At 42.8% G+C, this 270018-nt stretch overlaps 7 protein-coding genes and 2 long non-coding RNA genes across 11 annotated transcripts; 3 read left to right on the top strand and 6 right to left on the bottom strand.

Moving 5' to 3' along the window:
• Positions 1-46512: 46512 nt before the first annotated feature.
• On the bottom strand, positions 46513-59136 carry LOC119659909. The gene is made up of 2 exons (XR_005250384.1): positions 48447-59136; positions 46513-48150 (listed from the first exon to the last, which is right to left on the bottom strand). It is a non-coding gene; the product is annotated as an uncharacterized LOC119659909 (long non-coding RNA).
• A 5063-nt stretch (positions 59137-64199) lies between these two features.
• LOC119659166 (U-scoloptoxin(05)-Sm1a) lies at positions 64200-176735 on the bottom strand. Its single transcript, XM_038067117.1, has 3 exons — positions 175806-176735; positions 65742-65799; positions 64200-65609 (listed from the first exon to the last, which is right to left on the bottom strand). The coding sequence occupies exons 1-3, from the start codon at positions 176001-176003 to the stop codon at positions 65479-65481; spliced, it is 387 nt and encodes a 128-aa protein (XP_037923045.1). The 5' UTR covers positions 176004-176735; the 3' UTR covers positions 64200-65478.
• On the bottom strand, positions 93314-95680 carry LOC119659163 (glycine-rich cell wall structural protein-like). The gene is made up of 2 exons (XM_038067113.1): positions 95521-95680; positions 93314-95461 (listed from the first exon to the last, which is right to left on the bottom strand). The coding sequence occupies exons 1-2, from the start codon at positions 95524-95526 to the stop codon at positions 93596-93598; spliced, it is 1872 nt and encodes a 623-aa protein (XP_037923041.1). The 5' UTR covers positions 95527-95680; the 3' UTR covers positions 93314-93595.
• Positions 176736-184294: 7559 nt separating the features above from the next.
• Positions 184295-201142, bottom strand: LOC119659164 (bifunctional purine biosynthesis protein ATIC). Of its 3 annotated transcripts, none has more exons than XM_038067115.1 (9): positions 201027-201142; positions 193150-193182; positions 192874-193090; positions 192513-192782; positions 192263-192456; positions 185487-185878; positions 184863-185296; positions 184643-184769; positions 184295-184581 (listed from the first exon to the last, which is right to left on the bottom strand). In XM_038067115.1, exons 2-9 carry the CDS (start codon positions 193166-193168, stop codon positions 184462-184464), a joined length of 1773 nt encoding a protein of 590 aa, XP_037923043.1. In that variant the 5' UTR covers positions 193169-193182; positions 201027-201142; the 3' UTR covers positions 184295-184461. The 3 variants fall into 3 exon arrangements, with proteins under 3 accessions (XP_037923043.1, XP_037923044.1, XP_037923042.1); XM_038067116.1 differs by having other exon boundaries at positions 193150-193179; positions 201027-201126; XM_038067114.1 differs by lacking the exon at positions 201027-201142 and having other exon boundaries at positions 193150-193299.
• Positions 201143-201403: 261 nt separating this feature from the next.
• LOC119659162 (endoplasmin) lies at positions 201404-209574 on the top strand. Its single transcript, XM_038067112.1, has 5 exons — positions 201404-201598; positions 201713-201805; positions 201898-201980; positions 206908-208163; positions 208233-209574. The coding sequence occupies exons 1-5, from the start codon at positions 201553-201555 to the stop codon at positions 209134-209136; spliced, it is 2382 nt and encodes a 793-aa protein (XP_037923040.1). The 5' UTR covers positions 201404-201552; the 3' UTR covers positions 209137-209574.
• A 4321-nt stretch (positions 209575-213895) lies between these two features.
• Positions 213896-220616, bottom strand: LOC119660161 (twinfilin). Its single transcript, XM_038068565.1, has 5 exons — positions 220388-220616; positions 220249-220326; positions 219665-220185; positions 214569-214823; positions 213896-214505 (listed from the first exon to the last, which is right to left on the bottom strand). The coding sequence occupies exons 1-5, from the start codon at positions 220410-220412 to the stop codon at positions 214353-214355; spliced, it is 1032 nt and encodes a 343-aa protein (XP_037924493.1). The 5' UTR covers positions 220413-220616; the 3' UTR covers positions 213896-214352.
• Positions 220617-220818: 202 nt separating this feature from the next.
• LOC119659137 (cyclin-G-associated kinase) lies at positions 220819-243874 on the top strand. Its single transcript, XM_038067068.1, has 11 exons — positions 220819-221015; positions 221312-221679; positions 231806-231931; positions 231992-232330; positions 232390-233387; positions 233447-233829; positions 233884-234186; positions 234248-234513; positions 234583-235050; positions 235116-235277; positions 242679-243874. The coding sequence occupies exons 1-11, from the start codon at positions 220883-220885 to the stop codon at positions 242787-242789; spliced, it is 3657 nt and encodes a 1218-aa protein (XP_037922996.1). The 5' UTR covers positions 220819-220882; the 3' UTR covers positions 242790-243874.
• A 3621-nt stretch (positions 243875-247495) lies between these two features.
• Positions 247496-248740, top strand: LOC119659695. Its single transcript, XR_005250365.1, has 3 exons — positions 247496-247750; positions 247896-248430; positions 248496-248740. It is a non-coding gene; the product is annotated as an uncharacterized LOC119659695 (long non-coding RNA).
• A 699-nt stretch (positions 248741-249439) lies between these two features.
• On the bottom strand, positions 249440-264641 carry LOC119660362 (RPII140-upstream gene protein). Its single transcript, XM_038068870.1, has 7 exons — positions 264399-264641; positions 264167-264332; positions 264015-264103; positions 263879-263955; positions 258043-258239; positions 257898-257977; positions 249440-249936 (listed from the first exon to the last, which is right to left on the bottom strand). Exons 1-7 carry the CDS (start codon positions 264566-264568, stop codon positions 249825-249827), a joined length of 891 nt encoding a protein of 296 aa, XP_037924798.1. The 5' UTR covers positions 264569-264641; the 3' UTR covers positions 249440-249824.
• Positions 264642-270018: the final 5377 nt, after the last annotated feature.

The raw sequence follows: 270018 nt of genomic DNA, 5'->3' as shown, positions 1-270018 counted from the left end.
GGTTGTTTTATTTTCAGGATCTATTTAGCATGGAATACTTCCCAAAAATAGGTAACTTACTTACTGGCTAAGTGATTGGCGCATGTATCGACATGCAATTCCGGCACATTATGGGACCGTAAAAGTTTAGAGCCAAAAACTGATTTCGTTTATGAAAAATTCAACCCGGAAAATGAGGAAATTTCACTGTTATTCTTTCACTGTTCACATGAATTTATTAATTAAATATTCACTTTTATTATTTTATTATATTAAATGTAAAATTTACTGATAAAAATCTGGAATAATTTTCTAAAGCTGCGCACTAGACCACGCGACCGAAATCTAATGACTAAAACGAGTTTAATGAGCACTTGTTGAGGTATCCGGGGCAACATGAGAGCATGTTGAGCCAGAACGGTCTTTCAAACATTTGCAAATGCGTGCAAACTCGGACACCATAAATTGCTCCAAAAAATTACCAAAGCATTGCTGGTAGCATAGAGAAACCGGTTAAACACGGTTAGTTCTCAATAACAAGTTCCTGAGACCGTTCCAAAATGCGATCTAGCCACAGTTTCGTCTCACGAAAATGTGTGGCGAACTTTAACTGGAAATCTACGAAGGATCCTGTCGTGGCTACCAAAAGTCCTTTCTTAAGAGGGATACAACAACCACAATGCCCCACGGTCAATATCAGGTTTCAACGAATGAGAAAAGAAGGCCCCTTTCGCTAATAAAGCTGAAATTACCCCACAGTTGGTGTACTCACCAAAAAAAGACGCCTTCGAGCCAACCACTATCAAATAAATCTCCTTTTCGTAATAGTAGCTTGCAGTTCCTCACCAAAATTGATCAAACCGAAAGATAAAATCTATGGACTTTAATTCCCCAAGGAGTAAGAAGTTACGGCATCCCCTGACATTGCGGCTCTTGCTGGAGGGTGGAGAGTATCAAACGATATCACTCTCTCAGATCACAGGCAAACTGATTTCGTAATGGGCATGAATCCACCTTCACCCACTCCATTTCCTAATCACGTAAGATAGCTCTAAAGTCTGATGCCGCTTGCTGAATTCAGTAAAAAGAGGCTCAAAAAGCCCTAAAGAAGAGCATAACGTCGGCGAAACGATCATCGTAGAGACGCTCTTGCGAAGCGGCCAACTTCCTTGACGCAACCTCAAAACTAAAGTTGGTCCTTGTCAAAGAACGTAGCCAGCAATTGGATTATCTACGTTTTCAGAGCGGGAGGTGTACAGAAAGCGATAAGGAAACAGCAAACGATTTGCTTGAAGTCCACTTCCCAGACTGCATCCAAAATATGACCTCGGGGCCGACAGACACATACAGCCCTCAACCGGAAGACTGGACTCTTCCACGGGAAGGATCATACATACATACAATATAATTTTGTGGGCCCGGATGACAATTTCCTGTTCTAGTAATAGAGGGAATCTCCCCCTCGGACACCACCTTGTCGTGGTGTAGTAGTATACTACTACACTAAGGGTGTCCAAAAATATGAATATGGAAACGATGGATTTAACTCTCCAAGTGGTAAGAAGTCACAGACTTCGAATCCACCCGCGACCATGAGCAACCATGTCGCGGCCGAGGCGCGGATTTTGGAGGCCTCACCACATTCATACTCGCCTACAGATCAATCTGTAGAAGGCATGCTTTCCGACTCAGTGGAAAGTTTGCACTTGGTGCCTACGGCGAAGTTAGCCAGAAAGGAAAGTACGGAAACTTTCAAATTGGGAGAAACTGGAAATCCGACTACAGCTGAATTCTGCCTGTCAGAACCTTCTCCTTCATCCTTACCAGGAAGAGTGGAAGAACGGGAAGCTGGTGTCGTGGACGCTACTGGTTTAATGCCGGTGTGTGGAAATGGATCCAAGCGATCCGGACACCGTGAACCTGGAAAGGCCCTAAGCCGACGGCAGAAGAGAGCACTGCGAAGGAAGATGAAGCACCTTGGGAATGAGGACATGGACGTGGCTGTACCACTAGGCGCGTTAACGCCCAGATAAATCGGACGCAAGGAAGCAGAATCTCCGGCGGAAGATGGGGATAAACTGGAAACCCCGGTAAGATCCACACTGGACGCACCAGACTCTTCTGTCAGCGGTAATGCGCGCAAGAAGCGTAAGACCAGCACATCTGCTGCGGCCAACGCTTTATTGTGCTCCGCACCAGGGCTTACATCCACGCGTCTCGCGGGGATTAGGACCGGTGTGCCGGGAGGTGATCAAATCAGCGAGAGAGATCTCAATGAAGCTGGTCCCTCCCACAGGAATACGAACACGAAGGCGGGAAAGAAGAGGACGTATGCGCAAGCTGCGGCCTCTGTTCTGACTGCTGCCGTGGGAGTTTCCTCCAAGAATGACAAAATGTCAGAGAGACAATTTACCATCCTCCGGGAATGCCTGTGGAAAAAAATGATGGAGCCTGGAACGAAGCCACGATTTAACGATCAAGGTTTTCGTGATGGGCTTCTCCATTTGGAATGCGCTGACGAGGCTGCCTTAAAGTGGCTCCATCAGGTAATCCCAACTTTGAGTTACGGCGGTCGGCCCAAGTTCACTATTGTGAACACTGAACTACGCAGTACAGAACATGTCGGATGTTGGTTACCGGGCCCCCGAAGGAAGGCAGATGACATCATCCCCTTGCTGGGTGAACAGAACCCGGGCATGGACTTTGGACACTGGAGGGTGAAGTTCATGAATGCCAAGAAGGGCCAATCTACAAACGTGGAAGGCTTCAACTTGGTATTCGAACTGGACCAACAGAGTCTGAATGTGCTCAGGGGAAGTCACCATATGGTGCTCCACTTTTTCCTAGATAGACTGAAATTCAGTCATATCAGGAAACTGTAGGGCATCATCTCCAGTTTGAGAGCGAAGAACAATGATGGTCTTCGACTCACACAACATAGAGCAAATTGCAGCATCTTCGGTGCGCTCTCCCACAATGGAGACGTGCGCGGAGGATAGTGCATACAGGGGCGGAACCCCCGTATGGGGGCTCGCACTGGGGAAGGGACTACAGAGTGAATCCTACCTGCTAGTAACTTCTCCTACACCTTCCAAGGAACAGGCGGAAGGAAGGGAAGCCAGAGACGTGAACGAAACTGACTTGATGCCAGTTCGAGTGATCGAATCTATGCAACCCGGACACCGCAAACCAATTAAGGTGCTAAGTGGAAAACAGACGAATGCTCTGCAGGATAAGATGAGATCTTTCGTGGATGAGAACATGGGAATTTCCAAGTACGGCTTTTCTCAGAGAAATCAATCACGAGGGGATCGAGTCTCTGGCGGTACGGTGTGGGGGGAAACCCCGTCATACGCGGACTGCCGAATACGCTTCCAACTGTTTTCCATAAGACAATAGACTAAGTTTATGTCGAAAAACATAAAGATTGGTCAAATCAACCTGCAGCATGCCAAAGCTCCCTCCTACCTGTTGGCAGCGAGAATGACTAAGCTGCAGGATTTCCCCTATATCTTTTTGGTGCAAGAACCGTGGATTCGATTTAACAGAATCTGTGGCATTGGATCAGTAAAGGGGGCTAGGATCTTCTACGACGAAAGATCCATAAGACCGAGAGCTTGCGTCCTGATGTCAAGACGGTTAGAGGCAACTATGCTGAGACAATATTGTTCCCAGGACTTAGCTACGGTCATCATACAATACCAAATAAATGACGAAAGGAAAAACATCATAGTTGCCTCCGCTTATTTACCCTATGATTCTTTGTATCCTCCACCGACGCAAGAACTTAGGGATCTGGTGGCGTATGCAGAATCAAGTGGTCTCGAACTCTTAATAGGTTGCGATGCGAATGCTCAACATATTTGTTGGGGCAGTAGCAAATGCAATCCAAGAGGAGAGAAGCTATTTGATTTCATCATTTCAGCTGGTCTTATGACTGCAAACGTAGGGTCCGCCCCTACGTTCGTGGGACCGAGAAGAAGCGAAGTAATTGACCTAACAATCTGTACCTCAAAATTGTTAGAGTTAATTACACACTGGCGAGTGCTAGACGAGATCTCACTGTCAGATCACCAATATCTAGAATTCAATCTGACTATTGCGGGCGAACAGTCTACAGTACAAAGACGGAACCCTAGGAAAACGGATTGGGCAAAGTTCAATGAACTTCTTGGCAATAAAGTACAGTTCCCTAGGCGACTAAGGACTCCTTTGGTGCTGGAAGATGAATTGAAAACTCTGAACTGCACACTTTTAGAGTGCTATGAAGAGGCTTGTCCTATTTCCCGAGGCCAAAGCGGTAAAACGGTTCCTTGGTGGAACCGAGAACTGCAAAAACTCAGGAAATCAACCAGGCGACTTCTAAATCGTGCTTGCAAAAGTAACAAGGACGAAGACTGGTTAAATTTCAGGAACTCACAACGTGAATATAAGAGGCTCGTGAGGTGCTCGAAACGAGACTCCTTTAGAGCGTACTGTGAGGAACTGGAAGACGAAAGGGAGGCTTCAAGGCTGTGCAGAGTCCTCAAAAGGGATGAGTCGGCCAAGTTGGATTCTCTTCGAAAACCCGACGGTACTTTCACGAGCTCCAGACTGGACTCAGTGCAGACCCTCCTGGAAGTACACCACCCGGGAGAACGGGTGAGAGAAGTGGTGGGGGGAGAGTTGACGGTTCTTGCAACCCCTTCAACACGCAAGTGTTGCAAGGGGAACTGGAACACTGCGAAAGCGGTTGTTACCCATGAAAAGGTGAGAGCTGCCATACTGTCCTTTGAACATTTCAAAGCACCTGGCATGGATGACATCTATCCGGCAATGCTAAAGGAGGGTGTGGAGAATTTAGGGCGACCTTTAAGAAATATTTTTCGAGGATGTCTTGCTCTGGGCTACGTGCCTTCTTGTTGGCGACAGGTGAAGGTAGTTTTCACACCGAAACCTGGGAAAGATGACTATTCTAATCCAAAGAACTTCAGACAGATCAGCTTGACTTCATTCTTGCTGAAAGGTTTGGAGAGACTGGTGGAGCGTCATATTCACGGAAACGCACTTAGTCACACCCACTTAGTGAAAACTAACATGCTTACCAACGTGGAAAGTCCTGGGAGTCTGCTCTTCATTCTTTGGTCACAAAGATAGAGGATGCAACTTTGAATGGTGAGTATGCGATGGGGGTGTTCGTGGACATTGAAGGGGCTTTTGACTGTCCGCCTTTTCAAAAACTTTGTGATGCCGCCAGAGCGCATGGTGTTGATGATGCTTTAATTAAGTGGATCATGCTATGCTAACGCAAAGATTGTTGTGCGCTGAGGTAGGGGTCGATCGCTGCCTGACTACTTCTACGCCGCTTCTGTGGAGTATGCTGATCGACTCACTGCTATGCGAACTGCAAAATTTGCCAATACACGCTCAAGCTTATGCTGATGACGTGGCAGTACTTGCTGTTGATCGGGATCTTGGAACGGTGTGTAGGAATATACAGCGTGCCGTTGATTTGATAGACAGCTGGTGCCTTAGACATGGTTTGTCAGTTAATCCAAATAAAACCACAATGGTTTTATTCACAAAAAGGAGAAAACTGGATGGACTTTGTCTGCCTGAGATGAGGGGTACTACCCTTCAACTCTCCGAAGAAGTGAAATATCTGGGGGTCACTCTAGATAAAAAACTTCTTTGGAACAAACATCTAGAGGTAAAGATGAAACGAGCTCTCACAGCTTATGGGCTGTGCAGACGGACCTTTGCCTCGACATGTGGACTCAGGCCTCATGTGGTAATGTGGATATACGTTGGCATCATTAGGCCGATGTTCGTATATGCATCCGTAGTGTGGTGGGTTAAGGTGAGACAAAAAGGTTTTCACCGTAAACTAGACGCACTGCAAAGAACTGTTTGTCTGGGTATCACTGGTGCCATGAGCACGACATCCGGCGCAGCTCTGAATGCACTACTCAATTTGCAGCCCCTGGATATATTTATTCAAAGCACTGCAACGAGAGCAGTTCATAGGCTAATTCGATTAGATCTATGGGAAAACAACGGATGTGGGGGTCACAGAGCATTGGAAGAGTTATTGGGAGGACTGAATTCATTTCTTACAATGCCTTCCGATTCTTGTGACCCCATACATCTGTTTGGTAGAAGATATGTAGTTACCCTGAAGCGTAGAGAGGACTGGGAAGACCCAGAGCAATGCGTGGCGGGATATACGGAAGTCTTCTACACCGATGGCTCAAAAACAGAAAAGGGTTCTGGAGCCGGAGTCTACCTCTCTAATAAAAACGAGAAGTGGGCTTTTCTTTTGGGACAATATGCAACGGTTTTTCAAGCCGAAGTTTATGCGATCCTAAGGGTGGCAAACTGGGTGATTGACGAGTGTTTGAAGGGCAGGCGCATCGCAATCTGCAGTGACAGTCAAGCTGCACTGAGGGCATTGAGCAGTCCTTTGATCACCTCGCAAATCGTTCAGGAATGCAGAAACCGTTTGAACTCTATGTTTAGATTCAATACGGTGGAACTACTTTGGGTACCTGGTCACTGTGGCATAGAGGGAAATGAAATCTCGGACGCTTTAGCGAAAGAGGGGTCAATCTCCCCTATGCCGGGACCGGAGCCTGCAATTGGGGTATCAGTGACATTGGCTAAATCCGTTTTCAAAAACTGGGAACAACTTTCCCATAATGACAGGTGGCAGAGCCTAAATGCTGCTCGACACACCAAACTTTTCCTGCCAGAACATACGTACCGCAAAGTTTATCCTGTCGAAAAGCAGGAGGACTTGCAGGAGTATTATGGGCATTCTGATAGGCCATAATTCACTAGCTGGGCATATGTTTAGCATAGGAATTACCGAAGATGATACGTGTCCCTCCTGTAATGAGGAAGCGGAATCCTATGTGAATGCCCCGCCTATGGACGCATCAGGCATCAGATCTTTGGTGCCGATATTCTCCAATTGCGACGGGTAGCATCATATCCACTAACGGAAATCCTGCGATACGTTAACGAATCCGGAATATTCCGTTAGACGGGGGAGGCGAGTGCAATGGGCCAACACGCCCTGAGTTCTCAAAAGCTGTAGCTTCTCCCCCACCATACACACACACACAGGAGGCAATGTGGTGAGCATTGCGTTCGCCTGTGATTATTACCCCGACTGCAGCAACTACCGAGCTGAGTCATTCTTTACAACCCCTTCACCCAACTCGGCATTCCATTTAGCGCTCGAACAGGATATTCTAGTAGCATTCCTGTACCTGAACTTCTGGACCTGATCGAGGACAGTGCTCTCCTGTTTTCCGAGCTGGTAATTTGATGATCTTCGAGTTGATATAGATGCATGGAGGCCGGGAATGCCTATAGTCTATGCAAGGGATTCATTTCCAAAAATTCAACACAAGCTCTTTGGAATTCCATCTGAATTTTGCTAAAACGACGAAAACTGAAAATATTCCCCGCAGTGCAGACTGGTTTTGTTGATGCCTTCACCTCTGCCTCCGAAAATACGCAACCTGATTCTGCGATTCCCTTAAGTAGAAAATGCACGCTGATGACACTCGAGATTGTGACGCTGTTAATGATAAAGCAGTACTAGTCTAAAAGCCGCACGTATTGCGGGAATCGCTCCACGAATCTTTGATACTATTAGGATCAATACGATGTTTTACCTGCCTCCGCTGGCATAGTTTCATATTAGGAGCGGATAATAAACAGGTTCATTTCCTCAGTCAGAGCAGACGGAGTCATGTTCTTGGTCACCGTGGCCCCCAAACGTTGAACAGCCTCACGATTAGCAGTTTCGAAGCCGCCGTATCCACTACGAGAGCCTGATATAGACATTCAGAGTCAGAAGACCTCTGCCTTTTATCCGTACCGGACGCTAAGCTTGTCCTTTCCCTCATTTGTTAGCGCATTTAGTCCCTAACTGTCAGGGTTTATTAGTAACTTTCTCAGTGACTAATCTGTAATGTTACCCGATTCTTGTACTTTTTTCCCCTACCCCCTAAGACACTGCGATTGCCAACAACCGACAACATTTAAGTTATCCATCCCTTCTCCTTTTAAAACCGAGCTTGGACCGTCTACGGCGAAGTATTATTATTCCCGAGTTGTCGTAATATCAAGAGATGACGGATGTTATCTATTATTATTAACCTTCCTATTGTAGCCAACACCTTTTTTTTTTTGTATCTTAAATATTACCCCCACTTTCTGCCGCCCGTAAAAGTCAAAAAGTTTAATAATATTCAAGAGCTTAAGGAAAACACTTTTACCATGAGTGGCGCGAAGAACCAAGGCTCGCTCAGTTTTGGAGATTCCTCAATGTTAGGAGCAATCCTACCTCAAGCCTCCCCGAATATTTTCATATAGCCTGGCAAAGAGTTTCTGCTATAATGTTCCTACGGAGGCGACCTAACCTGTCCAGTATGGAATCACAGAGATAACCCCTTTCGATTACAATTATCCCGAATTTCAATCAAAGGTCCCACGACACTGCTTCGTCTGCAAAGTGCTCATGTTCATCCTGCGTAGCTCCCAAAATATTTTCTTCCAACAAACGATATCAAGCAACGTTATCATTTTACCCTCAGATAAAATGCCATAAATTTGAGATGTGTTACGAATATAAAACACTTTGTTACTTCACAACTCCTGAAACTCCTGAAAACATGAACATGTCAACTTTCTAATCGAATTTAACGCCAATCTTTGTACCCGTACCCCCCGAAGCCATAGGAAGCCCAAACCGAAGGAAAGGATAAAACTTTGTCATGTTCTTCAAATCAACGGAAGAAAGGTATCAGACTGGCACTCGTCTAGAATCCTTTGGGATAGGCTCCATTTGTACGCATTCCAACTGCTCGATAACTCTTTTGTAGGCGTCTGTAGCTGTACGGAATATGAGACTACGTTCAGGATAAATACAACATTCTGTTTCGTCTTTATCCTGGTGATCCTTAAATATTGCTCGAGGAAATTCGGTGAAAGCCTAAACACTGCCGTGAATAGGCGACGCACATTCATACATAGATGTGCTGATGTTACTGTTGTGTAACACTCTGTCGAGGTTGATAAAAATTGATTTGCTATCCTTTTGAATATTGTAGGACCTCAAGGGACCACTTGTCAAACACACAACGTAACATTCGAAAGAGGAAATGTTTCACTGCAAACTTTTCATTTTCTTTTCTGCTTGAATACTAAAGGATATGCTCATCTGTTTGCCTTTATTTTGGTTGTACTACGTAATTTGACATGGCACATTTGCATATGATCTATTTTTTGACTGTGGAGACACGCTTTTATGTCCTTTTTATGTCCTCCTCTGCACACATCTATTGATTGAAATTGGGTTAATATTTTATGACGGGTTCTGAGAGATGATTTTTTTATGGTTACAGTACTCGGGAAATATGAACTTATAGTTGAGTGCACATCTCGATGTCCTCTATCCTTTAGGGTTACACAAAAAGGGCTTTACCACATATACTGCCCGAAGTATAATAAGGATGAAGCGAATATTGTCATACTTCGCCAAATTTCGCGCTACACCAATTCCAAACAAAGGGGCTGAGACTGAGGACGAGAGTTAAATGAGGAACTACTAGGTTAAACCAAGAAAAAGCAATTGAAACTAGGGGTCGGCTAACATGGTTCTTGACCAAGGACTACTCCAATGCCCCTGCTTGTTTCCGAATAGTTCGAATGGAAATTCTGATGTATTCCTCCTCGCACAATTGACGAACGATGTTGTTTCATTTTTCCACCAGTACTAATTGGTGATGCAGTTCGGAAAGGGGTAGCTCGATAATTACGCTCCAGATTTCTTTTTATATAACCTCAGCCCCCCTAGCTGCTTACCACCATTTGTTTTGGTGCCCTCTACTTCCTCGTTGTCTCTATATAAGGAGGATAAATCGACTGGGATATAAACAGCTTCTCCCCAGATTCATATATCTCCAGACCCAGATGGCATGATGTCAGTCATGCTACAGCAGCAGCAAGAAAGGATTGTACCGTAACCTGTCGAAATTTACTGGAGCTAATTCCCATTTAGATACCTAACATACGCTTGGAAAAGCGCGCGTCGTTTATGTTACGGAAAACGGGCAGATGAAGCCTTGCGACAGTGAAGAACTTCCGACCTCACCTCTCTCGTAAGAAGACCCTAGGATGTGTCCTGGACATCCACTTAGAGACGATTATTGAGAGAACGGTTTTTTCTATGCACCAGCACGCCTAACTCAAAAGCTAACCCACAAAAACCACTCTCCACGAGGTAATTGCATTATTGAACGGTCACGCAGTAAGCAGCAGTATCCTCAAGCTGCCTCCCTGGATATAGAAAGAACATTCAACAACGTTAGTACGAATCAAGGAAGGAGCTTTAGGATTGGTGGGGTATCTTACGCATTGTATAGTATCCGTGCTAAAAACGAAGGGAAAAATGTGTCTGTGGGCTGCAAGTTGCGGATTTGGCATCATAAATTTAAGCAAAGTGGAGCTGATACTATTCACCACCAAACCAAGAGTACCCGAATTCCACCTCCCGTAGTTCAATGACCAAAGATTGGTTCATTCCCTCAAAGCAAGGTATCTGGGTACAATCCTGGATCCTAAGTTAAACTGGAGATTGCACATAAAACTGGGGGTTGAGAAGACATATGTAGCCTCCTACGGCTGCAAGGGGATATTTACAAGAAAATGGGTTCTTTGACCGAGGATGATTCTCTGGATGTACACAGCCCTGCTCCGCCCCATCCTAACGTACGGTTCTATTGTGTGATCGCAGACGCTGAGTAAGGTTACAAGGAGTCAAAGGTCGGATAGTATGAATTGAACCGGTGCTATTAGACTGCATTGCCCCGAAGGTACGCCGACCCTTCAGGGAGTTCCACAATCAACTAAGTGTAAGTCATGCCTCAGAGAACTGGGATAGGAGCTTTGTTCCCGAAGATACACCCATTCCTGACTATTGCGGCCACTCCCTTCCACACGATGCGCTAACGAAATTTCCATGGAGAACACACATAATAAAATTAAAAACATAGACAGTGAAGAAGGAAGAGCTAAATGCATCTGGGCGCAGCGCGAAAATGCGTCAAGGAAGCCTTACAAAGTGATGCGACTGACGATACGGGGACGACAAATCCAATACCCCGTAGTGTCCCTGTTCAGGAAAAAACAGTCAAAACCGGTAGTCCTGAGCAGGTTGATTCGGAGATGAATCGAGTGGAAGTGCAGTCGATCGTCCTAGCCAAAGCGGAAGAAAGGTTATGAGCCGTTATGAAACGTCAACAAAGACGTCAAAAACGGGCTGATTGAACTAAAGGAACCACTGGCCCGCATCTGCTTCTACAGGCGAAGGTGAAGAGCAGCGGAAGACTCGCAGAAAGCAGAAACGCCTGCACTTCTCGCTGACAACACTGCTGACGCTAGATAGCCCACTTCAAAACGAACTGAGCGGAAAGAGGAAGACGCGCCTGAAGAAAAGTAGTTTCCAAGGCTCAAAAAAAGAAGGCAAAGAAGGGCAGAAGGTAAGAACATGCTACGCCGCCAAAGACTTGTCTGTCCAAAGACAAGGAAGCTACAAACTGAAAACCAGTAACAGAAAAGACGAGGAAACGAAGAAGGACTGGACCGGCTTTGCTCATTAAACTGACAAAAGGCAAGACATTTGCAGAACTCATCAGTGTAGCGGTAGCGGAATCCTCGTCGAAATAGGCCGAGACAAAGAGCAAAATTGTGTTCTGCGAGGCGGTCAAGAGGCTACTGGGAGAGAAGGCTCCCGTTTATAATCCTGAGCCTATGAGCTCCCTAGAAATCCGGAATCTTGACTGACATTGAAAGTAACCAAAGCGCAGATAGGTTCTGTTAATTCGCGAGACCAAAAACTCGTCATGGCGAAAGTGGCCGAGCAATAACCAAAGAAACTTGTTAACAGCGGGAAAATCAAAATTATATTGGTACTATGCAGGTTATGAATGCGAATAATCCTCACCAGGTGTTACCGGTACCGGTGCTATTGATGCACGTCTGCAACTTGTCAATGATCCAGCAGGAGGACAACATACCGTAGATGCGGTCAGGTAGGTCACCAAGCGAAAACTTGAAACGAAAAAGTGAAGAAGTGGAAGAATCGTGGCGCGTCTGGTGAAAGCATCCGTCTTCTAGGCCACAATGGAAAGAACTAGGGTGCGGCTAGCATAATCCATATTCTACACATTAATACGAACCAGAGTGCAACCACTCACGACTTCTGCTGCAGAGTTAAAAATCGACCTAAAATTAATCAGTAAACAATAGCAGAACAAGGACGGGTTCATGGTATCTCGACTTATTCGATACCGCTGCCATCTGGGTTCGGTATGGCACACGACTTCGGGTTCTTGCCCAAAGCGGAAGAAATGGCTTTGTCTGGAATAAGACCAATGCGAAACAGAATGAGACGATTCGACGCAGGTTCGATGCCCTGCATGATGCTATTTAGGCACGGTGGGGCGAATACTGGTAGGAAGGGACTTTAATGCTAAGGCCCTTCAAGGGCGCAGACTCCAGAAGAAAGGGTATCCTGAAAATTTTATGAGAACCGAGCTCGTATTTTTAAACACCGGACCTACAACAACGTTCCGGCGCCCATCGCGTTCGAAGTGGTTGACGTTATATGCCCGAGCCTCCCGCTGCGGATAATGTGGAGTCACGCTGAAGGACACTTCGGCAACCGATGGCGCTGCAGCCCCATTCAGTGATGACCCTGCTAACGACGGCCTGCGAAGCTTCCATACTCCGGAGGGGTCCCAACCGTGACAAACCTTCTATATACTGGCGGAAGGCCGAAAAGAGCAACCTGTGGAAAGAGTGTCACAAGCCCTACGAACGTAAGTACAACGTTAACATGACCGCGGGAAGACATGCATCACAAAGGCAGAGGCTTGAAGGAAGCTACGCAATGCGACAAACAGAACAAAAGCTGGTGGAATAGCATCAGTTCCGTTTATGCCGAGTTCGTATCTTGCGGCTCACTGGCAGATCTTTTGCAATGCTTCTTCCATGATATCACTTATAGTGGATGAAAACATCCCTGACACTAATATAACCAAGTCGTCGGCATACACCACTATCGTCACCCTGCTACTGACCAATATTCGTAAAATTTACGGATATTGCGTATGAAACCCTTGCAACCCAAGGCTTCCTTGATAGCGTTGGTACTACCATTGTTCAACGCTCCCTCTATAACCAGGAAGGCAGCTAGGATATACCGCTTGTCCTGCAGTGACCGCTCAACCGTGCCAAATACCTCGTGGAGAGCGGTTTCTAGTGATTTGCCTTTTAGGGTACGCATGCTGGGACTTAGAAAAACGCGTTTTCCTCATGGAGGAGTAGATGTCCAGGACGCGTTCTGGGGAGAAGAGGTGAGGCTGATTGGTCGAAAGTCCTTCACGGGCTCACGGCCGCGCCTCCAGGACTGTGGTACGTATCCTATAGAGATACAGCTCCGGTAAGTCTCAACAAGCACCCGGCACAACCCTTTCCTGCTGCTTCCATAACATGACTGGCATTATGGCATCTGGACCCGAACATTTAAATGCGGAAAAACCGTTTATAGCCCAGACTATCTTATCCTCGGTAATTTCCGATTTGAAAGTCACGCACGGCTCGCTTTCGATGTTCTGACAATATTTCAACGAAGACCACCTCTTGATGACCAATCTGTACTTCTTCACGCAGTCCTTGTATGGTTACCAATATTTATGCCTTTAACAGATGTTGAAGATTTCCCTGGTTAACTTCCCGAAGCAGGAGAGATCTTCATTCACCACGATGGCAGTGTCTTCTTGCTTTATTTAGCTGGGCACGAAACTTTAAAGGGTGTTCTGAATGCCTTTTCCAGAGCCCCGACCTTTGACCGCAGTTCGTCTACTGTACCAATCATCCTGATTTGCGGCTCGGAGAGTTTCTTCTTAATTACTTGACCGAACTTTCTCCAGTCGATCCTCCTGGAGTCTTTGAAGGGTTTGGAGATCTCTGCGTCGAGATCTACACTGAAAAGTATCCAACTATAATCTGAGAACGATCTCCGGTCAGGCACTCGCTAATTCTCCACCCAAAGAATCCCGTTGACGGTTAGTAGAGTGATATCAAGGACCTCCTCCCAACCACCATAGTTCTCCGAGCTGGGAAAAGGTTGAGTGCCGCCCCTGTTACACACCAATAGGTTTGTCGTAATAATAAAATCAAAGAATGACTCACCTCTCTCGTTGATTTTCGAGCTACCCCAGTGTATGCCTTGCATTGGCGTTGCAGCCTATCAACAGATTGGACTTCGTTGTTGCTATGGTGTTCGTCGAAGGTTGTAGTTCTTCTGACGGAGCTGATGCGTCGTGAGCCACACAAGCTGAGGAAATATATACACGTTCTCTTCCCCCGCCTACTCCAGTTTGACCATGACCAGGTCGCCGGAACTCAGGCCGCGATATAGAAAAGCGTGTAGATTCTTCCTCGTCCTTAACAGCGTCTCCTGTGCTGTAATAGATTAAAATATTTGTTTTGGAGCTCTTTGTTGGTTCGGTGGCCTCCGACCCAAGGCTCCTGTAGTAGTGCGATGTCGGTGTCTTCCTCTAGGAGGATAACAAGCAAATTAGCCGAGGCGAACTTCGAGTATTACCATCGAATCCACATCTCCTCCAACAGCTCGACGGCGACATCGTCCGGTTTTACAGAGCGGAAGACTTTTACCTCTACGTTTCTGATTCCGAACCGTAACTTATAGTCGACCTTTTCCAGTGCCTCCAGGCACTCTCTATTTAAACGGAGCAGAAAAGGTTGGCTGTTTGTCTGGGTTTTCCTCCTCATTGATAACTACCCGGTCGTCCAATGGAATCCTGAGACTTTGTAAGCGCAGGGATTGGACGAGCTTATCCTTATCCATGCGGATCTTCGACAACTAGATGCGAGCGACCGGTCTCCTGGGAACCTTGTTGCAGAGGATAACTTTGAGCTTTACGCCGAAACGTCGCTGATCTAGGCGATGCACGAACCAAGAAAGTCCCAGGAGAATTAATCTTTGCATACTATATTGTTAAATGAGAGGAGAGAGAGGAGTGAGAGGAATTAGAGCAAGGGATCGATTACGTGTGTTCGCCCTTGGCGTCGAGGAGATGCTCAACCGCCATCTCCGACAACCTGGCCTCAACAGTGATCCATACCTCCGGCGCTACTTTGCCGATAGCTACTGGCTCCTGGCTACGCTGCTGAAGGGTTTCGCTATTCGCTGCTACTGCTTACTTTTCTCCAGAGGTAGTTTAGCGTCCGAGCTCTTGCTTACTCTGCTCCGCTTGTGGTTTTGTTCGACCTCGTCTTGGGATCGATTGCATTTCAGAGCGATGAACTTCGCCTTCTGTTCGTCTGCCAGACGTTTGTTGTTATATTCCTCAACAATCGCTTAGTATTTGACGAGGTCCCTTTTATCCCGCTCGTCGATAGTACCGGCCTCCTTATTCTTAGCAATCTTGCCAAGAATATGCATTGCTTTCTAGTAGTGGCTCTTGAACAGGACACCAGAGGACCTTTACTTAACTTTTCACAGATACCCCGACATCGAGGGTTTCAGCTTAGGTGTACTATGTCGCTACACCCAGTTTAATGACAGTCGATTCCAGGCTGGAAACCACTAGCCCATCTGCCGCCTCTCTTTGGGAGGTCCCTTCGTCTGGTATTGGCTTTCGACGGATACTGTCTCTAGAAGCTCGTCCTCCGATGATACGCCTGACATCACCACCTTTTCTTCTATCGTCGATTTCTTAATAATTGAGTCTTGTGTGTAGTCCGGGAAGCACCACCCCACCACCGAAGTAAGGGTCTTATTAGAAACTGAAGGTGCTCAACGTATTCAGAGTTCACATACCAAAAACCAAGCACCCCATTGGTGACGCAGCTCTCGGGGTATGCTGTTCCGCCTTGGCTTGGGGTCCTATTAGCACCTTCTGCAGCGCAGAGAGGATAATCCCCAGGCTGTTGCTTCTACTCATCTCCACGCCAGATCTACTTGCTCACACACATGACCAGCAGACAAACAGATCCTCATCAGTTGGATGATCCAGCCCGCAGCCCGGCCCTACACACTCTTGACCTGTCCGAAGACGGTTACCAGAGACCACCGCGAGGAGGCCGTATGACGGGACGGGAAATAACTTTCAGATCTCCCTTAGTTTTCCAGGACATCTGCTTTATTAAGTCCCATACTAACCTCAGCAAATTAGGTAATAGTCATATCCTATGTTCCGAGTCAGGGTCTCTATTAATGGGAACTTAAAAGTCCTTCAATAAATAAATCACCAGAGCTTCTAGCTAGAGGAATATATTTGTAAAAAAGTTACTTTAGGTATTGTAACCGACAGCATTCAAATCCGTCACATCCTTAGCTCATTGTAGGATCCAAACCTCACCCTGACTTCCATTTAGCTCCACATTCAATTTAATAGACACGTTTTATAAAAGTACCGCAAACCCATATAAATTTATAATCATTTTTGTGAGAGGTCAAATTGTACACCTCTATAATAAGGGTCGAAATATAGGGAAGGGAACAAGCTTTAGATTGGACGCCTTAATACGGAATGCTAACACAATTGCAAAAATTATATTCATTTGGTCGCCAATTGCTCACTTTTTCACCCCCTGTTCGTTGTGTACGTCTTCAACAATAAAATCTGAATTTTCTCCCTAGAAATCCACATACCTTCAGATGTCCTTCTTATACAATTACCAATACGAAAGCAACTTCATTTCCTATTTAACCACGTGAGTAAGTTAAATTACGTTTCCAACTTTCAACATTCAATAACTTCCCGGATGCCATTTAAATCTTCTAGACAAATTCATCAAAAGTACGTTGAGATTCGTTCAAATCGAGCTCCTTAGGTCCTTCATCCTCTAAGGACATAATCGCACCGTCGCATATGACTATACCTTGATGGAGGTATATTCAACGTTGACGGTGCAGTGCTTCTTGCTCAGAGTCTGAGTAAAAAACCAAAAAAGGAAAGTTTTTGCTTTTGTGATCTCTCAAACGTATAATAAATCAAATCTACTAAGTCCCTGCTATTTGCATAGCTTAGGTGGTGGTATATCCACGTCCTTCTAGCCAAGGAGGGAAAATTCGCTGAACTTCGGAAATAACGTCACCTACCGTCATTGGCTACCAACATATTAAAGGCAGGAGCAAACGAATGGGTGTTGAAAGGAGGTAGGAGTTTGGGACAGAAATTCTGCTGGACAGGGAATTCAGGAAGGTCCAAATAACGAGGGAACCGATAATAATTAAAAGCAAAATATTACAAGGACCTTACTTCCCACGCTTCTCCTTGAAAACAATAAAAACGCCAGGGGCTAATTTCAACATTATTGCAAACATAAGAGCGAGTACAAACATAATGAACTACCTCAGGCACGTTGACTACCATCCCCATCTGGTCTGACCTTAAAGCATCCTGCACAGTCAGTCGAACAAAAAAACACAAACCAGAAAAGCAAAAAAGATAATGACGAAGACGAAAGCTTCCGGTTCAAGAGAGGAATTTCCTATTGGCCCGATATTATCCACTTCTCAACACAAAATCCTTACCACCTCTACATTACCAAGTCTTTTATAGGTCAGCGAAACCCTCAATTTCGTGTTCATTTTCCTTTAAAGTATCGACGGAGGAACCTTCGCCTTCATTGTCCTACCACAACAGACACAGACGAGCTCACTATCGATCCCTTTGACTGGAACTTATAAATTGGAACTTTGCCGACGAATTGTCTATAAGGGATGAAAATCTGCTGTGCTCGGCACTGAGGCTCGTCTTTATGAAAGGAAGGATATCTGGTGAGTAAAAAGTTCTCTCTTTCATCGATAAATGCCAGTTTTTTGTTTCGCTGTTGAACACATTGGAGGCGATGAGGCGAGGAATAAGACAGTCCATCGTTGTCTGAAGAACAATTCCGGATAGAGCACATGGTCGTCGGCTTACAGCAAAAGCAGAAACAAAGGACCTGGCCAACAAAAAAACTTACAAACAGGATAACGTAGCACAGTCGTTGGAAGTGCCGAAAATAGAATCGAAACGAATGACAAAATCGGATTATCTGTCCTAAAGTAAATCTTCAACCTGCTTTCTGTGGGGATGATGGGGAGAGCCTGACGAGGGGCTAAGAAATGAAATATTCCGGGATGGTTTGTTTTGTTTTCGAGATTACAATAAAAACGGATTTGGTGCTTGTTTAATTTGGCAGACGCTAAAACGATCCTAGAAAATATGTGCACCCCTCCCAAAACTTCGGGGAAAAGAAAAAGTAAAGCTGAAAGCTGAAGCTCGGAATTCAGGGCTCTCTCCTTTTCATAGGCTGCCTTTGCCTACTCCAGATTCGACTTTCAAAAAATCCTAGCTGTAAGCATCAAAGGAATTTTTTCAATCAACGCTTCTGAATACCACACAATTCTCTTTTGTAGATGACCCTTAAATTCCATCGGTCTATCCTGAAAGTATCCAAAAAGGATTTTTTTCCAGAATGGTTCAACTGAAAGATTTTCCCATTCCAAAAATTACCAAGCTGAAGACTTACACGCACTACTTTCCTCGACAAAAAGATAAAGTATTCCACCTAAAATAATTTAGTCCTTTTCTGTGGAAGGACTTATACGTATCTGCTAAACGGCATTTATGTACCTAATTTTTCAGGGAAGACAAAGAAAGCATGACGTCATCTTGAGTAAGACTTCAGGGAATGAAAAATGAGCGAGGAACTTGGCGACTGATGATTAGGCATGAATGACAATATATTGCCTAAGGGATTGGTACTGAGACAGGCGAGAACGGATGTGCAAGGAATAGGAAACTGGTTAAGGAGATGGGATGAAGCAATGACACTTGAATTGGTATTTTAGGCACCAGAAAATACATAAATATTCGTAAATTGTGCCTTCAGTGACTAACTCCACTTGATTATGTAGCGTAAAATTAGATAACGAAAGGAAATTGGGTAATTTTTTTTCAATACAGGTTGGGGGAAAATCGACATTGAAGTATGTTAGCTACTTCAATAGATACCTGAATTGGAGTGGATTGATAGCAAGTAAATTAGGAATTCTGATTAGAGACTCATAGATAAAATCTGATTTTTGGTACCTAGTTTTTTTGAGGGACGGGGGGAGGGGAAGGGAGTGTGTTGGTTTGGTGAATTTATTCACACAGAGAGTGTTGGCCTTCCGCAATGGTAACTCGTCAGACTGCCAACTAAACACCTCCCTATCGACAGATAGCCAGCCTGGAACCGTTTGTCACATTACTTCGGGCTAGCCCCTGAACTCTCCCACATCGCGGAGCCTTCAAATCAAAGAACTCCTTTCATAAACGGGAGGGGAGAGCAGGAAGGTAACTGTCAGTTCAAGGAACCCCTTGCCATTCGGCCCCTCCATCGCTCGAGCACTATCTTCTTTGCAGCGAGATTCGCATCCCACCTTCCGCACGAAAAAAAGGTGCGACGAACGTCGTCCACAACCGCATTGCAAAACATACAATCTGGAGATCGTGGCTTCCAATTTTGTAAAGGTAAGACTAAAAACCTCCGTGTTCACTTAAGAACTGGGTAAGGAAATAGTCAGCCTCACCATGCATCTGAATTCGCCACGCACCTAGGTTGCTAATTAGCCGCGCAGTCCTTCTACGCAGTTGCCACTCATCCAGGGTGCGATGCCGTTCTTCACGGGTAACCACCTCCCTTGGCTTTATCCCTTGCGCTTGTGTATGACTTCACAATTATGGCCAGTTCAGAGACAGTTCGGTACGCAGATGCCACGCGCAAAGCTAGCTGTCTCTGTACTTGCACAAGACGCTTACGATATACCTCCTTGTCAAGTCTGCCCTGCGTTCGACAGTGCGTCCAGCAACAAGCACCGCGATATCATCTACATAACCGACACCACCCGTCGAGCTCGGCAACTATGCGCCTCTGTTCGACGAACAGCACCCACAACTTGCATGACAGTATCAACTGTGAATCTCCCTGCTCAAATACCGTACTACCGTGGGGACAAGTCTCCGGCAGCGTATCGCTTCAGCGAGTCTACTTCTGATGGGCTTTTCGAGCACTTTCCCAACGTGGGCGGTATGAAGACGGCAGCTCAGGGTCGCTTTTCCCTTTACTGATCAGGGCAAACTTCGCCACCTTCCAACGGGAAAGGAAAACGTCCCCTTTCAAGCAAGCGTTGAATGCGCCAAGCAGTAGGTCTGGCCGATGTTGGAGCACCAGTTTGTATACCTCTGCTGGGATATCATCGGGTCCTTTCGCCTTCTTGTTTTTCATAGAGGGGACTGCCTGTCCCAACTCTTTCATAGAGAACAGTGGGCAGTCCTTGACGTCATCATCTTGTACGGGGTACGCAGGGATAGTGCCTGTACAATGCGGTCCATATGCTCAGCCTCAAGTGAACACGGTTTCCACAGAGCCCCAACTTGTAACCGAGTCAACACGGATTCCCATTCATCTCGCCGAGCAGATCCTGCCAGCAGCAAGCTTTGCTCCTATTTATGATGCTACAGAGTCTCCTTTTGGTTTATCTGTTCTCTGTCATTATGGTATATGCCTCACGATAAGGCTTAATTATGGCCCCCAAACTAATCCGTGGAGGAAAGGGCCGGGGAATTATTCTTATGCCAGATAATTATTTTAAACGCCAAAGACCTTCATGGACTTTCAGGCTACCCATCACACGATGCGCTGATCAAATTTCCATGGACTATCTTTTCACCTGTGAACACTGCTAGCACCAAACGGATCACAGATAGCCCAATACAAAGCCAATTAGGAAAAAACTTTATCGAAGTAATTTCCAGAACCCAAAAAAGTAGGCAAAGAAAGATAAAAAGAAACACTTGACTGCGCCGCCAGAGATACCTCTGTCCAAAGACGGGGAGGCTACAAACCAAAAGATAGTAGCAGAAAAGGCAAAGAAACGAAGGAGGACTATACCGTCGACTCTGCTCAGAATTGGAAGTGTCTTCCGTACGAAGAGTGGCGGAGTCCTCATCGAACTGGGCCCCAAGACGATTAATAAGATTACATTCCGCGAAGCGGTCAAGGGATTATTGGAGAAAAGTGCTTTTGTTTCTAGTCTAGAGCCTATGTCCTCTCAGGAAATCCGGGATCTTCACCGCCTCACAGAAACCTTCGAAATGAATGAGGCCATAAAGCACGAATGTCCAATAATAACCAATGTCCGGATAGGTATCACCTCTGCAAATGCTCTTGTCCAAAAACTCGCCGAAGTAAAAGTTCCCAAGCAATATTCGAACTTCTTAGCAGCGAGAAAATCAAAATTGGATAGGCAGTGTGCGGGGTACGAACGCGAATAACCCCCATCCAGTGCTATAGACGTCTGGACGATGGACACACGTCAGCAACTTGCAAAGCATTAGACAGGAAGATAGCATGCTGGAGATGCGGTCAGGTAGGCCACCAAGCGAAGACCTGCAATGAAAGCAAAAATTGCGTTCTCTGCAGGAATTGTGGCGCGTCTGGTGATTTTAATGATTTTAATACTGGGGCTCTTAAATGGAGCATGCCTCAACCAGACTCCAGGGGGCAGCGGATCCTCAAACTGCCGGTGAGAACCAGTATTTTTAACACCGGATACACGCCAACATTCCGGTGCCCAGGCTGCGAAGGAAGCATCCCTCACATCACTTTTCCGTCTGAATCATTGGCACCATCTGTGGACGAGTGACGAATCCTGTAAGACTTCTCGGCAAGAGATCACCAGTACATCGTGTTCAAGGATCTTGACGCTACTTGCCGGCATGCACCCACCTGCCCCCCCTCGCGTGTGGAATGCCTGAGGGTGAACATCGGGAAGTTCGTCGAAGCTCTTGGAACAGGCAACATCACGCTGTAGGGCGCTTCTCGGGGTGGTAGCGTTGCAGGTGACTCTGTCATAAACTCAGTGATAAACCTGATAACGACAGCATGTGAGGCTGACAAGCTTTCTATTCACTCGTGGGCGGCAGAATTTGCCGACCTTTGAAGGGAGTGTCATAAGCTCCGCCTTTTGGCGTGTAAACCTTGTATACGCAAATGGGGAAACATGCGCCATAAGATCAGCAAAAAGGAGACTACTCTATGCGATAAATAAAAGCAAAGCTCGCGGCTGGCAGAACCTCATCAACGAGGTGAATGATTTGGGGACTTAGCTATAAGCTTGTCACCCGGAAAATCGAGGCTCTGCGGAAGCCCTGCATACTAAGTACCGGACCAAATAGACCGCATTACTCCCAGACATCCTGAACGGGTTGATGTCACAATGAGAGAGCTCGAAGAAGCGGTTCTCATCATTAAAAACAAAAAGGCGCCAGGTCCTGATCGTATTCCGGCGAAAGTTCCCAAACTGGCGTACCGCCAACGGCAAGACTTGCTGCTCGGAATATTCAACGCTTTCCTGAAGGAGAGCATTTTTCTTGTTGCTGGCAGGTAGCTCTAAAAGGAGACGTCCTCTTAAGGGAGCAACGGAGTCCATTCTCACACACGTAAATGCCTTGCTCAAATATAGAGACGGGGAGCTTTATGACGGAAGCCTGCTTATTACATTGTCTCAGAACCGGCCGTGATAATGGTCGCGGCTCATCAACAATTTAGATCCATAGCTGAACCATATGAAGGGTGAAATTGATTACTTCCTTACCCAACTTGTAAGTGGGCATGGAGGTTTCCAGTCTTACCTGCATAGGATTGGGAAGGCGCCACCTCCAAATTGTGTGTTCTGCAATTAAGTGGCGGACGACGCTGAACACACCTTTTTCTCTTGTGGAGGGTGGGACGGCTTTCGTCAGAGGCTTCATGCAGACAACATTGACAGAGACATACTGGGGAGTTCAAAAGTAGGGGGGAGTATCAAAATCGCGTTGCGCATTATGTTCGGGCTCTTCTTTTTGCGAAGAAAATTAAGCCCGACCGGCGGAAGGACCGTATGGCAAGATGTTCCCTGAACCAGCAACTCCCTTCCACCCGTTGGTGAAAGAAATTCCCTGACTTGAAGGCTGCGAAGTAATGTGCCAAATCGTTCCAGGCTAGTTCTCTGATGACAGGATAGTGTTTAACTGGTAGTCCCTACTCCCAAAACAAAAAGAAAAGACATATTAATTACTACAAGTTTCTTCAGAATTGTTGCTGCTATCGGAATTCCAATCTAAATTACAAACTAGCTAACATGCAAGCCTTCCTTAGTAAATTTTCCTTTCAGTAACTCATCCTTACGTAAGATACATATATCTTGCAAAGGACCAGTCTTTGATTAGAAGCAATTGAAGTTACATCAAATATTCCCAATCACTTCTTCAATTGAAGTATCTTTTATTGCAGTACCTCCTTGCTGGTGTCAGGTACACCAACCGTGATTAAGCAAAATTTAATGACAACCCGAAATGCAATTAAAAGTAGATTTCGATCACTTTCATGATAAAGTTACAAAGCAATAATTCGGATATAATTGAAGTGGTACTTTCATGGAGTTCCCAATTTTACAGAACCGATCGAATGTATGTATCAAAGGCAAGGTGAAAGGTATCAGACGGACGTTCTTTATGGAAAGGGAAAGCCAAAAGCCAAAGGTTCAATTAAGTGTTTAATTATGGCTTCTTTGACAGAATCAAACCCCGATCAATACATAAGGGGTTGAGCTAATTGGGTTCGTTTGGGGTTCTTTCTTTTAGAAAAATTTCTGAGGTTTCTTGGGTGAAAAATTGATTGTAATCGGTTGAAGCAAAATTCGTTCATTTGCTCCAAACAACCAACTAGAGGTTCTCATTCTAAGGACATAATATTGTCCCCTTTCTATAGAGTAAATGAAGGACTAATAACATTCCCCATTGAAGGGCGTCAGGCATACGCTTTGTTACCCTAGAAAATTCAATGCCAAGCGAATGTATTAAAAATCCACTCCAGTGAACATCATTACCACTCCTCCTTTGCCGCTCGCTGTGCCAGGATCCGTTCTTGGCGACCAATCTTCCATTCATGTCTCTTTGGTAACATCACCAGATACTCTAATAACATCCCTAATGACTCCGAACGGAGTTCATTTTCATATGTTCATTGAGTCGCTTCCGACATTGCATGCACTTCCACTAAGCCAAATGGATTTCCGAGCGTCCCGAATTCCGTGTAGCGAAGCATGTTGCCGAATCCTGGGGCCAGATGAGGTGCGTGTTGTATTTGCTGCGAAGGTGGCGCAGAAATTAACATCATTCCAGCAGTTTCGCTATGCTCGGGAGTAACATTTCGTGTTACTTTCATCCAGAGCTCCATGAAAGCGGGCATTTAATGAAAATGAGACCAGACACGGAATCGGCTCCTGAGCCAGGGAATTGCAAGATGCAAGGCAGGAGCACTCTCGAAACTTGAAATGCTTTCAAACTGTGTATCTTGCACTAGACATACATAAATGCTCTTCAGTAGGTTTTCACATGCGAGCTTACAAGTGCACACACATTCTCGCAAAGCTGTAATGATCCTGGCCGCGTGAAGGGATTCCGATAGTGCATTTTGCTGCTTGCACAAGATATGATATTGCGCCAAGTCGAGTCAGTGTCAAGATACAATATTTTCTTCAATATTAATTAAAACCGCGCGAGAGGCAAGCCGACTCTCGTGATTTAATGAAAGTGGTGTGTGTTTGCTGAGGCAAACTGTGCAAACATGTGGTGTTTGCAACTCCATGCATACGTTTCGGGAAAGTGGAAAACATCCTTTTTCATACAAATTATATTTACATCCCTTTGGAGATAGACTTTCATTTGAATGCTTAAATGCTGCAATGCAAATTGAGATTTATGGAGCTCAGGCCGGTAGTTGTTGAGGTGGCCAAGTATGAATTGCTCGATATTTTTCACTCTCTTACTAGGAACGTTTTCCCAAAAGGACTTACGCTCATTTATTCTAAAAGATATTCCAGGAAAGATACAACATAAACCTTAGGAAATATTGGTTCTTAGAAAGTGTGAAAGCTGAGGTTAACACATTGGATCAGGATAGTTGAAAAACTATCGAAACGATTGATAAAATGGATCCTTGTGTGTGCCTAATCCAACCTAAGAAACTCCAACTAGGATGTTACAAAAGTGGATCAAGAGAATTACATATACAAGCGTTGTTAGGCTTCAATTTAACCATTTTCAATTAAAAAGGGAGCTGAAAAATTGTTTCACATTTTGGCGCCCAGTGTGGGCGAATTATCAAAAAAAATTATCATACTGAGCTTCCTTCTTTACAAAGCTATTAACAATGTACAGATACAGAAGAGCAAGCCTGAAAATTGTGGCATACGGTGCTTCCATGGCCCCCAAAGCACTCAGCCATAACATGCCGGAATAGAGATGAACATCTTGAAAAGAAGCTGCTGCACCAGGATGCAGGATTATGCGGAATTCTCACCAAGTAAAACCCCCCCACTACTCCGTTATGGCTTTTCGGGAATCTACAGTCACATAGGGCGGATTCGCCTTCCTTCTCTGGGAGAGACAGTATTCCTCATTCGCTAGAAAACTGCTGCAAACCCCCACCGCGATTGACCAGTATTCTGAACTCACCCTTTTTAAATTCACTGCGATGTCCAGAGATCAACTAGCCTTTGTTATTTTTTCTCACTTATAGTCCAAGCTCCCAATGAAACTTAATTTAAAATCAGCTATTATCCCCCTCCTCCCGGTATATTGTGATTACCAACCCTGATTTCGGGAGCATTGTTTCCTGCAATTGGTTACGGAGCACGTCCGTGTTTTCGTCCACCAAGTCCAATTTTGATGGCGTGGATTCACTTCCATATATTCGACGTCCTCTGGGTGTTTCTTAACAACCAATAGCCAGGTCGTCTGCAAAGTTAAACAACTTTGCCTTCTAAGATACGCAAAGACAAAGCACGTCATCATACATTATACTGAACGGAAAGACCTCAGTAGGCGGAATTAGGGAATGCCTGCTATAACAACATATTTTCTCGTCCGGGTAACTCTCAATTATCCGAGCTAAGTAGTCAGGGACGCCCAGTCTAGCCAACCACAGTAGGTCCTATTAAAGGCACACCTGATATCCAATATCAACATTACGCAACACTTACCATGGGCCGGCCCCTCCTGAGTTATATATACGAATATATGGTTACCATTCACCCCTTGGTGGGATATAGCCTGTCAGCCATACCCACGAACGATGGCAGCCACTCGCGTTCCTCCTCTACTCTTACGCGCCAAGTGCTCTTGGAGCGACCCACACGACAGACATCTTGGGAATGTCGATTACACTGCATGGCGTAGTCCGCAATGCAATTATCGCCCCTCAATGTGTGATCTATCCGCTGCCCCTTCCGTCCTCCAATCACAGCTCGTACGAGTACTAAGTCGGTATGCCGACCAAGTTCTTTGTTTGGCATAGCGTTAGGCCAGCGTACTCCGAAGATACGAAGCGGACAGGTATTGACGAAAGCTGGGAGCTTTTGGGTAACAGTAGAGGTCATTTTCCAGGTGTAACTCCGATATAACAACACAGAACTATTAGCTTCTCTGGAATGCCCCTCCTTCAAATACAGTCCCTGTTCGCACTATCAAAAGCTTTCTCAAAATAGATAAAGAGCAAGTGCAGCTCCACGAACTGTTTCAAAACGATCCAGAGGGTGTTGATGTGATAAATGCACGCAAATCCGACACGGAAACAAGCCTGCTCTCTGCCAATCAGGCTCTCGAGATGTTTTCTGATGCGTTCAAGGATTATTTGAGCTATTATTAGCTTTGCGACAGCAGGGAGCGCACAGATACCCCTTCTACATGTAGTGCCAATCAAATCAGATCCCCTTTTTTGGAATTTAGAAAATCATCCCCTTCTTCCATTCTCCGGGAGCGATCTCGGATTCGCAAAATTTCCATACGAGTGAGTACGTACCTGGGTGGTGCAGGTACAGCGATAAATAACTCTGCGGGGAAATCATCAAGCGTAGCGGCTTTACTCTGTTCAAGTGCATAGATAGCCGATATGATTTCTCTTCGATTTGGAGGAACATTCCGTATCCGCACATTACGGTGACCAGCCATTTCATCCACAAGAGGAAGAACTACAACGGATGTGATACGGTGAAGAACCGTGGTGAAGTGTTCTTTCCACCTCTTCAGTTGCTAGTCATCGTAAATGAGAAGTCGACCGTTGAGGTCCTCCACAAGCCAACGAAAGATTTGTGGCCACATGCGCTCTACGGTATCTTCCACTTCCCTGACCAGCGCAATATCAAATTCCCTCTTGTCACGGTGTACACTATACTGATTTTTTCTTAATTTCGCTTGGTATCGGAATATGAGCGCGTCGCCCCGCATCAACCTTCAGTTAATCGATCCGTTTCTACCATTCAGTCAGTGCAGTCAGCGACGATCTGTGTAGCACCCGAGAAAAGAGGATTTTCGATGGCAACCCAATGCTAAAGCGAGTTACTCAACACATCTGCCGTTCGGCCAGCACGATAGCTCTGCCACTGTCGAATTACAGTTGGACCGGTTGAACTTAGGGAATCGCAGCTAGTCAACCCTGCAGAAAGTAGCGGACGCAACACTCCAGCGAGCATTAGCAACCATCAGATGACGATTCCTTTCGAGGCCTCTCTTGTTACGCATATCCAGGAGGCAACTCTTGGATACTGTTGATCGCAAAGTGGTCGATCTGATTGCTCCTACGGTGTCTGATTGCTCGTGTGGTAACTGCTCTTATCCTCAGGCTCTATTCTTGAGCAATATGCCACCAATAACAAGGCGGTGGACACTGCAATTCACAAATCTCCCACCATTATTCCTACAATCGCCAAGACCGTGCTTCCCCATCACATGTCCAAGCAAGGTATTTCTAGAGTCCACTTTAGCATTCAGATCACCCATCACGATCATAATGTCCCCTTTAGGAAGCCTCTCCTAAACTTCGTTTAATTGCTCGCAGAAAGCATCCTTCTCCACTATATCGAAAGTCTACTTGGTGCATAGCATTATACAATTGTGATGCTCCTTAACCTGGAACAGAACTTGCAATTACAAGTCTGTCAGAAACCGACTTCCAGCTCAAGAGAGCGCTCCTTATGGTAGCTGTCAGATACAACACGGCACCAGGTTCGCGTCTGCTACCACTTAGTTTTCCAAAGTGCAAAAGCATATTGCCATAAGTGTGACAAGAGGGAAAGGAGTACTCTCCACAGTCCCACCATCGGGCCGAGAACACACATATCTCAGGAATTCCGCTGAAACATATGCTCTCAGACCTAGTCCGTCTGCATGGTACCAGGTCATAGGCAGGGGCCACTTCAAGGTCGTCTGATCGCTTCACTAGACCTCAGAGCATTTGCCTACTGCTCCATGATTAGCATGTCAATCTGAATATCCAGTGCCACCACCGTTGGCTGAAAAGCATTTTTAGTCATGGAACGATTTTTGGTCTAAAGCCCAATTCTTACCCGGAGATAAAAGTTTGGTTTCGGTCGACTGTAGCGTCATATCTTTTTTTTTATGGGTGGAGGTGGAAATCTTAAAAATACGCTGCTGCAACAGATTGCAGCAGTGTATGGGATTCTCAGTCACTAAAACCACCCCCATTTCTCCGCCCATATCCTCGAGCGACCACTGTGAGCTATCGCGAGGAGGGCTCTGGTTTACACCAGCGTAACCAAGTCAGTGGAACATAACATGCTCCGGGTCTTCGGGTGTCGTGGCACATTCGGGGCAGTCTGAACACTCATCCAATCCGAAGCGATGCGTATACTTCCTGTATCCAGCGTGTCCCGCAAGGAACTGCTTTAGGTGGTAATTTAATTCTCCATGCTTGCGCTCGACCCATCTTTCAATACACGGGGTCAGTATATGGGCTCAGCAGCCCCTTTCGAAATTATCCCACCGTTGCTGCTATCTCCTGTACAGCTCCTTCTTAGTGGATTTTAGGAAGCCTGCTGTCACTTCGGTCGGATTCACCCCCCTTCTCCGGTAGAGACAGTGTGCCTCGTTTGCCAGAAGATCCAAGGGAATCATTCCCGCAATGAAACACACAGCCTCACCTAATACCGTTCTATATGCACTGCACACCCTCAGCGCGATTGGCCAGTGTGCCGAACTTACTCTTCTCTGGATCGCTGTGTGATGCAGTGCGCACGCCCAGACAAGAGCCGCGTATAGCAAGATGCATTTCACCACCCCCGCGATAAGCAACTGGCGACTAGAATTTGGCCCTCCACGATTTGATATCATCCTTGCTAGAGTTGAACTAGCCTTTGCTGCCTTTTCGCGAGTATAGTCCAGATGCACCCTAAATGGTAGCCCATTTGTTATGGATACTCCTCGAAATGAAAAGCGATTTCCCAATCCTAGTAAGTCCGTTTTTTTTTGCGAAGCACTATTTATTTTTGGAAGAGATTGAACTTTTAACGCCATCCCCAGAGCAAGTGAGGAGTATATAGATGGTGACGAAGTTTTAAACCCCATTCCCGCAGGCAGAAAGGAGGTTATGAAGGTAGAGCGAGAGGTCATCGTCCTCAAAATCCGTTGAAAAATCAGGGCCCGTTATGTAACACCCCTTGCACATCTTGGCGATGATTACTCTGTTAAGCTTATTGACAGATTAAATGATAACAAAATAGCCCGTTTTCATTCTGCGCAAATTTTTTAAGAGGAAGTGACCACTATTGGTTTTTACCGTGGCAGTGCAGGACCTTTGCTTCCTATATAGCCTTCTTACCCTCTCCTGCTCTAGGGGAGGAGTCAGCAGACACAATTTTACCATGGTGATATCAATATACCCATCATTTTAAATGTCTTAACCTTTTTTCCACCGAGTTTTGTGAAAAAGCTGACCCCCCACCCCCATTCCGCTTCATATCCATCTTTACACCTGCGGTATATGGTTCAAAATTAAACATGAAAATATGGCATAGAAATAGCCCCATTTCGAGGTGCCACGGCATTTTCAGGAAGGTTGCCCGCCGCAGCTCTTCAATGGGATAAAAACGGGAAGGACCTTCTTCTACATATATTATCCTCTTCAACCACTTTCCCACACGGCATAGAGTAGAAAATTCCAATTTATTAATGATGATATAAATAACAACCTTTGAAGGTCCATCAGTTTTTAAAAAGGGCGACCACTGCGATTCGGATTTTGGGATTTAAAATAAGAGCACCTCCCCCTTCTCCCCCTTTTCAACACCTCCAGGGATTTGGTTGAAAATTCAACGTTTACGTCATTTTCCCCTATAATGTCAGGGTTAATTCGACGGATATTAATATACCACCTGACCTCTACTCTCCCTTAAATATCTTATATTCCACTCAGATCAAGAACTCAATCATGCACTCATGCCACCTCTACAAGAAACTCTGCAATATATCAATTTCGGGAATTCCCGGTAGGTTTTCAGCTCCTCTCCATCCATTTCAATTTTCAATATTCAACGCTAATGCGTTTGTCGGCGCTGTAAATCGATTGACACCGGAGTAAATAATTCATGAATAATAAGTTGCACACAAGCCCAACCATCTCATAAATAAATCCTGACTGCTATAAAGCCGAGCCCGCATTAAAGAAACATTGACAGGATTGAAAGGCTCCCAGAGGATCCGGTGAAATTTGAATAAACAATCACCATGCGGAGAGGATATCCTGAATAGATATTGGAAAACTGAGACCAGTCAGTTGCAATGGGTCCGCAGGATGATTGAAATTTCCTGAAGGATTCAGAATCACAGATTTAGATTTTTTAGCTGTGCAGGAAGGAGGTGGCATTATCCTGAAATTCATTACGGGGATTAAATCGGCTGGAAAAAGGAACGCTCGGATTTCGATTTTGCGTGGAATCCGAGATTTAGGACTTATTTACGAGGCAAACACACATCAAGCCTGATACGTCGCAACCAACAAAGCATCCGCAAACACCCAATAATTAACGAAGATTATCATACAATCGAATTGAAATTGCTCGCGAATGCGAGAGCCCACAATCTCCCACATATTCTCGCTCGAATGGAAAACCTCATTAAATCGCGCTGCGTCCGGTGTTCAAATTCTCACGGCAATAGCAAAGCCCGCCTATGTGCTGTTCGCCGAACCCACCCTCTAACCACTTTGCAAATTAAATTTGTATTGTTGACGGTTAATGGCGTGATAACACCATCAGGTTGGTGTCAGGGTCTTAAATAATTATCGGGGTCGTGCAATTGCTCTGCACACTGAACGCGGAAAATGGTGAAAAACCGATTTAATGGTCAAACAGATACACTCAGGCATGGTGTAAGCCAGCGATTAGCAGATAATTTGAGGACGAAATGTCGACCGTTCGTTAGATTTTTTCAATGGGAATTTATCGATTCAATTACGATTGTTCCAGAGATTGCAGAGGAGAGTTTTATGTTTGCACTGACCTAGTTTTCACGAGATTTTCGTGGAAATTTAGTGGACCACGATATTCTGTAAAATATTGGGATCAACAATGGAAATTTAGATGTCCAAGGGCATGTTTCAAACCTGCCTAGTCGTGCACATCTAAAAGATTATCCGCAGGAATAAAACAGACCCGAGAAAATGTATCCCATCCTTTTTGAATTTTATTTTAGAGTAGTCCTTCCTGGGGGAAGTATTCCTTCTGATAAGACTTTATAATAGTTTTGCCTCCAGAAACTTCGTGATTTGAATTCACTAGAAACGGATTAGGCCTGAGAATATCCCAACCCATATTGTTATGCTCTGAGCGTTGTTTTCTAGGATTCTACCTACATGGTCCTTCTTAAAAGGGAGCTAATTCCAAATACACGGCCAAATAAAAGAAAAATAATCGAGTGTTACCTTAGAAAACAAACGGTGTCTGGAAAGCATCACCCCCTCCTCTCATTGACGGAGAACAGCCAAAAAGAACTAGGACATGAATGTAAAAGTTTAATGGAAAACTTCAGCGGGAAATTTTTAGAAATTTTTCAGACAATAGAACAAGTGGGAACCTTGTTGTGTGCTCCTGAAAGCATACCAAAAAAATCGTGTAATAGAAAACCATAAAAACGCTGAACTGTAGACAAAATAGCATTACAAGATGGACGACAGCTTATCAAAAATGCGAGACGACAGCCGTCATTTTGATAAGTCTGCGAAGCCACCATAAATAAGGGGATAAAGTAACTAACTCGATAGAAAGTTGAGAACTTATAAAAAGTCCTTGAATTACAAACAATCAATAAAAACTTTTCCGTAGTTTAAAATTTCGTCCTGAAAGCTGTTTCTACATGGCGTCGTGAGGGTGAAAGGAGAATATGGAGGGGGTACCCAATACCTTGGAAAAATTGTATTGTTATTATGAATTTTCCATTTGGACTTTCCCAGGATTTTATTTTCAAAACAACAGTAAAACTAGAAAACTGTATTAGTAAGTCAAGGGCTTTTTGTTCTGAAAGTCGGGATCGGGAGACATGAATTCTCGACTGGTCAAGGGTTCTTTAAAATAAGTCGAAAAACAATGTCAATTTGAACAGCTTGAATCAAGGACTAGACAAAAAGCAGTAGAAAATTTATCCTTGCAAGGAAAACTAAACTTACTAAAGCTGCACATCGACGCCCTCAAACTCAACCAAATGAAACCCAAAGGTGTACGCCTTGATCAATTGAAAACTCCCTAAAGACAAGAACCCTTGTTGGTAATCGGGAAAGGCTATGACACTCAGTAAGGAGCTGAAATGGTTAGGAGGACTAAATTGAGGGAACTTACCAAGAATTGCACTAATCCAAGATGCTTATGAGCACATCTGAACTAAAGCACTAGCAGGTTTTCTTGTATCTAGTCAGAACCTTGAGATCATAATGGAAGGGTAAGTAGGTAGGTATAAGTTATCGATTCGAGCAGCTACTTTTAAGGACGTGCTACCACCGGAAGGACAAGGTAGCGGAATCTAGCAGGCCCAGATTTTCGAAGCCAGCTCGTACTGTGATAAAACAGTTTATCTTTCTTTTTATTTTATTTTATTAATTATTTAAATTATTTAATAAAATTAAGAGGAGTCCTTCTTCTTCTTGTTTCTCTGTTCGAACACCAACTGGCATCTCTGTCAAAAATTGTTTTTCGATGTCACGGCCACCACGATTCACAGCTCGTTCTTCCACAACACTCCACCAGCCAAGAGGGGGTTTCGGCGGGGAGCCAAACCGACGGCCCCCTCAATCCGCAAGTCAAAACAAACGCGTCGCTCGCCTCTAGTCCTACTCACGGATAAAGGACTGTAGTTGCTAAGGAGACCCGTTTGACCGTGCTCTCGACGTTGAGGCTGTAATAATGTTGGCCTCGTTCGAAGACTTCGAAAGAGCCCATAGGTAGCTGCAGCGGCTTCCGAGGAGCGTCCGCCCCAATTCGTACATGCTTACAAGATTCGAGATGCTTGTGCACCTCAGTCACGGTTTTCATGTGGCGGACCGGCGGTGGCGACTTCAGCACCTGAGCAGACACAATAAACCGGTAGTATTCAGTTTCGTCCGGATATCCAGTACAGGGTCGCTAGAGAGTCTCAGGTTTTCCACGTATACCAGCTTCGCGGGATTTGCAGCCAATTCTTCGCAAATGGCTGTTCGAAGGCCAAGAAGAACAAGTAGTAGAACCTGTGGCCAAGAAGAGTCGTCTTGGGCCGTTGCACCACCTTTCAAGCATCCCATTGAACTGCAGGTCGTATGCGGTTGTCCGGTGGCGTTTAAACCTGAGGATTTCGCCCAATTCTGAGAAAAGGGAGGGCTCAAACTGCATTCCCTGGTCGGTGATTATGATTGCCGGGACACCAAAGCGTGAAATTCATTCTCAACAGAGGGCCTCTGCAAAATATTGTGCAGTAATGTCTTTCAGGGGTACCACAACAGGCCACCGTATGAACTTATCATTGATTGTGAGGCAATACATAAAAATTTGCGAGTCTCGCAAAGGGCCAATGATGTCGAGGTAGATTGTCTGAAAATGTTAGTGGGCCGAGGCTACCATTTGTAGAGAACGAATTTAAGCTAAATTTGTAATTTAAGTTTCTTTTCCCGAAAAATGTTGTAAAAAAATCGTTTTTTTTACAACGGGGCAGCCGACGAGTGGTTGGCTAGACCGGCCCACCCCTACAAGGCCGGATCGGCCGTGGGGTCCGTAACGAGGAGGATCCAGATCTAAAAAAAGCCAAAGTAAGAATATCCAACCTTGAAAGAAGAAATGACGAGCTGGCGAAGACACTCGAAGGTCTGGAAAATCAAATGTCAATATTAATAGAGAAAAAAAACGAAAAGCTTACGGAGCAACTATTGGCTGGGAAGGCGGTCTCCAAAGGTAGCCAAGAGAAAAAAAAATGAAGAAAAAATGAGAACTAATGAAAAGAATAACATAAGTGGGACAAAAATTTAAAAAATGAGAAGTAACACCCGAAATAAAGAAAAGGGGGAAAGGGCGTAATGTATACGAATTAGGTGGTAGAGATTTAGTCACTCTACTTAACAGGAGCGCGGGGCTCTCGAATTTTGTTATCGAAAAGTCGGGGGCCGAGAGAGTCTAAATCAAATGTAAAAAAAAAATAGTGGATTACATGAAAGCGTGCACTTTCTCTGCGATTGCCCAGCTCTGGCTAGAGTCAGGCTGCGGACACTGGATAAACCATTTTTTGGGGACCTCCGAGACATTTCTAGCTGCAGAGTCGGAGAGCTGCTTTCCTTCGTGAATGTTACGTGCTGGCTCTGAAGATCCGAGCCAGCTGTACTCTGCCTCCCTGCCCCCATAACAACAGTCACGGTCTTAGGAGTTTGTGGCATCAAAACGGCGCACCAAAGCGCTAATTGGTCTCCTCGGAGCGGCCACTGATACCTACCTACCCCTACATGAAAGCAAGAGAGCTCCTCGAGCGAGTGAAGTCTTCTCACTTCATCTACATACAAACCTTCTTTCTGAAAGGCTTGGATGCGGAAGAAGAGCCTGATGAGATGCTCCGAGGAGATCCGTTTTCGAAAACGAATTCTACCGCACTTCCTCGTGCAGATAAACCCGGAGAGCCGGGGAAGAGATCTGATCGGCATCAGGTTGCTTAATTACCTGGCAATTCGTTTCAAACGCCTGCTGGGGGGGGGGGCGAAGTAGCGCATTGCCCAAGATACTAACACTATGGTCACTCGGCAGTAAACTGTCAAATGATCGTACACGTACACAATACAAAAATAAACAGAATATTTTCAAAAAAAGCATGCCCACCGCCAGGGCTGCAGTCACAGCAGTACCGCTGGATGGTCTCCGGATCATCACGATTAATGTGAATTCCATCGTTGGAATCCACCAGGGAACGGCCTGAAACCCACCTCAATCCGAGGCATCCGATAACATTCAAGGATTTTCAATTCATGAGAAACGATAGAAGAAATTGTGATGGGGGAGGTAGTACCAGAATACTTGTGGATCGCCATTATTGTTTCAGGCATATCAACAGGCCTGAATTTGAAACCTTTGAATGTATGGAAGTCTCTTGTATTATGTTTTCACCGCCTGGAGCGGGGAATTTATACATTCTGTCCCCAAAAAATTGTTTACATAGTGGCCGGAACCTGTCTCTAGCTGAAGTTGGCCAATCGCAATCGGACTCCTCTCCGCAAATTCGCTATTAGAACGGCGCGAAGCCAAAGCAGGGCGACTTGGAGAGCATCAGCCAGACTGTTGAGCTCGTTTCAGTATTACACCAGCAACCTAGAGATGCCGCTTTTGAGTAAAAGGCTTAATTGTCGCATGGCTGTCGATCGGAATGAGAAAGTTACGCTTCGGGTTCGTCCATTATCGTTAGTTCCCCCACTTGGAATACACTATCATATCCTGGAAAACCACCCGACTCTGCTACACTGTGCGTATATGCAAACCACCCGTGATCTGTTGGTAATAAAGATCGTATCACCGATCTTTCACTCTACCCGGGTTGCAAGGCCCAATGCGAAATTTATCCTGAAGCACAATTTGCGTGTAGTCGTTCATTGAGAATGCTCAGAGCACTCATGGTAGTTCATCTGAGATGCTAAAAAAGGCGGAGGCAATCCTGTCAAGTGTCCTATCTCCTAAAGTCTAACACCACAGCGCGGGACAACTTATTAAATATGAAAATCCTAAGGGAAGAAGTGTAAGAATTTTGCTGTTCTTTGAATCAGACAAGTATCAAGTTTGCTCGTATAATATTATATTTCATGCTCAACGCAGTCTACCATTCATTACGAACGTTCTCTAGGATAGAATGGATTATGGCTGTGTACATCCAAAGAACCATACCTGTCAAGCGACCCCATTTCATTAGGAAGGCTCCTCGGTGATTACCTATTCGATATTCTCAAACGACTGGGCCTGCCAAAAGCTTCAAATTGAGTTCTGACTTACACTCCTCCTTGTTAAGAGGGAAGTGCTTCTTGACTAATAGGGTCGCTCGAAGATTGCCAACAGGTACCTTATGATTTTTCCAGAAATGATGGTTTCCTATGTTCCCTTGCCAGAATCTTACTTAGACTCTTCTCTTCAGGCAGTCCTTGTGTGATTACACTGCTCATCCAGGATAAGAAACAAGAAATATAAATAGGCCGACTTTAAAGCCCTAACATAAAGAATAAAATTTAGAAGAAGTAGTAGAATTAGCAAAAATAATGTCGGGGATTTTTATTTTAACTAACAGTCACACAAGTGTCGAGTACAATGGACCACTAAGGTCTGAGTGCTCAGAGGCTTTGCCTCTCCCCCACCTCACACACAACAGGTGTTCAAAACCTGGATGTATAGTTTCCTAACATAGAACACAATAGCAATGCCTTCCTGCTGTATTTTGCCGGGCCCGAAATTTTAAACGCGATGTTAAATACCTTCTCTGAAGGTAAGGACCTTTCGCCCTAGCTGGTATGTCGTGCGGATCGTGCAGTTATCATTTAAGCACTTATAATTGTACTTTTGATAAATTGAACAAGCTTTCTCTAATCGATATTTCTGGGGTTTCTGAGAGGCCACTAAGCCTCTACTCCGAGATATGGACTGAAAAATGTCCAGTGATAATCCGAGGAAGAACTCAGATAAGAGTCCAATTCCCCGATCTGAAGAAGTGGAAGGTTCGTGGAATGCCTTTGTTTGTATTAATAATAAAATGGAAGATAAACTCCCGTTTTTGGTTGTTTTCATCATTGCTCCAAAGCATGTATCTCGCACTAGCACTGTCAAAAAGGTAGCTTCCCCTTCGATAGTAGAGATCACATACTGTACTTCTCCTTATGAAGATGATCTGCCGCGGGCCATGCTAGCCAAAGACGTATACACGTTCTCCGCTCCGGCTTGCTACAATTTGACTATCGTTCGATCGCTAGAATTCAGGTCTGAACATAGAACAACCACTCCCGACTGCATTGTAATATTTTTTTGAAGCCGTTTGATAATTCAACGTCCACCGATCCAAAACTCCGGTATCAGTGCGATAGCAAGATTCTCCTCCCATAGGAAGACCTCCAGGTTAACAGGCACACTAAGAGTGCTGCAGATTAGTAAACGGAACCGACAGTAGGGGCAGTAGATATGGAGACCGTCGGTTCCAATCATACCATCGTTCGCCATCTCCTCTAATGGCTTATTTGGAACATCGACTGAGTCGAAGTCGTCGTCCGGCTTTGCGAAGCGGATCACTTTGAAATTTGCGTTCTTAATTCCCAACCGCACTCTGTAGTGTGTCTTTTCGAATGCCTCCAAAGATACTTTATCCATGCGAAGTAGAAAAGATTTGCTGTTCTCTTGGTCCTACTCATCCACAGTACCTGTCCCCTTATTCCTTGCAATCCTCTAAAAAACATGGATAGCCCTCTGATACTGACCTTTCAGCAAAACTACAGCGGACCTCCACTTTTTCATTTGCTTCTGATAGCTAGCATTATTTCTAGTCCTCGTTTAGCTACAAACCCCCAAGATTTGCGGGTTACAGGCAGGAGTATTACTCGCTACCTCCAGACTCAAAACCTTCACTTCATCCTCGAAGGTCTCTTCTATTGTTTCTAGCGCAGGGATGTTGTGATCACCACCTGCTGTACTGCCTTCGACAGCCACTATCTTCTGATTGGATGTCAGAACCTCACCTTTCGCTGTTGCCCTTGGCATCAGTATCTATTCTTCATCTTCCATCGTCCATTTCATGAAATTCCAATCTGCTTCTAAGTCCTGCGAGTAATCCGGGATGCTCTACATTAGACTTGACTCCAGTCAACTTTTCTATCTGAGCTGTTCCTTCTCGTTGCTGCTTCTTTCTTATGTACTGGACGCAAAATAACCCCAGAAAGTATACTAAAAAACAATCTTATAATCTACGCACACTATCCCCTACAACCTTCTCACATTTCAATCGTGAGGCTATTGAACTGTTCCAATGCTCCTGATATAACTTCTAAAGAAACAGATTTGTCTGCCAGGATAAGGTCGGCCTAAAATACCGTGCCACCTTAGATCCCCACCAGCCCTTTTCCTTCAGTCTAGTGGCAATGCTGCAAACCATCCAATTTAAACCTACGCGAGTATTCTCCATGCTCCGTGAGGAATTGGGAAATTATGTGTTCAGAAATTTTGTCAGTTAGTATGATATATACGTCCAACGACCTTTATCAACTCATCTCTATTGCAGTTTCTACATATTTAGCAATTCCTCCCTTCCCATATCTGCGACGTACAGTTAAAACACATTGGGTTATTCCATCAGGCATCATTCCAATGCCGCATTATCTGAAGCGGCCCTGAAAAAACAACACATTTAAGAAGCCCTTCCGTAATGTATACATACATATATAAGGTTGTCATTTACCCCTTTGTGGGGCATAGCGTGTCAACCACACCTACGCGCTCAAAATGTGTTTCAGTCCCCCCCCCCCACGATTCTTCCTATACTGTTCTGCGCCGAGTATCCTTTGGGCGACCCACTCGTCGACCATCTTGCGAGCCCGCAATTCCCGCCCCTTCGTAATGTATGACCTATCCACTGCCATTTCCGCCTTTCGACCACAGTACGTACGAGTCCCAGATCTGTGAGCCAACCAAGTTCTTCCTTTGTGACAGCACCAGGCGATCAACGAATTGTATAAGTCCAGAACCGAAGCGTGGATTAATACCCACAATGAATCATAAAACTTGGGAACCCCTGCTAAACCCAACAGCAACAGCTCTACTACCAAACCCTTGCAAACCACTTCCACGTGGTGATCGTTGGGAGATCTTTTCTAACGAAAAACAGCAGATGGAGAAGATGGAAACAAATTTGGTCCTCCAGGTTGGAGGTTGGGTAGGGCTGGGTAGCCGCGAAAAGAACCTTGGACTTGATGAACTTTAGAATGTCGAACCTGCCGGTCATTGCCGGTTCACTCTTTACCGACAAGCTTTCTCAAGGCTACTACCTAGGACGCAGGTATACTGCAATCTAAGAGGTCAGAATTACTTACTCGGGCATAGAGGGAGATGGATAGGAGAGATGCCAGCTGGGCCTTCCTGAATCCACAGGGTTTTGCTCCTACACGAAATAGACCTGGCCTGAGGTAATGTGTCAAACGGTTCCGGGTCACAGACTTGAACTCTCGAGGGGGATGTTTTAGCCGATACTCTGCCTGAGACAGAAGTCCGGCACTTTGTACGTAAATGCATTTCACCTCCCTACCCAAGGTTTCCTACTAGACCAAAAAACTGACTATCTTCATTATTCGAGGGGTTGCTGAGACAACAGGTGTTTGCTTTATTGAGGAAAAGTTGGTAAATCCAACTTCCAACCCTTTGTAAAAGGTAACAAAAGCTAATAGACCTTTGTTGAATTTTCCTTTTCCGATTATTTCCAAATCAATTATGCTGATAATATGTATATCCAAGATTCGCCATTATCTTTTTCAAGGAGTTGTTTATTCAGAATTCAAGATGTTTACCATGCCAGTGACTAAAATCTATGAATCTTTAATGAGAACAAGACAAAAGGCATATTTTTCTCCCTGCTACTTACCATGGAAATGCTTATCACGACTGGGGATTTCAATTTCAAATACCCCGAATCCAAGCCAGATTGTTTTTCCATTACATGAAAAAATGGTCCTTCAAATGTTTTCTCAGAAAAATTTCAGCTCCCCAAAAGATCCGATGAGACAAGTGCCTTTGGTTCGTCAAATTCTTAGAAAATTAAATGAAGACATGATGGGGCTGTGTCATAACACACTAAGGAGGATAAGATTTGAGTGCTCCAGGAGACATTGTCAGATTTCTTCCTGAAAGTTCGTTAGATAACACAAACAATTTGTGTGGAAACACCATTCGCTTCCGTCCACATGTTGTCCTGAATTTCCGATGGGTTTCTTGCGGATCTGAGATTTGAGGGCAGATTGTTCGTAGTCCTTCCACAGGCGAACTTCTTACGTTGTTTTCAAAGCAATTGTCGAGTAACAATCATAATTGAAATCCAATAAAACTTTATTATCGCACCCGAACTCGCATAACTTTGCTCTCCTTTTTTCCTGGCTCTCATTCAATCACAAGAAACTTTCTGTAACAAGGATGGAAAAGTTTTCACCACCGAGCATACACCTCCCTGTAATTTATCCTTTTTAAAAGTCACTGACACAATACCCGGCAGAGCGACAAGCAAGCACTTTACGACTATGCACGAGCGATAGGAATCCAATAGTTGGATTATAGCCAAGGAATTATGGGGATGATATATGGCCGTGGGGACTAACCCGAACAATATTCTTGCATCACAAATGCACATTAACTTTTAAGAGTTTGTACTCGTGTGGTAAGGTCGTTCCCAACTTATACTCCTTTCACGTGCTGTCCTCGTAAAAAAGGGTGACATTTTCGGTTGCAGTGGCAATTTTTCACCTGATATTTATGACATCCCAAAAACAAAGCGAGGATTTCCGCGGGGAGACCGTATTCAAATTGAGTTCCTTTGTTGATCGTGGGGAGAAGAGTCGTTTGCAATGTATGAAATTATGCAAAATGTTATAAAAATTTAATGCATTTTTTGGAGCTTTGCTATTGAGAGTCTTTTTCCAATTTAGAGGCTCTGGAAAATGCTTGTTATATAACAACCCAATTGCCTCCTTTAGGTTTCCCCCGAGCATCAAAATTTCAGCATAAATGTTCTAGCTTCCGTGCAGATCTTAGTAGGAAAAACAAAATGCACTTTTCCCCAAGAAAAACACTTTCTTCTGCACACTTCAGCAACTTTCGAAAGATTTACGATTCTGATCCCAGCCCCAGTTTATAACTCCAAATTTATTAACTCCGCTTTATCCTGAGTGTAGCTTGCATAAAGGACTAAGGCAGCTCAACAAATTTCCTTTCTGCTCGAGAGTAGCAGTACGAGCAACTTACTTAGTTTTTAATAATTGATGTCTTTGCTTTTAACATTAAAACTTCCGGACAATTATCTCGGCCCGCTCCAGAGCTTTCCAGAAACTTCAGTTTGTCATGCACCACTGAAATACACATAAACGTACAAATGGAAATCCACCATCTGCCTCTGTACACTTCGCATTCCATCATGTCCTCTGCAACTCGGCAAATCAACGAATTCAATCTGGAAAACATCAAGAAAAACTTTTTCGGTTTTCCAGAAATTCTCAAGGAAAGTTTATCTTGTCAGGAACAAAAGAGCTTCATGGGATACCATGGGATCTCGGAATTCAATGGGATTCTTTGTAATGATCCATTGTTCTGCAGTGATATGAAATCTTAAGATTACGTCTGAGAATGCACAAGGCTGTAGGTGTGTGGATGTGAACGATGGGAGTTAGTCCAAGGGGTTTAGAATTCCCTCAAGCGTGATTTCCCAATTTTAGAGGATTCTTCACGTTGCCTATTCATGTTGGCGAACAGGTGCAAGGAGCGCTTAGGTTTATTAAATGGAATTTGTTGGGGAATTAACTCAATTAACACGCAGATAGTTGGCGTGCTGTGAGGTGCTGGTTCATCAGGACTATGTTCCGGGATGGGATTCAAAAGGTCCCGGAAGGGTTGTTGGATTTGTTGATTTAAAATCAGATTAGAATTGTGCAGGCGACGTTTTGGATACCACTCTGGTATCTTGTGGTGATAATGTTTTTGTCAGTTTGGAAAATTACTCATGTCTGAGACGAGGAAACGTAGCTCTGTGTTCCCTAATGGAAAGAAAGTTGAAGTAGAATGACGACAGTCAAGGCAAATGGTTAGTATATCAGCGGTTCAAAAATGAAGGATATCCTTTAATCACGGTAACAGATTCAGCTTCCTTAACCACACCATCTTCAATACCAATGGTTCTGACTATATTCGTAATTTGAATGTCCGTCATCACCAAACGAGTGATAGTGTCGTTGTATAGCAGCAATATTGGGTGTTTCGTCCCTTATAATGGATGTTCACCTCTTGTAAGAACCCTCCAACCCTGATGACACCTTTCTTATCGAAGAATGGAGCAAGTGAGCTTAAATTGCTTTGCCTATCTACTATGGCAGTTGTTTCAAGCGAGTCTAACGCTCGCGAAAAATTCCGGTGCTGGGCTTCCTTTATAAGCGATGAGCCTTTGAACTCTTTACTGGTTGCAGTGTTGTTCACGAATCGAAGAACATAAGCGAGGATCCGTCGTAAGTGTTGAAATGAATTCCGATGCCACAAGCTTTCTCTATCATGTAGAAACCTCGGTTCGAAAAAATTAGGTGAGATTCCCTGTGAAACTACACAAGCTTTCTCTATCATGTAGAAACCTCGGTTCGAAAAAATTAGGTGAGATTCCCTGTGAAACTAAGTCTGCTGGATTCTCCTTGGAAGGTACTTGTCGCCATTTGCTGCTACTCGGTTCGCAACAAAGGTGACATACGACGTTGATAGGCTTCTCAGCCAGCCAAGAACTATTTCCGAATCTGAACAAAACGTGCATGGTACATCATTCCACCGTAGTTCCCGCTTCACTCGAGTGGCGAGTTTGGTAATAAGTGCAGCGGCTTGAAGTTCCAACCGTGGTATCGATGTAGATTTTAGCCGCGCTACCTTGAATTCAGCGCATAGAAGTCTGACAACCACGGGACCGTCTTTGTATAACGTATAAGGCCGCTCCATAAGCCTTCTCTGATGCATCACTGAAGACATGTATCCGATGTTCTGTGCTGTGTTTCCAGAAAATCCATCTCTGGGAAATTTGATGTTTTCTAAACATTGCACCTCCTCAAAAAACCTGATCCAAAAGGAGTGCATCTCCATTGGCATTGCTGCATCTCAATCTATTTTTATATTGCGGAGTGCCCGAAGGAATGTCTTTACTTCGAATAGCACTGGGATCATTATTCCTAAAGGTTCGAAAAGGTGCACTATATCAGAGGACACTGTTCTCCGTGTTACTTTACTGTCGCTTGGCTGGAGTTTTCACGCAGAAGTTTCCATCTTGAGTGAGCCACGTCACGCCTAAAGTCTTCAGATGATAACAATCTTTGTTTAGATCGAAGTGGACCGCTTGCTCTTCTTTGGCAATACCCTGAAGCAACTGATTGTGGTTTACGCACGACTTCCTCAATTTGAATTCTTCTGATCGAAACAATTCTGTTAGTTGCCTTCGTACTGCCAGAGCTGTTGACCTGCCATTACGTCATCGACGTAAACATTGTTTTTCATTACCCGCGATCCCAATGGTTCTGACGTTTCACCTTGCGTTGCTATCTGTCTTAGGCATTTTATAGCTAAGTAAGGGCGTACCTCACAGTTGGAAGCTGATAACGCTGAAGGGGTTGATTGACATTATGTCTCCACAAGATCAACTGGAATTTTCTATCCTCCTCCTTTATTTGGCGCTACATTTTCTCGATGTTCACCCTTAACACAAATTTATGAAGCGGAAGAGAGATTCGTGGACATCTTAGCCTATATGCCAAAGACCACTCGTAACTTGGTTGTGGTGCTGTCTGGTCTCAAGACGCAGTAATGCGGCAGGATGTAATGGACCGTAGCTAACTGCTGGAGATCGACTTCTTCCATATGATACTCTCTCATGAAATTACTGTATTGCTGTTTTATTGATTCTTCCCGGGACAATTTACGTCCTACAGCGAGAAAACGTTTGTATGGTATCTCTTTGGAGTCGCCCAACAACTTATGATCTTTCACGAATGGCAATTTTACCACAAATCATCCATCCTGTTCTCTTATAGTATTAGAAAGGAACTGCTCTGCTGGAGCCTGTCTCTTCTCCGTAACGAATCTAGGATCCGCAAGCGAAACATTCTGTGAAATAGGCCAAGATATAATGTCGATGAACTCTGACGGTTAGTATGTGGTAATCTGAGGTAGAACCAAAGCTTCGATCCTGGTTGAGAACCCAGTTGTCCTGGAATGGATTTAAAAATTTACTCTGGATTGAGTTCTTTGAGTCCCTTGGCCGAATTCCAATAAAATAATGCATCGGGAATTTCCTTCAAGCCGAGTCGTTTGAAGAGGTGTTCGATAATGAAGTTCAATTGAAACCCGGAATCAGGGATAGCTCAACACTCAAGTTCATGACCATCTATCATTAATTCCTTGATGGGCATTGTGCTAAGTAAGATGTTGTCCCTTTTCTTGTTGCTGGCTTTGGCTGCCAGGCTACTACACGTGTTGTAGCCTTCCAAATATCGGCTTACCGATAAAGGCCTTTCTTTACAACCTAGTTCAGTACTAGGATATGAAGCGTTTAGAGATCGCTTAATGAGTGGGTTCAGTACCCAAATTGCGGATTTGCAATTCGGTTCCTACCAGATACTCCAGTAGTCTCGGTCCTTTCGCGTTGATGTTGGAACTTCCCCAGCATGTATAGTGAGCGTTAACATCATATCCTGCTATTAATCCAATGCATATTGGTTAGCTCTGATGAATGTTCGCTGGGAACTTCGCCTACGTCATAAGGGAAATAAGCAAAGCACCATAGAATCCTAATCTCCTTGTTTGCTTTTTATGGCCAATTTGATCGTTGTGGTGTCACCATCACATAGGTCATTAACCGAGATAGCTTGGAGGTCTCTTGAAACCACCATGCAGGAACCTTGTTCTATCACTTCCATTGGCATGTCAGCATGTTGGACTTCCCCCCCCCCCCTCTAAAAGCCGCGGTTCTTATGTGAGGTATATACATGTCTTGCAGCTATTGATCTGACGACTACTAAGTGCAGTCGCCGCTTTACAATGCTGCGAATTTATTTGGGAGATACGGCACCTCATCCATGGTGCAGATGAAGATGATATGGACTGCACGTCCTCTTCGATGGTTTTAGGAGCCAACGCTTGCAATGTCACGGACTCAAGCCCGTAATAGAGCCGGTAGCCCGTTTGTTCCCGTAGTTTCTTAATATCAGGAATACCGATAGTGAGAAAAGTCCCCCCCCCCTATCGGCTCTTCCTCCTGCTTTGCTATTTAATAGCATCCAGGTAGAGGTGTTGAGGTTATTCTGGACTCCAAATTATTCCAGGACCTCAGCACCATTACAATTCTCTTCTGAAAGCCAGAGAAAGCACTTTTTAAACTTCCACACATCATCTGAGAAACTCATTCGTGCTTCCGTCGGCAAGGTTTATCCGTAATATTCGAAGAAGATCGAGAATGCAGTGCTTACAGCGAAGCTCCTAAGTTACTCATACTGCTTTTTATCGTAACCAGAAGGATTAGTGTCGTCATAAAAGACCCATCCATCACCAGCGCAGCCTTGGCAGCCATTTGATCCCAAGGGTTGGGATCGTCGCAAGACCGCTGACGCTTTGGTTTGCTCTTAACCGCGGATGCACCAGAGGATCATTTGCCTTCAGAATTGACGCAACCCGAGGATTGTATTTTACCCGAAAGCGGTTGCCTGGAGGCGGTTTGCCGCGAGGCATTATTTTGCCCGAAGGCTTTTTCCTGTCCAAAGGCCGATGGTTACCCGTAGGAAAGACTTTAGCCTAAGCAGGTAACGAAGATTGGAGCCCGGGGTCAGGAATGTTGACAAAAGGGGACTGCTTCGACTCGTCCGTTAAGGACTGGGTTCCAATAGGGTTGGCTCGCACTTGAATAAGTGGAAAATCTGAGTCTAGACTCAGGTTCTCCATCAAAGATCCCCTTCGCTCAGAGTTGGATCATCATGATCGAAATGCTGTTGACGTCTTTTGGTCTTTTAGGTTTTTAGGCTTTTCATACTTGGCTGCCATGGGCTTTGTTTTACCGAAATAAAAAAAAATAAGTCGATCTTTGCAGAGCCCCTTGCTGCTGAGACGAGGCTAGATGAAACTGGGGGTCCCCTGGTACCCATAATTGATTGTTCGTGGCCACATCTCAACCACTATGACCATGCAGCCCTCGGCAGGGTAGTAACACCTTGGTTTGGAGTTTGGATGACCGCTTAGCTTTAAGTGTCACCTCTGGTTTCCAGGAGGATACTCCTTACTGAGTTGCCTCACCACGAAAATGTAGATAATAGTCAAGGGAGCTTAAAAAAAATAAATAAAAAACACATTTTTGTTACTCTATGACTTTTGCTAAAAGTTTATTTTTAAAATTCTATCCTCGATTTTTTTTTGTTTTGTTTTTGTTACATGTGTTATCACATTTAAAATTATTCTTGGGAAAATTATATTCGCATACACAATAAATTCGAAATTTCATTTTCATAAAGCCTTACATAAAATTCAGATTTGCAATGAGAAGAAAACAAAGCAACCTTAAATTGAAATTAAGGCTTTTAATTTATATTATTTCATACCTATCAAATCCATGTTTATTCGCATTTATATTCTTCCAAAAATTGTCATTTGCATACAAATATAATTTTGTTATTGTGTCAATATTTTTCCCATGATCTCGAGAATTTTAATTGAAATCGTGCAACAAAGTTTGAATATTAATTTAATTTTAACGATGGGAACAACTTGTATAAAGGGTTTTTGTGGATTAACAGGCAATTTGAGGCAAAAAAAAATAATGTAATCCCTCTTAATTTGGATTCAATTGTTGTTGCAGCATTGTTTTTTTATTAGTCTACATGTCGAAAGTAAGGAATCTTCATTGTATCTTTTTATGTATGTCTGATCTTTTCCTCATTCATTGTTTTGTGTTATATGTTTTGTTTCTTAAATTGTTTTTATAAAATTCTCTTTTCTTTTATTTATTTTTTTTCTTTCTTTTTCTCTATTGATTTTAATTCAGTAAATTTTTAATAATATTGATAAAGCGTTTAGATATTTTTATATTACACAATTTTTACTTTCACTTTTTTCTTTTAATATATATACTTACTTACGTCAATTTGAAATGTAAAATATGTCGAATTATTTGTTCAGGCTAGTAATGAAATTTGTTACAATATTTCCTTTATCTTGACATTTTTTTTTTATCTTAATTTATTTCAACTTAGCAAACTATCGATGACCAGATATTTAGCCTATCGATTTATGATCGATCCTATGGAGTTTAGGAGCTGAACAAGTAACACTTTAATTATTTTTTATTTACTTTGTTATTTGGCTATTTAGAATTGAATGTGTGTATATGATCTATGTTACGTTTCCATCGAAAGATTTCACTCTCCGAATTTTTTATTGTTGCTCTAGAAATAAAAACAACTATTCTCTGATATAATTTATTTTGTTGCTTTCCATTGATTTCGGTTTGGAGTAAGGTAATCATGAGTTGTCTTTGTTTTTGTCATTTATGGATTTCTTGATGGTTTACCAAAGAAAAATTCATTTTATTTAAAAACTTTTTTGCTCTCCTCTTTTTAGGGTATTGATTGCTATTGTTTTCATTTTTACTCTTAGATTTAGTAGTAAGTGCGATTCGCTTGCATGTATATAATCATACCTTACTTACTTTGTTGTTACTTTTTGGTTTCCTTTAAATGGTAACACTCATATTATGATTTCATTTTGTTTTAGATTATTTAGAATATCTTGTACAGTTCATACACTGGTTGTTTTATTCTTTTTATTCAAATTTCTCTATATAATTTCATATTTTTCAGTAATAGTCATAGTAATAATAATAATAATAATTATCGTTTCATATAATATAATTAGATTTGATTTAGAATTGTGTATTTAGGTAAGAAGTAATACTAGAATAATAACATCTCGATTTTTCCAGTTAATTGTTGACTCTGTCTCTTCAAAATAAAAATAAATCAATTTTTAAAAAAATATATTTCATTTCTTAATAAAATTAAAAATAATAATAAAAGAAAATGTTCTGTTATTAAATCAACAAAAATAAAATAAATATTGTATCATCTTAAATTATAAAACTATGTGCACTCTCATCATCCAAATATTTATGCAAATTTAAAATAAAATATTAGCTTTAGTAGGAAGCAAACTTCTAAGGAAAAGCGATTCAAAACCATTTTACAATTCCCAATACCAATATTAATTATTTAACACCATAATTATGTCAATTACTCACCAGTATGTATGGCTCCAATCATTTCATTCCCCGGAGGTATGTTATTAATATTAATAAAATCCAATGGTGTCATATTGTATCTATTCACGTCTTCCATTACCTATCTCCAACAATGGAAATTGGCTCGTCTCCAATTATTCATACAACATGAAAACGATTTTTATAGTCATAAACCATTTCCGACAAAAATAAATTTTATTCTTTCAATTCGTAAAATGACAGCATTTTCCAATAAAAGCCAATGAAAATTGTGTGAAGCATTTTAAATTACCTCCATTCACTTCTATCTTTGATCTCATGCCCTTATGTCTCCGCTAGCGACAATTAGAGGTTTACATACCTTATCGGACACACCTTTCAGACGAAGGACAGAGACAGGCGGGGGAGAAAGAAAAAGCAGATCAATTTACACTCCACACATAAAATGCTATAAATATTGAAATAAATGCATAATTTAGTATCGATAACATGTCAGAGGAATGTCAATTGCAAAAGCATCATCACCATAAATAATGCGCATCGAATATCAGGAATGTGATAGGAATGATGAGTGGTTGTACGTGTGCTGTAAGTGCCTGCTTAAAATAGCTTTTGAATATTATATTTTAGATTGAGTGATACACATTTTCTAATAATAAGATTGGTATTTCCCTTGACTCTACACGAATAGATAATATCATTCCAGCATCACATATTGGCCAAATTCTAGCTAAAGCGGCGAATTTTCGTCCCCTCAGATAGCAAGAGTTTTATCGCTTGCATATGCATCAAACTTAGGTCATACTTTGGTTTATCACCAACTTATTATTTGATTCGCCGGCTTCGCAGCTGTCAACCTGCCATCAAGGGGTAGACAAGACACTCAGGCGGGTGAGCTTTCAGCCGTGGTAAGTCTTGCTAACCTGGTGTGGAGCTTGGACGAATCTCTGCTAAGCGGCTCTACACAACCCCAACCCCAACTGATACTGGGTTTCAGCGATAAAACCCGGCTTTTTGCCCACCATCTCACGTCTCTCTCTCATCTCACGTGCTGCGCACCTTTCTTCTCCGAGACCTCAGCCTCGGTAACAAACGGCTTCAGCCTGAAGACGGAAACATTCTTTGGCCTGCCGTCGACGTCAAGCCAGAAAAAGTGTTCCCCCTGTTCAACATTTCTTATGGTGGTTGCAAGGACCTCCGGGAAACATCTACACAAAGCAATACGTGTGTGGAGACATTCACCTCCTTGGAGGTGTTAGCCTTCATGGCAGAATGGCGCAGAATGTCTGAGGCATCGACGAAAATGTTTAGGGATGCATCTGATTGAGGAAATGGCAGGAGTGTAGCATCCGCCAGCTGTCTTTGGCTAGCTCAAATGCCTCTGCAGATCATCAGCCTGATGTTGAGCCCAAAAACCTTAACAGATTCTTGACCATTTTAAATTGAGGAAAGTCTATGATGGCCTGAACCTTGTCTGGATCCGGTTGAACTCTCTCAAGAGAAATCATGTAACCTAAAAACTTCACATGCTGTTTGCACTTTTCAACGTTAAGCACAAGACCGGCCTCAAGGAGACATTGAAAAATGGATTCAAGATGTTCCAAATGCTCTGACTCTGAAGAAGAGGCTACCAAAACATCATCCATCATCCACCGCATTGCACAGACCAAAAGGCATCCGTGTGAGCTCTAAGAGTCCGGAGGGTGTGGGTAAAGCCGTTTTCGGTATATCTTCTGGAGCTACAGGGATTTATTTTATGGTACGACTTAGCTAAGTCCAAGATCGTGAAAACGCGGCAGTAGTTGACTGCACAAAGTGGTGGATGATTGCTATAGGATAGCAGTTTGAGCATTCAGACGTCTTTAATCGCCACATGGTATCCATGCGCCGTTGAACTTTTTGACCATGTGTAGTGGAGAAGACCAGCAGCTAATCGATGGCCTGCAAATACCCTGCCTTAAAAGTGTGTCGAATTCTTTCTTAGCAACAGCAACAGGTGGTAATGGACCCACCTTCCAGAAGATATGGGAACCAGTAGCGCAGATGCGGTGTTGTACGTCATGCTTAACTGGCTGTGGGAGAGATTACTTCCAGTAGTTATATTGAAGAAGCGCTCGAATACGAGGGTCGGCTACTTCTTCAAAAATGATTGAAAAAGTGACAGTAGAGCAGGTGGCAAGTTTTCCTGGAGACCTAAGCAAAGTTACGGGATCTATAAGACAGCTATTCTGAAGATCCACTAGCACAAACAACTATCGTCAGAGCAGCGACCACAATGCCAAAGCAATGCTGTTGGCATTCCCTGAAAGAACTAAATAATCTGCCGTAAAGGCTGTCTAGAGTAGAGCAGTTTTTTCAAGCTTTCTACAGATTACAGATTCTTAAAGTTACTTCTAGTAGGCCTATTATAACCTTCCCCTTCAACCTTACCGGAAGCACAAACACTGGAAGAAATGGAAGTTAGTGACGTCGACGCTACTGGTTTCACGCCGATATGCGAAAATGATCCATCCACTTTTCCCGCAAGCATTCTGCAGCTGCCAATAAAATGGTATATATCTCCGCCTGAAATATGGTCCTCATTTTTCCGAGAAGTCGGGTCAGCTCCATAATCGGAACTTTCCCGAGAAGACCCTTGCGACCGATCCGTTTTCCTTCACTGATCCGTCAGTGAAGTTTATTAAGTCTATAATTCCAAAAGACTCGTGGTCATCTATCGACCATTCTTCTCTTTTGGTGATTACGACGGAATATGTGTTTTCAAAGACGAATCTGGAAACCATATGATCGACGGTCATCAGAGCCACTTAATGTTTGCCAAGAAATTTCCAGATGAACACATGAGCGTATGATTGGCCACCTTTCCAGGGGCCAATACTATCACCTCCAAATGTATTGGGGCTAAATTTACAATTGCTTCGGGGGCCATGGTCGGCGTAGTACTCATTGCTCCAGTAATACTTAAGCTACCGAGCCTCTAAATCTGCGTCAGCAGCTTCCTGCTATTAGCAGAGATAAGTCTCGACCACCAGACGATGCATGCATATATCAAAATGGGGTTTATTATGGATGCATACATCCAGTGAATCCGTTTTGGTGAAAGTCCCCAGATCTTACCTATGGCAGTCCTACATTAGAGCGATGTGCAAGATGTCTGGTATTGTTTCTGGAAATGGTACTTCCACGTTAACTTGGAGTCGAGATGTACTCCTAAATATTTGACTGTTCGAACCAGCTGGATTTCCGCCCCTGCTAAAGTGGGTAGTGTGTAACTGCCCCACTTGACGTTCTTACTGAACACAACTAGTCCAGTCTCTCTAACCTATTATGGAGGCACAAACTGTCCATGTGCATTCAGGCGGTCACATGCTGTGCCCGAAAACTTGCCGATAATTATTGCGGCTAGTTCGTCCGCAAATGGTTGTGCGAAGACCCTTAGCAAGGTGTACTTAACTAGAAGCCATAACAGCGGAGAGAGAACCCCTCCCTGTGGGTAAGCCCTAAGGCATCCTGACTCAATAAACTTCTGTCCGACCAATATAAGGATCTTCTTCCACTCTAGCATGTGAAGGATCCAACTGATTAACAGCGGATCCATTCCATGCTGTCTTGCCGCGAATGAGGGCTAATTGAAGGTGCCTCCGATGTCCATGAATACGCCTAAGGCGTTTTCTTTATCGAACATTGTGTTCGCAATTTTTTCAGTTAGTTCATGGAGTTTTGTCTACGTGGATTTGCCCTTCTGGAAGGCTTGTTCCCTACAGTGAAATGACCACCTAGGGATATATGTATCCCTTCTGAGCCGATCTACTAGTGTTTCCAGTCCTTTTAGCAGAAAAGAAGCTAGACTGATGAGTCGGAAGCTTTTTGCGTTTATGTAGGTGGTTTTCCCTAGTTTGGGAATAAATATCGCCTTCATATCACGCCAGCTCGTTTGAGTATGAGTGGGTGCGAGGCAAGCACGGTATACACTCCGAACGTGTGGACCCAGGGCATCCATTTTTCTGTTACTAGACGAGAAAGAATGCCATCCGGATCTGCACACTTGTACCTATGGAACGAGTTAAATGCCCATTTTACTCGCTCCAGTGAAACTACTTTGCATGCCAAAGCCCAATCTTCTGGTTGAGGGCTGTATGTATTTGTCAACCACGAGATAAGATTTCGGATGCTGCCTAGAAAGTGTACTACAGGCAAATGCATTGCCGCTTCTTCATCGCTTTCTGTGTACCTCCCGCTCTGTAAACGTAGACAACCCAACTGCTAGCTGCTTGCGGTCTGTTCTTTGACAAGTGTCCGCTTCTGCCAAATTTCGCCAAACTATCGCAAATTTAAACCTGTCGACAGAATGTTTGGCTTAGTTTTTCGCAGATTTACAAGCGCTTACAACCGATCCGGTCGAGTGTCGATTTCTCGGACAAATGAAAGACCATTTCCTAGCAAATGGAGCCGGCATAAAAATAACGAAGCAATTCGTTTGGCAATATTTTAAAAGGTATAATGAGATCTCTTCTGTTAAAAATGGACGCAGATGCGGCCACCCACGTGAGAGCACAGCAATTGCCAAAACAATTCGCAGAAATCCAATTCGAAAACAAAAAAACATGGTTCGCGGGATGAAAATTACACCCAGAACCATGCCACGCATCTTAGAAGATGAGCTTAAGCTTGGGGGTTACCAAACAAGTACTAGACACAAACCTTGCGTCAAATAAGAGGCACGAGAGCGGAGCAATTATTCTATTGACAGATGCACGGCCGTAACCAACCAATTCTCTTCACAGATGAAACAATTTTCAATGGAGAACTTTAACTGTCAAAATGATAAGATATATGCACGCAGTTTTCGGAAAACTAGAGAAAAGATTCACAAAGTAGAACCAGGACGTCATCCGGCCCCCATAATGGTTTGGTGGGGAGTGTCGTATGAAATGGTCACTCAGTTGGATTTTTGCGAATAAGTGTTCAAAACTCGAACTTCTAAATACCATTGAATAGCTCCCTATTCGAAGGAACGCACTAGATATACCAGTAGAACTTAATCCCAGCACATAAAGCGAAGTCGATTCAACGTTAGTTTGGTGCTAATTTACCCAACTTTGTCGTTTCTGAAGATTGGCCTTCAGGTAGTCTTGATCTCAATACTTTAAACTACCAGTTGTGGAACACATTAGAAGAGAGGACCTGCTCTAAATGTCACCGGAATATTTAAGGATTAAAAGCCGATTTGCTGCGATAGCAGCCACAATACCACTAAAAGTAGTACACGCGGAGATAGACGAATGGCCCAAACGTTTAAAGAAGTGTGTAAGCGCAAACGGAGGGGATTTTGAATGACTCTATTTATTATTGCCTATTAAATTCGATGGAACCAATTCCTCAATCCTGAGTGAAAAGATAACCCCAATTTAAAAGGCCTCCTATCCTATTTGTTGGTTATTGCATTTGACTTCATACGTTTCCAATTAGCGCCTTTGAAGGCTTCTTCAGATTTCGACGGTATCTAATGTTAATTTTGAATATTTGTATTTACTAGCAAAAATAAGAGGAGAACCTTCACTATATGTTTACACAAACTATTTCCCAAGAAATACCATCGAACCCTACCACTTTCATCCAAAGAACTTTCTTTAGATGGAACCTGCTGAAATTGGCTAGAATTCATTGAGGGGTTGCTAGCAACAATTCATCATTAAAACTGAAGTCAGGATCTTAGAATAAGAAGAATTATGGTCTACTCTCAAGAAATAAAGAGCTTCGGTAGTCTCATGATGAAACAAATGAGATGTTACCCCAAATACCCTCTTATTTAAACTTAAAAATAAGTCTCATTTCAAAAGTGAAGAATTTCCTTCTATTTAGAAAGCACTTCTCCTACGATTTAATTACCTTTGCTGCGTGATCCCACGTAACAATAACCGCCCTGAAATTAACAATTCATCCCTCATCAGACCTCCAATTAAATAAGGAATTATTCAGTAATAAAATGCTCAGATATTTCAAAATCTCTCAATAATGAATAACCTCATTAGAGCCTCCCTATCAGAATCTATTTTTGGAATTTTATTCGATTTAATAAGATTTCCCCACTTCCAACGGATGCTACTTGACGACGAATATTTGCCTCCGATTATAAACTTGAATATTTAAGGGATGCTATTATCTGCTTAGTTTGTCTGTTGAATGCCTTCGAAAATTATCCTTTTGTTGTCGAAATATAACGTGCCTTCAGAATGTAATTTGCCAAAAGTTTGAAATTTACCCAAACCCTAATTAACACGCAAATATTTACTTTTGTTGAATAGATAAATATCTATTTCTGGAATATCACATTTTATTTTATGTAAAAAATAGATGAAAATAACATCCCCCTTCATACTTCCTAGAACGAGTGCCTTTAATATTTTGTTTTGATGAAATTTTAAAAATAATTCATAATTCTAACTTTTTTATCCTTTTCAGCCCATCAGCATTTCAAACCACTTTTATCCACGAAAACTTTTGAAACAGTAATCGTGCTTTCAATCTGAATAAATATATATCATTGAATTTGCAATTCATTGAGAGATAAATATGAACAGAAAACTGAAATGTATAGGAATGAAAAAGGATACTTCATAGAATATTTGAGGGAATTTTAATTTGACTTAAACTCTCAAAATAGGACAAAAGAATTGAAGAAAGGCTTAACATTGCTATTTTATTTTAGATACTGGAAACTGAAACGTTTCAATTCAACATGATAAGAAAATATTATCTGAAAAGAAGAAAGCTTCCTTTATAAAAACAAATACAGTATTTCGGGAATAAGTTTTCCCTTCGTTAGATGCCATGTTTAGGCAATCAGTTTTCCCTTCCTCAAATGCCGTGTTTCGGGAATTAGTTTTTCCCTTCCCCAGTTTTGAACAAGGAAAAACTGATTCCCGAAATACCCAGTTTTGAGCAAGGAAAAACTGATTCCCGAAATACCGTACTTGTTTTGATAAAAAAAAATATACCCAACAAAAGAAACGAAATGGGTAATTTGAAGAAAAGATTGTGAAATAGAAGCAATATAAGAATCGAAGGATGACATATATACGTTCAGCTGAACAAATCCCCCCCGTCTTCGAAAAGCCACCACCAACTCCGATACCCGGGGTATCGGTATGTTGAGCTATCATCTTTCAAATATCCTTACAGAAGGCCCCATATCCGATTAACTAATGATAATTCAGAGGATCAGTTATCGACAAAAAAATTTTAATACCCAGGATTAATGTTGCTCATATTATCGGCTTCGCCCCCAACATTAAAATCTTGCTGGTCCAAAATCCATTTCACCGAGCACTTCTTGCTCAAGATCTTCAATATATTGCAATTTCTAATCCAGTTTCTGTAGACGCTGAAAAGGCAAGGGTTGGATATTCAATCTATCCATTGAGCAGTATCCCCTGGCGGATTTCTAGTTCAAATCCAGATATTTCGCTCTAATTTTCGGTTAGAGTACACGTTTGTAATAACTAAAAGTTATTCGGTAGTCGGAGGACCATCCTGGGTGATTTGAGAAGAGTTATCCCAAGAAACCTAAAAAAATTGACAGTGAAAGTCCACTCACCAATACTGAGCCTCAACAGTGTTCCATTGATACACGATTACAAGCTTCAGTGTTAGTCAAGCTCGGAAATGTGACAGATCCTTTTGAAAACTTTAAGAGAGTGCTCAGGTGTCATTGTATAAAACTTCCTTTCTCCTTAAACTGATGTGTGGGTCCATCCCGGTCCCGGAACCGAATAATCAAAACAAGCAAAGGAATATCGCGCGAACCTTGCGGAACATAAAATAAAAAAACCGCTCTACCTCGTGAAGCCCTAAAACTTGTGAACTGAGTGACTTTATCGAGACGGAAGATCCGTGACGGATCACATCCTCAACCGATGCTTCTTCGCCTGCCTCAGATGTCCGCAGCCTCTAAGGTTCACACCCAGCCTTGGTATTCTCAGGTCATGATGTTGGCAGATTCACCTTATGACCAGTGTATGTTGAAAGAAAGAGAAGAAGGAGTCCTCAAATCAAAGGCTGACCCCTTCATATTACCTATTTCAGGAAATCTTTCTTTGAATTGAAGGGATGAAATGAAGCATATTCATAGACAGGTTTATTTTCTTTCTGCGTGTATTCTCGCTAATGGAGAAATGTAACCTGATGCCACTTGCAGAGAGAAAATGCTCGTATGGTGGTAAAGGACGCATATGTTGTTATCTCAATTATTCAATTTTCATCATCCCAAATATATAAACTACGGAGTAGGTTTCAGAATTTACGTATACGTTAGTCAAGTAATCAACATTCAATATAATAAAACGAAGATCAAAATTCAAACACAGAAAGTACGGTTTATAGAACAGTGAATAAGCCTAACATCATTTTTCCTTAATGCTTCCAATCCAGTTCATAACAATTCTAACAGGGATAATCTTACGGGTGATCTGGATATTCGAACATAACCTGACTTCTAATCGAATAGTTTTAAACTGTAACATCGTTAAATTTCATAGCTCACTCAATTATATTTCCCCGGATTTCACATGGATAATATTCCCTTACATTTCTGGTATTTCTTTCTGGAACAAACGAATCCCTAAACTCCTGGAGACCAAACATCATTTACTCATTACTCATTACTCATTACTCATTACTCATTACTCATTACTCATTACTCATTACTCATTACTCATTACTCATTACTCATTACTCATTACTCATTACTCATTACTCATTCAATATTGGAAACTCCTCGTTACCACTTCGCATTGCATCCAAAACTCCCTGCAACCAAAAACCAACCCACCAGACTCCTCAGGCTCTCCTTCCTCGAACCAAAAGAATGACTCTCCACTTGAACGGAACAGAAAGCCAAAAGTCTATCCGAGAAAACAAATCAGAACAAAGAAACACTTTTAACATTACAAGTGCACTCTCTACACCAAGCGAAAGAACTCCTACCAAAAATGATACAAAACAGCCCTCGAAACATCATTAATCAGCTACCCAGCATTTCGCTAACTTTGACTCGGGCAATGAAGCCGCTCAGACAGAAATTTTCCCATGTTTTGTGTCAAGCTATCCTTCATCGAACCAGCCTCTATTTAACAACAAAAATCCCCGCAATATCTTAACATTCACCTTTGCATGCATAACATTTCGCCTTAGCCAAAAACAAGTGTTAGAAATCAATTTAATAATACATAGCATAATCACGTCTATGATGAAAATAATAATAAAAAAAGGTTAATGGTCATTTTTTAAATGTTCCAAAGGTTCTTTTTTGTAATTGAAAATATTTAAATAAATTTAATAACTTCTGAAAGTTTAAAAGATCAGAGGGTTTTGTGGATAAAATTATCAAAATAAAAATAGAAATGGTCATTTGTAAATCAATAATCAATGAAAAACTTTGGTGGGACTCACTAAGGCAGGACATTGCTAGATTGCTAGATTAGCACTGGCAATGCCATCAGACGGGTGAGAAATAAACTGCAGAAACTATGCCATCCCCATTGAGACACCCGTAGTTGAAATTCTGAACACGCAGCAGAAACTTTCTATCATATGCAGTCAGTTACGACGGTACGGCGAAAGTCACTTCAGACGTGTTCAGAATGCAACATACGCGAGGAACCAGAAGAGCTTTTTCAGATTTCTCAACGAATCCCAACAGAGCTTCCAAATATCACAGTTTTCAGTAACGGAAACGAAAGAATACTGGGGTGGACTTTGAGGGTTACCCGCCCAGCATGCTGAGTGGATCACCGCCGAAGACACCCACCATGCCACTACGCCCGGCATGAATTTTGCGGATGTTACCGAAGAGAAAGTTCGACGAGTCATAAACAGCTCGAAGAACTGGAGGGGTCCTGTTCTGGATCGGGTGCAGAATTTCTGGTATAACAAATTTACCAGTATACACAGTCGGTTGGTACATATCATAAATCTGGTCATTAGTCAGCCGGAGGAATTTCGACCCTTCCTCCCTGCGTGAATTACCTACCTTATTCCTAAGAAGGACACGGTGCAGGACCCCGCAGACACAAGACCGATTACTTGCTTACCAACCCTCTACAAATTCATAACGTCCATTATTAGTGGAGGGGCAATGTGCACCTTGAGACCAACAACATTCTGTCCGAGGAGCAGGAGGGCTGGAGAGTTGGGTCAAAGGGTTGCAAAAAGCAACTCATTATCCACGCAATAGTTGTAGGACAAGACAACTAGAGGCCAAAGAAACCTCTTTAGTTGCTATATCGATTATGCCAAAACTTTCGACAGCGGTCCGCATACCTAGCTAACCGATGTCTTACATCTGCATCGCATTGATCCGAAACTGATAAAGTTTTTGGCGACAGTCATGGAAGGGTGGCATAACCCCTTATCAATGCGTATATATGAGGATACCAATACCTCAGAGCCTAGCCGTCTATAGAGGGGCATCTCCCAGGGGGATTAGTTGAGTCCCGTTTGGTTTTGTATGGGACTGAACTCGCTTTCATGGCCACTGAATGATGCTAGATGGTATGGTTTTGCAATAAATTATGGCCTACGTGCTAAGTTCAGACTGATAGACTTGATGAACTTAGATGACATCAAGCTGTATGCTGGTACTGACAACCACACTAAAAGTCTGTTGCGATTAGTAGACATGTTCAGTCGTGATATTTGGAAGCAATTGGGATTAAACAAGTGTCGAATCCAAGCTATCTGCAAAGGTCATCACGAAGCTATGACCGAGACAGACTTCAACAAGTACCTAGGAATTCTGCAAAGAACCTATGCTCGAGTTGGTGATCTGAAGGATGCTCTGCTGTCCGAATTCCTGCAACATTTAAAACTGATACTGAAATTGCATCTCTCGGGAAGAATAAAAGAAGCGCATTGAATATATTCGCTATCTCTTCTCTGGCTTATGCATTCAGAATATTGCCGTGGACAAAGACCAATCTGGTAAACATCCAGCGATGGATATGGACTACTATGTCCAAATTTCGAATGCATCATCCAAACTCTGCCGTGGAGCGGATGAACCTGCCTCGTGATATCGGGTGAGATTGGCGTGGCGATACAACATCATCGCCAATTCGACTTACTGCGCGCTTATTTTTACAGCTAAGAGCAGGCGAGTCCCTTGCATGCCGTTGTTTGTAAGCCAGAATATAGACTGACCCCACTTAACTTGAAGAATCGATCTTTCAATCCTCTGAGTCGGACCAAGAGCGGATCAATGAATGGAAGTGGAAGGCAATGCACGGTAAACACAAGAATTATCTTTAGCAGCCATTTGTCGATTTGCATTTGTCGGACAGATGGTTGTGTACTTGGGAGCACTTTGCTGAGACGGGGGGGTTCATGTGCCCCATTCAGAATGGCGTGGTCGCCACCCGAGGTTATAAAAAGCTCATCATGAAAGAACGGTTGGAGAACAACCAGTAGAATGTGTGGTTCGTTGTTAGAGACGTTGAACCATCCCATTTCTGGCAGCACTCTTATGGCACCCCTGTAATACATCACCAGGCATAATGCTGTATGTAAGGTGATCCATCAAAACCTTGCATGGACTGATCACGGAAACATGTCTGGTATACTGATATGAGCCGCAAACAGTACTTAATAGATCTGCTTACTGAATGCGGAAATACCTGGAGAAGAAGGTGAACTATGAGCCACTGGATCGGGCAGTCAAAGAAATTTGGCGTCTCAAGCGAGTGGTTGTAGTTCTCTTAATATTGTCAACTACAAGTGTTGTATCTAAATCCCTCACGGCTTCCCTTGATGTCCTGGGACTCTCGCACAGTCTGGTTCAAACCACGCAGAAATATACCATTCTGCATACCTGCTCGATGTTGCCGGAAGTTCTCGACGGATACTCCCATTGACCTACCACGGGCCACTATTAGCGCCCCTTTAGTCTTTAAGTAGGTAGAATCGTCCGAGCCTAAATGCTTGGCACTTAGTGCTAGTATTAGGTAAAATCCGGCATCTGCAGAGATTGTGACAATTCGGAAATAAAATAAGGAAATGTCGGGATGAAAAATGGGAAATTGAATAAAGGGTAATGGAGGTGTTAAAATAAACTTAGTAGGCAAAAAGGAAAAATGTTGCATACTAGCAAATGAATCTTCTCGTCAGCTCGTCATAGGACAAAGCAGACGATGTGACATGCATCCCGTGGACACAACACTTTGTTTTTAAGGCCCACATTATAGTCTTTCAGAAAAATGATCAGCAAATTTTTTCTATTTAAAGTGAATAATACTGGCACAAACTAAAATAAGATTGATTTGAAAGATCTCCCAAATTATTGTATAATCAAAGTTAATCTAATATTTTTCCAAAGACCTGTTCGCTTCAAAACACTCAAAATCTCTAGCCCCTTAATTCCGTAAGAATCTTGATATGAAAAGGTGATCTATATTGAAAGTCATGAAATTTTTTTAGTTTTGTTAACTGTTTGACGTTTACACCTAAATATCTAAACAAACACTTTTCATGTTATACTTCACATTTTTCGTACGTTATTCTAAAACCATTTTAGCAGATTTCCGACGGTATCTATTTGTAACAAAAATTTAGGATTAATCAAGAAAACCATAATTTGCTGGAGTTCTCCGCCAAAATAAGGTAGACTAAAGGATTTATTTTCCAGCTTAAATAATAAGAAATTGCCATTTCGTTCCCCCATCTAAATTATAAGATACATGACCTGAAATCTCATCTTAAAGATACTAATAACAACGGCTTCAATAATTTAATTCTTCTTTACTTTTCTGGCACTTCGTCATTTTTTATTTCTACTAATCCAATACCAATCAACACTAAAAGTTGCATTTCCACATGTCCCCTAATTCCTTCGATATTGCAGCCCAGCTTTTCCCATATGACATCGACCTCTTTGTCATAACCCAAAGTATCGCTAGATAACCGCTCTCTCTCATCGCACTCCACAGACCGCTAAAATAATGGACTTTTAAGACCCATAGCAAAGTTTTTAAAGCAGAAATTAATGTACTAAACCTATCCACCAAATTTGGTCTTCAGGCTTTCATATCTTCCCCGTCTTAAGGGTGATAAAAAAGCAACTCTTGTGACCTCTGATTCCTTTACACACAGATTTTGTCCGCCCTGGATGAAGGACGCGTTCAAAGTGGTAATGGCGAGAAATCTGGCAAAAATAACGGTAATTCGGCACCTGAGGAAGTCGAATCGGAACGCAAGGATGCCTCATCGACGGAATCGGTCACAGCTAAAGATATGGATTCTACGGCAGGCCATGACAAACCTGTAAATGAGGAGGCTCTTCTTAGAAGGCTTAGAAAGCTTAATCCGTAACCTGCAGGCGACGATTGCCTCATCAAAGGCAATCATATAGTCGACATACGACGGACTCAGCTCTAAGCCGACCAACTGCCCGACAACAACGTCACAGAAACAAATGCCCAGTGGGACTGCTCCAACCAAATCCGCCAACAAACTGTAAGCTCCTGCGTCATTCAAACCGGAACAACAACCACCGCAGGGTCCCCGGATGATACTGAGTACTAAAATTCCTCCAATTATTGTCATTGAACCGTCAGAGGATTTTAGGGCTACGCAAAACTGCATTAAAAGACTTCTTGGTTACGAAATCAGGGAGTTCAAATCATAAAATTCTCCTCAAGAACAAAGAGGATAATGCAGAGACCAAAAACCTTCTCGTCAAGAACCAAGCGAAGTTCTTCATCTATGCTCTCCTCGCGAAGAAAACCACATCCCGTGTTATTCGTGGCATATCCAGCATGCTCACGCGCAGATAGAGAGCCGTAGAATGAGCCTATGGCTAATCAAGTGGCTAGCTGGAAGTGTGCTCAAATCACTAGATTCATAAAGAAAACTGAAAATCCTCTCCTTCAAAGTTCAGGCACAATTCTCTTCATACTATACCAGTCCGTCTGGAATCCGACAAGCTTCCGTTCTTTCCGCAACCCTCTTCTCGCTCTTCACACCTTACATTCCCAAGCCCGCTCCTTATCACATTCATATCAAGATCCTACAATATGCCGTTGACCTCACAATTTACACATAACGAAGGGCATAGTCTACGGGCAAGCTCGTCTGAATTCATATTTGGATGAGCTTTACCGATACTTTAACAAGTGGAAACTAGCCCTCAATGCTCAAAAGTGTCAAACGATCCGCGGGAATATAATGATGATGACTCCAAGAATGTATTTTGCTGTCAAGAACCTGTCTCTCAATATCAATTCAATCCCCATTCCTGCTGTTAAATAAGTTATCTATCTAAGCGTCACCATCACCTCCAACTTATCCAATATTCCTTCACGTTAACAAGGTACTAAACCATGCAGATGGCGCCTTCAAATCACTATACTCCATCCTTCGATTTAATAGGTCAACATTTTCTGCTATAAACAATTAATTAGACCTTTGATCACTTTTGGATTTATCTTCTGGACTAATACCTCTCCTAGACATATGGAGAAGATACGCCTCAAGAAAACACAAATTCTTCTACGGCTGTACCGGCATATTTAAAAAGGACGATGGTATGAAGTACATATCAAACCAAATCCTCTATGATTCCTCCCATACGCCTCGCGTGAATGCTGTTATGGCCAGATACGTGGTGAAATTCCTAGAAAGGTGTCAATCACACACAATCACATCCCAATCCCCTAGTTTCCGAGTGGCTGCGGATCGAGATCGGTGAGGAATATTTCTTCCATAAAAATCAGTTGACACAATTCCTTATTTCCTATAACAGTAATAACCGACTGTTCGACAGAGAAGGTAAAGTAGTCCTCTACACCGATCGCTATTTCATATGTACATCCACCCAAACAAAACGGCTCCAGCTGTTCCTGATCCCATTCTTCCCTTCCCATTCCCAAACCCCTCCCATGGCCCCCCTCAATGACCCATTCTCGGAAACTACCTAACCCAACTATCTGAAGAAAACATAGTGTTCCAGGCCTCAAAATACTCTCCATACCGATACCTATTCAAATAAAGTTACTATGTTTGTTATAAGTATATTTTTTTGAAATTGCCTGGGAACCCACCTTAGGCTTATTCTAGAATTACCAAGCAGTAATATAGGCTATACTATGGAGCATAATACTGCCAAGTTTGGTGGAAGTCACACTATTACTAACAGAGTTATAATATGTCAAATTTGCCACTTTTGATGAAATTTCTTGCATTCTACGACAAATGGGCCAAATAACCATTAAAATATGCTCATATACGCAATACACAAAACCTTTCATAACTGAGGGGTTTAGCTTTTCCGACTTGTTCTTGAATATTTTGGCAAATCTTTATAAGTGTCGTTTACTTTTAATTCAAATTTATTTCACTACTAACGGCAGGGGTGGCGATGGATCGTATGTCGGTGTACAGGTTCCAAAAAAAGTGGGAAGGTGTTATCAATCTTAAAGGATCTGTATATCCTTTCTAAAATAGCATTTGCGTTTTTCACAACAAAACGGTTGAAAGCAGTTGATTAGGCTATTCAATCGAGTGAAACTGGAGATAATGTGTGGAAGTGCAAGAGGGGGAAGGTTATCTCGAAGTCGGAACTGGTATATACAGAATCATTTAGAACCTTTTCTCTGAAGTCCTGAAAGTAACAGATGCCAAAGTAAACCTTGCGAGGCACCTAAAATGCGCCTGCTATGCAATAATTTTACCTAAACCGATTGAAAATAAACCATCGATATTAACCAAATCAGAAACAATGAATCATGGCGAACTAAGTTTATTGAATTAAATAAGCTTTAATATATATATATAAATCCTTCGTTATGACTATTGCTTACGGGTAAATGCTGGAAACGCTGTGAATATTAATATATAATAATTGCCCATATGAGTACTAACAGAAATGAATAGTTCAAACGTATGGCGTAATATAGTTTTTTTGCTTACCATCACGATCAGCGTCACTGAGTTGATAATTAAAATATTATTACGAGTGCAGATAATTTTACAATTTACAATTCTCTAAAGAAAATAATTAAGTAACATAGTATCAATATAGCAATCAAAACAGAAATTAATAAAATAAAAAACTTTCAATAGTTTCTAAAAAAAAACCTACGAAAACACTATCATGATACAACAAATCATCTTAATATTTACCATATTATTCAAAGAAGATTAATCCATTAAATAATCAATCTCGTAATCAACCAAATCATATAATCTAAATCACTTAAGCAAAAGCCACACGCTTCTATGTCCTTTCATTGAATTATATTGTAGTGATATTTAAAATATCGGGAAGACTGGTAAAACTACGATAACGCTTTCTTCGAAATGGCGCATGTTTTCTCGAATGTTTTATGTTGGAGACAAATCAATAAGAAAAACCAAAAAGCATGTGTGTCCCAGAAATCTTAAGCTTAAAAATAGGATATCAATTTTATATCGTTACCTTAAGAACCTATGTGTTAACACAACAGATACACATCAGCTCTGAGCAATATAATAACACAATGTCAATACAATTAACGTGTCTTTACGATAAACATATAAATTATCATTAATCGTTAATAGATTTTATAATTTCTCCTGTCATAACATTAATACTTGAAAAATTCACTTGTTACTTGTGTAAACTTACGCTACAACCAATTAGTTTCCTCGTTTTTCATATAATACGTGATAGGTCCCATTTCTGCCAATTACAAATTAATAGAATTAACAACGCAATAGTAACAATTTTTCACTCTAATTCACTGTTTTGAATTTACTCACTACATGATTTTCAATTAATCAATAAAATATTACATCTCATCAAATCGTCGCCCGCATGCATGCATGTAACATGCAATATCTGCGATTTCCTCGTATCACATAAAAAGTTAAATAAATTCCAGATTGAATTAAATATAAGAGAAGATTTTTGGAGAGTTTTGTTTTGTATTTATCTTTTTTTTTTTTTAATTTTTTGTATATATGATTTAAATTAGAAATATGCGAAAAGAGAATTTTTCAAAATAAAACGATAGAGCATGTTTTAGTGTCTAATAACATTTAATATTGCAAAAATCAGGAATAGAAAGAGCATGATTGAATTTGGTGTTGAAATGTTATTGGCACCGTTGCAGCCATCTTCCGTACAACAATAAGTTTGCGTTTCCCAGACCTCTGCAATAAACAATGGTAACAGGTGCACATCTTTAATTTTATGTTGACTTAATAAAAATTTATATTCAGTTGAAAATAAAAGATTCCATCGATTTCTGAATGTAAATCGTATAATATAAAAGATAATATTACCTTTCTCAGTACATTCTGTAGCACAGTCACGAACAGTTGATAGCTCACTAACGTATTTCTGAAACAGAAAAATCACTCGTTAATAGTATCTGATATGGGCGATTACGTACTTTTACTGAATTTAGAATGAATAGATTGTTTGAATGCAGCTGGCTCATCGAGATCTGACTAGATTTGAAGCTATTGGAATAAATTACTAGAAGCACTGAAGATGAGACTATTCTAGTCTGTAGAAAGCAGTAAACAAACCTTTGATATGTACCTACAAAATTGATTCTACCTCGAATCCTAAACTCTAGCAATTTAGGTAAAATTAATTAGAGCATTCTGACCTGCATCTTTAAGTATTATATAAATTGCAGCAGTATTTGACACTTTTGGAGTATAAATTAAACATTAAACAAGTCAGAAACTGGAAAGTCGACGCTTTAGGTATGAAAGGTTTTGTGGGTTTCTTGCATAAGAATATTTGGTTATACAACGTTTGTACAAACATTATTATTATTATTCTGTTAAAGGAAAGTCGCACCGCGTCCTTGAAGAACTATTGTGCCCCTTTTACTGGTTATACTGTACCTATTGATCATACTATCTCAAGCAGGCCTATAACCGTTAGGAACTTTAGTATGTTCCCTACTTCCAGATGTTTCAGCTTTGCATCAGATAGTAAGTGTCCTCCCAGATGCCTCGACCTACTTTGCACAAGTGCCGGTCACTGTCCCAGGACGCGTATAGAGGTTTCATCCTCCTCCACCCAAAACCTGCAGGCAGTGTCCGTAGATATCCCTAGCTTCCCTAGGTGATAGTTCAGCCGACAATGACCAGTGAGAATTCCCACAATGATTCGGAGGTTCTTTTTGGTGAGGTTCAAGCAATTCTTTGTGCGCATGGGTTCGTATCCCCCAATAAGCACCCTAGACTGCTCCATCCCTAGTAGGCCCGCCCAGTATAGTTTCCTCAACCGTTCCTCTTCACTTCTTAGATTCATAGCCATGAAAACGTTTCCGATTCCACAGAAGAGTTCTGGCCCCTGTAAAGGCATCCCTGCTCCTTTCTTGGCTAGTTCGTCCGCTGCCTCGTTGCCTTCCAATCCAGCATGGTCTGGAATCCAAAGTATTCAGACCTTGTTGGATGAGCCGAGAGCATTCAGTCTCTCAAGGCATTCCCATACCAGTTTAGAGTTCACCTGGTTGTACCTAAGTGCCTTGATCGCTGCTTGGCTATCGGGGAAAATAGCTATGTTCTGCCCCTTATAGTTCCTTTGCAGAATAAAGGAGGCACATTTGTCTATGACGTATATTTCCGCCTGGAATATGCTAGTGTACCTGCTGCGCTCCCTCTACTGTGAGGGATCCGTCAGTGTACCAAGTAATCAGTTGCTGGTTTAAGCCGTATGTCGCAGCCACGCTCTCCCAGTTTGCCTTGTTACTCCAAAGTGTTCCAAATTTCTTATCGAAGTGAAACCTCGTTGTCATGTTATCCCCTGGTATAAGTAATTCGGGATACCGCCCAGAAAGAATATCGATCTTCCTTCGATTTAGGCAGCTCCCCGCCTCACTCATACTACCGGCCTCCTGAATATTGACCTCCTTGCCTGCATCTGTATGCATGTTGTACATACATAGTTCATAGAGTATATGCATTAAGTTTGTTGGATTATTCAGTTGATGTTTAAGGAGCAGTAAATCTAGCGAAAAGATAGCGGATAGCTTTCACAGTCAGGTGGAGAAGGTACTAGGTGAGCAAGCTGACGTGAAAGCTCGGAAGCAACAAATAGTGATCGAGTACAAAGCCCTAGACAAGGTCACATCACCAGAGGATATCTGTGCTACGCTAAGGGAGTAATTCAACCTTACCGGCCTAGAAGACTCTGCCATCAAAAGGATGAAGAAGGCATATGGAGGTACACAGATCGCTATTATTGGCTTGCCGGTGGAATCAGGGATTAAACTGATTACCGCGGGCAAGGTAAGAATAGGTTGTGTGTCGACTTAGGGAGCAGATATCTCAGATGATTTCGGTCACTTTCCAGCAGCATGTACTAGCGAGTACGATAGGTCGAGAAGTGCAGGAAGTGTGGAGAAGAGGGCCACCTTATCAAAGTCTGCACCGGAGATCCACGATGCATGTTCTGCAAAGGGAGAATGGGAATAGATGACCGGCACGTTGCAGGTGGTGGCAGATACCCGGCATATAGAAGGGAGCTGAATCGTAAGGCTAAATGAGGTTGATACAAATCAACCTCAACCATTGAGAGACAACGGTGACGGTGATATGTGAACCGTACCGAAATTATGTTAGTCCTACGTGGGTGCAAAACTCATCGGGAAACGCGGCGATATGAGCATGTGGACGGCAAGCCATTCAAGAAACAATGACATTCCCGGAAGCCGGCTTTCTACAGGCGAAAGTTAACGGCATCAGTATCTACAGCTGCTATGCTCCTCCTAGTGCAACATGAGCGCAATATGAGGAGATACTACACCGCTTAGGGTTGTACGCTAGAGACCACAGCCCCAAAATTATTGCCAGCGATTTCAACGGGTGGGCTTTAAACTGGGGAAGTCGAGTGACGAACACCAGGGACCAAATCTTGCTTGAAATCTTCGCGGAGCTGGACATCGTACTAGCCAACGTTGGATGCGTGCCCACCTTCCGAGGCAGAAGACTAGGCTCAAACGTCGATCTAACCTACCCCAGTACCTCGTTTCCGATAGAGATGGTCTGGCGAGTGACTGAGCGCTATATCCACAGTGACCATCAACTTTCTTTCTCGACAACAGCAACGGGCGTGGCGACAGTCGAGTGAGCATCAAAAGCTGAAAAACCAGGATAGCTGGGGGTACGTCCAAGGCACTGAAAAATCGTTTGAGGGACTATTTAAAAGACCGTTCTCTACTCTACGAGACCCGGGAATGGCAGCGACGAATTAAGGTGACATTGGGGGCGACTCAGGGATCTATCCTGGTCCGGACCTTTGGAACGCCTTATACGATAGTCTCCTACAACTCGAGGTGCCTGATGCATCGTGTCGAATCGAGTACACGGAAGATGTTGCGGCACTGTTGAACAAGCTCAGCCTATGCTGATCACCGTCGTCCTTTCCTTCAGTAAGGAAAACCAGGGCTCCGTAAACCCAAATCAACTATCAAATTGTTTCCCGGCTTGGCGAAAATTCAATTCACGGAAAGGCTAATACTAGAAAGTATTCCGTGGTAGCGCCCCTGGATGTAAAGAACGAATTCAATTTGACCAATTGATGCCTTCCCACCTATCTCGCTGCTATTTTCGATAAGTACTTGCAAGAACGGAGGCTACCGATCATTGACCCGCGGGGTACGTGGTCTCCAAAAGAATTCCTGTAGGATGCGCTCCCAGCCCGGTTAGTTGCGGGTGATCCCTTTGTAGAACTTTTATGGTAGTGGCGGAAAATAATCCACCGCGAATATAGCCTCCTTTGGAATAAACATGTATACGTAAGGATGAAACGAGCTCTCACAGCTTATGGGTTGTGTAGGCCGACTTAGGCCTGAATTCAATCCAGTTTTTGCAATGCTTTCTAATTCTCGAATCCCCATACATCTGTTTGGTAGCAAATATAAAGTTATCTTGAAACGAAGAAAAAAGTAGGACGATCCAGAAGAATGCTTGTCAGGATATACAGGTCTTCGCAAAAACAAAACAGAGTTCTGAAGCAGGAGTCTATCTCTCGAATAAAAACGAGAAGTGGGGTTTTCCCATATGCAACAATCTTCCAGGTTGATTTCAACCGACGACCCTAAGGGCGGCAACCTAGGTGATTGCGAACCATTGAAGGGCAGGTGCATCACAATCTGTAGTGATTGTCAATCTGCATTGAAGACATTGAGCAGTCCTTTGCTCAGTCCAAAAATTGTTCAGGAATGTAGAAACCAGTTGGCTTCTGTTTCTAGATTTAATACGGTGGAATTGCTTTGGGTATCCGGTCATTGTAGAAGATTGTACTGGTGTCAATAGCATTGACTAATTCTAACGGAAATCCTGCAAACGAATCCGGGATATTCCGTTAGACTAGGGTGTGAATGCTCAGAGGCTTTGCCTCCCCCCACCTCAAACACTCACACAACAGGCACACATATCTCCATAATGGTTTCTTAACGAGACCACGTCCAAGAGATTAAGAACAGTTAACGGAGGAGCTAAACGGTTGTCCGCTACCGATCTGTTCAAACCCAACCAACCTTATGGCAAACTATGTATATGCGCAAGAAATCAATCACCAATGACGGCGGTAAAACTGCAAAAGTTCACAATCTTTCACCGTTATATACCTTGATGCTGTTTCCATCTCACATATCCAAACATAAATTATCAGAGACCACCTTACATTCAGTTTACCCATCACAATCGCCATGTCCCTTTTAAAAGCGTTTACCATAGCAAATTGCACCCCTCCCCTCTCGTTGGTGAAAGGAATTCCCTGACTTGAAGTCTCCGAAAGCCGGGAGAGCGGGAGGGCCAGCCCGAAGTAATGTGTCAAACGGTTCCAGGCTAGTTCTCTGATGACAGGGAAGTGTTTAGTTGGTAGTCCGCCTGTGTGCTGTTGCGGGAGTCCAACACTCTGTCCGTAAACGCATTCACCTACCCTACTCCCAAAAAAAAAACCATAGCAAATTGCATTACCCTATATCTCAAAAAACTCTGTTGATAGGTAGTGAAAAGTTCCTGATTGTCTCAATACCCTGTCTAAAACTGGCTCCCAAGCAACACAGGGTTTTTAGAGTAAAATAGTACAGTGCCCTAGTAGAAGAGGAGTGCTTTCCAGAAGTCGAGCATCTAACCTCACTTAACCCTCCGAATTTCAAATCTCAAGTTGAAAACGTGTATTCTGGGAACTCTCGATACCGAGAGCTGAAGGTAGTAACCGATATATTCGTTCTTATCTGAGGCGTGAATAATATTCCGGTGGCAGAGAGTGAACTAGAACTTTGCTGGTGGCTAGCGCATACATATTTACCCTTCTTACGTTGAAATTTTCAAAGGGGAGTCACTATCTCAATGGGACATTAGATACAAGGAGTTGAAAGTCGCTACTCTTAATAAGGCATCGGCTTCTTGAGACCTTTAGGTGTTATGCGGTATTCAACCTATAAAAGCTCTTCGTTCCTTTTTTTTTAAAAAAATAGGGATTGGAGCGGAGTTCTTATAATATTTTCATTTTATAAAGTTGGCAATCCCCCCTGGAAGATCCTTATGTTTTCAATCTTTTTAGATCATTTTACAGTGTGTTTTGTCTGGAATACTATGAAGGAAGAAGGTTTGGGCTTTCGCTTCTAGTTCCCTTTTTTCTCCCCCAAATCATGATGGGGTGTCTCAATGGTTACCATACAACTTTTTGCCTTAGTCCATAAAATGCTTATGCGCTGTAGACTCGAGCAGTTCAGCTGTATTGTTTCCAACCAGAGTTATAAGTGATATCATCAGCTAAGAATTCCGACCCTCAGTAGTAACCTTAACCAAGGTGTCCTTCTTATTGATCCTTCGCTTCTCAAAGCATTCAGAGAGCCGATACTCGATCTATGCTTGGTTTGCATAGAACTAGCGACTGTTCCTAATGTACCCCACGGAATAATGTGGGGTTCCAGTCGTTCCAACCAGGGTCGTTCAGCTCATTCACTTCGTGCATCTTATCCTTTCTTCCCACAAATGTTTTTGCCAGCAACATTATAAGTTTAGAGTGCATTCTCCCGTTCAAGGTATGTAGGAGCTGAATGTAATTTATGAATGACACTGTTGCGAACTTTTGAACCTTTCGTCTTTGTTTCGTCTTCCCCGCGCCCTCCAAAGAGTTTTTGGCATCCTATAAGAGGATGTACTATTTTGTAGTCCACATAACGAATGAATCCGTCAGCAATATCGCAGCCGCCTGATTATAGACTCGACTCAATATGGTCTGGTGGACAGGTCCCGCCATTCGTATAAGTGAAAAGGGTCTAGCCCAAGAAGGTTATAAAATTAATATCTATAGTAGAAGAAGAAGACGTGGCAGACTCCATCTCAGATGACATCAGAGCGTAGCGTGGTCAAGAATACTATGCAACTCCTTGTGATATGACGAGGTGGAGTCTTATCGCGTACCATACCCTGTCTAAATTGGAATGGTCTCCTATCTCATGAAGGGTATTACCCTGATCGAACTCTAAAGACGGTTCACTATTAGAATCAACAATTTGTACAATCTTAGACAACTATCTGACTTGGAGCAAGGACATGAATGTTAATACTGTCGAATAACCCATTTCCTTTTTTATTGATTTCGAGCCACCAAAAATCTGACCTAGATACAAACCCGGAATGCAATTTCAAACGGAATTCCCAACAATCAAAAATCCTCCCTCATAGAATAAACATTTTCCTGGCTGACTGCTACTGAAAGGACATCTGAAACGTGTAAGTGGAGATGCTTCACATTTCATGTTGCAAAGTCTATCCTGGAGGGAATTTTCGCACTAAAATTTCACTAACCGACAAAACTTTTGCGTGATAGTGACAGCATATTAAAGAACCTCGGAAATTTGCAAGAATATTTGCGAAATTGTGCTGCTTTCATGTGCTCGACTGGGTTGAGTACGAGAATGGCCACTTACACATATGGCGGCATAGTCCTTCCTCTACGAGGTTGTTGGAATTTCCTAGCGAGCATACGTTCTAATAACTTACTGGGAGTGCCCGAGTTACTAGCGGCCAAAGGGAATTCGTGAGCCAACTCGTGTGTTACGTGCAAATGGGTATGTATGAACTGATGTTCATATGAAAAGGGGTTGTTATTTTACTTTCGTTTCTAGCACACATAATGACGATAGCGGAGAGCAAGGACGTTTCGTGTATTCGCTCTGGATTGCTCGAAATCAAGTCCTTTGAAATGTTACAAGATTACAGAGCTGAGATTACTATAAAGAGCGGTTCTCAACTTGTGCAATGTACGAGGAAGGATATTCGACTGGGAGCCTTGTGACTCTACCGAAAGTCTTTCAAAACTATGAATGGAAGTGGGTAATAAGCTCCAAATCAAATAATACAAGCTGCAAAGGAAGAGCTCTGCTGGAGTCTCAGAGTTCAGATCTAATTGTTATGTCTTACGAGGATATAAAACGACTCCTGCTTCCTTCTGACCCTGCTATTCCCTACAACCGAAATAATGAGAAAAGTCTTTATCCATGCTGAGTACAACCCTCTCTAAATATTTGGGTCATACTTGGCAAATCTTCTAATGATCTGCTAACAACCACAGAAAGGACGTGCGGGTTTTATGACTATGTGAACATGTCGGACAAAAGTAATGTAATATAATCTCGGTGGCAAATTGAATGATAATTGCCTCGAGTTGGCCCTAACTCCTTTTTGGATTCTCGTAATTAACTCTAACACCACGAACTATACCAGAAGATCGATTAGAGTTAGATTAGGATATTGCCTTTCTTTGGGGATCTGAAACGTGCAATGGAAAATGTCCTCAGGACGAGAGGAAATGGAAGCAAAGAATGTTCCATGGCACATCTTAATTAAGGTTCAATTAGACATGATTACCGGAAAAGACGCAATTAGGATGCTGACACTGGAAACTTTCTTCTATGTTTTATGAGTTTCAGAGTGTATTGTGTCGTTCTATTAATCACAGTTCCTTTCTTTGAAGGATAATTGGCCATACATTTGCTAATTTCAGGATGCAGGACGCGTGCTGTTGGTTGGAAAGGGAAATGGTTTTAGGAAAATGAAATTCAGAGCCAGTGAAATCTACACCTAATTAATATCTGATGAGGGGATTCCGAGGTTGGTTACTGTTTGGGGGTTGAATGAGAAAATACCGGAGAGAAGAAATATATATTGAGGTCTGGAATTATCAATAATTAAGTAGCTTCAGGTGATTATGAAGTCCCTTTTGTCAAATTGCCGTAAAGAAATAGCTTAGCTGAGACGGACCAAGGCTTCCACGTCCGTATTTTCCGCTCGTTGCGAGGTCTAATCAGAGAAGGGGAGGAGCTGACTGCATTTGGGCGAAGTACGAAAATGCATCGTTCACCGCAGCACCGAGCGAAAGAGGCAGCGAGGGCTGAAACACCTGACGAGACACCAGAACACCCACATAAAGAGAAAGTCTGGCCCAGACAAAATCGTTATACTTCAACAAGTGGATTCGGACAAGAGCCGAGTAGAAGCGCAGTCGACTGTCCTAGCTGGAGCAAAAGAGGAAAGGCTCATCAGAAAATGTCCGACAGTGGTGAAGCGTATGCAATCGGCAACCAGAAAAACGTCTGCAATGGCATCAAAAACGAGTTGATGGAATTGGAGGAACTACTGGATCGCATTTCCTTTTACACGCGAACATAGACAGCAGCGGGAGACGTGATAAGCAAAAACAGACGCACCTCCCGATGAGGACATAGTAGAAGCTAAACGGATCACAGACAGCCCACTGGATAAAGAACTGAGAAAAGAGCGAAAAGAGGAAGATTCGTCTGAAGGAAACTTTATCCGAGTAATCTGCAGTGCCTAAAAAAAAAGACAGGAGAAAGCAATACGCTCATCAGAGATTCAAGAAAAGGAGCCTACAAATAAAAAGTCACTAACAGCAAAAACGATAAGAAGGCTCTCCCTGAACGAAGAAGACTCTACTCATTAAGCCCATGGAAGGCAAGACATTTGCAGAAGTCCTCATTGAAATCAGCTACAAGATGAAACTCGAAGACAATGCACCTGAGAGTCTCTAAATCTCCTCATTTTCACCACGGTCGGTATGCCGAACCCAGCCACCTCCGGTTCAAACGTTATCCGCTTCTAGCCCCAGATAGAAGCAGCGAGAGAAAAGTGTAATAGATAAGTAATCTGCGTATTTGCTTAAGTTGAGCTAACTTTTGCTACATTTTTCTCACAGGCTAAGTGCCCCTTGAAGCACTTAGCTTGGAGTCTATCATCATCTCCAGTTATAGGTGAAGTGCTTAAAATGACCTCCTAATCACGGTAGTAAGGACCATCTCCGTCTTTTCATCCGGCGAATTCCTTTTAACGTGAATGGTTTCACTTCTATATATGTACTTCCAAGTTCTCGGATTGCTACATAACTGCAACCATGACCAGATCGTCTCCTAAATTAGTCAACGTTCCCTTCTCCAGCTTACGAGGACCAAGTCTTGCATCATACATGGTGTTCCCCATCGGGAAAACGGAAACCAATTTGTCGATCTAAGAAGTCTCTTAAAATCTCAACAACAAGGAACCACTTGCTATAGCTTAATCGCTCCAACATTTTCCTCTAGCGTCTAAAAGGCATATGGGTACGACGATGGTCTACCAAGCAGCTGACAAACTTTACCCAATATGACTAACTACTTGCATTCCCATGATAGTGGAGGGATCGCCTCCAGAAGGCATGTCTCGAACAACCCCACAATCATACCCGGCTTCGACTGCTTTATTGGAACTACCATCAATGCCCGTTGTTTAATTACCTCAAATCCTGCTGCAAACCCCAAGCAATCTTTTGCCCTCTTGAAACAATAAAAACTGGACAATCTCCATTTTAACTAAGTAGCCCTCCCTATGATGGCACCTCTGGACAGATATCTCTATATCTATCCCTTTTGGGGAGTGACTAACTTAAAGTTGCTCCGAGTTTCCTTGTAGGTGGACTTCTTAACCACCTGTCAATCAATCTCACCTACTTGTGCCTGGACTGGTCGTGTGGAACAATAACACGCCGACCAAATGTCAGAAAATTAATTTGTGAAGCGCTCTCTTCGTCCAGACAAGCCTGATGCCTCCTCAATTTTGCGTTGTACAGGCCATTGACTACTTAGGTTGCTTCGTAGATCAAAGAAGCTTAACTAATGATCGCTATGGCATTGAGGTGCCAAGACATACCATATTGGGACCAACTAACGCACTAACAAGATTATAGGCTCAATCAAACAGCCACCCCCCCCCCCCTCCAGGCTCTTTAGTAGATAATAACTTTACCTTTGTTAGCCACTACGATGTTCAGCTGCGTGAAAGCTTTTTAAAAGCAATGCCACCTTGCCTCCCTCGATGAATGAGTGAATTCTCCATTCTGTCCATTCTTTCATTTCATTGAGGTCAATGGTAATGGATTTTACTCTCCATCCTTTCACGAAATCTGCAGGCGCGCTGCTAGCAGGAGCTAACCAGTGACATCAACGGGGGGCGTCTGAAGGAAATAGACTAGGCGGCCCCGTCCATAAAAGCCAAACAACTCCAGGATGGGATGGTCGGATGGTGTTCTGAAACCTATAAGCAGGACTTGCCACTCAGCACATTCAAAGGCATGTTTGACAGCAAGTGTATTTCTCCCCCGCTGGAAGGCGCCAGACTTGTGTTAATAATCAAGAGGAAAGGCGTCATCGTACCGTCCTTTCGGTATCCTGGACACAGGAGGGAAATTGCTTGACAAGCTCATCAGGCAATACGTGCTGCTACTCACCAAAACAACATGGTTTGAAAGCGGAGCGATCCTCAATTGATATCGTTGAGGAAACCATCCAAACGGTGAAACTGGCTGACGCGTATTGTCGACGAGTGGTGGTCCCTGTAACACTATACGTAACAAACGCGGCGGTGGTGCCACATGCTAGAGGCGCTGGAAAATCTTATCCACATTCCAGGATACCTTTTGCCAGGATATTGAGAGACTATTTAAATGACGGCACCCTGCTCTACGAGATCCGGAAATGATAGCCCAAAATAAATGTTACATCGGGGGCGACTCAGGGATCTATGCTTGGTCCAGACCTTTGGAAAGTCTTATGCTGCTGCTACAGCTCGAGATACCTGATGAATCGCATCTCGTCGGATACGCGGGCATTGTTGTGGCACTGGTTACCGCACGCACGGTTGAACAAGCTCACTAGGAATGGTGATGCGGCGAGTTAGCAGATGAGTGCTGTTCATGAAGTTTCCCTAGCTCTGAAGAAAACCGAAGTCGTTGTCCTGACCAAGAAGGGGTTCCCTTAATCCTCGCCATTCAGGTTATTGAAACAATGGTTTCGTCGAAGCCAACAGTGAAATAACTCGGCATCATGATAAAGAAAGACAATGTTGCAACTCGAATGTTTGCGATGCTGGAGGTCCCTTATCCAGTAATTATCGTTTGATTATAAGTACGGTTCAGTCCAACCTTCTGTAAGGTGCTAAAGTATGCGCTGACTCTCTCAATAAGGAGGTGTACCGTAAGCGCTTACCGCAAGTACGGCGAGGAACTTTGCGAGTTGTGTCCGCCTATCGTACTGTTTCGGAGTCAACAGTAATGGCGATAGCAGAAGTTATTCCTATCACTCTCCATGCTCCCAAACGGAAGTTTATATACCTCAGAAAAGGCGAGAGAAATAAGAAAGCCCACGCTTGTCAAGACAGAGCCCGCACACCCTGTGCATGGTAGCAGAATTTCGAAATTTTATTGCTACCGAAACTTCAACAACGCCTCGAATAGGGACTAACCTCATGGCAACGAAATTTGGCAATCGAGAACGAACTATAACTAGTTTTTGGAATGTGCGCACGCTCCTTGACAACGGTAGCAAGGATCCTTAGAATGCTCGCTTTCTCCAATTTGAGCAGGAGTTCTGATTATATAAAATGGACATTCTGAGCCTAAGTCAAGTAAGATGTACTCCTCTCCCTCTTGCGGCAATGTGCTTTTGTGCTCTAGAAAGCCAAGTGCTAACAGACGCGAATTCGCGCTCTCTTGACCTGGGAACCAGTTCCTTAAAGACTTCTGACTACAATATTTGGGTCCAGGTTAAGGAGCATTACATTGTACAATACTACACACCAACGGAAAAAATAAGCGCAATTCAGAAGAGGTTTCCTAAAATTGACATTATGATCTTGATGGGTGATCTGAATGCGAAGGTGGGATCTGACAACACCTCGCTAGGACATGTGATGAGGAAACACTGTCCTGGCGACCATAACGATAATTGTGGAAAGTTCGTGGGTCTCTGCAACTTCCATTGCCTCGTCATGTGGGGTACATTGTTCAAGCACAGTCCATGTCATAAGATGAATTGGGTTTCACTGAACCGACACTGTACGAGCAATCAGTAGATTTGGGAGTTGTCTCCTGGATGTGTGTAACAAGAGATGCGCTGACATTGGCCTCGAAAGGGATCACTATCTGATGGGCACTTACGTTCGCGTGTGTTATGCAACCACCATTTCTCACACGATTGAGGAGCTACGATCCCCAAGTTCAACGTGGACCGCCTGCATAATCCAGCTGTCGCTCGGCAATAAGAGAGCTATCCTGCTGATCGGACGGCAGATATACTGAATAACCCGCCTGAGAATATCGATGAGCATTGGGCTGTTATCAAAAATGCTCTTTTCTTGGGTGCTTTCTGATGAACGGAAGGCAATGAAAGCTCTATAGATCATTGCGAGTGAAGGCGGGCGTGACGAGCAACTGAAGAGGAGGGAAACCACTTCACCACTGTTCTCAACCATATCTTATCCGACAAAGTTCCTCCTCTTGTGGATGCAATGGCTAGTCACCGTAACATGCGAATAGGAACTATTCCTCCAATCAAAAGAGAAATCGTTTTAGCCCTTAACGCACCCAAACACTGAGTTTGTTGGTTTCCCCGCAGAGTTGTTTATCGCTGCTACTGAAGTTACTGCAGATTTGCCGCTTCCACTCATACAGAAAGCTTAGGAATCCGAGACCTTTCCCAGGGAGCGGAAGAAGCTTGCCAAGAAGGGGACCCGTTTTCAGGGTGACAATTGAATGGGTATCTACGTGTTTCCTGCCATTCCAAAGATAATAGCTAAAATAATCCTGGAACGCATCGCGCCTGATCGACAGAGACCAGGCTGGTTTCCGCTCCGGGCCGCTCTGGGCCGCTCCGGACCCTCCTGCATCAACCACAACCACGGATCATTGGCAGAGTTTAGATCTTCGTTGCAACTGTTCTTCATCAATTTCGAGAAAGCTGCACGTGCTGCATCGTGGTAAAATCTGATTTTGAAGTCTAGAGCGGAGTACGTCTGGACTGTATACAGTCACCGATATTCTTCACGCAACTTTATCCGAAGGAAATAGATAAACTCAATGAACGATCTTTCGTCAAATACCTCAGGGACACTGATGACATCCGCTCGCTCCCTCACCGGGTCATAGGCCTTGGAAAAATGGCTCTAGATTTGGAAGAAGAGGCAAGTAGAGTTGGACTGAAATTTAAACTTCAACAACACCAAGGTTCTTAATACGACGAATCACCGCGTGTGTTGATCAATTTATATATCTAGGAAACGTGATTTCTGCGGACGATGACACCGAACTGAATGTTGCCCGACGCATTAACAGTGCTAAATCCGCTTTCGCAGCTCTGTCTAAAATCTGGAAATGCAGTTATCTCAACACCAAGATCAAATTCGGAATGTTCTGGTCTTTCTGTTTTGCTATATAGGAGTAGCACGTGGAAAGTGAACTCTACTGTTATTCAAAAGCTCCATGCATTCATGAACACCTGTCTGCGTCGTATCATTGGACTACGCTGGCCTGATACTAACTTGAAAGAAGACCTTAGCCGGCACACAGGCCAGGCACTCGTACGCACTGTGATCGAAAGGCGGCAGTGGCCGTGGATAGGTCACACATTAAGGAGGTTAGGGGGGGAACCTACTCTCCCAAGATGACCGACGAGTGGGTCGGCCCAAGGACACTTGGTGCAGAAAAGTAGAGCGGGAGTGCAGCCATCTTAAGAGGGCAAACTATGGCGCGTAGATGTGGTTGAGGCGCTATACCCCATTGTGATAAATGGTAATCCATATATGTATATATAATAACCACAAAAATTTGAGCATTCACGGTTATGTCACAAGCCCTATTGCATTTTTTCCACACATTTCCAATTCACCACCGTATGCAAGCGACTTGAGCCAGCTTAGTCCTCCCATCAACTTGATATAATTACTGGGGTCCTTCTATAAACTTTCACCTGCAAATTTACACAAACTTCTTCAATTTACTTTTGATTTGAAAGTAACCTAAGCAAAAGATTAAATAACAGTCAGTCAACCTTTCAAACTGCACCCTTCAAGCAATAAGTGGTTCGCTTTAGAACCCTTAACAAACCATAAGTGGAAGTAACTAACATTTCAGGACGTACGTTGAATCTCGACCCTTTTCTACTTCTCCACTACAAATTGTATTATTCATCAACCATTAATGTTTGAAAAAGCGAACTTTCAGAACTATTCTATGAAAGCATATAAAATGCAATTACACGAAATGGTTGAAAACTTAGTTGTAAACTTCCCTTTTGCAGAACCCTTGCAGACGATCTCCAAATGTCCAAAAGCATGGTCCTCACTTAAAATTTCATGATAGTACTTGCATTTGAGTGCATTTAGAAACTCAATACAAATATCTTAACTTTCCCGCAAAGTTAAATTAGAATGTCGGATCAAAAAGTAACTTGTCCAGAAAGCTAAGCCCCAACAACGTTCAGCATTTTTCGCGCCCTTGTTGATTCCCAACTCCTAAGTATTTTCGTTATCAGAAGTTTGCAGTTGTGAGGAGCTGGTCCTTGATACATATCATACATATCCATACAAACAACTGCAGATATTTACCACCCCCAAATGCCGGAACGAAAAGGAGCTTTTTCACTCGATGCACTCACAATTCAGTTCGTACTTAGTACGAACTAGATTCATTTTTCGTCCCTCCCATACACCAACAACCCCCATCGTTTGCAAACAATCCTCGGCGCTATCGTTTATGTACTTGACAGCCCTTTGTTCTGAGATTCTATGGCCTCGATTTTTGAACAAAGTTTCCCATCGCGCCCCGGCATTCAGCAATCCATTTATTCAGCCACCCCTTTTTGTTCAGTCCCTGTGATTCGAGCCAAGTCAGTCAGTCATTCATTTTCGAATGTCGTTTCGCTATCGCAAAATGCTATTTGTCATTACAACAAATACTGAATCCGTTTCACACACAATTTTCCTCCTTTCTTTGTATTTCAACGTTTATTTTAAATTCCATCTGATAACGATTTCAGGACAATGCGATTCGACATAGTATAATTATTTATGGGACAATGCATCATTCAACAGAGATCCTGACGGTAAGTGTGGTGATATGATGACTGCACGAGCTTTTCTTGGTATTCCTCCTTGAAAAGAGCCTTTACAGCTTCCGTCAGGATTACAGTATGGCCCAACAAGTTACCAAGTCATGCGTTGGGAGGGCTAAGTAAGCTCCACAATCACAAGGACAAAATACCCCATCCTTGTTGACGAACAATGCATACTCATATGTTTGTATTTATCGGAAAGTTCTCAGAAGTCTAGTGCACAATATTTACAAAGCATGTTGAACAAACAGCTCCGTCTCTTTGCTTTGATGCAAGGTTGCTTTAGGATAATGGCTGAACAATGCACAAGGACGATTAGCAGCAGAAAAAGGGCAAAAGCTACTAGCGATCCCTTTTGCATTTCTAATTTGTTAGTGAAAGTAAATGTTATGGCTGCATATCGGAAATCAATCGATTCATTTGTGAGTGAACACCTGAGTCATTTGTAATACGGTATTTGATGTCCTTCGTCAATGTGAGCCTCTGCAGAGGTTTAAGATATGCCGTTTTTGAGGATTCAATGCCTAACATGTCATATACAATATTCACGAGCCTAAATTGCCTGATGTGTTAGTTAGTGATAGTCCTTGCGGAATATTTTGTTCATGATCTTGCGGTATGGCTCCTCAACTGGTTCTCAGTTCACGATCAGTAACCTTTGTAAATCGCCATTGTAAGGATTTGCTATGGCCCAGGATACCCCTTGTCGCACCGCAAATGGTGACATAATACGGGTCAACAAGGACAATAGAGTGGTCAAGATGAATCAGATAGTGGTCTAAATATCGGACACATTACCCAGTTCCTCACGAGACACGGTGGTTGCTACAGGCAGTATCTGCACCGCTTTGGGTTGGATGATTTTCCGAACTGTCCCAGATGCGATGGCATACCGGAGGATCCAGAGCATATGATGTTTCACTGCCCACGATTGGCGATGGAGAGAAGGAGCTTAAACCGGGTGCTGGGCAGGAGCGGGACCCCGGAGAGCTTGGTTACTGAGATGCTGGAGTCCGAGGAGAAGTGGCTTGCGGTTGGTTCCGCAATCATCCAAATGCAGGAGGAGTTGCTGAAGGAACAAAGAAGGAGGAAACCTGCAAATAGGAGAAGGATGAGTGCCTAAGAGCAAACCTACCCCGCGAAGTAATACCTCAATGGTGGTCCCGCGGGGCTGGGGCTGGAGAGACCGGGGGTGGTTTTTAGTGGGTGTGAATCCCACACGCGCCCGCTGTAGTTCCGCCGTTCGGGCGTCGGAGCTGCGGCGGACGTGTCTTTCTATTATAAGATTTTCCACCTCCGTGTATGCACAAAAAAAAAAAAAAAAATATGTCGGACGTATTCATGAATGAGATGACCCTAAGAAGTAAAGTTAATTTAGAACATTATTGTGTTGCATTGTACAGAACACTCTTTTTTTGTGTCAGAATGTCGACTAGGATCATGCATGCCACTACCATGTGCCTCATCTAACGCTGCAAACCCTCAAAGCATCAGCTGGTAAACCAAATTCACCTGCTCCCTTCTCTGATAGTTTGCAAGTGCCTCTGCCCAGAAAGTTAACGCGTAAAGTATAATAGAATAGATTGCACCGGGTAGATTCCAGATTCCAGGTAGAAACAACCTCCGACAATGTTTCATCACCCCCAGGTACATATTTGATAGTCCTCTTTGAAACGGCCATATGTCCACCGACGTTCACTTTCACGGTACTAGCCAAGATCATACCACTCTCACCGTTTCCACAGCACAGACCTCCACATTCTCCGCCGTTGTGTTGAGGTGCTTTTTGGAACCCTCTTCCGACCCGTACCAGAAAGTCCTCTCTGAGAGGTAATGTCTGCCCAAACTCGCCAAATATCCGGAAACACCGATCCCAGCCAATGCGCCTTTGGTTCGGTTTCATTTAATGGAGTTGAATCCGTTTTTAGCATCCAATGCCAACATAGCACAGCAGCCGCCAGAAACCAGAGCGTTTTTCCAGGTTGCTTATTGCATCCACCGTCTATTGAGCATGCGAAAACCCTCCGGCAAACCATTGTTGCTTTTGACGATAGGTAAGAGTCAATTTATATGACTCTCTCCATCATCTTCGCCAGTGATCGCGCGATATGATACCTGATATCCACCTTAACGCAACACCAACTTTTATTTTTCCTACTGAGCAGGGAATGTTCTTTCTGTTAAGCACACCAACTTCAAAGCTCTGTTAGGTATGCCATTGTTGTTGTTGCCGTGTTATTGCTAACCCTATCACATATATACCGCAGCTCTTTCGCAGTTACTGGAGGTATTATTTACTCATTGACCTGGACCACCGTCTGTTTTCCACAATTTGTGTGAGGATGAGGAAACGTAGTGGCAAAAAGCTTTTTCAGGAGCTACGGGCAAGTTTCCTGAGACGACCTTCCCAGCTTTTTCACGACCACTCTGCAGATCTCACATCAAAGGTTTATATCGGCATGGTCGTACAACTGTTTGAAACAATTCCTCTTATTCTTCCGAATGGCCTCTTCTAAGCGGCCAAGCAGTTATCGATCGATCTCCTCTCAACCGTCGCTAGCGGGCTTTCCCCAAAGCTCTCGTGAAACCTTCTTGCCCGCAAACAAGTGGCTCGCGAACTTGCGGTTTCTCTGTTCCACCAATAGTTGGGTTGCCTACTGTCATCTTCTGGGCATAGTAGCGTCACATTCTTCTTTTGTATTGGCTGACCTTTTCTCTGGTCATACCATTCAGGGATACGTTGGACTAGTGTGCCTCGGAAAACATGTCCTCCTCAAAAACTTTCACCGTCCTCCCGCCATTCAACGAGAGCTCTTTTTCAAACTCGATTCACCTTTGGTTTCCATATAGATTGCTTAGTAGTCACTGTGAGGATAGTCCCCACTGACCAAATGGCTCTAAGAGATAAAGCGGCGCTCAGGTATGTCTACTCCACTGTCGGCCCCAGACCCCTTCCTCTAAAGAAATATGTCCCACATCTACGAGTGTCAGGTCTAGCTTTGTTTATCAATCTAATCTGCGATTTGCGTTGTGGGCTCCCCTGTGTTCCGAGCACTGCGCCGATGGTACACACGCTTCCTCAGTATTCTTACTCTACCTCCTGCTAACAGTTTGAGTAGTACCTCTACTAGTAAGCAGGCAATCCGATTATCGAATTATCTTATGCCTCAGAAACGGCTACTATGCCTCCAAATGCTTGCTTGCTTCAACTTCATGATCATCAGTGATACAGACTGGGCATTTTGGGATTAATCCAAGTAAGATAGTGGGGCCGTGCGAAGCGCCCCTCTCTATCTCTCTTGCGGCACTGTGATATTGTACAATGGAAAGCCGGCCAAAGATAAGTGTAAACCTGGCGTTATATTATGGCTTCCTGCATACACTAGGTGCGCCCTGATGTGCTGAGGAGCGGTATCTGTAAAATTATTGACTGCGAGACTCAAGTCCACAATGAGGGACATCTTAACACTGTAGTGTCATGCAGCAGCGCAGACTTCCGATACAGAGTCGAAAGAGGGTGAAACTTCCTAAAGGTTACATTGCAATTGTGATAGGTAATCTGAATGCCAAGCTAACCTCTGATGACACCTTGCTCGAACACGTTATGGGAAAACCTAGACTTGGGGACGTATTGGCAATGGTAAGAGGTTCGCAGCTCTCCGAAACTGCTTCCGTCTGATCTTAACAGTAGGTTTAGAAATTGGTTTAAGATACAATCTCCTAACATAGGCCTCGCAGAAGACCGTGACTTGATGGTCGCGTGACTTCGGATGCGTTTTACGTAGAGGAGGAACGCCTTCAATCACGAAGCTCAACATGTCCCGCTTTCGGGAGTGGGCAATTGTTCAGCAGTGGGAAAGCTATCTTGCTAACCGGTCGGATGAAATCCTGAAGAACTCGCCAGTGTTATTGTTTCTGGCACAATTAAAATTGTTGGCCACGTCCCGAAGGTGCGCCATAAAATCTAATAAGATCTGACTGACTCTTCAAACTTGGAAGCGGATCCAGCGGCTTAGAGAACTCAACGCAAATGGGGGCGGTCATTATGCACTTGAGATACGGTACCGTGCCAAATATCGGGAAGTAAAACTTCTGCCAAGTTCCTATGGCAAAAAGGATACGCGAAAACTGGACTCACAAGGGATTTTGTTGTTGTTTGAATTGGCCTCTATGGCGGTATCCATGCAATTTCTCGCAATCTTGATTACAGATTGGTATTTGTTGTTTAATTGGAACGTGTTTCCGAAGAACAAGCTCAAAACAACGAATTGAAAAACCTGAAAAAATAGACGTCAGCGCTCCAGCTGTAACTTCTCAACATCAAAGAGCACAATAGATACTGCGAGAATTTGAAGAATCGTCTGCTAGTCGGCCCTCCGACCGGTTGCATGCTATTTTGCTGACTGTGGAGAGGAAATGAATATGAAGTTCATTTCAGAAAATCCTGAATTTGAAAACCAAGATTATGACTCTGATTTGATTTGCTAGAATTTTCAACAAATTGAACATATTTCTTCGAGGATCTTCGAGTCTTCCACTATGGTTGCGGGCTTCCAGATATGACTAAGCTCTATGTCCAAAGTATCGAGTTCCAGAGCCTAGCCTCCGTTATCAAGGCGTACTTGTATTGGATTCAGTTGACTGCGTGGACCTAACGACGACGTCTTCCATCGAAAAGTTACCGTGTTGATGCAGCCCTACTCATCAACATTGACTAATACGGATTTGATCTCACCACCGATATTTTTTGGAAACCGACACTATCTATTTTGAGACCGTTGCATGTAAGACTGCAATAATACCAAGCGGTCAGAGACCGAATCATCTGAGTAGCAGAGTCCGATTCAGTTAGTTATCATCATCAACGAAGCAACAATAAGTTTCTGATTTAGGCCTGCCTTAGTAAGGAAGTCTAGAATCCCAATTTTGCCCTGAGCCACGCCAATTCCATATCCCTAACAGCTGTCTGGCGTTATGGTCTACCACATTGCTCCATCTAAGACAGGCTCAGCCAGATTTTCTTTTCTACGATAGCAATTGCACCCTGACCTCTTTCTGCCTGTGATCCATCTTTTATTACAGAAGTCTCTCCGAGAAATGATTTTTCACTAGCCGAGCCAAGTTATCAGGGACACCAAATTTATCCAAACTGCCCCCATTTCACTGGATAAAAACATTTTGGCCATTTTTGGAATTCCCTATCACCACAGCAAAATGCTGTAAAACATCCCGACCAAATCCATCCTATGGGGGTAGCCAATATCCATTCTACTTCTCTTATCTCCTGTCATCTGGATAATGAAAATACACAAGTAATAGTCCTTCAACTCAAGGTTCTATTAGGACGATTAATATGCCACCTATGAAAGCATAAACTATCTAACATTTTGAGCTCTTTCAAGTACCAAGAAAGATTCCCTTTTACGTAGTTACCTTAAATGGTCCAAAACAAATCAATCCTCACATGTTTAAATACATCATGTCCCATGATTATTGCTTTTCAATTTGATATCAAATCAATTGTTCCCAGTGAGGTCATTTTCCCCGAAAATTAAGTCTGGACCCCCAGACAAATCAGTTCTCAGTCAACACATGACCACTCCAGAACTGTTTTCATTACTTGATTCCCACAACTCCCCCTTCACAGCCAAATTGAATTGATCCAGTTTATTGACAAACCTTAATTGTTAAATAATGGCCAGAAGCCGTTCTCGTCCTTCTTGCTTCCAAAGAGAACGTCCTGACCTACATAGATGGGAAATTAATTTCGCAACTATACGTCCCTGCCAGACCAGAGAACACCAGGCACGTAATGGCCAACATATTATCCTTCTTCTCTCATCCATTTGTAACTGTTTACACTCGGCCCCACAACTTTATAGTATATCGTTCTCAATGACACCTCCTTTTCTCTTCACGAAAGGATTACGGCGTTACGGTCGGATTGGATTCAGGCCGAACGTAAGCCTAGGTCTGGGAGTCACGTTCCTCCAAACATTGTTAATTTCGGAGATTAGCTGGGAGAGGCTTTACCATTAATTCGTCTGCTCCTGATGTCTGAGGGTGTAATGGACGACTAATTGCCTTAATTTGAACTGCGATTATGGTTATTATGGGAAGCTTTTTAAATACTCGCAGTTCAAGGAGAAATCGCTAGTGCTGATTAGGGTGAGACCAACTAAACTCTGCTCCGCCGGAGATGAGATAATGCTTTATGCTAATTGATTGAATTACGTTTATTCAGTGACTACATGTGTTTAGCTAAATATGAACAATACTTTGCTAGGCGATTGTGTAATTACAGTAATAATTATTAGATTTACATAATACAAAAATAGAAGGTATAAAATTAATGCCAATGTCGTGGTTGCGCAATAGTTACATTTGAAGACCAAAACTCATTATCATAAAATTCATTGAACAGAAATTAATTCCAAGGTGTAATACCACGTTCTGTTTTGTTTACATTTAATATTACACAATTGACCTGCAACCTTAGCGTATACTGGACGATCTCCTTGACGTTTTCTCTCTCCTCAGAGACTTCAGCCCACTGCCTACACCAAGTCAAGGAAGATTTGGCCCTTCTATAACAGGACTCGATCGTAAGAGCTTTTGGACCAGACGTATGGAAATGCATACAAGAATATGGCGGTTTGGACGGTGTACTGGCCTGTAGCAGACTGTGCCGGCCAACTCAGCATACCGTGCAATTCGCATTGTCGAAGCCATAAGTAGGAAAGAGGAATACCCAAGCCTATTATGATTGCCAGTCTCTAGTCAGGTCCAAGCTGCAGACACTAGGTTAACATTTCTTTGCGAACCTAAAAGTGATCCCTAACTGCAGCGTGAGGGAGTTTTTACCCTTCGTGAATGCTATTATCTGGCTCTAAAGATGTGAGCCGGCTAGATTCTGCTCCCCCCTCTTTCCACAGTTAAGTCTTAGGAGTTGTGCGCATCACAGCGCCAATTAGGCTCCTCGGATCGATCACACTACCTATCTGCTCAAAAACGATTGTAGAAAAATATAAAGTTGACTCCAGCACGGCGGCCTCCTCGCGGTACCCCCTGGAAGTCATCTTCGACAAGCCAAGAGATTGTAGGACCGGGCTGAAAGTATGTCGAAACTGACGAGAATCTGTTTACCTACTGGTCATATTTTAGGGGCAAGTGGAACTGACGGGGGGATGAGCCGAAGCAACAGCCCGGGCATCCAGCCAGGGGAAAGTAGTCGTCGAGAGCATTACAATCGGTGAAAGCCGTAGCATCGCTGCACCAACCACAGCAACCTCCCGCAGCGAGGCGGCAGTGATTTCCTGCTTGGAATCCACTGCCATCAACCGATAAGAATATCGGTCACGGGAACCCAACTAAGAAGCCAAGGTGCACTAGAATCGCTAAATATCAGGTGATTGTTTAAAAATATAACAGCAAAAGCATAGCAGACGAACAGAAGGTGAAGCCCACCGCTCTCAAACGCATTTGACCTCATGGGGCGCTCGAACAAAAACAAAATCGGAACAGAGTATGCTCGGATGCTAAGCAACCTCTGCAGAAATATAAACAGCAAAAGCCAATTGACGAGTCACGAATACGAAACCCTTGAGCGACGTGGCCAGGAGCCACTTACATGTGGCGGATGGCAATTCCGTTAGCGCCAGAGATGTGGACCAGCGTTGAGGCCAGGCTATCAGAGATGGTCATCAAAGATCTCTGGTATCCCAAAGGCAATCCATCCCCTGCTTTGATTCCTCTCAGAGGTTGCTGGATTTCACGTTATAGTTCGCGAGAACCAATTCTCCAGAGATTTTCTCGGTTTGTGCGTCATCTGGGAGGGCCTCAAACTCAAAGTTATCGCCTCGGACGAGATTCCCAGGAGACCGGTCGCTCGTATTTGGCTGCCTTAGATCTGTGTGGATAAGAACCAGATTGTCCAATTCCTGCGCCTTCAAAACCCCAGAATTCTCATGGACGACTGGCAAACAGCCAACCTTTTCTGCTCCGTATAAGCGGATATTGCCTGGAGGCACTGGAAAAGGTCGACTATAAGGTGCGGTTCGGAGTCAGGAATGGAAAAATAAGAGTGTTTCGCTCTGCAAAACCGGACAACGACCTGGATGCCATTCACGCCGCCAACGCGATGTTCGAGGATTAGAGGATCGACAGTCGGACGAGGACTGACGAACACACCATACAAGCAGATCGTGCTCAGGATAACGCAGATAAATCTGCAGCACACGAAGTGCGCCTCGGCTAATCTGCTCGTCTTCCTTCTAGAGATCTACATCGTACTTGTACAGGAGCCCTGGATCGAAGGTGATCGAACCATCAAAGGGCTCCAAAGCAAATATTCTTCCACAGAACAGAAGATGCTGATCAAGACAGATCTAGAGCATGTATCCTCGCGAAGAAAAGTCTACACGTTTTTCTGTGTCCTGGCTTGAGTTCCAGCGATCTAGTCATAGTCAAAATAGAGCAGGTGAAGGCAGAGAACGTGTATATTTCCTCGGTTTACATGGCTCACGACCGATCAGCTCCGCCAGAAGAACTGCAACATTTGACGACCACTATAGCAACAAAAAAAGCCAGCCTGTTGATAGGTTGCGACGCCAATGCAAGGTATACGTTTCGGAGCAGCTCGTAAATCAACGAAAAAGGTGAGTCATTCTTTGATTTTATTATTACTACAAATCTATCGATATCTAACAGAGGCAATACCCCAATGTTTCATTTCCCCAGCTCGGAGAACTGTGACGGTTAGAAGGAGGTCCTTGATACCACCCTACTAACCAACAATAAGATTCTAATCGTGAAGAACTATGTCTGACCAGAAATCCTTCTCAGATCATACGAGTAGTTAGATATTTTCCAGTCTAGATCTCGCCGTAGAGGTCTCCAAACCTTTCAGAGCCCTCAGGAAGATCGGATGGAGAATGCTTGGTGAAATTACCAGGAGCAAACTCTCCGGTGCGCAAATTGGCAAGATTGGCACGATAGACGAACTGGAGTCAAAGGTTGGAGCTCTGGAAAAGGCATTCAATACCGCCTTTAAAGTCTTATGCCCTGCTCAAATCAGCAAAAAGACATTGCCACCGATCTATACAAGATCTATACAGTCTCAGCAAGCTGACCAGGGTGATCTTCAACACCTGCTACAGGCATAAATATTGTCGAATCAGTAATTACCAAGGATAAGATAGGCTGGACTATTAACAGCTTCTTCTGATATAAATTTCCGAGTTGTTTGTCTAGATTTACCGGACCAGTATATCTTTGGGATGCGTAACGCCTAACAGTTATGGAAACGCGTACGAGTAAAAAAGCTACAAGATATATGAGTCGATAAGAGTATGGTTCGCATGGAGGCTTGCTAGTCTTAGGCAACAGCCCCAACCTGTGCTGCTGCTATGCAAACATTCAATCAAAGGGCCTATCCAGCAATCGATCGTGAACTTCATCTCCTTGCTTCGAGAACAAAATTGTCAACCATGTTTTCAAATCGGTACTGTGTCAGACTTGGTGAAGCATAGCAACCAGGAGAATCTTCGCCCACAAAAAGCAATGAACGATGGTTCGTTGAGGCCAAGATATTACTGTTCATGTAATTCTCATCGAAGTCTGTGGGAAATGACCGAAAGGCTTATGAGCCCCTCAACTCCACCCGGACGAAGCTTATGGTCGAGAATAATCCGATGGGTGTCGAAACCGCCTTCGTCGACCAGCAACCTCCTTTCAGCTGCTGCTTTTTTGCTTTTGTTATTAGTATTTTACTAGTGTCGTGATGTCGTGACACCTAACTTTCAAATCTAAATCACGTGAACTAGATATCCGCCAGCCAGACACTGCAGTCGAAGGATATTGCAGTTTTCGCCTACCCTTGGCCTAAATTTTGTATTTATTTTTATTTTGGATATCCTTCCCGTAGCCATCTTGATCCACGCGCCCGAGATATGGAAACACGTAGCACATCCATTCTGTCACTTGATTTAGGGGAGTTACCTTGATGACCACCAAGAATACAAGAAACGTTTTTAAAGAAATCCGTTCTTTCAGTACACCACAGAAAGGAAACACTTCAGTAGAACTTCTAACTGATAAAGCCGAGGAGCACGGTCCCTCAACTCAACAAAGCCATACAGAAAACAGACTGATTAGAGACGACACTCGAACTTGTGGAGGTAGGAAGAGTGGAAACAGGCAATACGAAACAAATACCCTGGTTTTAACCATGCTACGATCGATTGTAAATGCACAAACGATAAATCCAAGCTTTGAAGGATATATGGGATATATAGGACTATACTAACACAAAATTGGCCCAAATTATATGCTGCTCAAAGAGAAGGAGAGTGTCATCTATCAGCTCATTGCAAGCTGAAGCATACACCCGGATTTCTGACGTTCAAGGTAACTAGGGCTTACTTTGGCAAACCATTGATAAGAAAACAACACCGATGTGGCCATAATGAACGAACCATAACATAATTATAGAGACATCATCTAAGCGAAAACCGAAAAAGGTCACGCAGAATTGTGACATGTGGTGACAAAGATCATGAAATACTCTAGCGCAGAATTCATAAAAGCGAAGGCGACAAGAACCCAAACCTATCGCTGGTAGGCTGATCCTAGCTGAAAATTTATCGGATAAAAGTATATCCTAAGCACTCTGAGGATAAGATGAGGGCATACACCAAAAAATCGTTCCTGATTTTCCCAAAATCTGCGAAGTCACATGTTGGATTATCAGTCTCAATAAGGAAGGTCAACGCAGTCCCAACAAAGCTTAGGAACCCGCTGTGAAGACTAGGTCCAGGACATCTGGAAATACCTCCGAGACGCGTTTAAAAAAGTTACATTTCCTGCACAGCCGTCGGGGAATGCCGTCCTCACGTATCCAAGAAGGCGATTGTTTGTGGTCTATCCGAAGAGGACGTGGGATTACGGCAGGTACCCACTTTAAAGCCCGTGGATGTTCATTTAAAAATAAACTGCTAGTAGTTGCCCAAACCAAACAGGCTATTAATGGACATGCTGTCTGCCTACTCTACATAATGGAAAAGCTTATAGGTACACAACCGGGCCTCTACCCAATATCAAAAACGAAAATGGCCTGTGGAAGTGATAGTATGGGCATCCCCGTGTCCACTCACTCACTGGAAGTAACGCTAAGCAAGGGGCGTATACAATTGTCGAAAATAATTTGCCATTTCGTCGATGAACATTGACGTCCATTTTCGCAAACTAGAGATAAAGACACGTGAGCTGAACCTCCTAGATATTTGGTAAGGACAGTCAAGAATTACGTGTCGGAGAGAATGACTAACTGGTTGATTTTCGCACTTAAAATCCACTATTGTAGATCCTCAACTTTAAGAGCGATGACAACTTCTTGATTTCCCAGTCGTAGTTTTCAGACGTTTCTCTTCCTCGCATCGTTTCATTCAATTTCGCTCCCGAAAAACCTTATCGGATAAACGATGTACCTCCTCCTGCATCCTCCTGCATCCTCAGAACGTACCACCAAAGCTCACCCACTCTTTCCGAAGATATTGGCAACACCAAGCTGCCGCATCACCTCTCTAAAATTAGCACGGAGTGAGATAAAGGAACATATAAAACTTGGCAATCGAAAACTATACCTCGGGCCCAGAGTCCTTCAAATTTCAGATGGTGGTGACAAGTCAGAGGCTGAATGAGAGATGGGCTTAGATCAAACCCAGGAGCGGACGGCAGTCACCGTGGAGGAAAAAATAGCTCGCCTGGGATGACGTGAAAGGTCTTTCCCAAATTGTTTTTCATTATCTCATGTCTCATATTTCTACCCAAGACGTACACAGTAACACAGTTACCGAAGAAGTGAGTATAATGCCACCTTCAAGGCAATACCCTGGCTCCTCTTTGGAGCCTCCTGAGTAAACTATCTTCTATCTCGCTTCAGCTGCTCTTATATGGCTCGATTCGTTGTCCATATATGGCTCACAAGTTGGCTCCATTATGGTGCCCACAGGGAACGTATGAATTATACAATTAAATTGTCGAAAGTGTTTCAAGTGTCGACCACTTCGATCCCGAAATGTATTTGAGCGATCCAAAAAAATCTGCATTTACTGCCATTAAAGTTTAAGAAAAATAGGACCACTTGATAAGCAATTAACTTCCTTTCATGTGCTCCACGGACCCCTCTTTTTTGGGTTAAACATCCAAGTTTTCCAAAAAAGTTGACTAACACTTTGAATAACGCTGCTCCCAGAGGTGTGGCAGGATGTGATGAGTTGCCTTAGTCCTGCACGAAACCGTCAGTTAAATTTTCTTTGAAAAAATTAGCATTCACACAAAAGCAGGACAGAGCACCTCCAAGAATCTCGAAAAGAAAATCCTTACGACTTTAGACAGTAAGACATCATAAAGGCGGGCGGAAATATTACAAATTCCGAAAAATTATTGTTAAAATGAGAATTTTATTATCAGACTATTTTCGTATTTCTGATATTCTTAACGTACAAATTAAGGGTCGCGCATCGAGTTAGATTTTAATTTACATTGGAAACAATACACGCGGCAATCCGTGGCACTATTACATTTAAGTATAAATCCTATATTTGACTATATTCGTAAAAACGTAGCAAGGACGGTATTACAGAGTAGTCTTATTTTTTACAATCCATATTAGTTTCAGTACATTTCAATAATTATTTACAAAAAATTATCATTTTTGTTACTTCACCAAGTTCCGCTACTAGCACTACTACTTGCAGAAGCATACGCAGATGCCCCGGCACTACTATGTGCTCCAGTTCCACCATGTCCTCCGCCGCCATATCCTCCTTTTGAAGGACTTCCGCAACCACCACCGCAGCCACCTGAACCTCCACCGCCAGGCAGGAAAGGATTTTTGCCACCTGAACCCGGACCACCGCCGCCACCACCACCTGAATTTGATGACCAGCTACCACTGGAGGCCTGGCTACTTGCTGAACTGAAGCTACTCGAGAAGCTACCGGATCCACCATATCCGCCAGAACCCGGTTTGCCTCCGCAGTTACCGCCAATGCAGCTATTATCGGCTGGAAAAACTATAGGTCCATCGGAAGCACCACCTGGCTGACAATTTCCGCTGCTACAGCCCGACCCAATAGGTTTATATCCTGGGCGACCGCCACCTACGCCTCCACCAATACCGCCTCCGGAACCACCGCCACCTCCAATACCACCACCTGGTTGACCTGATCCATATCCTGGGCGACCACCACCAATGCCACCACCGATGCCGCCACCAATACCGCCTCCTGAACCACCTCCAATTCCTCCTCCAATACCACCTGCATGTCCTGGCCCATGACCTGGACGACCACCTCCAACACCGCCGCCACTACCAATACCGCCTCCAGAGCCACCGCCAAGTCCACCAGACGAGGGACCTCCATTACATCCAGATGGGCCACATCCTCCACCGGGTTGAGGTCCGTTGCCACCGCATCCCGAAGGACCACAGCCTCCTGCACCACCACCGAAACCTCCGCCATTTCCTCCACCGACTCCGCCTCCGGTTCCGAATCCTCCACTGCCATGACCACCGCCACCTATTCCACTGCCGCCTCCTCCGAATCCGCCACCACCGTGACCGCCGCCGATTCCACCTCCATGTCCACCCCCAGGACCTTTTCCGCCAGATCCTCCAATTCCACCACTACCGCCAAATCCTCCTCCGTTTCCAAAACCACCACCACCTCCTAATCCTGAACCACCGCCAATTCCACCTCCGTGTCCGCCCCCAGGACCTTTACCACCAGATCCTCCAATTCCTCCACTTCCACCAAATCCACCTCCGTTTCCAAATCCACCGCCGCCTCCTAATCCGGAGCCACCTCCAATTCCGCCTCCGTGTCCGCCACCAGGACCTTTACCGCCGGATCCTCCAATTCCTCCACTGCCACCAAATCCACCACCATTGCCAAGTCCGCTTCCACCTCCTAATCCGGCACCACCTCCAAGTCCACTTCCACCTCCTAATCCGGCACCACCTCCAGCTCCTCCACCATGTCCTAATCCACCACCGGATCCACCACCAAGACCTCCACTACCGCCGTAACCACCACCATAACCACCAGCACCTCCTCCGCCAGCGCCTCCTCCACTTCCAATGACTTTAATAACTTTCACTACGCCACCTCCACCTGGTCCTCCTCCAGTACCTCCACCACATCCTCCGCTACAGCCATTGCCACCCCCAGCAGGAAAACCTCCTGGTCCTTTTCCATAACCATCTGATCCGCCACCTAATCCACCACCACCACCGCCGCCGCCACCTCCACCGAATCCGCCTCCACCGCCAAATCCTCCACCAAAACCGCCACCTCCTCCGTAACCTCCGCCAAATCCACCACCAAATCCGCCTCCTCCACCGCCTCCCCCGCCTCCTCCACCTAAAAGTGTTGGTAGCAAGTTGCCATTGCTACCGCTTCCGCCAAGAACCGATGGTAGCAAGTTGCCATCAACTTTGATGTCGATCCCTAGACCACCCTTGAGAAGTTTGTTCACTGTTGCCGAACTCAAGGCAACGCAGGCCAGGAGTATCACCGCTTGTCCCTGTAAGGAGAACTTCTGTTCAGAAAGGAATCGAACTCAACCGCTAGTACCGTACTCACTTTCATTGTGCCTTAAACTAATTAGCCGGCAGAAAAGATTCAACTGATGCTAACCCCTTGGGAATCATCACTTTTATAGCGATTCACTATTTTCCATGTTGTCTCTATTGTTTACACTGCGTCCCCGACAGCTGGGCTGAGATACCAGCGGTTCAAAGTCTCGATCAAGTACTTCGCGAATGTGCTTCAAGTCTCGGATTTTCCAAGTTTACTTCCTCTGGATTTACCGCAGCCGCAGACAATGATTAGCGGGCGGACAGCAGATTCTAATCGTGGATGGCATTAACACAGAGGTTGAGAGAATAGAAAGGTAGCAATTGGGTAATTCCTACGAATGTGTGTCGTCACAAGTGATAACGTCACGGATTCACTCCGTTCTCAACAAAAGAAAGTTTTCTGAAAAACAGTATGTGCTGGAAATTTTATTTACCTGCGGAAATTCCCTAATCCAAAGCATCAATCAAAATAAGATTTTCAGATATTTTCGGGGAATTACTTAGTTCCTGGACTTTTGGGACTGTTCTACTGTTTTTCGTTAAAGAGTTCAAGTTGAATCTTGTGGATTGTTTGGTAAAAAAGGAAAATCTCACTTAAATATTACACATTATCTGATTTTTTCAAAATTTCTCAAATTATCTTTAAACAAAATTTGTTGCAATACCATCTTTTCCAGCAGTTTGGCTCTTTTCCATACTTCCATCCCAACATCCTCAAACAACTTCTCACACTCCAGATTTCTCAAGCATAACTTCACAACGTCTTGTGGAATTTCACAAGAAAATTTCACGACTTAATGATAATCTTATTATTATCATCATCTATGCTATGAGGAATTCAAGCATCCTTGAAGATATGCTGGAATCTTTTCATTGAGGGAAAAAAAATCGTGTCTATGGCCCAGGAAAATTAGCTCTCGGTTAGAAGCTAGAAAAGGACTACATCTTGAAGAATGCGCTCATTCGGGAGCAACGATTTTCTCGCTAAATAAAAATTCCTAAAAATATGTTCGCATATATAGATACGAGTATCTTTTGAATTGAATGATGAGAAGGAGATTCGTTTTAAAAAAGTTATTCTGTATATGTTCCAGAAATAGAATAACTTAAGAGGGATGATGTGTAGTATATTTTACGCAATCAAATTTATTGCACATTCTTAGGATGTGTGCCAGATATCTATTAAAGTATCTATTAAAGTATCTTTCCGATATTATTAAAATTAATTTGAAAGCTAAAGTGACCTTCAAAAAGTTCTTGAAGTTTGCGGTTTGCAATGAAACCAATACTCGATCAAGCTAAGCTCTGATTAAGGTTAATTCAGCAGGCAAGGCTACACAAGATATCCCCATTTTTTCCGCAGAAAACTGTGTTTCAAAAAGCCCAAACCCAAAAATCTTACGAGGGAACGTTTTGCCACGCATCGCAGGAGACCTCTGTTAGTGAGACGGAAGACCGCAATGCGATGGCCAAAATGATTGGGGCTTCAGTTTTAAGATCTCGAATCTCGGCTATAGCCATGGATGTTTGTGATTGTCTACAAGGGATAGTACAAGGGCCTACAAAAGGCCTAAATGCTGGAACTACGCTTCCCTCTTTTAAAAAAAGTAGACGAAAGACAGATTATCAGGTTGAATTGTAGAAAACAACTGCCGTCAAAATAAGTTACATTGCGAACACCAGTCATAGCACACCTACTCCGAAACTGTCAACGTCGGGAGCTACCGGTGGAACGAGCACAGAAACGGATGCCACTTGTTGCGTCCGGAAATGCCGGAAGAAACAGAAGTCTAGTGGGGTCCTTCTCCAGAACTTGTACTAGAAAGTTATATATATATCCCCATGTAGTGCCATTAGTGCCGACCACCAAGAAGGAATAGTGTACCTCCACTGTCCTGTGCCATGTTGGACGACCCATTTGCCAATCATCCTGGAATCGCATGGCATAACAATAATATTAGCTCCTCCGGTTGTCGCACTCAAGACGAGATCTTGATAACCTTCCCCTCATTTGCAGATACAGCAGAGGCTGCGCGCATAGACGCAGGTAGACTATCAAGCCCGCTCACCTTACCCCACTTGAGAGCATTGGTGGCAAAAATAATTTCACTTTTGCTTGGAAGAACAGTCCACAACTCCACGTAACCAGGGCTTCCATTTCATTCCACGTAACCAGGGCTTCCATTTCATTCCCCCCATTTACGGAGCAAAAAACTACAACCCTTGTTGTTGCGATCACGAAAAGCATGCCTTCCCACTAAATGGGGAAACACATCTTCTCATCTGTCATTCGAATTAGATTACAAAGTCCCCTTCATTTATTCCAAAAGAGACTCTCCTAAAATGTCCATAGTTGTTCCTAAGAAGAATATTTCTAGCATTTCAACTACACAGAACCAATACTTGTAAAGAGTACGGACAAATGGAAAATCTTGGCATTGGCCAGATGATGGAAGGTCCCAAAACTAATGCTGCCGGACATAAAAGAACAAGTTGAGCAGTTGCTAGAAACAATTAAGACAAATAACTATGCCCTCAAGTACAGATAAAGCTACGTCTTTGTTGAAGCATCAGCAAAAATACTACCCAGGTCCCAGAAGGAATTGTCAATAAAAACTAGAAAAGCAAAAGGTGTCTACTTCACCTTCTGCCTAGTAAGGCAGAAAATATAGATAATCTTCATTTAAACATCCTAAGGCCCAAGGCGGGCAACGAATGGTAAATAGTGGAAACACCAAGAACAGGCTCCGTTCTAGAATGAAAAGAGGTCAGCCCTAGACCTACTTAAATAAATCTCCACCCCAGGAAGGCTGTGTCTGCAATAATTGCGAAGGAGTAATATTGGCTCAAAAACTTTGAGTATATCGAAGGCGAATCAATGATTTGCCAGGAAGAATGATGCAAGTAATTTAGGAAAATCAAGAGCTGGCATAATCCCAAAACCTAATAACTCCAGGTATTTGATATACGACTTTAAGACGACCGTATGTCCACCGTCTTTCACTTTCGCAGTATTCTTCTTTCTACGGTTCGTTATTAAGACCACTTCCGTTTCTCATTCGCCAAGGTCAACCCCGTTTTTCTCTAGCGAGGACTTTACCCCATAGACGTCTAAACTCTCCGGGTGCTTTACTATAACAACCACAGCCAGGTCATCCGCAAAGCCGATAATCGTAGGCTCTTCTGAGACAGGAAGAGCAAGCGCGTCGTTATACATAACATTTAACAGCAAGGGACTTAGTTCCACGCCTTGAGGTATCCCTGGTCTGACGACGTACTCTTCACCCCTCTTCACATACTTCTGCTTTTTCCAGCTAGCAGGGAATATTCCTTTTCTTAGACACACCTCGGAGGTGTTAGCAAAAAGGGTGCGCCTAGTATTCACTTCCAGCTTTAAAACTCTAATGCCAGCCAAAACTAAGACGTTGTTGTCGCAACTCCTATCCAGTTACTGGGATGCATTACGCACTCGTTAAGCTGGACAACCGCTGTTTTCGTGGAAATAAAGTGGCATCAATCTCTTCCAGGAGGTACGGACAAGTCACGTGAGGTGATCTTCGCAGCCTTTTCATTACTACCCAGTAGGCCCCAGCCCAAGGGTTTATACTTGCATGGTCGCAAAGCTGTTTGAAGCAGTTCTTTTTACTCCTCCGGATGGCCTCTTTTAAGGGGCTCCGCAGCTGTCTGTGTATCTCCTTTTTATCGTCGCTACCGAATAAACCGACATGGTAGACTTTTTTGCCCGGGCACATACGACCCGCAGTCGCATTCTGTGGCATATGGATTGACGATGATTTGGGTGACTTTTTCTCTGGTCGCACCAGTCAGAGATGTATTGGGCTTGAACACAGTTTCTCCAAAAGCTTTTGATCCGTATAAACCACCCGGCATTCTGCAAGCACTCTTTTTCTAGCTCGATTCACCCTTGATTTCCATGCAGATTTCCTGGTGGTCACTGGGAGTATAGTGCTCACTGACTTGCCAAGTAACTCTACTGGCTAAAGAGGCACTCCCGCATGTGAGGTCCACTATAGACACCAGACCCCTTCCTTACAAAGTGTGTGAGGTCAAAACATTAGTGAGTACCATGTCTAGCTCCACGAATGATTGGAACAGAACAGAACACGTCCTCTCACATTCGATGTCTGACTGCCCACTCAAGAGCTAACTCGTTAAAATCCCCTGCTGTGACTTCCGGCATCTCGTGTGCAGAACCAGAACGCTCAAGATTTGCTCATATTCGGCAAGTGTAGCGCAGGATGGAGCATAGCAGCGATACATATACGTCGATTCCTTTCACTTTTGCTTCGATGAATCCATCCTGCTGATACTTCCTTATTTTCTAGAAGAGTTGTTCTCCGCAAGCCCATAATGCTGCTTGGCCTGTTTCATCGTATCTCCACCGCAATTTTGACGCAGACGGTATGCCAAAATAAGTGGTGCGCCACTTGGGTTGAGGACTCCACTGTATTCTGCTTCTTTTTGCACAGCAGGCAATTGGAATCGATTCCACAGTCCTCGCTGATGTGGCCTTCCGCTCCGCATCTCCCGCATTTTGGGAGCTGTCATTCAAAGTGGTACATGCCTTCGCAATGTGACCGAAGCCGAGGCATGGAAAGTATCACTTCAATGCCAACCGCTACCTAAACCAACGCATAATCCAGCCTATTCTTACTCTACTCTCTTACGCGGTCACCAATTTGAGGTATGGTCGTTTGTCCTCCACCGTAAAGTCTGAACTGGACCCTGCCTTAACTCTGCCGAAAATCTCAACGTACGACCGTTTGGAGATGATAATAACCTCTGGTCTTTTTTTCCTCCGTTGTCTCCTTTTCCGATGTGTCACCTTGCTCCAGGCTTCCATATCCTCCTGGTGAAATCCATTCTCTTTCTTCGAAATTGCGACTACGTAAGTTTCGCCAGCAACTTCAACCATCCTCTCCACCTGCTCCACTTTTTTGGAAGTGGAGCCTTTTTCTTTTCGAGGTTTACTGCCCTGATTAACAGGGCAAGGTGTCAATGTTTAACCGTTCGCGTAGTTTTTCCCCTTTGCTTTGGTTTAAACGGGCGTCGCTGGTCACTTGTTTGACCTGGTTCACTTTTTTGCTCAACGCCTTCACTCCTATTTCATTCTGGGTCTTGCCATATGCCAACCTGAACGCCTATATTATTATGATCTTTATAAGTTGTGAATACTCCGAAGTTCCTTGATGAATGGGTTTGGGTTGGGTTTGGGTCTTGGTGGGTCAACTATTTCCAAGACCTGAGCTTTCGGTGCTTCCTACTGGTGACGCTGAGGAGGAGGGAAGAGGAAAGAAATTTCTCCTCTGCAGTGTTGTGAGAGTGAAGAGAACATGGCTAGGTTCACTAACTGTCGAGACGTAAATGGCCGTTTGGTGGTCCATCCTATCTCACATCCAGTCTCTGTATGAGTGTTGTCTAAGGGAAGGCTATTTCCATGCTTTCTGGAATACTGCGAGAGTTGTTATGCTACTGAAGTCGCCAAAGAAGAATAGGAATAAGCCTCAGTCGTACAGGGCCATCTCTCTGCCTCTCCGAGTTACGATTATGGTCCAGCGACTGGGGGTGATAACTTCCCAACTGTAAAAAAAATTTTGAGTGATCGGTTTCGATCACCGACCAGAGGCGATCTCATCAGACGTTACCTCGCACTGCTACTATGCGGAGTAGCTTCTCCAAAAGCGGCTAAAGATTGTATTTGCTCAATTTATATTTAATTCAAAACCCGACAAGGGTATGAATTATATTATTCGAAACGACTGGTATCAGCTAAGATACCTACTTTTGCTTTGAAATGAACATGAACAAAACAAATACAATCTGTAGCCCCTTTTGGTCACGCTGCTTCGCAAGGTAGCAAAGCGAGGTAGCGTCTAATGAGATCCCCTCTGCCCTGCGTTCGAAACCGATCAGCCACAAATTTTTGAAAAGTATTGGGCACTTGCCCAAGAAAAAAGTGGTCCGTGCCCTACACCGAAGGAGTAAGCCGGTTCTGAAATAAGTGCGGCCCGCCATTACGTAGATGGACTCAGGACCACTCATCCCAAAACTAAAATAGGTATCGCGTCCACCGGGGTCTATTGCAGGTCGGTGATCGGAGCAAATTGAAAATACCGACAAAAAGTGACATCCTTGGGAATCACAATCGAGGAAGCCATGTGCTTCTGCTTCCACACCCGATCGAGCTCAGGACGTATTTAAGCCAAATGGGTATGTATGTTGAAGTATCTGATGAGGTGTAAATGAAGTCTCAGCAGGAGAGCTGTTATACCTATATATGTAAGTTGCTTTCTTGCATATTCTACCTAAATTTTGATGATTTTGCGATGATGAGGCAGGTCAGAAAACTGTTCTACGCTTGTCAGAGGGTGGCATTATATTATTTGGTATTCCTCCTTTTAATCTAGATTAAGTCCAGCGTGCCGCGCCTACAGAATTAATAGGGACGTACCTTTGCTGAAAACTGATTTAGTTAAAGGTGATCAGATGGAGGCGGTAGGAACGCTGCAGTCAAAAGCTTGTTAGATGAAATTATAACAATTAAATGACAGCTTAAATTAATCGAATTCTGTCTTGGACTTCAGGCTCGAGATGGGCTTTCTCTTGATAGGCTGAAGCTACCAGCTTGAAAGATTTTTTTCCCTTCTCGTGGAACCTTGCCCCAGTCAGGGCTTCAAGTTTGTGTTCTATGTGGGGCGGATCCAGAGGACTGGTTTCATGCTCTATGTTTTTGTCCTGTATACTGTGGCATCGACACCATAGTAGTGTTTTATATTAGTCTTGTCTTGCGATGCCTGATAATACACACAGGGTGGTAGTTGCCGGATGAACAGATTTCATGGCGGTTCCCCACACCGGACTGGTAGCAGTCAACCCATTGGGAAGTGCCGTCCCCGTGCACTCGACTAGGGCGATCGGAAGCAAATATGCAACGGACTCATCTAAAGTAGCTCTTGGAATGAAGTCTTACCAAAGGTTATGTAGTCCCATGGGAACCGAGATGGCACGTTGAAAACATATGTTCCGAGAGAATTCATGGAAGATACGCTTTCCGCGGTTATTTACGGTTGGCCCCCTTGTGAGAGTTTCAAGGTGGTTGTGCTTATATCGTGGGCAGAGCTCGTTGTGCGGTCAAGCCTGCAGTTGCATTGTATAACGCGGGCCGTATCCCTTAGTTGCGGCAGTTGCATAGTATGAATGCTGAACGTGCACTCAGTACAAACAAGTACCGCAATGCTAGCCACTTCGGGGCTCTGATTGTGGTCTCCAAATGAATCCATATCCGAAAAGGACTACAGCATTATGCCTACATGGCAGATATTCACATTAAACCTCCAGGACCTTTATCAACCTTCGGGAGGCTATTGAAATCCCAAAGGCAGATTTTGTGCGTATGTCAGGTAAGGGGGAAAATCGCGGAATTAAGGATAGAAATGGTAATGGAAGATTTCTCTCTAGAAAGATAAATTACAGTGCAGGACTTCGGAAGCTGGGTACTGACGATTTTTAAGGACTTCAGTAATGGCAAGCTGTGGGATGCTCATCACCATTCAGAGCAACGGTTCTCGATAATCGAGGTTCGACCAAAACTCAGATGAAGAAACTGGCAGTCCCTGAATTAGCATTGAGCAATGAATGGCATTAAATTAAAACGAAACTAAGAATTTGATTCATGAAGAAGGAAATAAACCCCAATGACGGGGGATGAACTCCTCCCTTCAAAGTTAGGATTCAACACAAAATTTCCAATCAGATGAAAACTACACAAAATGAAAAGCGAGTAAATACCCACTTTCCTCTGTCTGTCAGCATGTCTGTGACTCCCGCATTTCTAAGTCAGTAAGGGTATAATTACAATCTAAACACCAGACCTCATCGCAAGTATCGCGTGCTCCGACCTCAAAAGATAGTTTTGTCACAACCTGTAATTATTTCTACCGCTGAATTTAGTCATACTTAGTATTTCTTGTTCCGGTTGACGGCATGGCGTTAAGAATTCAATTCTGTCACGACCCATGCGGTCACTTACATGCCAGTATGCCCACAACACTTCAATGAACGTCTATAGGCAATGGCATGGTATCATATGTGCAGCCAAACGTGATTAGAATGTTTATTGTGGTGATTCTTCGAAGACAACAAGTGGTTATTCCAGCAATAGTAATTACTTCAATGTCCCATGCTAATATTGTTTCAGCAGCGTTTATGGCATTTTTTTCGCCATTATTTATTGATTTGCTATTGATAGTGATGCATCTTCTTTTTTGCTGGGCACGGTCGTCTTGATCGTAATGAACTTCGTAATTGAGCGCTCGCTGCATGTTGAATTACAACAAATGAAATTTAATCTGAGTTATGCAATCCCACACTAGAGATTTTATTATGCATTCGACGCTTATGGAATATATTACCCGAGGGGTCTTTGAATAACGCGGGGCCAGGGAGGACTTACTCAATGATGTAAGTATCACAACAACACAGAACGAGCTTATCGCTTCCAGATTTTACAAATATAAACGAAAATCCCAATTCACGCAAATTCATTCGCGTAGAAGAGTTATCGACAAAACCACAAATTTTCACAGCAATTTTCATTAGAAATCCCAGTGTAATGTCGGCTCGAACCAGCTTATACCGAGCTTCATCCATCATTCATCTTATCCTGGCATAACACTCTCCCTCCAAGGCTTTGCTGCAGCATTAACTCCACTCCACCATCGGCGCTAGCATAGATACTTTCCCATCTGCATAGAAAAGTATGATTTTCACTATTAATTTACAATTTTTCCGGTCGTTGTAGTACGTTCTCTGCTTTATTAATGATCTGCACAATTGTCGGGGCTGGTCCAACTGATGAATAACGAACATTTTCGTCCATGTTCCAGAGCATCCATTTCTTCTCCGATATATTGCCTGAAATTTATTATCCTGCATGATGCAATGTTGTCGGTTTCAAGTTGATATACACAAGTTCAACATGGAAAACATGTGTGAAGGCTGGCGTTGAGTAATGGCCACACTAGGACGGCCACAATGCGGAACCAGCAAGTCATACCCGAGGTAGTGGAAACCTGTATTATTGCAAACTTGGTTAACATTTCATTTGAGTTTTCTCTACAAGGAAGCCTGACGGGAAACTAAGGAGAACTGAAGCTAACCAAGCTGCACTTCCATTGCAAAGCGCAAACTTTTGTCAGCTAGATTTTACGACCCTCTTTTATTATCCTTGGCATTCATCTTCTGCGAACTAGGGCCACATCAACTTTATATTGCTGGCCATCCTCCGCTACTTCCACAGCTCCACATGTCCTAAATTACATTCCATTCCCGTATCTACTCCATTTTTCATCAGCTCGTCCGGACAACAGGACACAATAACCAACACCATGAGCTGAGTTTCGGTAATATTTGCATCAAAGTAAATCCACTTAGGTTTCCATTTATTGCGTTAACGACGAAGCTATGCCAACAGCATCAGATCCGACCTGCGTGTACCAGCATTATGTCATTAACAATTGCTCGAGGAGTAAATTTAAATTTTATCAAGTCATGTCTTGTTGCAAAATACATATCCTTGTCGCAGGATGTATGGCGTGCCCGATATTCCTTTTGACAGAATGATGAAGACGAAACGATAGTGCATAATTTTTCTTCATAAACGAGCTCATGACATTTTTACGGTGACAAAAATTAAGAGAGACAGGTCCTGCATTCATCAATTTACGGGACTCTTAACTGCAATGTGGTGCGGGCACACAATTTTGAATTCCCATAATCGACATGAGTTAGTTAAAAAAAAATATATTTCCCAGGATCCTATCACATGCATTACATAATGTCAACGGGAGTCAGGTCTTTTGACAAAATTATCCCCAAATATCTGAGAATACCTTCATTAATTTTATTTGAGATATGTACCGGGGTCGATTATTTAGTAAGACTTTGATGTTATAAGATATATAGCCATTATCAGACCTTCTCCAGATTTAGGGGTTGCTAGATCGGAACCCGTCACGGTTCTTGGCCCCTCGTGCCTGTAGTTTTCAACCAATATCAGATGAAACCGGCGTTAGACCGTGAACGTAGGGCAGGCCTAAAGGAACTGGGGTAGGGGCTATGTCCCCGAAGGTTCACGGGTTCATGACTATTGCTAACTAAAAAAATACGACGAAATGTCAAGAATAGAGGAAGAGCTGACTGTGTATATGCGCAGCACAAAAATCCGTCCCTCGCCACAGCGACAAGCGAAAAAGGCTGCAAAAGCTGACACTGGGATGCCCAAATAAAGCACAAATCTTACAAAGTGACACGACTAACGATGAGTGGACGGCAGTTCCAATACACTGCAATGTCCCTGCTGTTCCAGAAAAAAAAGCCCAGTCAAAATCGCTAGTCCTGAACGGGTAGATTCGAAAATGAACCGAATGGAAGTACAGTCGACCGGCCTAGGTGGAGCCGAATAGAAAAAGCTCATCAGGAAATGCGCGGAAGTGGTGAAGCGTATGCGGTCGGCAACGTTCATTCAGAAAAACATCAGCACACGGGTTCCACCACTGGGGGAACTACTGGACCGCATGTCCTTCTACAGGCAAACGTGTACATCTGCCACAAAAACAGACGCACTTTCCGCTGAGAACACCATAAACGCCAAACGGATCACAGATAGCCCGTTGCAAAACGAACTGTGGAAAAACCAGAAAGAAGAAGACGTGCCCGAAGGGAACTTTATTTAAGTAGTTTTCAGGGCCCAAAAAGAAGAAAAAAAGGAAGTAACCCGCCACGCCGTCAGATACCCGTTTGTCCAAAGACAAGAACGCTACAAATCGAAAAACAGTAACAGAAAAGACGAACAAACGAAGAAGCACTAGACCGTCGGTTCAGCTCATTAAACCGACGAAAAGCAAGATATTTGCAGAAGTCCTCAGTGTAATCTGCTACAAGATAAAACCCGAAGACAATGAAAGAGAAGTGTCTTCCATACGGAAAACGAAGACTGGCGGAGTCCCCGTCGAACTAGGCCCGAAGACAGCAAGGATAGGCCACTGAGGGAGAAGGTTCTCGCTTCAAGTCTAGGGCCCATGTGTTCGAAATCTGAACTGCCTCACTGAAAAGCTCGAAGTGAATGTCCAGAGGTAACCAATGCCCGGATAAATGTCACTTCTATGAATGCTCGAGGCGAGAATGCTCGGCGGAAAACTCGCCGTGAAAGTCCCCGAGCAATATGTGAGGAAACTCCATAACAGTGTGTAGGTAATATACATAATGCGAATGCGGACAACCCCTACTAAGTGCTTCTGGTGTCTGGACTGTGAGCACAAGTCAACAACTTGTAAGAAACCCGGCAAGAGGAGGCATGCAGGTAGATCACCAAGCGCAGACCTAGAATAAAATCGAAAATTGCATTCTCTTCAAGGATCGTGGTTCGGCGCGGTGTCCAATCATTGGGGCGGAACTAGAAAGGGCTCGGTACAAATTAACATGCACCAGTGTGCAACCGCTCACTCAATCAGCGAGCAATAGTGGAGCAAGGACCCGTCTTCATGGCATCTCGCCAATCGCCATATGAGTTTAAGACAGAATTCGATTCTGAGTTCTTTCCCAAGGGCGCGGGAATGGGGATTTGCCAGACACCGAATGAGACAATGCCGGACTTTCGGCACCGACTTGATGCTCTCGAGGAGGCTTTTTCGGTAGGAAGTGACTTTAATGCTACAGCCCTTCAATGAGGCATCCCCCGGCCAGACCCCAAAGAAAAATAAATCCTGGAAATGGCCTGGACCAGGCTCATAGTTTTCAACACCGGACCCACGCCAACGTTCCGGTACCCAGGCTACGAAGCAAGCATCCCTGACTTAAATTTTGCGTCGGAATCTGTGGCACCGTCGGTGGACGGGAGGCAAGTCCTAGAAGACTTCACGGCAAGTGAACTTCAGTACATCGTGTTTAAAATGATTGACGCTACTTGCCGACTCGATCAGTGAGTTGACTATAGAGTAAAAACCAGCGATTAAATACCTTGGGTTAATACTCGATTCGAGCAAATCAAAGCAACAGAGAGCAGAATTGCAGCTGGAATTTCGGCCTTGAGTCGGCTAATGGCGAATGTTGGGGGCCCTATATCAACCAAGTGACGTTTTCTTGTGGGAGCAACACAGTCGGTACTGCTTTTCGGCACATATGGGCTGATGTCCTTAACAATGTGGTGCATTATAAGCACCTTTCCCAGACGCAAAGATGATGATGGCGGGAATGGTCCCCGTTACCCTCCATGCTAAGGAACGTAAAACTGGCTACAGCCGCAAGGGCGAAAAATTAAGAGAGATGGTTGCCCGCAGTGAACGTCAACGAATACTTACCGAGTTTCAACCTGCCTTGTTTGAAAAGTTTACAGCAAGGTTTATCGTGAAGTTCGGCTTGCGTGTGACGTAGTCCATGAGAAATGTGCGAATTTCCAGAGGTACTTCATCTAGGACGTTACTATGGCCGTAGGCTTAGATGTTTAGCACCCAGACTCACGTAGTCTGCGAATACTTCACAGTATAGCATATTTAGTAAGGAAGCCCAATGAAAGGAAGCGCTGAAGTCAATTGGTCTGCAGGACTGCAGAGCCCCCTTAGCGCCTGCACACACTGTCCTTCCACCACTCAACAGAACCATAAGTAAGGATGAGACGAACCACGGATGTGTACATCCTCGGTTGAAGGGCCTATTTCCTTAGAATGCTTCACTTACGAACGTAAAAGGCTACACAGGTCTTCCTAACCATCAGTTCTATGTTCAGTTAGAAGCCAGAATCACAATCAGATACTTTACGTTGGAGGACAGAACCGATCTTTGTTGATTTGGATGCGGCAGGTGGAATTCATATACTCTTGTCTGCGTACCTTTCCGAACTCTCTGTCCATCATTTATTTCATAACCTAGGGAAAAATCCCTGATACCAAGTCCTCTGCATACCTCACCATCTTTTACCAACCAAAGCACCAGAAAGATGGTGCCACCTTGGAGCGTACCTCTGCTCACAGCTTTGATCAAGTGGCTGCGCTCAAGATCAGACTGGATTATGCTATATGGTTGTGATTCACCCCTTGATGGGGTACAGCACGTCCACCACAACTACGCGCTATCCGTTCATGGTTCGTCGAAATGCGCTTCAACTCTCCCCATTACTTCACGAGAGGCCGCACTCCTCCTCTTCTGTTCTATGCCAAGTGCTCTTTGTGCGGCCCACTCGTCGACCATCTTTGGAGAGTGGATTCCATTGTATAGCATATCCAGCACTTCCGCCTTCCAGTCATATCGCCCACGGTTGACAAACCAGTGCGCCAACCAAGTTTTTGCCCGGCTTCAGAGTTTGAGCTTGTCACACTCGCCATCATTTGCAGCGCCCGATAGAGCCTACAGTCCCTTTCGTTCATCAACCCGCTCCCACGGTTCCGTAATCAGCCAAACCTTATGACTTCCCTTCAAGACATAGGTCCTCGGCCATGCGTAACAACCGTGAAAAGAGCATTTTTGATGGTATGCTCACCGATATTCTCACGCGGGTTAGTCAGGGTATCTGCCGTCCAATCAGCAAGATAGCTATCCCACTGGATCGTACAAGCAGTCAATGTTGAACTTCAAAGATTGCAGCTCTCCAACCCTGCGAGAAGTGGCGGACGCAACACGCAAGTGAATTTGAACGACCATATGGCTCTGTGCTCAAACAATTTGCCACCATTGACAAGACAATGGAAGTGCTAGAAATCCACAAAACGTCCCAAGATTATCATTACGGTCGCCAAGACCGCGCTCTCCTCCTGAACTCTATGCATTTACTCGCAGAAAGCATCCTTCCCCACTATATCGGAAGTCTAGATTGGTGTATGGCAATAATAAGATACTCCTTAACTTGGACCGGAATATTGTAGTCCATTCCAGTGTCAGAAACCAGTAGCCGGTAGCCGTCAGAAACAGCCCTTCACTTGGTTTTCCAGAGTACAAAACCACAAGAGGAAGAAGGGTACTCTACAGAGTTCCACTATCTTACTTCGCTTTCACCTACATACGAATGAATCACTGATGAATGTAGACATCCTAGGTCTTCCCCTTCCTTAAAAAGCATCCACAATCACAAATTCGAATAAATGCTTATTTTTTGAAGTCATACGAATTCCACTTACTCCACTTCATAAGCAGTTTCCATACAAATTAATTAAATTAGTCACAAATAAATCCTGATTTACAGTTGACTTTGTAATTGGTGTTAATTGCCTAAATTAACTTAATAAGATACATCTACCGCGGTTTTCCCTTGAAAATGCAGCGCAGTCAATAGCAATGCAATTTAATTAATTCCCTCAACGAAAATGAATCTCTTCTCTTGCTAATCAATGGAAATATGATTTTCCCATACCTTTCCAGAACAGATGGCAATTTATCACTAATGAAAAACAGAATAAAACCGAACCACCATAAGAGCAGTGGAAAATTGAGTTATTTTCTTTGTTATTTTCCAACAGTTTCATGGCTGACGAGTAAACTTTGCACGTCCTCATTGGACCTCTCCAAAGTAAATGACGATAATTATTATTTCTGCAAAATAAACTTTTCTGCAACATTCGTAGTTTTAATGTTCAACGCATTTGTTTTCGGCAGAACAAATAACATATTTTAAGCGAATGCTTCAGGGACGACAAACTTATTAGTTCAACTTGCGACTGTGATTCGCCCCTTGTGCTTATAATTATTGCAGAATTGCATTAAAGAAGAGAATATTTATTCGCTCAAAGCTTGTTGCAAAAAAGTTGCAAACATACATATTTCATCAGAGACTGGTTGGAACAATGGTAATGAATTTTCATCAGGAAATTTGCGAGAAATGAATGACTCAGTTGTTTATCGCATTTATCAGTAAGTCCACTTTAGAGCTTAAAGGTTTAACGAAATGACGTTACTTGGAAAGACCGATCTCTTCAGTGAAAGCATTGTATAGAATAAACACATTTTGAATCTAAAACAGGTCGAAAATCGGAAGGGAGAAGTTGAGAAGTCAAGCAGTGGGCCCAAGGTCAACATTGGCCTACTGCAAAGACCACAACCAGCAAAGGTCGCCACTCAAAAAACAGGAATGCGTGAGGGTACGTCTGAGGTTAGCAGACTTCAGGAGAGAGACAAGACTCAGCGCCGCAGGTGCTAAATGGTATCCGCGCTATTAGAAAGAAAACCTGAAACAACAAGAAACCCCTAAGAAGACGCAGGACAGACCTAAGGCTGGACCAGAGTCAAGAAAGCGAGGACCAGCGGGGATCAGCCCGCAAGAGGAGAATGCTCCCAAGAAACACAAACCCGAGCCCAAAAGAAGGGAAATCCCGGGGTGGTCAGGGGTGAAGGTAGGCGGCAAGAGACCCGCCGTTAGCTTTGCTACTGCGACCATACTGTCGATAGTACTTCTAGAGCAAACACTCACTCGGAAATATTTAAGGTCCACATCATCATGGAAATGTATTAGGAATGGAATGAGTATACGCTTCCACTTGGTAAACAACGTTACGAAGGGCACGGCAGATCGACTTGGGGTTATAGTCACTAAACTTCCAGGATGGAAGGGAAGTAGGAGCACACATGGTGACGGTGTATTTTCCCAAAATCGCGGCGATTGTGACGGAGAAGCTTCTACGCCTACTCGGCGCACAGTACCTAGTGTAATTGTATGACCATGCATCCATATGGAAATCCGTTAGTATCTCGCGAATTTATAAACATAATAAGCATCACTGACGGATTAGCCATAGAATTGAGATCGAACTCAAGAGTGGTTTCGAAAAGCTCAAGCATAACATTGGTCCAGCCCCTCCAAATAATGGCGAGCTATTCTATTAAATCCAAAAAAAATCTGTTCCGAAAAGATCAGGTCGCAACATTCGAATCTCTTCAAATTAAAAACACTGATCTGAGGTACGTGTGTCAACCAGTTCTGAGCAAGTCACTGCCACTGATGCCAATGCGAAACTTAGCCACAGACTAAGCAATTCATTTCAATTTTGAAGTATTGGGTCTCCCGAGAGGCACAGAACGTATATAAGATCTATCAGCAAAATACGCAGATAAACGAAACGCTTGCCAAATTCCAACAAGCCTTCGTGAATTCGAACGTGTGGATAGAATGTTTGGCACAGTCTGTGTAGGGTTCCAAGCGCTTAGAGCCAATTTGATCGATTGTCTGTCTTTAAGCATAATTCAAAGAAAATTTGCCACAAGGGCTTAGACCCATACCTTTAACCATAAGATAGAAAGAAAGTAACCGGTACATGGAGTCCCCTCATAGCACGAACATGGCAAGGATAATAGCATCGCCCGCAACCATAACTATAACCGACCTCGATCGGCGGATAGCACTGACGATAATTGAATGAAACGTCATAATTATCATTTTCTTTATGATCTAATCGGACCGACCGAAGTCAGTCGGACGTATCCCATTTTTTTTATTTTCCTCCACAAGTGAAAAACGTCTCCAGGATGTCGAACTGGATCACCTTGAAAAGAAGCGCTCAACCACACCACCAGAAACCCCAGGGGCACCTACTCCGCGATTGAAGATGAATAATACACCACCAAGAATCTCGAATCCAAGATGCAATTCTTGCTTGTTCACATACCTTACACAGGCAAAACGTTACGATCATCGAATTAAGACAGAACATCGAGCCCCTGGAAAAAGAGCAACCAGATTCGTCAATTGTCCACCCAGCCATTGAAGCGTCTTGCACGTCGAAAACCACTTCAAATGCCACCACGACTAGTAGTGCATCAAAGTTTTCGTTCGCCAGGAAGGTGAGAATACCACCAGCAATCATATACGAAGATGAAGCACAACTACTCGCTATTATTTAGGAGCATCTTGAAACGCTCCCCACCTGAAGAAGAGTGGCAAAATCATATCGATTTGAAGAAAGATCTTCAAAGACTTCAATGCTTCCAAAATAAGCCCTGGTGCCTTATAATAATAATCGTTGGCGCAACAATCCATGTTGGATCAGGGCCTTGACACGACGGAAAAACTCGGAAAGAATTCAGCGCGATGCGCTTGCATGAAATCTAGGCCTCAAAATAAGTCCCATTCTGATATTTTCTGAAAGAAACTTAATAATGGCATATTACTAACTTTTTTAAATTGACCGAAACCCCCCCCCCCCCCTCTTAAGTTCATTCTAGGAACACAAAATTTGCAGCAGCAATACGACTATTAGTATCAAAGTTAAAGCAGTGCAAACATCCATTTCGTGTGTACTGCCATGCAAAAATCATGCTGACGTCATAATTAACGAGACACAAAACCTTATTTGTAAGTTGACTATTACCAATAGAGTTAAAGCTACTGCTCCCGAGTGGTGCAGCGCCTGAGCCAACAAAGAGCTCTGCCACCAATGAAACTCCCACAAGGAGGCAAACCAAAAATAAGTGGACCAAAAGTATAATCTTCAGGAATTCTCCTAGAACATACGCCCCCAAAGGACCATCCCAGCTCCGACGGTATTAAATAAACTCCGGTGAGGCTCTATGATAAGTCCTATTGCAGCCTTAAGTTTGACCGGCCTCCTCGAGTGCTTGGGGACAATACTCACCAACGGCTAGCCAACAAATGACAAAAAATTGTCTAAGTAGAAGGCGTACTGGGCTAACCTACCAGGAATGGAATAGTCCAGGATACTTAGGGGTGATTCGAACCCAAGCGCTCGGAAGATTGTTTAAACCTCACCAAAACGAGCCTCCGAAATATAGTAAGAATGCTGCCTGATTACTGCAAGCAACATTATCACACGGGGAGCTACAAATATCTACGGACAAGAAAAGAGCGACAAAACCTCATGTCGTGCCTCCCAGGACTTGGTCAAAGTAGGATGAGGCACCTGAGAGAATACTCAATACCAGGCCATGTTAAAACACTTGGAAGCAGGGAACGTAATAAAGTACCTGTCGGTTATAGGCTTGAACCACATACTATCGTTAATGGTTACACTGACTTTCTCTTAACAGAACAGTAATACACCTGAAAAGTCCGTAATTAACCACTGGCCGTAACGTGGATAGTATGCAGCTTGTCTGTTAGTTTTTGCTGTTCAGGCGGTCGATAATTGAACGTAAAATTATTCAGCCAATCGGGTAGACATGTTTGTTTAGACTGTGAGCGAGAATTGAATGGGCACGTTTACCGGTAATGAACACTTTTGATAAATGCTCATACAAAAAACTATCTCAAATTCTCGTCTCAATGCCTTCCACTTTTAGAGTTGAAATATGATATTCTGACTTGCCGATATGGAGATGGTATTTTCAGCTCAACTGTATTGCGGGCTCTTTCGGCGTAATTGACAACCTGAGCTAAACATGGATGGGGGGGAGGGGGGCTTTAGGCTTACCTAATACCCTTCCTACATTCGCCATTCACACCTTCGAGGCCTCATCTCTCATAGGTTCGCGCTTGAATTTTTGTAAAGTATTATCTTCTTTCGAGCAGATCTCCGCTGTCGTGCATGGATCGATTTTGGAATTTCTTTCGGTTCCAAACCCCTCTTCAGATAGCGCAAATAGCAAGCTCAGACGTACTCTTTATGGTCCTTACTTTCTGATCACTGATCGCTGCTGATTGTCGGCTTCGCGGCAGGCCAATGTTGAGCTTAGCTTCGCAATCCCGACGGTTCACTTTCTCCCTTCTTGGGTATTGTCACCTTTTACCAGTTTCCGTGCGCTTGATTATTACTTTCATTTAATTTTTTATTATTATTAGATATATTCATTTGATTCCCACCAGTATGGAAATGAGAAAATTTGCCGTGCCATCATCCCTAGTAAAGTGAAATTGGGGCCGTCAGATATCAGTGAGGCTCCGCTCCAATACATTCAATTAGTTTCGAATGCAAATACCGTCTACGTAACCCGCTGGAAATATTTTTCGACTCCGTCTTGCTAGAGGTAGGATCACCTAACCCTGAATGTAGCTCATCACCTCATACTATCTGATAGAAGAGAGGGTTGAATGCCGACAAACTACATTTAGCATCGGATTGCACTGCAGTCCACTGCTTGACCTCTTGCTGTGCGGCTTCAAAATGATGAAGGTTTATTTACCTTATTATTATTATTATCTATTGCCTACCCTCTGAGAGATGTCAAGGTGGCGTTTAAAGTTCCTGGCTTACTTCATCCCTTCCCATTTAAGACCCCTGACTCTCTTTGCTTTTACGAACTATTTTTGAGTTTCCAGCTTGGTCACCATTTCTCGCCAATCCACATCCAAATTATTTATGCCCTATAACTAGTTGAAATCTGCGCACGGTTGTTGTCAGCCAACAGAGCCTATTTCAGCTTACAAAAACTGTTTCGCTCAAAACGTCTCACCATAAGGTTAAAGCTCTTACTGTACAAGACTATGATCTTGCCAGTGCTCATGTATTCCTCGGAAACTTGGGTTCTTAGCAAGAAAAATTGCGAACTCTTGGCCTCGTTCGAGAAAAGAATCCTCCGAAGAATTTTTGGCCCCCTACATGAGGATGGACGATTCCGTAGCCTACACAATGACGAAATCTATGAGCGACACCATGACCGTCTGGTTATGGATAAAATCCGGCTCAACAGACTGCGGTGGACGGGTCACTTAATCCGTATGGATGAGGATGATCCAGCCCGGAAAGTCTATAAGGGCAATATTTATGATAGAAAACGAAGACGAGGCAGACCCTGCCAGAGATGGAACGACGGCGTAGGGCAAGGCGTCAGACAGCTTTTGGGGATATCAAATTGGTGGACCTCGGCACAAAACCGGGGTGTCTGGAGGTCCTTGTTAAGGCAGGCCTAGAGCGGATACCGGGTGTGCGCCGTTGATGATGATGATGATAAGCAGTTGTTGCGTGTTTTCCCGCGCTTCGTTAACCCCCCTCCCCCCGTCCAGTTTCCGGGATATCTTTTCCGAAAACTTCCAGTTTGGCCCATGCCTAATAGGTTTCCTGACTCCAATCGCTACATTTTCGATGTGCTTGGAGCTCGATTGCATCAGTACGGGTCACATCATAATTCCAGTTGAAGTTTGATGACCGCTTCGAGCTTCCCTCTGCTTCTACGCAAAGTATTTCATTTTTAAAGTCGGTTAAAGTCGGGGGGAGGAAGTACACTCTTTCCTTATTTGCCCCTCGCTTCAATGTATAAACCAAGAACAAACTGCCAACTCTCCAGATAAGGAGCCGATGGCTTTGCTTTGGAACAGTTACATTCGATAACATTTTCAAAAACAATATGGCAGCTCTCTAACCATTGGTTGCTGAACTCTCAATATGTGGCTTAAAGTTTAGTTTTTAATCAATGCTGACTCCAAAGGTTCTTAAACGCTGGCTGCGAAATGTATGGTCTCTTCGCGAATCCTATTATTCACCGATGTTTGCTTCCTTCGTTTGGTGATCAGAACGACCTCGGTTTCATAGTCTGCGAGCTCCAGACCTGTGTCTTATAGCCAAATATAATTTTCCTAATTGCCTCATGTGGCACAGTCATATTCCATGCCCGGAAAAGCCAAAGTAGGCTAGTTCTAGATTCATCTTAGTGCGAAGGAGAACCAAAGTACCCAAAAGAGCAGCCCCAAATGTACGAACCTGGCGAGCCCAGAAGCATGCAAGCGGGTGTTTACGTAACACGTGGAGCTACACGTTCAACTTCCACCACTTTTCCGTCTTTGGGATAGCTCTACTATTATGATTGAATATAATCTATCCAGCCGATCACTTTGGCCATCCCCCACATGTTTCAATTCAAATTGAATAGCAACAACTGCCAATAAAAGCAACCATAATCAACGACATAGCCTTATGTAAATACTCGAGGGTGAAAAACTTCCCAAGTAACTTAATGGAATAACACAGCTTCCCAGGCTCATAAAGTTCGTCATGTGGAGAAGTACCAATATCCATGTAGTTCGCATGACAAATTAGCCAATCTAAGCGACAGTCAGCCTTCCGCTTCAGTGGTATAACGCAAAGTCTAATTTCAAATTCATTAGATGAAACTCTCCCCATCTGGCAAAGTTTTCCCACAATTTCCATTCCGTTGCAATTGTTCCGCCAATGAGATCCGTTTACCACCCACTTAAAGCCAATTTTCCAGAGTAAATTGATTAATTAGTAAACAAGTCCTCATAATTAGTTAAAAGCTGGAAAACTTCCGAATAGTCTCAATGATGATTTTATTCTCACCCACATGACACAATTCGTTTTCTCCCTCAATTAAATTATTTTAATATCATTTCGAGATTTTATGGAACTTCCAATAATTTTCAAATGTGTAATTATGAAGTTAATTAAGCGGAATCACTTGATTCTGCCTAGGTGCACAGTCGTCCATAGTGGCATGCACATACGCGCACGACATCTATCAATATTATATGCATCCTCCGCCGCATGATCCGTCTCATATGCACCTACTCGTATGAATGCATATGTGCATGGCGGTTTATAATTAAAATATAATTTCAAGTGCTACATTGGCGTTTACCAGGCAAGTACGGGTATGACCGAGTGCAGTACCTTCGCTCTCATATGACTGGAATGAGCACTTTAATCATCATCATCCACCCCGAGTTTGAGGTGGAATCGTTGAAGTCAAGAGAGAAATGAGGTCATCCGTTTGATGCACTTCTTATTTGAATGCTATTTGCCTAGCCTACACGGTGTTCGCACATAAATATGAGCACATGCGAGTATGATTGCACATATGCCCGTAAGTATATCAATGTGCGAATAGGCATCCCCAACCTGTGCAGATTATGGCTGGAGAGCAGCATGCCAGCAAGCTGGATCATCGCATATGCCACGGTGAAGATAACCTTTCAGTTGTTCAATAATCAAGTGGGAAGGCAATCGCCAGAGGGTGCTTAACACGTCGCAGTCGAGCAGGCCATTATTCCAATTGTATGTATCAAGGATAGCAGCTCGTTGATGACTGCAACGAGCCTCCCATTCATTATGACAAATAGAATTGGTTCAATTCCATTACATCATGATTTATTTGCTGTTGTAATTGATTACTTTGCTCTGTCAGAAATGCTGAATCGTCTATTGCATCCCTGAGGTCTGCCTGTTATTAGATTCTCATTGTTGGAATTATAGTACCTGGTTAAAGATAGGTATTAGGAGTAGGGGTATCGCGAGCACTTTAATTCATACTCCACGCCCATCAACACAATTAAATTGTACGATGCCACTATTAAAAGGATAGAGGAGGATAGAAGCAATGAGATAATATCAGTTAGTCCGTTTCAGCTCGTGAAATTGAAAAAAATCCCTATGGTTTCGCCCAACGCAGGAGCGATAAGTCAAATACTGCTTCACTTATAAGGAGAGCATGACCACGTCTTTCGCAGAATCAGAAGTTCCCATTCCAAATGATAATGAAGAGATTCTGTCATCAAATGACACAGTCCGACATTGACGCAGATTTAAACCTCTCCTCTGAAGGCAAATAAACTAATTCTCTTTAAGGATCGTCCAGGGATATTTTCTTGCACAAGGGAGAACTTCAAGTATAGGTAAAATTGCCTCCTGGAAGCGAAAACCCTAGAAAAGAGGTAGGACCAGATCCCATGCATCTTTAAATAGCTGCTGTTCACCCCTTGCTGATCGTTAGCAATCCTAAAACCCGAGCAAATAGTTCTGACCACCTAGCAGGCAGTATACTAGTGTCCTAGGTAGTAGCCTCGCGAAAGTTTTTCGGCGAAGACCGAAATCCTAATGACACTGAGAGTCCCCGAAGCCGTCGACAACTCTCTGCCAACATCGATAGGTGGATGGGCTGGGTTCTGCAAAGATGGTAGTTGTGACATGCATCAAGAGCCAACCGCTTCGGAACCCACGTCGGGAAGTGTCCACTGAACGGATATTAGTAGACCACATTGCCCCGAGTGAAAGCTGATCCTTCCGTTCCGGGATCAGCCAAGCCTATACTAGGCTTCAGGGAACTAGGGTGGGTGCTTTGTATCCGAGGATACAGTACCAACCGTTGAAACTAGATAGATAGAAGATTAGAAGCACCGTCGACTGTCCTTCCGAAAGCCAAAGAGAAAAGGCTTATCAGCAAATGCGTAGCAGTTGTGAAGCGCATGCGGTCTGAAACGTTCCTTCAGCAAAATGACAGCAAACGGGCTAATATAGCTAAAAAACTTCTAGATCGTATTCCCTTCTACAGGCGGACATGGAGAGCAACAGAAGTTGCAGAGCAACTGGGCAAAAGGCGAAAGGAGGAAGACGCATCTAAATGGGACTTCACCCAGATAGTCTCCAAGGTTCAAAGGAAGAAGGCAAAGAGGGACAAGAGGCAACAATACACCGTACCGCCCTCTGCCTAAAACTAAGACAGGCACGAATGGTGGAGCAACAAACAAAAAAGGGAGAAGCCGAAAGAGACCTAGGCCGCCAACTCTGCGTATTTGGTCGACAGAAGGCAAGACTTTTGTGAAAGTCGTCTGCGAAATTCCTTACAGAATCAAACCCAAAGGTAGCGAAAGAGAAATGTCTCCCACTCGAAAAACGAAGAGTGATGAAGTCCTCGTCATCCGAACTCAACAAGCAAAGGTGCGTTCTGTGAAACCATCATGGGCTAGTGAGAGAGAGAAAGCTTTGGTTCCTAGCCTAGAACCCCGTGTTCTCTGGAAATCAGACTACCTCACAAAAAGGACCGAAGAAGAACTAAGCGCGAATGTCTGGAGGTAACTAATGCCAGGATTGGTATCACCTCTGTGAATTCACGAGGCTAAAAACTCACCGTGGTTCAGATTGTCGAACAATAGTCGTGTCTACTGCACTCGTCTTGAGAATACCCAAGCCTATCGACCAAACTTCACCTCCAAAAAGACGGCGTTTTTCTGGCAAGCCAGATGGAAGATTTCTCGAAGAGTGCGCCCTTACGAGACCCTTATCGGGGGTGCAACTCTAACAGGTTGCATTGTTTAACACCACAACCACATCGAGTCCAACTCCACCGGTAAGCGCATACGAAGCATGCCGGGGCCAGTGCACAACCCCGAGGCTTGCGTTCACTAAGGATTCCTCCTAAGCCCATGCAATCGTCCGTTTAATTTCTTTAGAGGATCTGCTGGGTTCGAACCGCATTCCAAGCTCAACAGCTTATCCCGTCCCCCAGTAAACGGTGGGACGGTCCTCCAATGAATTAGTCGTTGTGGTACTACGGTACCCAAAACTTGTCCAAACCCACCTTTCACCCCCGAACCCTTCTAAATCTCTCAGTTTAATCACGCTATTGGCTATTCTTAACAGCGGGAAAATCAGAACTGGTTAGATAGTATTTTGGATACAAATACGGGCCGCTCCCACCAAATGTTAAGGATCTTTAAACTACGTACAACCGTTTGCAATGTGCCGAGATGTTGGCATGTCGCAAATGCGGCCATGTCGGTCGTAAAGCGAATACCTGCAACGAAAAGACGAGTTACGTTGTGTGCAGGGATCTTGACGCGTCTGATGAGAGCGCTGCAAATACTACGGGCTTGAAGCGGTGTCAATTTAGGGTAGAGCTGGGAAGAGTTCGGACGCGATTAACATAATCCTCCTCCTACAGATCAATATGCACCGGAGTGTTACCGCTCATTAGTTGCTAACTCAGTTCCCTGCGAACATAAAAACTGATCTAGCGCTCATTAGTGAACAGTACCAAAACAAGAATCTAGTTTGGTGGCATTCCGCCGTATCAAGTACCGCTGCTATCTGGGTTCGCGACTCAACTCGAGCTTTTGCTCAAGGCCTAGGGGATGGCTTTGTCTGGATTCTGTATTTAAAGGTAACGTTTTTCAACGTCAACAAACATTTGGAGTGGTTGACGAAACCTCTCACCCCGGCACTATCTCTGTTCCTCAAACGTCGCGAAGGTAAACACCGGGAGATTTGTCAAAGCTCTTGGGGCAGGTGGGGCACACTGACTGGTGCTCCGGAGGGTGGTGACACTGCAGCTAATATAATAATAATAATAATCGTTGGCGCAACAATCCATGTTGGATCAGGGCCTTGAAGTGTGTTAGAGCACTTCATTCAAGACCGTAACGGTACACTAGGAGGCAATGTGGTCAGCATTGCGCTCGCCCGAGATTAGTACCCTGATTTGACTCAGGTACTCATTCACAGCAGTATCCGACGTCAAATCACGATACAAATTCTACTGCCACCAGTGAAATTTGAACCGCGACCTTCCGTACGACAGCCTTGCGCTCTAACCACTCAGCTATCCGGACACTACACTGCAGCTAATACTGTCGTAAATATTATCATGAAATTAATAACGACAACCTGCAGAATTTCCATGCCTAGGAGAGCATCGAGACGTGACAAAACTTCTATGAATTGATGGGTAGCATAAATTACCAAGCCACAGAAGGATTGTCACAAACTCCGCCGCTTGACACCACGCCATATTGCAACGAGTCAACTCTCTGTCGATCAAGCTTTCTAGATGTTCTTTAATCCGTTCCAAGATTGCCTTTGCAACGGCAGGAAGCAGGTAGATAACCCTCCAAAAACAGATTCCTTTCTGGGAATCTTAACGAGGCTTCAGGGAACCATGAGTCCGTTCCACTGGCTATCCAAAACTAATTTCCAGGAATCTGAACCGACGATTCCGTTTCGTTACGAGACTACTGTTTGCGTTTGATCGTCAATATCTCATCAAATCAGGGGGACTTTTATAGCAAGAAGCTATTGATAACCCACTTTATTCTTTCTACCATAAAAACAGATGGAATATCGAGGTTCGTACCACAAAAGGATTTATCCTGTCTATAACAAGACCTGGTCGCAAAAGCTTCTGAGCGTAATATATCATTATAATGGCCTGCACTAGTTCCTGGCCCATAGGGGACCATCCCACCACACTCGGCATACCCTACAATTGACACTGCTAAAGCTGCAGAGACACGTTACGAAGAAGAATATCAGCAGAGGCGAAGCAGTCCATTAGGCCGGTAGAGAGTTTGAAGAGGGTGCAAAGTGCGAAGAAGATTCGACATTGTTGGAGATAAGGAGGCGAAAGGTACGGAGGCGGGCGGGATGATCAACACGGGGGAGCTTCATCTTGAAGAAGAGAGAGCGGGTGAATTTGCGCTGTATCTTCACTAGGGCAAGACGATCACAATTACGGAAGGGGGACAAAATCACAGAACAATATTCAAGGACACTTCTCACGAGGGAGTTAAAAAGCATTATGGAAGGTTGAACGGAGGTGAAATCAATGCAGGAATGCAGTATTAAATCTGATATTTCACTTCATTCCTTGTGGCTGATATCGAAGTAGTGACTGTCAAAGCGGAGTTTATCGTCGAATGTTATGCCCAGATCAAGGAAAGAGTTCAGATAGGACAGAGAGCAACCACCAAGAAACTTGGAAAAGGGGTGGGAGAGGTTTTAAGCGAGTAACACATCGAGTGACTTTTGCTGAAATTAAGACCCAACTTATCAACTGTGCAGCAATGGAACAAAGTATCCAGAATTGCCTGCAGGGAAGCGCAATCCATTGGAGATGAAACAGGGGAAAACAGCTTGAGGTCATCGGCGTATAACAAGCAAGGACAAGTGAAGATAGAGGGGAGGCCGTTAATAAAGAATAAAAATAAAAGAGGTCCTAGAATGGATCCTTGTGGCACACCAGAGGAGGGGGGAAAAGGACTAGAAGTGCAACCATCAAAAGAAACGTTACAGAATCGGAAGGAGAAATAGGAGGCAAGTTACGTACTGAGTGATATTGAGAGAGGTGAGTTTGAGCAATATTGTCTCGTGGTTAATGGAATCGAAGGCCTTAAAAAAGTCAGTGTAAATGATGTGGACTTCCTGCCGAGAGTTGAGGCATTTGGCCGCAAAGTTGGTAAAGTCCAGAAGACCGACTTTTTATGAAGCCGTGCTGCTCCTTAGCTATAAAGTGGCGAAATGGTGGGTCAACCGGTCATTGGAGTACCTCTCGAGGTTCTTGGAGCCGGATGAGAGCAACAAAATTGGGAGTTATGGTCACCGCCTTTCCACAGACTGGGAAAATGACACCCTTCAAGGCTCTTATTGAAGATAATGTAGAGAAGAAGGGAAATGAATTTAGAGGTTTTAATCAGGAAGAGGTTGGAGAGACCATCGGGACCTGGTCAAACATTGGCATCAAGGTTGTCAATGAGGTGCTCCACCAAAGAGGGAGTAAGAAGGAAAACGGCAGGAGATTCGTAGGAAGCTGTACACAGGAGGAAAAAGGAAGAAGAGAGGGAGGAGTTATGCATCGAGGAGAAGTAACTGCATAGTAAATCACAGGATAGCTGCGGAGAGCTAACAGTGGAGCCAAAAAATTTGATGAAAGTGGGAGGGGATTGGAAGGCATTTGCGGACGGTAGGGATGAGAGACCAGAAAGGCTTCAAGTTACCACGCGCCAGTTCGACTTCAACACTGTTCAGATAATCCTTCCTAGTCCTAACTATCAGTGACTTCACCGAAGAGCACAGAGAGCTGAAATGTTCAAAGTCACGGCTACCGATGGATAAAAACTTTTTCCTCGCAGCGGACTTCAGACAAAGTTTTTTATGGATTTCAGTGGTGAACCATAATGAGTAGGAGCTCAGGGATTTGGGGAACGTAACTAGGAAGGAGGTCAGACAGAAGGGAATAAAAGGAGGGGAAGGCTTGGTCGCAGGTTAATGGTGTGAGGATGGGAGCCCAGTTGATTGACCCCAGAGCTAAGTTCAAACAAACAAAGTTGCCCTTACGATAGTTGAGCTTAGAGGGTTTCTGTATAGTATGGAAATTGAGACCTGGCAGTTGTACCTCGAATTCAAAAGCAAGCTCATGGGCATCAGGAGCAACATAGGTAAGAGCAAGAGAAAATTGAGAAAGGAGCCATTCTGGCATTTTGGAGAGGATTAGATCGAGAATGCAATTTAGATGATTTGTAGTGCGGTTGAACTGAAAGGCAGCACAGGTGTTCATGAAAGTGAATAAAGTGAGAGACGGATGAAAGGAACAAATTGGAAGCTGTGGCGGGGCGGGAATGTTAGGCCAGGAGAACAAAGGGAGGTTAAAGTCACCACAGACAATGAAGGAAGGAGAAGGGAAAGATACAGTAAGGATTTCTGAAAGGCTGCCGAAGAACTCATCGTACAGATAGGAGGGGACTGAGGCAAGGACCGGCGTTGGGAGGGAAACACGTAAGGTGATATAATCATGGGGGTCGAAGATGGATGGATGGATGGATTCGGCTCGTGTGGGGGACTTAACCGCGAGCAAGGCACCTCCACCAGCTGACTTACCTGAAGCTGCGCGATTTCTGTCGCACCAAAAGAGAAAGAACCCTTCGAGGAGCTCAGAGCTTACAATTCTATCATCCAACCACGTTTTAGTGATACAGATAAGATGGTGTTGGTAAGCCAAGGCAGAAAGGCTGAAACACGACAGGTACGTAGACCTCTCACATTTTGATAATAAAGACTTAAGCTACTTGACAAGTTGTTTATGCTCGTTGGCGAGGCAGGCGGCCGACACGGAAAGTTCTTCGTAATTTAGTGCGTTGTTCGGATTCGGATTTTACTGATCAGGGAATCCCTTGGTCACTCAGCCACTAAGTAGACTTGACCCCTTTTCACATTTCCCCTAAAAAGGGCAGCCCCCAAGTGGTTTCACCAGCCAATTCTTACCAGTTCCTAAAATATGAGTATGAGGATAAGTTCATATAGAAAAAATTGGGGCTACCTCCCATTGCTACAATCGGCGGGACCCTACACATTGCCTAGATTATTCAGATCTGATCTACCTCCATAAAGATTATAACAATATTCACAAAGAAATAAATATGACATCACACGATATTTCACGTACTTCATTTCTGGAATTTCAGAAAAGCATGAAAATCCCTCTAGAACTACCCCCAAATACTCCTTCAACTACTTCCCAAAAGTTGAAATATTTCAATTAAAGGGTATCAACAAAAACCCCTTTAGCGTAGTAGAAAAAATATAATCCCCTTGTGGTTCCATGCTCTTTGCTATATGATATCCCTGCAGGAGCTCGAATTCTTTTTATTGAAAACACGACCAGCTGCGGTATTATTTACTAGCCGTTAGCAATGGAGGTTTTGCTATCGTCCCCTGAGTTTCAGTTAACATTATCCTCCTGGGCGAATTGCATCGCTTGTAAGTTGGAGCCAGATGCACGTAATTATCCTTGTACATATGTTGTGCCCCAAAACGATCCCACCGTTCAGTCATAAAGTGGTTGTTTTCAATACTCAATCAAGTTGCCACAATTACCACAGTTCAGGCTATGATCCCCACTCATTCACTTCATCCCCTGTGGCTTTTGTTGTATGAATAATAAACAAAAATGTATTCCCTTCCGGTTCGAATGTGTCATTGTATGACTCAGCCATGTAGGCTTCATGACATTAGACCTAATCCAATTATTTTTAATTAATTTATTGATTTAGCTGGCACTCCAGCATCCGCGACGTACTTTTATGTCCCATGTTGTAATACCATATGTAACGTCGAAGCCAATATATTACCGGCACACAGGCCATTGCGATATTGCAATTTATGTTTCCTTTCGTAAATTTGTTTTCCCGTGTAGGCACTTTTCGCTTCCATCCCATAACTCGTGGGTGCCCGGGATTGTCTGGCTCCTATATGAGGAGGCATTAAGGATACGTTGAATCGACGCTCGATGTGAAAGCAAAAATAATGCACGGGGTCAATCAATATGGAGTGCGCTCCTGGATGTTGGCTGCTGCTCCTTTCCCAGCATTTCATCTCAATAATGTTGAATTGAATGGAAAGTAATATTATGTGATGCATGCTCTTCGCCCTCTCCCTGCAGGTCCCCTACAGGTCCCCTTCTTTCTTCTCGCGCGGAGCTTTTAGTGTCTCCGTAAAATCACTTAGCAGGCAACGCTAATGGGCCTATTAGTATTGACCTTATTGCTGATAGTTTTTCAAGTGAAATGATTGCTGTTTTACTCCGCCGTTTATTTGATTACTTCTCTCCTTTATTGACTTTAGGGAACAATGGGAAAGTCCTGTCGTGGTGCAGCTGACGCTTTTTGCAGATATTGGATTCGACTTGAGGGTTATCTAGAAATAAAAAGGCGAGTGCCATGGTTTCCAGTTGCACTTATTGTTCGATTCCTGTCTTTATAAGTGGACTGTCTCCGTTTGATTTCACTTCATTTACAGAATCTATCAGATACTCTTGTATCTGTGGACTGAATTTTCAGCAAGAATTATTCAGTGACCTCAGCATGCATAGCCGTCTCGATGATACCCAAACCAACAAACCAAACATCCTTTCTAATATAAATCCACCCCCAAATTCCTCTTGCAACAAAATACCCTTTAAACTCATTTACTTCTCCTTGAGGATACTCAATCTCGAATTCTTAGGAAACATCATTCACAGATGCTTTTAAATAATTCTTTGTGGCTCCAAGTACCATTTAATCCAAAATAATGGTTATTCGTACAACTGGAGAACGATAAAGGATATGCTGCACAAAAGCCAACCAGGTCCCTAAAATTCTCGAGGCCCCACAAAATACCCGCTGGTTTTTGAAGTATCTGAAAGGATTGTTGGATAGACTGAAATTTGGTTTGCATTCATTAATAAGGAATTCGTTGGGAGAGGAAAATTTCCAAAGGAAGCCAGCTACCGTTTGTAATAAAAAATGAAATTAAATCCTGGCTAGGCGGAGGATTTCCACTAAGTTCCATTGTTTAAATATGCTTAGATGAATTATCTTTTACGATGAGTTATATTGCGATGGTGAAGGAAGGGAGACTCATTCTCAGATATGCGAAAGAAGACAAAGATGTCGATTGTTTAGAAAGAATGATCGAAAGATATTTTAGTTGAAATTTCAGTTCCCTGAAGTCTGTAAAGATACCGCTTCACCATGCCACTTTTTAGACACGTATGACGCGAAATCCCACTAGTTTTACTAACGATTTGAACGATTTTCAGTAGGAAATCAGGACATGTAATTTGTGGAGCTGTCTGACCTCTAAATCTCCTCATCACAACTCTGTAGGTACTTCCGCATGGGTATATATCCGCCTCTGCACAGAGTTGCTTGAAGCAGTCCCTCTTGCTTCACTGTAAAGCCCAGCTTCAGGTTTCTTCCTGCTTCCTTGTAAGCTCGCTGTTTCGCCACCTGGTCAATCTTACCCACTGCTCTCTAAGCCGTTCGTCTGGTTCGATGGCATACCGACCGAAGATCTGACAATTCTCTATTCCACCAGCAGTTGGGCCTTCTACTGGGGAAAGTATAATGTCTCGGCATCGATGAGTGGCAAGCCTTCACTATACACTTCGTGATATGAAAGGCTCCTTCTAATGGTGTACCTTATATAGTGTCCTGGTCCAACCGCACACTATGAAAGTTTGCTCGCCAATTGCATTCGCAAACCAATCTGACGTTCTCCTCATTTTTGGACGAGCAGATTTCCAACCACCTGACTTGCTTTTCTAGTCGAAGGCTATTGCCTGGTGATCACTATGGGTGTACTGTTCACTGACGTTCCAGGACATATCGCGAGCTAGTGAAGGACTTACAAAAGTCACATCCATAACCGAACCGGACCCCCCTTTCCGGTAAGCATTAACCTGACCATCGTTAGCCAATATGAAATCTAACTGCGCGAAAGCCTCCAACAGACAACACCCTTTTGTATTTGTCAGTGAACTTCCCCATTCTGTGGCCCATGCATTGAAATCACCGGCAATGACTTTTGGTTTCCGTCCTTTTGCATCCAGAACCAATCTGTCCAGCATGTCCTCAAATTCGGCCAACGTCAGACTGAGAGGAGCATAGCAACTGAAGACGTATATGCCGTCTATTTTTGTCCATACGAACCCACTTGTGGATTGCCTCATACACAAAGCCGCCCCCACTGTCGGGTCGGCTACCCATACATTATTGTTAGTGTTTCTATAGGGTTCGCTTATTATAGCCTCTTGCACCTCTGATTCATGGATGGTCTGCGAGAGCAGATCTTGCGCGACCCTACAGTGAATAAGGTTGATTTGGACCAACCTCATTTTTCGCTGCACTTAGCGCCTTTTTGAACTCGGGACAGTTGCCGCTTCCAGCAATATGCTCGCTGTCCACCAGCACACAACATGCATTCGGGATCCCTATTACAATCCCGAGCAATATAACCTGTTTCATCACAACGTCTGCATCAGCTAGACCGATCAACCTCACCCGTGCACACTCTCGCTACATGTCCGTACGAGAGACACTTGAAGCATCTCTTCAATGAGATTTGCTCTCTAAGGCAACAGACTGCCCATCCAATAAGGACCTTCCGGACATCCAGCAGCTTGCGCGGTTTGTGTACCTCCATACGCCTTTATAATGCTTATAATGGATGCCTCTTGCAAGTAGTGCAGCTTGAACTGCTCCGTTATGGCAGTGCAGATTTCCGACTTAGAAGCGACCTCATCTAGGTCATTTGTCTGTCCGTCTGTCTATCACACCCATTTTTCTCGGAAACCGCTAAAGCCATTAACACTAAATTTGGTGGGAACTGTGAATGTTCACCCATCATTCTAGGTTGAACGTAAGGGGGTCTCCATATATGCAAAAGGGGAATGCAATTTTTTTTTAAATATAATCATTTGGGGTAACAAATGAAAGTGGTACTTATGGTGTTAGTTATGACATTTGTTGGAAAAGTGGGGAGTGCGGGGGGTCGAAAGTGATCATTTCCTTCCCAGACCCATTCTCAGAAACTGCGTAACCCAAAAATCTGAAAAAAAATCAGGAAGAGCGATACGCGCTGTATATAGATGTCCCCTGTTAGCACCTTTGTAAAATAGAGTTCTATTATCATCCCAGTTTTGCTCCGTCAGTGATAATGTTGAGTAGCAGGAGAACACAGAGTAAAAACTAACATCCATGTCGAGCCCGGTTCGAACCTGGAGCGGCCATCATTTTGTCCTGTACTCTGTGAGTCGGAGCTTAAAAATCATCATCTTCATATAAATCAAAGTCTTCCCTACTTTTCGTAAAAGCCGACTAAACGGGATAACACTTTGTGGACGCACCAGCCTGCAAATTTCGAAACTGCAACTGGGACGTCAAGAACTCTTCAGATTGGAACTCACCTCACCGATGGACGACGAGTGGATCACCCTAAGGGCACCTGGCGCAGAATAGTAGTGGAGGAGTGCGAGTGTCTAGGAAGAGCTGAAGTGCATTTCAGGTAACCGCAAGCAATGGGCATAGGTGTCGTTGACGTGCCTTACCCCACCATGGAATCAATGGCAACCATATATATCACGACTAAGAAGCGAATCACGATTGGTTTCTAGAATGTGCGTACGCTCCTCGACAACGGTATAGCGAAGATTCTCGGAATGTTCGCTTCCTCCAATTTGAGTGAGAATTCCGACAATATAAGCCAAACATTCTGGACTTACGCGAAGTAATATTGTGGGACTCTGGAGAGAACACTTCCCCCTCTTGCGGTAATGTGCTTTTGTACTCTGGAGAGCCAAGTGGTAGCAAACGTGAACCTGGTGTCGGATTAATACTGACGGCTAGTACAAAGCGGGAGCAGGCTTCTGACAGGATTCTGACTGCACTGGTTTAAGTTAAGAGGCATCACAATTGTACAGTGCTATGCGTCAAGGGAGACTTCCGATATAATGGAGAAAAATGTTTTCTATGAGCAATTACACACAGTTCAAGAGAGCCGCCCCATTGTAACCATAATGAGTGATCTGAATGCCAAAGTAACAACAAATTACTCGGACATATGATGGGGAAACACGATCTTGGCGACCATAACGATAATAGTGGAAGGTTCGTGGATTTCTGCAGTTTCCACCATCTCGTCATTAGTGGCACATTGTTCGAGCAAAAAACTTGCCATAAGGTCAGTTGGGTTTCAACTGACCGACACCGTACGAGCATCTAATCGACTACTTTGCGATTAACAGTAGAGTTAGCAGTTGTCTCCTGGATGCGGGTAACAAGAGAGGTGCTGACATCGGCTTCAAAAGGGATCACCCTCTAATGATGGCTTACGTTTACTTGCGTGTTGCGTTCACCATATCTCGCAAGAGAGCTGCCAGTCCCCAAATTCAACATCGGCCGCTTGTATGATCCAACTGCCGCATGAGTAATGAGTAATGCACTTAAGCATATCGATGAGCATTGTGCAGCCATCAACTCTTTTCTCGGGTCGGAGGAGGGGAAGCCTTCGGCCCTTCCTCGTCGATTGCCCAGCTCTAGCTTGAATTAGGCAATGGACACCGGGTAAACCAGTCTTTGGGAACTTCAATGAGATTTCTAACTGCTGGGTGGGAGAGCTGCTTTTCTTCGTGAATGCTACCGCGGCAAATAACGGGAAGTTCAATGTAGTCTACGCCGTGATTTCACAAGTGTAAACCACATCACGTAAGAACTGGTACGCGATCGCAAACCTTTCGATGATCCTAGGAGAGACATTAAGGATCTACTCCTCATCCACGATGACGAGTAACAGAAGAGGTGTAGAGAGCACTTCATCGTTGTTCTTTGCCGTTTCCTATCCTGTGAAATTCCTTGTGAATAAAATGGCTAGTCACCGTAAAATGCGGATACAGATTGCTCCTTCAAACAGAAGAGACATCATTTCAGCTATCAATGTATTTAAACAGAATAAAACCACTGGGCACGACGATCTCCCCGTAGTGTTATTTATGCCTGCATCTGGCTACTGCAGATCTGCTACTTTCACTCATGCGGAAATTCTGAGAATTTAAAACCTTTATTAGAGCATGGAAGAAGGGGATGATCGTTAAGATTTCAAAGAAGGGCACCCGACTTGAGCGCGACAATTGGAGGGGTATCTGCATGCTTCTTGCCGTCACAATGATAATAGCCAAAATAACCCTATAGTTCATAGAAGAACATCTCGAAAGCGATACCAAGCTGATTTTCGTTCCAGAGCCTCTTGCATTGACCATATCAGTTTAGTTTAGTTTAGTTTCCTGGGGGAGCCGCAGTTGCGAGCACTCGGGTCATTGTTAGGTCCATTGTACTATCCTCGTAAATCGCCTACCGCCTACGGCATTCACAGGTTTTAGCGAATCTGAGAACATTCTCCACAGGCAGAGTGTATACAAATTCTTCATTGAAGAAAACCTCTGTGTCTTCGTCTGAGATCTGAAGAGGCCGGGCAGCTGCATAAAAGTGCAAGTCCGTCTCCCCCACCTGCTCACATTGGCTACACATAGCCGAAACCACCACCCCAATCTTTTCCATATGGTAGTTTCCGGGGCGGTATCCCCGTTAAAAGCCCTACTAGGGTTTTTATGTTCAACTTCTTAAGGAGCAACGAAAATGCCGCTCTGACGACCCCGGGTTCTTTCTCAAGGATTTTCGCTTGCCGGTAAGAGTTCAAATTTCTCTAATCGGCTGCATGAATCCTTGCAATTTCCCCCTTATGAGTAAACTTAACAGTGGATGGCCGGATTCTAAAAGCTGGTTCGAACCCCACCATTGTGGATCCAGACCCTCGGCCTGTCATTGCCAGCGATGTTTGAGTGCCCTTGCACCCACATCAAGAATTTTTCGTTTCAGCAGCACCTTATGACAACTCCACACCAACTGGCTTGATATTTCGTTACTGTTTTGTGCTGATAATGTAGTCAGGCAGATTCGAATGGTGTGACCTATCCATTTTTGTCGCAGACATTCTTCTGCAACCAATAAAATACCATATATCTCCGCCTGGAATATGGGCGTCATTTTTCCGAGAGGTTGGGCCAATTCCATAATCGGATTCCCAGAGAACACACCTGCGCTCAATCCGCCCTTCATGACTAACCCGTCGGTGAAGATTATTAAGTCTGTAATCTGAAAACACTCATGGTCATTTATAGACCATTCTTCCCTTTTAGTGATTACGATGTATTTTCAAAGACGAATCTATCTTTTCAAAGATGAATCTGGGAACCATATGATCGGCCGGCATCCGAGCTACCAGATGTTTGACAAGGGATTTCCAGATAGACGACTAACCGTATGATTGGTCGCCTTTCCCCGCTCCAATGGTATCGAGTCTGCATGCGTCGTTGGCTGCTTTCCGTTTCACTTCCAAGTGAATGGGGTATAGATTTAGCATAGCTTCAAGTGCCGCAGTTGACGTAGTACCCTACGGATCATTTTGGAACAGTGCGTTGAGTTTAGATCTTCGCTTCACGTGCTCTTCGTCGATTTCAAGGAGGTTTTTGACGTGCTAGACCCGTTTAAAATCTGAAAATCCAGTATCCAAATACCAAGATCAAGTTGAGACTGTTCTATGGTAATCTTCTTTCAGGGTTGGTATATGTGAGTAGCAAATGGAAAGTGACCCCCACTATTGCAAAAGATACCTGGCCCTTCGTGAGCACTTGTCTGCAACATATCATTTGAGCACACCAACCTGATACTATTTAGAACAAAGAACGGAAGTAGCAGTGGATAAATCACACATTCAGAAGAGACGACAGTCCCATCGCTTCCTATGCCATGCAGCGGAACCCACTATCCGAAGATGGCCGACTAGTCAGTCACCCCAAAGGCACTTGGCACTGAACAATAGGGCAAAAGTGTTAACATCTCGGGAAATTCTGTAAGGAGTTGGAGTTGGAACGGGAACGATGATACGTTGGTGTGGTTGACGCACTATACCCACCAAGGAGCATTCCCTATGTCGAGAGTTACTATCATACAGGTCTTGCTTGCCTCAAAAGCGTCTTTGGCAATTTGGGGTACGCTATTTGAAACGTTGACAGTTGAGCCCGTCTTTCGACTTTCGAACTGCTTGTCCAAGGGATTTTCCTTTCTTGCTACCATAAGCGTAAGCGTTTTGTAGATTACCCGTTCGAGTAGTTTGTCAATGCTACTTAAAAGTCATATATGCCTAAAGGACGAAGGATGATTCAAACGCTTATTAAACTTCGTATTTAGCACTATCTTTTGTACCTTCCACTATGAACTTGAACTATCGATCCAGACCTTCCTTCGTGATCTCTGACGGTAATTTACCCTGGATGTCGTCCGAAGGGAATTCAAATAGAATTACCCCTCACTTTCCTCACAAATTTCACAGGAATCATGTCACCCTTCTCAAAGTTTTTTTATTACAAATACTGCAGGCAGGACTTTATATTTGGCACACGTAAGTCACTCTTTACCAATTCCATTAGCAGATCCAAATAATTTTCAGTTAGTTAATTGAGTTTCCATAGGGACCATATATCCTTTTCATCAAAATGCACGCCTCACAGAATATGTTTCAAAACCAAATTAGTCAGCATACATCCTCGCAGCGCCATCATTCGAAAACTCTACATAAAATCTTCTCAAAAATAGAATGTAATCCGATTAAGATGTCCATCATATTCATAATTAGCTTACACACTTCTGTATTCTATTGACGAGCATCCTTTTTCCAGGTACAATGACGATGAAACTCGTCGCTCCTACTGACTTTCATGTTTTCAGAAAGTTTCTTCTTGAGAGTTTTCAAAATAAACGTGAGCAAATTCTTTATCAAAATATTGCAAAGTTCCAGTGAAAGGATAACAGATGCGAACAATAACAGCAGCTTTATGTGATTCTTTCCTTCAAGAATTATTAATAAGTTCCATCTTCGTTTGATATGCAAACAGAGGAGCAAATTCAAATTAGCCGAAATGCTGTCTTCATTGTACTCTTTTGCGCGATTTAATATGATTTATGTTGAACGGAAAAGTGGCCGAACAGCATGGGAAATATGAAAATAAATGAAAATGCTGCTAATGAAGGCCAATAAAGATAAAATAAATGAAAGTAACAATTGTAATTGTAAGAACCAGAGAAAATGGCTGATGAAAAAGGGAAAGGCTATTGTTGTTCTTGGAGATTAATACGTTTTATAGAAGACAATTTACCGGCAAAACATGCTTACATTTTCCATTCATAGGAGATGAAAAAAGCTTTCGGTGTAATAAGTAGAACGGAAACGCCAGAGACGTCTTCTTGGAAAAATTTATTGAAATTCCATCTTAAACCCAAACAAAATGATTCATTAAAGACCCCAAAAGTTCCCGACAAATCTCAGACGAGCGGTTAATAAATTTATATCAAATGGCCTAGAAAATGTCCCAAAAAAAACTTCGGAAATCTTGCCCGGCTTAATGTCCCCCTAATGGTGTTTACCTAATTTATTTCCCTCAAAAAGTTCAGAGCATTTTATCTAACTTATCTGCTGGTATCTTATGCATATACCTTTCTATATCAATATAACAGAAAAAGGCTACATCTTCAACTTTCACCAACACGAATTTATTATTCCACTCCTTTCACAGCAAGAAAATTGTATCTAATATCCGATAAGTCAAGGAAAAAGTATCTTCTAACTAATTTTCTATGTGACATCATCCGCCCAAAAGGAGAGCAACAACAGCAAAATAATAGCTTGTAAATCGATATTGTGCAACCCCGAAAAAGTACCCTTAAAAAATCAGGAAAAACGGAAGGAAAACTTTTCAATTTTTCCGTCATTTAGAAGGAATCCACTAGCGGCAGGATCGCTCGTGGAAAACTTTACGTAAGCTAAGACAGTGAGAAAATAAGAAATGATATATCTTGTAATACAATAAGTTGATGTTATCATGAAGTTTCGGCACTTTCTTCTCTCGGTTTAAGTGACATCGGATATCGTATTGAAACTTTGGTTACTTTTCATGCGAAACGAATGGAATTTTGTGATTGAAAAAGGAATTGGACCATTGTTAGCAACTATTTCAAGAATTTCAGGATAACGAGAAGTTGTAAATGAGTTTTTGGTTTTATGGAGTTTCAGTGTAAGAAGTTGCTTTGATTAGAATTGTTTGTTTGTAATTTGAACGGATCGGAAGAAAGTTAAGGCGTCAAAAAGCTCCCATCGATGCAATGCAGCTTGTCTGGAAATTTCGTCAACATTTTAAAGTGTGGAAGCAGCTTTCCGTAGTTTATGGAAAACTATTTCCCATCCGCTGATTTGGCATAGTTTCAGCGCTCTTTTGCTAGCCAACATTGGTCCATAACCCCCCAGTGCCCCAGTGCCAAGGTGGTAGTTGTGGCGAGTATCAGGAGCCAGCCCCTGATCGGATAGTGTGAGCTGAACCGGTAATAGTAGACCACGATGAACCGAGCGACCGCTGATCTGTCCGTGAGTACCAGGACCAGATAATCGTAGGTCAGGTCTTAAGGAACTGGAGTAGAGGCTTTGTCCCCGAGAGTATAACCGTTCCTCACTATTACGGCTCGTTTCCTTGCACATGATGCCCTGGTCAAAGCTTAAATTGCAAAGAGGAACAAAAGACACGCCGCGTCATCAGAAAAAAATCTGCTTAAAATTAAGGCGAACACGAAACATGGAGCACCTAAAGAAAACGTGAGGAGACGAAGGAGAGTTAGACCGCCAGCTCTGCTTACTAATCCGACGAAAGGCAAGACCTTTCCTCAGTAAAATCCGTTCAAAATCAAGCCCGAAGATAGCAGAGCAGAAATGCTTTCCATTCGAAAAACGAAGGGTGGTGGAGTCCTAATCGAATTAAGCTAGAGGGCAACAAATAAAGATACAATCTGTGCAGCATTCAACGGGCTTCTGGCAGAGAAAGATTTCTTTTCACGTGCCACGTGCCCTCTGGAAATCCGAAACCTTGACTGCCTCACAGCAAAGAAAGAGGCCATCAATCGCGAATGTCTGAAGGTAACCAATCTCCGGATTGATATCACTTCTGCGAACTCCCTAGGCCAAAAACTCGTTGGGGTGGAAGTTGCAGAGTAATACGGAAGCTGCTAAACAGCGGGAAAATCAGAATTGGTTGGATAGTGTGTAGGATACCAATCCGGACTGCCCCAACCAAATGTTACGGATGTTTGGATTATTGGCACACAATGCAACCTGTCGGGGACCTGATAGAAGGGCATAATGCCCCAAATACGAATACCTGCAACGAAAAGAAGAGTTGCGTCCTATGCAGGGACCGTGGCGCGACTAATGAGAATGCTGCGCAAGCTGCGGACTCGGGGCCGTGCCCAGTCTTCAGAGCAGAATTGGAAAGAGCTAGAACGCGGTCAACATGATTCGCATCCTACAAATCAATATGTACCGGAGTCCAACTGCTCACGAGTTGCTAGCGCAGTTCACTACGGAGACCAAAGCTGATTTAGTGCCTATCAGTGTGCAGTACCGAAACAAGAACTCAGCTTCATGGCACCCTGACATATCAGGTATCGCCGCCATCTGGGTTCGGGACGGCAACCACCCTAGGGTTCTTGCCCAAGGCCAACACGGACTTGATGCTCTGGAGGACGCTATCTTGGGGCCGATTATGGTCGGAGTAACTTCAATACCAGGACACTTGAATGGGGCATACCTCACAGAGATTCCAGAGGGGAGCGAATTCTCGAAATGACGGCGAGAACAGGACTTGTAGTTTTAAACACCGAATCCACATCAACGTTCCGGTGCCCAAGTTGCGAGGGAAGAATTCCAGACGTAACCTTCGACCGGAATCGCTGATGTCGCTGGTGGCTGACGGGTGGCGAGTTTTGGAAGATTTCTTGTCAAGCGACCATCAATACATTGCCTTCGAACCGGTTGACACAAACTCGCGATTCCGATGCTCTTTCTGTGCATAGAACGTTTGTCGAAACTCTGGGAGCAGGTGGACCGCGCTGAAGGGTACTCCCGTCGGTAGTGGCGCTGCAGCTTGCAATGTCAAAAATTCAGTTATGAACCTGATAACGACAACCTGTGGAGCTTCCATGCCCAGGAGAGAGAAACGAGGCGAACTTTTCATGTATTTGTAGAGAGCAGAAATAGCAAAGCTCCGGAAGGAATGTCACAGGCCTCGTCGCTTGAACGTCTCAACGGCCGGGAGGAGGCATGTATCATAATGACAGAGTACAGATCAGCCAAAAAGAGGTTCTGCAGCGCAATAACCAAGATCAAAGCTCGCTGCTGGCAGGATCTGGTCAGTGGAGACTCGGTGACAAATTGGTAACTCGAAAAATCAGAGCTCAGCGGAAACCCTGTTCACTTAAGGCCCAGCAGATGTACCGCATTGTACGGGCGGTATTCCCTGTCGTCGGCACGGACTGCCCACTTTTCTCTATAAAAGAGTTGGAACAAAGAGCCCTCTCTATGAAAAACAAGAAGGCCCCAGGACCCCATGGTATCAAGCAGAGGTATAAAAAATAGTGTTCCAATATCAGCCAGACCAACTGCTCGGTGCATTCACCGCTTGCTCGAAAGAGAGCATGTTCCCCTTGCGTTGGAAGCTAGCTAGGCTTACAGTGATCAACAAAAGTAAGGGCAACCCTGAGTTGAGTTACTATCTCTTACTTGTGAACGACGCTCATCACAATGAGGTACTCGATTTGGAAAGGGGTAAAGAGAGAGAATGGCAAAAAATATGAGGCAGGCAGCATACAATGATGGAAGGGAACAGGTAGGAGGAATGAGATCATAGATAAAGAAAGAAGCGGCAAAGCAAATCACAGGATAGCCGGGGGGTCGTAGTCTCGCTTCGTTAACACATTTTCCGTTCATAACTTTTTGAGGCATGCCATCGTCGCTCGTTCGTTGGACATGCCCTGCCCAATGAAGGCTTTATAGTTTAACGAATTTCGAGACTTCTAACTCATCGTACAGCTCATACCACTCATGATTGCATCGGATTTGCCATTAATCACGATCAGGAACTACTCAGAAAATCCCCCAGTCAAATGTGTTAGCAAATTTTCGGGGGCTTAGGTTAGAGTCCAGGTTTCACACCAATAGCAAAGCACTGGTTGTATAATGATCTTGTATACGCAGAGCTTCATGTTTCTGTGTTCATACTTCGACTTCATTACGGGAAGGACCAAGAAGAAACTTTTATTCGCTAGCTGTATCTGTCGCTTGATGTCGCCATTGGCGTCCTCTGACAGGCTATAAAGGTATATAAAGCTGTCTACAAATTCGATGTTGATTTCAACTACATTGATGCTCGAATGAGCTCCCGTCCTAGTTCTTGATTGTATTATTATTTTCGTTTTGTCCTCATTGATGAGCAGTCCAACTTCTTTCACAGCAATGTCAAGGGTATGCAGAAGTTCCTCTGCGTCGGTCAGTTTTCGAGACATGATATTTATATCAACTGCGTACGCTAACAATTGTGTCGACTTAATGTGTAGCGACCCGCTGGTGTTCGTATCCATTGCTCGGATGGCGTATTCGAGTGCTAGGTTGAAAAACGTCGGCGCCAGGTCGTCGCCCTGCTTCAAACCAGTACGCGTTTCAAAAGGATTAGTCAACCTGTTCTGGATCCTGACCTTTGAGATAGAGTTGGTCATAGTCATCTTCATGAGTCGTACTAATTTAGCTGGTATACCAAATTGCAGCATTATGTTGTACAGTATTCTACGATCTACACCATCATGTCCCTGCTAGAAGTCGACAAAGATTTGGTACACGTCAACGTTATATTCCCACCACTTCTGCAGGATTAGTTTAACGGTAAAAAGCTGGCCGTGTAGAGAGACCCGTCCTGAAACCGAATTGGTTCTCGCCAATGTGTCGTTCGACATATTGGCTGATTCAATTCTCCAGAAATTTCGTCAGTATTTTATAGGATGAACAGACTAGGGAAATGACTCTGCAGTTTTCACAACGCAATCTATCTCCCTTTTTGTGGACAGGACAGATGATGCTCCTACACCAGTCGTCTGGGATCTCCTCGTCCTCCCAAATTCGGAGCAGATGCTGCTGTATCGCACTTAGTAGACCCGTTCCACCGAATTTCAACAGCTCGGCTGGAATCTTGTCCGCGCCCGGTACTTTGTTTGATTACAGTTACCGCACGATGAGATCAACTTCTTCTGCTGTCGAAGGATGTGTAGTGGGGCCAGGATAACCATCGATTAAAGCTACTTGTATGGGGCGGTAGGTGTCGGATTCAGAAGCTCTTTAAAATAGGACACCCAGCGTTTGTTCATGCTGTCGGCATGGCTGATTATGTTTCCATATTTTTCCTTGCAAAAGCTAGTCCTGGGTTGATAACCGTTCTTAATTATATTCACTAGTCTATATGCTTGTCTAGTGTTTTTATTAGCTAGGTTTTGATTAATCTTCAGATATGTAGATATATTATACTTCAGACCTTCGAAATTCAAGAGAAAAGGAGGCTTGGGGATTGGGAAAAGCAACATACAGGAAGGCTGGAAAGGACAAGATCGAAAGTGTCATTTAAGTGGGAGATTGAATTGGAAGGCGACACAGGTGATCAGTGTGAAAGTAGATAAAGGAAAGGAAGGGTAGGAGGGGTAAATAAGAGGGGATGAAAGGCCGAGAGAATTAGTCCAAGAGAGCATAGAGAGATTGAAGTCACCACACAGGATGAAAGGAAGAGAGGGGAACAACATTGCTAGGACTTCAGAGAACCTGTCGAAGAAATTTTCGCACAGGAGAGGGGAGCTGAGGCAGGGGAGGCAAAAACAGGATATGATAAAGGGACATGCAATTGGCGGAATGGATCGTGCTGTGATAGAATAATAGGAGGAAGAAGGGGAAGAAAATATTTGTACAGCATGGCAAGGTGACTAAACAACCATCAGGGGTTTTCCGTCGGCCGATCAACAGCGCGATCTCTGTCAAAACGAAAGACAAGGTGGACCTCCATGAGCTCGGGTTCTAAAATCCTATCATTTAACCAGGCTTTAGGATTGCAAATAACGGAGTGTTGGAAAGCCAAAGCTGTTGGAATTGGATTATGACAACCTTCCTGAAACAACTTGACTGCGCTGATGACATTTGTTTGCTTTCTCACCGGGTTGTGGACCTTTGTATGGGTCTGGATTTAGAAAGAGAGGCAAGTAGATTTGGACTGACGATAAACACCAACAAAATCAAAGTTCTCAATTTAATGGGTCATCGCACTTTCGCTATCTCCAATAGTGGGTAGAGCATCCAAGGCGTTGATCAATTTGTATATCCAGGAAGCGTAGTTTCCACCGACGATGGTACCGAACTGAACGTTTTTCAAGGCATTGATAGCGCTAGATCCGCATTCCCCACACTATTACTTGAAAGCTCGTATTATGGGAGTACGCTGGCTTGACACTAGCTTACACGAAGAACTTGGTCGGCACACAGGCCTGTCAGAAAACGTCAGTGGCATTGGATAAGTCACACATTAAATGGGGGGGGGGGGCAGTTTCACTGCAGGCTACGTCGTGCAGTATAACCAATTCTACCAAGCTAACGGGCGCCTAGGTGCGATTAACACGCTATACCCCACAAGGGGTAAATGATAACCATTTATATATAAATCGATGAAGATTGGGCACACGCCTTACAAAACCCGAATACGGGGCCTTATAAACCAGACACCCCTGAATGCATAGAGGAGCATAGCGGTCTGCACGGAGCATTGACCAACAAATCATCCAACTGCTGAACGCGGCATACTCTATAATACGCACTATCGGAATTGCAAAGATGAAAACAAGATTCTCATGCATTTTCTTTTCTACAGTCCCCCAGCTACAACCATGCAGTAAGCTCTCTTTCAACCGAGAGGCGATACCTGAAGAGGGCAAAGGTTTTATATAGATTTCTCATCCACTGGCATTTCCAACCCCTTCCTTATTGTTTATTTGTTCAATTCCTTGAATTAGTATTCACCAAAATTCTCCTTTCTGTTTATCCTTTCCTACCTCATCCTAATCGTCCTTTAGACTATCTTTATCCGATTGTGGTAGAATATCATATTCTATCCAACTTTGAACACAAAACTCTTATCAGGAAAACCTTAAAATCCTGTTTCCTTCTAGCCACCAACATCGGTCAGTAAACTTCTTATTTTTCCTCCCTTAAAACACCATACATAAGTGAATCATAAATTACATCTCCCGTAAGTCCCGATTACCGTATTTAGATTATGCCCAAAGACCTTTATACATATTCAATATTAAATTTACCCGACCGAGCCTCATTTTACTAATGGTGTGCCCAACAACATTATCATCTTTTCCCATTCAGATAATTCCTTCAATCGTTATGTAAACGATTCCTTAATGGAAGCCTTTTCACGATGGATCCAATATTTAATCGAATAATATCGGATAATATGCTCTCGAATCGCCTGGAAGAAAATATAATTCTCTTCAATAACATCATTTCCATTTCAAAGGATACCGAATCGAAAAATTATGCGGGTACCTACGCAATTCGGGCTACATCCTTATATATTCTCTTTTTTTGTCTATTTATTGTATTAGGTCTGTTTGTCCTTAGTGCGGTCGGCCTCGAATGGGACAAAGGCTCAAATAATTTTTTATTTTTCTTCGGTCTCCTTGCTCCTGATTATACCTATTTTGATAGGATAATAACATTTTTATGCCTCTCTCTCATCAAGATAATTAATTTTTGAAATTATTTTCACTTAAACCTGAAAAATTGTCCATCTGTTACCCAATTTGAATGGCTTACTCCCCAAAAAAAAATGTAAACTCCAGATCTTTAAATCCTTCCTCTAAACGCCTGATTAATGTGATTCCCTTGTCATTTATTGTAAGGTTTGCTCATCTTTTAAACGTTTTCATTCCGGAGAATTTGAAAGGAGCGTGATCTGTAGAGGAAATTTGGGTCCACTTGGGATTTTTCAATTTTGTAAATTAAGGAAAAAAGGTACATAGGATTGCGTCCTAGCATCAGTTGAAGTAAATGGATTAAATCATCCGAAACCAAAAAGGAAATCATTTGTAATCCATTTGTCTGATTCCCTGAGACTTATCATTATTTCGAAATTTTATTGGAAAATTTATTGAAAATTGGATTATTTTATCCGCAACAAGGATACGTCCTTTAAAAGTTCTGCTCCATCAAAGATTACCCAAAGCTCACCTATACCAATTTATTTATTGTTAAATATTTTTCACTTCAACGACAACCTACTGAAAAGATTGAAGAAAAAGAAGCAAAAAAATCCTCAGTAACCTTTCAAATCCTTAATCCAACCAATAAGTTTTCAGGCGCTTCTGGGCAGAAAGAAAAATTAATTTACTTAAAAGTTCCACCATTTAGCAGATATCCCGTACCAGTTCTGATGTTTCGTTTTGCAGACACTTGGTATCTGGTCCTTTTTTTCCTCGGGCTTAAATTACATTCCCTTAAACTGGAAATTGATTGCATGGCCCGTCCTGTTTGGGGCGTACGTGCAGGAAGCTTAAAACTCTTAATAAGTTTGTTTCCAAATTATATCATGTCGATGCAATGCTGAATTTTGTGTGGATTTTTCTCTCGTTTCCCGATAAATTATAAAAACAGGACGTGATGGGAAAACTTGACCAACAGCTTTCGGGTAAATTTTTAGATTTACTTTTTCAAACCGGGAACATGTTGAAAATTGATGGCGAGGAAAGTGGAAAATAATACCAACAAGAAAATTACCAGTTTACAGAGAAAAATGGAAATCCACTTTACGTGTTTTCGGGAAAATTGTTTTCCATTCCAAAAGTTAACTTAATATTAATGAAGTCTTTTAATATTCGGAATTAAAAGCCCGCAGAGCTCGAAGCCTAAAGATGGAAACTTGGCTTGTAAAAACACCAAAATATAATTACATCCAAATTTCATCAATCCATAGATCATCTTCTCGGGAATAGGAAGTATGAGAACCTCCTGAAAACCGTTGAATATTCAATAAGTTCTCTTCAAGGCTTTCTCCTGCTGGTCTTGAGTATTCAGCCAACTCCTAATGAGGAACGAAATTAATTAATCATTTTCGACTACACCGCCAAGATCAAATTTCACCACAAATTAAGCACGAGTTCAGATGGCTTCCTTGAAATAATGGCTCTAATGAAGTCCTTGCCCCTCTAACCATAATCCTTGTTCCCAGGGTTGTTAGCCGAGAATATTCACAACCCCCTGAACACTTCAAAGTATAAACACATCATGCATAAGAGCAATAAAAGCTTGTAATTAAGTTATATCATGAGATATCAAATTGGGTATTAATGTTTGCTTTTAGTCCTTTTCACCAGCAGACTCCATTGCCTGGAAACAATGTGGGGTAGCAAGAAATAAAACAATAAAATGATAAATTGTTGGGAATGGTATCTTCATACTTGGCTTCATTAATATGTTTTCGGACCCATGCCGGATATGAGGTGAAATGATGGTGGCTTGCCTCCAAATGCTCAGTTGCCGGGCAATTCATTCATCTTCATGGTTAAGGACATCTTTCATTTGTTGTTATAACTTAAGATAGTTATTTATTTGGTCGAAGATAACTTTATATTGTTCTATGGCATGGAAAGCCATAATGCTAGCAAAATCGGTCCATACAATGGAGCTAATGCCAAAGTCGTTGGACGCAACTGAGCAGAGTTTTACCCGGACCATATGTAACAAGTTCGTCTCATGGATCCTAAGGATCCTATTATTTCATTGATATTAGGTGTGATAAAGCTGGCAATAAAATAGTTAGCAGGGCACCAGTATAGCTGTCGTATTATCACTTGAGATTTCACCCTTCGATTGGTTCCATAATTGTCCTGAGCTAGCTTGGATTCGAAGTGAAACCACGACATAAAGTCTGCAGAATAATTCAAAACCACCCCTAGTATTCCGCTCATTCTCCGTGGGGCCACTGCGAAATATAATCTCGCAGGAAAGGATCTAGCCTACACAAGCTTATTCACTTTATACGTTTCTTTTACAACATTATGCGCTCTAATATCTCCGTTGAGGGAATCTTCCAACCTTCTTCTCTTTTCTATGAACTTCGAGCAATGCAATATAATGTACTCCAAGCCTTCAGAAGTAGCATCCAATCCGAAACTATGTTAATACTTTCGATAATTACCTTGTTCGATAACGAACAGTGTCAAATGGTGATTCAATTATCCGTATTTTCACTCCACCCATCTGAATTCATGAATGAATTCAGCAATCCTTTTCGGAATGATTTCACCGTTCATACTATTTCCTACACAGTTCCTTCTTAGTAGCTCTACGGAACCCCGCAGTTACCAGACGGACTCGCTTTCCTTGAACTGTGGATGGTATACAGTAGTCCTATGCCTTTTGAAGCCCAGGAGCTTTCCTATCTCCGCGAAAAGAGTAGATCCGAATTGCATTCCCTGGCCCGGGAAGATAACGGCTGAAACACCAAAGCGCGGAATCCACTCTCGACAGAGAGCCTCGGCACATGATTGTTCCGTAATGTCAGAGACAAGTATTACTTTAGGCCACCGCGTAAACCTGTCGATGATTGTGAAGCAAGACTTGAATCCGTGCGAGTCTCGCAAAGGGACAGGGGACCGAGGGAATTCACCTACTTTCTTTTGAATGTGCTTGTTGACCTTGCACTTCTGGTAAGCGATGCACTGTCTGGCCCAAGAGTTTACGTCCTTGTTCATAGACGGCAGAAGTATTTGTCAGTGACTAACCGGTTCGTCGTCCTGATGCCTGCATGCGCAAGATCATATATTGCTTTAAATACTTCCCTGTGAAAATCGGCCGGAATGAATGATCTGGGTCCCTTATCTGAGGTCTTGCTGAGCAAATAATAGTTTGACCCGAAAATAGGAAACTTTGTATTTAGAGTTTGCCTTCAGGCTCTGAATCTCTGCGTCATCTCTTTATGTCTCGGCGATTGCCGTATAATCGACCGCGGCGGGGACTGTGTCCTCCGAGATTCGAGACAAAGGGGCGGCAACAACATTGTCTTTTCCAGACACGTGTTCGATATCAAAAGTAAACTGGCTGATATAACTCAAGTGCTGAAATTGGCGAGGGGACGCTTTGTCGGGTTTTTGTCTAAGCGTGAAAGTAAGGAGCTTGTGGTGCGTGAACACGGTGAACAGCCTATCTTCAAGGGAGAAACGGAAGTATTTTAAGGCGAGGTACGCGGGAAGTAGCTCACGATCAGCGCTGTAGTTGCATTGAGCTGAGTTGAGCTGTTTTGAAAAGAACCTCAACGGTTGTCAGATTTGATTCACCCGTTGGTAAAGAAGAATAACCTACCGCTATTGCTAAGGCATCCACGAACATAGCATCTGGCTGAGGAAATGCCAGCAGTGTTGCATCAACAACCGGTTGTTTGACCGACTCAACCACATAAACGACTACGCAACCTCGCGAGAGTCTTTAGGTTTAGGCCAAAGCAAGTAAGCGTTGAAGATCGCTTGGCAATGAACGACCTTGGGCAAGAAACCACGATAGAAGTTTAACATGTCGAAGAACCTTCGCAGATCCTTTACCTTGGTTGGTAGGGGAATACTCTATATCAACCTTGTCTTGGTCAGGTTGGATACCGTCAGGGTTTATCAAATGGCCGAGAAATTTTACCTATCCCTGGGGGAATTTGCATTTCTCAACGTTTAGTACAAGACCGGCCTCAAGTAGACGACGAGACAAGGAAATGCACTCCAGATGTTCGAAGTGCTCAAATTCTGAAGGAAGCGACCAAAACATCATCCATGTAGACGAAACAAAAGTTCAAGTTCCGTAAGACAAGGTGGATTAACCTCTGGAAAGTTTGCGCAGCGTTGCACAAGCCGAAAATCATCCTAGTGAACTCAAAGAATCCGAAATATATGCAGATAGCCGTTTTCGAAATGTCTTCGGGAGCAACAGGGATTTGATCGTACGCCTTGACTAAATCCAAGGTCATAAAAACACGGTACATAAAATCATGGATCAATGGAAGGGAATATCGGTTCGGAACTGTCTAAGCATTCAGATGCCATTTGGCTTAGGGACCCAATGAAGTGGAGAGGACCAACAGCTATTGGATGATCTGCAGATACCCTATTTCATCAAGTTTTCAAACTCTTTCTTTCTAACAGCAACCGTCTGGGTTGAAAGTGGACGCACTTTTGAGAAGATTGGATGTTGCCAAACTTTCTGAGGAGTGTACGAATGCGGTAGTGGGCAATATCCTCGAAAATTATCGAAAGAGTGTCATTTTGGTAGGTGGCAAATTTCCCTGACGGCTATAATGAGGTTAAAGGGTCTATCAAAGCCTTATTCTGCAAGTCCACCATAGTGAAACAGAAAGTCTGCGCGTAACATGGAGATGCTAATGTCCGTCAGAACGAAACACCACGAAAATGTTCGGCGTAGTCCGAGGCTCACGTCCACTTCTCTATAGCCATATTTGCGACCGCTAGTCGTAGGTTTTGCGGAACTAGGACGAACAACGAAACAACGTCTGCTTAGGGGATCGAAAATTATAAGGCGACGTAGTACTTACGATGATACCAACAAATCGTCGAGCCCAAAGAGGGTCCCGACGTGCGGTGACCCAAACCTCCACCGCGATTGCGATCGAGATCCACCTCACGAACGCAAAGTACCAACTGTTGCGACCTTTGTGACCGCTTCGGGCAGTGTTGTCACCATCGACTTAAGCTCATCCACTTCCCGAGTTGTATCTAGGGAAACTTCCGCGACCACGTGGAGCGCGTACACCTCCTGCACTTTGCCGGCCGTGGCGAGCAACACCTCCACCGATCTCGAGTCCGCGCAGGCCAAAATGACGCTTGTGCTCTCCGGGAGTCGTTCGAGCCAGAGAGCCAGCCAGCTGCTTCATTTCTCGTAGCAATTGGCTGGGGGTATGGTAGCCTAGCATCAGCTCATTCAACAAGTCATTAGGTTTTGCTTCCTCACTCACTAAAAACCTTCGAATCAGCTGCTATTTCAAGTGGACTTACGAACACTCCTCCAACACGTCCGTGCCGAGTCCAATGGTCTCTTCGTTGAAACCGACGAGTGCGTGGTTGAACCGGGTGGCGTCTACGATGACGCCCGCCAGCGTAAATTGCGCCCCCAATTGACGGAACCATGCAGCTGGATTGCGTCGCCAAAAGAGAGGCACTCTAGCGGACACCGGCACATTGCAACCACCTCTGAATGTGACAACAATTCCGCCAGTCACCAGAAACGAGCTGCTGGAGATCTGCGGTAGAATAGGAGACAATAAAGCGGAAGAGAAATTACGGAAAGCATATCATCACTTCCAAGCCGATCAAATACTTGGGGGTGGTGATAGACAGGAAGCTCAGTAATATGCAACACGTGCAGTATGTTTGCGATAAATCATCCACTGCAAGTATGGCCCTAGGAAGGATGATGCCGAACGTGGGAGGGCCACGGTATACCTCAAGGTTGCTTATAGCCAGAGTTGTAACCTCAATCTTGCGCTATGCGACTACAATGTGGAGGAAGACGTTACGGATGTCAGTTAACGCTAACAAGCTGACTGCAGTCTACAGGAGGACAGCCCTGAGGGTACGCTCAGCTTTCAGTACTGTCTGAGATGATGCAGCATTCGTCATCTCTGGAATGATGCCGATTGACATCTTGGCAGATGAGATGGCGAACATATACAATGCGAACACAATCTTTCCCTTATCGCAGACGAAGAACGCTGAGAAGGTGAGATCTATAAATTGATGGCAAGAGCGGTGGGAACGCTCGGGAAAGGGTCGGAGAACTCACAAGCTTATTCCTGCTATCAAGCAGTGGTTTGAGAGACGAAACGGTGGGATTAATTATAATCTCACCCAGTTTCTTACAGGACACGAAGGATATCGCCAATACCTGCACAGGTTTAAATTGGAGACCTCACCTGACTGTCCATATTACGATGGAGTCCCAGAGGACCCAGGGCATATATTCTTCTACTGTCTAAGATTTGTGGAAGAAAGGAGGAATCTATAGGAAACACTTGGAGAGATGCTGGAACCAGAAAATGTGATGCCGAAAATAGTAGCACATCAAGAGGATTGGGATGCGGTGAACTCCATGATCGCATCTATCCAAAACAAACTGCGAAATTCAGAGGAAAGGAGAAAAGTTCGCGGTCACATACGCGGCGTATAAAAGAAAGGTGAAGAGGTTAGAGTGAGCTGACCTCGCCCAGTAATATAACACCTTATGGTCGATAATTGGCCATGAATCTTTTCAGATTACAGACTTCATAATCTTCACCGACGTATCAGTTATGAAAGGCGGATTAGGCACGGGGTGTTTTCAGAGAATCCAATTATAGAACTGACTCGACCCCTGGGAAAAATGACAACCATATTCCAGGCGAAGATATATGCCATTTCATTGGCAGCAGAAGAATGTCTGCGACAAAAATGGAGGGTTCGCACCATTCGAATCTGTTCCGACAGTCAGGCGGCATTATCAACATTAAACAGCAACGACATATCAAGCCAGTTAGTGTGGAGTTGTCATCAGATGCTGCGGAAACTTGGCCGACTGAACGAAAAATTCCTGATGCGGGTGCCTGATCCATAATCGCAGGGCCAGAACCAGCTTTGGGAATCCGGCTATCCACTGTCAACTCTACTCTGAAGGGTGAAATTGCAAAGATTCAAGCAGCCGAGTGGAGAAATTTGAACTCTTGCCCGCAGGTGAAAATCCTTGTGAAAGAACCTGGGGTCGCCAGAACGGCATTTTTGTAGTCCCTTAAGAAGTGGGACATGGGACAAATTCTAGGGGGGACATGAAAACCCTTAAACTACCATATGGAAAAGATTAGGGTGGTAGTTTCGGCTATGTGCAGCATTGGAAGAGGAGGAAACGGCCCTGCACTTCTTATGCAGCTACCCGGCCTCCTTAGATCTCAAACGAAGACACCTTGGTAACGTATGGACAATGTTCTCGGATTCGCTAAAGCCTGCGAACGCTATAGTCGGGAAGCCATTGAATAGGCGATTTACAGGGATAGTACGATGGGCCTAACAATGGCCTGAGTGCTCGGAGCTGCGGCTCTCCCTAGTAAACCAAACTAACTAATTAATATCTTATGGTGGTTCCGCGGAGCAGGGAGGGAGTCAGGGGTGGTTTTATTGTATAAAAATCCCAAAGTGTGTTTTGAAGATTTTCCCCTTGTCAAAAAAAAGGAAGACAGACAGGCAGACGGACAGACAGGAAGACAGACAATAAAGCGACTTTAGTAAGGTTTTGCTTTACACAAAACCTTAATTAAAAACCTGATAATCTGAAGGGTAGTTAGAGCCCAGCTCTTAATAATGGCAGGTATTAGCCAATTTTTCATCTGATTGTCAGTCAAATTTCTTCAAATATTATGTAAATGCACTAGAACATAAACATACCCACTAAGAAAAATTCACCTTAAAAAGGCAGTCATCAACGCAAACACAATTCACCCTCCTCCTTTGACTTCCCACTCTTGAATTAAATTGGCAAGAAAAATACCAGGAAAATATCTCTCCAGCTTCAGAAATTATCTAACCTTCTACCTTTCCTTCGTCACAAAATCACCTGCTTGGATATTACTCACAGACACAAATATAATATCAATTAACTGAAATTATATTGTTGCTTCAAGAGCCACCCTCTACCCTGTACGAGAACCCCCAATTCACAGAGCCAAAAACAACATCAAATTAGAAAATGTAAATTAGATGGACGATTCCATAAAGGCATCATAATAGTCTCTGTTAAGGGTCACTTTCACAAAAAGGGACATCCATAATGTCCACAAGAAGAAACAAAAGGACCCAAGAAAATTATCTTACAAATTGGCTGTCCAAGGAAGTTTGTGTTAAGATTTTTTCTCCGAGCCTATTAACGTTATCGCAATTTCTCTTGTAATTGTTGGAGAAACAAAAACCGTTTAAAACACTTAAACATTTTCAAATTATGATTATTATGATATTCCAATTTAGGGTGTATTTCCGAAATGTTCCACCATAATCCCAACACGAAAAAAGGTAGACGTGGCCCAGGAAACAATATCTATAAATAGGGATACCATTCAGGGTAAGAAACTACTTAGATTAAATGTACTGTGCCATTGCCTTTAGTCTAAGGAAACATCCTGCAGGGGAAAGTACGAAAAGTAAATATACCTTTTCTAGGAAAATGTTTTTAGAGGAGTTGTGGCGGATTCCTTATGCATCAAGGATTTCAATACAATCTAATGGGCATTCCTAGTTCGTTATAGTTGGAATCCTTTTATATCACAATATTATCCTTATTGTGATGTTAGAGATACGTTAGTGTCGTAGCAATTTAGGATTGCATTAAAATGGTTTTAGTTGGGAAAATTTTGCCGACACGGATTTGAAGCGTTATTTAATCGGAAAAACAATATCCTTCAAAACGTAGAAGAGGTTATAAACGTGTCCTGAAATCGCCAATCAAATATCAGCGGAATGCCATGAAAACCAACGTTGAGATATTTCCACAAAAACATCAGAATAAGTAGTATTAAAACTATCTTACTAGTGACACTCATATCCTCTGCATCAGAAAATCCTTTCGTCTGTAAACAAGCCTAAGCCCAAACATTCAACGAATCCCTTTCTCTCTGAATAGGACTAATCTCCCATACCAAATAATGCTATATTAAATCATATTCTGGTGCTAATCCCTTAATACCGGAGTGAAAAATCCGACCATGAGCATAGTTAAAAGACAACATTGGGCTTAACTTTTCTCATTTTCCACCAGAGATTCCTTGAATAGATTTAAATAAACCAGTAGCCGACTGCAATGCCCATCCACCCCATACACCAGCAACTGCTCCTCGTATGTATATATTCAGGTCCAGATGGAATATCAAAAATTCCGGTCTTTTATTCGGAGGAGTTTAGTTTATGTAAGTATGCAGAGTGTCTGTATGCCAGGAATGGGGATTCACATGGTTTATGCATGTGTACAGTATCCTGGAATCGAGTCATTGAAAGGAGGTGGTTGTGGAGGACCGCATATAGATCTGCTCCATAAAAAGTCCATCTATCTATGTTCCTAGAAGATACTGCTTGAGTTTTTACAAGGACGTGTAAGGAGGGATGGGATGTACTCTAATGGAGGTTCATGTATGATCCCTCAATTCAGTTTTTACTAATGAATACTCTCGAAAGTTTAATTTACAGTAAATTGGAGTAGAGAGTTAGTTGTGGAGGAAGCAATTATGAGGAAGTGAGTGGCGTAAAATTGGATAAACACAAAGGAATCTTTGAATGCAGTATATTATCGTCTATCGGTTTCATGGTAAATTATTTTGAAGGGTGTTTTCTGGATCTATTGAGGAGGGTATTCAAAGAAATTTTAAGGACAAATTAGTGGCCGGAGACTCAGTACCTGGCCAACGTGAAGCCCCATTTGTAATGACAAAAGAAATTGCGATGATCTAACGACCATTCTGAATGGCCGCCGACGACCAGCAGAGAAGAGCTATCCCAAAAGCCTAAAAAAATGACCAAATTGACCATGAAGGTAGGCCCACAAATTTTGAAGCGAAGTGTTCGGTCGACACCTGTCTGCTCTGTGCTAGCCAGGCTCGGGAATGTTGCGGGTAGTTCTTTGATCACGTCGATCTCTCACGTGCCATATCACATTGAGGTAGGAACAGAGACTCCACAGAAGCTCGGACAGCAATACCTTTCAGCATATAGCCACAAAGGCCCGTAGATCTAGAGGTTTCTGAAGGTCAATCACCTAACAGACCCTATGTCTCAAAGGTAAACACAACAGACGACCAGCTCTTATGGAGTACTTCCAAGGATAGGACAGGAAACTCTACTCTACAAGGTGGGAAAATTGAAGCTTAGGAACACTTGCTTCTGGGGAAAAATACGAGAAACGTAAAACCAGAAGGATGAAGTCAAGTACCCGTAGAGCCTAGCCGGGAACATTGTTAACTCAAGGAATCTGAAATTAGGAAATGGTAGGCCTGAACCTAGAAAATGTTGAGCCCGACGTTGAGCGCCATTTGTAATGACAAAATTGAGATGATCTAACGACCATCCCTAGCGGGTGGAGACCTAACGTTCAGAGACATGGCCACTAAGAATGATCGTTACATAAAGGAGTAAATTCCATTGTTTATAATTCAGGAAGACAGTTTGGAAGTCCTCCAAATGTTTATTGTGTTTGTTTTGAAGAAAGCGGTTCTTATCTCTAAAAAGAGTGTCTGACAATTGACATGTTAAATTACATAAAAGCATTAGATATCCACAATCAGATTCCGACTCCAATGGATGGAAAAGTTCAAAACCGAATGAACGATTCCAGTCCGAGGGGAAATCTACACCGCCCAAGATAGAACAAAAAGACAGGACATAGAAACAAGTCAGAAGTCGAGTATCTGTGTATATCTCTCAGCCCGACTCTACATCCATGCAAAATCAACGTCGTTGAAGTTTCAATTTTAAATAGTCAAGTCAATTTCACTTTATCAAAAATTTCGCAAAAACCTCAAAATCCCATTACATAAATTAAAAATTAAAACGAAGATTGAGCTTATATTTTTCTCCTCACTGCATGCCATCGGATGCATTTCTTGCCCAACGACTCGATACGGGCAATAGAGGACTTTTCGCAAATGCCATTGGAGAATCAACTAACAATCAAAAATGTGCGACCTAACCTTCACGTTAATTGTCCTTTTTTACGTTTCGAGATGGTTCAAAAGCCGTGTCTCGTTGCGATCTGAGACAAGAGAAATATGAATTGAGGATGCGATCCAACGTGGATCTTAAATTCTCGATCGCGACATACAAATCTCAGTCGTAAACACAAATGTGTGGATAGTGTATTTGGCTTAGTATTTGTAGGTTTGCTAGCGCTTGTAGAAGATCTGGCAAGTCCAAACATTTGAGGAGTTTGCGGAAAGCGACAAACGTGTGGAACCAGCTTTACAGTTACACGCACGGTCGACCCTATTTTCTATTTTCCATTTTTTTAGCCTCGCCTATTTCGCCTTACAAAAGCTGTTCCACTCTTATTGTACAATGCCTTGCTCTTGTATTCCTCGGAGACTTGGGTTCTTAGCATGAAAAAATGCAATCTCTTTTCCGCATTCGAGAGAAGAATCCTCTGAAGAATTTTTGGCCCTCTACATGAAGATGGACAATTCCGTAGTCTACATAATAATTAAATAGAATAGTTTTGTACTCAAATATACTTCACAAGAAATACTCAAAACCTTTCATACCTGAAGCGTCGAGTTTCCGGTCCGTCGGTGAAAATCATCAAATGATCATGATGAATGATCTGAATGCCAAGGTGAGCTCTGACAACATGGGTCTTGGCGGCCGTAACGATAATAGTGGCAGGTTTGTGGATTTCGGCAACTTCCACCACCTCGTTATTTATGGCAGGCCCTGGCCATAAGATGAGTTGGGTGAGGGTTTCAACTGACCGACACCCTATGAGCAATTAGATTGCTAACAGTAGATTTAGATGTTGTCTCCTGGATATGAATAACAAGAAAAGGGCTCACATCGGCCTCGAAAGAGATCACCATCTGATAGACCATTACGTTCGCTCGCATGTTGCGTCCGCAAATTCTCGTAAAGTTGGAAAGCTACGACCGCCTAAGTTCAACACCGACCACTTTATGATCCAGCTGTCGCTCTACAATAGGAAAGCTAATCGGACGACAGATGTACTGAGTAACGCGAGAATATCGATGAGCATTGGGATCTTATCTATTTTCTCGGGTGCTAAGCAGACTCGATCGATCGCGCGGTCGATACCAACCAAAATCCCGAGCGGTTCAGTTCAGAATTTGCTATTCCGCTGGCCTGAGATACGGAAGATACTTCAGAATACAATGATTTCAGAAGTGTATACCGCATCATGAAAGAGCTTGCAAGTGGTCGCCAATCTTTCGATGGGTCTATGAAAGGCGTTAACGGTCAACCCCTCATCCCCGAGCAACGAGCAATTGTAGAGGTGGAAAGAAAACTTCACTACGGTTCTTAACCCTATCACATCCTATGAAGTTGATCTTCTTGTGGATGTAATAACTAGTCACCCTAACAAGCGGATGCGGATTGTTATCAGCGCACACAAATGGAGTGAAGCCGCTTGACTTAACGGTCTCCCTGCAAGAATTATTTACCGCTGCACCTGCAATTACTGTAGATTTGTTACTTCGACTCCCAGAGAGAAGAAGAGGACGATCGTAAAGATTTCAAAGAATGGGACGTGTTTTGGGTGTGACAATTGGAGTTCTATCTATGGCCTCCTCCCGTTGCAAAAATATTAGCTAAAATTATCCTGGAACACGCCAAAGTACATCTCGGTAGCTTGATCGACAAGATCAGGCTGATTTCCGCTTCGGATATTCCTACATTGACCACATCAACACCCTATATGTGCAGACTTTAGATTTCACGCAGTACAACAAGGATGTAAACTCTTGGGCCAGACAGTGTATCGCGTGCCAGAAATGTAAGATCAACAACCACGTAAGAAAGGAAGTAGGCATATTCCTTCGGTCAACCAAGCGCTTCCACACCATGCATACAAGCATTGCTTCACAAACATCAACAGGTTTACGTGGCACCCTGAAGCAATACCTCTGACTGACATTACGGCACAATCATGTACCGAGGCCTTCTGTTAATAATGGATCCCGCGCCTTGGTATACCAACCATAATTATCACGGACTAGGGAATGCATTTTGAGTCTAATCTTTTCTGGAAATCCAGCAAACTCCTTGGTTTGAAACGTCATAGGACTACTGCAAACCATTTGCAGTCCAATGGGATGCTGGAACGTTATCGACTTAATAGCTCGCGACGATCGGTTGTGGTTGCGGTCCTTGCCTTCCTTCCTCCTCGGCCTTCGCGCAGCTCACCGGTGTGCGGAGATAATCTGCGACTTCCCGCCGATTTCGTGTTGGATATCAGAGCAAGGTGAAGCGTATGCTCAGAGACACGGTTTCGAAACTGCGACCGACTCCACCTTCCCGACACACGGCGCCGAATGTCGACACCCCCAGGGTCCTCGAGACATGTTCACAGGTCCTCATTAGGGTAGAAGCTCCTCGGAGGCCGCTGCAACCACAGTACGAGGGATCTTTTAAAGTCCTGGAGCAACGAGAGCACTCCTTCAAGCTCGACGTTCGTGGCGGGCCCAAATGGATCAGGGATCACGTCGCAGGTTCCTCAGCTGAACACGCATGGTTTCAGTTGGGGCAGATTGATGGGGCGGCACGACAGCATTACGGGTGGTGAAGTCGCCCCTACCGTCTGTGCCGCGGACATGGCTGGCGGCCTGACACGAGGCCGGCGCGCGAACTTCCGTCTTTCTTGTTCGAACCGCTGGGGCAAACCTGACCTTAAGAAAAGTTGGGAAATTGTGTATTTGGTATGTAAGAAGTAACTCACTTTCTTGTGTGATTTTCATGGAAGGGAATTATGGCTTCTAAACAGTTTTGCGGGCGTTTTTCCCTGCTCCAGATATGATAGTAAAGTTACCTAAATTATTACGACCACGAGCTCTTGCTGGATATTCAAGCTATACGGTTTCAACCCACTTTCTTAGATCAAGGAACAAATAGAGGATGTCAACCGCAGGAAAAGCGCTACAACCTGAGTATGTATTCGCCCTCTACGAGAACAGATCAAAGAACCAACTACCCAACTGTTCCCATGAGTCCCTCATTGGGTTGGAGGGATTTGGATTTTAAACGTAAGCCTTCGAAATAGGGGAATGGAGACAAGGAAATGAACAAATGAAAAGATCCCTATCGTCAGTTGAGACGAAAGGATGAAAGATGAGCTAGAAGATTCCCAGGATTCTTTCTCTTACTATGCGCTAAGATGAAAGGATCTGATGCGAAACGCACGAAAGGCAGAATAGCATACTCTCCCTGAACTATCTAAAACGAGTTCCTAAAGAAAAAGGCCTAACTCAATACGATATATCATAACGTTTCAAATCCGTATCCTAGTTTGTTTGGGTGTGCACATTAGCAGCATGTTATTGATGAGATCATACTGGATCTTGTTGCAGCTTAATGATGTGCAAATGAAAAGCCTTTTGTAAACGCAATCTTATGAAAGTCAAATCATAGTCGCAATCAATTTTGCAAATGAAATTCATGCCTTGCATCCAGCCATGTCTAGAATGCTAATTTTTAGCCTTAGAGAACATTTACCAACGAAATGAAATATAAATATCAACAAACAAATTTTCCAGTTTACAGTATTCAAGCAATATAAAGGACTCATGCCACCTCCTGTTTTCCACATTTTAGTTCATTCAATACAAGCAAGCTCATCCACTTGAGAATATATTGTGAATTCACTAGCACCTGCCATCCTGGAACCACTTTCCCAGAGTTAGAGCAAACCCATAAGGACGAAGAAACAGGACGAAATCCCCATTGGAAGAACGAAATGTGAAACTTAATCTATGATACATGCAGTTGATGCTACCAGGATTGCAATCAGTAATGGATTTGGATCATCCCAGGCAAATAAAAATCATGGAATTCCCTTTAATAGGATTCAGCAGGGATTTACATAGAAACACATGAAAAAGACACATATCCACATGTACCCAAGACACAACCGGTGTAAGCAAGCTGTTAAGAGAGGCAGCAAGGAGTACATTCTGGGAGCACCGAAGGACATTAAAATCACAGGTAAACTGCTAATGAAATTTTATGGAGTTACGTGACCTGTTAGTGAATAAACCGACTCGGAGACATCATGTCTTCATTACTCCCAATTTGGATTCCTTGCGAAAGGGGGGTCGAACCGGCATGGTTGGGAAGGTCGGCAATTAAAAAAATCGTTCAGGACCATTTAGCTCAGAGTCAATGGGAAGTGAAAGGATTGCAGACATGTTCAAGCTGTAACTTCTTAGTCTTACAGCTGTAGGGACTTTTTTTTAAAGGCATTGTGTCCCTACTACAGTCAACTGTTTAAAATAAAACCACAACGGACACCACAGCAACCAGCCTTATTTCACTTTAAATTGAAGCAAGGAAAACAATGCACTTTATAACTATTCAAGCCATTTCCATTTACAGCAATTAAACTCATATTGCATAATTGGACGAAATAATCATCAGAACAATTTTTTTCCAAGCTGAGTATAATGTAATGATCCAATTCACTGAAAATGATTCGTGAAATTTCAATGGAATCCTGGTGGACGGGAGGATAGTAAATGAAACTCAGAACGAGGGAAATTATTGTAATCGGCCTGCACTCAACTTCCATGTGTGTAGACTATATGTATATGTATGTACTGTACTGGGTTGTGGTAAAACCGCTGTTGTTCTGGAAACAGAAGTATGTAAAACAATTCCATTAATTTGAGAGAAGTCCTTTTTTGCGTTCTGTAATTTTGCAAATTGAATTAAACCGCACTGATGTCAGTCACTTCCTAAATGTACTCCCGGATGGGGAGGAAGATTATAAATTGAAATCAAATCGTTGTGGTGTAATCTCCTTGGATAACTCTACGAAGTTTTGCTTATAATGATGAATAATTTTATTGAAGGAAAACGGAGACAAGTTCGTTTAATTCTGCATACACTACCATTCTTCCTATTCTCGTCCGACGATTACCTAACTTACTTTGCCACGATTGATTGACTAGGCAGGGAAGGCTCTCCTAGCAAACATGGGGAAACCTAAAGCTAAGTAGCAAAAGGAGCCGCTACTGACACAACTTCCTTTCCCCTTCAAGTGAATCAATCCAATTCATGGTTTTGGAAACCAGTCTTTGAGGAACGAGCATAGCTGATGGGAGAATGTTACTTAGCGACAAAGTCTTACCAACGGATAATCCTTTGGTTTCTAGCAAAAACAACTTCTGCACAAATTCGAACTAATCGCTTTCCGACAAACCACAAACTTTCGGTTATACCAACACCGGCGTAGAATTAGCCTCTAGAAAACCTGTGACCTAGCGTAAACTGAAACGGCAACAGTCTTCTGATGAACCCGCTTGGTTAAGCCAAATAGCACCAAAGAAAACTCAGCAATGACCAAGACCATTCAAGTTCCAGGGCGACACTATCCCATCAAATTTCACAGCAAATGGTGGAAACAGCTTAAGAGAAAACTGCTACGAATCGCTAGGTGTATACCGTAAAATTCTACAGCCATTTTTTTTTCAAAAAAGGATACTGAGCTTCTATGAAAATGGAAAGTAGACTGGTGTCCAGAAAAATCACAACACGGCTCAATGGATACTTCTAAATGGACAACCAAGAAATTGAGCTAATTGTCAGGAAAATTTGCTGACTATCGACGTTTCTGAAACTAATTGGAAGAGAATTCAAAAACAATCAGCCTGCTAGCTCTTCTTCGGGTTTGGTACTGTCATGTTAAAGATGTCGGCTCGATAGGCTGCAAACACAATCTAATGCACCTATTCTAAGGTATAAATGAGAAGAATTTTGCTGCATCCTAAAACGGTCCCCATATCAGTCGTCAGATCAATTGCGTCATGATAAGAACAAAAGATTATTGGTTGGATAATCAGGAGCCTAAATTTCCTACAGGTGTGCCCCGAAGAGCATGGACAATGAACAGACGAACACTCTCTGATCACCGTTACTTAGAATTTCGCCTGACTACGCACAGATTTTGAAGGCCTCAGCAACAGTGAAATGTCTCACGCTTTTCACTTCAACAGAAAGCCTGTACGCAGTATCTACAGCGCGATTAGTCAAAAAGGATATTAAGAAGAAGTGGTGACCTGACTACAGCCGCTCTGTCTGTGGCACTGTTGCCTAATTCTTCTTGCCTAACGCTTGTCAGGAAGAAACTTCATCCGCAAACGAGAGGGAACTACAGGTTAAATCTTACCTGTCAGGAAAATATCCCGAGAAATCGGACAGAAGGAAGTGGAACTTTCGGTGGACAATCAGGACAAGACAAAAAAAAACCCACACTAGAAACCCCAGACTCTTCAGTTAACGGCTATTTTGACATGGAGTATACATATGTTTACAAATATAAAGGTTAGTTAAATTTATTTACCAAAGCAGCCAGCACCCAGGGCTACCCCTATATATTTCCGGGACAAGAGCCATGGGATCGGTTTAAAAATTTGTAGTATTGTATCAGTAAAGGGAGGAAGGATCTTTTCCTCAAAACCGAGAGCCTGTGGTTTCATGTCAAAATTGTTAGAGGCAACTATGCTAAGACAATTCTGTTCTCAGAACCTAGTTGCGATCATCTCATAATACCAGAGAACGAAAAAGGTTATATTTACTTCTACTTACTTACCCTAAAATTCTTTGTGTTTTAAGGGATCTGATAGTATCTACCCATCAGCATATTGTGAGGAACTGGAAGACAAAAAAGAAACCTCAAGGCTGTGCAGAGTTCCTAAACGGGATGGGTCGGCCAAGTTAGACTCTCTTGTAACACTGGATGGTTACCAATGAAAAAACGAGAGCTACTACACTGTCCTTTGAACACTTCAAAAGCAACCGGCATGGATAACATCTACCCAGCGATACTAAAGAAAGGCGTGACTCATCTAGAACCACTTCTAAGAAAAACTTTTCTAGCATACTTTGCTTTGGGCTACATCTACCTCTTCATACCTAAACCTATTCAAATCTGAAGAACTTCAGATAAATCTGCTTAACATCATCCTCCCTGAAATATCTGGAGAGACTGGGTGAGCGTCAAATTCATGAGAGAAAAAATGAAAACCAACATGTTTAGCAGCGTGGTAGGTCCTTTGCGTCTGCTCTTCATTCTGCAGTTTCAAAGATAGAAGACGCTACTCTAAAAGACGCAATGCGAGAGTTAATGCGCATTGAAAGACTTGACTATGCGATTGTTGTGTGCTGAAGTGAGTGCTGGTCGCTACCTCCCAACAGAAGCGACGGAAGCCTGCCGCAAGGATGTCGATCCACTCACTACTATGCGAACTACAATACATACTCAAGCTTCTACGGATAACGTGGCTATGCTAGCTGTTGATCGAGATCTAGACATGATGTGTGATGTGATTGGTGCCGTGGGCATGCGCTTTCAGTAAATCCCAATATACAACGGTATTATTTACAAAAAGAAGGAAACTGAATGACCGTTGTTTCCAAAATTGAAGGATAAAACCCTTCAACTCTCAGAAGAAGTGGAATATCTAAGACTTTAAGAAAAGAAGTTTCCTTGGAAAAAACATGTGGAGGTAGGATTTCAATATAAATAAATTCAAATGAATTCAGCACACTATTCCTGTTCTACAATTTCACGCTTATATCATCCTTAATTATATAACATTATCCACAATTAATTATAAAACCATCGATTCAATTCAAAGCGTATTTATAACCGATTCCTTCATTTCTAACTCAAGAAATAGACTGATTTTTGCCACACTTCCCACCACCTACACTTGTACATCCCGAACAAGAATCGCCGCTATCTATCAGGTGTCCTCAATCATGCTCGTCTCCCCAGGTGCTCCAATTTCATTTTTATCCACTTCGTCTAATTTAGTGACCGCCATCGCCGCAGCCTCTGGAACAATACCAATTATTCCTTGAAGGATCCAAAAGAACCGGTTCTCACATCTATTTTTGTTTGTCTCCTATTACTTGAAGGGTGCAATTTCTCCTTAATGCTCACTGATGACGGTTTTTCTTCAACCATAAAATTCCAATCTCACATATCAGCATGTCCCCCAGCCTTCGTCTCTTTGGCCCTTTTGCAAAGTCACATTGTTCACATAATCTTACGTAATCTGATCCTAAACATCTGCCCCAATAGAACTGTCGCTCACCTTTGTTATTGTTTCTGTGACATCCAAATTCTGACTACTTACTCCTTCATGATGTCCCAAAACGATGCCTCGTGTCCCTGCTCGTTACACAACAATCAAGGTTTGTAAGACTCCACCACCTTCATTTTCCGCAACTTGAACACGTATCTATTCACTTCCTGAAGATTCTGCCGTCGTGCTGCATAAACCTTAGCTAACAATCCAACTTTTAACCATTGGGGTTCGCTTTTGATTCTGCCCCTGCACGTCAATTTTCTTCTTTGCTTTTACGTCGTTAGCAAAGTCTTGCCAAATTTGGTGCAAAGTCATCTCTTTCTTCGCTGTTGGAGTCAACCGATAACACTACTGGCTCCCGCTATAATGTTCACTCGTGTATCCTTTTCACTTTTCAATCCTGCCGTTATTTTTCTATCCATGACTTCTTTTTTTCCGTAGTAACTATTCCAAAAGTGTCCATCTCCATTTACCAGTCCTTTCAGATATCATCCGCTTCTTGTTACTTTTTCTTGCACTTGTCTACTCCAATTGTAACATCCGTTTCTAGAAATGCGCACCAATGTTATGTTCATCACTTTTATCATTTAGTAAACCATTGCTTTCGGACCGCAAAGAAAGTTATACGCTGTTGCTAAATTCTCCGCCCTCTGCTACCTCTATTCTGAAAGATCTTAGGTTCTTCTTACCAATCTTACCACTTTCCGTCTGCTAGCTTATCATCTCTCGAATAGTCCTCCTCTGGTTTGCGCTGCTCTGCCAGATATGCTTAACAAACTGAAAAATTTCTTCCTGCTCTTTCGTAACCACTCGAGTAGCCTCCCGATGCTATTTTACAACCTTCACTTGTAGTCTCCCCTCTTGGTCTACTGCTTCCTTCCTGCTCTTTAGTCATCCCCTGTCTGACCAATTTATTTAGTTGTCCCATATCCTGACTGGTACGCTTATGCAACTTTACAGCTTTCTCCCACCATTTACAATTTCTTGCTTCATTTTTTCCATCGGATTTGGAATCTCACCGGCATTTCTCTATCGTCTATCGTCTCTATCGTCGCAGCTTTTTATAATCTCCGGCAGCCGTTCTTCAGCTGTCCGGAATGCCGTTTTGTTATTTGCTCCATAAATTTTGCATGTGCGCTTATCATTTCTTCTTGCCGTTTTTGAATACTGAACATAGCTTGAAGCAGAATTACCAGATTCTTCCAGTTGCTTCCTGGCAATTTTCGATAGACGATGTAGGCTTACACTAGAAATCAGGTTTCCCAAATTTAACGCCTTGCGATCCAGAGGGGATTTTATGTGGACCAGTTCGAGCATAGAAGTTCTCGTGGCATTTACATTTCGCGATCCTTGAAACCCTGAACAACAAAAACGTCAGCAACAACAGAAGCAGCAGGAGCAACAACCAGAACAACAATAACTCCAGTGTGAAAGTGAGATATCCTTGGAAGTGTTAATCCAAGAACAGGAAGGCGACGAGTTAAACTTCGTGCAGCGCAAAGAGAGAAGTACTCAAAAACCTAAGGTTGGTGTTAGCCAAGTAAGTGACCCTCCGGCAAAGTCACAGCCACACTCCTCCCGCCCCCCCCCCCCCAAAAAACAGAGAAAATTCACACGATCACTGGGTACAAACTTAGTGTATACCAGTTGCTACGGTTATTGAAAGAAAAAGGGCTGAAACCAACCCTGAAGAAAACGCGGGCCAACAGGACCCTCATCTACTCTGGGCAACCATTGAAGATCGTGCGGTGAACTTCAATCTCACAAAAGAAAAGGGGGCTACATGCCACAACAAGCACCCCACCAACCTTAAGGACTCAGTCCTTAGTAATCCGCGGTCTCCACAGAGAAACAGACCCGGTTGATATAATGCGAGAGCTCAACGAAAAGCACCCGCACTTGAAGCTCAAAAGCTTATCGAACGCTTGTCACGCGAGCAGACAAGCTTCTTCATAGCCAGAACCCAATATGCTCAAGCAGCTAGGAATACTATACCTAGAGCTGCAGCCCCTCAAGCTCCGCAATGCAAAAAATTAGGCTCAAAAACTTAAATGAAACTCTTGCTTCGGCCATGGAACATCGACAATCCGCTGCTATTCAACTTATCATGAACCTATGGAGTTACATATTATCACATTTAACTCCGCGTCCTTAGTCTCCTACGCCCAACGTGCCAGCACATAAGAGTTGGTAGATTCTCTGAAAGCGAACTTCTACTGTGTTCCAGAGACACGATTAAAAGGCAGGCACAATGTACATTTTACCAGACATAATGTTATCCGGAACAACACTAACTACGGTACCGCCCTGTTAGTCATAAATGGCTACAAATTCAGGGAAGTTGCCATCGGAAACCTGCAAGCCTCTTCCGCGGCAGCCGCTTTAGTTAAAACCACAAATAGATGAATCTTAGTACCTGCAGTCTACATCAAATGCAACTCACCACTTGAGCAACTGAGCCAAGACTTAAAAATCTTGAGCGATCTCCAGAGGCGACTTCAACTCGAGGCACGTTTCCGGTGATTTGACAAAAAATGAAATGGGGTAACTCTCGTAAAATGGATCCACAACGTAAAATGGATCTTTCACCCACAACTACTCGGATAATTTCAGGTCAGAATTAGCACCACAGCTGCACCTCAAAAAACTCAGAGTCTCGCAAAATCTAACGGACAAAGAAATCGATGAGGCCACCACCTTGGCTACCGATCCCATCAACTCTGCTACTCGCAGAAACACAAAGCTCCTCAAAGTCGATGAGATTCAGCTTAATAAAATGCCGCACGAAATTATGAAACATCTGAAAGTCATGCAGGTTTGGCGCAGAAATCTCAAGCGCAACTTCCCTAAAAATGGCAACAGAATTAACACCGAATATAAGGTATTAATTTTTCGGATTAACTACCTAAGCACACTAATCTGTCAAATGGTTGGGTAATTGCGTAGCAAGGAACTCACTCGCAAGCTGATAGATTTGAAGCCCGGAAAAAAAATATGTTTGGACACATAAGTAGGTTGACAGGCAGAAACAGAGCAAGAAACTTCATTCTCACCAAGAACAATGAAAACATCAGCAGCGACGCTAGAATAGCTGTGCTTGGGGAGTCTTTTCCTAAACTTACCCCCACCTAGAAACAACCCGGCTGGCACTTCGATTGTAGATTCGAAAATCAAAGACTTCCTTCATGAACACTCAACTAAATTGACCACCTTCTCTGCCTACAACCCATCTTAGAAATCAACGGACCCAAAAACCTTTTTGAGCATAACACAACTCCCAGCCATCACTAAAAACCTTAACGGTAAAAATTCAACCGGGCCAGATACCAAATATTGTCATCAAAAACCTCCCTAGGGCAACAATGAAATTCCTTCTTGTAGTCTTCAACAACTGTATTAACGATGATTATTTTCCCAGCACTTGGAAAGTAGCGAAGATTTGGTGACAGATCCCGCGACAGGACGATCAAAAAAATTAAAAAAAAACAAGCCGGGAAAACAGAAGCTTGACGCTTCAGGTATAAAAGGTTTTGTGTTTCCCTATGTGAGCTGCATTACGCAGTTCTCCATTGGCTGATAGCATTGACCCCAGATAATTAAATCGCCCAGAACTGAGCGATTTAAATATCTCGGGTCAATACAATCAGCCAATGGAGAACTGCGTAATGAAATTGCTTCACGCATTATCGCAACCTGGATGAAGTGGCTTTCCACCACTGGAGTTCTTTGTGATCGACGTATCAACGAACGTCTCAAATCTAAAATTTGCCGCAATGTCGCCCGTCTTGTCGTTCTCTATGGTCCTGAGAATTGGCCGACTACAAAAGACAATGAACGGCGTCTTGCGGTAAAGTAGACGAAGATGTGTTGGACTAGTGGCGTGACACGTTTTGATCACATCCAAAATGAGGATATCCGCGATCGGTATAGGGTTGCACCGATTGTGGAAAAACTGCGAGAGAGGCGTCTTCGATGGTATAATCACGTAATTCGCGCTAACGAGATTTCACTCGCCAAAATTGGTCTGAACATCGAAGTCGATGGTAGGCGACCAAAAGGTGGCTTGATACGCTAGATGGGAATTTAAAAGCCTCGCGATTGTATCCAAATCAGCATTTGATAGAACCAAATGGCGAAACCGATCACGACAAGTCACCCCCGCTTGTAAAGGGGACAAAAGCTAAAGAAAAAGAAGAAGGTTATGAACTATACTAGACTTTTATCATTAATTGGGCTGTAAATAGTATTTATTTGTATCTTGTATGGTATGCTCGAAAATGCAATCCATCATTCGTTAGCCCAGAATCATTGCAATACATTCTACCGCATTCGACATATATTCAATTACGTTTCCGAATAGATATTCCTAATAAACTACGACCAAAATATCTCCCAATGCTGAAGCTTAACAACCTAACTTCTGACTTGTTTCAAGTTGGAATGTGAAAATCATCATTAGAAAAGTGTTTCCTTGTGAAAGTTGAACCAGGGAGTCATGGTGACAACGCTTTTCTATTTTCCTTACCACATTATTTGTGCTTTGTTTCAATTATGTTGAGATAGTTTCAGTCGTTTCTGCACAAAGTTGCTCTATCATTTCCTAAATAGCCAACAGAAATGGTATCCACAGAATCACAACAATCAATTAGGAATTCTGCGAATGCTCGGAAAATGTAAAGATCCACATAAAGGATATATGTTGCAGGACCAAAGCCAAGCGTTTGTTGTTTACAAATTGTCAGGAGCTACCAACATCAGTGAAAGTCACGTTCGTGGCACAATAAGTGAATATATTTAGCTTTTGATGTCTTCATGTCCACAAATATCTAAACCAGAAGTAAACATATTTACCGAAGGGCAATAATGATATGAAAAAGGATCTAATAAAGAGAAAAAATTGGTATTGTTTCTTTATTGTTATTGTTACTTGGCCAATATGAAATGGAGTGTTATTATGCTGGGATATTACTCATAGGAAAAAGGCTCTTTATTTGAGCGGAAGCAAGGAAGGTTTCAACAAAATCTGGACAAGAAGAAATGGTTGTATTCAAGATATCGCATTGGCTATAGATTACAAGAAATTGAACCACTTTTGCGAACTAGGGTGGCTTAAAAAATTCCAAATAGAAAGACAACAGACCACCGACATATCCTGATGGAAATAGAGTTCAAAATTTGCGAAGAACACAGCCAAATTTTTTGGGCTACGGTAGAGATCAAAAGGCTGAAGATGGGTAAGATAGTCCACCCGAGGGAAGTTCTACTTTAAGAAGATTCGAGTTGCAGGAAGAGATCAAATGACGGAGCGATACTTGAGGATTTTTTTAACCTGGGAGTGGTAAGAGGGGTCGGTCAAAGTAAAGTCAGAAGAAGAATGCAATCTGAAACTAGACACCCTGGAAGCATGATCAATGACATCAAACCGTCGAGCATATGAAAAAGGAAGTCCACCACGGTAATAGGAAAACAGAATAGAATAGATTTAAGATAGTAGCACTACCAGAGATATTTTGTCGGGTATAGAAACAGACCATCTCTTGGGGAGCTACAGAGAAAAGCAGGTTAAGGTCACCGACTTAAAGGAAGGGTAAGAGCTGTGAGTAGACTGACCCTTCTACCGAATGACTGCTCTACTTAACCCTCTAGCAAGTACCTCATTTTTAGGGATTTTTAGATCACTTCGGTAGAAAAAAAGGTAATTAAAAGTTACAATTCCAGACAGGTGTCTGAAAGTAATTGGTACAGCCACAGCACCTCCTGCCAGTGATTGAATGCAAGAAAATTACGATAGTCCTCCTGGCCGTGTCGGGACGCCAGTTGTGAATCTGTGGTCTTGTTATTGTTAAATTATTGAAGGCCCGCTGGTAACAATCAGGAAATCTAACCCGTCTACCAGATTTCGTTGAGTTTGCCACTGAAGGTTGTTGAACGGGAACTTGAACGATTTTTCGAATGTCTTTCTCAGGAGTGGGCATTCTGACGAAGGCTTCCTGTTGCTGGTCCGAGATCGGGATCTATTCAATATCATTGGCTATCACATAAGCAGGCTTAAGTCGATCAATGAATACTATACTGATACGTCCGGCCACTCCAACTTTACACAACTGATCCGTGGTCGGATGTTGGAATATTTTCTTTGAACCATCATTACAGATGAAGACATGGTTTGTTGTTGTTAGGTTTTTGAATATGAAGATTCTTTTCCTGTCATATTGACTCCCATTGAATGCATGTAACATTTGGAAACGCTGTCTCAACCCGTTAGCGAAATTAGACGTGTATACCTGCTCCTTGTTGGACTATAAGTCGAAAAATTTGCCTAGGAGGCGTATTGGCTGTCCATGCACCATTTCTGCTGCAGTTTCGCCGAGGTCTTCCTTCTAAGCTGTGCGAAGGCCTAGTAGCACGACAGGCAGCGGCCATTGTGAGATCTTATTGCTGCGTTGAGCTGACGATGAAAACGCTCGACCATGTCATTAGCTGCCGGATAGTATGCTGTAGTTCTGATGTGGTTTGCACCGATCAGGTTGCTGAGTTCTTGAAACAACTTCAATGAAAACTGTCTTCCTTGATCTGTGGTGATCCGAAGTGGCATGCCGAAGCTGGAGATCCTTGTGTCAAGGAATGCTCTGGCAACTGTGATGGCTTCTTAATCGGGGATTGGTGCTACTTCCGGCCAACATGAAAAACGGTCTACCAGTGTTAGACAGTAGCGTTGTCCCTCACAATAAGGATCCAGATGAACGTGCTCGAATCTAGATAATGGTCTAGCAAAGGTCCCGACTGGCGCAGTCACATGACGAGTCACTTTTGATCACTGACAATTATTGCAACCACGCATCCAATTCCTGCAATCGTTTTTAAGAGATGACCAAACATACCTTTGGCGTTTGTTTCTGGACAGTATAAGTAGTGCAAGCTGTTTTCGGAATGGTTGAATGATATAAGGCCGGACGGTACCAGTGGATACATCACACCACAGCTTGTTGCTGACCCCGTAACCTGGAATTGCTTTAGTCGAAGCCCGGTGTTTCCTTGTTGTAGCATTCTGAGCTCTTCATCCACGGACTGAGACGCTGCAAACTTTATATAATGTGACCGCAACAACGTTGTCGCAACCAGATACGTGCTGGATATCGGTGGTAAACTGACCAATATCCAATGGCCAATCGCTCCTTTTGTGGATGGCGAAGGTTAATGGCTTGTGATCCGTATGCCGAAAGTGATAGTAGGTACATAGCCAGTACTTCCCGGTCGCATGTTCATTATTTACGTTCCGTTAGTCCGAGTTTTCTTAAAAAGAAAGCCAATGGTTGCTAGCAACAATTAATCCGCTCTTGGAGGACTCCTCCAATCGCGAACTCTGATGCATCGTAGAAAATGGCCAAGAAGCTTCAGATTTTGGATGTGAAAGCAGCGTCGCCTGTTCCAATGTGGTTTTGGAAGCTTCAGAAGTTGCGGTGAATTTCCTTTAATTTTGCAGTTAAGAATATCGTTGAGTGGTGCCTGTACTGCTGCTGCTCTCTGAACCTTCTGTAAAAATTGAACATATCCAAGAATGCTCTGAAGCTGCTTCACGTTAGTTGGTTGCAGTTATGATTGGATCGCTTCGATTCTGATTGGTAAAGGGACGTGCCCCCTCCTTTGAGACAAGGTATCCTAAAAAACTGACCTCGTGGTGACCAAAAATGCATTTGCTTGGATTCACGACTACTCCATATTGTTTCAGCCTCGGGAACAGAGTTCGTAAGTGACTGGCATGCTCTTCACGTGAAGATGAAGCGACTAATATGTCATCGATGTAGGCATAGCAGAAATCCAAATTTCTCAAAGAATCGTCGATGAGTCATTGAAACGTTTGCGCCACATTCCGTAGGCCGAATGTCATAAGAGGGAAACTCGTAAATGCCGAACGGTATTGTGATGACAGTTTTTGGCATATCTTCTTCAGCTCCCGGGATCCGGTTAAATGCTCTTACCAGGTCTATTGTTGAAAAGACAGTTTTACCATAGAGTGTTTGGGCGAAAACTTGGGTGTTCCGAACTGGGTAATTGTTGAGCGCGCGATAATCTCCGCACGGTCTCCACTCGTTATTCCTTTTAAGCACCATATTCAAGGCTATTTGATGGAGGCGCCAATCCTAGCTAGATCGGAAGGAGGACGTAGAAGCGATCATGACACCTTCGCGAGTTACCCCACCTAAAGCGAAACAGTCGAAATGTGCTGGTTTTGCTTCTGATGTCAACATCATCGGTAGAGGTATAATAAGGCAACCTAGATGCGGTAAGTTGCTTGGAGTAAGTGGAAGTAGAAAACAACCCCGGAATGATAGCAAATGTAACTTGCAGTGATGCGATGGCGAGCATCGGTAGGACTTTGCAGAGGAAGTTGTTTGAAACCGATTCACCATCAACCGTGCTATTGTCGAGTGAAGGTTGCACGCCTTTAATGAAGGGTAGGTGCTGAACAAAGCCCATTAGATTGTCATCGATACCGGAACTGTGTAGCGCAAGCAAGGAAGGAAGATTAGGAACCCAGGGAGACATAAGTATAGCGCCAATGTTAGCATGAACATATACTTCAAATGGAAAGGGACTGGAATATTACTTGAAATCTCTTGAAAGGCAGATGAAAGAGAAGCGAAGTGAGGACACGCCTCCAGAAGACTAAGTTTGTGATTTGAACAATACCGATGAGAAACGCGGTATATATACAAAAATTGAGAAGAAAAGTCTGTCTCCCAAGCTCAAGCCCACTCACTAGATGCTAAAATAAAAGCGACTGGTGGCATCCAGTTGGATAAAGGCGATAAAGGGATGGAATGTCATAAACAACTATATTAAAATTAACTTTCTAATGCGTTATCCCCAACATCCATGCCAACAGGCCTACCGGGCAGGACAGCCAATCAAAGCTGCACTGTATCAGCTGATGGATGTACCACGGGATGCCATAGAAACTGAAGAAATAGCACTGTCTGAGTTTTTGGGCGTTGAAGATGGGTTCGACAACACATCGCACACAGAGATACAAGATGTTCTATTCCGCAAGGTAGTGGGACACAACCTGGTCTTCTGGTTGGGAAGGATGTTAAAGAGTAGGCAAATAAAAGTGCCGACAAGAACAAATTCTATTGTCATGAACACTACTCAAAGTTGTCCGCAGGCCGGGGTACTACGGGGTACGACAATTAACAAACTCCTAAAAGAGCTAACAAACACTGGAATAAAGGTCAAGTGTGACGCTGATGACATAATTTAATTTGTAGGGGCAAATATGAAGAAACTCATGTAACAGAATAAAAACTACGAATCACTAGTACCTGATACAGGAAAGCGAAGCTACACATCACTCCAGCCAAGGTTAATACAAATCATTCACTAAAAGACGCAAGCTTGATCACTGGAGAGCCAAGATTACATGGCATAGAGGTGAAACGAGTAACATAGGTCAAATATTTGGGAATCACACTAGATCAAAAATTATTATGGAAGACAGATATTTAAAGCATATGTCGGAAAGCTGCAAGGAATTTGCTGACTTGCAGGTCCATAACTGGGAAAAAATAGGGATGCACCACGAAAACGCTGCACTGAATGTACACTGCTATAGTCAGGCCACAATAGCCAGGGAATGAGGACATACCCAACGGCATTTTTATAAGTCCTTCTGAGATTGACTGATTTCCATCTGCAGGCAAGGAAGACGATCTTCAGAATGTTCAGGAATATCAGGAAGAGAACTGCTCAAATCGAGGGAAGATTAATATTCTTTCTAGGCATACCGCCGAACTGCTAATATCAGGGGATAGCGGGACAACGAGGTTTCACTTCGATAAGAAGTTTGAAACACATTGGACCAACAGGGTGAACATATACACTAATGGATTTCTCACAGTAAAGGGAGCTGACGCGACGACGGGGTCATTGGATCAAAAAAGGTACCTTGAAAAAATGAGTAAGAAAAATGGAATGTCTCCTTCAACCTCGAAAGGAACTATAAGAAGCAGAACATCCAACCGACTATGCAGGCACTTAGGTCCAACCGGATGAATTATAAACTGGTGTGGGAATGCCTTGCCAGACTGAACCTGGTCGGCTCGCTAAATAAGAGCTGAATACACTGGGTTGCATGTCGAATTGAGTTAGAAGGCACTGAAGCAGCCGACGAACTACATGTAACGGAGTCCTTCTGTATTCTTAGCCACGACGCTGAGGTAATTGTTCTAGGCATACCTACTAGGAATAGAACAATTCAGGATGCTAATAGGGGGATACGAGATCAAGTGCTCGAGAGGTTGTTCAAACCTTACTAACAATAGCCTCCGGATCATAGTAGGAATACCCAATGGCTAAATTATCATCTGGAGAAGCAAGAGTTATCTACGGACACTATCTGCAAATTCTGTGAGGAGGTATTAAAACCTTCATACATGACAGTTGTGCAAAGTAGCCTGAGACACCTGGGAAAATACTTAATACCAGATGCCAAGTGAAACACTTGGAAGAAGGGAACATAATAAACCTCCTTTCGTTTATAGGCTTGAACCACCGACTACAGTTAATCTTCTTCTTTTTCTTTAGCCTTTGTCCCGTTCACAAGCGGGGTCGGCTTGTCGTGGTCGGTTTCGCAATTTGGCTCTATCGAATGCCTGATCCGGATGCAATCTCGAGGCTTTTAAATACCCATCCAGTAAAGGGGCACAATAGTTTTTGCAGGACGCAATGCGACTTCCCTTAATTACTATTATTACTTGATGAAGCTGTTCAAGAATAGCCTATCCTAGGTATTTCTCTGATGTACGATTGGCCGAAAAAGTGTATCATTTCAGCTAGAATACCAGAAGAACAGTACTAGATTCTCTACTGCAACACTCCACATAGAACAGACTTCGCCATGGTTCACCACAAAACTGGAACACAAGAGGGTTTACACAACGGTGACAATAAGACGTTGCTATTGACGAAGTTCTGTCTGGAAACAACCGATTTGACATCGATATAAACGCTATCAAAAGTCGAAATAAGTAGGAATGCAGTTATCTCGAAGACAATTAACTAATGCATATCTGCGAGTAGATGATCCACACCAAATTAACCTTCAAGAAACATACAAAAATATGCCCGATAAAAGGCAGCCATTACGGTTGCTTTTTGGGTCAAGTATGGTCAAAGGGTAGTATAGGTCCCAGGGCGAAACGTGGATTGGTGCCCACAATGGAGCATAAAACCTGGAAAATTCCTGCTGAGCCAACACCAACAGTTCTATTGCCAAACCCTATTTTCACCTCCACGTGGTAACCGCTGGAGTTCTTTCTTAACGAAAAGCTGCAGATGGAGGATGAAGGCGAGTCTCCCCCGCCTAAAAACGGGACAATTTGTACCAACTGGTCCTCCTGGTTAGGAGTTGGCTAGAGCGGAAAACTACTTGTTACAAAGCCACAAAAAGAATCTCGGACTAGACTGATAACACAATGACGAACACGGAAACCTAAACGGAATAACGATTTGCACATTTTCTCATGGAACGTGCGCTCCCTGTACAGAGAAGGAGCTGCCAAGCAGCTTGCTGTCCCAATATAGAGGTGATGTAAGAGCGTTGCAAGAGAATTGGACAGGGACCGGTTTCCTGGAGAAAAGCCACTACACCATATATTATAGTGGTCATCCGGGAAACCATGTACTCGGAGTAGGTTTCTTAGTCAGCCAAAAAATGAAACCTGCTGTTATCGGCTTTAAAAACATAAGCGAAAGGCTATGCACTCTGCGCTTGCGAGACAAATTTAGAAATATAAGCCTTATTAACGTTCACGCCCGTATAGAGGAGACTGCAGAGCCGGAAAAGGATACCTTCTACGAGGCAGAAGAAAGAATCCTCGAAGGCTGTCCAGGCACGATATCAAAATCATACTTGGGGATTTTAGCAGCCAAGTAGGCTCCCATAAATTACATAAAAATGCAAATAATAACGAACTGCGGATTATCCAATCAGCAGTGTCACACGAAATGGTTGTTGGAAGTACCTGGTTTCCGTGGAAAGTGTTCCACAAACAAACGTGAGCCTCTCCAGGCGGGACCACTTTCAACCAAATTGACCACATGCTGATCGAACGCCGCCACCTCTCAGCCTTGATGAATGCCAGAGGTCAATATAGACTCGAATCACTACCGTGTTGGCATGATGCACCGAGCTCGAGTTACAACACCACCTAGAATCCACTCTAACAATCAGGTGAGAGTTAACACTAAAGCCATCCACAGCACAGCCCTCCGTAACACTTATAAGGGGTGAGTGGGTGCTGCAATAACCGCAGTCAACAGAGATCCTGGAGATAAAGCGTCAACAAATGATCTTCACAAGAACGTTATCATTGACACAGCCACAAACATACTTGACCCCGGTCGCAAAAAAAGTCGGAACAGCTGGTTCGACGATGAAAGTAAGCTAGCAATGCAACGAAAGAATGCTGCATCCCGAGTAATGTTGCATTCTCAAAGAACGCGTTCACGCCCGGAGACTTATCACGAACTCCGTCGAGCTCAGAAGCGACTTCACAGATGGTAAAAGGAAGCCAGTGAGAACCAACAGGTCTGTGGACTCGAAAAGTACAGGGAACAACCGCATCAGGCGCGGAAGTGTTACCAACAAGCCAGCAGGATGAATCCTTATTCACCTCGATGCTCATCCCGCCGAGACAAAGGGGGAAATCGAATTTCCGATAGAATAGGCATATTGGAGCAATGGGTTCAGTATTTTGATGAACTGCTCAACAACCAGAATATCCGCGAGTTGGAGGTCCCGCCAACTAAAGATGACAGACAAATAATGCCACCACCAAGTATGGAAGAAACAGTCCGTGCAATTCATCGGCATCATCATGAGTCGCCTGAAGACGATGGAATTACAGCCGAATTGGTTAAACATGGAGGCGACCAATTACACCAACCGGTTCATCAACTTATGCTTGTGGGACAGTGAATCAATGCCTGACGAATGGCAACGATTCATTATCTGTTCCATACATAAAAAGAAAGATATCACACAGTGCAACAATTATAGAGGTATCACGTTGCTGAATACCATCTATAAGATATTCTCCGCTATCTTGCTAGGCCGGATAACCCCATACGCCCAGAACATCATTGGCCCATACCAAAGAGGCGTCACTCCAGGCAAATCAACAATAGATCAATCGGCAAGCGATGGAAAAATTGTTGGAATATGGACATCAGTTGCACCATATTTTCATCGACTTTTAGGCCGCCTATGATAGCATAGCCGGGGTAAAACTGTACATGACCATGACAGAATTCGGTATCCCGGCGAAATTGATAAGCCTGACTAGGCTGACCCTAACCAATGTGCGAGGTCAGATAAAAGCAGCAGGATCACTCTCGAGACCTCTTAACATCAACAACGGTCTAAAACAAGGGGATGCCTTATCATGCGTCCTGTTTGACGGTACTGAGGTAAATGCGTGGGGCACGATCCTCTTTAAGTCCACCCAACTACTGGCCTATGCTGACGATATCGACAATTATGGGAAGAACAACCCAAAATATACAAATTGCCTTCATCCAGATCGAGCAGGTGGTGCGAGATCTTGGGCTCCACATCAATGATAGCAGGACGAAATATATAGTGGCAACATCAGCACCAAAAACCAACCAACCAGCAACATCAAGTCGCACTGGTCAAACGGGAGAAATAAAGGTAGGAGACTACAACGTTGAGACCGTTGATAATTTCTTTTATCTAGGGTCGAAAATCACATCCGATAACAGTTACGATGATGAAATCCGCGCAGGATTGTTGGCAGAGCCTATTTCAGCTTACGAAAACTGTTTCGCTGGAAACGTCTCACCATAGGATCAAAGCTCTTATTGTACAAGACTATGATCTTGTCAGTGCTTATGTATTCCTCGGAGACTTGTCGTCTTAGCAAAAAAAAATTGCGAACTCTTCGCCGCGTTCGAGAGGAGAATCCTCCGAAGAATTTTTGGCCCCCTACATGAGGATGGACGATTCCGTTGCCTACATAACGACGAAATCCATGAGCAATACCATGACGGTCAAGTTATGGGTAAAATCCGGCTCAATAGCTTACAATGGGCCGGTCACTTAATCCGTATGGATAAGGATGATCCCACCCGAAAGGTCTATAAAGGCAATATCTATGGTAGAAAAAGAAGATGAGGCGAACCCTACCTGAGATGAAACGATGGCATAGGCCAGGACAGGGATATCGAGGGGACCGGGATGTCTGGAGTTTCTTATTATGGCAGGCTTAGCGTTGGTGATGATGATGATGATGAGCAAATACGCTGACAAACTCACAGAACTGAAAAAAGAAAAATCCGCATTTCTGACTGGTGACTCTGAGGATTTGCAGTGTTTTTAGGACAAAATTAGACTAGATAGTTATAGCAGATATAACCGCTGTTGGTATGCCTGCCTGAGACTGTGTTTTTTGTACAGAAAAAAGTGATAGACGCATTACCAACAAAAGCAGAACATAGGCATGCAACAAGATCGGAATCATGTTATCACTGATAGTACCAATGGAACGAGTTCCCAAATGATCGGTGGATGCATCAACTCATTCAGTCAGGTTGAAACTATTTATCACATAGTGCAATTTCCCATAGAATTTGGAGCCTACTTTTGGTATAATCCTTACCAACTTAGATTGGACCACTCTCCATATTGTCCTAGATGAGGTGGGGCAACGGAAGAGCCAGAATGCATGCTATTCCATGGCCCCTGATCTAAGGCCGTGGTTCTCAGGTCGGAGAAACGGAGATGACCTACAATGGGAGATAGCCCCACACGGCTCTCATAGGGAGTGGAGCTGAAAAGGATAACTTTTTCCAAAAAAACAAAGAAATTCCTGGCCCACTAAGCACTAGATCATTAAAGCCTACTTCTTTAAACGGATGAAATCCTTTGATTCAATTCAAACTTTCTTCTGAAAATAGGACCAAATTTAAATGCTAACAGAGAACTACCCATGGTCAAAGGAATCAAAATCCATTCAGCCTTTCAACTTATCATTTTATCCAATTCAACCTTCAAGAAAATTGCAGCTTTCTTTCCTTGTCCCCTTTTTTGCAAGTTAAGGCAACGGAAGATTCCATGAAATCCTTCCAAATCTAAGTTCAATCAGTAGATAGGACGATTCAAATTGTTTTCTTATGACATACTACTGTGATGGTGACGGTGTTATGAAGATAAATGCCCTTCGCACTTGGAAATAGCAAAAATGTTATCTTAGAGTGTTTTACTGCGGTATTGTTGGGGAGGATTTCAATAACAAGAAAGGTTCCAAGGATCGAAGGGATTTGATAAAAGTCCGTATACCATTTTATTGAATGATATTTATTCCAAGATTGTAGGAAATTCCATCGAATATCTTTCACATGCAGATGTTTTTAGACCCTTTGTATAATATATAATTAAATCTATGGAAGCTGACTCAAGTCTGGAAGAACTTTGGCACAAATCCTGCCAGTAAATTAGTTTCCCACCAGCGGGTCAGTCAGCTTCTTGGCAAGAAGTGCCGGTCGATCTGGCAGGTGAGCCGCAAGCCAACATACTATCTGATGTAACTCTTGTAGTCCAGAATGACTTCCAAAAAATGTAACCATAAATAACAATAATTGCAATCTAATTGTACTCACAACACAATATCTTTCGCTGGGTCTACTGCATTCCTTCAAGTACAGATGGGCGTATTTTTCAGAGTAGTTAAGGCATGGTGTAATCGAGCCCACGCCCTCGTTGTATTGACCGCACATGTAGCACTTGAGGCCATTGGTTAGAACGACTGCAAAAGCAAGGACACTTGCAACTACAACGGTAACACTGCAGACGGCCATTTTACAAGACGAAGGATAATTACTCTTCACTACTGATACCACTAATCTTAAATCAACAGAGCAGTAAGTGCGATATTAGACCTAATGGCTCAGATCACTGCAATCCGGATTATGTACTTAGAATCTGATTATCAACACTATTTATCGCCGACACTTGCACCTTGATTTATTGGCTCAGGGAGCTGGACCAATCTTCAGAGTGTCTGGTGACCAAACAAACACAGAACAGCAACAAGCGAGGCGCCCGGTCCAGTAGGTGGTGCAGATGCCTTGCCTCCGGTATTTGCTAGTTAATGATTTATAGATATCTCCGACCATCCGATAACCTCACACTGAACTCCACTCTATTCGCAGATAGTACTGTTTATCTCGCACACTCAATTCAATCTTAAATTCAAGATGCAAATTCTTATTAATTTTAAATTTCTTATCCGTTCCTGCTCCGTATCACTTGTGCGAATTACGGAATTATAATTGACTGCAACGAAATCTTGCAATTTATCACCACCACCGCTCCTGGGACCACGACCGTTTTCACAGCACGTGAGAACTCAAAAGATACAATGCGGACTTAATTGATGTGGAAAACGAAAGAAACGTAACCGTCCATTTAAATACAATTTCCGTCGTTGCGTTGTCGTGGTCGTTGTCGACTTAGACAGTAGGAGATTTCGATATGAACTAATGATGAAAGAAAGGATCCAGCCTTGGAGGCTGTAAAAACCATGAAAACACCGCACATCCTACAACAGGAAGAGTGGAATGTAGTCTCGGGGTAGGCGTTGAGTGTGTGCTAAAAGATTCGGTGGTGCAAATGTTGGGGTGGTTCTGGAATAGAATACTCTGAATATGTGGAGGGTGGAAAAGTTTCAGATTGTGGACGGAAAAGGGAGCACGCTTCCGCACAGTGGAATGATGTGAGCCATGAATTGTAGACCGTCCATCTAATACAGTCTTTATACAAAAAAGATCTCGGGGGAGCTTTGGAAAAATATAGATTTTGATACAGTCATGTATCTATAAGAGGCAGAATTCACTACCAGAAATCACGACCGAAATCCAATGAATCTCTTTAAAATGCCGGCTTCCCCACTATATCCTTGAGTGGACGTAACAATCCGGAGGTGTTAAAACTCGACCTAATGTCGACTACAAGGTCACTGAGGAGTTTCAGGCTTCCCCGTATACTAACTCCTGCGGGGCTTGTAGAAAATTCCTCGCGATTGGCTGCGAAGAGGTCAAGAAGGACGATTGGCAGGACATGCGCCCAAGAAGGACCGTCTAGGGCCATTATAGAAGTTTTCAGCGTCCTGAACCATCGTTCAAGTATCCCATTGGACTGCGGGCAATTTGCGGATATCTGGTGGCGTTTGAAGCCGAGGAGTTTGCCTGACTATGAGAAAAGGGTGGACTCGAACTGCATTACTTTGGTCTCCCGTTTGAAGTCTCGTAGTGTGCACCAGACGTTGAGCCGAAGATAGGAAACTCCCTAAATATGTATTTCGAGTTGGTACTGAGATTCTAAGGAACTGCGTTGTTCTTCTACGCCTCCGCGATTGCCGGAAATCGACAATGGATGACCCCCTACCATTATCTTTTACAAAAACGGGTTAAGTGCCGGAAGTGTACTTAGCAGAGCTCAAATTCCAAAATTGGCGACGGGACGCTTTATCGGTCTTCTTTTTCAAAGCATAGGTGGGTGGCTTATGATCCGTCGTTTCTCTATTGCCAAATATACGTCTAATAACTCACGACCATAGGGGCTGTAGATACGTTGGTCACGGTTTATTTGTTTGACCTTCCATGCTTGTCGTAAGGGGCGACTAAAAGGGATAGAAATTTATGGGCTTGTAACCTGCAAATTTTGAAACTCCATTGCTACCGAAACGTCAACGCCTCGCATATGTACTGACCTCACGGCAACAATCTTTGACTATCGAAAACGGATTATGGTTGGTTTCTGGAATGTGCGCACGCTCCTCGACAACGGTAACAAGAGTCCTCAGAATGCCCACTTTCTTCAACTTGAGCGAGAATTCAGTGATATAAACTGGACATTTTGAGCTTAAGCGAAGTAAGATGGTGGGACTCTGGAGAGTGCTCCTCTGCCGCAAGAACAGTGTGCTTTTGTGGTTTCTGACAGACTTCTAACTGCTAGATTTCGGTTAAGGAGCATCACACTTGTAGAATGCTACCAACGGAGATTTCTGAGGTAGTAAAGAAAGATGTTTTCTATGAACAATTAAAAGCGGTTCAGGGGAAGTTTCATGAAGATAACATTGCGATAGTGATGGGCGATCTGAATGCCAACGTGGGATCTGACAACACATTATTTAGACATGTAATGGGTAGTAGTAGTAGTAGATTTAGGAGTTGTCTTCTGGATATGCGTAACAAGAGAGGCCCTAAAATCGGCCTCGAAAGGGATCTACATTTGATGGTCGCTTACGCTCGCTTGCGTGTTGCGTGCGCCACTTCTCGCAGGGTTGGAAAGATGCGACCCCCTAAGTTCAACATCGAAAGCGCTCAACAGTGGGAGAACTATCTTGCTGATCGAGATCTACTGAGCAACGCTCCTGAGAATATAGATCACCATTGGGTCGACATCAAAAATGCTCTTTTCTTGGGTGCTGCACAGGTCGGCAGTCACGTCTCGAAGGGGTGTCTAAAATCTGGCTGACTGCGAAATCGTGGAAGCGGATCGATGAATGGAAAAGTCTATTGACCGCTGCCAACGATTGCGGGCGTGACGCGCCCCAACTCCGATACCGAGCGAAATCCCGAGAAGTTTACCGTAGTCTACGCTGTGACAAAAGAGAATTTGCTATTGCTGCTATTCCGCTGATCAAAGAAGCGGAAGATGCCGCAGATCGCAATTATTTCAGAACTGTATACCGCATCACGGAAAAGTTTGTATGTGGTCGCAAATGTTTCGAAGGTTCTGTGAAGGATGTTAACGGTCGACTTCTCTTCCACGATGATGAACAACTGAAGAGGTGGAAAGAACACTTCATCAGGGTCCTTAACCGTATTACATTCGATGAGATTCCTCCTCTTGTGGATGAAATGGCTAGTCATCGTAATAAGCGAATATGGATTGCTCTTCCAAGCAGCAATTTCAGCCCTCAATGCTCAAACGGAGTAAATCCGCTGGACTTGGCAGTCTCCCCGCAGAGTTATTTATCAAGATGATCGTTAAGTTTCCAAAAAAGGGCACACGTTTTGAGTGTGATAATTGAAGGGGTATCTGCGTGCTCCCTGCCCTCGCAAAATAATAGTTAAAATAATCCTGGAACGCATTAAAGAACATCTCAAAAGCTTGATCGACAAAAAGCAGGCCGGTTTCCACTCCGGATCTACCTGCATCGACCACATCAACATCCTACGGATCATTTTGAAACAGTGTGCGAAATTTAAATCTTCGCTACACTTGCTCTTCATCGATTTAGAGAAAGCTTTCAATAGCGTGAAAAGCAAGTGTATCTGGAGTGTTCTACGTAGGAGGGGCATTCTTTAGAAACCAAAAGCTATGATCAGAGCGACATATGATGGCGCAAAATGTCACGTGCTGCACCGAGGTAAAATGTTGAGGGTTGATATTATTTCTTCTTGTTATCACTAACGTTCTTCATGGTACCCTTTCCGCAGGACGTAGATGAGTTCAATGGACGATTCATTAATAGACAGAGCACCAAAAGCGTTGATCAATTTGTATATCTAGGAAGCGTCTTGGGAAGTCGTGTGGGGAGCTGAAGCGCATTGCAGGGAACCGTGAGCGATAGCGCGTAGGTGTAGTTGACGCGCTATATCCCACCAAGAGATTAAGTCACCCTAATGAACTCGAAGAGTCCGGAAAGTATACAGATTACGGTCTTCCGAATGTCTTCGGAAGCTAAAGAGATTTAGTGTTATAACTTGAATACGTCCAAGGTGAAGGAAATACAGCAGCCTACGATAAAGTGCGCAAAGTCGTGGATGAGTGGAATGGGGTTCAGTCTGAAATCGTCTGAACATTTAGACGTCCATATTCGCCACAAGGTCTCCATTCGCCATTGGGCTTAGCGACTATGTGAATGTTGTATTCATTCAAAACAAACAGTGCTGTTAATACTTCGTTAATTAGCGAAGCATTAACACCTAGCGCCGGAAGAGCAATTTCACTCACATTAGAATTCGGAGTCATATCAGCACTTCAAAGCTAACCATCAAATACTGGGAAGTGATGATAAATGAGAAGCTCAATTTTAAGCAATATACGTGGAATATTCTTCCGAAAAGACTGTTCCATCCATGTGATGAGTTCCATCTTGCTGTGTGCAGTCCCAATTCGGGGAACAGCACCACATTTTTATGTAACGCACATAAACTGAGTACAGTGTACAAAAGCACAACTCCTACGAACATATATATAATCCTTTATCGGAGGTAAAAAAAGAGAGAAATCTATAACTAGATGGCAACAGTGATGGGACACTCAAAAATGGGTCGTTGGACATAGTGGTTAATCCATACCATCAGAGAGTGGCTAGAGAGAAAACATGGGGCGATCAACTATAATCTCACCCAATTTCTCACCGGCCATGAACACATCACCCGATTGTCCAAACTACAATAGGATCGCGAAGGACCCAGGGTACATATTCTTTCAATGTTCGAGCTTCGTGAAAGAAAGGATGAACTTAAAGGAGAATCTAGATAAAATACGAGAGGATTGGGATACGATCAACTCCATGTTCACAACAACTCAACGAAAGCGAAAGAGGTCGACAAGGCGCGGTTACGATCACCGCGGATAGAAGAAAGGATACCTAGCTGAGAAAACGCAAAAAACAACATCCACACTGGCAATACATTATCATGACCCCTTACACTAATCATCCAGTAACAAATTTAAGCAACAGTAACAATGTAACTATTAAAATAAATACCTGTTAATCGCCTGTCACCCCTCACTGCCGAAATATCGATGGATACAGAACAAAATAATGTTGTTTTCCCGTCGTTTTATATGTTTAATTTGCATCTTCCTATGAAGGAAAAAAACGTGAAAAAGTGAGTTCATTCTTTTAACAGGTTCGAATTATATAGAAATTATAAATAGTATTAGAAGACCAATAACCTAAATAACTCAAGAATCTTGATCAAAATTCAGTAGCGTTCAAAAAATTACCTTGTCCGCATTTCATTCAGCTCGAAGAATTCGCTTAAACAAATCATCTCCATTCCAATTACGCAGAGCATGCCTGTTTTAAAAACAGGATTTCCTGGTCTCCGCAAGCATCTCGGAGGATGGCATTGCCAATTCCATGCTTTAGAAGTATATCGGCATTGAGCGCTTAGACATTTAGCAGATCATGGAGCTCAGTTGGGAACAATGACAACTGTATACTCCCCTACAAGCTCAGTGGAAGCAAATCTCAGTACTGACCAAAGCAGCTAATGAGACAGTCAAATCCCTCGACTTCAACTTAGAAGGAGTGGTCGTACGACTATGATTAGATACCTGCACCGTAACCGACTTCTCGACCGCAAAAACTTCTGGAAGTTATCATGAGTAAGAAGCAAAAAAGAAAACCTTTTTAATTTCGTATAGTGCATGAAACCTACGATGAAAAGGTTAGTGCAAAAATTGTGGGCCCGCTAAAAGTACTAACAATCTCCTCTCCCAATGCAAATATATTATTGGCCATATTTATTTTTCAAAAGCCCTCCAGAAAAAAAACCGAAATCTTCATAGCCACTTTCAAATCCTCTCAAAAGTTAGGAGTTCCTAAGGTCCTAATAGCACACTGCTACAACTGCGACCAAACCGGACATTCAGCCAGACCACTAGGAAGGCAATTCCGCAAGAAAACCTGCCCCCACTTTAACATTTACCACACTTAACCTGATCCAAGCCTTTACATCAACCCAAACTAATATGCAACGACAATTGGCTGCAATGAAACTCATTAGTCGGCTCTTTATTCCTAGTCTCACATGCCCAACGGGCCACTACACAAACGTTAGTTGATTCATTAAAAAAGACTTCTATTACGTATCCAAGACATTTCTTAAGAGCAGTTACAATGTCAATTTCACCGAAGATAGCATTATAACACAATCGCTGCTCTATTAGTCAGAAAAGACCACGAATTTGAGAAAACCATCTTCGACAACTGTTAACCTCTTCCGCTGCAAGGGCCTTACTTATAACTACCAACAATGGACTGGATCGATATCAAATCCAACTCCCCAATGAAACCATAATTTGAAAGTTATGGGCAATTTCCAGTTACAATCTAAGTACCTCATTTTCCTAAACGCCTTCAACTTATGGCGTACTATTTACAGCGATGCGGCAGATAATCAGAATAAGGTAAACTTACTCATATGGATCCACAACCTTATTCGATACGCACAAAAAGTCCCCTTATAAGACCTCCATGGAATATTTCCTGCTGCCTGAAGAAACCATGCACTCATTGTGGAAGTTGTCATGTATTTGCCGACAACACGCTTAGCTACCGCTCCAGCCTCTTCCCATCCAACTCAGTTAATTTATCGAACCCTACTCCGTCCTTCTTGACAAACGCTAGCGTAAATTTTTAGAAGAATCTAAATACACTGGATCTACATCTAGCCACATAAAATCAAATCAAAATCATGTCCGCATTTGCCTATTGGTTCCAGTGTACGTTCTGATTTCGAGTTCTTTTTCACCGAATTCCACAGATGTCGGTTTTCTACATCCACGTTAGAAAATTCTAAAATGTTTTCCGAAACTTTATGTGTTTTTCCAAAATACATCACATTTAAATTTGCCAAAAAGAGTGAACAGGAGAAATGCATGCATGCATCAACGGCGCAGCAACCTTTATCCGGTTCAGGACTGCCTTACTAAGGAACTCCCAACATTCCGGTTTTGGGCCGAAATTCCACCAATTTGACATCCTTGAAAGTTGTCTGGCTTCCTGGTTACGTCACCGCCCCACCTAAGGCAGGTATCCAAAATAATGCGCTTCTGAGACATCAAGGCGTAGCGCGACCATTGCCAATTAAGTATTGGATTGGCAGGTTCGGAAAAGCAGGGTAGACAAAAAAACATAACCCCAAGCTTTCCAAAAACATGAGAGTTGTACACAGTGAGGAAACTATTCAGAATGTTCGACAATCATTGCGCGCTGATCCAGGAATGTCGATTCGTAAACGTTCTTCCACTTTAAATGTGTCTAGATGACGCTGCAAGGAATCTTGCACCTCGATATGAAATTGTATGCAATAAGCACATGAATTCAAGCCAACAAGCTTTGAATCGAAGTTAAATTTTGCGAATGAAATGTTCGACATCTTCACTGACTTCGAAACATTAATTACTGCAACGAAGCTCACTCTTATGTTGATGGTTCGTCAATAAACAAAATTGCGGGCATCGCGCTGCAGAGAATCCCCGCTTCCATCATCCATTTACCAAAGGTTACGGTTTGCGTTGGAATCACAAGATAAGGTATCATCGATCCGATTTTCATTGGCAACAATCACGACCGAGTAGTAACCGCAAATTCAGAGAGATGTATGGCTATGCTGACGGATTTTCTGACACCAAAATTGCAAATATCATAAAGCTACAACAGAAGCACTTGACTTCAGCATATTTCAAATGAGAGTATGAGCGTGGTAAGAGATCTCCTTCCGAGGGTTGACATATGATATTTGTCCCCCGAGAAGCCTCGATTTAAATCCAGCAAGTATATTTCTAATGGAGAAACCTTAGAAGCGAGGTAAACATCAAAAATCATATAGCCTCGCGGCAACTAAAGTTGAATTTCGCTTGTCAAAGGATCAAATGCAAGTTAGAATATATATACTGTAGCTTACTTCTGCGGTAAACTGTTTTAGGATCCACTTGAAATGAACACAAATAAGAGTGTGACTTTAAAAGAAAACGGTCATCGATTGAATAAAAAATATCAGCAAGCAAAACTTACATTTGGGACAATCCTCGGAAGCTCCTCTTAAAAAAAGCACTTCAAAGTTACATCACACGAAATTCAGGCTCGAACTTGAGTATACATTCCTTGTTAAGTTTTCGTCCAAAAGTTTCAGATCCATGTCGAATTCGCATAGATATATAGGATAAGGATGACAACTTTTAGTTTTCTAATCAATCATATCGCATCAGGGCAGAGGTGAAAAAAATTGAATTCGATATCTACCTTTCAACGGTACCTGCCGTCCGTTTTGATTCAAAATATTAGCAATATGTTAGGGCAAGGGATATGGGCTTAACATCTACCAAAATTATCCGCTTCTTTATTCGTAAAATGATCTTTATTTCTTCGTCAGCAATTTATCATCTGACAACTACAATCGATGGAATGCATTATCCTTTTCAAATGACAAAAGTAAAAAAGAATCTGCATAAATTCTTACATTTGAATGTATAATATTCGAGGACACATAAGATTTTATGGCACTTTTAATGGTGGAATAAACGTAAGTTTGTATGGGCAAGAACAATTCCATGATCGTTACAAGCTTCAATCACACTAGCATCATTGGTTGATCCCGATGGGCTGACAATGTACGAGACTCCACTCTGTAAAAACCATTAGATCATAATTTGCTCCCACGGACTGATTAGCTATGTTGAAACTTACCAATCTTGCACGATCAATATTATCTCTAAAGGGGAAGAATGCGTCAGAACTCAAAGAGACTCCTTGTAACTTCTTCAACCAGTCGTGTTTCTCTTGATTAGTTAGGAGTGGTGGAACCTCTTCCAACCTATGTTAAAAGCAAAGCAATTAAATGAAAGCTGAAGACAAATAGCATAAGAGGAGGGTGAAGATGTTACTGTCCGTTGTATATGTTACTTACATCGATTCAAACTGATCAACTGGCATATCCTTGCCAACAGTTCCATTAACATAGTTATCAATCGCATTAGAAATTTCGGCACGTTTTACACCTTTCTTGAACTTCATGGACATTACTCGCGGATGTTGACGCAGCCACCAGTTGTCAGCCTTTTCCCCCGCCAATCTTGTGCAATGTATTCTGGATTGTTGTCCGGCACCAATACCTATTACTTGGCCATCACGGGCATAACAGACTGAATTGCTTTGCGTATATTTCAGAGCGATTGTGGCAACAATTAAATCCCGAACAGCCCCTTCGGGAAGAGTTTTGTTTGTTGTGACGATATTTTTGAATAGTTCCTTGTCAATAATGGCGTCATTACGTCGTTGTTCAAGTGTTAGACCAAATATCATTTTTCGTTCAATTAGGTCTGGTTCGAATGCAGGATCAATCTGCGAAGGAGGTTTAAGTGAAAGGTTAGACTTCAAAATTTGGGCAAAAGCACATATTTTCGACAAACTCTAAGCAAACACTACAATTCCCAAACTTCTTCTTCTCAATAACATTTAGTTAATACCGCGTTCTGATAATCGGAAAGCCAATTCAATTTCCTTTTCCAGAAAAAGGCTCAAAAAATCTTACCTGTAAAATGCAATATCCTCCATTCTTTTTCTTCTTTAAAATTTCAAACGCTTCGGGATCATAGCCTGGAGCAATTATTCCATCTGAAACTTCCCGCGAGATAATTTTCGCTGTAGCTACATCACATACATCGGAAACTGCGATAAAATCACCAAATGAAGACATACGATCGGCCCCACGTGCTCTTGCATAAGCTGCAGCTAAAGGTGTCAGTGAATCAAGCATGTCATCAACCATGCACAGTTTTGCCTGCTCCAAAGAGAGTTTATTGCCAACAGCAGCTCCAGCAGGTGAAACATGCTTGAAGCTGGTAGCAGCTGGTAAATTTAGGGCATTTTTAAGCTCGCGCACTAGCTGCCAACCGTTCAAAGCATCACATAGATTTATGAATCCTGGAAATATATTGATTATGAATTATATTTTATACAGAAGAGTAGCAAATCAAAAATGAAATTTGAGCTAATTAAGACAAAAGTTAGAGACAAATCGGAAACTGAAAGATGGACACTTCGGGAGTTTTGATGGTCACTTACATAAGTTCATATAAACAAATATTATCACCCAACCGAAAGCGTCACCTCGTTGAATATATCTTACTCTTCAGAGAAGCATAAGAGGTTGTGCTTTAAGCTGGGCCAAAGTAATATATTTTTTGTTTAGGATATGAGGGATCCTAAGTCCACATCTATTTAATGTTGGACCAAACCAAATAGGGACGAACTCGCTTTTTTGGTCCACGGACCCCTCGTTTTAGACGTAGCACCCGCAGCACGAGTATTCAACGAGGGTAAGGTGCTCTCCATTTGGTCCGATCCAACATCAAGACAACCTCATATCACAAAAAAAAATCCCAAAGATTATTTTAAAAAATTTCCATCAGCAAAAGCAGACCGGAGGGAGGATGTTGGTTGGCTTATGTGTTTCAGGGCGAATTTCAGATTTGGTACTCTACTTCACAATAAAAACATGAGTAAGCCACACTGATTTAACACCGTACTGCCAAACCCTACCTTCACTTTCACAACGGTAATCCCTGGAGAAAATAGACAGTTGGCGATAGGGAGAATATAAAACAGAGCCGACGAGCTCTCCAGGTTGTCGGTTCTGCAACAGACTGACAATCACAAAATTTTGCTGAGAAGGGGAGAACAGAATCTGTAAACTTACTTCATCCATGTGAGTATTAAATAAAAGAAAATTATTACAAAATTTGGCTACAAAAAAATTATAATCCAGCGATAAGGTCGGAAAAGAACAGTTCCACCTTGAAAGGAAGGTGGGGTATAGTCTTCAAAACATAACTAACGTCAGTATACTCATAGATTTTGCATACAGCACGCTAGTCACCTCAGATGTGCATGGGGCACATTCAACGAAAAGACCAAGTTCTAATCGAATACCGAACAACTTCCAACATCTTTGACGTGGGGTGAATCACAAAAGTGCCCACCAGCTTGTCAGAGCGTCATGCGATTGCCGGATAATAAACGATCGGAATAGATAATATGTGAGGACCCCGGAATAAAGAAGTGTCGTCGGAGCGCTGAAAAAAACAAACTCTGCTACCGCTGAACTAACATCAAGGAAGCGATAGCATCGACAAAAGATGAGATCAGTCAAAGTACGAGATTAAGGGAGAGAACACTGGAGAGAGAGCAATCGGGCATGAACTCCAGCATAAAAGAAATGATTCGAAATAAAATCTCAGATGAATTTGAAGTCCAAAGCGAAGTCCGCCATAGTTGCGTCTTGTCACCAATATTATTTCTGCTTGTTATCGGTGGTGTTCTTCATGCTGCCTTGTCTGGAGGACATGGAAGAATTCAATGGACCATGACATCTTTCCTCAAACACCGCGACTACGCTGAAGACACTCTTCCTGGCTGCTCCCTCACAGAGTTGTGAATTTGGGATTGGAAATTCTGGATTTGGAAAGATGGAAGTAGCACATGGGAAGTGATCCCCACCATTACTCAAAAGCTTCAAACCTTCGTTAACACTTCTCTACGACGTGTCATCAGGGTATGCTGACACGATTTCGAACAAAGAACTTGGCCCCGCACCTGTACGCGATGTGATCGGAAGGAAGACATGGCAACGAAAAGGTTACACATTAAGGAGCGGGCGACAATTCCATTGCTGACGACAACATGCAGTGGAACACCCTATCCCGAGAGGGCCGACGAATGGGCCCCCCCGAGAGCACTTAGCACAGAACAGTATAGGAGTGCAAGCGTCTCGAGAAGTCCTTGAAGGAGTTGAAGTGTATTTTAGTGGACCGTGTACGATGGCGCGTAAGCGTGGTTGACGCGCTTTGCCCCACCAAAGAGCAAATCACAACCACACAACGAACAGATAAAAAATATGAACACTATATGGAGCATATTAAAAACCCATGAGCATAATACTACAAGAAATACTGATCGTCACGATCCCCTGAGGTACAAATGAAGGTTACACTAAAAAATAGCAAAGCGCCGATTGCAGATGGAATACCAGACCGAAAAGCAGACTGATGAATCTTTCGATCGTCAAACCTTCAAACTAATCGTGGGCCCAGTGATAAGAGTTGAGGATTTATCTCTTTCGTTCAACTGCTAGCCATATTAAGATCCGAAAGCTCTAGTAGACAGCTCATCTCAAGTGATCCAGTGACTATAAACTGAAGAATTTCCAAGCAAAGTGGAAAGCAGCCGACCACTTGAAAAACGCCAGAACAGATGGAAAGACTGAATGGACGACCTGGGCCAAACGGGGCACGACTTCTCCAATTAACGAGAGGCAATTTGGAGGCAAATATTTCGGGGGAACACGAGTCGATTTCAGATTGTAGCCCCATAAAGTCAGGCGAAGTAACTGCCTGCAAAACGGGCTGTTAATATTCTCATCAGAATCTATCTACATACCGAATGAAGTTCCTAAGTTATAGAGGGAGCAGAACTTAAGAAGTCTTTCAAACACTATAAGAAAATACTGAATAAGAAATCAGTAATCGACTGCCCCGTCGTCCGTCCCGAGTCTCAAAAGCCTGCCATGCTAAGGCTATTGTTTTCCTAAAATAGATGAGCTATTCACGCTAGAAATCCAGGGAAGAGATAGCACTTGAAAATGTTGCACAATAGTCACCTCAATTTACAAAAATGCTGCAGAATCGAAAGAAGATAAATTTGTAAAGAGAAACCTTCGCTCATCTCTGATCTGGAAGCAGCTTAACCAGAAACAGTTGCTGTGTGTTGTTCCCTCTTCAATATAAAGTCACAAACACGCCGCCAATGTGATCGGTATGATGTTGATAACAAAAACGATCAATTGATGATCGAGACAAGGATCATGAGTCCGCATCCACTTAAGGCAGCGTCTGATGAGTTGGTTCTACCCGAAACCGGACTGCGTATCGTCTCATGTCTCATTTAAAAAAAAACAGAAAGTTGGGTGCTCACCTCAAAAAGGGGGATCAGTCAACCAGAAAGAAAGACGGGAGAAAGTGTCTCTCCAATTGGTCCTGTCCGATATCAAGTGCATGCGGGCCCAGGACTACTCAGTCCTTAAACAAAAAAATGGAAATTCGGTTTATCAGCTTACAGCACCTTTACGACCACATCAGATGCAGCAACGTTGGGAACAGCAAGTACTGATATGATATCAGTTGGCTTACTTGGGTTACAAATGCGTCTGTTATATTGAATAAATCGAATGAACTTAGCGGCAACAAGCACAGGACAAATTGGTACTACGAAAAAGAAGCCGTGTAATCACTGACACCGCAAGAAAGGTAGGTAAACGCAAACAATTATTTCTAATATAAAAGATTGGAAGCGAATGGATAACAGTTGGGCTGAAAAGTGCGTAGGCTAACATAGAAAAAAAATGTCTGATAAAATTTGGTTTATTATTCAAAATAGACGCCTTCGAAGGCGATACAATGATTACAGCGATTACACAATTTTTCGATGCCATTTTTATAGTACAATTTGTCTTTAGCCTCAAAATAGGTCTCATTTTCGGCGGTTACCTATTCATCGAGGCTAAATTTCTTCCCAGCAAGCATTCGCTTGAGGTCAGAGAAAAGGAAAAAGTCCCTGGGAGCCAGATCTGGAGAATGCATTGGATGCGGAAGCAATTCGAAGCCCAATTCATGCAATTTTGACATCGTTTTCATTGATTTGTGACATGGTTTTTTCCGCGTTTTTCGGCGATGCCATCCTTCAAACGCTCCAATGTATGTAATAGTCGGTAATGATCGTTTTTCCCTTTTGAAGATAGTCGATGAATATTATACCATGCGCATCCCAAAATACTGATGTCATACCCTTGCCAGCGGACTGTTGCACCTTTGCACGCTTTGGAGTCAGTTTACCACGTGCAGTCCATTTGAATGACGATCTTTTAATCTCGGTGTGAAATAATGGAGCCAAGTTTCATTCATTGTCACATATCGAAGCATAAATTCGGGTTTTTTATAGGAGGAGCTTCAAACGCTGCTCAAATCGTCAACTCGTTGTTGGTTTTGGTTGATTATGAGTTCGCGCGGCACTCACTTTGAACAAAGCTATCGCATACCCAAACATTCATTAACGATATATACAACACGTTCCTTTAATATCTTTAGAGCTTCAGGTATCCCAATCAACCTCACTTTGCGGTCATCCAAAATTATTTTGTGGACTTTTTTTGTTTTTCTCGTCGGTAACAGTCTCTTCGGGGCGTGTACTGCATGCATCGCATGAATAGATATCGATATGGAGGGTATTTCGGAGTCTAGGCACTATATTGGCAGCTTCTTAATTTTTTTCAGATTTCTATAATAGGTTTAATAGTTTCTGAGAATGTCCCCCTGAACGAAATTATCACTTTCAACTCCCCGCACTCCGCACCTTTCCCACAAATGTCAAAAGTAGGACGGACTTCGGAAAGTACTAACCGAGACCTTTGATTTGATACCCCACCTCCTTTTTGAATGTATGTGGACCCCCTTTAAATTCCACGTGGAATGATGTAACTCGCTGTATCTATGAGCTTTCACAGTTCCTGCCTTTCCGCCGAATTTGGTCTCAATCGCTATAACCGTTTCCGAGCAAAATGCATGTGGTCGACAGACAAACGGTCAACCGATTTTAACAAGGTTTTATTTTACACAAAACTTTAAAAAGGCTAAACAGATCGCTGAAGGGGAAAGAATACCCTGAAAATATACATAGTTAGAGAAAAGCGCAAATTAAAAAGTAACTGGCGTGTAGTTATCTCCACATGTATGAAAATAAAGAACGAATTATTGAAGATTATAAGATTCTAACGACAAGTACCGTCTTAAGTTGTGATCCTGTCGAAGTTGGCTATAGAGACGGATTCCAGGGTGTGACAGGATTTTCCTACCTCCAGTTCCAGTCCCAAAGAAACCACATTGATGATAAAGCAGCGGTTGTTACATAAATTAGTAACAAACTCGTAAAGTCTACACGAACTCCATTATGAAGAAGAAACCGGAAATGCTACAGAAAGCTGTGCCTTGAGCCGGACGGAATTCTCAACCTTGTTTATAAAACATTACGTATATGCCATTATGTACCTCTATCCTCCCCTAAAGCCAGTGATCACGAATACAATGGAGTACTCTAGCCGACCCTCACGTCGCTGAGAAGATAAAAGTGATGGGTTTTGTGAACGACCTGGCAGTGTTTGCAGTTACGAAGCGAAGCAAGTATGTCAATAGCTTACGCAGGCGAAGTCATTCACACCATCAAATCATGGCTACGAATGGTCCAACATGATATGGCGGAGGAGAAACCGAAGGCGGTCAAAATAAAATCGTCAACATCCGGTTTGAAAGGTTTCAGGGGCATTTATATTACGCCCGCGAGAAGGCAACAAATCTTGATTCATATTCATCATCGGAGAACCGAGACGCAATTGCAGGCTGCTCGCGGCCAAAGTAATGCAGTCCATTCTTCTATATGCGAATTGTATCTGGGTGTGGACATTGGTTAGCACCATGACCCAGAGAAAAGTAAATCCTGCCTCTAGGACAATACCGGGATAGGCAGTTTACATCATCACGGCGATGATGTCTGTTGCAACGGAGCGACAGCTTTGAAATCGGTCGATGAACCCATGCACTGATCACCCTTATTGAAGAAAGATTCGAAATAGAAGATGAAGTGAGGTACCATCTGATACAATTCCTTTACGGAGCATGGTGGTTATAACAAGCAATTCTATCATTTCTTTTGCAAAGTCCCCCGAATGTAAATGAATCGTTAGACCAGAGAAGCTTGAAAACGTAATGATCCATTGACCGAGGTATTATACATACAAAGGAAGATCTTGAAGAGCGTCATAAATATGGAACTATGATCCCATAATCAAATTGACGAGATGCTGATATCAGAAGAAAGCTGCACCAAAGTGAATACGACAATGGTGAATATAAGAACAAGCTATTCAAAATAGAGTACTGACGGGAGCTGGGAAGCGGGTGGCTAACGATGAGGTGTTGGTTTAAGTCAAGACCCTTTCCGCAAAGTAACGTTTCATTTTAGTGCCGCGAAGATACGAACAGACAAACAGTAGGGCGATTTTAACAGGTTTGAACTCCACAAGCAGCTACAATTTATCGCAGCAACATCTTTCAATGGTCGGTTATATACTAGTATGTATTTATATAACAGTTCCGCGAGGAAAGCAGAAGATAGAAACGCTCGTTCAGTTCGACCAAGATCTCCGCTTTCGGCATACAAAAACACAGTGACCACGACTCGAAATTAACGAAACAAACTTACCTGGAGCACTATTCAAAACAACAAGGGGCAACTTATCCAATGTTGTAAAAAGTTGTGCTGGCTTCTGATGCGGATTCATTCCATAACGAAGATTCAGCTGCGAAGCTCCTTGCGAATATTGTTTGCGGAAGTAGTCAGATATCGCTTGATCATAGCTTGCTGTGTGTGTGAATGCTTTAAGTGCCAATTTTTGCCTAACAAATTAAGTTGTAGAAAATATTTTGAATCAAATTAACTTTTGTTAATATACCTAGTTTCTGGTTTTGTATCTCCCAATTCTTTCAGTTCATTCAAAACTTGAGCATAATCACCAGCATCACAGATAACTGTAACACGATCATGATTCTTAGCAGCTGCCCTCAAAAGTGTTACACCACCAATATCAATGTTTTCAACTGCATCCGCTACAGTAACATTTGGTTTTTGTATTGTATTTACAAATGGATACAAATTGCAGACAACAAGTCGAATTAACTCGAAATTTTGTGCTTTCATGTCATCCAAATCGCTGGTTATATTCCTGTGCAAAAATTCAAAGTATGATCCATGAAAATTACAGGAATTCAATTTGTAGTTTATGAAGTAAATATAAACACTGTCGACTCACATACCTTGACAAAATTCCCGCATGAACAGCAGGATGTAATGTTTTCACTCGTCCACCAAGCATTTCCGGTGCGCCAGTAATTTCCGAAACATCTTTAACGAGCAAGCCGGCATTTCTCAACGAAGTTGCAGTACCACCGCTAGCAACCAGTTCAAATCCTAATTTTGCTAAAACCTTCCCCAAATCAACAAGACCAGTCTTGTCAGAAACGCTAAGGAGGGCTGTAAAAAGGAACCAGTTTCATTCTGAAGCTTATACTGAAACGCAAATCACAATTTACCTAACTTTCCAGCAGACATGGTTGCAAAAGCTACTGAAAGAAATAAAGAAAACGTTTCGCTTAACTGAAAGCTATCCAGTAACTAACTGAAGAAATTTAATTTTGCCGCTTCACTTCACAAATCAACAATATTATTATAATTCTCATGCACAAACAAGGGTCAAGTGAATTTCGACCCCAAGGGATCTCTAGCAGAGATAATAAATATTGTTCAAATGTGACATGTTTTTATAGAACGTATTGAATTTGTAATAATAACGATTGAATTGGATCATTACAAGCGTAGTCTATTCTCGGTAAATATAAACATCACACCTTATCATTTTTCTCGGCTAGTCAAGAAATTAACCTTGAATTGCCAAAAATATGATGCGCGCTGCATTGTTGAATATTACATTTATAAATAAAATGATTGACAGTTTTGGTTCTTTGATTAATGGCCGAAATATTAATGTTGACATTGTAGAATTTACAGGATTTCCAAGTCAAATATAATCTGGGAAAACTACCAACTCTACTGAGATGACTATATTATTTTCAACCTGCAAATCCCGATTTCCAATCCTACATGCCTCGATCAAGAAGCTCAATGTATATCTATTTCCTGAAGGCGACCACAGATAAGACTGGTTGCCAACTAACTTGCAATTCATTTACCACAGACTTGAGAGATTGAGGAGTAGAGATCGTGTTGTGAGTGATTTTATTACTATTTTACTACACTAAGGTTGCAAATCAAGTTGCAAAACACTCTGCAGACAATAAAACTTGGTTACCAACCTTACAACTTCATTGGCAATCAGGTGACGGCTTAACCACTGAGGTCTCGACTTTGACGCCTCGACAGAACTTTGGCAACATAACATAAAATCACTGCCGATTTCTAGATTTGGGTTCATGCGCTTTTGATAAACACATAGCATTTTGTTAAAATTTGTATGTATCCTGTAAGTGTCACCATCCCCTTTATATAAGACCTAAGAGTGGCCACCCTGTGAGTTGCGGTTTAAAAAGTATTCCCTGATTATCGTAAAAGTCGATTAAAAGGGATAGAAATTTGTGAGCTGCCAACCTCCAAATTACTAGATTTTACTGTTACCGAAAGGCCAACAACACCTCTGATAGGGACTGACTTCACAGCTACGATGTCTAGAATGTCCGCACGCTCCTCCACAACGCTATCGAAAATCCGCAAAATATTCGCTTTCTTCACCTCAAGCGAGAGCCTAGCGATATAAACTGGATTTTCCGGTCCTAAGCAAAATGAGATGGTGGGTTCCTGAAGAATACTCTTCTCCGGCACTGTATTCTGGAAAGCCTAGTAGTGACAGATGCAAATCCGATATGGGACTGTTACTGACGAACTAGCAAAGAAGGGAGCTGGGACGCCTTTATACGAGCCAGAACCCTTCTATGGAATCGGAAACGGTTTCATGACTATTACTCTAAGAAATGAAGAGGAACGGTTGAGGGAACTATACTGCGCGAGCCTTCCAGGGATAGAGCAGTCCAGGGTGCTTATTGCACACAAAGGATTGCTTAAACTTCATCAAAAAGAACCTCCGAATCATAGTCGGAATTCTCACTGGTCACTGTCGGCTAAACTATCACCTAGGGAAGTTAGAGATATCTACGGACACTGCCTGTAGGTTTTGTGCGGAGTGTGATGAAACCTCTGTACACGTCCTGGGACAGTGTCCGGCACTTGTGCAAAGGAGGTCGAGGCATCTGGGAGAAAACTTAATACCAGATGCAAAGTTGAAAGATCTGGAAGTAGGGAATATACTAAAGTTCCTGACGGTTATAGGCTTGGTTGAGATACTATGATTAATAGGTACACTATAACCAGTAAAAGGGGCACAATAGTTCTTCAAGGACGCGGTGCGACTTTCCCTTAACAGAATAATAATAATAATACTGGCAGCTACCGCCAAGCGTACTCTCTTGACCTGGGAGCCAATTTTTAACAGGATATTGACGGCAAGATTCCGATTCAGGTTAAGGAGCATCACAATTGCGCAATGCTATGCACCAACGGAGACTTCCGATATAGTGGAGAAGGATACTTTCTATGAACAATTACTCGCAGATCAATGGAAGCTTCCTAAAATTGACGTTGTGAGCGTGATGAGTGATCTGAATCCCAGCTTGGGCTGTGAGACGTGATAGAAAAGAGTGGTTTTGGTGACCGATACAACAACGGTGAAAGGTTTGAATACTTCTGCATCATCAATAGCAAACTGTTCAAGAAAAGAACCTGCCACAAGGTCAGCTCGATTTCGAATGATTGCCAACGAACATCTAATTAGTTCGACCATATCACGATCAGCAGTATATTTAGGAGTTGTCTTTTGAATGTACGTAACAAAAGATGTGCTGATGTTTTCCTCGAAAGATACCATTATCTGGTGATCGTTTATCTACGTTTACGCGCCGCTACCCCATCTTCTCGCAGGGGATCAAAAGCTCAGCCCCCAAATTCAATATGGGCCGTCTCAGCAATCCGATTGTCGTCCAGTAGTGGCGAAAAATGTCTTGCTATGTAATCGACACAAAGTTTAAAAAACCCGCCAAGGAATATTAATACACAATGGGTCGCCATCAAAAGTGTTTTTCTCTTTGGTGCAAGTTGTCGGACACGGCCTGACTGGCGGCGGAAACGTGGAGGTCAGTCAATGAAGGTAAGAAACGGGCAGCTTTTTTGTTGACTGCGAGTGGAAGTGAACGTGGAAAAGTGAGAAAAATTCAACGTAGTGTGCACCGTGACAAAAGAAATTTGCCAATTGCGCTGGTGATGAAAGAAGTTGTCACAAATAGCAACAACTTCGCTTTTGTAAACCGCATGATATCATTCCATTCATTAACAGCGGTAAATTCGCCTTTGGTGTTTTTTTCCGAAATCTAGGAAAGCTATATTAACACCAACATCAAATTAAAGCTGTTCCATACGAACGTTTTCTCTGTGCTGCTATTTGAGAATGACACATGGATTTCCCTTGTTACTCAAAAGGTCCAAACTTTATTCAACATCATACTTTTCGTTTCATTAGGATACTGTGGACTAAGACAATAAGAAATTAAGTACCACGTCGGCATACGGGACAGATACCCGTGGAAGTGTTGATCATAGTACAAAAGTGAAAATAACGAGTCGTACACTGTGAAAAGGCAACAAGTCCACTGCGGAGTTTGCCATGCATTAGAATCCTCTATCGCAGAAGACCGGTGGGTCACTTTAGGGTTATGTGGTGCAGATTAGTTTAGGAGAAGCGAAGAGTTCTAGCTTCACGAAAAGCCTTCAGAAGCGTGGAACACATTGCCAATCACCCAACAACATATTGGTTTACCATGTCAACAACTTTGAGAAAGCTGCCTATTACTCGTATATTGCTTCAGTTGAAGGGAGCGGGAGCTTTGCATCAATATTTTGGCTCATGAAAAAGGGACTTATCACATTTGATGGGCCCTCAGGTGTTGGGACAGGATGCCACATCCTAGACTACATCTCTGGGGATGTGTTCTCGGCTCAGTTATTTGCAGCTGACCCGTTTTAGAAGTTTCATGGAGATTGCAGTTGTACCTTCATGACGGGCAGCGTTCCACTGTATAACTTGGGTGCCATACTCTTTAGTTATGGTAGAGGGTTTAGGTGCACCTTGCATCCACCACTGGTATCGTTGTATCATTCAGAAAGGGGTTCTTATTGTGGTTTTCAAATCAATCCGTGTTCGAAGAGGACTCTGCAGATGTTGCAGAAAATATATTTTCTAGGGAACTTGATATGCAAAGGTATACTTAAAACCATCTTTTTTCATCATCACCATTTTTCGGAAGATGGAAGAAATCTCGTAATTTTAGTATCTTAGTTCGTGTTTATTATGAAACTCGTCAGTTGGTTTCACATTGCCCTTGGCCTCATACTTGTGAGACATCGATTAAGGATGAGTACCCTAGGAGCCAAATTTTAACTTTAAAATCTTAGGACTTATGCCCGTTATACCCTCATTAAAGAAGAGATGACCTTTCCAAAATAGGAAGATAGAAGCGATTCTTCAAATAATAATTGCTGATATAAATAAAATTGATGTATAAGAAAAATTCAATTTTCAAAAATGTATAATTCACACTCTTTCTGCACTCATCGCTTCATTTATTACAGATTAGTGTCTACCATCATTCTCTTGTATAAATAGAAGAAGGTAAGTGGTGGTATGAGACTGGGGCTTCGGATTCAATGCAAACTACGAGTCGACGCACAAAAGGCGCGGTCAGGAGTTCCGAGTAATGTGTCCTTTGTAATATAGACTTCCTTTTGTAGCAACTCACACTGCCAACGGTCCATGAGAAACCTTTTGCATTTTGGCATTACAGTGGAATTCTTCCTACACCCATGAAGATACTAATAAAAGGATTAAGCAGGACTTTTAATCCCGTCGAATGTATTCCTCCTATCTCGCCTAAATATGATAAAATTTCCTAAAAAATCCTTAATAAAAATATTAAGCGAAACCCTGGTTATTTTAGACAAAATTACAAATATAAAAAGTATTTTCTATATAAGAATGTGTAAGCTTTATTTCAGCTATACCGAAAGGAGGACATATTGCAGATAATACCACGTCGGAAATTGAAAAATTGATTGAATTAATGCTGGAAAGGCTTCTCTTACATGATTTGAGTGATAGTAATTATAAAAACTGAAACAAAAAGCTGACTGAAATCACAAGAGAAATGGAAACTGAGGATGATAACTTTTCTTATTTGTTTTACCTTTTCCAGTGCTATTTCGCATATATATCACTCATCAAAATAAGAAATAAAATTAACTAAGCACATGTTTCACCCACAATATTTGGAGCATAACTGGAACGCTGGTAACTGACCGCTGCTTGTGTGAATTCGGAACTGCAAAATAAGAACGCAGAACTCTAAACGCCTGACCGCGTGTATTCGCGGGACGCCATCCACTATCAGGGCGCCTAGCAGTTACGCCTGAACAGTCCACAGTTGATCGGCGGCCAGAACGAGCAAAGAGCTTCAAAAGCAGAAGAAGCAAGCCTGCGAACGCACCAGGCAACCAGTTTTACCAACAAGTCACCAGGATGAAGCCATATACATACATCACGATGCTCATCCTGTCGAGGCAAAGAGGGTAATCTGATTTCCGACCGTATGGGCATATTGGAGCGATTGGTTGAGTATTTTGACGATCTGCTCAACAAAAAGAATATTGACGAGTTGGAAATCACGGCAACTGAACACGATGGATGAATACTGTCACCGCAGAGCATGGAGGAAAGAGCATAGGCTTAAGAGCCATAAGTCGCCAGGAACCAATAGAATCGCAGCCGAACTAGTTACATATGGAGGCAATCAACTACAACAAGCGATTCATCAACCTATGCTCAAGAGTTGGGGCATTGAGAAGAATAAAAGCGAGTTCCCCGCGCCTAAAAACGGGACAAATTGTACCAACTGATGAAGCCGAAGGAGCCTTGGACAAAATGGATTTTACAACAACGAACCCGACAACGAAAACAGAACAACGATTTGCGCATTTTCTCGTGGAACGTGCGCCTCCTGTATGGACCGCTCCGCAGCTAGCCGATACCCTGCCCTAATATAAAGTTAATGTAACAGCGTTGCAAGAGATGTGCTGGACAAGGACCGGTTTCCTGGAGAAGAACCACTACACCATATATTACAGCGTCCATCCAGTAAACCATGTGCTTGGAGTAGGTTTCATTAGGCAGCCAAAAAAATAAACCTGCTATTTTCAGCTTTGAATACATAAGCGAAAGGTTATGCACTCTGCGTTTGCGAGACAAATTTGGAAATATAAGCCCCATTAACGTTCACACCCCTACAGAGTCGGAGAAGGATGACCTATCATGGGTCGTCTTTAACCTAGCCCTGGAGAAAGTGATTCGCGGTGCAGATGTCAATGGAGAGAGAGAGAAAAGAACGTTCGATAAATGATCACGAATCTTTTGGGATTACAGACTTAATAATTTTCACTGACCGGTTAGTCATGGGAAACAGATCGAGCGCAGGGGTGTTCTCGGGAAATCCGATTATGGAATGTTTGCGGCAAAAATGGAGAGGTCGCATCATTCGAGTCTGTTCCAAGCTAGTTAGTGTGGAGTTGTCATCAGATGCTGCTGAAACTTGGCCGACTGTACGAAACATTCCTGATATGGGTGCCAGTGCACTCAAACTTCGCTGGTAATGAAGAAACTGACAGACTGACCCGCCAAGGTTATGAATCCACAATGGTGAGGCCAGAACCAGCTTTTGGCATCCGGCCATCTATAGTAGATCCACTCTGAAGCGGGAAATGACAAGAATTCACACAACTGAACTTCTTCCGGCAGGCATTTTTGTTGTCCCTTTAGAAGTGCGACATGAAAACCCTAGTAGGGCTTTTCACGGGATACTACTCCTTAAACTACCACATGGAAAAATAGGCGTGATGGTCTCGGCCTTAGGTAGCCAATGCGAGGAAGAAGAGATGGCCCTGCACATCTCATGCAGCTGCCTGACCTCCTCAAACCTCAAACGAAGATACCTTGATAAGGTTTTCTTCAGCGAAGAGTCTGCGCATTCTCTGCTTTTGGAGAATGTTCTCAGATTCGCGCGAAAGCCTGCGAACGCCGTCATCGAGATGCCGATGAATAGACGATCTCCGGGGATAGAACAATGAGCCTAGCAAAGGTCTAAGAACTTGGAACTGCGGCTCCTCCCACTAAACTAAACTAAACTAGCCGTGTTCGAGAGAAAAATCTTCCAAATAATTGTTTGCCCTCTGCCAGAGGATGGACGATTGCATAGGAGCTCAATAGGTCGCGGTGGGCGGGTCACAATCGTATACATGAAGATGGACCAGCCTGGAACGTATAAGAGCAATATCTATGGTAAAAAAAACGTGGCAGATACTGCTTCAGATGGAGCGATGACGTAGGTCAGGACTCCAGACAGCTTTTAGGTATGAATTGGTGAACCTCCGCGCAAAACCTTCTTATATACGTTTTCAATTAGATGCCGAATAGACACCTAATTGAAGCCGGAACACCGCTGCACACTTGTCAACTGCGGTCGAAACCGATATACGTGCGAAACGAGCCTAAGGCAGCCCTAAACCGGATATCGGTTGTTGTATTGTTGACGATGGTGTAAATATACCCAATCCTAGCTCCGCCCAAGGCGCTTCCAAACGTTAATAAACAGTCGTAAACGCAGACGTATGGATAGTGTTTGGCTTGATAATTTATTTTACTTCTTTTTTGGTAAGGATGCAGGGCGTCCTGAGTCCGCATTTACTTGATCACGGACCGGAAGCAGCTAACTTCCTCCTTGCTTCCCTTTTTTGTAAAAATCCCTAAAATGCAATTTTATTTTTTTACAAGATACGAAGATTTAGTTTTAATACGGTTATCGAGATTATTAAATAATCCATTTGAATTTTCATGAATGCCGCGGGGTGTATGCTTAGAACCTTAACCAAAGTCACCAATGCCAGAACGTGAAAAGTGAAAGCGTTAACCGTCGAGGGTTAACCAGATTAATTTATTGCACTTTGTCAATTGAAGGAATTTAATAAGAAATTAAAATAAGAAAGGATACTTAACATTATATTCTGTTCAAATTACAAAACAAAATTCGGTAGAAATTAGCCGGCATCATTTTGTAAATATCAAATCCCAAACATTTTATTGATAACAGATATTTTTAGGAACGAATTGATACTTGATAGATTAAAGGATCAAAATTGCATTATTAGGACAAGTGTTTGCCACTCAATCGTTATAAATTACAATTGTTTGGACAGATGTCTGCCAATTAAAACGCCTAAATATAATTTACGATCTAGCACTTACCTCGCGGTTGTACGCACGCGTATCTGAATTGACACTTGTAGGCACACTTTGCCCTTGGCCGGCATCGTATCAAATTCCCGCTATTTCGGTGTCAGATGTTACGACAAAACAAGATGTTTCTATAAATGAATTAAATTATTCCAGAATTAGATATTAATTGTGCCAATCAAAGGGGATAATTCTCCGTTCCATATGTATAATGTTAATCCATCCAATTGAATTCTATTCAAATCAGAATATTATTTTGAAATCAACCACTATCTAATTGGAAAGTCTTTGACATACCAACATTAGAATTCCACCACGACTGGAAATCATTATTTGGACCAATCAGAAACAGCCATTTGGTTTTACTAAATTCCAATCAGTTTGCACTGCTCCGTTGACAGTCATTCCCGTCATTTCGCAGTTGGCCGCGTTTACGATTTAACTAAACAACGTCGTGAACAGTTCAGTTGTCATTTAGCATTCGCGGAAATATCGCGCAAATTTCTTTTTAAGAGTGGTCATAAGTGTTCCCAGCAAAATGAAGTACCTGCTGCCATTCATAATTGGCATATTTTTATTTACGGGTAAGTTGGAAAATCGGAAAATCGTCGGTGATTTTAGTGTAAATTACTGAGTTCTTGACCGGTTTTGGATTTAATTCATTGGGGTTTTCCGCTATTCTTCTCTTTATGCCGCAGGCGTGACTCAGGTTACCGCTAGTGAGGATGATGGTGCCGACGTTGAGAAAGTTGACATTGACTTGGGCGCTAGCCGAGAAGGTTCTAGAACAGGTAAGCCGGTTAACCCGTTATCCCCATAAATAGCCCGACCCTGATGGTTTCCTGGAGGAATAATAAAAATTCTGCAATTTGTTTACGAACAGATGCCGAGGCACTGCAGCGGGAGGCTGAAGCGATAAAGATCGATGGGTTGAACGTGGCACAGATGAATGAACTTCGCGACAAGGTGAGTTCCAATCTTTTGCAAATTATTCTTTAGATAGCTTTTGTGACGATTTGGGGGCGTTTTCATTCAATATGTTTACAAAAAACAACGACTTGAAGGACCCATAAGAGGTGGGAAGGGGTCGACAAACCTTCCGGCACGTTATCTTTTTATCGCCGGAGGAAATTTTTCTCATTACGAACGTTGATGTGTCCCTATCGTAATTGGCTAATTAGTTCACTTGTCGGGTACACCTCAGCGTAAAGATAACACTCACCATTCAATAACCCGATTCCATGCAGATAAGAAATCATGCACAGTCGGGAGAACTTGACCTACATGTGGTCATTCATGTTTTCCTCTTCATGATCACATCTATTTAAATTTTATCAAAAATCTATTCAAGTTTGCATTCGTATCTGATTGCATTGTTCACTCTTAACAATGGGAGGTGTTTGCTGATTTTGAAAATGGATACTTCTCTCCAAGCCTTTCCATTTCAAACGGCTTTACTTTGTGAAGATTCGAAGCGAAAAATTAACTGCCGGAAAGATTCTTTCTATTTGTCCTAAATTTACGTCTTACAAATCCTATCATGAGGGTAACATGCCCCTAGGATATGCTGATAGGATCATACTTATTTCGCGAAAATTCCTGCAAACAAACTCTCAATCTAGTAGAATGGTGACGTGATCGGGGGAATCTCACTATGACAACGAAACAGTTCTACAGGCATTCAGTTAACAGAAAGTTTGATGAACTGAAACTCACACCCCTTTTTGGTAACCACTTCAACCATCAAAATGAGGCAAAATATCTGGAATTGATCTTGGATACCAAATTAAATTGGAACAAACATTTCGAGTATGTAATTAGCAAGGAAAAGCGATTCCTTTTCGTAAAAAAAATGGTCCACCCTTAATGTGTGATCTATAAATTGCCACTTCCGCCCTCTGACCCAATTGCATGGGATGTTTGCAGCGTTCAGCATAAAGTATAAGAGGATCACCAACCTAAAATTCAACCCTGGAGATGGGTAATCATTTTGTCACCCAAATACTGCTTCGAATGCAAAGTGGGGATCACTATAATTAAGGTCGTTTGAAATCATTGGAATGATAACCATCTGAGGAGCCACATACTATGATACACGGATGGACCTAACAGAGAAGACTGGGGTTGAGATGCATGGAGGAAACACAAGGCACATGTCACAAACCTTGTAAAGGAGAATCTTCGGAGCAAATACAAACACGCTTCAATTCATATTCTCTCGGCAAAGAACGGGATTACGTTGAAATATAAAGCGAGCCATAAAGCTATGATGATAATGGGAGGGCGCATGAATTTGTAAGAAAGGAATCCCAAAAACTCGGCCGAGAAGCCGAATCTTGGACTTGGGATCAGCGGATTCGTAGCTGTAAGAACCATGTAAGACTAGACACTCAAGAAAGTAGTCCGTCGTTGAAAGGCATTGGTGGACTACAACCACATCGTTAAAAACAACAAGATCGGATCGAGTAACAAACTTAAAAAAAATGCTAGGGCGTCCACCTCAATCGACGCGCCAGAACGGGTCCTGGTCTTGTCGAGAAATGGGCAAGGTTTCTTGACGCATGGACGGTGTCAGGACGTAAGTAAGTTAGTCCGAGCAAAACAAATACGTGTATACATGCTAAATATTGGCACCCTAGCTGGAAAGACCGAGGAATTCGCAAGAGCTCTTTGGAAAAGGCACATTGATATCTGCGCTCTGCAAGAAACTCGATAGTCTGGTGCCAAAAGCTGCGACATTAAACGCGCACGCGGTAAAAATGGATATAAGCTTCTCTATTTTGGCAGCCCACACACTCAATACGGTGTTGGTGTTGCCATCTCCGAGGGTTTCCGTAATGACATTAAAGTAGTCGAACGATTTGATGATCGGCTGACGAAACTCACCGTTATATCAACTGATCCCATTGTTCACTAAAAAATAAACTAGACATTCGGGATGGCGAGATAAATCGACTTGCCAAAAGCCGACACAAAGGATATCAAACACTTCTGTTATATTAATGACAAGAACGGTGCTTTGCTTACCGACTGTCGAGCCACGACGGATAGATAGCGAGAATATTTCAAGCAGATTTTAACTAAAAAAATTGTTTTATCCTCCACTTCCACAATCAGTGCTGACATTTGGAGCAGTTCCATCTATCAGCGCAACTGAAATTGAGGAAGCAATAAAACGAATGAAGTCCAGAAAAGAACACATTGCATCTGAGCTGTGGAAAGCGAAGAGCTGGGACCCAAAACTGACTCGGTGAATTCTTCAATCGGATTATTGAGCAAGACAAGAAGGTACGACAGTTCCAATATGGAAAAAGGAAGGTAGTCCAGCAGAATGTTCAAATTACCATCCGATCCGGTCACTTTCCCATACCATGAAGATTTCGTTGAAATAACCATGAATCAATCCGCATTTGTCGAGAACTGTGGAACTACCGACGTAATACACGCTGCGCGGTCACTCATGGAGAAACACCGTGAGGATAGATTGCATCCAGAATAGGCTTTAGATAAAACAAATTGGCGAACCCGATCATGACGAGCCGACCTCGCGTGTGAACAGGACAAAAGCTGAAGAAAAACAAGAAGCAAATGCGACAAATTCCAACTTTAATCCCTTTTAGTGATCGGCTTTAGCTATCAAATGAAGCGAAATATCTGGGAGTGATCTTCGATATGAAGTTAAATTAGAACAAACATCTCAAGTATGTAACTAACAAGAAAAGCTTGATCCTTTTGCCAAAAACGATAGATAAGACAAGGGAAATTAAACTGCATATAGTGTATTTTTTTTTCGACTAAGGCAGGATGTGGAATCTTCCAAAGATAAAAGCAAAAATCGCTGACGTGCACAATTCGTAGACATAAACGCGCGCCTACGTACTAAACCTCACTTCACGGAGCCGGCTAGCAATTATGCTGCAATTCCTGTAGCCATGCACTCCACCAGAAGGTGCACGTTGATACTCCACGTCGCGGAACAACTGCAATAACATATTGCATGTTCTGCGTCTTCTTCCTCATCTGGGCAGGTTAGGCATGCTTGCGAGTCGTCATGCCCAAACCTCTGTAGATATTTGTGGATCCAGCGTAACCAGAGAGAAACTGCGTCCGTCGTGACGATTGACCCACATCGGAATCAGCTTATGCGTCCATCGGGTTTTCGTTGAGCTATCCCATCGGGTCTGCCATCTGACCATTGATGATGCCTTTTCCTCACTTTTGAGCAATTGCACAGCGTCTTGGGTTGTTCCCTCGATGTAGATTCGAGACATCTCTTCAGCCAAGATGTCTAATGACAACAGCCCGGCTATAACTAACGCCGCGTCGTCTGATATCGTTCGAAATCACTCTCAGGGCCCATAATCTGTATGAGCGCAATAAGCTTCTGCTGATTCCTGATTTCCTTAGTCGTTAATGCTATAACTACTGAGCTAATGGCTCGAGACAGCAACATTCTACTGATGTATTTGGGTCCGCCAATATGTAGCTATTGTCGGGAATCACACCTTTTTTCTAATGGTCTGGCTTCCAACCAAATGTTTAAAGTATTCGAGGGTCTTCAGGCTTGTTATCAAAGCGGCTTTAGATTTTTGATCTGCGAGCACTAGTCCAATTATAGCCACAGCATTGTCGTCGGGGGAACTCCATCATACATGATGTCCCATAAAAGTGGGCCGTACCGTTTTGGTCGACTAGTTTACTGAGTTGAAAGCAATGTGACCACTGGCCGTTTCATCCAGGAACTTCGCCAGATGTTACGTGATTGAGAAACAAAATGAAATTCTCATTCGCATCGTAATTTGCTCATCATCAAGGATGGGAAATTATTTGGTTTGAGAATTGAGGGTGTCCTAAGTCGGACTCCCTTAAAATAATTTCATTTCGCCAGGGCAGAGGGGAGGCAGCGTCTGATGAATGGGTAGAGACCCTGGACGAAACCGTCAGGCATTCTTTTTAAGAATGGGGAAATCGAAATACTCGTGATCATTTGTAAATTCATGAAATAATTATTATTTGTGCCAAATTCGTCCTCCCTGACCAGCACAATAAGACATTTTCTTTTGTCACGGCAATGAAGACCTCAGTTCCTTGTGCTTGTCGATCCGTTTTTCCGTTTCCGCAGTCAGATAGATTTCCTCACATTCGAAAGAGATGCAGTAGAATCTATCTGACTACAACACCTTGACTTGCGCCAGAAAAGGGTGAAAGGCAATTCTCTCATTATCAAGCGGGCCAGGTTGAGCTTGGAGAGTCATTTGCTCCCGCGAGAAGATGCACCAGAAATTCTTACAACGCTGAATAAATTTCATTCGTTCAGGACCTGTGTCACTCAAACCAGACGCGTTACTATTAGTAGAGGCTTGTAATTCAAAGATATCCTCAAAGTGAAGAAAGAACGGAGGGCACGCTTTCAAAATTGTCCTACATGTCTTGAATCTACAATAAAGTAAGAAATTGAAAGCAAGAAACATTGCTAGTCCGATAAATTTAATCCAATTGCTAAAGACGGGGCAATATACTACATGCTGTTACCATTAGAAAGTGGTTCTTTTCTTTTTTTTTCTACTTTTACCGCAAATCTCAAATTTATAAACGCAATAAGTTGTCACCGAGATAGAGACTAACCACAAGCCTTGCGCCGTGGAAAAACAGAGAAAGGCGGTCACACATTCCAAGCTCACATACCGCCGTGTGTATTACAATGTAATTTCTTGGCTTTTTCATCTTCTTTCTCCACGTTTTCTAGAAATTTGATCACGGCTCACACAATTTCCAAAACCACGTAAACTGAATATGTGCCAATCGTAGCCATTGGATCATAGATCCAATAATGAACATGATACCCTCACCAAACAGGACTATGTAACTCATCCCATTTGGTTTTTCTTTACAGGCGGAGAAATTCACATTCCAAACTGAGGTCAATCGTATGATGAAACTCATCATCAATTCGTTATACCGCAACAAAGAAATCTTCCTTCGTGAATTGATATCCAACGCATCGGACGCTCTCGACAAAATCCGTCTACTATCGCTTACAAGTAGAGCTGAGCTTGAAACAAATCCTGACCTGCTAATTCGAATCAAAGCGGATAAAGACAACAAAGTACTGCACATCATCGACAGTGGTATCGGCATGACGCGAAATGATTTAGTGAATAATCTTGGTACCATTGCAAAATCCGGCACTGCTGACTTTTTAGCGAAAATGCAAGACACTGCGCAAGCTGAAGGTCAAGACATGAATGATATGATCGGACAGTTTGGTGTAGGTTTTTACTCGGCATTTTTGGTCGCTGATCGCGTTGTAGTCACCACCAAGCACAACAATGACAAACAGTACATTTGGGAAAGTGACGCCAATAGCTTTAGCATCGTTGAGGATCCTCGTGGAGACACTCTGAAACGGGGCTCACAAATTTCACTGCATTTGAAGGAAGAAGCTTTGGACTTCTTGGAAGAAGACACTGTCAAACAATTGATCAAGAAATATTCACAATTCATCAACTTCCCCATCTACATGTGGACCAGCAAAACTGTCGAGGAAGAAGTTCCAGTCGAAGATGAAAAGAAGGATGAAAAACCAGAAAGCGAGGATGCTGAGGAAGATGCTAAAGTCGAAGAGGACACAGAGGACGATAAGCCAAAAACTAAGAAAGTCTCAAAAACAATCTGGGACTGGGTTATCATGAACGATAGCAAACCTATTTGGACTCGCAAACCTGCTGAGGTGACTGATCCTGAATATACGGAATTCTATAAGAGTTTGACCAAGGACACTTCAGAACCCTTGACTCACACTCACTTTATTGCCGAAGGTGAAGTCACGTTCAAGAGTCTTCTGTTCATTCCTAAAGTGCAGCCATCGGAATCATTCAACCGCTACGGAACTAAGTCGGACAATATCAAATTGTACGTTCGACGTGTTTTCATCACCGACGAATTCAACGATATGATGCCAAACTACCTCAACTTCATTCGTGGTGTTGTTGATTCAGACGATTTGCCACTGAATGTGTCCCGTGAAACCTTGCAACAGCACAAATTGATTAAAGTAATCAAGAAGAAATTGGTTCGTAAGGCTCTGGACATGATCAAGAAGTTGGACAAGGAGAGTTACAACACTTTCTGGAAGGAGTTCTCCACGAAGTAAGTAGTTCAACCTTTCCCCCTATGTTTACAGGGCTTTGAATTAACAGATAATTTTTGTTCGCTTAGCATCAAATTGGGCATCATGGAAGATCCTAGCAACCGCTCCCGATTGGCCAAACTTCTGCGCTTCCATTCCTCCAACGGCAAAGAAATCACTAGCTTGGCTGAATACGTTGAACGTATGAAGCCCAAACAGCAACATATCTTCTACATTGCTGGAGCTACCCGCGCAGAGGTTGAGAAATCACCATTTGTTGAACGTCTCCTTGCCAAGGGATATGAAGTCCTTTACCTCGTAGAAGCAGTCGATGAATATTCAATTTCAGCTCTTCCCGAATTCGATGGAAAGAAATTCCAGAATGCCGCCAAGGAAGGATTCAGCCTAACAGATTCAGAAAAGGGTCGGGAGAAGTTCGAGGAGTTGAAGAAAACATTCGAGCCATTGACCAAATGGTTGGATGAAGTCGCATTGAAGGATGAAATCTCCAAATCGCAGATTTCAGAACGTTTGAGCAACTCACCATGCGCTTTGGTTGCGGGCATGTTCGGATGGACCGGCAACATGGAACGCTTGGCTATGTCCAATGCCCATCAGAAGAGCGAAGACGCCCAGCGAAGCTACTATTTGAACCAAAGAAAAACAATGGAAATCAATCCACGACATCCTCTTATCCGTGAGCTTCTGCGACGAGTGGAGGCCGATGAAAGTGATCCAGTTGCCAAGGACATGGCCATGATGATGTTCCGTACAGCAACATTGCGTTCGGGTTATATGCTCAAGGAAACTGCCACGTTCGCCGACAGTATTGAAAAGATGATGCGTCAAACGCTCAACATTCCACTCGATGAGTTGCCTGAAGCTGATGATGATCTGGACGAGGAAGCGCAAGATGGAAAGACTGCCGATGACAAAGAAGAAGAAGCCGGCGATGATGGCGACCAAGAGGCCGAAGAGCATGACGAATTGTAAACTAGACTGAACTTTTCTTTTTCCTTTAAAAGGGAGAAACGCAACTATTATTTGCATTCAATAAACTTAAGTTCGCCCATTCATATTCACTTAGCATGTAATGAACATTTCTTGCGAGTTCTCGTTTTGGGAATACTTTTGTCTGAACTGTAGGTATTTAATGTGTAAAAAGAACCACAGCATATTTAATTTGCCATTATTGATGATTGATCGTTGATTGTGACAACAGTTTTGTCTTCTCTTCAATTGTTTTGTAATAGCGAATTGATGATTGTATGTATCTTAAATCCAAATTCTAGTGTAATTAGGTAGCTGTGCATTTACGTATAAGTATTTAACAGCAATCACTTGTGTTGATTCACATTCAACATAGAATACAAAACTAACACAGCGAGAAATTATTTTTCATATTTTATAAATATATCAATGGAAACGAAACAACGGTTTTTACTCTTCTCTTCTGCTGTTTTAGACCAAGTGCCGTGGTCGTCCCTAATTATATGAATCCATATCCTAAAGCTCTCGACTCGAAGAGGATGCCACCTATTTTGAGGATCTCATACTCTTCTCCCAGTTTGGGGACCCGTTTCCCATTCACCAACCTTGCAAAATGGCTTAACATAGTTTGTATAGTTTAAACTAAGTCTATAAGAGCAATATCTATAGTAGAAGAAGACGAGGCAGACCCCGCGTGAGATGGAGCCTAGACCGAATACCGGTTGTTACGCCGTTGATGATGATCCCCTAGTATAAGTTTTGCTGATAACATCAATATGGTCGCTGATATCAGCCTACCTTTGAGCAAGATACTCCGCCTCTATCAGCCAGACTAGCAGCTGACCCCATTGATTCGAAAAGGTATTATCGAGAGCGCCTGTTATATCCAGGAGAACAATAATTGTCTCTTTGTGATTTATTGTGGTTTTAAATTTTGATACCAGTTTTTGGTAAATATAGAGGTCAGAATTGCTGGTCTGCAGGCTTTAAGTTGGATTTGATCTCACCCTACTGTTCCTAGAAAAAGAGGAAAGTCTGCATGCTTTTCTGTGTTCGAGTTCCAGCGAACTAGTCGTGGTCAAACTGAAGCAGGCGGGAGCAGAGAACGTGTATATTTCCTTGGGTTACATTGCTCACAACAACCCGAGCACGGCGCGGCGAAATCTATAAAACGGCACCTATTGAAAACCACCACCAATAGTCACATACTCAACTTAGAGGAAGTGTACACGGTTCTATTGTGACTTCAAGCCTGCAATCAACAACGGTTACCAGCGACCCTGGCGATTTTACAGCACTAATCCCGGGTCATTTTTTAAACGGGCACAATTTGTTTGAATTTCATCTTCACGTATAAGTTAGTCCAAATATTAAAGCAGCCACTTTGACAACGATGGAATCCGAAGAACTTACCGCAATTGCGACTATGACAAAATGTTTTACGACAAAACAACACATAAATGAAGGTGACTTGATGCCCATCAAGATTGATAATTACTCATCAATGCATTGGACACTGGGGAGAATCATAATGTGCATCCTGGAAACGATGGCTTAGTCTAGATCGCAGTCATTGAGTGTCACATTACCAAAGTTTGTCCGCTATAGAAGGACGAGCAAGTCAACAATTTAATGGTACAACAATTTAAAAACGTCAAGAGAAACGACTACCAAGCAATCGGCAAGAGTGAGTAAACGAAGGACGCAGCTTAAAATTACCGTCTCCAAGATATCGAATGACATGTTCACTTCGAAAGCTGTTCTCACGTAATTAGTTCCGTAAAAAGCTTCAAGTTTCCTGAAGGAGGAATTTATGTAGCAGAAATAGGAATTGTATTTGATTCGAACAATGAAATCATCACCGATTGCTACTTGTAATCAATGATGCAGATTACACACTGCAGACACTTTGTCAAGAACTCGTCGAACAACTGAAGAGATAAAACGATAAACGCGATGCAACCATATAACGAAACAAGGAAACACTGATGGGTCTTAGGGGAGATACTAAAAGCAATCTGAATGAAGTACGACGATCTTATTGAAATCATTCAACACCAAGGTCACTTTTTATTAACTGGAACAACAATCTTGGAAGTGCGAAAGACGAATCTTGTGATTGTAAAGTATTCACCCAAATATGAAAGTAGTATTTTGCTGTAGATTAGAATTGAATTATGACACAGGTTCTAACAGCTTTCCTGAAAGATATTTGAGAGCGATGTGATATAAAATAGAGGCAACGTTAACGAAATTCGAACCTAAATCAGGAAGATTGCATTGCTCCAGGCAACGTCGATAGGAAAAACATAGAAGGGGCAATCGAAATTTGGGTTTTTAATCTCCGAACATGTCCCCCTTTGTCGAAAAGAAAAATTTCGATGCATAGTTTATATTCTAATGACTCGAAACTAGCGAAAAGGCGGTGGCATGCACGAAGCTGATTCTGCTTGTACACGTTCCTGTGCAATTGATACGCTGCACAACATCAACATTTTAATGTTTTTTTCCCCTGGCAATAGCTCCGTCGCTCTAATATACAACAGCCATCGTGAAGACATCCATGAACACGGACTAGACATAATTGAAATACGTCCTAATGACATGTTAAGAAGATTGTTACCCAGTGCTGCGACAAATGTGGTAGTTGTTCCTCACAACCCGGGGACAATCCTCAAACTAGATGAGTCTTTTATTCGAACTGTAGTTGCCCAGCAAACATGGTAGCAATCACTGATGCATATTCCTACTTGGTGGCAATTCGAAAAGCACACAATACTCCTTGGGACCAACGCTGGGTTGGTTTTTTTAGTTGTGGGCGCTATATTGAAGACGTCATACTTTGCAGCACAGATCAGTTCCAATTCCAAGCGTAAAATCATATTAGAAAGCGCAGTCAATCAACGTAACAGTAAAAGAAGCATGTACGATTGTGACATTGTTAGAGTATTCGCTTTCCAAATATGTAATATTTCGAATTATGAGATATTCATCGCCAACTATGCATGTGACGTAAACCTTTAGCAAACAAATTCATTAAAGTAGGTTGCAAGTTTATGATGATATCTATTTGAGAAGATGGTGAAAGGGTAGTATTTAGGATTGACATCACAATGACGAACCTGACAACGTAAACGAAATAACGATTTGCGCATTTTGTCATGGAACGTGCGCTCCCTGTGCAGAGATGGAACGGCCAAGCAGCTAGCCGATATCCCAATATAGGGCTAATGTAACAGCGTTGCAGGAAATGTGTGACCGGTTTCATGGAGAAGAGCCTCTACACAATATATTATAGTGACCATCCAGTAAATCGTGCGCTCGGAGTAGGTTTCTTAGTCAGCCAAAAAATGAAACCATTCAACATCAACAACCGTCTTAGAAAAGGGGGTGCCCTATCATGCGTTCTCTTTAATCTGGACATAGAAAAAGTGATCCGTGATGCTGAAGTAAACGCGAGAGGCGCGATCCTCTTTAAGTCCACCCAACTACTGACCTATGCTGATGATATCGACATCATAGGGAGGAACGACCCGAGATGTCCAAACTCCCTTCATCCGGATCGAGCAGGCGGCGCGAGATCTTGGCCATCGCATCAATGAAGGCAAGACAAAATATATGGTGGCAACGTCAGCAACAAAAACCGACCAACCAACAACATCAAATCGCACTGGTCAAACGGGAAGAATAAAGATAAGAGACTACAACTTTGAGACCGTTGATAATTTCTCCTATCTAGGGTCGAAAACACACATCCGATAACAGCTACAGTCATGAAATCCGCGGACGGTTGTTGGCAGCCAACAGAGCCTATTTTGGCTTACAAAAACTATTCCGCTCGAAACATCTCACCATATGGTCAAAGCTCTTACTACACAAGACAATGATCTCGCCTGTTCCCCTCGGAGACTTGGGTTCTTAACAAGAAAAAGTGTGAACTCTTGGCCGCGTTCGAGAGAAGAATCCTCCAAAGCATTCTTGACCCTTTAAATGAAAATGGACGATTTCGTAGCCTACATAATGGCAAAATCTATGAACGATATCATGACTGTCAGGTTGTGGGTAAAATCCTGCTCAATAGGTTACGGTGGGCGGGTCACTTAATCCGTATGGATGAGGATGATCCAGCCCGAAAAGTATATAAAGGCAATATCTATGGCAGAAAAAGAAGACGAATCAGACCCTGCCTGAGATGAAACGTTGGCGTAGGCCAGAATGTCAGAGAGCTTTTACGGTTATTGAATAGCCGGACCTTCGCGCAAAACCGAGGTGTTTGAGAGTTCCTTAGTAAGGCAGACCTAGACTGGATAACGATTACATCTACGGCTTGTGGCATAGATAAAGTATTGAATTTTTGAATTATTGGATATTAGTCTCCAACCATGAAAATGACTTTGCAAATTTACGATGATATCTATTTGAGAAGTACTGACAACAAGAAATCATAGATTAGGAAACAATAAAGTGGAAAATTACCTTATTTCTTCTTGAATTTGAATACTCTGTAGATATTCGAATACTTTTCTTCAAATATCATCTCAGTCCAGGTATGCACATTTTTACCCGCAAATATTCGAGGCTCTTGATAACTTCGAAAAGATGCTACTTTTTTTCAAATAACTCCATGGACACCACTCAGCTATTCAGGAAGAATCTATTCAAATCGACATCACAGTCTTCATAATCTGTTTTACACTCTTTACACTGCTTTCGTCCTATCAGAGTCAGTAAGGACACCTACAATTAATCAAAACGCCGCAAATAGTTATTCGTTCATTTATTTTTTACTTCTACAGAAAATACTTTTTAAAACGAAGACATCAGATTACTCACTTAATAGCATTTATCATCACATCGGCATCCCTACGTCAGTACATTGATCATAAATGCAATATTTTTCAATTTTTGATTTAACATACAGAAATCCAACACTTCTACAATTTCTGAAACGATCTACAAGTTTTGAAGTTTTCAACATTCATTCCAAGAATGAACAATGGACAAAATCTAAATTCGGATTAGATAATGCGGATTAGTTTAAAATAAAACTCTTGTCAATTCGTCTATTATTATCACTTTGAATACATGTTCTCTTTAAAGTTAAATTTAAATGCAGGTCTAATGCACGAACCCGTTATTTGTTTCATTGTTATCGAATTTTTGTTAGGGCAAAAATAGGAATCTTTTAAAGAATAAAAAAAAATTGGCGAAAAATTCTATCACTCTGCCTGCTGAGGTCTCGTCAATCGTTTTGGCCCTCGATTAGGCGGACCCTTTGGCTTTGCAAATTGCGGACGATGCAGTATTTTCTTCGGATGCAATTCTTCCATTAGAAATTCTTCGGTGAGTTCGTCTCCATCATCGATTTCCAGCTTTGGAGTTTACAATTAGAATTCGTTCTACAAATGAAACTCAAGTGAATGTGGTGAACTTACCCTTTTCGCTATCTCCATTCCATAGTCCTCAATTACTTTCAGGAAGGGCTGCTTACAACTTGAATACATCATACGTTCCTTTACTGAGCAAGAATATCCAGGCATAGAGTAGATGAACACGAATGATTCTAAATAGTCGCCTTCGTGCGTGTGTTTGAAGGAGAAAATATGATATCGTGCTTGATCTTTTGGTATTTCCTTTTGAAGGTCACTAAGCGCGAGTTTTTTCGCTTTTACAAGCTCAATGATCTCATTCTGCAAAAGTGAACAAAAAAAATATGTAGGGGGAGATGTTGTAAATTCATAGAATTGGATATTTGATATCAAAGGAGTTTCCAAAATTTTGAATAAATACGTTCAAAAATTGTGTATTACGAAAATAATTATTTTTATTTATAGAAAGGTGGGACCAAGGACGTGACACATACAATCTGAAGAAAACGAAATATGTTGGACCCAAACAAATTACTAAAAATACATTCCTTTTAATAACGGCATGCCTGGAGATTGACATAATTACAATGTTATTTGCATTGCATAAACCCTCTTTGTCAGCAATATTTACAGTAATCGCATACCCGGTATTGATGTTCACCAACATAATACAAAAATATCATCTTAAATTGCCATCATTCCTCGCATGTACAGTGACTCTTCTCCAAGCTTTTAATCTTGTCAGCTTGTTCCCCTGTTATTGAGTAAACCGCCTTCAAAAAGCCAGCATACTAATTCAACTCAATGACTTTTCTTAAGGTGCTGAAAGTTTGATGCTCGATGATGAAACTCGATGAATGTAGGGTAGGTAGGTAGGTATCAGTGGTCGCTTCGAGGAGCCCAATTAGCGCTTTGGTGCGCCGTTTTGATGCCACAAACTCCTAAGACCGTGACTGTTGTTATGGGAGCAGGGAGACAGAGTCCAGGCGGCCCGGATTTTCAGAGCCAGCCCGTAGCATTCACGAAGGAAAGCAGCTCTCGCACCCTGCAGCTAGAAATCTCTCTGAGGTCCCCAAAGAGTGGTTTACCCAGTGTCCGCAGCCTGACTCTAGCCGAAGCTGGGCAATCGCAGAGAAAATGTATGAGGGTCTCCTCCCCTCTATGTTCCCATGCCTGGGAACCCAGAGGACAGTGACCTTGAGCGTGCCGCTCAGACGGTTAAGTGCGTTTCTGCACTGCCCCACCAGCCGGGAAGATGTCGTCGTTGAGTACGAGGCCTTGATGACCGCCTGGTTGTTGGTCAGAATGGCTATGTTACACTTGGGGCTCGAATCCTACTCCAGCCATCGACAGACTACCAATATCGCCTGAAATACACTGGCGAAACCTGGGAGACCATGCGACTTGGATACACTGTGTGTATTCAAGAAAACCGTCCGTAAAGAATGAATGTAGGGTACGAAAAACCCAGGTACCACTATCGTGCAAGAACCTATCAGGTGAGAAATACTTCGATATTTTTTGGTTCTCAGATAGTGACCATCAATCTAAACCTCGAAGTCCTGCAGCAAACTTGGAACCACATAATATTATCTTCAAAGTTTTACTTTGATCCAAAAATGGCCCCCACTACAAGGATTTTTATTGCATTTTTTCTTAAGTATAACTATCTGAGAATAAATCCTTAAAATTTCAAGTCTATCCAAATAAAATTTGCTGAGATTTGATCGTTGAAAAAGAATAACCCGTACAGTATGAACGATGTTTTTCTACAAATAATATGTTTGAAACCGGTGGTCACAATTACTCGAAAGCTACTAAACCGATCTTTTTGAAACTTAGCAGGGTTATTCAATACTTTTTACTGTTTTTTCAAAACCCATCGTCATTTTTCTGACTCTGCCTTCGGAACTTTTTTTCAAATATTTTTTCGATTGGAAGGAAACATGAAAAGAAAGTTTTTTATCGAGCTTGCCGATGAGGTTCTGCTACACATTACCTTCACTACCGAGGAATTCGCAACAAACTTTCGAAAAAGGTGCAAAGATTCTGCGCTCTGCAAGAAACCCGATGGTCTGATGTCAGAAGCTGCGACGCAAACGAGGTAAAAATGGCTATAAACTTCTCTATTTTGGTAGACCACACACCCAATACGGTGTTGGCATTGCCATCTCAAAGGGTTTCCATGATGACACTAAAGAAGTCAATAGTCACTTTTCACCACGAACGCACCACAAACAGGTCAACCTGAAGCCGAGAAAGATGCCTTCTGGCAACTTCTCAATGAAAAGACCAACAACGTGCCTGCTGAAGACTATCACCATTACCGGCGACCTTAAGACTAATGTGGGTGAAAAGGCAGACGGTAACAGTTGCCATGAGGGAGAGGGGTTTGGAACGCGCAATGAGGGTGGCGAGTATATAATGGATTTTGCGGACACCCATGATCTTGTACTTATGAATACATGATTCGTCAAACGATTGTCTCATCTTCCCACATTTTATAGTGGGAATAGTAAAACTCAAATCGACTACATTCTCATAAGACGTCGGTATTTTACCACCGTCACTGATTGCAATGCCGTTCCCTATGAGGCGATGCAACTCAAGATCGGCCGTTGATTGCCGTCATGCGAATCAAGCCACCGATAAAACAGCATGAGGAACACACTGTTCCGCCGGGCATTGGCTATTTCGTGAAAAGAAAGAAGAGACGATCTCACACGATTACCAACCATTACGAATGTGAAAGAATCGTGGAAACAGATTAAAGACATGATCCACAAAGCGGCCTCTGCCACCCTCGTGATCACTAAGTCAGGTAAGCGATACATAAACCGAGATACTTGGCTTTGGGGTGACGATGTTGAAATGAAGGTCCGTGAAAAGAAACGCCTCTACCACAAGTTTCTCGACGATAAAACGCCCGCCAATTGGCAAATTTATAAGAATGTCAACCGGGAAGCAAAGAAAGCTTTCGCTGTCACCCGAGCGATCTATTACAAAAATCTTTACCATAAACTAGACACTCGTGATAGCGAGAGAGATCGACTTGCCAAAAGCCGACACGATCGCAGACAGGATATCGAACTGTTGTGATTCTGTTCTGTTAATGACAAGAACGGTACTTTGTTTATCGACCGTCGTGCCGCGATGGATAGATGGCGGGAATATTTCGAACAGATTTCAACTGAAGAATTTGTTCACCCTCCACTTCCACAATCATTGCCGACATTTGGAGCAGTTCCACTTTTCAGCGCAACTGAAGTCCAGGAAGCAATACCACGAATGAGATCGAAGAAAGCAACAGGACCTGACGACATCGCATCTAAGCTATGGACAGCGAAGAGCTGGGCCCAACACTGTGGTTCAGTCAATTCTTTAATCAAGTTATTCAGGACAGTAGAATGTCATCTGACTGACAAGAAAATACAACAGTTCCAATATGGAAAAAGGAAAGGTAGTCCAGCAGAAACACCGTGAGAAGTATCGCCCTTTTTACATTGCATTTCTGGATCTAGAGAAAGCGCTTGACCGTATGCCAAAGGAACTCTGGTATGCTCTACGACAACACTTAGTGTCAGTAGAACTCGTACGTGAATGAAAATAAAACTGATTTTTTGACGACCGATCAGAACTGAGCGATTTAAATATCTCGGATCAATACTATGAGCCATTGGAATTGCTTCACACATTAGCGCAACCCAGATAAGGTGGCGATCCACAGCTGGTGTTTTTTGTGATCGACGTATCAACGAACGTCTCAAACCCAAAATTTACCGCAATGTTCTGCCGCCCTCTATGATTCTGAGTGTTGGCCGACTATAAAAGACAATGAACGGCGTCTTGCGGTAATGGAGACAAGGATATTGCGTTGTATTTGTGGCGTAACGGGTTTCGATCACATCCGAAAAGAAAATATCCACTGTCGATATGGAGGTGCCCCAATTGTGAAAAACTTGCAAGAGAGGCGTCTTCGATGGTATAATCACGTAATTCGCGCTAACGAGATTTCACTCGCCAAGATTGTTCTGAACTTCGAAGTTGATGGATGGTGACCAAAAGGCCGGCTGAAACAACAGTGGCTTGATACGCTGGATGGCAATTTGAAAGCTTTGCAATTGCATCCAGATCAGGCATTTGATAGAGCCAAATGGGGAAACCGATCACGACGAACCGACTCCGCTTGTGACCGGGACAAACGCTGTAGAAAAAGGATATTTTTTGACATGAAAAAAATATTTGACCAGGACGAAGAAAAAAAACGACGACGGTGCTGCTACACATTACGTTCACTGAAAAGTACGGTGAAGAGAACTAAGAGATTTTTGTATAAAAATTAAATAAATCTTTTTTTTTCGAAAGCAAATTTCAGTTTCTGATGGATGCTCATATATTCACTCCCCTTTGCACCTTCTTAGCTGCTCTTGGCCCTGTACCCGACACGAAATGCATCCTAAACTCTGAATCTCTCGCACAGACAATGTAGCTCTTACAATGGTGATGAATGCAAATGTTGCTCGCAGCTAGCAGTCATCTGAGAAGCATATATCATTTGTTTCTGTAGAGTGGGCAGAAAACTAGTCTAAAATCTTGACGCAAATTTAGCTAACGCAGCATAATTAGCAAGAGTACGTTGTGCTATCACTTAAAACTGAATTTTTATCTAATTCTTCACCGATTCGTTATCCAGCATTAAATGAGCTCTTCGCAAGATAAGAAAAACATTCCCAACGCCACTGCGTAAACGGAAACTTGACTATCAGAACATATCCGATGGCTGCACAGATTAGTTTCAGTTTATCGCAAACAGCAGCCTAAACAATTGCCCGACGTTTCTAATTTCTAACTTACAAGCACCCATGAATGTACGAATCGAGTGCGCGCCTAATCGGCCTATCGCATTCCATCGAGTAAACACTGCACATTATTCCAGTCGATTAAAGCACTAACCACGGAGCTGGCTCATAAACTCACTCAATTTCCTCGCCCTCAGAACATTAATCTTGCTCGGTTCATTGCCACAGGCAACCCAATGTTTGGGGAACAATATACGCGTGAGTCACCGCCGAGATAAGCTGACCGGTTCGTAAATCTGCTCCGACGCTGATGCGGTCGACTACCCACTTTCCCCTAATTAAGTCAACAAATGAAGAACTCACCTGTAAATCGATCTTGAACTGCAAATAGTCGTGTAGGCCGTGCGTCGCATCCTTTATGGCGTTCGAAGCGGCTTCAGTCAGTGGGAAATTGATCCCACCCAGCGTTTGGTGGCGAGTATCCGTCGAAATGTCGGTATTCACTTCCGTTTTCTTGATCTCGTTCAGCTCTTCCTCGCGCGAGGTCAATGGTGCCGGAGCTGCGAAATTCTTCTTGTTACGATAGTACCCCTGCAAGGTAGTCTCGTCCTTGGTTGTGGCGTGTAGCTCTTCCTTGATATGCGATGAACCGAATTCTAGTTTGAGCGTGGCCTTTGTGGAAGCGTAAAGCATTTTCTGCCGAATGGTAGCCGTCTCCGGGACGTAGCTGAGGAGGAGCCATGCGTGCCCTAGAGACGTTTTCTCGTCCAGGCGGTACAGGATGTAGCAAGGAGTGTTCTCCTCGATGAGTGGTGCGATGAACTTGTCATAGTCCTTCTCCCAGTCTTTTTTCACTTCTTGCATTCCAGTGCAAGTGAGCTCCTCTGTAAGAACCAGTCGTTGGTTGGGTGAGTCCCGCAGGTGTATTTTTAGAATCAAAAACTCACCATTTTCGATAGAAATTTTTATTAATCGCAGCTTGCCTTCCTTCGACTTACCGAAGACCCGCAGCAGCTTTTCGTTGGCTAAAATCAAGTTCAAAGTAAGGATTAAAAGCCGAATGGGGTTTTGGGAAGAGCCAATTACCTGTGATACCGGTCTGGTGCGACATTATCAGTTGATTGATAATTCAATTATCAACAGATCTGTGTATACCAAATTAGTGCCTGCACCGATTAAGACTAAAATCAAGTTAGATGCCTTGACAGTGACAGCTCATCGCAAATACAGGGTGCCCACAAGATAAACAGTTATTATACTTTCACTGGCCAATGACCTATTTATGACTTCCAACTTGACAACTCCACACTATTTCAAGTCACTTTTGAAACTAAACTCTGCACCCAATTTTACGGTGGCAGAACTGCAGCCACCATCTCTTCTACTGAGTTCAATTAGATCAATAAACAAATCTCAACTGACAAATCTGTCCGCCTGCACCAAACAGTATTATCTGCTGGACTGGGTTAAATCGACATTCAAGCAGTTACAGCACTTCCATATCGAAGAACTGTCATGGCGATTATTATGGAAGTGTCGTTCGTCAGTATCTTCCGTAGATTATATTAAAATAAGTGAAAAATGAGTGATTTTTTCAAGTCTGCAATCGGTTACTTTAACGCCGGACCTTCGGCTGAACAAACTGACGAGTTCGTCGGTCAGATCATTGATGTGAACGGCATAAAATTACGTGTGAAACGCTTGATTGCCGAAGGTGAGCGATGGAATCTCAAGTGCAAGTGTTTTTCCTTTTCTCCCCGTTTCCTCCGATGTGAAACTCATCGCGGAAATATTCCCTTTGTTAAGGGAGCTCGTTTTCGACAGCTTCAAATCTGTTCTGAGCAATTTTCAAATAGGGACCTGCACTTGTAGCTGAGTTGGAATTTTTTCTGGTTGAAATCACATTAAAGGCCAACCTACACGAAAACTTGTTTCGTTATCATCAAAGTGAAAATGTTTTTCAATGTTCTCACATTTCCGTTTTTTTCCTCATCCTTATCATGCAATAAGGTGGATTCGCGTTTGTGTACGTGGTGCAAGATGTGCAGAGCGGAAACGAATACGCCCTCAAGAGACTTATCGGCGCTGATAAGGTCGCCTGCAACAACATCATTAAAGAGATCAATCTGCACAAGAAGCTGTCGGGCCACCCGCACATCGTGCAATTCGTGGGCGCATCATTCATCGATAGGACGAAAGATGCACAGGGCAAGGCGGAGTATTTGCTTCTGGGCGAGCTGTGCAAGGGCGGATCGTTGGCAGACTGCCTGGGCACTGCGATTGAACCTGCCGTCGTGTTGCGGGTGTTCTACCAGGCGACGAAAGCTGTTGGGCACCTGCATGCACAGGTGCCACCTGTCACCCACAGGGACATAAAGGTAAGAAATTCTTTTCAATACGATTTACAGGCAAAGTTGACTAAACGATTCATTCTCTGACCCAGTAAAGACCTCCAACCCTTCCTCCATTATTCTAATGAGAGTTCGTTGCTCGACCACTTGGTTTCCGGGTAATTGAATGAGTAACTTTTGAGCAAGTTCGCATGTCATCAATCATGAATTGATTATGCCATAAGTCAATTTTTTTGGCAAGTTGTAGTCCGCATGCTATTGCGAGTGAATTGTTTTGCATTGTTGCCCGGAACTTCCACGCCAGCATGTTGCGGGAAAGCACCATTCCCCAGTGCAGTTGCTTTTATTATCAAGTCATGAATCAAATTCAGATTTCTCGCCAGAACTAAGTAACGAAGTTTATGTGTTTATTTGGAGCAATTGCTAACGATTATTCAATAATCGAATGTGAAAAGTGCAGTGTAGTTCACATAACAACGAAAGACCGAAGACGAAGAAAATATAAAATTTGAAAAAAAGCAACCGCCAGAGACTATATTTTGCAAAGGGATGGGTGTCTACCGAGTTCAGCACTTAGGAAGTGTTTTTGATGAAGGCATCAAGTAAGAAGTCTTCAGCCTCCACTGCGCTCAGAATTTAAAATTTACTTTAAAATTAACGTTCTTTCAATATTATACTTTAAAATCCTATATTTATTTGCTTTTTTTGTTGTTGAAATCATCATCATCATCAACGGCGTAACAACCGGTATTCGGTCTAGGCCTGACACTTCGGTTTTGCGCCGAGGTCGACCAATTCGATATCTCTAAAAGCTGTCTAGCGTCCTGGCCTACGCCATCACTCCATCTCAGGCAGGGTCTGCCTCGGCTTCTTTTCCTACCATAAATATTGCCCTTATGGCTGGATCATTCTCATCCATACTGATTAAGCGACTCGCCCACCACAACCTGTTGAGCCGGATTTTATCCACAATCAGACGGTCATGATGTTGCTCATAGATTTCGTCTTTGTGTAGGCTACGGAATCGTCCATCCTCTTGTAGGGGGCCAAGAATTCCTCGGAGGATTCTTCTGTCGAACGCGGCCAAGAGTTCGCGATTTTTTTTTGCTAAGAACCCAAATCTCCGAGGAATATATGGGGGGCTGGCAAGATCATTGTCTTGTACAGTAAGAGCTTCGACCCTATGGTTTTTTTTTTTTTTTTTTTGGGTAGGGTAGGTGAATGCATTTACGCACACAGTGTTGGACTCCCGATTCGGTACGTTGTCGGACTACCAACTAAACACCTCCCCATCGTCAGAGAGCTAGCCTGGAACCGTTTGTCACATTACTTCGGGCCAGCCCCCGAACTCTCCCGCCTTGCGGAGCCTTCAAATCAGGGAATTCCTTTCACCAACGGGAGGGGAGAGGGGGAAGGGAACTGTCAGTTCAAGGAACCCGCTGCCATCCGGCTCCTCCACCGGTCGAGTTCTATCTTCTTAGCAACGAGAAGGGCCCGAACGTAATGGGCAACACGGTTCCAGCTGTCAGCAGTCCTCAGCATCTCTTCCACAACGTTGTCTAGAGAGAGATCCCCTGTGTTTAAATAGAGCTGCTGACGAACCCCATCCCACCTTCCACAAGAAAAAAAAGTGTGGTGGGCATCGTCCACAACTCCATTGCAAAACACACAATGCGGAGAACGCGCCTTTCCAATCTTGTGCAGATAAGACTGAAAATTTCCATGCCCACTTAAAAATTGGGTAAGGAAATAGTCAGTCTCACCATGCTTCCGATTCAGCCACGCACCTAAGTTGCCGATGAGCCGCGCAGTCCATCTGCCTCTAGTTTCATTTTACCAAGAGAGCTGCCACTCGTCTAGAGTGTGTTGCCGTTCTTCGCGAGCAACCACCTCCCTTGGCTCATCTCCCTTGCGCTTGTATATGGCCTGACGCTCCCTAGCAAGAAGGGCAACGGGGATAACTCCCGCGATCACCATCACGGCCGGTTCAGAGACTGTGCGGTACGCAGACGCCACCCGTAAAGCTCCCCGTCTCTGTACTTGCGCGAGGCGTCTACGATATACCTCCTTGTCAAGAGCGCCAGCCCATACCTCTGCGCCGTAGAGCAGGGCAGACTGCGTTGAGCTCATCAGGAGACGTCGCCTACTAGACGTAGGACCCCCAATGTTTGCCATTAGCCTACTTAACGCCGAAACTCCAGCCGCAGCCTTGTTCGCTGCTGCTTGGATTTCCTCAGAAAAGCTCATCTTTGAATCAAGAGTCAACCCGAGGTACTTTACCGCTGATTTTGACTCGATTATCGACTCGCCGAACGATATGGGACGCAGGGTCGGAATTCTCTTCTTAGTCAGGATGACTACTTCGGTTTTTTCCAGTGCAAGGTTGAAACCATGAGTAGTCATCCATCCGCTTACCCGTCGCATTAATATGCCGAGTCTGCTTTGCGCCTGTTCGACAGTGCGTCCAGCAACAAGCGCTGCGACATCATCTGCGTAGCCGACCAGGCGCGACTCTTCTGGCATGTCGAGTTTAAGCAGACTGTCATAGGTAGCGTTCCAGAGGTCCGGCCCTAGGATGGATCCCTGTGCTACCCCCGACGTGACCTCCATCCACCTTTGACCCTCTAGTGTTTCATAGAGCAGGGAGCGGTTCCTCAGATAGTCCCTCAAAATCCGTAAGAGATAGTTCGGCACGTTGAAGGTATTGTCTAGTGTGCCTAGAATGTCTTTCCATCTTACGGAATTGAAGGCGTTTCTGACGTCAAGCGTTACGAGGAGCACCACCCGTCGAGTTCGGCGGCTATGTGCCTCTGCTCGTCGAACGGCGTCCATGACCCTATGGTGAGACGTTTCGAGCGGAACAGTTTTTGTAAGCTGAAATAGGGTGTTATTGAAATGCTATGAGTTTTCGGCTATAGGAATAGTGAACTGTATAAAATTAATGGAAAAATCAATAGATGAATGGTGGTATTTAGTGTCTCAGATCAATTATGCGCTTTGTCTTGACCCAAAAGACGGATGGAGAGATGTATGTACAATTGCGACACTATAGGGAAAATCTATTTGGCATGTGGGATTGGTTGACCGCTTTTTCTAGAAGATTTTCGGATTTTTGGATTGGTAGTTTCCAAAAATGAGTCTTGACTGACTTTAAGTGTGTACATTTTGACTCCGTATTCGCGCACTTTACAATTCGCAGCAAAACTAATGTCAGCACTTTTTGCATTTATGGGGAGCCCCCTTTAAAATCCACGTAGATTTATGTCACTCACAGTATGCGTGGTATTTCACAGTTCCCATATGTCCACAAAATTTCGCTGGGATCGTTTTAGCCGTTTCGGAGAAAAGTGCGCGTGACAAACAGACAGTGAATAGATTTTAATAAGGTTCTGTTCTACACAAAACCTTAATAAAAACGGAGGAATTAACACCAGAACAAATGTATAACATACATGAGACGGGGCTCAATTTTAAAATGCTTCCAGATAAAATATTTTTGGGATGGCATGAAAAATCGGCTTTTGGATTTAAAAAGAATAAAGAGCACATCACAGTTGCTGTTTGTTCAAATGCAGCAAGAGTTTATGTATTTATTTGGATCACACAAAATTCTTCTTTTCGTTGTTGAAAAATCCAGTAAATCGTATCCGTTTTAAAAATTTACATCCATCGTCCCTCCCCGTATTCTACAGAACCCAAAAATCAGCATGGATGAGCGCTGATTTATTGAAGAAAGAATGGTTTGAACTTGAATTCGTTCCGAAGGGAAAGTGGCGTGTTAAGAGCACAAACCTTCCCACTAAAGCACTGATACTTCTGGATAATGCTCCAACTCATCCTGGAAACCTAACATGTGAAACAGATCACATAAAAATTATCTTTCTTCCTCGTAATGTGACAAGCTTGGTGAAACCGATGGATTAAGGAATGATTGAAAATTCGAAATAACGATGCCCAGGTAAATTACTGTCTAAACTTTTACAATGTGCAGAAAGCGAAGATCTCAATCTTATTGATATCATCAAACAAATTAACTTAAAGGACGTAATTTACATGTTAGCTTCCACCTTTCAAGAAACTTCTGCTTCTACTTTCGTTAAGTCTTGGCGAAAACTTTAGGCCAACATTACGGAGCTTATTAAATGTAATCAACAATCACACGAAGAAGATAATTCTATCACCATTCTTCAAGATCTCCAAATGTTTTCCGAAGATGTCCAATTACAGGCCGAAGATATTGAAGAATGGATCAACTGTGACGACGACGAATTTTTCACAGCCGACGAAATAATTAGAAGAGCCATATGAAAATGAGGACGAGGAGACTGATGATGATATTGAAGGAGAAGAAAAGACCACCCCGAAGTGAGGGTTGCAATTGGCATTGAAATATATTGAACAACAACCTGGGTCATCTTCAATGGACGTCGTGGTTATAAAAAAATGGAGAGATTATTTAAAAGGAAAAGTTTCCAGTTTAACTATAGATTTACAGTTTTTTTTAAGAGTTGCAGACACGTGTTACGGACACAACATGTGTCCTTCTTCAGTGCTGGTTTTGTACAGGGTACAGGGTCTCCACGGTTAAAAGGGAGTTCACTGTACACAATTAACTTTATTTGAGCAGATATCGATAGGGAGGCATGTTGTATCCTAGATACAATATAAGAGCGCCTTCGTAATTTTTTTCAGATTTTTCGATTCGATAATTGCTGAGAATTGGTCGGTGGAAGAACTGATAAGTTTCGACTCTCCGCATTTCCCCGTCCACAATTGATATCAAAACGGATGCCGGTTTCGGAAACTACTGAATGAGACCTTCCATTTGATACCTCACTTGACTACAAAAATTACACCCTACTTTTGCATGTATAAGGATTTCCCTTCTTAAACTCAAAGTAGAACGATGTTACTCACTGCATTCGGTGGCGATCATAGTTCAAACCTTGTCACTTTCTGAGAAAAGTGCACGTGACAGACGGAGAGACATTGAAGCGCCACGGGTAACAGTATTTGCTGTGCGATAATTTTGATTTTGCCGTCATTTTGATCGTTTGTTATGGTTTTCCTTGAACAATACGGGAAAATCTGCGACACTCTTTGACTGTTCTCGGGATATCGTGTAAGGCGCGCGTGAACTATTTGGTTCAAGAATGAATACAGATCTGAGCTAGTGGCATCTACCATTCTAGTGAGCAAGGTACAATTATGTATAAAAAGATCACTTCTTTCGTCTATTTGTCGCGACTAGAAACCTGCGGTAAATTTTTAATCTGGTTAGTTTCTCATTAGGTCGATAGCGCTGAATTCTTTTGATCTTTCAGGCCAGGTGTTAGTTGAAATTAAAGTGTGATCGGAAAGTGCCTTGATTTTTTCTCGTTTCTTTTTACTTCTACAGCTTGTGTAACTAACTACATATTTTAATTTCAAGAACCCCTAACACTGGTAAAGGGTATGTGTTTATATTTTAGCCAGGAAATGGCGAGGCAGAGAGAAGGATAGGTCTCACATACAGTCCGCCACGTAGCTGTTGAAAAAAAATAATTTATTTAATTTTCACCATTTTTTTCACTAATTATACAACAAACCACCATAAAAAATCGGATATTTCTTCCAATTTTATAAAGAATCTTACCTTCAAATTTCACAAATTTCGTTTCATTACTTTTTGAGTTAGAATTCCCGCAAATGTGAAAGTCATTTCGAGGAAAACTCGATTGTTTGAAAAGGCGCCATTCGGATATGAAGGCATTACAACAAATAGGAATGCGTTCATAGAAGGCTACGGAAGGCTGATGCCAAGTATTTATAAGTACACTTCTTACATGACGTAACAGGATTATGTAGGAACAGAAAACGTGGTGTTGGGCATTGGAGCCTAAGTCTGTACTTGATAAGTGTTCGGTTCTAGGCTCATAAAATCTAACAAATCACTAATTTCGCTTTGAAATTCTTGGTGTGTATTCTGGTATACTTATTCAACCATCCATGCAATAAAAAAGTAGTTTTTTAAAACCTAATGTGGTTTCCTCCTTAATAACAACCTTGTTTAACATTTATCTGAGTCTGTTGAGACACAGCCATTTGTCTATTTGATATCCGAGATAGACATAAACATTTGTCTGACATATTATAGAAACAGACTTTATCTGAAATAGGTATTTGACTAACACAGACGCAGATATTTGGTCTGTCTGGTGTCGGCGGACACATCCACAGATGTTTGCCTGCCACAGACTCGCAATCAAATGTAACTTAATATGTACAGTCTGTCAAGTAAGAGCGAGGTCGCCTTCACCGACAGGTAATGGAAGATTTCGTTCTAATTCCTTCGCGAGCCGATATAGGGAAGCTTTGTCCTTGATGCATTGTCAACAAAGGTTCAGTTGTCGTTGATCTTTTGAAAGAGAATCACGTTAAACGCCATGAGTGCTAAGTACGCGTCGCGTTACGAGGCTGTGTTCCTTTGCATCCACCCGAAAGGTCCCAAAATGTCGCAATCAGCGGCTGCTAAATATATGAGAAAGTCGAAGGTATTTGTACAGAAGTGGATACAGCAATATAAAGTGACTAAAAATGTCGATGATTTATCAGAACGTGACTCGATAGGAAAAGTGAACAAAACAGATGAAAAAAGAATAGTGAATCTGTTTTCGCGGAATCCTGCTTTAACACTGCGGCAAGGACAAGCAAAATTAATGGCAAAAGGTTTAGATATATCCTACGAAACTATCCGAACCCATCTTTGTACTCATGATCTGAAATGGCGCAACACAATAACGAAGCCTCTGTTGACTGAAAAACATGTGACAAAGCGACTCGCTTGGGTGCATGAGAATATTGATAGAGATTTTGAAAATGTCATTCTTACTAATGAATGTTCTATATGGACACGTTTTGTCCTCACGTGAGCCTGGTCAACTTCCACCAATAGGCTTGTTCAGCGGGCCGTAAAACATGGAATAAAGGTGCATCTTTGGGGCTGCTTCTCAAAGCAGGGATTCGGCACTTTGCACCTCTTTACTGGCAACGTAAATGCCGAGAAAATGATAAAAATCTACAAAAAGGCTTTACTGCCATCTGCCAAACGATGGTTCATCATAAGAAATGAAGATTGGATTCTGCAGGAGGACAACGATCCTAAACATCGCAGCAAGGTCTGTACTCAGTGGAAGACTCAATCTGGCATCGTTACATTGGATTGGCCGTCGCAGTCGCCCGATGCAAACCCTATTGAAAATGTGTGGGCATATATTAAACGGAAGCTTCGTGGAAGACGCACATACACTTTCAAGCAGTTGTCTTACGAAATTCGTCGGATCTGGAGATCCTTGCCACTAGAATGCGCCGTCAAATTAGTAGAAAGCATGCCTCGGAGATGCCAGGCAGTTATCGACGCCGGTGGTGACTGGACACATTATTGACCGAATTGCATCATTGTTTGTAATGTGTACAATGAATATATGAATATGAAAGTTTCATCAAATAAATTTTTTTATAAATTAACACGACCACGCTCTTACTTGACAGACTGTATTTGTGTTTTCAGCATGTACTACTGTGTAAGAAGTAAAAGGTAAATTTTTAATTTAACTTCGCGGGCTAACCGATTCGGCATAATTTCTTAATTTTCGCGCGAATGTTTTCATAAAGCAAAAAAGAACCATTAAATTTTGCTTACGGAATTAAATCACGACTATTTATAATCAGTACAAGGATTTCAAAGAAGCCAGAATCGTGTTGATGAGTTGGAATGCCTCGGACCATCAACGTTAACTAATGAGCAACCCATCCAGAAAATCAAGGAATTGGTGCTTGAAAATCATCGACTGGCAGTTAGAGACCATTCACTTAAAAAATTCAAATATAATTTCGTCGAAAAAGAGCGTCTCGCACGCCATTGTTCGTGAGTTTTTTGCGAAAATTGCACCCATATCGTCCCCGCAATCGGCTCATTTAATTTACTTAGTTTCGCGGGGCTTCTTGCTATTCCCCAGACTTTAAAGACCTCTTCGAGAACATTGCTTTGAATCTATAACCGAACGACTTTTTGGCATGCTTCAGGAGGCTGGAAAAAACGTTATCATAAACGCATTGGAGCTGTCGCGGGTAAATAGTGTATAAGGTCCGGAATAATTTACTTCGCTCCCGAGCCATTTCGTTTCCTGAAGTGCAAGGATGCTAATGTTGTTACGGGATACTTCCTGGAGAAGCTCACGCAGTGCACCCGTTCGAAAAAGAGATCGCACATTCCAAGACCTAAAAGAGTTTGATCCGTCCAATCCGAGGCTGTATCCTGGGTTCCTGGGCACGTTGATATTTTCCGAGAAAACGTTGTCAACCCCCTACCAGGAGGGCCGGTGTGGATAGTTTTTTTTCGTTTTAATGCACGGAAAGCTCGCTTTCACCCTCCTCCGTCTATTGTTTTGATAGCAAAACAATTGTATACCAGAGCACAGTGTCGCATTGTGATCCTTGCTACCATTTGGCCACCGGACTTTTTGAGAAAGTCCATCGTATCTAAAATCAAAATGCGAAGAATACCTAACCACCACCGCAGGGAAGCTAGATCCCGACTATATCCATTTGGACATATATATTTTTTTATACACTAATATTTTGATCACATTTGATGGGATTTCGCACGGTGGAATATTAAAAAAATTCAAAAAAATGATTTATAAAAGTTTAATGCGTGCCTAAAATCAAAATAATGAACATTTCGGCGAAGCTGTAAAAAAGAGATCTTCTAGGGACTCCATTAACAAAACATAGTGAAGCAAAACAATTCATTTTTGGGAAATCTTTCTTGTTTGAAAAAAGAACTACCATCTTGCTACCTATATGTTCTAACGTCACGCACTAAGTGATTTCATCATTGTTCCCAGAGGCAACCGGTCAATATTTAAAGATTTTCACAAAGTTTGCCTTTTTTCTGATCTTGGAAACGCTTATCACTTTGATACGGACATAATGACTTTTCTGCCTTGGCAACTCACGTTATTAGTGCACAGTGAACGATGTAGCGATGAAGCTGAACTCAATTCTTCTCCCCCGTTAAGCTTCTACTTCTGCTTGATGGCGGTATCTGTAAAAATAGTAAGGCCAACATTCCACCAACGATATTTTGGGAGCACGTTGCCCCCTTCCTCAGCGCTCACAACTCAAATATCAATATCCCTAATTGAATGACAACTAAAAAGTTCGACACAAAAACAACGTTACATCTCCCCTTATTCCGGATTCCTATACACTGGACAACTAGCAATTGTAAAGTTGATCCGCTTCTGATAACAAATATTTTAGCCATTTTATTTGCATTCCCTCTTTCAAAAGAAGTGATCCTCAACACAACTCAGAAGCAAAAGGGCATCTAAATTTTAACTGACGCTTACAGAATCTGTCTCTATTGCTTCGAGATACAATAAAGGACAGCAAATGGGGATGATTATTGTTTAATTTATGTCATCTTCCGGTTTGTCTTTGATGGGCAGTCCTGACATGTATGAAGGTAATACGATTGGAATGAATAATAAACCAATCGCTACTCCATTTTACTTAGCAAACTTTCTCATCAACCCACCTCAGACTGCTATTCTTTCCAGCCGGGCTGATATGCTTACCCGAGCCTTTTGATAAGAGCGAGCCCATGCCCGAAACAGTGTCTATATTGGTTTGTTTCTTTTTCGAACGAGTTGCTAAAACCATTTTGGATCGATCTTTCGATCTTTTGTTTCTTCTGGACCAACTTCGGAATGTCGTACGAATCCCTCGACATCTTCTGCGCTCATCAAAGTAAGATCTCGAGCTAAATAACACAATGCCAAAGGCATCTCAGAGGAAAACGAATTCAAAGATCTGGTCAATTGAATAGCTTTTGCGGTATGAATAAAGCTCGAGAAGCAACGACGGTCTTTATCACATTTATGTAGTCTTAATAGATGGTGAAAATCAGAACACAACTCAAGGTTTCAGTTGTGAAATGGCTCCAATATTAAATTCCGATAACCCAGAAAGAAACTAAGAAGCAAACCACAAGTAAATAACACTTTTTTTGTATGGTTGAAAATTCCAATAAAAACTGCCTAAAAATATATAAAAAAAATCTATTTACCTTGTAGTAACGTTACATATTCCCTTCTCCAATTTTCAGATAGAAAACTTCCTTATCGGATCGGATGGGTATTTAAAACTCTGTGATTTTGGCTCTGCAACAACAGACATTTACGAACCAAATATTGAATGGGGAGCTCAGCAAAGGAATACCTTGGAGGATGAAGTAATAACTTGCAACAAATTTTATATATTCATTTTTTTAAATATCACATTATCACTCTAGTTAGCTACAGTTACAACGCCCATGTATAGAGCCCCTGAACTCCTAGATACATGGGCGAATTATCCAATTGGTCCAAAGGTCGACGTGTGGGCTTTAGGCTGCATATTGTATTGTTTATGTTATCAGAAGCATCCTTTTGAAGATTCCGCCAAATTGCGGATAATCAATGGAAACTACACGATACCAAGCGACTCGCGCTACAATTGCTTCCATGAAATAATCAAAGGCTGTTTCAAAGTGAATCCCAGTGAACGGTTTGATGTACAAGCCATCTTAGAGAGACTTGCGGCAATATCGGAAACTCTAGGTTGGCCGCTCAAGAGCCAAATAGATTTAGTGGTAAGTTCAAGTTGAAGGAAATCAGTCAAAATAGAAATTTTTTAATGATTACATTCAAGGGGAAACCAATTAAAACGCCGCCGGATACGTCCCCTCAATTCACACCGACACACACTTCTAGCGCTGTTCCGAAGGAGAATCAACCGTCAGTCCCCGTTCGACCCGCTCCTCCACGGCCCCCAGCCCATGCTGGAGGACCACCACCAGTGCCCCGGAATCCTGAAAGTAGACCGCCGAATGAAAATATGATGAACATGAATCAACAACCGGTACCGCCGGCAGTAGCATCAAGTGGACTTTTCTCGTCACTTCGCGGAGGTGCCGGCAGTTTCTTAAAGAATCTTAAAGACACCTCGTCAAAGGTGATGCAGACGATGCAACAAACAATCGCTAGAACCGACATTGATATAAGTTACATTACATCACGCGTTCTAGTGATGCCTTGTCCGTCTGAAGGTTTAGAATCAGCTTATAAGATCAATAACATAGAAGATGTGAAATTGTCTATTGAAAGTCGTTATGTACCATCTAAGGTCAGCATTTATAACTTGGGGCCGCGGAATTGTCCCCGTCTACCACCTCCTATTCGAACTGTGGAAGCAAGCACGATTTACCATTGCTCGGCCGCGAAAGCTCCGCATTTGTATGGAATGTACTCAATAATTGAGGACATGTATGGATTTCTATATGCTGATCCGAAGAATATTATTATTATTCAAAGTCCCGATAACGGAGGATCATTTGCTGCAACTATTGTCTGCACCTTGCTAATGTACGCGGGATTAATAGTTGAGCCCGAAGATGGACTTCAAATCTTTGCGGTAAAAAGAAATGTTCCAAACGCCAGGGCATCGGAGTTGAGATATTTATATTATTTCGGGGACATCCTGCGACCCACTCCACATCTTCCACATAACAAAACAATGACGATAGTATCAATTTCGTGTCAACCTATTCCGCGAATGACTAAAGCTCGGGACGGATGCCGATTCTTCATGGAAGTTTATTGCAATGAAAAATTGATGCTCAACACAATACAAGAATATGATAGGATGAAGTAAAACAATTGCTGATATTCAAATTTGATCTTTGCGTTAAACACGATTTATATTTCAGATTATACTCGGCCAGTCAAGGAAAAATAATGCTTCCAGTGAATGTAACTTTGTCTGGTGATGTAATTTTCGTTCTATATCATGCACGAAACTCACTTAAAGGGATGGGTCGACCACATGGAATCAAAATTTGTCAATTCCAATTCCATACTGGTTTTATTCCCGAACAAGAAACCCTTATTAACTTTACCCGTAATGATTTAGATGATCTGCTCGATGCTGAACACATTCCTGGTAACTTTTCGGTGTCGCTTTCTATTGTTATGAATGAACAAGAATGTCCACCAAAGAAAAATCCACCATGGATGAATAAGAAACCGAAGAAGGATGCAAGCATTCTTTTCAGTTCTCAGCTCGAGCATTTAGAAATGACTGATAACTTCGGTGAGTTATAAATGACGTATCTCGACATGCTGATATTAATTGTTGTTATTCCAGTGACAAAACCAACTGCATCGGTGCATGAGAAACCCGCCAGGCCACCGGTTCCTCCTCATCCTGCTCCGCCCGCAAGACCACCTGAGCCGGTGCCTGTCATGGCAGAACGCAGTGTTGCTCCAGATATTACAGCTGAAATCCCCAATCATGACACCCCAAATATAGACTTGTTAAATCTTAGTCAATCGCCCGCACCCGCGGCAGGAGATTCAGCCCCGAGGAAAACTCGGGCACCTAGTTTCGATCTATTGGGTTCGTTTGAAAGCAATGAACCAGTTTCTGCTCCAATTCCAGATATATTAGGTAAGTAGTTGGTGTTAAAACAAAATATTGCAGAGTTCAATATTTACATTGAAATTATTAGGGGGTGGAGTTAGCAATGCCCAGCCTGGACTCGACGATATATTTGGCTCAATCAAAACTCCCCAGGCTAATGCTGGTGGTGACTTCAATAACATAGGAATCAATTTTAATGCGTTCGTAAGTTCGGACGAACCGAAGGCAGATGGTGGAATAGGTTTCAACGCGAATCCAATGAATGACCCGATTTTCAATCTAAACTCGAACCCGTACATTCCAGACATAGAAAATAAATCTCAAACGGCAAGTCATGATAACTCGCCGCAACAGGTGGGTCATAAACTAAACTACCTTTCCTTCTTTACTGAAGCACAAAATTGCACATATTTTCCCTTTCAGCCAAAAGATCCATTCGCCGATATTGCAAATCTTGCCAGTGAACTAAACATCAATTTTAATCCAAACAAATTAACAAGCAAAACCCCACAACCAAGCCCGCATACAACACAATTTTCTAGTCCAACTCATAACTTTAGCAGTGCACCATCATCTGTATCATCACCGGCTCACAACTCGCGTTCGCCGAATGGCCCGCAAGTGCAGACTACAGCATCAATCCCCACGTCCACACAGCCACCATCACGTCCCGATTATAGTCGATCTCACTTTGAAACACAAAATGCAACACAATCTAATAAGCAACAACCAAAAACTGAGAAGAGTGGAGACATTTTTGCTGATATTTTAGGAGAACAAGGATACAAATTTGGTAGTAAAACGAATCAAGGCCCACGATCAATTAATGAAATGAGAAAAGAGGATTTGGTGAAGGAAATGGACCCGGATAAGTTGAAAATAATGGAATGGGTAAGTGGAAATGAGCACTGAAATTAAAGTGAATCCTTACAAGCGAAATTGTTTTTCTTTTTCAGACTGAAGGAAAGAAGAATAACATACGCGCGTTACTGTGTTCGATGCATACCGTTTTGTGGCCCGATGCTAAGTGGACGAAATGCGAGATGCATCAGCTTGTAAGTGCCGCAGATGTGAAAAAGGCTTACCGGAAGGCTTGTCTGGCAGTCCATCCTGATAAGGTAATTTTATATGCAAGTATTATATATGTACATGTTACGTAGATGTTGAGACTTTCTTAGATATATGACTTATCATTACGTAAAACCGGGAGCCTTTCGAGGCATTTATTACGTATAACTCCGAAACTTCAGTAGCCGGAATTCAAATATACATATTTTTTTTCAAACACACAAATTGGATACATGATTTCCATGGATTCGTGTTATTGGATTGCATAGTGCAATTATAAAGCCCGTTCTTTTGTACAATTAATTAACTTCAACGAGGTCATCTTCTCAGCCATGGACCCGCATTCGCAAGTTAACCGTATCTTTCACCCAGATGGCAGCAGTGCCAGATATTTCGATGGTGAGCTCCTATCTTGGCACTGCTCGCTAAGGAGTAACAAGTCGGCTCGGCGTGTGCAGTTTCTCTCATATGCATGTTTGCTTGCAGGTTCTGGATAATGGTGCTTGGCTCGCCACATTTGTAACACAAAGCACTTCTGTCCTCCCCCTTGTAGGCCCCCGCTATATGCCCAGAACCTAACAGCGAGTTGGAAGTGCCTTTCGCCTTATTCGGCAAATAATCCACTCGATCTTTCCCCCCGCAATGAAGAAACTGCCTCGCTTCTTCTCAGGGACAATGGCAATCGCCAATTTCGTCCTCGAGTTGACCGACATAACTTCCACCTTAAGGTTACTCACATCTGGGTAATACCTTTTTATCGCTTCCTCCACCTCTTCCGTACTAGTGAAACAATCCATTTCCCTTATTTCAAGGGTGCACATGGGCTCTAAGCTGGAAACCATTGCTTTTGTGTCTAGAATGCTCTGGACTAGATACTCTTCTTATCGCGCTTCGACCCAAGCTTGACAAGTATATCGCCGGTTCGAGTTCGCCATATAAATCTATCCCAGCGTCTTCTGGTTTGGCGTTGTTACGGAATTTCGCAGAACTTCCGTAAAGATTTCATTTCGTTCGAGTTGATGAGATTGGCCTCTGATCGTGGTTTGCCTCTTCGCTTTTTATTTGACGTTGATGTTTCCGTCGTAGTTGACTTCAACTTTTCTACATTGGAGTCACCGCCGCTATTATTCAGCTTAGGTTGTTGGTGCTGAGTTTTACTCTTTTTTCGCCACTGCTTGGTCCGCTTGGTTACCACCTCACGGAATTCTTCTTGCTACCACACTTTTTGAGTAGCCTTTCTTCCTCTACCCTTGTCTTTCAGATAAGGTCCATCATCTCCGGTGAGATGATTGGCATTTCCGCCTGGTTAAGGAGTTTGTCACCCTTTTCCCGACAAAAGGGTGTTACGTAACTCGGGGTTTGCCAACTTTTTTGCCGCTTTTCCGAACTGGAATTTAATGGCGTCTCTCCTTTTTGGCCACGAGGACTCTAAGCCGCTAGGATGTCACTTCTTTTTCACTTCTAGTCGGCTTCACCTTTAGGAGAGGGGGCCTCTACTTTTTCAGTAAGCGGCCGTCGTAACTTCGCGCTTCTTGCAAAGGGATTTATAGTGGAATCTCCCATTTTAGCTGTCAGAAGCGGTGCACGTGGTGCATTGTTGCTCCTTCTAAAAATGTCTGCTATTGCCGGCTGTATCGTTGTGTTTGTTGTTGGTGTTGTCCCAGCTACAAGCTGCTATCTCCGCTAGAAAGTGCAGTCGCCTTAAATGATCTCCGTGATTGTGTATGCAAACAAAATCCTTATAGGAATTTGTGTTCAGAGCCGGGATCATGTGCTAGTCAGGAGTTCATCTCAACTGGGCCTGCATTGCCAACTTTAGAACGTTATAGCTTTAAACGCACTTTCAGCCCTACCAAGGTCATTATGGGGACGGACCCTGCTGTGACATTAACCTGAAAGCCGTTTCCACGATATGTTATTCTCGTGTACTAAGGTAACAGAATGCCAAAGCTGCCAGGTCGTAGTCGTTGTCGCCGTTTACGCTAGTTCACCACCAGGTTGACTTGGACGTGTAAGTTGACTTGGTTCGGAAATAACAAGGATCATTGTCAACTGTCTGTGCCCATTGCCCTGTCTGTGCGAAGACCGTACTATAGTTAACAATATTCGACAGCGCCATAAAAAGGTAACACTACTAAAGAGAAGGGCATATGGTACACGTCTACGAAAGAACAATATGGAGTGAAGTGCTACGAGAATCGTATTGCGATAGTCGTGCTATATCGTTGTAATATGCCATCAACGAAGATTGTGAAAACATTTAGCCTGCGAACGATTGGTGTTTTGTACGTTTTGAGGGTACAAAGAAACGAACGATGTGTCTGATCGGCCGAGATCGGGTCGGCCTCGTGGCGCCCTATCGGAAGAAGTGGCCGAAAACGATGTATATTTTATGTGATGATTCCGAGCATACAATCGTTACAAGAAATACTTTTATTACATATTTATTAATCGCCAAATTGGAAGAGATCAGGCGGTACAGAGTCAAGAAATTGTTGCAGTCGTACGGAATTTGCGATATTCTCTTCAAGGGTGGGAAAATGATCAATATTGAAGGGGCGTTCAGTAAACAACAACTAGAACAACGATCGCGTTTACGGTTGATCATCTATTGAAGCCAGAGATAAAGTGGTGTGCGCCTCGCGCGGACGCCATTCTGCGAGCGCAATGATCTGGCTCGAAGTCAGTTGGCGATAGGGTTTCACCGACGTTAATTTTTGTGAGAAAGGAGTAAGATCGTCGGCCTTGGTATATCAAAAAATGTAGGAAGAAGTGGTTAAACCGTTGAATACGAAAATATTCAAAGGGAAGAAGCGGATCTTCCAGCAAGACTTGGCTTCAGTGTATGAGACTCGAAGAACTCAGGTCTGGTTCTAAAGAAATTTCCACATTTCATTGCTGTGGAGGAGTGGAGCAGTCCAGACGTGAATCCACCGGATTATTCCTTGTGGAAACAAGTTGAATCGATAGCTTGCACAAAACTGTTGAACGGCTCAACAAAGCGATTACAAATGCAGTCAAAAAGTTTTCTCGAAGTACTGGGATAACTTTTAGCTGTACTGCGTAAAAGGTCAGATGACGACCATCGTGATTTGAGACCGGCATATGAAATCGAAGATCCGTAGCTTTCTCCACCATCGTTGCCGCTCTTTAGAGAGTCGAACGATAGTTGATTATGAATAATGGTATGAAAATACTGCAATTGATCAGTGGAATGCCCCCTACTTCGATTACATCGTCTCGTCAGAGGTAAAAGGCGAAGAGCTAAGTTGTGACGACATTTCGGCACTACTGTCGCATGTGCAATAAATGCAGAATCAAATCTAATACAATACTATTGCGTAGGCTACAGAAAAAGAGTGATGGGCGCCATATACTACGGCAACTTCAAACTTGCTTGTTTTAAAGAAAAAATAAATTTTTCTGCAACACGATTTCGTGAGACAATACAAGATTAATACATAACGTAAATTTCTACACTACATCCTTTGGCTTCCAATTATTTGTCGATTAGACGGCGAATTCTAGTAAATGCTTGTTAAGGGTTGTAGTGTATCATCATCTTAAGTATTTGTCGTGCAAATGTATATTCCACGTTCATAATACGCTTCATTTGCTGGTTCGTTCTTATCCAATTAGATGGAGCGAATATTGAGGAGAACAAACAATTTGTCTACCCAAATAGGGTGGGTTTTGTCTTTCATATCATCCGTCGTTTGCCAGGAGGGATAAATTATATGAAAAGGCCGGGCCTATTATGCTTTTTTTTAGCGAAAATTTTCGACTGGGCGCCCATCGATATTTCGAACTCTATAGTACTAACGACGCTATCGTGACTGTACAATCGTGGATAAAATCGTTTTTAATAGGCTGCAGTGCTGGCTTGAATAAACAAAGAAGACCCTGCCGGAAAACCTACAAATATCTATGGTAAGACGTGGCTAGTTAGGTGTTGCCTTTAGTGAATCGATGGCGTATGCCATGATTTTAAAAGTATGTTGGCAGTAGCGAAGTTAAAGACCTCGGCACGACACCATGGCGCCTGAAATTTTGCCGCTAACAGGAACATTAAGGACATAATTATATCATGATATTCAACAACAATGCGCCCAACACAATTCGAACTCTGCTGTGTGGACACCCGCGGACACACTCTTAGATAGTTGTTGATTAGTGCAGCTAGATAACTCGGTAAACCAATCGTCTCCTGGAAAGCTAGTCTGTTAAAAGGTCGAATTTTTCGAGTTGAATATTTTTCGCACATTGCACAATTGTTGTTGGCTTCCCATGTATTGCATTTTCTGCCAAGATAGTAATCAAGAGCAATGCAATCAATTGGATGATTTCGATGATTGAACGATTGTCGGTTGGGCAATAACAGAGAGCGATCTCTTGTATGTTAAATAGATTACTCACTCTAGCATTTTCCAGGCAACAGTACTAGTTTCTGGCACTTCTACGACGTAGTAAAGATTACTCTCGAGCAGCCCCAAAAATGCCCGACCTAGACTTAATATCCAAGGACTTTATTAGGCATACCATCCAGACTAAAAGTATCCAGAAGCAGTCGCTACATGACCAATGCGATTTGATGTTGTTGGTTCTTTGGTTTTTTGGTGCTGACGTTGCCACCATATATTTCGTCTTGCCTTTATTGATATGTAGCCCAACATCTCGCGCTGCCTGCTTGGGCTGAATGTTCTTACCATCATGCCGATATCGTTGGCATAGGCCAGTAGGTGGGTGGACCTAAAGAGGATGGTACCTCTCGCATTTACCTCAGCGTTACGGATCACTTTTTCCAGGGCCAGGTGCCCAATAGGGCACCTCATTATCTTAGACCGTTAATGATGTCGATTGGTCTCGAGAGTGATTCTGGTACTTTTATATGGCCCCGCAAAATTGGTCAGGATCAGCCCAGTCAATCGTCGGTATACCGAATTCTCTCATGGCTATGTACACTTTTACCCTGGCTATGTTATCATAGGTGCCTTTAAAGTCGACGAAAAGATGTTGCAACTGATGGCCATATTTCAACAGAGAGAGAGAGAGGCGCATCTTTATCTGGTTTATATAAGGCTCTGCAAAGAGTTGTCTGAAGCAGCCCCTATTGATTCACTATAACGTACGATCTCTGTAAGCTTTCTTGTGAGAACGCTCTTTCAAGACCTAATCAGTTATAGCTAATACTTCCTGGATCAGAGGAGAGGAGATAATTCGTTATTCCACTAGTATTTTAATCTTCTTTTGAGCAATGTATATCATTTCAATATTGTTGAATCGCGCGGCATCAGCTTAGACGGACCCAAGTTTAAGAGAGGAGAAGGTAAGGGTCATAAAGTCAATGGTCGTGTAGCACCTGGGCTTTTACTATTAGGCTGGCGGTTGGTGTTCCACTGAGATAGTGACACCCGGTGAGCTAGGGATTGAGAATTCAGCAAGTGTGTCCTGATGAGGCGGCTAAAAAGAACCTCGGATTTTATCTACGTTTCGGTAACGTTTATGGCTTATAACTGGATGCTGAAATCCACGACGACGGTATCGAGACTCTCCGGAATATTCGATTGCTTCAATTTCAGTGCAAATTCTAGCGATGCAATTCTGGGAAGCACTTCTTTCCCTGTTCCGGCACTTTACTATTCGCTTACCCGAGGGGCCAAAAGTCATCGTGAATCCGGTGTCCCGTTAATGTTTACTATATCTACAAGGTGGGCTCTCATATCCTGGAAGCCGCTATCAGGCGAGATTTCGATCCAGAATAAGCGACAACTCAATAGTACAGTACGCTGCAGAGCGGAGGAGGCTTCCTAATCATAATAGGTGATCTGAATGCCAATTTTGGCTCTGACAGCACTTTATTCAGACATGTAATAAGGAAATACGGCCTTAGAGTTTGTGATTTTCTTCAGCTCCCATCCTCATCATTGGTGACAGATTGTCGAGCACAAACCTTGCGATTCACTTGATCAACAACAATCACATCGCAAATAGAACTAGATTTAAAATGTGCGCAAAAGAAGAGGCATTGATACGGCCTCAAACGAGAAAATTACTTGATAGTTTCTTGCCTTCGCTTGAGTATTGCGTCTAAATCTACTCGTCTTGACAGAGAATCTCAACCTCCCAAGCTCAACACGATACATTTTCTTAATCCGCTTATCGTTGGCAATAAAAGAAATATTTTTCCGACCGGATTTTAAATATTTGGCTATCATCAAATGTACTCCTTTCTCTGGTGCAAGTAAAGTTGTCGGCCATATCCCAAAGGGGTAGCATAATATCTAGTTGACAGCGGAACAGTGTAAGTGGATCGAAAAGCATAAGTGACTCAAGCACTTTATTGGCGCGAAGTGCAGCCTAGTGTGTGCTGTGACAAAAGGTATTTATTTTGCGCCGGAAAGGGAGGCTGCAAATAATAGAGTTTTCAGTAAGAACTTGCAGGTGGTCGCAAGTCTTTCGACTAATCCGGGCAAGGATGGTAGACTCATCATCCTTCGTGAAGAGAAGCTTTTAGAGATGAAAGAAACACTTCGACACGATTTTCAACTGTATGAAATGCTGTGAAATTCCACCAACATGCGGTACAACTGCTACAGAAATGGAATCATTTCTGCCTTCAATGCGCCCAAACGACGGAAGGACACTGGGCTCTCTCGCTTATCTCCCCACGAAACTATTGCAATCTTTGCAAAATTATTATTTCCGAAATTATCCATAAAACATGGGAATCCGAGATCTTTTCCGCAGACTGGGAGAGCTAGGTGGTCGTTCCGAAAAAGCCGCCCGTCTTCAGCGCTAATTGGAGGAACATTTGCGTGTTCCTTGCCATCGCAAAGAACATAATCTAATTTATCCCCAAAACGCATCAAAGAACACCTTGAAAGCATGTTCGAAAGAGAGCAGCCTGGATCATTATGGAGCAAGACTAAGATTTTCACTCTAATGGGTCATATCTCTCTTCCGATCTGAATTAACGGGCAGAATATCGGGGTCATCGAGCGATATTTTTATCTGAGTAGCATTGTTTCTGCCGACCGTAGCGTCAAACTTGATGTCACTCAGCATGCTAGCAGCGTTAGTACTATCTTCGCTGTTTTGCTCAAAATCTAAGATACCTTAACAGAAAACAAGTTTAGTTTTTTTCGCGCTAATGTTCTCCCTGTGCTGCTATATGGAACATTAGAAGATTATTCTTTGTATAATAACATCAACTACAACTACGCTAACATTATCCTTTGTGGGTCCTATGCGCTATTGCCATGGTCTATGCCGTGGTAATTTCAAATTTTAGGCTACAGTGAATAGATTTATTGAAACATAGAAATAGACTGGATAGGGGTCACTTTAGGAAAGTGTGGCAATGGTTTTCCTATGCAGTGAAAGCTAAATTTTTAGTAAAAACATCTGAATCGATTTGTAATTACTTTAGACTGTCCTCTATGTACTTACAGCAAGTTGGTACTGATAACGAAGCCATAGCAAAACTCGTCTTCATGGAGCTCAACAATGCATGGAGTGATTTCGAGAATGATGCAACACAACAAAATATATTTTCATCCTAAAAGTGCATATACACACATTCATATACATTCTTGACACAGAAATTTGTTTCTTCGATGTAGTAACAAATACACACAGACAAGACGAACTAAAGTGAAATTTCGTTCTAACAATTTGTTTATAATACTAAACAAAACCACTTAAGAATTATATGTAATCCTGAGCAAAAGGCTTCAATTTCGCCGCAACAGTTATCGATGAAAGAATTTACTCATAAATATAGGGCAAGTGACTTATTTTAAAAAAAAAAATTTAGTTTGTTATCATCAAACCAAGCAATTCCTATTAATCATAAACAGCGCTGTAAATATTTATGTTTAGAGTATCTTTCTTAATTTATGGATTCAGCAGAGAGAAGCATGTTTTCATTTTGTACACCGCATATGAAAGGATAGATACAAACGTGAAGTTCACAAAGCAGAAATGAAATTATGTCATCAAGAAATGGCGTCATTGTTAGTAAACTATTGCAATTCAACGTTTTCCCCCTCTTCAAAGTGTTATTCATTTTATTCAATGGATCCATAAGTCGTTGAATAGAAAAATTTGATAATTTAAGACATAGGCAACATACAATAATAGTTAGTACCTAAAATATTTCCAATTCATGAATTATTATAGATTTAAACGAAAATATAGGTGGATATCGAATTAAACGCATACAAATGAGTATCTAAAATGAAATAATTATTCTACCGAATGAATTATATTCTTGTTGTTCAATTCAAATTCAGTATTTATTCAAAATCGAAATGGAAAAGATAATGCAAATATGAAATTATTATTAATGTCAATCAATTTTCAAAATATATAAACTATTATTGAAAGAAGCTGAAATTCTGAGATTCATATATAAAATATATTTATTTTTAAATCGTACACGAATGTAGTAGATAAACACGAAGCGAGAAGAAGCCAATGGAAATATTTGAATGGATTCTATGAAAACAGTTAGTATTTATTTTGTGAGAATATGATGTGATTCCCTATGAATATATATATTTTGTTATATATATATTTTTATGATTTCCGTTCATTTAGTGAAAATACCACAATTATGCAGAAGAAATACAATTATATTTACAAATTCCAAAGGCGTTTCATTATATTACATGAACAAATTTGGATAGTTGCGTTATTTTGAACGACAGGCATGAAGATACATATCGAATTTTGCACCTTCTCTAGCTCAATATACTTTATCATGGAAATATAGGGTTGGGAAAAAAGAAATGTCGTATTTATGATCGAAATTTGACACTTTATTTAACATACTTAGAATTATCCGATTGAAGTCAAATATGCGCTGTTTTGTTCGCAAACTTGTTGCCATTTAGAAGGCAACTTCATTATCCCCCCTTTTAAAATCCCCCTTCCTTATTTGCAAAAAACTCAGACAGCCAGTTTCCACCTCTTTTGAGTCCAAATTAGTAGCACCAAGAGCGTTTTGCATGGATCGGAAGAGATGGTAATCACTTGGTGCCAGGTCCGGACTATCCGGTGGGTGCGATAGGACATTCCATTCGAGCTCCCGTAGCTTCTGGCGAGTCATCAAAAGTGTGTGAAACCGAGCGTTGTCCTGGTGGAACACAACACCATTCCTCTTGACCAATTCTGGCCGCTTCTGGTCAATCGCCTGCTTCAAACAGGGCCATAGTGGATGATTCCCTTCCAGTCCCATCAAAAACACAACAAAACCTTCCTGGCCGTCAATCCGGGCTTGGCTATGGTTTTGACCGGCTCGCCGCGCTTCGACCACGATCTTTTTCGCTTGAGGTTGTCGTATGTGATCCACTTTTCATCACCAGTCACCATCCACTTTAAAAATGGGTCGAATTCGTTCCGTTTCAGCAGTGCATCGCAGTCGTTGAGTCGGTCCAAGAGATTTTTTTGCGTCAACTCGTGTGGCAACCAAACATCCAGCTTTCTTTGGGATGATTAAGATTCGAAGTGGGATATCAAAAATTAGTTTAAAGATAGAGAAGAAAAAACTAAACGAGCATCAGGTCGCAGAAATGGTAACTTTTTTGAACTTCGTAAGGACCCGATGCTTAATTCCATCAAACGCGTAGATCGAGCCCTCAAAGAAGCCAGTACGATCTTCAAAGATGTAACTAAACTAAGAATGGCAAATCCATCATTACCACGCATCAGATGCCAGCCCAAGATACATAAGGAAGGACACGAAATGCGTGAGATAATCGTCGACTATATATTCACCAACTTTCAAAATCGCAAAATGGTTAGTCCAAGAATTTTCAGCCCTGGGAAACACATTGAGCAAACACGCAATAAGGAACACTAGTGAACTCATCAGCAAGCTATAGGAAGCAGGGCGCATGAACACAAACGAAATAATGTTATCATTCGATGTTAAATCCTTGTTCCCAAACACACCGATCAAACCAGCTATTCACCAACTAGAAGTTTGGCTGAATAAATTGAACAACACAATAGATTGGAGGGCCGAAGTGAGAATATACACTAAATTGGCGTCACTATGTATGGGTGAAAATTATTTTACATATCGTGGTAAATTCCATAAAACCACAGCAGGAGTCTCCATGGGCAACCCAATGTCATCACTGGCGACGGAAATGTTTACGGCATACGTCGATTCAATCATTGAAGAAAAGGGGATAATGCCGAGGATTTGGTTCAGATTGATACAGCAATCAAGAATGGTTACACGGTCGAAATAATCGAAAAACTGATTAAGAGAAAGCAAGACCAGATATGGAAGAACCAACTTTCAACATTCAACAAAGCACTCTAGCTGATACAAAATGGGTAAGCATACCAGTGTCCAAATGGTAGGTAGGTAGGTAGATATCAGTGGCCGCTCCGAGGAGCCCAATTAGCGCTTTGGTGCGCCGTTTTGATGCCACAAACTCCAACACCGTGACTGTTGTTATGGGAGCAGGGGAGCAGAGTCCAGCCGGCTCGGATCTTCAGAGTCAGCCCGTAGCATTCACGAAGGAAAGCAGCTCTCCCACCCTGCAGCTAGAAATCTCTCTGAGGTCCCCAAAGAATGATTTACCCAGTGTCCGCAGCCTGACTCTAGCTAGAGCTGGGCAATCGCAAAGAAAGTGCATGAGGGTTTCCCTTCCTTCTCCGCAGCTTCAGCAATGCGAGTTGTAGGATATGCCGAGCCTAGCGGCATGGTACCTATGGGCCAGTGCCCCGTGCAGACGGCCGTAATCTTGAGTGCATTTGCACGCGTCTGGCAGAGGAGCTCTCGTGATCGGGCTATGTTATAAGCGGGCCAAATTCTCCTTGACTTGGCACAGCTTGTAAGCCTTCGCCATCTCAGCCCCGCGGCTGCTAGGTAGTGCGAGTAGACTCGGCTCCCGACAGCCGCCAGCGGAAAACCGACTGTATTCACCGAAGGACTGCCAAGAGCAGAGCCTTGCAATCCGTCAGCCTGCTCATTCCCCTCTATGTTCCTATGCCCGGGAACCCAGAGCAGAGTGACCTTGAGCGTGCCGCCCAGATGGTTGAGCGCGTCTCTGCACTGCCCCACCAGCCGGGAAGATGTCGTTGAGTACAAGGCCCTAATGGTCGCTTGGCTGTCGGTCAGAATGGCTATGTTACGCTTGGGGCTCGAATCACGCTCCAGCCATCGACAGACTTCTAATATCGCCAGTACTTCCGCCTAGAATACACTGGTGAAACCTGGGAGACCATACGACTTGGATACACCGTGTGTATTCGAGAAAACCTCCGCGCCGACTCCATAGGCCATCTTTGATCCGTCCATAAAGAATACCGTAAAGAATACACGCCGCGTAGGACTTCGCTGTCCATCATCCGGACTCACGTAGTATGACGGCACTGCACGCTGTAACATATTTGATGTGGAGGTCTAGAGGGAGGAGATGCAGGAGTACTTGAGAGCATCTGTGTGGCAGGACTGCAGAGCCCCCGTATCACCTGCACACGCGGTTCTTTGAATCCTATTAAGCTTCGTTCTATTGTATTTCTTCTATTGTCCAAACACTTTTATAGAATAAAATCCTTCCTAGGAAAATATAATATAAAAGTGGTCGGATCCAGCAAAGACGCAACCCTTAAAAGATAATTAGGGAGCGAAAAGGACCCATTAACGGAAGAGGAAAAAGGTGGGATTTACAAAATCAGCTGCAATGATTGCGAGATAGTCTACATTGGCCAAACAAAACGCCTCATCACGACTAGGTTCCAAGAACACCTGAAGGAAGTAGAGAAGGGAGAAAGACGAGGAGCCAACACGGTGCGTTCTTCGGTAGGGATACACGTCCTCGAGGAGGGTCATTCTGTGATGAGGCCAAATTTGGAACTGGTACGACAAGTGAATAAGCCACACACCTTGGACGCATGGGAGAGCTTGGAAATATTGCGAAAGGATGCGGCAAAATTGATGAACACAAATGGAGGGAATTGTGCATCGAGGCTAATTAAAAAACTCGCTGACACCACCCACTAACTATTGATAATTGATGGCCATCAACCTAGAAGTTATAAAATCATCCCCACCTGCATGTGGACCTTTTTAGGTTTGTCTCTTCATCTTTTAGAATGTGTACCCACATACGGATCTTTAACTTTTAAACAACTTTTTATAATTTGTCCCTACAGACCTTCAATTTGTTTTATTTAAAATGAGGAAAAACTTAAAATATATTGTAGTAGGAGAAAGATACCTAATTTTATTTTTATCGTATTTTTGTTTCTTTATCCAGTTCTTTACCAAAAATTTACAAAAAAAGCCAAAAAACGGCCTTCACACGGGATGACCCCCTTAATTTAATTTGTTTTGATACAAATTCAGGGCTTGTTTGTTTACCATCAGAGTTGGGCTGCTGTTTACTACCTACGACCGGTTGCCTGGAATGTAAACAAATCTTGTGCAGGCACTGGCACTAGAAACAGTTCTATTTGGCCCTCGAAATTGCTAAAGTCGCTAGTCAAATCGGCCCTGCAGGTAAGCTAAATTCATTGCAACTAGAGACCTAGCGGTACAGGTGCCAGCTTCACTGCCTACCTACGAGCATCAGTCTTAGAACGATACCCAAGAGCCACAACGTGTGGAGAGCTCCCGCGATACAATCCTAACCTCTTTTGTTCAGTATTTTCGCAGATCAACTCGATACGAGCTAGGCCACAAAGCCGTACTCCTTTGAAGATTCATCCAGCGATTTCACACCGATTGATCCTGTTCAGATATCCTCTTAGTTTGTTCTTTTCAGACCCAAGTATTGGCCATCATTTCTACTCCACCTGCTCGGAAGGTGTCACTTCTTCGCCAATGGACGCTGCAAATCACAATCTAGGATCAACCCAAACCCATTTGAAACTCAGTGGCGTAAGGAAAATTTCACGACTTTTCGAAGGAACTCGGAGATGAGGACCGTTCCGCCAGTTGGTATCCACGTTCAACAATATCGGGAAGTGCGTCAAGCAGATTAGGCGACACCACTCGGCAGAACAGGCCACGTGGAATCACTTTCGAAGTTTACGTAATGAAGGAATAGTTGCAACCACTTAGAAGCAAGAAGGAAAAGCGGGTCCTGTTACGTTCATTGTTGACTGAGTGCGGCAGACGGTAGACGAGGCTGCGAAAGCTATCCAGTACCACACATCGTCAAGAAGAAATTTGTGAAGGTAGTGCTAATTTTCAAATTAACACTGAAATTTTGAATCTACTATATTTTATGTCTCCTCCGCAGAGATCGATCGTCTTCAAGGCTACCAAAACGGTCCCCAAGCAATCAACATGCGTGCGCTGAAGGAAGCTTCCAAACAGATACATCTAAAGTGGACTTGTGACCAACAGCTACCGACTCTTCCTAGACGACGCATCGACTCGAAATTCCCAGAGCGGAGCGGAGGAACCACTTACTGGATGGACTGTTCCTAGTGCCTCTAAATCCTGATTGTGGACTACTTACGTGGTCAATAAACTACATATATTTGTGACGACTTAATTTTTATTTGTATCTTTCTGCATTTTATGTAACCTCTGAATTTAGTTTTGAATAAACTTGACTTCTGAAAACTATAAAAATGTCCTTATTATTTCCACAATTACAAGGAAACACGGCGAAAATTCCACTTCAGCTGGTTGCAGTAAGTATAATTGGACCCTTTTCTAAGCGAGACAACCAAAATCCCCATTTTTTGAACATAACCTCAAAACTTCTGTTTGTAAACATCCCATGGTAGCCGCCATTGCATGCAAAACAAAAACATAAACAATGAGCCAGTCGCAGGTAGCGTCGCTACCAAAACACCTCGAATGTAAACAAAAATTTGGTCCACAAATATCAAAACATTGAGGTAAACAACCGACTCAATTTTTGCTGCCTGCGGATTATGGTCGCCTAGTATTTCACGTTGAAATTTTAACTTTTCGGCCGCATCGATATGGATCCATTTTTTAGCCCTGGACCGGCTACAATCGATTTTTATATTTTTTGTATGATTTGGTTGGCTTGGATGCAGTTTGGTTTTATGAAGATAACACAGATTCAGGACTTCCTAGGGAACAAATAGACAGTGGAAGGATTTGGATTAAGGGTGCAATTGCACTAGAATTATCCTTCTTTCTCCAACCTAAAAATTGTGTTTAAAGGTGTTTTCATGGGGAAAATGCAAAAAAGAAAATCCTTCGTTTAACTTAAAATTCTTTTATTCAAAAAATAGATAGTTCCGTGTACATTTAAAGTAATAATTAATATGTAACGAACAATATCGAAAAGTTACTGTACATTTGTTTACAAAAAGGATAAATTCGAATTGAAACATGATAATTTACAAAATGTTTTTCAAGCCTTAAGTAAACAAAACACCATTTTTTCGCCTATTTTTCTGACTCCTTCGACTCTTCTTTCCTGGTTCAAAGGACTACAAACGGCTTCTGATAATTCTGGCGGCAACTGCAAGAGAAATAGCCCATCCAATGGTAATAGACAGTACATGATATTGTCCTTTCGATCTCGGAGAAATCCAATTTGACCGCTAATTCGAGGATTCTGGTAGAATAAAGATTACAGCAATTATCCGTTGAGAAGGCTTAGATAAATTTTCGTTGACTTCCGACCACTCCGACAGGAAGGAGCTCCTCTTAAATACGGAAAGTGGTGCTCATATCCAATAATGGTCAGCAGCCTGTAATGAAAGGAACAAAACAATTGATTTAATTAGAGTCAGAATATCCACTAAGAATTGGTTAATTAACTGTGATAAGTAATGAATGAAAGACCAGTTTTTAGCATGAATGGATCTTAGGTGATAGCTTTAGCTCTGCGAATATCTTTGTCCTACAGATGACTAGGATTGATGAAAAATCTCCAGATTTGTCGACGATGATGCCCTGGAATCACCATCGCTTCGGCCCCCAAAGTTCAACGTCGATCGCTTATATGATCTAGCTGTGACTCGGTAATGGGAGAGCTATGTCTCTTACTGACCGGAGAAGACACACAGGAGGTGGACGGTTTTGAACTGCGTTGTACTGAGACAGGAGGGTGACGAGATATTCCCTCTATACACAAGACGCCATTTCAGTTGCAATGCTCTTGAAATCAGAACTGAGAAGGTGAAGAACCCGTTGAAAAGATGTTTGGTTCCAGCAGGATGGCACTATGTCCCACGCCGCTAATGATTCAATGGTAGTTTTTGGACGCATGTTTCTTGGCGAAGTTCCTTAGCCTCCCAGATCACCTGACTTATCAGTGTGTGACTTTTTTCTGTGGGAGCACCTAAAGAGCCGGGTCTATAGCCACAAATCGCGAGATTTGGATGAGCTAAAAAATGCAATCGTTCAAGAAATTGCTGCCATCTCTGCAGAGATGTTGGTCTGTGTGAAGACTTCGAGAAGAAACTTGAGCCGTGCATCGTGCATGATGGACATTACCTGGACGATGTTACTTTTCATAAATAAGTCTCACAGCGATTAAAGGGTAGTATAGATCCCAGGGCGAAACATGGATTGGTACCCATGATGGAGCATAAAATCTGGGAAACGCCAGCTCAGCCAACTGGTCCTGTGGATTAGGGGCTGGGTTGGACTGACAACCCTACACGGAAGACCGAAGTTACGAAGCTACGAAAGAAGCGTCGGACTAGATGGATTTTGAAACGACGAACCCGGCAACGAAGACAGAATAACGATTTGCGAATTAGCTCTTGGAACGTGCGCTCCCGGTACAGACCGAATGCTACTCAGCAGCTAGCCGATATCCTGCCCCAATATAAGGCTGATGTAACAGCGTTGCAAGCAATGCGCTGGCCGCGGAGATTTATCACGAACCCCGTCGAGCGGGGAATCGACTCCACAAACGGAGGACGGAAGCCTGGGTGAACCAACAGGGCTGTGAATTCGAAAAGTACAGGACCCTGGAGAAAGCGATTCGCGATACAGATGTAAATGGGAGAGGCACCATCCTCTTCAAGTCCACTCAACTACTGGCCTATGCTGACGATATATCATGGGAAGAACAACCCAAGATGTACAGATACAGTACAAACCAAGATACAGATGTAAATGGGAGAGGCACCATCCTCTTCAAGTCCACTCAACTACTGGCCTATGCTGACGATATATCATGGGAAGAACAACCCAAGATGTACAGTAGAGTTTCAAACAGATCGAGCAGGCGACGCACGGTTGTTAGCAGCCAACAGAACCTATTTCAGTTTATAAAAACTGTTTCGCTAGAAACGTCTTACCATAGGGTCAAAGCGCTTAGTGTACAAAACAATGATCTTGCCAGTTCTCATGTATTCCCCGAAGACTTAGGTTCTTACAAGAATTCTTGGCGGCGTTCGAGAGAAAAGTCCTCCGAAGAATAGTCGGTCCCCTACATGAGGATGGACAATTGCGTAGCGTGGACGGGTAACTTAATCTGTATGGATGACGATGATCCAGTCCGAAAAGTCATCAATGGTAGAAAAAGAAGATGGGCAGACCCTGCCTGAGATGGAGCGATGGCGTAGGTCAGGACGCTAGACAGCTTTTAGGGAGATCAAACTTGTGGCCTCGGTGTTGATCAAATTAGAACAATAAAGACAAAAGAATATAATTTTGGTAATGTAAAAGACAATGATCTTGCCAGTTCTCATGTACAAGAATTCCTCGGAGACTTAGGTTAGGAAAAATTCCAAATTCTTTAGCATCGTTTGAGGAAAGAATCTTCCGAAGAATTTCGGGTTCTCTACAGGAAGATTGATGATTTCTAGCCTATCTAGCGATGAAATTTATGAGCGATACCACAACTGTTTGGCCAGAGTCGATATCAAGGAAGATAGGACGCATCATGTTAGACTACTACTGGTTCCGGAAGAGAGATGCATCGCATAAAAAGCATAATAGAAAATATTTAACAAGAGTTATGAAGGGAATAGGGCAAGCCCTGTCAGATGGGGCTTAAGAATACAATCAAAGCCTTCGCTGCTTGCTGTAAGAGGCGACTCAAAGGGATAGTAATTTGTGGGCTACAAGCTTGAAAATTTTGAAATTTTATTGCTTCCGCCTTAGAAGTTATATCATCTACGTTCTTGCACTGTATAGCGATCTCATGCTTTTGAGCACGCACGGCAGCACTTTCCTCAAGCAAATTTTTGACTTAGCTGCGAAATCCATCATGCTTTGCCCTCTTCAAACCTTTTCAGTTCTAGTATGAGATCTCCCTTTTGGTTCCTTGGATCCTGCTTACATTCCTCCGAAGCCTTTGAGATCAGGGTCAGCTTTCACTCTTCATGGGACATGCTACCCGTGCTTGAAAGGATGATTACCTCGGGACGGTTCTTCATTCTCTCCTTTTCCTTTTTTGGTTTTGGTTCAACCATGGTCCAACCGTCATGTACCTTTTGAGACATCGGTTCCCTTGGGGAATCATTAAAGAAAAAAAACTAAGAAGGTTCGAAGAACAAATTTCAGATGAACTATAAAATTTTAAATACGAAACATGTAATTACTCCAGCAAAATGTCCGGGACAAGAATATCGAGATATTGCTCAAACCATTAGTATCGCGTTGAGTTTTCATACTATGAAGTCTAACGAGTGTCTAAATGTGCAAAGGAAAGCTGAAACTGATATGCGAGAAGACTGTGCAACTGTCTGACTGGTTAAGTTAAATTCTGAAAGAACAGCTGTCGATGTAATGAAACGTACCTACAAGTGCATGGGCATAAAAACAAGAAAACTGGTCATAGATGTGTCGAATTGTAATTTAACGTTAATTGACCTGCCAAAAAATGTATTTCCACGTTCAGTGATTGCACGATGGTATCAAATTGGATATCAGAGGAATGGCAAAATGTCTTATGAACAGTAGGAAGTAGCAGTAATTAGGTAGGCGGTAATGTCTGAGCCTTATTCACATGTACTATTATAGTTCTATGTGGTCTCTTGTCACCGACTGTCCGTCTTCGGTAATATGTATTGTCACCGTCGATCTAACCGTATTAGCTCTTCGATTTTCATCTTACTCTGCTTCTTTTACGTGCTCTTGAAACCTTGCCCTAATGTTTCATCTTGTATATCCTATAAAATTTTATCGCAACTTGCGTTGCATCTGGGCATATGCGACACGCAAGCTGAACTCCACGAGAAACTTTGCTGTTGATTTTCCAACCAGGGCAAAGTGGAAGACCGGGGTTACGACACAGTATTCTTTATCGATGGATCAAAGATGGTCTGTGGAGTCGGCGCGGAGGTTTTCTTAAATACACATAGTGTATCCGAGTCGTATGGTCTCCCAGGTTTCGCCATTGCATTCAAAGCGGAAATACTAACGATACTGGAAGTCTATCGATGGCTGGAGCGTGATCTGAGCCCCAAACGTAACATAGCCATTCTGACCGACAGCCAAGCGGCCATCAAGGCCTTGTACTCAGGGACGACATCCTTCAGGCTGGTGAGGCAGTGCAGAGACGCGCTGAACAGTCTGGATGGCATGCTCAAGATCACCCCTCCTCTGGGCTCCTGGACATAGGAACATAGAGGGATATGAGCGCGCTGACGGATTGGCTAGGAGGGGCTGTGCTCTTGGCAGCTCTTCGTCGGGAACAGTCGGTGTCTCGCAGGCGGCTGTCAAGGCCGGCGTCTACTCCCATTATTTAGCAGCCGCAGGCCTCAGATGGCGAAGGGTTACTAGCTGTGCCAAGTCAAGGAAGATTTGGCTTGCTTATAACATAGCCCGATCACGATAGCTCCTGTGCCAGACGCGTGCAAATGCATTGAAGATTACGGCGGTCTGCACCGGGCAGTGGCCCATAGTTGACCATGCCGCCAGGCTCGGCATACCCTACAATTCGCATCGCCGAAGCTGCGGAGAAGGGGGGCGAGGAGGATTCTCATGCACTTTCTCTGCAATTGCCCAGCTCTAGCTAAAGTCAGGCTACGGACACTGGGTAAACCATTCTTTGGTGACCTCAGAGAGATTTCTAGCTGCAGGGTGGGAGAGCTGCTTCCCTTCGTGAATGCTTTGGACTAGCTCTGAAGATTCGAGTCGTCTGGACTCTGCCTCGCGGCTCTCATAACCTCACGGTCTTAGGAGTTTGTGGCATCAAAACGACGCACCACAGCGCTAATTGGGTTCCTCGGAGCGGCCATTGGAAGATGTTACGTATAATTGCCCATGGAAACCAAATTCACACCACAAACTTGAAGCGTTTGTCCTTGAGCTTTATTAACGGTCATAGCAAAGGATAGAAGCACGGGAAGTAGAAGACGTTTAAATTGAAATGGCATCTCCGTTGATATTAATGGGATGCGTGGTATCAACACAACTTCTTCTTTTGCTTTGTCGATGAAAATCGTTGCTTCGATCAAATTTAGCATTAATTTCTTCACCGAGAATCTCGTTCCATTGTAAAATTTTGGTGAATTGAGATTTCGAAAAGTGTGACCGATGAATCATTTAATCTTTCAAATTCAAACGATGCGATAGCATACCGGATGGTTCGAAAGAATTCAACCGGATAATTGACTGCGTCTACTTCATCCATAGTAGTATCAATAGTCAATTTTTGCTGAATTAGAGAATTTATTTCATCAACATTTGCATTTTTTGGTGCTAAAACTGCACGTTCTCTTAACTAATTATGATTTGGGTAGTTTTAAACAATGTTTGGAAAACGCGATCAATCAATTCTTCTTTTGATTGTCAAATTGCGCAAAAGTTTTTTGGTAATGTGATAAAGCCATTTCAATCGCTTGCAATTTTGTCATCGCCAATCTTGAGTAGTGCTTTGAAAACTCGTTCTTGAGTTTTAAAATTACAACAAAGGCTGCCTCAGACAACATACAGGCAAATGTCTGTGTCTGTCTCACACATCGGTCTGTTTCAGACAAAGCCTTTTTCTGCATCATACAAATGTCTATATCTGTCTCACACAACAGTCAGATAAATGTCTGAGTCGGAATCAGATATCAAACAGACAAATTTCTGCATCAGACAAATGTCGTGTATTTGCCGTGTGCATAACATCAGTACATAATACACATACAGCAGACGCTTATACGCGCCTACGTATTTGATGTTATATTAGTTGCTTTCCATATACATTTTATGTGGACAAATCTGGTCCGAACGCATTGACCGATTTTGCGCAGACTTCACATAAACCATCTTCTAAACAATATAAACCTACTCCTAAATTTTGATGACAATCGATTCGCTCGTTTATTATGCGCAAGTCCAAGAATAATAGTGATCCATGTTCTCCCATTTCTATTGCAAATTGTGTTTTTGAGTGTACATTTTTGTTCGCAAATTTATCCTTTCAGACTATGCCAAAAATCTCATCAACATATCATAGGAGCACTCAACATCTGCGAGCCGCTACGGTCACGCTGCTCCCAGGGCAGAGGTGAGGCAGCCTCTGACGATTTGCCTCTGCCCTTCTAAGAAACCGTAAAGCCGTCATCGCTTGACTTTTTTGAAAAGTTTGGGTGCACGCCCTAAGCGAGGGGTCCGTGGACCAGGAAAGAGGGAGTAAGGTGCTCCCCATTTGGTCCGGTCCAGCATTAAGTTGATGTGGACTTAGGACCCCATCATTCTCAAAACGAATATTTCAGCTCTGGCCAAGCTCTGGTCAATAAGGCGGATTGGCGCTCAATGTAATCCGTAGTCATGTCGTGTTCTACGAGTTATATAAAGGAGCACTCAACATCTGCGAGCCGCTACGGTCACGCTGCTCCCAGGACAGAGGTGAGGCAGCGTCTGACGATTTGCCTCTGCCCTGGTAAGAAACCGTAAAGCCGTCATCGCTTGACTTTTTTGATATCATAGTCACACTTCCGTCATTACATCTTTGATACAATTGAGAAAACTAATTACAGAAAGTTGCCAATAGAAAAACTAATTTGTAGGGAGAAAACAAGATCAAATATGGAGCAATCAATATACAACATTAATTAAATAAGCGAGCACGAGAGATGAAACAAACTGGATCCGATGCCAAACAAGTTCCATAAAATAAAAACATTCATTGGTGTACGTTGTAACTCCATGCAGACCGCTATTTAGTCTACTAAACACCAAATCAGTTTTGATTCCTCTATTAACGTTGATAATATTGCCCAAGTAATTCAATTCTTGAAAGGCCTCCTCGTCTTCCAATCGACTGAATTGTGTTCACTTTATTTTCACTTTCTGAGCAAATGTTTTGCGGGATATCCAAATTATCTTTGATTGATTGTTATTTGATTTCATAAAGATTCCAGCGCATTCTTAACAAACGTATTGTGACCGCCAACCAAATCGAGTCTATCAAGAACTGTGGCATCACACACCGTACCATGAAAAAAAAGAATCGCAAGCAGCACCAACCCTCTATATTACATTTCTACACCTTGATCGTATGCCACAAATACTCATCTAATATGCAATCTGCACCAACAGCATCTAGTTCCAAAGGAACTCATGTTCTCACTCCTCTTCGTCTAGCGCTCTACACACTACTCTATGCAGATGATATTTTTTCTGTTGCCTCAGAACAAACTCGACCTTAAAGAACTCGGGCAAATATGAAATGATCGCCTCGTACAGTACTAGCTACGGTTACATGTGAAGAAAACAGAGTTTTTGACGACCAATCCAAATGAAGCCAGTACAAACACTGTGGTGTGAAAGCGACCTGCCAACAACGATCAGTTCGATGCTCTCAGCCTTTCAGCGCAACCTAGAAACAATGGTGCTCCCTAACTTTCGATCAACGCATCAAGGAACTCCTGGAATACAAAATCCACCACAGCTCCGTTCGTCCTGTCCTATTGCTAGCCGGGCCTCAATGGCAATGAATAAAAGTAGAAGTGAAGTATGATGAGGATATTTATATGGATATGTACCCGGACAAATTAAAGTCGATTGGAAATGCCTCAAACCTAGCTAAAATAGCAATAGTTTTATGCGCTAAATGGTGATTGGAGAACCTCTCGGCTCATCGAGAAAGTAGCGAATGTAATCCAAATGAACCCACCCCCCTACCGAACTTGGCAACGGTTAAAGAGGAGGAGATAAAGAAGAATCTGAAGTTATTGATGTGAAGAGATATGCTTTTCTTGATTGTGATTGAGGTAGCCTCAAGAGAACACCGTGTGAAGAACTATATCTACACTATCTACAGACCTCTTTAATTTGTCTAAAAACATCAGTGTGCTAAGCCTTAAGCCTCACATCTAAAACTTGAACAATTTACAATAATCGACTTGCAAAACTCTTTAATGGATGTCCAGTCAAATAAACAGCTATTTTAAAATCAATTAAGAAAGATCTTTAGAGTTAATTAGGAATCAAATCAGTCATGGTCCAAAATAAGAAGCAAGATGGTTTAGAAAAATCGACTAATAAAAGAAGCTTTCTATAGAATGTTACTCTTCGCTAAAGACAATATTTATTCACTATTGTTTCCGTCTAATAATTGAGCGAAAAAATGTAAAATCATCATAATCTCCTTCGTAATGTACACGTACCTTCAAATGCCTCCTATTTCCAAATAATCTAGCCTATTCAAATATTACTTCAATGTGCTATCGAAAATCTTCCAACTTGTTTAGTTTAGATGTTTCTATTTGAACATGTATATTCCAACTAAGCAATCACTACAAACATAACTTACAAATTATCTAATGACACTTTCTTATTTTCTAACTTTTCATCATGAGCTAATTCAACGGCTGGTTTATCCTCATCACCTCTCTGAAAGCGATTTAAAACAAAATTTAACGAATTCCTTCCACAAAATGACAACACTCAGTACATACTTTCTTTATTGCTTCTTGGAAGGCTTTATCGCTATCCAACTTCCATTTATACTGCCAATATCGGACTTCCTCCATTGTTGTTCCAGAAGCTTTCAATATTGCTAAAGATAGCCCACCAGCAACACCACCAAGAATACATCCTAAAAGTCCACCAACTGCTATACCTCGTAATCCTAAATTAACTTTGTACATAGCACCTGAAAGGAAAGCACCTTGAAATTAAAGAGCAGGTGATATCTGAAAAAAACTAGGAACAATGACTGCTGCTAGCTGTATGCGATGGTAACAGAAGCAAATGAGATGAAGGCGATTGGAAATATCTCAGCAAAAATGAGACAATAAAACATATAAGACAGTTGTTGGGGTTAGGTCGAACATGGTACATAATTTGTTTGAAGTGTGCAGGTTGGAAAAATTTCCACTATCTCCTAGCAAAGAAAAAATCTAATGTTGGTACATATAACTAGGCAAAGCCTGTGTGGACGAGCCATTTATCCATCCATGGAAGAAGGTAATTTCAGTTTCTTTTGTTGCTGGTGACTCGACGACTACCTAGAAAACGAATGGCTGGCAAAACGCAAATTTGTTGATGACTTATCAGCCCTCGATAGTTAGACATAAATTTTGAGGGATATCTTATTGTCGAAAGTTATCCATTTTAAAGGGATCGCGTTGAAATTTGAATGTCTGTTTAGCTTTAGCAGTTTTTTAAAAGGCAAGTTGCATTTTACAATTTTATTACGTTAATTTTGCTTGTCTTTTATCTGAAGAGATTTACCTTACCTGTTAAGACTTGGAAGGATATATAAAAATTTCCAATGGTGAGCCATTATAATAGTTTCGAGAGAATTATGTTGGCTGCAGGTTTCATTCGCATGGCAGGGGCACTCTCATTAGACACTGCCTATTATTTTGTGTGAGGACAGGATGGTCCTTAGCCTACAATCGAAACTGTCAGCCAACATATTTTTTTTTTAAAATATTGAATATTAATCCAAGAAAAAGGCTGGACCATGCGATACAAATAATAATTTAATTAAGTAAATAATGGGCTCAGGAACATTCTATTCTTGAACATTTTGTGGAGTTTCGAGAGGAGCCAATGATCATCATTAACGGCGCAACAACCGGTATCCGGTCTAGGCCTGCCTTAATAAGGAACTCCTGACAACCCGGTTTTGCGCCGAGGTCCACCAATTCGATAGCCCTAAAAGCTGTCTGGCGTCCTGACCTACGCCATCATTCCATTTCAGGCAGGGTCTGCCCCGTCTTCTTTTTCTACCATAGATATTGCCCTTATAGATTTTCTGGGCTAGATCATCTTCATCCATACGGATTAAGTGACCCGTCCACCGTAACCTATTGAGCCAGATTTTATCCACAACCGGACGGTCATGGTATCGCTCATAGATTTCGTCGTTATGTAGGCTACGGAATCGTCCATCCTCATGTAGGGGGTCAAAAATTTTTCGGAGGATTCTTCTCTTGAACACGGCCAAGAGTTCGCAATTCTTCTTGCTAAGAACCCAAGTCTCCGAGGAATACATGAGGACTGGCAAGATCATTGTCTTGTACAGTAAGAGCTTTGACCCTATGGTAAGACGTTTCGAACGGAACAGTCTTTGTAAGCTGAAATAGGCTCTGTTGGCTGACAACAACCGTGCGCCGATTTCATCATCGTAGCTGTTATCGGTTGTGATTTTCGACATTAGATACGAGAAATTATCAACGGTCTCAAAGTTGTAGTCTCCTATCTTTATTCTTCCCGTTTGACCAATGCGATTTGATGTTGTATGGCGCCAATGGTGGCTTGAATATTGGCTTCCAATGCTTCAAGAGTTGCTGGTTTGTCAGCATAAACCAATAACATAGCCCCATAAAAAGTAATCAAGGGGTGTTAAATCGCACGAACGAATGTGCGAGTTAACAGAGCCACCTCTGGAAACAAAGTTCACCGAATTGATTTCGCAATAAATCGATTGTTAACTGCACTGTATGGTGAGTTGCGCCGTCTTGTTGAAACCATAGCTCGACAGCGCTCGCCATTCACCGCAACGGCAGCTTCTTCTTCATTGTGGGAGAAATAGGAACCGATGATGCCGCCAGTTTGTAAATAGCACCAAATAGTCAATTTTAATATTTGTGATGGTGATTCGACAACGGCTTGATGATTGTCTTCGATCCATATACGGCAATTTTGTTTATTGACGAAGCCATCTAACGAGAAATGACCTTCACCACAAAATTCTTCGATAAAAATGTTCATCTTTGGCCAGTTTCAAATGAGCCCAATGAGCACAGCCATGTGGCTTCGATTCTTGCATGAGCTGCATTTTATAGTCATGTAAGCCAAGATCCTTACGTAAAATTTTCCACGTAGTCGAAGGACAAAGTTAAGAATGGCAACGACTCGACATTTGGGCGTCTTCTTTAACACTTCGTGCTACAGCAACATTATTCTGTTGGGTAAGCACATTTCTTTATCTTGTTGACGGTTTTGAATCGACAAGAGTAAAATTAACAAGGCAATAATAATAATTGCACGAATTGCTTAGTCGCTAGGTCTTTTATGTTGACCGTAAAATGCGCGAAGTACGCTATGAACTTCGTGAACAGAAATATTTTTTCAATTCCATAATTTGGAGACGTTGTTCTGGCGTTAAACGATTCATGATGACTTGCCAAACCTTCATCATCATCATCAACGGCGCAACAACCGGCATCCAGGCTAGGCCTGCCAAACCTTACTAAACAGAAATGTGAACACAATTTCACATTCATATCAAACCGTAGTTATCGATATCGAAAGTTCTCATGCAACTAAAAAAACACCCTTTCTAACACGCGTGTGGTTTTGCGCATAACATAGGATCTCACAGAGGCACACACACGTGCGTCAACGGGACGCTTTACAAATCAACAATTTGCTTGTGCACCAAAAAATATCAGAAATTCCACTATATGCTCAAACGCTTATCTAACCTACTCGTAACACCTTACTCTTTTTCTAATTAACTTAGATTTATACAAAAATAGACGACGGTTTCGTCCAAGGCACAGGTAATTCAGCAGACGCTGCCTTACCTCTGCCCTGGGAGTAGTCGTTGCTAGGTGTTGTTTCCCTCCTATATACAATGCATAACACAGCACGGGTATCAGTTATGTTCAAGACAAATAGAATATCATCCATACCAATGTCGTGTTCAGTCACGCTACTCCCAAGGCAAAGGTGGGGCAGCGTCTGATGAGCTACCTCTGCTCTGGGCGAAGCTATTTTTTTATGACTTTGGGTTCTAGTCCAAAACAGAGGGATCCGTGGGCCAGGAACAGAGGAAGAAAATTTCTTTTCAATAGACCCAGTCCGCCATTAATTGGATGACGGACTCAGGAGTCCCCCATATCCTTAAGTACAAATTTAGCTTTATAATTATGAGGGTCGTTACTTTAACTCCGAGAGAAGCGAGCAAACAAAATTTTCCTCTCAAATCATTTTACCGGCGATGACGATCTCATTGCCTGGCGACAAGACCTAGTCGGCTCGATTGTTCAGCTATCACTTAGTGAATTAATTTCAGATTGGTAGTGCCCATTTTTTCTAGTGAATCCAGAAATCCACTGCTAGTTTCTCCATGGCTATTCGATATACTTGTGATCTCCGAAGATTCGTTTGTTTTCAAAAAAGCTGTCAGCTTTCCCTAAGATGCTTGCAATATATCCTGACACGTAACCATTCAGGGATCTTGTGTCTTTCGGAATGAATATCCAAATATCATCCTATTGCGGCGCTACATGCATCATAACATATAGATTATAGGCGAGGATCACTCGTCACCTACACTGAAATGACGAGAATGGACAACTGACTATCCTCGTCTCACGGTCAGCTACACTCGGCTCTTTAGAAAATAATTAAAAGCGCTAAATTATCTATCACTAGGACGGAATGGTGATCATTCAATCGGCGATAGGCGTTGCTATCTAAGCCATTGTCGAAAAAAAGGGTACATTGTATTTCAGGAAAATTATAGGAGCGGGGTGAATTTTTTAGGATCAACAAAAAAATTCATCAAGCATAACTGGATAACAATCAATTCTGACACAAACCAAAGTAGAGACTAACCGACTGCATGCGCGGACACTACAAACGTTATCGGAATTGAAAATTTCTCGGGATTAAATTCAGGGCCCTGATTGTCGGAACTATTGCAAACGAAATGTTGTTTAAATTTATTCAGCTGAAAATTTAAGACATTTCGACAGTAGGTGCAAAAATGATATGCAAATAAACACTACCTTATGTAGTAGAGGTAGACATTGAATCAGCTGGGATATTATCAGGAGCGACTAAAGAAAATATACATATGTAGCAGGTGTACAAGCCTAAATTCGCTGTTTGCTCACAGATGACGTCAGTGAGCGAATCAAGCTGCTATGAGCACGCCATATTTTTTTTAGTACGACATTTCTCTACAATTATCAGTCCATATCACCACCAATTTCATGCAAAAACATATTTTTTCTCTTCAATAATCATGTCCAGTTTTGTTCCCGGAAAAAGCATTTGCAGGAAGCTCTACTTTTTTGCTTCAATTTGTAGAAATCAACCGCTGAATCGCATCGAATGCTTGTGGAGGCCTACCGCGACAATGCTCTATCAGAAACAACATGCCGAGACTTCAAAGATGGCGATTTCGATCTGAGCGACAAGTAGCGTGAAAATCGGCCCAGAAAAGTTAAGGACCACGAATTGGAGGCTCTTTTGGACGAGAACGATATTCAAACGCAGAAAATGATCGCCAAGCAGTTAGGTGTTTCTCAACAAGCTGTTTCCATGCCTCTACGTGCAATGGGTAATATTCAAAAGATCGGAAAATGGATTCCGCATGAATTGAACGATAGGCAGATGGAACGGCGCCAAAACACATACAAAATCTTGATTGTCAGACACAAAAGAGATTGTGACTGGCGACGAAAAGTGGACTTATTTCGTGAATCCTAAACGAAAAAAATCGTGGGTTGATGCCGGCCAACCAGCGACATCTTCTGCAAAACCAAATGAATCGCTTCGTACGGAAGACGATGCTGTGCGTGTGGTGGGATTAGCGGGGTATTCTCTACTATGAACTGTTGAAACCTGTTGAAATTGTCGATGCCCACCGTTATCACCAACAACTCATCAAATTGCATCGTGCTCTGAATGAAAAACGGTCGGAATATCAGCAAAGACATGAAATGCTGATTTTCCTCCATGATAATGCTCCGCCGCACAAGTCGAAAAAAGTTCAAAATTACTTAGAAATGCTCAACTGGGAGATACTACCCCAACCCGCTTATTTACCAGACCAGACCCCATCTGGCTATCATCTGTTTTCATCGCTCGCTGACCAGCACTTCGATTCTTATACAGACGTCCGGAAATGGCTTGATGAGTGGTCTGCCTCGAAAGATCAACAATTTTATTGGGATGGTATCAATAAATTACCCGAGAAATGGAAAAAATGTGTAGATAGCAAGCGCCAGTATTTTGAATTAAGTGTTTTTTTGGTTCCTATAAAAAAGATGTGTTTTTCTAGAAAAAAAGCAGCGGGTTGAAGCTTGAACACTTGGTATATACAAGTAACGAAGGGTAAACACGGTTTTAATTGGACCTAGTAGTTAATGTTCCAAAAGGTAGCAAAAGTACGCTAACAGCATGTCTCCCAGTGATAGAATCATACATGCATCAACAGCACGTCTTTACCAGCAATGTATAAGTATTATCAGAGAACACTCAAGATTCACAAAATAATTTCATTTTACACTTTTTCTAATAAGGAAAACTACGTTTAAATCTTACCAGTGAGAGTTCCAGCTGCAACATATTCATACATTGACGACTTTCCACGATATACCGAGATGCAAGTAGTGATTCCTCTGAAATGGGTAACAGTTGACCTTATAAATGAAAAAATAATGTAATGCAAATAACTTACACGTATGATGATGTGAATAGCGCTACCCTCCATCCCCAGCGAAATCCGCCCTTAGCAAAGTTCACTGTCACTGTGTCTTGCAGCTTTCTCTGTATCAAAGGAGTAAAATTAACGATGTCTTTACAAATGGTGGTACTAGTGATCTAATGAACCTTAGCTTCTAAATGTGATTTGAAAGCGGTCGCCTCATTATTCGCCATAAAATTCAAATAGGCTGTTCTCGATTGTATTACTCCACCATAGATCGCGCCTACTAGGAACCCTAGGAAGCCCGCTTGGTACATGGAATTCACTTCGGATGACACATTGCCGAATTCACTGAGAAAATAACAATAATAAGCATCTAGAAATGGAGGGAAATGTGTCGTAAATATGCGAACTCACTCCATACTAAACATCATTCGCAAACGATCCCATCCGGTTTCTGAAGATAGTTTGTCAGGGTCAAATCCTTGTGAAGTTCTTGTCTCTTTGGTGACGGTGTCATGCAGAGCTCCGAATGGTGTGAACCCCGCAATGGTTACTTTACCCCAATGCCGTCCGAGCAGGTTCATTTTATTATTTAATATTTACACTAGAAAGATAGGAAGAAATTCACAGCAACCTAACCTGGAAGTTGAGCTGACAATTGTGACTAAACAGCTGTGCAATTGCACATATTCGACGAAATTTCGTTAAGTTTTTATCGAAGGTGTATGAAATAGAAAAGGGAAATCCCCGTCAGGTTTGAAAGAAAAAGGAGATTGTAATTATTCCATTTGAGGGAACCATTTCATTTGATTTTAATAATCCTTATTGCCTTACATTTATTAGTAAATCGGATTCCTGAGTGCGAATAGGGTTTGGTCGGTTGTTTCGTGCATCAATGAGTGTGAAAATAGTGAAACTGAAGGCAAAGTTAAAGCAAATGGAAGTAACCTGGAAATAGGAATACTAATGAATTCCCCATAGTTCTTAGCCTTAGCCTTAGGCTTGCCGCAAACTACTAATAGTTGTCTGATACGGTAGTGCAGACATTGCAGAAAATATTAGGGGAAAAACGTTGCATGATTCTGACCAAGTTAATGGTAGAGGCTTAAATACCAAGGACAATGATCTGAAAATTCAAAGAAAGGGGCTCTAGCCTCAAAATAGTCTCTTTCAATTATTTCTACTATTCAATAACCCACCACCACCAATTGGGTCCCACTGGTCTTAATAAGTACACGATTGGAAGTTTGATGTAGTAACAGTGGAGCCAGGATAGCCCTTTAGTAACGAGCCTCTTGCGGTCTGGTTATACAAATCAGACCTTTTTGTAGCAGTTTCGTGCTGAAAATGGTTAGTGATCCAAGAATTTCGAGATTGAGCTCTTTGGATTCGACGTGGAATTGCACTTCGTTTCAACGGGTTACCGGTGGCTAAAGACTGAAAAACTGAGATAAATCTCACTTTCCCTGTTATCATAGTCAATATCAACGGGTGTATTCGGTATATACCGGTATCCCCACCTTACAGCGACAAGACGCTGATAGACGTCTTACCTTCTATTTTCAGCTCTTTTGGTTAATTAGACTCCTTAAATAGGAATCCATCAAAGACCATCTCTCATTGTTTTTGTTAAAATTATCTTATAGAAACCAAGTAAACACTCACATTCCAACAGCTTACTCTACTTATTATGTTATTATGCGAAGAGGTTGAATCAACGGTATTTATTAGAGAAGGCAACAAACAGTATTTAAAACGTAGAGAATTACAGTGCCGAGACATAAATAAAGGAAATTCAACGACATAGCAATCCCTTTCCACAAATATAATACTAACATCATGAGACCTAAAAGGCACTTATCTTTGTTACAAAAAGTAATCGAGATGTGAGTGATCATCTTTCTGGAAGTTATACTCGAAATCCTCATAGGACAATTCCCCAGTCAGAGATCGGGGTCGGCACGCGATCTTCAGCGACAACCTGTGTGAAGTGAATAGTTGTACTTTCGGTACTCGTGTAAACAGAGTCCTTCTTTATTTGAGTCGAAAGCTATTACTTTACCCATGCTCCAAATGAGTTGATGAGTCCGAAGACAGTTGCAAATTTATTGTAAAATCTTACCCAGCGAAAAGTTTTGGATACTTCAGCGGAGCTTTAATATTTATGGACGGACCATCACGGTCAATTTCGCTAAATTTTTAGGCTGTTTGAAGTAGCCCTTCCTTCTAGTTTGATTCCGGCCAACCAGGATGGTCTTTTGACCATCACCCAATTCAAATGTTCATTGCATATGGCCCCAATGTGGGGCTCTACGTTCGTAAGGTTACAATAAATAAATTTGTATCTTTGGATCTTTTGTTTCCGGCTCCCAACTTCATTTTAGTGTAGAGCAAACAAACCAGGGAAGAATTTCCAATTATTAGTTGGTATTACCGATTGATTATGTGCTGGCGAAACTCTTTTTATACTGGCGATTAACATTAAGGAGCAGCAACAGAAAGCTTATAAAGCCAGCAAAGTTGACCAGGAATGCTACATAGCAAGACATAAAGAAGCACCAAGCAGTATGCGAGTTGTATTGTAAGCCCAAATAACTGCGCCAAATCGTTGCATGCGCAGTAACCGATGCAGTTTATCGGAAGATTGTAGATAAGGAAACGGGTCTATATACGTGGAAGTCATCGAAATCATTTGGAAGTGACATCTAAAGGCCAGATTATTGTAACATTTTGGACCAGGTGGATGTGAAAATTTGTGAGAGTGAGAATCTGGTCTATAAAAGGAAAAATATCATTTTTCATAAACATTTTCCATATACACGTTGCGAAAATAAGTGAATTTTCGAAAATACGAATTGTTGCAACATCCACTATTGGGTGGATCTAGCTCCTTCTGATTTCTGACTGTTCTCATAACTCAAAAATTCAGGGTGGGAAACGATTTTCATTGAACGCCAAAATGCAGCAAAGCAATGCTGGATGGGAGCGACTGCACCTACAGATTACAGACGTTGAACTCTGTACTAAAATGAGAGTTTCGAGCCATGTCAATATTTAGAGAGGAAATGTTTAGCTGGTTCCAGAAATTTCAAGATTTTTTTTTTTGCTCCAGCTGGGCAGACGGAAATATGGCAAGCGGATTCACATCTCCTATTATAAACGCTGGAGGAGAAAGGGAGAAATGCTATGCAAAACTAAAATTAAACCAATAGGACCGAAGCATAAACAGAAATCCAACCCCGGAATCACAAAAGATTCATCTCTGCAGCTCTATGACGAGAAATGAGGGAATCAAAATAAGCGTGATGCGAAATTATGGATGATAAGATGCTAGAGTAGTATACGTCCGAGGGCGAAACGTGGATTGGTACTCACGATGGAGCATAAAACCTGGGATACCTGCTGAGCCAAAACCATCAGTTCTACTATCAAACCCTATCCCGAGGATCCCCCAGGTTGGAGGTTGGGTAGGGCTGACAACCCTACATGGAACTTGTTACGAAGCCACAAAAGGAGCTTCGGCCGGATGGATTTTACAACGACGAACCCGACAACGAAAACGGATTAACAATTTGCGCATTTCCTCATGGAACGTGGGCCTGTACAGATCGATAACCGATACTCCATCCCAATATAGCGCTAATGTAACAGCATTACAAGAGATGCGCTGGGCAGGGACTGGTTTCCTGGAGAAGAGCCACTACACCATATATTATAGTAGCCATCCAGTAAACCATGTGCTCGGAGTAAGTTTCTTAGCCAGCTAAAAAATTAAACCTGCTGGAATATAAGCCTCATTACCGTTCACGCCCCAAGGAGACTGCAGAGTCAGAGAAAATACCTTCTACGAGGCAGTAGAACGAACCTTCGAAGCTTGTCCCAAATATGATATAAAAATCGCTCTTGGGAGCGGATCCCGTATTCAGGCGATATGTTGGCACCCATATCTTACATAAAACTACAAATGATAGCAGACTGCGAATTATCCAATTAGCAGTGTCACGCGAAATGGTTGTTGGAAGTACTTGGTTTGCGCGGGTCCACAAACAAACGTGAGCCTCTGCAGACAGGACCACTTTCAACCAAATTGACCACGTGCTGATTCAATGCCGCCACTTCTAAGAACATATAGGGGGGCCAATATAGACCCGGATCACTATCTCGTTGGCGTGGTGCTCCGAGCTCCAATAACAACACCATCCAGAATCCCCACTGACAATCAGGTAAGAGTTAATACTGAAGCCACCTACAACACAGCGCCCCGAAACACCTATAAGAGGGAAATGGATGCCGCAATTACCGCAGTCAACAGAGATCCTGGAGATGATCTTCACAACTATATAAAGAATGTCGCAATCGATACGACCACAAACATACTTGGCCCCAGTCGCAGAATAATCGGAACGACTGGTTCGATGATGAAAGTAAGCTAGCAACGGAACGAAAGAATGCTGCATTCTTCAAGAACGCGGGCACACGCATAGACTTATCACGGACTCCGTCGAGCGAAGAAGCGACCTCACAGTCATCGGCTTAAAAATCATAAGTCAACCGTAGCGGATGGAATTACAGCCGAACTGGTTAAATATAGAGGCGAGCAATTACACTCAGTGGTATGGGACCATGAATCAATGCCTGACGATTGGCAACGAAACATTATCTGTCGCATACATAAAAAGGGGGATATCACGAAGTGCTGCAATTATAGAGGTATCACGTTACTGAGCACCAGGCCGGGTAGCCCCATACCACAGGGGCCTCAATTCAGGCAAATCAGCAACAGATCAGATTTCCTCTCTGCAGCGAGCGCTGGAAAAGCTGTTGGAATATGGCCATGAGTTGCAGCATGTTTTCATCGAATTCAAGGCTGCCTATGATAGCATAGCCAGGGTCAAACTATTCACGGCCATGAGAGGCCTTTCAAAATCAATAACCGTCGAGAGGCACCATCCTCTTTAAGTCTACCCAACTACGGGGCTATGCTGACGATATCGAAATCATGGGAAGATCGACGTACAGATTGCCTTCATCCAGATCGAGCAGGCGGCGCCAAACACTGGTCAAACGAGAACAATAAAGATAGGGGACTATAACTTTGAGATCGTTGATAATTTCTCCAATATAGGGTCGAAAACCACTACCGATAACAGCTACCATGACCGTCTGGTTTCTGATAAAGACCGGCTCAATAGATTGTGGTGAGCCCAAAAAGTTTATAAGGGCAATATCTATGGTAGAAAAAGAAGACGAGGCAGACCCTACCTGAGAAGGAGTGATGGCGTAGGCCAGGACTGTACACGTTTGAGTGTTACATAACTATCAGTTTTTTTTATCGTATTGAAGAAATTTATATAAATTGCTTTCCTGCTTTTATTCCGTTTTAATTTATAGTTTGAATAAAATAAATATTTTAAGAAAATATCAAAACGTTTTTGAGTTTTTAATAATAGATCCCATTTACAATGAAAACATGATCAATTTTGTGAGTCAGTGTATCTCACGGCAGACGCATTAGATGATACCACATCGGCGACAGGGTCGGCCCCTGTCAATCTCGGCGATTGTACAAGCAAACGAAAAAACCAAAGAAATTAATTGACTGAAAAAAACTTTTCTATTGAATTATGGATATAAAGGAGATTTCAAGCGTTCATATCATTAACGCCCTTTGACTGGTACAGAATGCCGAATTTTATTGAAGGAACAAACACATTATTTGAAGCATTTCAAAGAGAATGAAGTTAGGGTGAGCTGGGAATTTGGCAGATAAATAAATTGCTGATTGGCGAAGCCAAGCCACGACAGACGTACCTCCGAATGGAACCCCCACAAAAGACGAGGAGAAGGCACTTTATTCTTATTGCTATTCTAACTCGAATTTGAACAAGGGAAAGTGCCAATGTTCTTTTTATAGTTGCTATGTTTTTGGTTATTAATAGAGATAGACGAAGTGAAAATAAAGAATATGTCTCGATTTGTCCCTGTTTTTTTTGTCAATACCAAGCATATGATATATAAACGAGCTTATTACAAC

This window comes from Hermetia illucens, chromosome 6 (genome assembly GCF_905115235.1).
Source record: "Hermetia illucens chromosome 6, iHerIll2.2.curated.20191125, whole genome shotgun sequence".
In the NCBI taxonomy this organism is placed as follows: Eukaryota; Metazoa; Arthropoda; class Insecta; order Diptera; family Stratiomyidae; genus Hermetia; species Hermetia illucens.
The sequence above is the reverse complement of the archived record's forward strand: the minus strand, read 5'-3'. Positions and strand labels throughout refer to the sequence as shown.

Bases quoted from the DNA above. Each gene is read 5' to 3' on its own strand.
- LOC119659166 (XM_038067117.1), bottom strand. From the start codon at position 176,003: ATGGCCGTCTGCAGTGTTACCGTTGTAGTTGCAAGTGTCCTTGCTTTT. The intron at 65,800-175,805 runs GTGAGTACAATT...TTTCTGTTTCAG, and splicing joins CCAGCGAAAGATATTGTGTT to AAATACGTTAGTGAGCTATC. The intron at 65,610-65,741 runs GTAATATTATCT...TGTTTATTGCAG, and splicing joins TACAGAATGTACTGAGAAAG to AGGTCTGGGAAACGCAAACT.
- LOC119659164 (XM_038067115.1), bottom strand. The intron at 192,783-192,873 runs GTATGTGAGTCG...ATTTTTGCACAG, and splicing joins CATGCGGGAATTTTGTCAAG to GAATATAACCAGCGATTTGG. The intron at 185,879-192,262 runs GTAAGTTTGTTT...ATATATTTCCAG, and splicing joins TGTTTTGAATAGTGCTCCAG to GATTCATAAATCTATGTGAT.
- LOC119659162 (XM_038067112.1), top strand. From the start codon at position 201,553: ATGAAGTACCTGCTGCCATTCATAATTGGCATATTTTTATTTACGG. The intron at 201,599-201,712 runs GTAAGTTGGAAA...TTTATGCCGCAG, and splicing joins TGGCATATTTTTATTTACGG to GCGTGACTCAGGTTACCGCT. The intron at 208,164-208,232 runs GTAAGTAGTTCA...TTGTTCGCTTAG, and splicing joins TGGAAGGAGTTCTCCACGAA to CATCAAATTGGGCATCATGG.
- LOC119660161 (XM_038068565.1), bottom strand. From the start codon at position 220,412: ATGTCGCACCAGACCGGTATCACAG. The intron at 214,824-219,664 runs GTGAGTTCTTCA...TCACTTTTGCAG, and splicing joins AGTTCAAGATCGATTTACAG to AATGAGATCATTGAGCTTGT. The intron at 214,506-214,568 runs GTAAGTTCACCA...TAAACTCCAAAG, and splicing joins GAATGGAGATAGCGAAAAGG to CTGGAAATCGATGATGGAGA.
- LOC119659137 (XM_038067068.1), top strand. From the start codon at position 220,883: ATGAGTGATTTTTTCAAGTCTGCAATCGGTTACTTTAACGCCGGACCT. The intron at 221,016-221,311 runs GTGAGCGATGGA...TCATGCAATAAG, and splicing joins GAAACGCTTGATTGCCGAAG to GTGGATTCGCGTTTGTGTAC. The intron at 233,830-233,883 runs GTGAGTTATAAA...TTGTTATTCCAG, and splicing joins AGAAATGACTGATAACTTCG to TGACAAAACCAACTGCATCG.
- LOC119660362 (XM_038068870.1), bottom strand. From the start codon at position 264,568: ATGAACCTGCTCGGACGGCATTGGGGTAAAGTAACCATTGCGGGGTTC. The intron at 264,333-264,398 runs GTGAGTTCGCAT...TTATTTTCTCAG, and splicing joins CGAATGATGTTTAGTATGGA to TGAATTCGGCAATGTGTCAT. The intron at 264,104-264,166 runs GTTCATTAGATC...CCTTTGATACAG, and splicing joins AATCACATTTAGAAGCTAAG to AGAAAGCTGCAAGACACAGT.